At 40.9% G+C, this 288,358-nt stretch overlaps 3 protein-coding genes across 7 annotated transcripts; 1 reads left to right on the forward strand and 2 right to left on the reverse strand.

Annotated features, from left to right (window-relative positions):
- Positions 1-6,772: 6,772 nt before the first annotated feature.
- Positions 6,773-39,902, reverse strand: QRSL1 (glutaminyl-tRNA amidotransferase subunit QRSL1). Of its 2 annotated transcripts, XM_060114700.1 has the most exons (11): positions 39,773-39,902; positions 30,208-30,367; positions 29,310-29,408; positions 27,952-28,048; positions 25,477-25,653; positions 17,607-17,782; positions 17,408-17,520; positions 16,328-16,520; positions 15,653-15,770; positions 11,747-11,952; positions 6,773-8,637 (listed from the first exon to the last, which is right to left on the reverse strand). In XM_060114700.1, exons 1-11 carry the CDS (start codon positions 39,794-39,796, stop codon positions 8,420-8,422), a joined length of 1,581 nt encoding a protein of 526 aa, XP_059970683.1. In that variant the 5' UTR covers positions 39,797-39,902; the 3' UTR covers positions 6,773-8,419. The 2 variants fall into 2 exon arrangements, with proteins under 2 accessions (XP_059970683.1, XP_059970684.1); XM_060114701.1 differs by lacking the exon at positions 30,208-30,367.
- A 98-nt stretch (positions 39,903-40,000) lies between these two features.
- On the forward strand, positions 40,001-86,111 carry RTN4IP1 (reticulon 4 interacting protein 1). Of its 4 annotated transcripts, XM_060114797.1 has the most exons (10): positions 40,001-40,683; positions 44,832-44,983; positions 46,005-46,073; positions 46,989-47,113; positions 59,486-59,534; positions 68,593-68,729; positions 71,953-72,136; positions 76,710-76,802; positions 85,079-85,223; positions 86,046-86,108. In XM_060114797.1, exons 1-9 carry the CDS (start codon positions 40,410-40,412, stop codon positions 85,184-85,186), a joined length of 1,191 nt encoding a protein of 396 aa, XP_059970780.1. In that variant the 5' UTR covers positions 40,001-40,409; the 3' UTR covers positions 85,187-85,223; positions 86,046-86,108. The 4 variants fall into 4 exon arrangements, with proteins under 4 accessions (XP_059970780.1, XP_059970779.1, XP_059970781.1 ...); XM_060114796.1 differs by having other exon boundaries at positions 85,079-86,109; XM_060114800.1 differs by lacking the exon at positions 40,001-40,683 and adding an exon at positions 40,720-40,758 and having other exon boundaries at positions 85,079-86,111.
- Positions 86,112-86,593: 482 nt separating this feature from the next.
- On the reverse strand, positions 86,594-147,105 carry CRYBG1 (crystallin beta-gamma domain containing 1). The gene is made up of 20 exons (XM_060115438.1): positions 145,553-147,105; positions 138,068-140,348; positions 134,757-134,804; positions 134,552-134,670; positions 132,798-132,966; positions 129,494-129,633; positions 115,732-115,858; positions 112,896-112,931; positions 111,715-111,863; positions 110,899-111,025; positions 110,662-110,807; positions 102,576-102,702; positions 102,344-102,376; positions 101,298-101,410; positions 99,609-99,738; positions 96,192-96,331; positions 94,477-94,600; positions 93,887-94,045; positions 92,064-92,226; positions 86,594-88,475 (listed from the first exon to the last, which is right to left on the reverse strand). The coding sequence occupies exons 1-20, from the start codon at positions 146,227-146,229 to the stop codon at positions 88,387-88,389; spliced, it is 5,097 nt and encodes a 1,698-aa protein (XP_059971421.1). The 5' UTR covers positions 146,230-147,105; the 3' UTR covers positions 86,594-88,386.
- Positions 147,106-288,358: the final 141,253 nt, after the last annotated feature.

A 288,358-nucleotide genomic window follows, 5' to 3' on the forward strand; every position in this document is an offset into this window, starting at 1 on the left:
CATCTCTGTTTGTTTGTTCTTTAGTTCTTCTAGATCTTTGTTAGACATTTCTTTTGTTTTCTCAATCTGTACCTCCATTGTATTTCCAAGATTCTGGATCATGATTACTATCATTATTCTGAATTCTTTTTCAGGTAGATTGCCTATTTCCTCTTCATTTATTTGGTCTTGTAGGTTTTTACCTTGCTCCTTCATCTGTGACATTTTTTTGCCATCTCCTTTTTTTTTTTAATGGGTGGGATTGTGTTCCTTTCTTACTGGTTGTTTGGCCTGAGGCTTCCAACACTGGAGTTTGTAGGCTCTTGGGTAGAGCTGTGTCTTGATGCTGAGATAAGGAACTCTGTGAGACCTCACTCCAGTGAATATTCCCTGGGGTCTGAGTTTCTCTGTTGGTCCAGTGGTTCGGACTCGGAGCTCCAACCACAGGAGCTTCTGCTCAACCCTGGGTTCGTGAACCAAGATCCCGCAATCTGCCTGGGGCGGGAAAAAAAAAAAAACAATAATGAAGTAAAAAATAAAATTAGACTAGGAAACTAACAGATATGTTAGGAAGAATTTTAAATTAAAATATAGATGAATGAAGGTACATCAGTACCACAATAGCAAAAAAGAGGAGGAGGGAAAAGAAAAAAAAGAGGGGGAGGTCTTGGCTGTGGAGGGTGGGGCCTAAGCAAGGTTGGGCAGTGGGTGGGGCCTATGCTCAGGACCCATAGGGCTGGAAAAGGCCCTGGGGGATGTGGGGGGTGGGGCTTAGGCTCAAGGAACAGAAGGGGCCCAGGCGTGCCCCACACCCCTGGTCTCAGAGGGCGGAGGACCTCACCTGGGAGCCCAGCAGGCTTCCTGGGCTCGAGTGGGCGGGGAAAATGCCCTCCTCTCCTCTCCTCCTCCTCCAGTCTGGGAGGGCCTCTCCTGCCTGCCTCTCCTGGTCTCCCTGGCCTCCCTCCTATGCCCCCAAGGACCTATGTGGCCTGGAGGGGGCTCTGAGGGCAGGGGATCAGCCTGGGAGCTCAGCAGGCTCCCCGGCCCGAGTGGCCCTGGTGATTGCCCTCTGCTCCTCTCTCACTCTTCCCAGAGAGTCCCTCCCGCCTGCCTCTCCTGATCTCCCCAGGCTCAGAGGCGCCAATCCTGTCTGGCCTCCACTTCTCCTCCCCCCTCAGTCCCAGTTTGTCCTACCGGTTCACTTTGGGGTTCCTCCCATCTCCTTGGGCGTCAGAGTCCCCCACCAGCAGCTGTTATGCCCCCTAGTTGTGGGGAGACGCTAACTCTGCATCTTCCCACCTGCTGTCTTGACTCCGCCTCATTACAGGTACATTTGATATGTGACACCAAAAGCAAAAATAGGTACATTAGCCTTCGATAAAATAAAAAACTTTACTGCTTTTAAGAAAACTATCAAGAACATGAAAAGACAATTCACAGAATGGGAGAAAATATTTGCAAATCACATATCTGATAAGGGACTTGTGTCCAAAATATATCTTTTAAAAAACCTCTTAAACTCAATGATAACAAGACAACCCAATTTTAAAATAAGCAGAGGATTTAAATACACATTTCTTCCCCCCACCAAAATATGTGTGTGTGTGTGTGTGTGTGTGTGTATAATTGTCCAGTCAGCACATGAAAAGATACTCAATATCATTAGTTATTAGAAAAATGCAAATCAAAACCAATATCACTTCACTCTCACTGGGATTGCTAAAATAAAAAAGACAGACAGTAACAAGGGTTAGCAAGAATATGGAGAAATTGGAACCCTCATATATTGCTGGTGGGAATGTAAAACGGTGCAGCCACTTTGGAAAAGTTTGGCCGTTCCTCGAAAAGTTAAACACAGTTGAGGATACAGGGAGGGGGAAGGGTTAGCTGGGACAAAGTGAGAGAGTGGCATGGACATATATACACTACCAAAGGTAAAATAGTTAGCTAGTGGGAAGCAGCCACATAGCACAGAGAGATCAGCTTAGTGCTTTGTGACCACCTAGAGGGGTGGGACAGGGAGGATGGGACAGAGACGCAAGACGGAGGAGATATGGGGATATATGTATGTGTATAGCTGATTCACTTTGTGATACAGCAGAAACTAACACACCATTGTAAAGCAATTATACTCCAATAAAGATGTTAGAAAAAGAGAAGTTAAACACAGTTACCATATAACTCAGCAATTCCACACCTAGGTATATATACAAGCAAAATAAAAACACATGTACGTGAATGTGTACATTTGTACATGAACGTTCATAGCAGCATTATTCATTCCCAAAATGGAAACAGTCCAAATGTCCATCAACTGATGAATAAATTAACATGTGATATATCTACAAATTGGAAAATTATTCAACCATAAAAACAATGAGATATTGATACATGCTTCAACATGGATGAACCTTGAAAACATATTAACTGAAAGAAGCTAGACACAAAAGGTCACACGCTGTATGATTCCATTTATATGTCATGTCCTGGAGAGGCAAATCCAGAGACAGAAAGTAACTTCGTGGTTGCCAGGGGTTGGGAGTAGAGTGGAACGGGGAGTGACTGCTAATGGGTGTGGGGTTTCTTTGTGGGATAATAGAAACGTTCTGGAATCTCGTGGTAATGGTTGCACAACTATGTGAAGTATGACACCATTTTTATTAATAAAAACAGATATGTATATACATATACATATATCTAGATGGTGAGATAGTAAGTGATTTTTATTTTTTTGTGCATGTGCTTTTCTGTTGTCTCCCATCAGGGACAAGCATTCTTTGTAACTAGAGAAAACAAACCTCTTAAAATCAAATCAAATTCCAAAGCTGAGATCTTGCATTTCCTGAATAACTTTTTTTTTTTTCCTGAATAACTTTTTAGGTGACCCAGTGCAGATTACATTCATATGAAATTCTAGAATAAGCAAAACTAAATTGTGTTGGGGAAAAAAACCAGAAGAATGGTTGCCTCTGGAGGGGTGGGAGCAGGAATTACCTAGGAAGGGGCATAAGGAAATTTTCTGGGGTGACAAATTACAGTAATGGTCTATATGTGGACAGGGGTTTATGTTACACAGGAGCATGCATTTGTCAAAACTCAGGGAACGTACACTTAAGATTTGTGCATTTCGTTGTATATAAGTTTTACTTAAAACTCATAAACAAATATTGAACTCAAATTAATGATAGGTACGCTTAAGTATTTAGGGTAAACTCTACTTTGAGATATATATTTTTAAAATAAGGTGGATTAATGGATGAATAGGGATAATAGAGGATAGATATGTGATAAAATAAATACAGTAAAATGTCAATGGTAGAATATAGCTGGTGGGTATGTGAGTGTTCAGTGCTTTGTATTTGAAAATTTTCATAATTAAACATGGGGGGAGGAGGGATAGACTTCACTGTCTGTCCTGACTCCCCAAGCTCCATCTGCCTAACTTGCCTCTTTTCCCACTACCTGTTAGGTACTTCTCCTTGATTGTGGAATTCATCTTCAGTCCCTACAGATCATTCTTGCTTTCCTTGTTTTTATTAAGGTTAATATTATTTTTCTAGTTTAGAGCACTTCTCAGTATAAAAATCATGTTTCTTTCCCTCCTTTCTCCCATACCCTCGAATCCAATTGAGCTCTAAATTCTCCTGATTTTCACTTTATAATCTCTCTCTCTCTCTCTCATTAACACTACCTTAATTCTGCGCCAATTACCTGCATTCTAGTGGCCATTTCCATGGAGGACTAAAGTGGGATAGCTAAGAAAATAATTCATATGTAAATTGTTCCATGTCTTTTTACATGCTTGTGATAGAATTGTTCAAATAGTATACTGTATTAGAATTTATCTGGTTATTATAAGCCTTAAAACTCTGAATTCCGGCCTTGCATCCTTTTAGTTTGTATGTTAGTGATTTGTATGTTAGTGATTTAGATGCATACACTCTTGTCACAGAAAACGGAAAGAATTCTATACTATGATTGGCCTCTGAAGACAACTGGTCCTGCTATATGAACTATGCTAAAGTTGTCAGTTTTCACCTTGACAGATACCTGATGCCAATACCATCATATTATTCTGCAGGTCCATTTTACAACTAATTTCTCTTGGAAGATTCACCAAGGAGTGAAATTGTTTAACCAACAGATGCTCTAGGGGTACTTCATTAACTTTTCCCCCTTTATGGCTAGACTAGCTGGCTGTAGGGAACATCAACCCTAAATTTTTCCCATGTTAAAATAATTGTAGCTAAGATGTAGTATTTTGGGGACCCAACAATCTATGTATCTATGTGTTGGAATGGAACAAAGTTTTATGAAGAACTTGGCTCTGTTGAAAGCATTTTCCCCACAGGATATGGGATAGCCACATTTTGGGAGGCTTCATTCTTACCATGTCAGTCCTGCTTCCACTTGGTTGGCAGAGCACAGGGGCCTTTTAAAAGACCTCCAGGCAGATGAATGGATAAAGATGTGGTGCATATATACAATGGAATATTACTCAGCCATAAAAAGAAACGAAATTGAGTTATTTGTAGTGAGGTAGATGGACCTAGAGTCTGTCACACAGAGTGAAGTAAGTCAGAAAGAGAAAAACAAATACCGTATGCTAATATATATATATGGAATCTAAAAAAAAAAAAAAAAAAGAAAAGGTTCTGAAGAACCTAGGGGTGGGATAGGAATAAAGACGCAGAGAATGGACTTGAGGACACGGAGAGGGGGAAGGGTAAGCTGGGACGAAGTGAGAGAGTGGCATGGACTTAAATATACACTACCAAATGTAAAATAGATAGCTAGTGGGAAGCAGCCGCATAGCACAGGGAGATCAGCTCGGTGCTTTGTGACCACCTAGAGGGGTAGGATAGGGAGGGTGGGAGGGAGACGCAAAAGGGAGGGTATATGGGGATATATGTATATGCAGAGCTGATTCACTTTATTATAAAGCAGAAACGAATACACCATTTAAAGCAATTATACTCCAATAAAGATGTTAAAAAAACAAAAAAAGACCTCCAGGTCTTTGAACGCTGTGTTAGCCAATTCTTTATTATAGGCTCACGGAAATTGCTTTAAAAACGCGCAGTCCATCAGTTCTTCCGGATATTTTAAACTTTATCTGCAGAGGAAGCCAGATCATCAGAGAGCTATATAGCTGGTCTCTAGCATAAGTTTTCAGTAAATTGCAATTTGGCCATATTAGTTTAATGTGTATCTATAGCGTCCATGGGAAAATGATAATTTCATGATTGTATGCATATATTTATAGCTCCAAACTTTTGAATACTTATTCTGTGTTGTTATGCTGGGTGCTTTAAGTGCATCATTTAAATTTAATCCTCCCAATCCTCCCTTGGAGTAAGTATTACCTCCGTTTTACAGGTCAGGATACTGAAGCTCAGACAGGTTACACAGCTCGTAAATGGCAGTAATAGGATTCAAACCCAGGTATATCTGATTTTTAAATCTGGTGGCCTTACCCACTAGGAAAGCAATTGGTAAATTTCCCACCATACAGCCTTAGCATTGTATAAATACCTTGACAAGCATTGTTAACTTTTAATCTTATTCCTGGTTTTAACCTTTTCCCCTATTTTTATCAATTCAGTGATTTCCTCAACTGCTTACTTTCACACCATTGTAATAATATATTTTTATAAAGTGCCTAGAATCCTTTTGGATTTATATTGCACTGAGGTACAAAGAAAAAGAAATGAAAGCCCCTCTGAAATCCCATAATTACTTTTATTTAATGTTGGCTGGGGTTTTCTCATGTTATTTGCTTTCATTAAATTTTCAGGTTTTTGTTCTAGTGTACACACTGCTTAAGTTATGAAAAGTGAGGAAAGCCTTCTACTTTAAACTGTCCTCTGGTGCTTCTAAACGCAATGAGTAAATTTTACCCTAGGCTCACACAGGCAACACATATTTAGCCTCAGCATAATCAGATATTTGAGAAAAGGGAGGGAGAGTAAAAGTAGTTAATAAATGAAAGTTCATAATAGAAACCATTGTGAAAATCCCATTAGTTTGCTCCCTTACTTAAACTGGAACAGGGTATGACACAGTTTACAGAATCCCCGAGGTGTACTTTTTGGTGCCCGGTAACCAGATCTCTTTTCACTGTTCTCCAGATCCTGTTCTAAAATCCTAAAGATATTTCTTGTCCACTGTAGAAGGTGCAGGTGATTTCCTCATAGGAATCACCATTCTTCGTCATTTTTAGAAGCTCCTCTTCTGTACCACGCTGTCTTTTCTAGATGGCCCACAGTCCTGTGTTCCCAACAACCTGGTGTCAAATAGCCATTCAAATAGAACATTCTGCCTCCCTGGTTTCAAGCGATTTTCTTGGTAACGCTAAGTGTTGGTCAACACGGATCTGGCTTGGATTTGGCTCTGTGTGGTGTCAGGGTGCGAAGTTTTGTGAACGCATCACATTTCTTCACTCTAGCAATGCTTTGTTTCGCTGTCTCATCAAGGCACTCATCTTACACTTGCAGCCACCTTCGCCTTTCTGACGTGCTCTGCTGTGGCAGCCCTGTTGCTAACAATTTCAGGGTTTAATTAGCTGAGACACAGAAACCATTTTCCCCTTAAATTCCCAGACAGTGATTTGGCAAAATGAGATCTACTAGATTTAGGATAAAGATGGAAAAGAAGGAACAGATTAGGTATCATTTCACGCTAGTTGGGTGTTATTACGTGAGAACAGTAAATGTTTCACTTCATTATTTCCAGTTCAAATCGTTAGTGCAACTCAAGCAGAGATACAGGAATAAGAGAAATTACATAAATATTCTTTGAAAATTTTTTATTTTGAATTATACATACATAAACAAAAGACTGGGGCAAAGATTCATCTGCTTGCCATTTGCATCATACTGGCTCCCCCAACTAAGAGTTTTCTTGTGTTACAAAGTAAAGCAATTCTCTGTCATGAATTTCTTCCTTTTTCAGGGACTCACGTCAAAATATTTAAGAATCCTAGTGGGCCTATGGGCCTGGCACAGAGAACTTTTATGTAAAGTTTATCAGATAGAGTATTTGGGAGTGGGAGGATCCCAGGGGGAGAGAAAATTATTAATGAAAAGTACCAGGCAGGTTAAACTCCCACCACTCAACATCCTAGTGGTTCCGGGAAGGTTCTGCCTATGTTTTTCCTTCATATTTAGAGAGGACTTTTTTCTTACTAAACAAAGTGAATCTGTTAAATAATAATTCAGCTCCCCACTTATACTTATCAACAATAAACAAGTGTCAAATTAGAACACATGATAAACATGAGATGACAGTGGTGTTCTGGCAAAGACAAATCCAACGATGAAACTTTATAGCAGGTAAACGTGTGATTTTCATCAGATTTTTTTTTTCAGATTCTGAATACATATTCCCGTTAATGTTTCTTTGTGCTCAAGGAGCCCAAAGAGAGAGCACTTGTAAAGAAAGTCAAGAGGGTAAGAAAACCATAAGGAATAGAGAATCTGGGGTAAGGGAGGAGGTCCATGGGCTTCTTCTCTTTGGCATCCTCACCAAATTATATACAAGTTTTTCATATGGGATCTTACTTGTGTATCTTGAAACTTTCTCACTAAAACCATGCTCCACTAGCTACCAAGTTTCGAGTCCAGTCCGGTCTGTTAGGTCACAACAGATGTCTCCATGGCATCACTGAGCTTGTTTGTGATCAAACTAGAATGAACTCAGCGTAACATGGAGTTAATCTGGTTACTTGGCATGGGGCTCTGGAATGGCAGAAGTAACATTTTAACTGTAAGCAGGAAAGGAAAAAAGTTCTCAGTCACTGCAGCTCTATTCTTAGAGAAGTGTCTGCACCTGGGGCTCTCCCCAGAGAGGCACACCCCCGTCTTGCAGGACTCTGGGCCCCAGCAGGTTGCACTTCCTCCTGTGCTCAGAGCTCCTCTTCTACCTGCTCTGCTCAGACTTAGAAGTGGATATTCCCATTTTATTGTTTTTGTGCATTTTTAACATCTGCTGAGGCGGCCTCCACTGTATGTTGAGTTGCCTGTCAGCTGGGCTGTCCAGGTTATCTCTGGAGGTACCACTTACTGTTTTTGTTAGTGCTTTGGTTACAAAGATGTACAAGTTTTGAGAGGTTTACTAGTACTTACATTGCTTACAGTACAGTACAGTACTACTACTGTAAGCAATGTTCTTTTTAATGAACATTTTTACAGAATGCATCATTTTTCAGGAACATGTATCTTGTATTATAATAGAAATCCTGTACTTTGTTTATACTTAGTGGATGCCTAATAAATGCTGACAGATTATTCATAAGTAATTAACTATATCACAAGAATTTTAAAAAGCGATTCCAAGGAATGACTGTGTTGACAGTGAACCAAATTACAAGATCACATGACTTTTCTAGAATATAAAATCTTTAAAAGTCATTGTAATTTGCATGATATAGTTATCACTACTATTTTAGAGAAACAGAAGCTAAGTTTTCATTTTCAAAGACTGATGAACAATCATCCATTAGCTCCTGAAGCTGAATAACAGGAAACTGTACTTGTTTTTCAAACCATTTGGCAATTGTAAGAAGCTGCTGGTCACAAAATGCACGTCCAATAAACTGTAGTCCGATTGGCAACCCTTGGCTTGAGAGGGCCATAGGGACACTCACTGCTGGCAACCCTGAGGAAAAGAAAGAGACCCATTAAATGTTGATTAATTCTCCACCCTAAGATGCAGAGACCTCTTCCACTTTCCAATGCCAGTAAGGTACAAGACAAGATAAGGTTAATAAAAAAGAATCACAAAAATTATATGTATGCTTCTGTATCTTCCTTTGTTCACTTAATATATCTTAGAATTCACTGTCTATCTGTTCACAGAGACCGTCTTCATTCCTTTTTTATAGTTGCATAGTATTCCATCATGTGCTTCTACCATAATTTATTCAACCATTCTTCTGTGGTTGGAAATTTTGGTTGTTTTTGGTATTTAGCTATTTCATGCCAAGTCCCAGTGAATTACCTTGTGTATTTTTCTGGTATTCATGAACGTTTCTCAGCTGAAGAGGAACTGTTTCATCAAAAGATAAATGCATATGTAATTAGATAATTTGCCAACTTTCCCTCCAAAAAAGTTGTACCTTTTCAACTCCTATCAGCAAAATGAGTGTTTTCCTACAGCCTCACCTATAGAGTGTGTTGTTGAGTTTTTGAATTTTTGCCAATTTGTTAGATGAAAAATAGTAATTCAGGGTAGTTTTAATTTTCGTTTTGGGGAAGAGAAAGTAGGAGAGCCTGGGACATCTTGTTATGCCATAAAATAAGAAAGTTTTCAAAAATTAATGGGGGCTGGTCTAAAGGATACACAACTGTTGGTTAAATTTGAGCATCAAAAATAATGACAGTTAATTACTTATAATACACTGAATTTTTTTTAAAAAGGAAAGCTTTTTTAAAAATTATTTTTTCTTTTTTTAAATTAATTTATTGTTTTTTTTTTTTTTTTTTTTTTGCGGTATGCGGGCCTCTCACTGTTGCGGCCTCCCCCTCCCCCGTTGCGGAGCACAGGCTCCGGACGCGCAGGCTCCAGACGCGCAGGCTCAGCGGCCATGGCTCACGGGCCCAGCCGCTCCGCGGCATATGGGATCCTCCCAGACCGGGGCACGAACCCGTATCCCCTGCATCGGCAGGCGGACTCTCAACCACTTGCGCCACCAGGGAGGCCCAATTTATGTATTTTTTGTCTGTGTTGGGTCTTCGTTGCTGCTTGCAGGCTTTCTCTAGTTGCGGCGAGCGGGGACTACTCTTTGTTGTGGTACACAGGCTTCTCATTGTGGTGGCTTCTCTTGTTGCAGAGCATGGGCTCTAGCCACGTGGACTTCTGTAGTTGTGGCACGTGGGCTCAGTAGTTGTGGCACATGGGCTCAGTAGTTGTGGCTTGCGGGCTCTAGAGCGCAGGCTCAGTTGTTGTGATGCACGGGCTTAGTTGCTCCGTGGCATGTGGGATCTTCCCAGACCAGAGCTCGAGCCCATGTCCCCTGCACTGGCAGGCGGATTCTTAACCACTGCGCCACCAGGGAAGTCCCAGGAAAGCTGTTCTTTAGAGAAGGCTGCTAGCTAACGTAACATATGTAGAAGGAATGGTAGAATTAGAAAAGTCAGCATTTTGTAATTCTCTAAGTAATACTTAATTCAGGCAAGGATCATCAATAGATGCTAAAAGTGGGTTCAAGTTTATTGGGAAACACTGTCTCAAAGTATCACATCACCAATTGCTTACAACTGACAAAAGGAAAATGTGCCTTTATAAGGAAAATATCTGGTAGTTACTTCCTTAACCAAGGGATTAACTTAGCTTCCAAAAGTGGGACAAACTGATATTTAACTGTTTCTTGACATGAAGCATATGTAGTATTTGTACCAAAAATGTTTAACTCAACCCAATCATGAGGAAGCAATCTGACAAATTCAGATTACAGATGGGATATCCTACAGGTCAAGTGGACTAGACTCCTCAAAAGAGTCAATGTCACTTAAAACAAAAATTTTTAAAGGTGGGGGATTTCTTATCAGTAACTATGCAGGCCAGAAGAAAGTAGCAGGGCATTTTTTAAGTGCTAAAGAAAAGAACTGTCAAATCAGAATCATATATCCAGCAAAAATAACCTTTAAAAATGAAGGGAAGGACTTCCCTGGTGGCGCAGTGGTTGAGAGTCCGCCTGCCGGTGCAGGGGACACAGGTTTGTGCCCCGGTCCGGGAAGATCCCACATGCCGCGGAGCGGCTGGGCCCGTGAGCCATGGCCGCTGAGCCTGCGCGTCCGGAGCCTGTGCTCCGCAGCGGGAGAGGCCACTGTTAACAGTGAGAGGCCCGTGTACCGCAAAAAAAAAAAAAACCAAAAAAAAAAATGAAGGGAAAATCAAGACATTCTCAGAAGAAAGCTAAGAGAACTGGTTGCCAGCAGACCTACCCTAAAAGAATGGCTAACTGTTCTCCAAACAGAAAGGATATGGTAAAACAAAGGATCTGATACATCAGGGAGAAATGAACACAGTAAATAAAAGTATAGATAAATACAACAGACTTTTCCCTCTGCCCTTGAGTTTCCTACATTATGTTTGATGATTAAAACAAAAATTTTAACAGTCTGATGTGGTTCAGACTGTTATAGAACATAGAGAACTGGGGAACTGTCCTAGACTTTAAGAGATATCATAAACGAATATAATATATCGGGGAAAACACCCTATAAAAGGCATTTTTGGTACAACTGAGGGAAGTTAAATATGAACTGTATTTGGAATATTATCGTATTTGTGTTAGTTTTCTTAGGTGTGATGATGGAATTGTGGTTATGTAGGAGAATGTCTTTATTCCTAGACGATTCATGCTAAAGTATTTAGGGGTGAAGTAACATGATGTTGAAACTTGCAAATTATTCAAATAAAAGCTAAGAGTGTGTGTGCGTGTGTGTGTGTGTATGAAAGAGAGAGAGAGAAAGGAGAAAGCAAGTGAGGCAAACTGTTAACAAGCCTGAATCCAAGCAAAGGACCTATGGGTCTTCATTATACGACTTCTTCAACTTTTCTGTAGGTTTGAAAATTAATGTGTGTGTGGGGGGTAAGTGCAAGCCTGTAAATACACGCAGGCACACACAAACACACATTCCTAAGCATTCCAGAAGGACAAGCTATTGCGTTTAGGGAACAATCTAGCTAGAACCTAAGTCGAAGACCAGGGTGTCTACCTAAAAATTTGAAGAAAAGCAGAATGTTCTTGAGGGATCCTCACCTGCCATATTTACAGCCTGTGTAAAGAGATCATCCTGGGCACTTCGTGTTCGGTTGTCTTCTCTGATGAACTCTGTGTGTTGCACTGCCTCGCTCAAGGTGGTAGGAGTTAGCAAGACATCCACTCCAGAGTTGAAAACATTCACAAAATCACGGGCAATGAGTCGTCTCACCTTCTGTGCTTTGACAAAATAATTCTCGTAGTTTCTGTGGAAAAAAGTAGATGACACTTTAAGGGCTTTTTGTTATTTCTTTGAATCAATTCTCATGCATAAGGTTTGTTAAAAAAAAAAAACAGATGACACTTTAAGGGCTTTTTGTTATTTCTTTGAATCAATTCTCATGCATAAGGCTTGTTAAAGAATCACTGGATTCTTGGCCTGTTGGAGCAGGCACCAGTAAGATTCCTAACGACACATAAAAATGAATTTTGTTCAACCGCACTGTTACTCTATAAGTTTGTATATCTGGAATGAATTAAAAATCACCAGTAGATGCAATTCTGCACATATAATCACAAAATATGAACACTTCCAGGGACATCATTAAACCAGAACATTCATTTTCGGGTGAGGAAAATCAAGTGCATAGCAACTAAATGACTTTCTAAAGGCTGCAAAGATTGACAGGGGTAGAGGAAGGACCAGAACTTAGGTCTCTGGAGGCTCATTCCAATCCTTTCTATTATTATAATGTCCTATTTCATCTATAGTTATAATTATTATAAGGACTCTGAAGTTTTGGAAAATTCTAACATGCCATCAGAATTAGACGCTAGAAAGCAGGCTCTGGAAACAGTAACTGGGGAAGGCATGCAGTGTTTCCAATTTTGTACTTTACAGACAGGTATAGCCCAGGAATGGAAATGTGAAATTCATGAAAAGATGCTTCAGGCCTGCCTGCTGAATGGGAGAAGATATTTGCAAATGCTATATCTGATAAGGGGTTAATATCCAAAACATGCAAAGAACTCATACAATTCAACATCAAAAAAATAAACAACCAATTAAAAAATGGGCAGAGGCCCAGAACAGACATTTTTCCAAAGAAGACATACAGATGTGCCAACAGGCACATGAAAAGATACTCAACCTAATCATCAGAGAAATGCAATTCAAAACTACAATGAAATATCACCTCACACCTTTCAGAATGGCTATGATCAAAGACAACAAATAACAAATACTGGCAAGGATGTAGAAAAAAGGGAACCTTCGTGCACTGTTGGTGGGAACGTAAAGTGGTGCAGCCACTATGGAAAACGGTATGGAGGTTCCTCAAAAAATTAAAAATAGAACTACCACACAATGCAGCGATTCCACTGCTGGGTTTTTATCCAAAGAAAACAGAAACACTAATCTGAAAAGATATATGCACCCTTATGTTCACTGCAGCATTATTTACAATAGTCAAGATTTGGAAACCACCTAAGTGTCCATCAGTAGATGAATGGATAAAGATGTAGTATCAATACATATAAAAAATGGAAAATTAGCCATAAAAAAAGAATGAAATCTTGCCATCTGTGACAACATGGATAGACCTAGAGGGTATTATGCTAAGTGAAATAAATCAGAGAAAGAGACTGTATGATTTCACTTATCTGTGGAATCCAAAAAACAAATGAACAAACATAACTAACAGAAACAGAGTCATAGATAAACAAACAGCTGGTTGCCAGAGAAGAGGCGGGTGAGGGGCAAGGAGAGAAATAGGTGAAGGAGATAACGAGTTATAAACTTTCAGATATGAAATGTACAGTTTGGGGACTACAGTCAGTAATTATGTAATATCTTTGTATGGTGACAGATGACAACTAGATGTATCATGGTGATCATTTTGAAATGCAGAGAAATGTCAAATCACTATGTTGTGCACCAGGAACTAACATAGTGTTGTAGGTCAATTGTACTTCAAAAACAAACTCACAGAAAAAGAGATCAGATTTGTTGTTACCAGAGGCAGGGTGTGGAGGGAGGGGGAACTGGATGAAGGTGGTCAAAAGGTACAAACCTCCAGTTATAAAATAAATAAGTACTAGGGATGTAATGCACAACGTGATAAATATAATTAACACTGTTGTATGTCATACACGAACGATAATAAGAGAGTAAATCCTAAGAGTTCTCATCATAAGAAAAATTTTTTTTCTTCCTATTTCTTTAATGGTGTGTCTATATGAGATGATAGATGTTCACTAAACGAATTGTGGTAATAAAAAAAAATAATAAAGGATATGGTTACTCCCCACCCGCCCCCAAAAGAAAAAATGCTTACTTTACTGAAAAGATTAAGGAATTAGCCAGACATAGGCGTGACTATAAGTCAATGATGCAAAGAAAGGGAAAAAGAAAATACTCCTTAGATCCTCCTGAAGCTGTTAATGAAGGTGGCAAAAGTATTAACCATTCTAACACAGTTTCCTCACCTGAAAAATGGATATAACAACTCCAGTCTTTCTGAGGACCAAATACAATGAGATAAAAATGTGAAATCTTTTTTATCCTGAAAGAATGCTATAGAAATATCAGATGTTATTATCATTTGACCACAGGATCTATAGGGAGATGAATGCAGGCATCACGTATAATTTACCCAACAGCTGATGGCTTAAATAATGTACTAACAATATCTTTTTATAAAAGAACAAATACTTCTATTAAACTTCTTCCTACTTTAAATATGGTTCAAAAGCCCAACTTCTGCTTCCATCAATGATGGGAGTATTAGGGATGGATTTACTCTGCCATTTTAAACAACTGAAAACTAGACAAAGTGAAACAACCATTTTCAGACATTAGACATTAGAAGGGAAGCAAATAAACAAAGCCCTTTGATTTCCCCATTAATCAAATAATAATTTTAGTTTTTGTTTTTTCCAGCTTTATTGTAATAATTGACTATAAAATTTCTGTGTGTGTGTATATATATATATATACATACATACAATGGAATATTATTCATTATTACATATATATATATATATATATATATACACACACACACACACCATATTTTCTTTGTCCATTCATCTGTTGACGGACACTTAGGTTGTTTCCCATGTCTTGCTACTGTGAATAATGCTTTGAGGCAGTGATTTCTTTCCTTCAGATATATATCCAGAAGTGGGATTTCTGGATCACATGGTAATTCTATTTTTAATTTTGGGGGGAATCTCCATACTGTTTTTCATAGTAGCTGTTCAAATAGTATCTTTGGAAAAAGTAATCCTAACTATTGGCCCTGAGGAGATGCACAGATGAATAAAATGCTTGCTATGTATGTATGTATGTATGTATGTATCTATCTATCTATGGGACATAGAGCAAAACCCCAGGAAGCTATCTATCTATCTATCTATGGGACATAGAGCAAAACCCCAGGAAGCTATTCGGTACAACCACTCTTGCTTTTTCACACTTCTCACGTCCTCTTAGACAGACCTGGTAGTATGGAAGATGAATCCTAATCACAAGATGGTGAACAAACTTATACCAAAGTCATAGTAATTTAAAATTCTTTTTTGGAGCGAACAGATACATGATGCAAGGGAAAACTAAGTTGATTCACTAAGTTTTTTAAGAGACACCAGTGTAACTTCCTGCTTAAGGCTCTCAGAGCAGTAAGACAATGTGGCAATAATAAGGGACATTTAATGAGGCTAAAATCCTTCAGGGCTTCCTACTTGTACTAATCATTTAGCTAGAGCATCAATGATTTGGTTTGTTTTTGAATAACCAGGAGCCGAACAGTACCATAAATGGGCCTTTAATTATGATTTCTAATTTAAATCATAGGGATTTTGCTTCTTTAGCAAATATCTCAACTTATAAGACTTGATAGACATGTTACTACTTTACTATGGAGTTTTCAAGAATGGGGAAAATTCCTAAGCTGATTATCTTACTCTTTTAATAAGAAAAAGTTTCCTGAGAGGATTCTTCCTCTCACCACATCATTGAAGCCTTCTCGTCTGGTTGCAGCATACATGGCTTCAGTAGACACATCAATGTCACATCTGTGACCTGATAACAAAAAACAAAAACAAACAAATAAACAAAAACCCACAAAACATTAATTGAAAAGGAAGTAAAGTTTTGGCTGAAAAGCAGGTCTAGATTCACATTTATGACCAATACTAAAATTTCATGAGATTGACCTTAATGGTTTCTCTTTTTTATCTGCCTTTGGACTGACTGACTTGTCAGGAATCAAGGAGAGAGAAAACGATAATGAAGAGGGAAACTTCAGTTGTTCACTCCCTCATTCATTCATTCATTTTATTCAGATGTTTACTGAGCTCCTACCCTGTGCCAGGTACCACACTGTATGGACTGATAATACAAAGCTAAAATACTCTACCTTCAAGATACGCACAGTCCAGAGGGTGAGCTGAAGATACAGAGATACTATGATGAATAGTGTGAATATAATGCTAAAATGACAAAGGGAAAAGGATTCACTGATTTACTTCTCTAAATCTTAACATTATCCCTGGCAATAATATATTTTGCTACTAGTAAACGAACCTTTCAAATGTTTGAGACAACTTCCTTAAAAATCCAAAACACAGGCAACTTACCATATTCTAGCCCATCAAATCTTGCCATATTCGACGCCACTTCCGATGTACACAATACGTGGTAGCAGACAATTGAGTAACTGGTGTGGGGCAGGGACACTTCAATTACTTTGGCCCCCTCAGACTCAAAGAGATTAGCAGCTTTGGACCAAAGAGATTGTACTTCACTCGACAATTCTGGTGTAAGATATTCCTTATTGGAAAAAGTCAAAATACAGAAATTAGAATATTTGTATAGATGGTGTTATAAAAATTTGTACTCCAGAAACTTTGGCAATACATTGGAACATCTGATTAAATTGCTAGCAGGTAGCTAGAAAGACTGAACTAATTTAAGAGTGCTTATGGCATGATAAGCACAGTACCGGATACTGTGAGCTTGATATAATAATATTAAAGATTGGAGATCTGGTTGGAGAACTTATATTGTTAAATGTTCATTATATATCAGGCACTCTGCTAGATACTTTCCAAAGGTTCTCTCATTCAGTGCTTTTAACAGTCTTACGATGCAGGTATTATCATCCTTCTTTTTATTAATGAAAAATATTGAGACTAGAGAAGTTAACTAACTTTCCTAATGATACACAGCAGGTACGCAGAGGATCCAGGATTCTCAACTAGGTCTGTTTCTCTCTAAATCCTTAAAAGTAGGCACACCTGTTACCTTCATTGAAGATTTTAAAGATTTAAAGATTTTACAGTATTTCTCTATAGCAGTGGTCTCAACTGGGGGCAGTTTCCTCTCCTCTTCCTCTCAACCGGGGGATATCTGGTAAAATCTGCAGACAGTTTTGCTGGTGGGGCAGTGGTGGTGGTGGGGATGCTACCTCTAGGGTTAGAGGCCAGCGATGCTGCTCAACATCTTACAATGCACAGCACAGTCTCCCAGAACAAAAAATTATTGCTAAGCTCAAGGTTAAAATTTTAAAAGGTTAGTAATTTAACATATCTATTTTCATGTGCTCAGGTCACATAGCTAATAAAAGTGGCACAGCAGGGCTTCAAACCCAACCAGTCTGTTTCCCAAGTCTGTGCTCTGTATTTGACTTGACAGTACTTTTGTAAAGAGAGACTTACCTTCGGAATTCCTATACATAGTTTGCTCACATCTGTCAAACTGGGAAGTGTAAATGGTTTAACAGGACCTTGAATTGTGGTAGAATCTTTGGGATCATGCCCAGCTAGTATACCTGTAAGCAGGAATATTTATGAGTGACAGACACAGTACTGAAGTGAAATGACAATGTTTTGAAACTATATGGAATCGTTTAAATACCCAACACAATGGCTGCATCATCCACACATCTGGTTAAGACTCCTGGCACATCCATTGAATTCACCAGGGGAATGAGGCCATGACGAGAAACTAAGCCGTAGCTAGGTTTCAAACCAACAACCCCACAGCGGGCAGCTGGATTTCTGGTCGATCCTCCTGTATCTGATCCTAAAGCCCTGAAATTTAAATGAAATTCTCTTTAGCAGGATAATATATCTCTAATTATATTTGAAATCTATCTTTTTAAATGTATATTTTAAAAATGTATTTCCTCTTGATTTTACAAAAAATAAAACGTGCTCATCTCAGAGAATTCTTAAAATACAGAAAAGTGTAAAGATGTAACAAAATATTCCACCACCCTGAGGCAAACACTGTTAACATTTTGGCATAGTAACTTCAAGTCTTTTTTTTTTTTTAACATCTTTATTGGATTATAATTGCTTTACAATGGTGTGTTAGTTTCTGCTTTATAACAAAGTGAATCAGTTGTACATATACATATGTTCCCTATCTCTTCCCTCTTGCGTCTCCCTCCCACCCTCCCTATCCCACCCCTCTAGGTGGTCACAAACCACCAAGCTGATCTCCCTGTGAGCTGATCTCCCTGTGCTATGCGGCTGCTTCCCACTAGCTATCTATTTTACATTTGGTAGTGAATATATGTCCATGCCACTCTCTCACTTCATCCCAGCTTACCCCTTCCCCTCCCCGTGTCCTCAAGTCCATTCTCTACATCTGCATCTTTATTCCTGTCCTGACCCTAGGTTCTTCAGAACCTTTTTTTTTTTTTTTAGATTCCATATATATGTGTTAGCATACGGTATTTGTTTTTCTCTTTCTGACTTACTTCACTCTGTATGACAGACTCTAAGTCCATCTGCCTCACTACAAATAACTCAATTTCCTTTCTTTTTATGGCTGAGTAATATTCCATTGTATATATGTGCCACATCTTCTTTATCCATTCATCTGTTGATGGACACTTAGGTTGCATCCATGTCCTGGCTATTGTAAATAGAGCTGCAATGAACATTTTGGTATATGACTCTTTGAATTATGGTTTTCTCAGGGTATATGCCCAGTAGTGGGATTGCTGGGTTGTATGGTAGTTCTGTTTCTAGTTTTTAAGGAACCTCCATACTGTTCTCCATAGTAGCTGTACCAATTTACATTCCCACCAACAGTGCAAGAGGGTTCCCTTTTCTCCACACCCTCTCCAGCATTTATTGTTTCTAGATTTTTTGATGATGGCCATTCTGAGCAGTGTGGGATGATATCTCCTTGTAGTTTTGATTTGTATTTCTCTAATGATTAATGATGTTGAGCATTCTTTCATGTGTTTGTTGGCAATCTGTATATCTTCTGTGGAGAAATGTCTATTTAGGTCTTCTGCCCATTTTTGGATTGGGTTGTTTGTTTTTTTGATATTGAGCTGCATGAGCTGCTTGTAAATTTTGGAGATTAATCCTTTGTCAGTTGCTTCATTTGCAAATATTTTCTCCCATTCTGAGGGTTGTCTTTTGGTCTTGTTTATGGTTTCCTTTCCTGCGCAAAAGCTTTTAAGTTTGATTAGGTCCCATTTGTTTATTTTTGTTCTTATTTCCATTTCTCTAGGAGGTGGGTCAAAAAGGATCTTGCTGTGATTTATGTCATAGAGTGTTCTGCCTGTGTTTTCCTCTAAGAGTTTGATAGTGTCTGGCCTTACATTTAGGTCTTTAATCCATTTTGAGTTTATTTTTGTGTATGGTGTTAGGGAGTGTTCTAATTTCATACTTTTACATGTACCTGTCCAGTTTTCCCAGCACCACTTACTGAAGAGGCTGTCTTTTCTCCAAGTATATTCTTGCTTCCTTTATCAAAGATAAGGTGACCATATGTGCGTGGGTTTATCTCTGGGCTCTCTATCCTGTTCCATTGATCTATATTTCTGTTTTTGTGCCAGTACCATACTGTCTTGATTACTGTAGCTTTGTAGTATAGTCTGAAGTCAGGGTGCCTGATTCCTCCAGCTCCATTTTTCGTTCTCCAGATTGCTTTGGCTATTCGGGGTCTTTTGTGTTTCCATACAAATTGTGAAATTTTTTGTTCTAGTTCTGTGAAAAATGCCAGTGGTAGTTTGAGAGGGATTGCATTGAATCTGTAGATTGCTTTGGGTAGTAGAGTCATTTTCACAATGTTGATTCTTCCAATCCAAGAACATGGTATATGTCTCCATCTATTTGTATCATCTTTAATTTCTTTCATCACTGTCTTATAATTTTCTGCATACAGGTCTTTTGTCTCCTTAGTAGGTTTATTCCTAGATATTTTATTCTTTTTGTTGCAATTGTAAATGGAAGTGTTTTCTTAATTTCACTTTCAGATTTTTCATTAGTGTATAGGAATGCCAGAGATTTCTGTGCATTAATTTTGTATCCTGCTACTTTACCAAATTCATTGATTAGCTCTAGTAGTTTTCTGGTAGCATCTTTAGGATTCTCTATGTATAGTATCATGTCATCTGCAAACAGTGACAGCTTTACTTCTTCTTTTCCGATTTGGATTTCTTTTATTTCCTTTTCTTCTCTGATTGCTGTGGCTAAAACTTCCAAAACTATGTTGAATAAGAGTGGTGAGAGTGGGCAGCCTTGTCTTGTTCCTGATCTTAGTGGAAATGATTTCAGTTTTTCACCATTGAGGATGATGTTGGCTGTGGGTCTGTCATATATGGCCTTTATTATGTTGAGGAAAGTTCCCTCTATGCCTACTTTCTGCAGGGTTTTTATCATAAATGGGTGTTGAATTTTGTCGAAAGCTTTCTCTGCATCTATTGAGATGATCATATGGTTTTTCTCCTTCAGTTTGTTAATATGGTGTATCACGTTGATTGATTTGAGTATATTGAAGAATCCTTACATTCCTGGAGTAAACCCCACTTGATCATGGTGTATGATCCTTTTAATGTGCTGTTGGATTCTGTTTGCTAGTATTTTGTTGAGGAGTTTTGCATCTATGTTCATCAGTGATATCGGCCTGTAGTTTTCTTTCTTTGTGACATCTTTGTCTGGTTTTGGTATCAGGGTGATGGTGGCCTCGTAGAATGAGTTTGGGAGTGTTCCTCCCTCTGCTATATTTTGGAAGAGTTTGAGAAGGATAGGTGTTAGCTCTTCTCTAAATGTTTGATAGAATTCGCCTGTGAAACCATCTGGTCCTGGGCTTTTGTTTGTTGGAAGATTTTTTATCACAGTTTCAATTTCAGTGCTTGTGATTGGTCTGTTCATATTTTGTATTTCTTCCTGGTTCAGTCTTGGCAGGTTGTGCATTTCTAAGAATATGTCCATTTCTTCCAGGTTGTGCATTTTATTGGCCTAGAGTTGCTTGTGGTAATCTCATGATCCTTTGTATTTCTGCAGTGTCAGTTGTTACTTCTCCTTTTTCATTTCTAATTCTATTGATTTGAGTCTTCTCCCTTTTTTTCTTGATGAGTCTGGCTAATGGTTTATCAATTTTGTTTATCTTCTCAAAGAACCAGCTTTTAGTTTTATTGATCTTTGCTATCATTTCCTTCATTTCTTTTTCATTTATTTCTGATCTGATCTTCCAAGTCTTTTTTTTTAATGAATTTTTCTTTCACGGTTCAGGTCATTCTGTAATCATAAGTTTCCATCTCTTTTTTGCTTATCATGAACCTTTTACTATGTCATTAAAATTACTGAAAATTTTAAATATATATAATACTCTATCATATCAATTGGCAATTCCCAACTGATTCCCATTTTTAAAGTCCATTCTCCTATCAATATACATACAGATCTTTCTTTTAAGTTCTTTATTTTTTTAATTGAAGTATAGTTGATTTACAATGTTGTGTTAATTTCTGCTGTACAGCAAAGTGCCTCAATTATACACATATATACATTCTTTTTTATATTCTTTTCCATTATGGTTTATTCCAGTATATTGGATATAGTTCCCTGTGCTATACAGTAGGACCTTGTTGTTTATCCATTCTATATGTAATAGTTTGCATCTACTAACCCCAAACTCCCAATTGATCCCTTCCCCTCCCCTCCCCACCTCCCCCTTGGCAACCACAAGTCTGCTCTGTCTGAGTCTTTCTGTTTCGTAGTTAGGTTCATTTGTGCCATATTTTAGATTCCACATATAAGTGATATCATATGGCATTTGTCTTTCTCTTTCTGACTACTTCACTTAGTATGATAATCTCTAGTTGTATCCATGTTGCTACAAATGGCATTACTTCATTCTTTTTTATGGCTGAGTAGTATTCCATTGTATACATGAATCACATTTTCTTTATCCATTCATCTGTTGATGGACATTTAGGTTGTTTCCATGTCTTGGCTATTGTGTATAGTGTTGCAATGAACACAGGGGTGCATGTAACTTTCTGAATTATAGTTTTGTCTAGATATATGCCCAAGAGTGGGATTGCTGGATCATATGGTAATTCTATTTTTAGTTTTCTGAGAAACTTCCATACTGTTTTCCACAGTAGCTGCACCAACTTACATTCCTACCAACAGTGTAGGAGGGTTCCCTTTTCTCCACACCCTCTCCAGCATTTGTTATTTGTAGACTTTTTTAATGATGGCTATTCTGACCAGTGTGAGGTGGTGTGGTACCTCATTGTAGTTTTGATTTGCATTTCTCTAATAATTAGTGATGTTGAGTATCTTTTCATGTGCCTATTGGCCATCTGCATGTCTTCTTTAGAGAAATGTCTGTTTTGGTCTCCTGCCAGTTTTTTGATTGGGTTGTTTGTTTTTTTGATATAGAGCTGTATGAGCTGTTTGTATATTTTGGATATTAAGCCCCTGTTGGTTGCATTGTTTGCAAATATTTTCTCCTATTCCATAGGTTGTCTTTTTGCTTTATGGTTTCCTTTGCTGTGCAAAAGCTTTTAAGTTTGATTAGGTCCCATTTGTTTTTTGTTTTTTTTTTTATTTCTATTGCCTTGGGAGACTGACCTAAGAAAACATTGGTACAATTTATACACATACAAATCATATACCTTCTTTTAATGGCAATTTTATAATATGCATTTACAAACTAAACACACCTCTCCCAGAAATTCAGATACAGCCATTCTACTACCCTATTTAGAATCATGGCTAGAAATGTATTTTAAGTTATTTAAACATTTATGTTGTTGCCAACTAGAATAACTGCATAAGAGAGTACTTGTCGGGAATTCCCTGGTGGTCCAGTAGTTAGGACTTTGTGCTTTCACTGCTGAGGGCCTGGGTTTGATCCTTGGTTGGGGATCCCACAAGCCATGCAGTGGAGCAATCAATCAAGTAATAAAGTACTTTGTAATAAACACCTTTAAACATAAATCTTTGTCCATATATCTGATTAAATTTTAGGCTAGCTTCCAAGAAGTAGAGTTAATGGGACAAAAGGTCTACCTGTCATTATAAGTTCTTAATATATTTTGTCAAATTACTTGTCAGAAAGGTTATGCCAATTTATATTCCCAATTGTAGTGAATCAGGTTTTTTTGTGTTTCATTATCATCACTGAATACTAGCAGCTCTTAAAATTTGGTTAATTTAATAACCAAAAGCTTTGCTAATGTGCATTTTTGAATAATTTTTCACATCTATTTGTATTTGCATTACCCAACTCTGAAGTGTCTGTTCATGTATTTGCTTAGTTATCTATGTAGTCTATGTTTTTTCTTATTAAAAAAAAAACTTGAGGACATTATGCTAAGTGAAATAAGTGAGTCACAGAAGCACAAACACTGCACAATTTCACTTATATGAGGTACCCAGAGTGGTCAAATTCACAGTGACAGAAAGTAAGAGTGGTGGCCAGGGGCTGGAGAGGTGGGGGGAGGGCAAATGGGAGGCTATTGTTTAAGTGGTATAGAGTTTAAGTTTTGCAAATGAAACGAGTTCTGGAGACTGGCTGTGTGATAATGTGGGTGTACTTAACACTACAGAATTGTACACTTAAAAATAGTTAAGATGAGAAATTTTGTTATGTATATTTTACCACAATTAAAAATTTAAAAATTTAAACTATTTCAGGAAAAAAGTTTTTTCTGATTAGAAAAGTGTAATGTCTACTGTAAAAATTAAAATATTTTATAACTATATGATCTATAAAGTGAAATTTCTCTTATAATCAGTGCCCCCATAATAATCCTGTTATCACTTTATATATATATTTATCCAGACACTTCCATGCAACTAACATATATACATATGTAATTATTATTTTTAACAGAAATAAGGCATACTATACATAGTGTTCTGCAACTTGTTATGTATAATTATTACTTTTAACAGAGATAAGGTCATACTATGCATACTCTTCTGCAACTTGTTTTCCACTTAACAGTGTATTTTGGATTTCTTACCATGTCACCACATAGCGCTCTAAATCATTCTTTTTAGTGATTGCATAGTATCAATACTCCTAGAATCTTCCTGTTTTAAAAACTATTATAAAAGAAACAAATCAATAGGGGGGAAAACAAATCAGAACACCCGATGGTTTGGGACCCATTCAACCTGGAGTTACTTTGGGTCTGTGCCTCTCGAGTACACCCAGAGTGAAGCTTTGGACTGAACAAGGCTCCTACGTGTCACATGGCCCTTGTGCTCTACAGAAAATGCAAATTAGATTGTCTTTCTTACCAAGTCCACTTGAGCCACAAAATCAGACTGCTGCTTTCACAATTTCTAAAAGGACACATTTCCTTATTAGGATTCCCTGATGTCTGGGTAAAAGTAAAACCTACATTTCCATAGGAATTATGTGTCAAAATGCCATCTTCTCAAAGCACATTCAGAAAGATGAACACTAAGTGGGGTGAGGAGGATAGAAAATAGCCCCTAATCTTGCAACCCTTGCTTGTCAGAACTCTCATTAATATTAATGTGGTGCTATAAAATTCCACAGAGATAAAATGAAATGCCTTTACTTGTTAACAAGATTTCAGGGAAACTTAAAAACCTGTAGAATCTAAATCTCCATAGCTCTAAAAAATATAAATAATTTATTGATTGCAATGCCTCAGAAAGAGCTTAGTTTCAGTGGATAATTAAGGAGAGATAAAATACACATAGTACTGCTAAAGAAAACATTCTATTTGGTTAAATTGAGACTAATAAAATAAATATAATAATAGCAATATTTATTTACTCTTCTTTAGATGGTTAAGAAACGCTTTACAAATGGAACTTAAGACAAAGCCTGATTGATGGATTCTTTCCAAATACAAACTATGACAGTTGAACAACTCACCTCCCTACAAATTTGAAAAAACTTTATGTATTTATATACATTTTTAGTTGTAGGTTTAGAAAAACACTATTTAATATATTCTATTGATACATATTAGGAACATTTTCTTCCTCCCTCCCTCCCTCCCTTCTTTCTTTCCTTCCTTTTTTTTTTTCTTAAGTCAGATTTAGCTGAAGGATAAACCATAGCTAACAATTTAGTTCAGCAGCACTCGACTAAAGCCAAGGTATGTTAGTCTCTAAATATCTGTACAATCAGTGAGCAGATACCCAAATAAATTATTTAAAAATGAAATTCATTGAAGTCTATTTAAGCTAACTGGTTTATTCTGTAAAATCATGTTTTTAAAGGGACCATATACTGTGGAGGAAGAGTTTAAATGCTGTCTTAAATTGAAGTTAATGTATAGAATACACCACATAAGTGTACCATAAAGTTGAGTGTATTTAAGATATAATTTTGATACACCATTGAGCACAAATAGCTCAGTAAAGGGAAATAAAAATACCAAGGTATGAATGACTCTATTGTTGAATTTTGTGTATGGTTTATGACTATTTGTATTAGGTTGGGTTTTTAAAGTACAGATAGAAGAAAAACATCTTACGCAAAGCACGTAAATGCTGACACAGCCGCCGCGCTCCCTCCTGAGCTTCCTCCAGTTATGAGCCAATTTGAATCCTCATTCTCACCATGAGACTTCTGCTTCCTCTTTTCTCTATATTGTTTTGAATAACTCCAGGGGTTTTTAACTGGTCCAAATATGCCATCTGTGCTTCCAGATCTGAGATGAAGAAGTGAAGCAAGATATCTTAATACAATTCATTTTATGTAAAATTTTTATCTCCTAATTGTATTATTTGCTTCTGACACTGTATAATCCACTATAACTTGAATTAGAAAAGGTAGGAAGCCTGCTTAGCCTGCTTTCTTTCATTAGACAGTTGAGGAGGTGAAGGATGGGAAGTAAGAGCATTTGTGGTGGCAAGTAGGAAAAAACTAGTCTCCTAAGAAAATTTCTATCCCAACTGATCATCTAATTCAGCTTAGGTTGATTTCCTTCGTAAATTAAGGTCTTCCAGTTGAAGAGTGTCACAAAACATCCAAACAGTTAACAAGTAGTCTTTTGAAGGAATTCCTCTGTTAATCAGAAGTTTTAAGCAGCAAATTCCCTGGTGGTCCAGTGGTTAGGACTCCGCACTTCCACTGCAAGGGGCAAGGGTTCCAGCCCTGGTTGGGGAACTAGGATCCCACATGCCACATGGGGAAGCCAAAAAAAATTTTTTTTAATAAAAATAAAATAAAAAAGTCAATTACATTTCTATATAAGAACAATGTTAAACAATTAGAAATTGAAAAGAGAACACCATTTTCTATAACATTAAAAAAACATGAAATACTTGGAGATCAAATGTGCGAGATTTATATACAGAAAATCATAAAAATATTGCTGAGAAAAATTAAACTCTAAATAAATGGAAAGATATACAGAATTCATACGTCAGAAGGCACATATTAAGATGTCAATTTTCTACAACTTGATCTATAAATTCAATACCACCACAATCAAAATCCTATCAAGCTTCTCTGTAGAAATTAGTAAGCCAATTCTAAACCTTATATGGAAACGCAAAGGATATAGCATACGTAAAATAATTTTGAAGAGGAACAACAAAGTTGAAGAACTCTTATTACCTAATTTCAAGCTACAATAATCAAGATAGCGTGATACTGGATACACAGATCAAAATAGAATCCAGAAATAAACCTATACATGTGTTCAACTGATTTTTTTAAATTAATTTATTTTTGGCTGCATTGGGTCTTTGTTGCTGCGCGCGGGCTTTCTCTAGTTGCAGCGAGCGGGGGCTACTCTTTGTTGCGGTGCACGGGCTTCTCATTCCGGTGGCTTCTCTTGTTGGGGAGCACAGACTCTAGGCACACGGGCTTCAGTAGTTGTGGCTCACGGGCTCAGTAGTTGTGGCTTGCATGCTCTAGAGTGCAGGCTCAGTAGTTGTGGCGCACAGGCTTAGTTGCTCTGGGGCACGTGGGATCTTCCCGGACCAGGGCTCAAACCTGGGACCGCTGCATTGGCAGGCGGATTCTTAACCACTGCGCCACCAGGGAAGCCCCTGTTCAATTGATTTTTTTTTTTTTTTTTTTTTTTTTTTTGCGGTACGCGGGCCTCTCATTGTTGTGGCCTCTCCCGTTGCAGAGCACCAGCTCCGGATGCGCAGGCTCAGCGGCCATGGCTCACGGGCCCAGCCGCTCCGCGGCATGTGGGATCTTCCCGGACCAGGGCACGAACCCGTGTCCCCTGCATCGGCAGGCGGACTCTCAACCACTGCGCCACCAGGGAAGCCCTCAATTGATTTTTGACAAAGGAATCAAAGTAATTTAATTTGAATTCTTATGCAAATAGTCCCAGATCTATAGGACAGATATATGTAAAAAAAATGAACTCTGGCTTTCTTCATATCATGTACAAAAAAATTAACTCAACTGGATCACTAGTTTAAATGTAAGAACTGAAACTATAAAACTTCTAGGAGAAAACATAGGAAAAAAACCTTTATGACCTTGGGAAAGGTACCGATTTCTTTGAAAAAACAAAAACATGAGTCATTAAAGAAAATGATGAACTGTACTTCATCAAAATTAGAAACTTTCACTCTTTGAAAGGCATGTTTAGAGAATGCAAAGACAAGCCAGAGATTCAGAGAACATTTTCAAATCACCTGATAATGGACCTGAGTCCAGAATATATGGAAAGAACTATTATAACTCAGTAAGAAGACAACCCAACTTTTAAAAAAGGGCAAAAGATGTGAATAGATACTTCACTGAAGATATATGGGTAGCAAAATAAACACATGGTGTTTAACATCGTTAGTCATCAGGGAAATGCAAATTAAAACTAAAATGAGATATGACCTATTAGCAGAATATAATCTCATGGAGGGTCTGAGAAACTGGCATTAGAGTCCTCAAGAAATCACCTCACTACTTTTAGGTACCTACACTTAATGAAATTAAAGACACAGATGAAAGAAATACAAGAGAAAATTTCAATTTTACTTACCCCATAGCAAACTCATCTAAGTTTGTTTTTCCCATTAGTAGAGCTCCCTGATCCAACAACTTCTGAACTACTGTAGCATTATAAGGTGGTATATAACCTGAAAAAAATTCAGTTATTTTCTTCTTTTTTAAAAAAATTGAGGTATAATTGATTTACAATGTTATATTACAGGTGTACAACATAGTAATTCAAAAATTTTATAGATTACACTCCATTTAAAGTTATTATAAAATGTTGGAATTTTATTATAAAATTCTCTGTGCTATGTAATATATTCTTGTAGCTTATTTATTTTATACATAGTAGTTTGTACCTCTTAATCCCCTCCCCTACCTTGCCCCTGTCCTCTTAAAAATTCAGTAATTTTTAATCATAGGAAAGAAAACAGTGAACATGTAAATCATATACAAGAAACAAAATTTTAAACTGCAATTAAGCAATTCATATTGACATATGTAAATTATTCCTAATTTAAGTAGTAGGTTGTACTTTCTTCTGAAAGTTAATTTTTTCTACTGCTAATTGCTATATGTTTTCCAAAGAAAGTCTACATATTCTGTCTTTACATCCTAAAACTATTAACTTTAACAGTTAGTACTACAAAGTATTAAATGAGATGTACCCAATTCATTTGAAACTAATCACAAATCATTATTTTGCTCATTCTACTAGACTTTCTCTTCTCAGATGTGCAATACCATGGTAATTTTTATCTATTTCCAGCAGGAATAGCTCTTCATTGTCAATTAAAATTTCCTCTATCTAGTGTATATTCCCAGACAATTAACAAGTCTACCTATCAGAGGAACTTGGGGCATACACCTCATAGAATGTTAGTTTTAGTGCATAGTACCCTAAATATGCTTTTTCCATTTCTTTTTCCTCCTTGGATCCAAATATCTTGATAAATATGATTCCTTTTTGACCTACTAAACTTTAAAAAATAAAACTAAGCTTCACTATACTAAGTATAGTGATAGATGGAGCAGTCAGGAGATAAGAATAACCAGACAGTAGATGCTAATAAATCCTCATACCATCTGCAAAAGAGGGGGAATGACAGCCACTTTATACTTATTTCTGTTACCAACAAGTGGGTGTTAGAGGTCACTTAGCATGTTTGTGATAAGTTATCAAGTCTTCCTAAGTAGAATTCATCCATAAAGCAGGCCTACCCATGAAGAATAATTTTGCATTCTGAAAGAGCAAATAGTAAAAAGGTAATATTCTACCCTAAGTTATTTCCTTTGCAGATATAATCAGTCTGAGAATATCTTTGTGCTTTAGTATCTTATCTTTAATTTAAACTGAAAAATACCTATTTTTATAAAACAAGGCTCCGGTCAGTTAAACTTTACCTTTCAGCATGTTTGATGCACATGTTGTCTCAATGCCGGCCGTGCTAAAGTTGTCTTTTACCGCAACAGGAATTCCATCTAAATCCCCGAGTGAGTGACCTGCATTAAAAAGCCAAAAAAAAAGAAGAAGTACTGGGTTGGCCAAAAAGTTTGTTTGGGTTTTTTCATAGCATCTTATGGAAAAAGCCAAATGAACTTTTTGGCCAACCCAATATCTAGTTCAAAATACAGACATTAATACTAGTTATTAAAATAACTACTCGTTTTTGCTAAAAATACATCTTCAAAAATAAAATTTGTGTTAGAAATTATTACAGTTGGACATTATACCTGTTAGCCTCATTTTTATTATACCTCACGGCCAGTTCATTTTTTTTTTAAATGTATGTATGTATATATTTATTTATTTATTTATATTTAAAATTTTTTTGGCCATGCCGGCTGGCTTGCAGGATCTTAGCTCCCCGACCAGGGACTGAACCTGGGCCCCCAGCAGTGGAAGCTCAGAGTCCTAACCACTGGATCGCCAGGGAATTCCCCAGTTCTTTAAATAAGGGAATTTTTTTATGTTTAAAGCTCCACTTGCCAAATGGAGACTGCTACATCCAATTAAAACTCTTTCTCGGGCCTCCCTGGTGGCGCAAGTGGTTGAGAGTCCGCCTGCCGATGCAGGGGATACGGGTTCGTGCCCCGGTCTGGGAGGATCCCATATGCCGCGGAGCGGCTGGGCCCGTGAGCCATGGCCGCTGAGCCTGCGCGTCCGGAGCCTGCGCGTCCGGAGCCTGTGCTCCGCAACGGGGGAGGCCACAACAGTGAGAGGCCCGCATACCGCAAAAAAAAAAAAAAAAAACTCTTTCTCTTGGGATGTCACAATTAAGTATAATTCGAAGTAATTTACCTTTCTTATATCTTTTCTCTGATTCTTCAGCTTGCTTTAAGGCCACCTCTTCTGATACAGTAATGTAAGCATTTAGAAACTTGGTCTTCTTGATAAGGGAGAGACATCTTTGACAGAGCTCAGTTGGAGTAACTTGGCCTTGTTTCAGTGCCGCAGAAACCTAGAGTATACACAATTCGAAAACCCTTTGCCAAGTCTACAAAAGTTTCAAATGTTACACTGAGGCGTGCAGATAAAAATTTGAAGTGAGGCTTGGATTCAAAACCAAGAGAACCTATCAAGTCTACACTTACTTAGTGTGGTGAATAAGGGTAACACATCGGTCAGCTGAAAGATGGGTTGGAGGACACCACAGTCATAGCCTAGCTGAGGAACTCTACATCAGGCTTGAACAAACAAGATAACTGGTTTAGGTAAGCTGCCCTGTCTAGGAGAAGTAGAGGCCCAGTGTGGGTGAATCATGGGTTAGGGTAGATACTGTACAGAGAGAAGCTTAGCTGCAACACAGGCCATCCACAGTGCAAAAAACCAGAATGAACTAGACAAGGCATTACAGGACTTTATGGCCCCAAATAAGTGATCTTTATTAAACAGACCTTTTTATCTATTGGAGAATTCAAGCAAGAGCCGCTACAAATTGAGAGAAATGCTTGTAAAATATGGGTTCAAAAGCCAACTAAAAATAAGCTTTTCTAAAACCCTGTCTTTGATGCATTAGGAAGGCTAGTAAAGAACGCGTTAAAATAAACTGCACTTCAAGTGACCAGAACCTGTATATTGACAGTAAGTAAAGCCTAAGGTGAAGTGATGACTTGTAATACTTCCTGTAGGAAGTAATAATAAATACTTACTAATTGAATAAAAGGAATGAATAACAAGAAGTCAAAGATGATACCAAGTCTTTAGAGACCATCTGAAAAGAGTTGGATAAGATGGTAGCTCAGACAAGGGGGATGGGGGGAAAAGTAACATTTTCTGAGTATTTACCAAGAGCCAGGCACTGTTGCTTTAGATTCATTATTACTTTATTTAGCCCTTAAAACAACCACTTAGGGCTTCCCTGGTGGCACAGTGGTTAAGAATCCATCTGCCAATGCAGGGGACACGGGTTCAAGCCCTGGTCCGGGAAGATCCCACATGCCACAGAGCAACTAAGCCCGTGCGCCACAACTACTGAGCCTGCACTCTAGCGCCAGCGAGCCACAACTACTGAGCCTGCACTCTAGCGCCAGCGAGCCACAACTACTGAGCACGTGAGCCACAAACAGTGAAGCCCGTGCACCTAGAGCCCGTGCTCTGCAACAACAGAAGCCACCACAATGAGAAGCCCGCGCACTGCAACGAACAGTAGCCCCCGCTTGCTGCAACTAGAGAAGAGTGTGCACAGCAACGAAGACTCAACGCAGCCAAAAAATAAATAAATAAATTTATTAAAAAACCCAAAAAAACCCCAACCACTTAAGTTAGGTATTATTAACCTCACAGATAAAGAAACTGAAGCTAAGAGACGTTAAGTGATTTGTCCAAAGTCACAGAAATAGTAAAGGGTAACTTAACAGGTAGTAATAGTAAAAGTTAACAGGTAACTAACTGCTCCTTCACCATTTCTCTCTGCACCAGTGGAAGCTTAGCTGTCCGGCATGCTGACTGTATTTCCACGTGTCCTATATACATCAAGCAATAGGAATTTGCATTTAGGGGAAAATCTGCAAATGATCTGCTCTAGGCTGTTGAATAAATCATCAAAGTGGTGGTATTCTTAGACCTGAGGGTTTTAAGCCAGAAAAGCAGAGCAAATAGGCTATTGAGAGGACGCTTAACGCTGATGCACAAGAGGAAAGGGCTGCCATGGGGATGCTGGGGGAGGGGTTCAGGATGGGGAGGGGCAGCTGGGCTCAACTTAAAGGAGGTAACCTAGCAACAAGAAGAGAGATTTCTGTTGAATGGTTTGTATGAGATGTAAACTCTTCAGAAGAGAGAAACGAGAAAAAGAAACGACAGCAGTGTATTGTAATATTGTAAACATGAAGTGGGCTTATGTAAATAGGCTGAGTGCAAGCATCAGAACTAGCAAAAACGGAAAGCTGGAGACACAGAGAGGTATACAGACAGGCCTACCCCTGAGCAAAATTATAAAAATGAGGAAAATTATGCTGCCATTTTCTCTTCTTCTTTGCCTCCCTTCAAGTCCCCTAATGCCCATTATCCCCAAGTTGCCTTCTGACTTGCCAAGTGATATGAGAATAAGAGGTAAGGAACTGCAGTTATGGTTACAAGGGCAAGAAATGAGACTGTCTGGTAGCATTCTTTTTATTTATTTATTGAAGTATAGTTGATTTATAATGTTGTGTTGGTTTCAGGTGCACAGCACAGTGTTTCAGTGATACATACAAATATATCTCTTTTTTCCAGATTCTTTTCCCTTATAGGTTATGACGTAGTATTGAGTATAGTTCCCTGTGCTATAAAGTATATAGTTACCTATTTTATATAGAGTAGTGTGTATATGTTAATCTCAAGCTCCTAATTTATCCATCTCCCCCACGCCCTTCCCCTTTGGTAACCGTAAATTTGTTTTCTTTGTCTGTGGGTCTATTTCTGTTTTGTATATAAGTTCATTTGTATAATTTTTTTTTAGTTTCTACATATAAGCAATATCATATATTTGTCTTTCTTTGTCTGACTTACTTCACTTAGTATGATAATATCTAGGTCCATCCATGTTGCTGCAAGTGACATTATTTCATTTTTTATGGCTGAGTAATATTCCATTGTATATATGTACCACATCTTCTTTATCCTTTCATCTGTTGATGGACATTTAGGTTGCTTCCATGTCTTGGCTACTGTAAATAGTGCTGCAATGAACATTGGGGGTGTGTGTATTTTTTCAAATTATGTTTTTCTCCAGACATATGCCCAGGAGTGGGACTGCAGATTATATGGTAGCTCTATTTTTAGTTTTTTAAGGACGCGCCATACTGTCCTGGGAGTACTCATTTTATTATTTATTTATTTATTAAAAATTTTTTTCTTTATTTTCTTTCTTTTTTTCTTTTTTTTTTTTTTTTGCTGTGTTGGGTCTTAGCTGCAGCACGCTGGGTCTTTGTTGAGGCGTGAAGGATCTTTCGTGGCAGCGCGGGCTCTTCATTGTGGTGCGCGTGTTTCTCTCTAGTTGTGGTGCACGGGCTTCTCTCTAGTTGTGACACGCACGGGGTCCAGAGCACGTGGGCTCTGTAGTTTGTGGCATGCAGACTCTCTTGTTGGGGCACGCGAGCTCAGTAGTTGTGGCACGTGGGCTTAGTTGCCCCGTGGCATGTGGGATCTTAGTTCCCCGACCAGGGATGGAACCTGCATCCCCTGCGTTGGAAGGCGGATTCTTTACCATGGACCTCCAGGGAAGTCCTTGGGAGTACTCATTTTAAATGGTAATCTTTGTTAGGATCATTTTTAGGAAATTTAGATTTGAGAAACTCAATAAGGGTATTGGAGAAGAGAAATGAAAACAAAGATGCTAATTAGCTAGAATGGATTAGATGTAAGGATTATGACATATAAATATTACAGCTCTCCTGGAGCAAAACTAAAGGTATCATATCTGAATATAAGATGAAATCAACTAGAAAAGTTTTCTCTTCCCTCTTTTCTCAAAACCCCCAGCTCATCTGAAGCACAGGCCTTGAAGGAGATTATATTACTCTCCCTGGTGTGTTAATCTACAGTCTCCCTGATACTCCTTTTCATTCACTGAAGTTTTTAGCAACTGGTTTGCTGTAATCTTCTTTTCTATGGCTCCTGTTGCTCTTTTTGTTGACTTCAAACTTCAAGTCAGGTACACGGACACCTGGCCTCTCAGTTCCTGACCTCACTTCACACAAACTCTTCCTTCACCTCACCCCAGTTACCAGCTCACATGGTCATTAGCCCAGACTATATTATTACCAACATCTGTATATCTCCCAAACCTCAGTTCTAATTATCCCACATCTCTTGCCCCCTGAGTTCATTTACTCTACTACCCACATGGTCAGCAAGAAAATGGGGAACTGGGACTTCCCTGGTGGTGCAGTGGTTAGAATCCGCCTGCCAATGCAGGGGACATGGGTTTGATCCCTGATCCAGGAAGATCCCACATGCCATGGAGCAACTAAGCCCGTGCGCCACAACTACTGAGCCCGCACTCTAGAGCCTGCGAGCCACAACTACTGAGCCCCTGCAAGCCACAACTACTGAGCCCATGTACCACAACTACTGAAGCCCGTGTGCCTAGAGCCCGTGCTCTGCAACAAGAGAAGCAACCACAATGAGAAGCCCTCGTGCTGCAACAAAGAGTAGCCCCTGCTCACTGCAACTAGGGAAAAGCCCACGTGCGGCAACAAAGACCCAACACAGCCAAAAATAAATATTTTAAAAAACAAAGAAAGAAAGAATACAGTGACCTCAGTCCTACAACCACAAAGAAATGGATTCTGCCAACCAGTGAGGTGGAAAGAGGATCCCAAGGCATGCAAAGAGACTGTGGCTCTGGCTGACGCCTTAATTTCAGCCTTATGAGACTGAGTAGAGAACCCAGCTATGCCATTCCTGGATTCCTGACCCACAAAACTGTGAGATGATAAGATTGTGTGTGTGTTTTAAGAATGTGTTATTTTAAGGTGAAAAGTTTATACTAATTTGTTACACAGCAGTAGAAAAGTAATATACCTTCTTAGAAAAATTAAGAAATCTCCCTCAGGAACCATTCTTCTTAGAAAACAGGGGAAGAGAAAACTGTAAATACATATAATCTAGTAATTTTGTCACTGTAACAAAATTAGCGATAATAATGGCACTTGGTTCTAGGCATTATCCTAGATGTTTTATATTTCATTTAATCTTCACATCCACACTAAGAGGCCGATATTATTTCCATTTTACAGATAAATTACTGAAGTTCCTGCTTAAAATCACATAGCTAGAAAGTAGCAGAGCTGGGATTCAACCAAGGCCTGATCTTGTTTCCAAAGCCCATGCTCTGGGCCACTATACTCTACTACTTCTCTATGCAGGCTGTTACAGCATTTACTCCTCTGTAGCAAATAGAGAACATTTTGTTAACTTCACAGATAACATCAAAGCTTCACTTAGGAAAAGAACTGTCTTTCAAAAGAAAAACTGTCTTGATAAATGCTGAAGGTATAGAAGAGCCCTTGAAGGCTGAGTGTCTGGTTGACTGGTACGCTCTTTAACACACTCATTTAACATTCATGCTTTTTGTCTCCATTGTTCCAAGAAATAGCACATCAAGATCACCAGTAACCTCCACATCCCTAAATCCAGCAGTCATGGCCCAGTCCAGCAGCACTCAGCATTCAACACAAGACATCACTCCCTCCGTGAAGCACTTCTTTTTCACTTGTACTTCAGGACACCAAGCCCTCCTGGTTTTCCTCTTGCCTTACTGGCCACTCCTTCCAGTCTCTTTTGCTGGCTCTGCTTCCTATTACTGACCCCTAAAAGCTGGAAAGTTTTAGGCCTTGTTCTATATTTACACTCAGATCTCATCTGACCATATAACTTCAATTATGTCCTCTACTCTGGACTATTTATATCCTCATACCTAGCTTCTTTCTTTCTTTCTTTCTTTCTTTTTTTTTTTTGTGGTATGCGGGCCTCCCACTGTTGTGGCCTCTCCCGTTGCGGAGCACAGGCTCTGGACACGCAGGCTCAGCGGCCATGGCTCACGGGCCCAGCCGCTCCGCGGCATGTGGGCTCTTCCCGGACCGGGGCACGAACCCGTGTCCCCTGCACCGGCAGGCGGACTCTCAACCACTGCGCCACCAGAGAAGCCCCCTAGCTTCTTTCTTGATCTCCACATTCCTATATCTACCTGCTTAACTGACGTCTTCACTTGGATATCTTTAGAAGCATCTCAAAATTAACATGTCTTGATAACTTTCTCCTCACAACATGCTCCCTGTAGAGTCTTTCCCATCTTGATAAATGTTACCATTTCTCCAATTGCCCAGGCCCCAAACCTAAGCATCCTCCTTGATTCATCTCTTTTCCCTCAAATCCCATATCCAATCCATCAGAAAGCCATACCTTAAAAAACTAACACCCGGGTTTCCCTGGTGGTGCAGTGGTTAAGAATCCGCCTGCCAATGCAGATGACATGGGTTTGAGCCCTGGTCCAAAAAGATCCCACATGCCTTGGAGCAACTAAGCCCGTGAGCCACAACTACTGAGCTCATGTGGCACAACTACTTAAGTCTGCGCGCCTAGAGCCCGTGCTCCGCAACAAGAGAAGCCACCGCAATGAGAAGCCCGTGCACCGCAAAGAAGAGTAGCCCCTGCTCGCTGCAACTAGAGAAAACCCGCGTGCAGCAACAAAGACCCAGCACAGCCAAAAATAAATAACTAAATAAAAATTTAAAATCCCAAAACAACAACAAGAAACTAACCCCCACTTTGCATTACCTCTCCTCCCATCACCCTATCCATGCTGCCATCAGCTCTTGACAAGGCAACGACCTTCTAACTGGTCTTCCTGCTTCTCTACTTGCTTTCCTATAGACCATAATCCTGAATAACCTGAAGGAGCTTTTTAATTTTTTTTTTTTTTTTTGCGGTACACGGGCCTCTCACTGCTGTGGTCTCTCCCGTTGCGGAGCACAGGCTCCGGATGCGCACACTCAGTGGCCATGGCTCACGGGCCCAGCCACTCCGCAGCACATGGGATCTTCCCAGACCGGGGCACGAACCCGTGTCCCCTGCATTGGCAGGCGGACTCCCAACCACTGCGCCACCAGGGAAGCCCCAGGAGCTTTTTAATTTTTAAGTCAGATCATGTCCAAAGACTCACAACTTCCCAGAGGATTTGCATTACATTTAGAATAAAATCCACACTCCTTAGCATGGCCGGAAAGGTAATCGGCTCCTGCTTCTCTATAACCTCATCTCCCACTACTCTTCTCGCTCAGTTCTCTTGTGTCTGCTGGCCTTCCTGCTATTCCTTGACCACATCAAGTTTGCTCTTGCTTCAGAGACACTGCACTTCTATTCTTTCCTCTGCCTGGAACACCCTTCTCCCATATCTTCCCAGGGCTCACCCTTCTCATACTTCAGGTCTCTACTAAATATCACCCACTCAGTCAGCAAAACCTTCCCTGACCACTCTATCTGAAACATCCATCTCCCCAACTAATTCGCACACTGTAGCCTGCTTAACCTTTCTTCATAGCACCTACACTACCTGAAATTCTATTATTTACTTAAACAAAGAAACTTATTTAATGCCTGCTTCCCCACAAAAATGTAGGCTTCATGAGGGCAGGAACTTCTGTCTTCAATGCTAATCCCCAGTGTCTGGAAGACAGAGGTGCTCAATAAATGTTAATTGAATGAATGAATAACTGAGTTGTTTAAAATTTGGGGTCTATTTTCTCATAGAACAGTAATTAAATGTTCTTAGGCTAGACCCCCAAGAAGCCTACTGGATATATAATTAACTTTCTTTAATATAACAATAACCATTTAATATAACTTTAGGGTTAATAATATTAGCCTGGCATCTGGTTCCTAGAAACACTGGGATCATGCCACAAGAAAGGAAGGTGAAAGTAAGACTCTTTCCCCTTACTGAGTGTACCTGGGTAAAATTTACAAGTAGCAGTTTTACCTCCTATTTGGCATTTTACCTCCTTTTTGTGCTTCCTCCTAGGGCTCCTCTACTGCCCTAAGCCTCCACTTAGGCCCCCCAAATTGTCTCAAAATGCCATTTTCCAGCCCCTCCCTCAATCCCCTCCCCCACAAAATTTTCCCTTTCCTTAACTGATTATCTCAGCCAGGGTGTGATGGAGAGAAATCTGATTGAACTATTATAATTCATAACAATGGATAAATAAATCATTCAACCTTCCCAGGCATCTTTACATATTTAAAATAGAATGTGTAGTAAATTAATTAATCTCTAATTGGTAGAATTTGGGGCATTGGTACAATGATATGGAAAAAACAGACTGGACAGAAGATATATTATGGGCTGGGAAAATAAGCAAATAATGTTTTCCACACAATAGGCATTAATAAATATTTGTTAAAAGAGTAATTAAACGAAAGTAATCATGCCAAGGCAATTTCCTGACTACCCTTGCGTCAGCTTCCCTTTTCCCCCTTGAGGTAAAAGTTGTTTCTGACAGTGGCTCACTGGACATTAGGAAGGGGCGGCACAAAAAAGGTAGTGCTGGGGGAAAGGGCAGAAAAAGAAAATACCGGGTTTTTTAGGTTATATTTCATTTTAAAACAAGTTTGGAGTTAAAAAATTTTTAATTTTTAAAAACAAATTGGATTCTTCGCTGACAGTATAGGCAAGATACAATTTAGGATAGTAAAACAAAAATGTATTTAGGGGAATAATGATTTATTATTTAAAACCTGTGGATTTAAAGTTCTCATAATTTACAGCTTTCTAAAAGGCTGCCAGCTGGAAAAAAAAAAGACTTCCCAGGTGAAGATACAAATGGAAGATGGAAGACGGGGTAGGTCCTCAATTGCTACTTATCAGCAGAATCACCTGGAACCCAGATTAAACCATACACTCTGGGCCTTACCATACTAACCTTCCTGAGTGGGACACAGCTGTAGTTTTAAGGCGGGCCGAGGTGATTCTGATAGCAGTGGGCCTGCAGACAGCTCTGCAGGTTGCGAGATCAGAAAGCAAGGAGATCTGAACTAAAGCCCTAACAGCAGGGATAAAGTGAGAGAACAGATCCCAGACATAATTTCAAAAGAGAACTAACACGGTTTAGTGACTTACTGGATATGACCTATGAAGAAGAATCTAAGGGCAACTGGGATATCAGTTGCGCCGCTAAAAACAGAATATTAAGAATTCCGTAATTAGGTTTTTGTTTGTTTTTTATGATGGAGATTGAGACGCAAGAGGTGATTCTGTTACAAGGATGAAGTCAGCTTTGGTTAGATTGATCAAACTCTTGTGGGAGTTTTGGAAGAGATGTCCATTAGACATTCACAAATATAGCCTAGAGTTCAAAAACGATGTCCAATTAATGGAGACACGGGTAAGAGAATCATTGGGATCTTGGTAGTAGCTGAAGCTTGAAGAATGAATATATCCAGGGGGGGGAAAGCTAAGAATCACTAGTTTGGCTTTTGCAAGGGACAGATTTGCGGGCTTCTCAGTGAGGACTGCATCAGATGTGTGTAGCGGACAGGAGAGGCTGACGTGGACCAGCCAAATCCCCCTTATCTGGCGGAGCCCACTTTGAGACCGGCCAGGGCCCCACGCAGCCAGAGCGAACGAATAATCGAGAGAAGCCACTGTTCCCTTCCACCCCACAGCGCGGCGGTGCAGAAGCCTCCCCCGCTGAGATCCTAGCTCCTGAATGGATATGAGGAGCACAGCCTAAGGAACCGGAGGTCCGAATCGCCCACCAAGTTCCAGGGAAGGAGGCGGCGAGGCTGACCAAGATGCGCGCCGGCCGGGGGACGCCACGTCCACGTGAACAAGGACTCCGCGAATCTTCCCGACCTCCCTGGGCCCTCAGCAGACAATTCCACTCACTTCTCGGAGGGTCCGGCCCAACATGGTCCTCGTGTCCCACCCGCCACCACAGGGGCCTGGTGACAAGGAGGAAAAAGAAAGGTCAGCTGCCGCTGCCGGTATTACATGGGCGCAGCCATTTGCCAGCGAACCTGTCAGCACCGAGTACTCAGATTGGTCGAATTGCAGCCCGAGGAAAATGATCTTTGCACGCGATTGGCTGGCGCCGCTAAGGAAGTTCTGCGGGGAAGTCGAGCTGGTGGCAAGGAGACTCCGGGGGTCGCGGCGGGAGCCTGGAAGTGTGTGAATTTCTCTGACATCCGGATCGCGAGCGGAGTTGGCTTGTCCCGCAGCGGGCTCCGGGACAGGGCAGGATTCTAGCGGTTTTGTTTTTGTTTTTAAGGGGAGGGGGTGTAAGGGAGGAGGAGAATGGACAGAATACTGACTGGAACGTTAATTGGAGCATTTCAGATGTGAAGAGTAGAGTAGTTCCGTACTCTTCTTTCTTCAGTTGCTCCATCAGTCTGACTTCATTTTTGAATTCTCAACTTTGAAACCGGCCAGAGTGTTTGGCAGAATTTGATCGAATTCAGGTGTGAGGGTTTGCTCCAGTGTAAGTGCCTTTTAATTAGGGCACGCAATTCAACCACTGTTTACGATGGGATTTCTGAAGACCTGTGTACTTAGAAGAAATGCATGCGCTGCGGTTTGCTTCTGGAGAAGACAAGTTGTACAAAAGCCTTCAGTTAGAAAGATTAGTACTACCTCTCCAAGGAGCACTGTCATGCCCGCTTGGGTGATAGATAAATATGGGAGTAATGAAGTGCTTCGATTTACTCAGAACATGATGATACCAATGATACACTATCCAAATGAAGTCATTATCAAAGTTCACGCTGCGAGTATAAATCCTATAGATGTTAATATGAGAAGTAAGTTTCAAAAGACATTCCTCAATTACCTTTTTTTTTTCTTCAGACAGTCTCATCAGGGATTAGTTTTAAAAGGTCAGTTGTTATTGACTACACTTTTTTGGTTAACACAAAGGAATTGTTTAGGGTTTTGACAGTACCTCAGTAGATATTATTTCCAAAATGTTTGAAATTGCAATGTCCACGGTATGCTTTAATCTTTCACAAAATATAAGTTTGAATTGCTTCCAATACTACCTAAAAATGTAAATTGGGACTTGAGAATTGTATCCACAGCTAACTTTGTGGTACACTCTCCTGGGAACTTTGTGATATTCTGAGGTCCATCACAGGTTTTAGAGGTATGCTTATGTTTTCATATCAGTTCAGAGTTTGCATTTCCATAGTAATTTTTATTTCCCTCCCACTAATCACAGCTTTGTTTAATGGTCCAGTGGACAAAGCAGCAGAACAGGATGCCAGGATATGGACACAGTACTTTCCTCATTTTTGCTGTTGCATTCTGCAAAGTTAAAATACACTTTTCTGTTTTGCGCCATCTTCAATGGGAATAATGTTATCTTAATTTCTGCTGGTGGATATTGACAAAGCTTGGAGAGTACTATATTCCTTGTGTAATTATTATAGTGCTGAAAAGATTGATTACCATTTGTGAATTACTTTAACTTTGGAAAATAATGACAAAAAATGAGCAATTGAAATGTGGCTAGTCTGGGATGTACAGTTAGTGTAAAATATACACTAGATTTCAAAGGTTTAGTAAGAAAAAAAATGAATGTAAAATATCTTATTAATAATTTTATGTTCATTACATATTAACCTGATAATATTTTGGATATATTAAGTAAAATATTATTAACATTAATTTCACTTCTTTCTTTTTATAGTGGCTACTAGAAAATTTTAAGTTAGATGTGTGGCTTGCATTATATCTCTATTGGACAGTGCTGATCTAGACATGTGAGGAATAACTGTTACGTATTTCCTTGTGGGGAGGGAGTTTGGGGAAAGACTTGGACTCAAAATGTAGCTGGAGAGCTCTATTAAGAATGAATTGAAATGACTTTATGATGATTGCCTCATGAAATACACATTTGTATTCTTTTTGTTTGCTTTAAAGTAATAATTGCTGTTACTAGTTGGGCATATTGTTTCAGTTTATTCCATTTACATTGTGCATGAAGATAATTTAGTTTTTATCAGAATTATCTTTAAGTGGTAGATTTATACCCAGTGACCATTATGTTTTTTTCATTTCCTTGATTATAAGCTCTTTGAAGGTAGATCCCATGCCCTGTCAACTGTAGCCTGTTTCTGTGCTTCACATGTGTAGTTGTCATCCAGTCATTATTTTTAATGTCATTTTATATTTTCATTCTAATTTAAGGTTACAAACTAAAATAAGTGGTTTTCGTCTTCATTTAGTTCTGTTAACTTTTCATTTCTTTGAATGCACGTGCACAATTTGTATTGTGTACATTTTAACTTCAGTAGAATGGCTGGATCTGGACTTTCTTGGCTGCTATTTAATGTAATATTATAACACATTTTACTTTCATATAGTATTCTTGAGACATCTTAGTTTTTTATGACTTGACTGGGTAATATTATTTGCAAGTTATCCTCTTTATTTCCTGCTCATGAATTCTTTTTGGAGAATGTGTGATTATCGTTGCGGAAGATACCTGAAATATGGGGAAATAAAATAATGAGTATAAGATCGTAAAGTGTAGGGAGCAGTTGTTTCCCTTGACAAGAAAACAAGGACGTGTCTATTTTGAAAGATGAAAGCCAGCTGTTTTTCTGAAGATGTCCACTATTGTTGGACATAAAATCATAAATCATATAAATGGCTAATGAATAATCCTAAAATAGAAAAAAAATACAGCCAACAGCATCATACCAACAAAGTTTGGTTTCTTTAGATGGAATTAAAGCTTTTGAAACGGAGGGCAGATTTAGGATCTTCTAAACCACTCCAACTCTGAACCAAACTGGTCGCCTCTAAGAATGGGACAGAGCTCCTAAGGGTTCCCATTCGTTGTGTCACCAAGCAGGTTCTCAGTTCCTAACTACCAGCTGTTTCTGGATGTGGGGCTAGTTTAGCTGGTACCAATGAGCCAGAGTTACTCAGGTGATATCGAGGTGACCAAGAAAACAACCTTGCCCTGCAGGCTGTATAGCTTAGAGAGGACTGAAGTTTTTTTTTTTTTTTTTTTGCAGCTCTGAAACAGCAGCTAAAATTTGACATAGCTAAATGTCCGCTTCTGTTGATCACACCACATAGGAATTTCAGTGAATAATTGTTTAATTGTGTTTGAGAGTGGAAAAGGAATGTAAGACAGGAAGGTAAAATGTGACTTTTGTGAGTAATTCACGTGAAGTTTTTCTCTCCCCTGATAGAATGCACTCGTAACCAGCCAGCTGGCAAGTGTGGAATATTGGCATGGTGGCCATCAGCTTAGATTTTCTGGGACTTTACCAACTTTCAAACACTTTCTTCCATGTGTCTTGATTTTTATTAAAAACAACTTCTGCAAGCTACCCTCCTGTCAGCCTCTCTCCCTGTATCCTCTACCTCCTGCTACGTGGATTAGCTGTCATTGCTCTCATCTAAGCCTAGCTCTCCACCTGGGTTCTAGACCCCATGCCCTCTCACCCACGCAGGAGCATTGTTTCAGCAGTTCTCTCCTGCATCTTCAGTCTTTTCCTTTCCACTGGATCATTCCCATTGGCATACAAGCTTGCTGTTAATTTCTCCATTCTTAAAGAGGAAAAAAAAAAAAACTTAAAAATACTTCCTCTATCACACTAGTCCCCCTCCAGCCACTGCCCCATTTCTCTGCTCTCCTCTGTAAGCAAAACTATTTGAAAGAGTTGAATGTGCTCATGGTCTCCAATTCCTCACTCCCATTCTCTCTGTCACCCCATGCCACAGCAACCGCTCCTATGAAGGTCACGAAAGACTGCTGTGTTGTTGGATCCAGTATTTTGTTTTGTTTGTTTGTTTGGGGGGTTTTGTTTTTTAAAAGCCTATTGGCAGCTTTTGACCTTATTTGAAAAACTATCTTCCCCATCAGCAGCATTTGACTTCTTTAAATGACCCTTTTCTCTTGGCTTTCTAAACACCTTTTCACTGGCCAAGCCTTCTCAGGATCCTTTGCTGGTTTCTCCTCATCCTTAGGATTTAATGAGAATGAGTGGGAGAAAAGGGGAGACTTACTGAGTGGTTTAGTGATTCTGGAGCAGAAATTGTGGTACATGACACTAGAAAGGTAAGCAGGGTGCTTATCTTGGAGAGCCTTACATAGCAGAAATGTTCTTAGAAGGATGTCGAGCAGAAGAGATGACAAGAGTACTTTTGTGTCTTAGAAAAGCCATTTTATATGTTGAAGCTGTGTAATAAACTACTTTGGATTATTATAGATATTATAGCCAATTTATTTGAACCAAAAAAATACTGATCAAAGGAATGTTTTCAGCTCTGTTTAGCTGATATTTATGTAAACGTTCTTAAAAATAAAATGATGTATCATAAACCAGTCAACCTGATTTAACATATCAGAACTGGTGCAGCCAAGTGGTTCTTTTCCATTTGGGCACCTTGCACTTAACCCAGAGATGTTCTAGAAACATTTTTTGTGAGGCAGGGACAATTACTCATAGACCAGTGTCAGTGTCAAATACTATATCCACGCCTTATTTGTTTATTAACCAGACAACTTTAACATTATCTTCTTCAGCAGACTTGGCTTCAGATGACTTTGTTGTTTAAAAAGTCCATGAATGAATAAATTAACAAAGAAACCATCTTCAAAGAACAAAGTAAAACCTATAAAAGGAAATACTGAAAGTTCTGAAGACAGTTTCAAAATTGGAATTTCAAAAACAGTGATTGTGAATCAACTATACTCCAGTATAAAATAAAAATTAAAAACAGTGATTATGACTTTCCAAATAATTTTCTTTGGAAGGAACAACATTCATTGTTTTTATGCTTTCTTGTGTGATGGTAAAAAAAATTTATAAGGTTGATTACTTTATAATCTGCATCTTGAAGATCTAGAATTGTACCTGGCCTGTAACCCTGCAGTAGTTTTGAAATCATCCCATTCTTTTGGAAGAAACAAATAAATTGTATTTTATAGGTGGCTATGGAGCTACAGCTTTAAATATGAAACGTGATCCTTTACATATGAAAATCAAAGGAGAAGAGTTTCCCCTGACTCTGGGCCGGGATGTGTCTGGTGTGGTGATGGAGTGTGGACTTGATGTGAGGTACTTCAAGCCTGGCGATGAGGTGAGTTATCACATTCCACTATTCCTTCTCAAAATGTGCAGATTTAATTCTGCTGCTTTTGGAAATACATTCCATATCATTGACCTTTTTTCGTCTTTTCAACAAATATAGTGAGCTTTGGCTGGAGCCCTCATTTTCTTGTTTCAGTTCTTCTTTCTGTTGTTTCTAGTTCTGTCACAATAGCTTGCTGTGCTTGAACTTTTCTCAATCTAGTGCTTAAGAATTGCAAGACTTTAAGATATATATGATTGGGACTTTTTAAGTCTTTAAATGACAATTTCTACCTTATGGGTTAGATGGTTTTAAAATAGCTAAAGGTTGATATATCACCTGTCCCTTGTCACTTTGAAATTTTTTTTTTTTTTTTTTTTTTTTGCGGTACGCCGGCCTCTCACTGTTGTGGCCTCTCCCATTGCGGAGCACAGGCTCCGGACGCGCAGGCTCAGCGGCCATGGCTCACGGGCCCAGCCGCTCCGCGGCATGCGGGATCTTCCCAGACCGGGGCACGAACCCGTGTCCCCTGCATCAGCAGGCAGACTCTCAACCACTGCACCACCAGGGAAGCCCGTCACTTTGAACTTTTATACCAAGAAATTAAAGTCAGCTTATAATAATAGCTAGCACTGTTCTAGTTGTTTTTCATAAAATAACTCATTTAATCCCTATGAAGTAAGTACAGTTAGGCCCAGTTTACAGGTGAGGAAATCAAGCTATAAAGAGGTCCCACAGCTAATAAGTGGTAGAGCCAGGATTCGGGCCCCAGAGACTGTGTTCTTACTGGTACTCTAAGTAGCCAGTAAATACAGCAGCATTTACTGGTATCTACCTCCAAAGTGATTTGACTTGGTAAATCTAGAATCATACTAAACAATACATTGATATCATGTGAAAATAACTCTATTATTTGCTGGATTGCTGGCTTGTGCTTTTTTCCACAGGGTGGCGTACGTATTGGGGAACACTCTCATGTTTAGCTTTGGCTTAAAAAGATCTGTTTCTAACGAAGTTGTTTGTGTTTCAGGTCTGGGCTGCAGTTCCTCCCTGGAAGCAAGGCACTCTCTCGGAGTTTGTTGTAGTCAGTGGGAATGAGGTAACTCACCAGTTCTGTGCTGAAATGCCCCTGGAAAGTAGAAACAAAGACTGACAAATATCTCTGAAATAATTGGAGGTGTTTTGTTTTTTTTTTTTTGAGATCATTTTCAAGTTTTATGGGTAGATTTGAAAGAACAGAGATAGAGAATAGGAATTTTTAAAAGATCTAAAAAAGTATTGGATGTCATTTAAATAACACTGACTGCCAAAGCGTTTATCTTTGTCTTGTGGAACAGGGATTTGGAGCAAGATCTAGAAACCCTGCTGTGTTTCTTGGTTTTATCCAGTATAAATAGTTGAAACCAAATATATCAAGTGGAGCATACCGATTCATCATAAACAAGCATGGAAGTATCAAGCTGTTTCAGATAACTTTCAAAACAGGAGTCTAATCAAATCCAGTCAGGAGGCCTAACAATTTAATTCGAAAGAAGGGGGTTAATATTAAGGAAATTGCCTACAGAAGGGAGGGCAGGAAGGGAAAAAAGATTAGAAAAAAGATAAGATTAGAAAAAGTCTGGAAAGATTACCTTCCAGTAAATGGGGGTAAAGGAAACAGCTGATCACAGAAACAAATGAGAATGTATTTATGAGGGTTCAAGGTTTATTTGGGTTTATTTCTGGGTATAGTTAGGACTAATGGTATTGTTGAATGTGGTCTTTTTATGAAGCATTAAGCAGCGGTATCTGATAATGTAACCTATAAAACCTTACTGAACTTCTGCGAGGCAGGGTGAGTCATTTGGAGAAATTCCTTAGGGCTAATCTTGGAGTAGGGTTTGCAATAACCACTGAACCTGGCCGAATGTTATATCTCTGAACATAGTTGGATTCCTGTGAAGGTAGATGTACTTAATTGTGTTCATAGGTTTGCAAGTCATTGCTTATTTTTGACTGTTCTCTTCAAATCTAGGTCTCTCACAAGCCCAAATCACTGACTCACGCTCAAGCTGCCTCTCTGCCATATGTGGCCCTCACAGCCTGGTCTGCCATAAACAAGATTGGTGGCCTGAATGATAAGAATTGCCCAGGAAAACGGTGAGTATCAGTGGTGGCATCTAAAGCTCCCTTCTTTCCTTTGGTGACGTCTTTGCAGTACATTTGTCAGAAGCATTAAAATTAGGCTCACTTACGTGAGCAGAGTTGTGCTAACAGTCAAAACAATTTCCAAAGAACTCTTGTGCCAGTTTGTACTTTTTTAATCTCATTCTGTTGATTCTTAGCTCAATCAATGGAGAATTTTTAAAACACGTAGATGGATGTTAGGAGTCTGAACCTTCTAAAATGATGCAAAATTTTTGTACATCCGTCTCTGGGAAGAAGATCCATAGCTTTCATCAGATTCCTAAAAAGGTTAAGAATGACTTCTTACAGATTTTAAAGAATGATGCAGTTGCTCTCACACTTGAAGGTTTCTATGAGAAACAGATATAAAGGGTGTGAATATTGTTGAGTTCTCTTAGGCTCTGCGCTCTCTCAGGCTCCTTTAGGCAGTTCTGGTGCTTCCAGGACTTGGAGGTGTGCTTGCTGAGTCTGCAAAAACACAGTGAGTGTTAGATGTTCTTGAGTCCATATTCAGATTCTGCTGCTTTCTAGCTGGGTGGCCCACTTGGACACTTCTCTTTTGTGAGTTTTGTTTTAGGGGTGAAATGAGATAACACATATAAAATCAGTGGCACAGGTGGTGGCACACAGAAGGCACTCAGTACACGGTGGCTACTGTTCTTAGCAATGCAACTACTGGATTCTTTGTGTTTCCAAAAGTTGGCATCATAGGGAAAACGGATGATTTTATTATTTGGTGAGAAAACTAGGTCCTCAGAACCATTCCATGATTGTGATGAAGGAGAGAGCTGTAGGTCAAATTTTGTTTTCTGGTTGCTAAAGATTGTGCCGGAAAAATAACAAGTCTGTGTCAATCTATACTCCTGTTGTTATGAAACATTACACTTTACCTTTAATGTGTTGGATTATAGACCTTGAATTTAGTGAATGCTTCATAGCTGTATTTCTGAAAGCAGTATAAAGGCTATTCATCTAATGAGGTGCTACCCTTCATCGTAGAATTCAAGGTAAATATTCTAAAGGTCAACGCTGTTTATTTTTTAAGCTTTTGGGCCTTATCATTCTTGAAGTTGCCATTTTGGTCCCACACTTTGTTTACATTAAATCAGTTTGATCATGTAGATTTTTCTAATGGCTTGCCTTAGTTAATAACCTTGCAAAAATCGTGTTCAGGATTTTTAGATGTTTATTATTATTGTAGGCTCTGCAGTGACACTGATGCTTTGTTTTGTTTTTCCTTAAAAACATTCAGCTTTCTGTGCCCCCATGACCACTCCAGATAGAGAGCTCTCATTCCTTTTGCTGGGTCGGGCCCTCCAGGCATACATTTTTTAGTATTCTGTAGAAAATGAGTTAGAAACTGATCTATCTCTTGTCTTCCCAGTTTATCATTGGCTTTGTAGGTACTATGTTATCTTCTGTTTAAGCAGTAATGGCTTGGAGCTGGGGAAGTAGAGACCTGGGTTCTTCTCTCTACACTGCTACTAACTAATCAGCTGACCACATGCATGCTTTTTATGGTCTCTTTGCTGTTTCCACCAAGGTACTGAGTGTAGGACAATGTAGGTTGTTAGGTGAGCTTTGAGAAGTGGAAAGTTTTATACTTATAAAAGTGATCTATATGTTATATTGAGTTGGGTCAGTTCATTGATTTAGCCACATGTTAACCACACTGGAATGAAATCCACTGTAAACAGCCTCGCTGGCTCACATCATGGACTTGTGTCACATTCCCACACCTTTGGTCCGAGTGGCAGTGAGAGCTTGGCCCTTGGTGCTCTAGGAAATTTGTTTACCGAAATTATTACACATGGGTAGTAATAATGGCCTTCCTCTCCAACTCCTTATTTTTATTTTTTTTTTAGAAATTTTAATTAATTAATTAATTTTGGGGGGCTGCGTTGGGTCTTCGTTGCTGTGCGCAGGCTTTCTCTAGTTGCGGCAAGCGGGGGCTACTCTTCGTTGCGGTGCACAGGCTTCTCGTTGCGGTGGCTTCTCTTGTAGAGCACAGGCTGTAGGCGCGTGGGCTCAGTAGTTGTGGCGGGCTCAGTAGTTGTGGCTCGCGGGCTCTAGAGCACAGGCTCAGTAGTTGTGGCGCACGGGCTTAGTTGCTCCGTGGCATGTGGGATCTTCCCGGACCAGGGCTCGAACCCGTGTCCCCTGCATTGGCAGGCGGATTCCTAACCACTGCACCACGAGGGAAGTCCCTCCAACTCCTTATTTGTGAGAATCACATGAGAGATGTGAGCACCTTAAAATACTGTAAAAATAACTTTACATGAAGAAATTACTATTATAGGGGGATTTTACTAACTTAAATGCAGAGGTTCTGGTGTCCAAAGTGACTTTTTTCAGTTTGACTATCCTTTGTGATTGGTGGAGCATATTTTGGCTTCTCTAAGCAATAATTATTCTTTTACTGTTAGCTCTCGGCATTAAGGCAGTCTTTAGTCTGCACAAAGCAGATCAGTGTTTGTCATCAAGGACCAACAGTGTTTTTCTAGCCAGTTAATTAAAAAAACCTAAAACTAACAATGACAAAAACACCCACCTTGAAAGATTTTACAGGACTTCTTTGTAACAAACAGCTTTTTGAAATTAAGACAAAGCTTTCTAAGGCCTCAGTGGTGTTTTGCTTTTCCTTCTTTGTTCTATAATTATATTTCTGTAACAACTGAGCATCAGTTAACCAAGGGGATAATTTAATATTGACGTCATGTGTCTTTTTTGCCCACGCTCTGGTATCACTAGAAAAGTCAAACGAAATGATTTCCCTGTTATCAGTCCATCCATAGTTTCTTAATGATTTATTCCGTAGGAACACATTGATAACTTAGGGTTCTCAAGATGAATAGAACTTTTTAAAAAAGTGGTTACACCAGATATTTTTGGAAAAGGGTTCTATTTGATGGTTATATTTATGGGTAGTGACATGCTCTGCCTGAAATTCATCTCTTGCTGGGAAGTTGTACTTCACTGTTTGACAGAGGTATTAGAAGGTGTTAGAAATTGAACCATTCCTCCCCCACAAAATAAATTTCACTTTTAAATTGTGTATACTTGAAACTCAATGAAGTGGGTTTAGGAATGCTTTTCCCTTTTTCTTTTTTGAGATTAGGCTTTAGGGCAATAACACTTTGTCATATCATTGTAAATTAGGTGTCTGATTAATTCTGTTTATAGAATTCAAACATAAAACATTGTATCGCCCCACCCCCACCCCCCGCCCATACGCTTATACCGGTAATTACAACAGCTTCCTTCTTTCAGCTGCCTTGCCTGCCTGTCCTTCCCCCACCCGACCCACCTGTTCCTCCGCCCCCTCCACTCCCACCACCCCTGGGGACTTTGGGTTTTCATTTGCACTTTGACTAGGTTGTACGGGGAGAGGGGAAAGGGGAAGGAGAAAGAAACCCGTGTGGTCTACTTGCTTGGAGAAATCCTGGGGTTGGGAGGAAGGGTGCTGGCTGTGGCCTGGCCGGTGCGCTGCGGATGAATCGCCTCCACCCCAGGCCTGTTTTCCAGGGAGCTCCGGGAGGGCTCCGTTAAAGGAATTAGTAGCAAACTCTTTCCTGGCCCTTTGTGTTTTACAGATAGTTGCCCCTGTCACCTAGACAACTATCTTGTGACGTTTAGGAGTCGTTCACTCTTCAGCACACTGTAACCTCACTTCCGGCTTTGCCGATCAGCTGCAGGTGTTCTCACCCGGGTCATAGCCGACCGAGTTGCCAACCCAACGATACTTTTCAGTTCTTACAATTTGACCTCTGAAGTCTCTGGCGCTGTTGCCCACTTTTGTTATGCTCTCACTTTTTCCATGGTTTCAGGGACACTAAACTCCTTTAGTTTTCTTCTTGCCTTTTGAACCAGTTCTTATCATTTTTAAAGGCTCCCTTTCCTCCCCCAGCCCTTGCACTGTACCTGCTTTCCCGTTGTCTCCCTCCATCTTTCCTGTCTCCCAGGGTTATCCCATCTGCTCCCAGTTTCTTTGTATATTTTGGTAACTTGCAGATCCTGTTTCTGACCCCATCCTCTCTACTCAGTTCCATCCAGTTAGGTGTCCCCTTTGCAGCCGAAACTCAACTTGTGCAAAACAAGACTTACCGATGACCACCCTGACGTTTTCTCTATATTCCTGCTGTCAGTTAACTGTCATTTCCCATAAGCCAAAATATGGTATTGTTCCCAAACCCTGCTCCCTCCCCTTCTGTGCAACTCGTTATTGTCCATGTCATGTAAAATTTAGGATTGTTGTCAGATTTGGAAAAATGTCTTCCAAGTTTCTTTACGAGTTGCAAGATTCCAGGGCATCTCATGTTTCCTTGTGCAGTGAATAAGCCCAAAAATACTTTTGCATTTTAGTTGACAACCTTCATTAACTAGCTTGTTGTGGATATCTTCCCTATAGTGGTGTCAAATGACAAAAAGAATACAATTTAATAACCAGTTTAATATCCTTTATTCAACGGAAAACCGTCCACAAGCGGCAGAGCTCTCTTCCCAAGGGATTTTGGGCAAGACTGTGTTTTATGCAGCGTTAGAAGTGGCAACACAGAAACAAGGCGTGATTGGCTAGGAGGTCTGATTTCCCTATAAGGCTAGCAGGTGCTGATTTCTAGGGTGAGGTGAGCTAAAGCTGAGTTGGAGGATGGTGATTAGTGCTAGGTTTCCTTGGCAGTGAGGCAGGCTGGGACATGGGCTGGGCCACTGGGGCGGCCTCCATTTTGTGGGTCCTGAATCACAAATTAACTTTATCAGTGATGCGTTGTACGTTTTTACATGTCTTTTAATTGGAAGAATTTTCTACAGACCAGCTTCTGGTTCTGTACATTTCAGACTTCGCTTCTCTTTCACTGCTCATATAATCCAATGCTAGGTACCATGATATTCAGTCTTATCATAATAAAATGTTATGATACCTTGTGGTGTTGACTTAGTTGGGAAATAGGAATATTCCTGGAAGGCATTCTTAAACCAGGACAGCCTGTAGTAACTTAACTGTACTCAGAAATTACTATGAACCACAGCAGTATTTCCCACTAAGCCCAAAGCAGATGTATTTCCAAATCAAATCTAGTGTCACCTGACAAGAGAGGAAGTGTCATGGAGAGGAAAGTAGTGGAAAGAGGTGTCAGTTTTACTGATTGTGGTTAGTAAGAAGGAAAGATAATTTTCCGTCGACCCTTCTGAGTTCTCTGCCGAGACCTCTGTAATAGAAGACAGGGAAACAAGAGAAAAACAAACAGAAGTTTCTTAACATGTGCACCTCACGTATACACGAGAGATACCCAGGAAAAATGAGTTAACTCAAAGAGTTAGCTTAGAATTCAGGCCAAAATGCCATCTTTAGTTCAAGACAAAAGACAGAGGAGTGTAGGGAAGGCCAGTTGTGGAAAATTTACCAGGAAAAGCAAGAATAAAGTTAGTTACGCAAATTTAAATTGGTGCCTTCTCCATTGATAAGGGTCTACAGTTATCTCCAGGGATTAACCTTTGCCCTTCTTGGTAAAGAATAAAGCAGGCAACTTTGTAAACCTCTGTCCTGCTTTTAGGCAAATAGGGGGAGTACAGAGATTTCTTACATCCACTTCTCAGTTGCCTTCAGCTCTGAATAATTCTTATGCCTAAGTGGTATATTTTGGCGTGCCATATTCTTCTACCCTTCATTAGCATATCTTACTTTTGCAAGTTTTACAAAAGCATATGTCTGTTACCCTAAAACTCGGTTCGCCTCTTGGTGGGTGTCAAACCAAAAGACACAGCCACGCCAAAGATAAGGAGAAGGAAGGACTTGTAATATTATCACTTGCAGCAAGTAAGGAGAACGCTGGGGCTCTTTCCCAAAGCAGTCTCTCCTCCAAACAGCAAAACTGGGTAAATTTTAAGCTAAGAGAACATGAATATTCATGAAGGGGCTTGGCCTTTAGTTGATTGAAGTCACAAGGGTCAGAAAAGGGCAACATCATCATCCCTTAGGTTCCAGTTCATCTGGTCGTTGAGTGCTTCAGGCTAATCTTTATCATTGACAGAACTGGGAGTCATTACAACTGACATACTATCTTTGCTATTGTTACTTTCTTGCCTGATAAGAGTTACTTCTGCATTCTTTTGTTCCCTTAAGATCGTTAATTACTGAGACCTGTTCAAGGGCAAGCATTGTGTCCAGGCTTATATTACAAAATGGTTTAGGCCAAAAAATGGCTTCTCTTCTGTCAAGAAAGCCCGGCCTGGTTCTCTTTCTCTGGGGATCCCCTACCCTATCTGCTTACATGTCCATTCAGATACATTGCTGGGGCTCTTCTCCAGGCCTTGTGTAAGTGGGAAGGACTGAAGCTTAAGCTTCACTGGCTCTGTAGGGGAGGAAAAATGTCTTTCCTCTGCTCTTTTAAGTCTTGGCTGGGGCCCCCCATAACAAAAGGCAGATAAATTAACAAGAGAAAAGCATACACATTTATTTGTTTGTAAGTTTTATGCAACATGGGAGCCTTTATAAGGAAATGAAGACCCAAAGAAGTGGTTAAACCTGAGCATTTTTTTTTAAATTGAAGTACAGTGGGCATGTAGTATTATGTTAGTTTCAAGTGTACGACACATGATCCGACAATCAAATGTATTACAAAACGGTCGACACAAGTCCAGTAACCATCTTTCACCATACAAAATTATTACAGTATTATCAACTGTATTCTTTATGCTGTATATTACATCCCCATGGCTTACTTATTTTAAAAAAAAAATTTTTTTTATTAGTTGCTGCTTTATAACAAAGTGAATCAGTCATACATACACATCTGTTCCCACATCCCTTCCCTCATGCATCTCCCTCCTTCCCACCCTCCCCATCCCACCCCTCCAGGCGGTCACAAAGCACCGAGCTGATCTCCCTGTGCTCTGCGGCTGCTTCCCACTATCTACCTACCTTACGTTTGGTAGTGTATATATGTCCATGCCTCTCTTTCGCTTTGTCACAGCTTACCCTTCCCCCTCCCCATATGACTTACTTATTTTATCACTGTAAGTTTTTATCTCTTAATCCCCTTCACCTATTTTGCCCAAGTCTCCTTCCCTCTGACAACCACCTATTTGCTCTCTGTAAGTCTGTTTCCTTTTTTTTTTTTCTTTAAATTTTTTGGCTGCACGGCATGTGGGATCCTACTTCTCCAACCAGGGATCGAACCCGTGCCTCCTGCACTGGAAGCACAGAGTCTTAACCACTGGACCGCCAGGGAAGTCCCTGTTTCCATTTTTAAACCCGAACATTTTTATGCCAGCTTTGATGAAGAGTGGAGAGTCGTGAAAAAAAAACGTGATAGGACAAACACATGCGCCAAGTGTAGCACACTGAGAAAACTTAGCAAGGCCTGTTAGTTCTGAGTCCTCACTGTGTCCCATCTTGGAGATAAGGTGCTCTTTTCCTGGGCGTACACCTCTCACACGAGGGTCTTGTGACCAGCTTCATGGGAGAAGATCAGAGAGTCCTTCCCTCACATGCTGTTTCTCGAATTCCTTCAGCTTAAAATATTCAGTCTGCTAAGGTGCCGTATGTTCAGGTGGCACTTCCTGAATCCTGTTACTTCCATGGTAAACCTCCTCTGACCATGCTACTTCTCTCATCCATTCTCATGTTGCCATCATAAATGAGCCTTCCCTCTGTCTTCCTTCCTCTGCTTTGCACCAGATGGAAGGAACCAGTGTCTTGGAATGGTTCCCACTGCCTTTCCCATTTGGGGAGATGTGTTCCCAGTACCCCGGGTTGAAATTCTGAGTACATGTCCCCCAGAACCATCGTTATACTCTGTATAAGCTTCTTGGTCCATTATGGGTTAACTAAACCTTTTTAAAGGGCTACCCTGGGCATCTTGCCAAGATGTATAAATAGCTTTGTTTTCATGGGAAAATGTGTTTAAAGTTCTGAACAACTAATTTACACATGAACTCTTCTGTAAATTGGGGAATGTCTGCATGAATTACGGAGGAGTGGAAGAAGGGCACCCACAAACGCAGGCTGTCTTAGTCATGTTTGGTTGATTTATTTTGTAATTCTATTCCCCTTATTCAGATTAAGTTTCTCACTTAACTTAAGGGAATAAATTTAGCATATTATGATATGCTTTGCTATCTTTCACCCATTTTTCCTCCAGATTTAAAAGTAGTGTGTGAAACTAAAAGATGAGTTGATACATTTTCAGCATCATCCTTATCTTTTAAAGACCATTTATTTCTACTGATGGAAGATTTAGCGTATTTAAATCAGCTTTGTTTCAGAGCCATTAGGACTTAATGAAGGGCACTCTACTCTTGTGACTTTTTTTTTCCCCTTACAAATATGTAGTCCTGGGGGAATCGTGAAGGTCATATACTTCTATGTTAGAAAGGTGGAGAAACTAAATATAGGCTTAAATTAGATTGAAAATGCCCATTCTCATTCACTAACACCTAGAGTACACCTCTGTGATTATCATTTCATAGCTGATGAATCTGAGGCCTAGAGATTCAGTTAATGAGAGAGTTGGGACTAGATCCCAGGTCTCTAGATATCTGGCTCTGGCATTCAGAGATTTCTGGGGCTTAGCCAGAATGTAGAAATTTGAAAGGCAATTCCCTACTTCTGGATCGCCTGCTGTTTTGTAGTATGTTTCATATATTTTTATGTGTAAGGCAATTAGGGTGTTGATGCCTTGTCTCGTAAGATTGTGATACTGAAAAATGTGATTGTAGAGGACTTAGGTGCCCAGATGCTAAATACAAAGTGACTCAGTCATGGAAAGGAAACTAGTTGCTCCGCAGCACGTGGGATCTTCCCGGACCAGGGCTCGACCCCACGTCCCCTGCATTGGCAGGTGGATTCTTAACCACTGCACCACCAGGAAAGCCCTCTCTCATATTTTTACATCAGCCACAGTGCAGTTCCCACTGGCTGCCAAAGAAGCTATGCATGTGGACTTAGGAAGTAAGAGAAGAATGTGACTAAACTTCTTGGCAATTTTGAATTATAGTGCTTTTTGTAAAGAGAGTATTTCCTGGGCCCTTACTCTTTATAAACCGATAAGCAATACGTAGAAGATACAGCAGTATACCTTTCTTCACTCTACAAATAGGCTACTACTTCAGTGAAGTTTGAATATATTTTACGACCATTATAGCAAGCTGGGTAGCAAGTATTCCCACTATATAGCACTGAAGGGAAGGGCCACAGGGGGTAAGCAACAGCAGTATTTTCCCTTTGTATTGCAAGTGCTTTGAAGAGTACAAGAATAGTTCCTTCAGCCATAGGGCTTCAAACCATGGAGGACCAGCTGACTTATTGCTGGCTTGAAAAATATATTTGCCTGCTGTCCGTTTGAGGGACTTTCTTTGTTTAAAGAAAAGTACAGGCCCTGGTTGAACCTGCACAAAACATGGAGTTTGCGTGACCGGAGAATGAATGGTGTGCCCCCAGGGCTGCTTCACAAACTGACCTGCTGTCTGTAGTACTTCTTTGGGCTTGCTCCTTGCCTGTTTTGCTCGCGGGCGCCGTCCAGTGGCACCATCAGGAACTGAAGCTGCTAATGCAGAACCACTCCCTCTTCCACCAAGCGCTGCCAAGAAACACATTTTTGCTTTTTCACATGGAGGAGTGAGACTGCTTTGAATCAAGAGTTATGGGGAAGCTATGAACTGACAGTAATGAGCTGGAGATGTGTCTGGCCATTGGATCCTTAAGCAGCCATTGTATTTGGTATCCTCTTAATTCTCAGGGTGAGAATTAGAAATTCATTTCAAGCTTTTCTTTATTGGAAGAAATTTTAATGCAGTCTTTCAAATAGCCAGGTGATTCCCTCATTTGAGGTAGTAGCAATTGTTGTTAATTGTGGGATATAATGCTGATTTCGATTATTTTTATTTATTTAATTATTATTTTTTTTGCTGCGTTGGGTCTTTGTTGCTGCGCGCGGGCTTTCTCTAGTTGCGGCGAGCGGGGGCTACTCTTTGTTGTGATGTGCGGGCTTCTCATTGCGGTGGTTTCTCTTTGTTGCGGAGCACGGGCTCTAGGCACATGGGCTTCAGCAGTTGCGGAGCACGGGCTCTAGGCACATGGGCTTCAGTAGTTGCAGTGCTCGGGCTCAGTAGTTGTGGCTTGCGGGCTCTAGAGCGCAGGCTCAGTAGTTGTGGTGCATGGACTTAGTTGCTCTGTGGCATGGGGGATCTTCCCGGACCAGGGATCGATCCCGTGTCCCCTGCATTGGCAGGGGGATTCTCAACCGCTGCGCCACCAGGGAAGTCGCTAGATGATTTTTAAAGTCAAGCAACATTGATCTGGCATCTGCTACACCCAGGGTAGTATGGCTGGTGCTGGGCGTAGTATGAGGTCTCTGTCCTCAGAGTCTTGCAGAATGGCCTGGGCAGCAAGCATGTGAATGAAAGTTAACAATGTGTCCAATGCCAAATGCGGGCATGGATATCAGGCTCAGGGCTATCTCTGGGGTATTGCGCAGGCAAACTAGGATTTGAGCCTTTGAGGGAAGGGAGACCTCAGCAGGCAGTGAAAGGCATTTGAGAGCCTGAGGCATGGGCCAGCGTGCATGGGACTTGGGGTTCCAAGTGAGGAGACTATGGAGGCTCAGGTGGAGAGTTCTGTTCCAGAAATAGAGGAAGTCGGAGTTGCAAAAAAGATTAGATAGTGAAGAACTTAAATGAGAGTTTGACTAGTTACATTTCTATAAGAATTTGCCAAAATAAGAGGGTAAAAAATCCCATGGATGAACTAATTTTGGGATGTATCTGTGAAGCAGTCTTAGTGCTTCTCCCCTCCCCCACAGTGCCCCCATTTAGGAAGCATTAAAGCTATTAAATGTGTGAATTGAAGGATTTTGGAGGAGTTGATCTTTAAAGTTTCTTTTATTCTTCACAATTTATAATTCCATGAAATTAAAAGTAACTCTTCTAAAAGGAACATCATTTTCAAAAAGACTTGTCTTAATTACATTTGATGGTAATTTGGTGGTAATTTCAAAGGGAATAGCTGGCTTACAAATATTACTAATAACTTCTAAGATCTAAAGGGTGACAACCAGCCTTCTGTGATTTGGGTAAGAGAGAAAAAATAAATAAAATGAAACTAGGGTTAAGATTGTAGACAGAATGTATGTTCCAGGTGTACCTGATTGAGATAGGTGACAAAATTCCCTGCACTTTCCAGCAGCCAAGTCAAAGAGGGACCCACAACCTGCAGTTACACAATTTGCAATGACAGATAAATAGAAGCATAGCTACTCCCACCAACTTGGTTTTCAGAAAAATGTTTTTTTCCTGTGGGCACTCATAAAGAGAATTCTCAGGAAGAATTCTCTCAACAGTATCTCCTTAGCTAATGTAGTGTCAGATATCAAACGGACACTTTTTATAATGTCTCTCAGCCTAGACTGGTAACAGAACACCAAAGTGCAGTTCAGTACAAACAATTTTCTGAGGACCTGAATCTATGCAGTCTGGGGAAGGCAGTTCACTGGAGCTCTAGCTTAATTCAGAATAAAATGTGAGAATATGTAAAGCAGTGATTCTTGACTAGTGATTTTCTTTTGAATCATGCCTTCTTTGGGAAATTGATGATAAGTCTGGATCCTTCTTCTTCCTGATGCACATATGCATGATCTCACCAAATTTTGCATGTTATTTCAGTCAGTTCACAATTTCACAGGGTTCACACCCTCACAGCTCTCACCAGCACTCATCCACAAACTCCAGGCTGCACATCCTTGGTCTAGAGTGGCAGGAAGACTACATACAGTAAGGAAACATGGTAAAAACCTGGAGCACAAGCATGTTTGTGCTGATAGAACAGATTCATCTGCTTAACAAGAAACCAAATTGAAGATAAGATTGGTTTCCGTTTATGAAAGCTGGTGAGCGTGATGGGACGTGTCTGAACAAAAGACGTTTATTCCACTTTGGCAAGAATGTGGTCAGGAATGTGATTTTTCTTAGAGAGCAACTGAATATACTGTAACACACTAAAAAGGATCCCAAAGCTCCCTGTTATAGAGAAAGCTATGGTAATTTAAGCCTAGAAAAATTGTAAGACAGATGTTACCAAGAAGCATCTGAGCTACTTTAAAAAATACAGATCATTGGTATTTTTGGTATATTGTATTCTTGGCAAAGAGTTCATAGTCTGTCTAACTTTAAGCACTTATAGGTTCTTGGTGAACCTAAAAATTCCTTGTGTAGTAGAACCTTGAGAAGCTGAACGACTTTGTTTGCTTTGGGGATTATCTTTGAGCCAGTTACATGTTGAAAACGTCTTGTTTGTTTATCCAGTTATGTTGGCTTAATATTTTCATTAGTTATACTTTTTTTGCATTGCAGTGTTTTAATCTTGGGTGCTTCAGGCGGAGTTGGTACTTTTGCTATACAGGTAAGACAATTTCTTTATCTTGTGAATAGGAAGATTATTATTTTCATGAATTTATAAATTTATATATTGTGAACTATTTTTCCTTGAAAGGTGAGAGAAATTACATTCATTGTGATTTCAGCTTGCTCTTCTAAGAAGGAAACTTTCTAATGTAGAAGGAAGTGTTAACCTTTCCAGTGGTTTAATATATGAGTGAGTTTGTGGCTGTCCTATATAACAAATGTAGGAAAGCTTTTAAGGAGGAAGACCATGGGCAGTGAAAGTGGATGGAAGTATGCAATTCTGTAGAAATTGATAAGCTGGTTCTAAACTATATAGAGAAATGCAATAGCCAAAATGCTGTATAAAAACGACAGTACTCCCCCAATGTGCTCTACAGATCAGTACAGTCTTATCAAAATGGCAGCTGCCCTTTTTTTTGCATAAATGGGCAAGCTGAACCTAAAATGCATATGGAATTGCAAGGGACCCCAAATTGCCAAACAATCTTGAAAAAGAACAAAATTGGAGGACTCACACTTCTCTAATTTAAAACTTACTTACAAAACTACAGTAATCAAAACAGTGGTACTGGCATAAAGATATATATATAGATCAATGGAACAGAATAGAGCATCCAGAAATAAACCTATGGTCAGTTGATTTACTTTTTGAAGGTTTATTTTATTTTTGGCCACACCATGCGGCATGTAGGATCTTAGTTCCCCAACGAGGGATCCAACCCGTGCCCCCCTGCAGTGGAAGCACAGATTCTTAACCACTGGACCACCAGGGAAGCCCCAGTGGCCAATTGGGTGGCAAGACCATTAAACAGGGGAAAGAATAGTCTTTTCAGTGAATGGTACTGGAGCAACTAGATGCACATGCAAAAGGATGAAGTTGGACCTCTACCTCACATCATATGTGAAAACTAATTCAAACTGGGTTAAAGACCTAAATGTAAGAGCTAAAACCATAAAACTCTTAGAAGGAAACATAGGAGTAAATCTTCGTGCATTGGATTTGGCAATAGATTCTTAGAGATGATACCAAAAGCACAAGCAAAAGAGGAAAAAAATTAGATGAATTGGACTTCATTAAATTCAAAACTTTTGTGCATCAAAAGATACTATCAAGAAAGTAAAAAGACAACACACAGAATGGGAGCAGATATTTACAAATCACTTATCTAATAAAGGTATGGTATCCAGAATATGTAAAGAACTCTCACAACTCAACAACAAAAAGACAATCCAGTTAAAAAATCAACAAAGGACTTGAATAGACATTTCTTCAAAGAAGATATAAAAATGGGCAGTAAGTCGATGGAAAGATGTTCAACATCATTAGTCATTAGGGAAATGCAAATCAAAGCCACAATTGAATGATTGGCTTAAGGAGATGTGTGTGTGTGTGTGTGAGAGAGAGAGAGTATATATACAGAAAGCAATATTACTCAGCCATAAAATATGAAATATTGCCATCTGTAGCAGCATGGATGGACCTAGAGAATATTATGCTTAGTGAAATAAGTCAGAGAAAGATAAATACTATATGATATCACTTATATGTGGAATCTAAAAAAAGTAATACAAATGAATCTATATACAAAACAGAAACAGACTCACAGACATAGAAAACAAACATATGGTTACCAAAGGGGAGGGGGGAAGGGACAAATTAGGAGTATGGGATCAATAGATACAAACTACTATCCATAAAATAGATAAGCAACAAGAATTTACTGTGTAGCACAGGGAATTATACCCAATATCTTCCAATAACTTATAATGGAATATAATATGAAAAAAACCCTGAATACCTGAAATTAACACAATATTGAAAATCAACTACACTTCAATTAAAAAAAAACACAATGAGATATCACTTCACACCTACTAGGATGGCTATTAAAAAAATGGAAAATAACAGTGTTGGCAAGGATGTAGAGAAATTGAAACCCTCATATATTGCTAGTGGGAATGTAAAATGGTGCAGCTACAGTGGGAAATAATTTGGCAGTTTCTTAAAATTCTTAATTCTATGTTGAACATAGAATTGCCCTATGACCCAGCAATTCCATTTCTAGGTATATACCCGAGAGAAATGAAAACCTATGTTCAAACAAAAACTTATATACAAATGTTCATAGCAGCATCAATATTCATAATGGACAAAGAAATGGCAGCAACCCTAATGTCTATCAACTGATGAATAGAAAAACAAAATGTGGTATATATACACAATGGAATGTTATTTAGCCATCAAAAGGAGTGAAATTCTGATACATAATACAACATGGATAAACCTTCAAAACATTATGCTAAGTGAAAGAATTCAGACACAAAAGGTCACATTTCTGTATGATTCCATTTACGTCATGTCCAGAAGAGGCAAATCCATAGAGACAGAAAGCAGATTAGTGGTTGCCAGGGGCTGGGGGGAAGAGGGAATGGGGAATGATTGCTTGATGGGTGTGGGTTTATGTTTGGGGTAAGGAAAATGTTCTGGAATTAGATAGTGGTGATGGTTGCACAACATTGTACTAAAAGCCACTGAATTATACACTTTAAAATTGTTAAAATTATGAATTGTGTGTAAATTTTACCTCAAACAAAACAAAGCAAAGCGCCCCAGGCCTCTAGGAACGGGATGGCACCTAGTGGCTGCTCCCATTGTGGTCACATGTTTAACTGGCTGGCTGCTGGGAGAGCAGGCTTGATTAAGCCTCCCTCAGGGTGAGGAGAGAGGCCCTTTCCCCAGTAGGGGCCAGTGAGCGCACTCAGAGGCTCTGCCACATGGCTTTACAGGAGGGAGAATTTGGGTGCTATCCTTCTCCCCAGACCCCACCTCAGACCTTTTGAGGACCAGGATAGTGCTGGAGTTTCTCATCCACCTGCTCACTGAATTGGGAGAGAGGGGAAAGGACTCCCAGGAGATTCACACCTTGACTTCTTTCTAATTCACCATTAGATACTGCTATGGTCTGAATGTTTATGTCCCTCCAAAATTCATATGTTGAAGTCCTGATGCCCAAAGCGATGGTATTGGGGCCTTTGGGAAGTGATTAGGTCATGAGGGCAGAGCATTCGTGAATGAGATTAATGCCCTTATGAAAGAGGCCCAGCAGAGCTTCTTAGCCCTTCTACCATGTGGGGACACAGAGAAGGCACTGGCTATGAACCAGGAAGAGGGCTCTGAACACATCAAGGTGTTGACACCTTGATCTCGGACTTCCAGCCTCCAGAACTGTGAGAAATATGTTTCTGTTGTTTATAAAGTACCCAGTCCGTGGTATGTTGTTATAGCAGCCCAAATGGACTAAGACAGATACCCAGGGCCTGATCCACAGATTGTCAGTAAATGTGGGTTAATGAATAAGTAAGTGGAAGAAAGGAAAAGAGGGAGGAAGGGAGGGAGAAAAAGAGAAATATCATACCCTGCTGATTAGAGTGTAATTGGTACAACCAGTTTGGAAAATAATTTGGCACCATCTAGTAACTCTGAATATAAATTGCTCTATGACAACCTAACAATTTTACAAATGTACTCTGTAGATAGGCATATGGTCATCCCTCAGTATACCAACCTCAGAACCAACCTCAGATTGGTTCCAGGATCCCCTTGGATACCAAAATCTATGGGTGCTCAGGTCCCTCATATAAAATGGCATAGTATCTGTATATAACCTACACACATCCTCCTGTATAATTTAAATATTCTTTAGATTACTTGTAATACCTAAACACAATGTAAATGCTTTGTAAATAGTTGCAAGTATACTGTTACTTCAGGTTTTGCTTTTCGGAACTTTCAAATTTTTTTCCCAAATATTTTCAATCCCTGGTTGGTTGGTTGAATTCAACAATGTGGAGTTCTTGGATACAGAAGGTCAACTGTACATGCATGTTCACCAAAAGATATGTACCAGAATTACATGTATTACCCCCAACTGGAAACAACTCAAATGGCCATCAACAGCAAAATAGGGAAGTAAATTGCAGAATATTCTTACACTGGAACATTACACAGCCATGGAAACAAACTATAGTTGTGTGCAATGAAGTAGATGAATCTTACAAGTAGGAAGAAGTCAGAAACAAGAGTACACCTTATATGGTTCTATTTAATGACACTCAGGAACTGGTGAAACTATACAATACTGTTTAAGGCTGCTTATCTACATAGTAAATCTCTTTACAAAAAGGCGAGGGGAGGCTCATGTAAAAGTCCTGATAGCTGTTATTACTTCTAAGGGAGTGAGGGGGGTTTTGACTGGGAGGGGGAAGTGAGGAGATGTTCTAGTTCTTAATCTTGAGTGATGCTTAAAATAGTATTTGCTTTATAATAATTTGTTAAGCTGTACATTTATATTCCATGTACTTTTCTCTGTGTGTTATGTTTCACAATGAACATATTTTAATAAGATTAAACAGTTGAGTAATAGATAAATATCAAGGTAGAATAACATATCTACAGAAAATGAAAACACATTGGAAAACATCAAAATGAAACCTGCAATTTCAAAAACAAGCTAAAAAAATGATTAAAAATATGATAGAGGGCTTCCCTGGTGGCGCAGTGGTTAAGAAGTTTTGAGCCCTGGTCCAGGAAGATCCCATATGCCATGGAGCAACTAAGCCCATGCGCCACAACTACTGAGCCTGCGCTCTAGAGCCCGTGAGCCACAACTACCGAGCCCGTGCACCACAACTACCGAAGCAAAACCGGGCTCCATACACTAAAGGGCACATACGAACTGTTAATAACATGCAAGAACTTGGGGAATATGTTCTTCTGATCCCTTTCTGAGAAATCTACTAGAAAATGAGCTTCTGAAAACTAAAATGGCTAGAGAGACATCGAACCAAGGACTGGTGGTAACTGTTAAATATAAAGTTATCTGTAGAACTAAAACTAAATGAGGGCTTAGAGAAAGAGAGTGTAGTATGTAACAGCCATATGCTCTGACAAGGTAAACAGTACAGCTGTTTTTAAAAAGCGGAGGAACAGAGAGCATATATTAAAATTATTTTAATCCTTTCATTAATCATATTGGTAGTGATATTAGTACTATTTTTCAGAGACTGTTATGTTGTAATATACAATGGAACAGTTGGGTATTTATGGCATATTTTAATTGTCATCCCCTTTGTCTTTGACAACCAGGATTTTAGGAGTGGAGGAAAGGAGATACAGATGTAACAGAGAAGAGGTTAAGTAAAAGCTTGACAGTCTGGAATTTGAATTGGAAGTATCAATATGAACTCGAGATATTTTGTATATGTATGTATGTAAAGCTGTCTCTTGAAATATCATTGCTTACACACAGAAAAAAATGCAGCTCCTTGGAGAAAAGGCAGATTCCAGATCTAGGGCGCAAAATGTACGAGAATGAGCCTAGAATATATTAATAGCAAGGAAGTTAGTAAAGGCTAGTTGAGCCATGTCAAAAAGACTCAGTAGGGCTTCCCTGGTGGCGCAGTGGTTGAGAGTCTGCCTGCCGATGCAGGGGACACGGGTTCGTGCCCCGGTCCGGGAGGATCCCACATGCAGCGGAGCGGCTGGGCCCGTGAGCCATGGCCGCTGAGCCTGCGCGTCCGGAGCCTGTGCTCCGCAACGGGAGAGGCCACAACAGTGAGAGGACCGCGTACCGCAAAAAAAAAAAAAAAAAAAAAAAAGACTCAGTAGCCAACTTGAAGAAACTCCCAAAGATTGTTAAAGAAGACAATTTGAGCTTCGGTAATCATAATGATAATTACAGTGGATTGAAATCCTTCAACTATGTTTAAATCCATGAGTTCATGATGATATTTTTTAAAAAGTGGTCACTTTTGGAAGCTGATAGGAACCCAATTTATTATTTTATAAACTGAAAAAAGGAAAAAGTTATTTGCCTTTTCTATACGAACTGTACACCTGAGTAAACTAATATATGAGGAGAGGTGTTTCTTTATAAAAGTATTCCAACTACTGAGTGAAAAAAGGAGAGAGAGAATATCACCATTTTGCAACCACCAGTAGACAGCCACTGAGATAATAAAAAGGGCAACAACCAGATATGCTATGCATCCTATAATTTTGCCAGACGTTATTCATAGTCTTGCTAAATGGATTGAAACAGAAGATACAGAGGACAGAGTAACAGGTAGAACTGTCCCAGGTGTGCAATCAGAAATTCCAGAGTTTCCAGTGGGGAAAACTCTGCAGGTCACATGGCCTAGATTCTTTCACAGATAAATTTTAAGAAAGTGAAGGGGATAGGGACTTCCCTGGTGGTCCAGTGGCTAAGACTCCGCACTCCCAATGCAGGGGGCCTGGTTTGATCCCTGGTCAGGGAACTAGACGCCACATGTTGCAACGAGGATCCTGAGTGCTGCAATTAAGACCCAGCACAGTCAAATAAATTGATAGATAGGTAGGTAGGTAAGACTAAACTATGGTATCTAGGGAATGCATATATGGGTGATAAAACCTTTTTTTTTTTTAATGCAAGGAGGCGATTACTATAAATATCAGGGTAACGATGACTTTTGGGAGAGAGGGTCTGGTGTGGGGACCGGGCACAGGGAAGAGCTTTTGGAGTGGCAGCCAGCTTGCTGTCTCTGTCTGAGCGGTGTCTGCCTTACAGACGTCTCTTATACTTGTGTTTTAGTTTACATAAAATAGTAAAACAACTAAAGCTGTTTAAAAACCTTTTAGTAGTGTGCAAAGATATTAGATAGTTCTAAGTGGGAGAGGAAAATCTAGAAATCTGGAAAAAAATTCATTGAACTGTTTCAAGATATGACAGATTCTTCCTGAGGATTTAATACTGTTTAGGGAAAACACAAATTAAATGTAGGTGCTTAGAACACAATTTCCTTTTTCCTTGACAGTTTCTTTTTTTATACAGATACTGGATAGTCATCTTGGATTGTATTCTTCACATATTTGAATTTAGTTTGGGACTTGCTGTCGAAAGCAACCTGTCATTATACTCAAGTGTCTGTGTTTGTGGCCCATAAACATAAACTATCATATATCATGTCAGTCCTAAATGTTTTAATTCCCCTCAGATTTCCAGGGCATATTCCTTGGTCAGTATTACTTTTTAAAAGTGAGAAATTAGATAAGATTGTGAGTAGTTTTTAAATCCTTTATTGTTTTTTGTTCTTAACAGATCTCCAGCATCTGTGTGTACCACAGAATGGGGATTCAGTAGTGAACAGAACAGAGACAGATCTCGTATATTCTAGTGAACCTCTGCAACTTATATTAAGGAAGTTCAGGAAACTGATATTGAGGACAGGAGGGAGAAAACAGCTGATCTGTCATGACCTATAACTGCCCGTTTGAAAATTTCTCAGTGAACTTCAAGTAACTGTTCTCAAATTTTGCTGATGATGGCTCCCTTTTAATTCTATGAAATTGTCATTATGGAAAGGAACTGTAGTCATTTTGGAGCATGATGCTTTCTGGATACTTAATCCTGAATCCTTCATTTTTTTTAAGTCTAGTTTTTTTAAAATATATTATTTTTAAAATATAAGGTATCTGCATTTTAAATCCTCCAAACCATTTATTTAGGTCTTTTTACTCTAAAGGAGAGGACCTGATGCATGTTTTGAAAATAAAATGGCCATGTTTTCTTCCCCTCTTTTTTTTTTTTTTTTGGCTGTGGTGGGTCTTAGTTGCAGAGCACGGGCTTCTCTCTAGTTGTGGCGTGTGGGCCTCTCTCTAGTTGTGGCTTGTGGGTTTTCTCTCTCTAGTTGTGGCACGTGCGTTCCACAGTTTGCGGCTCACGGGCTCTCTTGTTGAGGTGCACAAACTCAGCAGTTGTGTGCGGGCCTAGTTGCCCTGCGGCACATGGATTGCTAGTTCTCTGACCAGGGATCAAACCCGTGTCCCCTGCATTGCAAGATGGATTCTTTACCACTGGACCACCAGGGAAGTCCCTTCTTCCCCTCTTTTTGAGAGTACCTTTCATTTATTACCCAGTACCTGATTACCCAGTTGTCTGACTCAAGATTATACTAACACTTACTGGAGATGCAAATGAAGAGATGTTGCGTTTTTATGTTCTGGACGCATTTTAAATATTCATCTTCTGAGGACGTGATTTTTTTTTCCCATTTATCTTTGTCATCATTGAAAATGCTGAGCTTAAGGCCATCAACTCCTGTCTTTTCTGATGCTGGTGAGGCACTGAGCCCTTCTATAATTGGATTGGTTATAACTTCATGACAGCAAGGCGACTAACTGACTTGTCCGGGGAAAATGAGATCTATTTCTTGGATTTTTCTTAGTGAACAGAAGTTTAATCATTTTACTAGTCTCTGGCAGATAGCTTCCTGCAGCTCTTGTTAAGATAGAGCACTTAGTTTCTTATTTATGTAAATACTTGCATCCCAATAGCCAACAGGCATCGGATGCAGAACCTAGAGCCAGTTTTCAGGAACAATTGCAAACCTGACTTGGTACTGTGCATCTATTCATAAAACACTTAAAACTGTGAAAATATGGTTTACACTTAACTGTACATAAAGGTAAATGGAGAACTCAGTTCAGTACCAGTTAGTTTGTACATTTTAGGGGGGCTTTTCACATTAACTGCCCATCTATGTAATTTATAGTTTGACATGATATGTTTGTTTAAAAAAATTACATAGTATAAACCCATTAAGGATCTAAGGGAAGAGAAGAAGCTTAATGTAGAACTAAGCTTTTAAAGTATGTTGGTTTTTTTTTTTTTTTAATTCTCGTCTTGGTGCAAATGTTAGTTATGCCTTATTCATATCACAGTTAGATCACCATGCTGTGACATGGTCTGTATTCATGCTGCCCTAGATACTTTTGTAATTATTTGTTGCAGACTTGTGACTGTCCCTCTTAACTTTCTTTTATGTAAGTAATTTGGAAAAGTTTCTTAAAAATTTTGCTTTTGCTTATTTAATTTTGAATAAAAGCTAAATTCATTAAAAAAAAAGATAGAGCACTTAGAATTGTCTAGAGATTAACCTGATACATGGTGCCAACTATTTTTTATTTAATTCAGTTTTTCTACTCCTCTCCCCCCCTTTTTTCCTTTTTTGGGCAGGTAATGAAAGCGTGGGATGCTCATGTGACAGCGGTTTGCTCTCAGGATGCCAGTGAACTTGTAAGGAAGCTCGGTGCAGATGATGTAATTGATTACAAATCTGGAAATATGGAAGAGCAGTTGAAACATTTAAAGCCGTATGTATTCAAACAGTGTTCATATTGGGAAGGTGGGAACAAAGGCAGCTGATAATGCAAGCCTGAGGTGGTTGGGTGGCCTTACAGTCATGTTGGAATCCTAGACAAGAATCTACGAAAACACTCCATGTCTCCAGAGGTTATTTAGGTTGGTTTCTGTTTTAACTCCAGATGTTAATACAGCACGATCGTGTAATGTAATTTGTACTGAGGAAGAACTTTTGCTTACCTAGCCTTTTGCTAATTTTTAAGTCAGCTTCCTTTTATTGCTTGCGTGTAACAGGTCTGAAGGCAAAATTGGAAGTGTATCCCCTCCAGGGGCATTTGACACCACAAGAAGAACATAGAGCAGTACGTGAAATACATGATTAGTGTTTTGGCTTCATAATGAGGGTTTCAGAGAAGCAAAGGCAGTATAGATATCAGTAATGGGAGTCTGTGGATGCTCTCGGTGCGTCTGAATGCCAGGCTGTGGTTTGACAGAGTGTACCAAGTGAGAGTGGATTCAGGAATTCTCTCAGGCCCTGTCCATCCTGACTGTGGCTCGGGCAGGGACGGGGGTGCTTAGGAATCTGGTCTTCACCCAGCCCAGGCAAAGCTGCAGCGTGCCTGAGGAGTATTTGGAAAGCTGTTTGACTGCTTCTATTTCAGAGATTTTTCCTTTTTTAAATTAGTTTTCAGAAGCTAATTATTCTTGCCCACTTTAAGTAGAAGTATATTTTCATGGGTTAAAAAAAAAGGAGACAAAGGGAGCCCCTATCTGACACAGCCCAGCCTCTCAGCCAGCACCCCAACTCCCAACAGTAGATGTTTGGCTGTACAGCCGGGAGCAGCCGGCCACTCATCATCCTGGAGCTCTTTATGGAATGTCCCTTCCCGCTCGGCAGTGTTCTAAGCACAGGCTAAGACGCAGTGGCGAACCAGACACATCGCCCCCTTTCGTGGGCTTGTATTCTAGTGGTTAGTGCTCTCAAGAACACTGATGCAGTGAAAGGGGGAAAGAAAGGCTGTTTTAGAGGGAGGAGGCTGTTGGCGATGGTGTAGTTGAAGAATGCCTCTAAGTGAGGCATTTGGGCAGAGGCTTCGGGGAGCAAGCCAGGAGGATAGGACTTTTTTGTGTTGGGGGCAGGGGTCTTGTTCCCTGCTGTGTCCCCCGCCACCCGGGATGGTGTAGTGACCTACAATCAATATTTCTTTAATGACTTGTCGAGGGACTCTAGGAGAGGAGCAGGTGGAGATATAACACCAAATGTAAAGCCCCCGTGGCAGGAACACGCTCTACGGCACATTTGAGGACTAACACTGTCCCTTGAGGAGATCCCTGCCTGTGTGGCAGGACCGAGGCTTCCAGATAGTGGTAGTTTCGGCCAATCACCTCTCTTCTGCTGCTTCTAGGAATAGCAGCAGAGACAGGCCGAGGCCCACCCTTTCCCCCCATCCACCTTGAGTGTTTTGCATGTCTGGAATCTTTTGCCAGAGAATAGAGACCCTGACGGGTGAAGGCGAGAGTGCACCCAGGCTAGCCTCCCACCCTGCACCTCACTCTCTTCCTCTGAGTCTCTGCCCAGTGGCCTTGCCCCTTCTGCTTGCTCTTGTCCAGTCAGGGGAGCTCACCAGCTCGCAAATGCAGGCTATTATTTTTTCAGTGATCGCTTTAGTTAAAATTGATCTTTGTAACTTCTGCCTGGAGGTTGGCCTCTTAATCCACCTAGAATAAATTTGTTCCTCCTTCCAAACAGCAGCCTTTTAGATTTGAATCCTAGGATTTTCCAGCAGGAAAGGGCTTTGAAATCCTTCAGTCCTACTCTATGGCGTTACAGTCGAGAAAATAAGGGGCAGAGGATAGGAGGTTTTTTCATGCTCAAGGTCACGCCACTTAATCATTAGTGGCGGGAGAGCTGGGTCTACAGCCTGGTCTCTGCACTTCTTTTTGCAGGCAGTGCCAGTTCTATAATACCAGGCTACCCTTAAGTTTTATCTAAATTAAGTGTCATCGTGTTTGTTTATCCAAAATTTGGGAATGAAATAGGAACTTAAAAGTAGAAACTTAAGCAGAAACTTAAACTCATAAAAAAGAATTTTTCTGCTCTTTTCTAATGAGAATAGTCATCTAGTAAGGTCATTCTCCTGCACTCCATATCTTTTAATTTTTATTTGCCCTTCTTTAGTTTAGTCCCATGAAAGACTCAAGAGCCCCAACGTTGGCCAAAGCTGGTGTTAGAAGCTTTGATGTTTGACTTCATCCAGATGAATTTAGGAGGGAAAAAGGACTTACCAAAAAGGAATTCCTCTGTTAATTTGCTTAATATATAAGCATGCATTCTCTAAATAGATCTTTGTTTTCTAAAATATTTTAAAGCTTCATTGGGTTTTACCCCCTTTAAGTAGAAGGTAGCGATTATAGCCATTTTAGATTAGATTTAAGGCGCTGACTATCTGTCAGTTCCTGTGCATTCCATTATGACTGGATTTTTTTGGCATGTTAGAGCAGAACTGAAGACTGAGAGCAGGCTGTTGATTTCTCTTCTGCTTTGTGCTGATGCGCATGAAACCAAAAGAAGAAAATTCCATAAGGTGAAGAGGATGCTTCTACAAGCAGTTCTGATGGTGGAGGGAATACAAGCAAATGACGTGTGTGGGTCAAAACCTAATATACGTTTCTCTCAAGTATTCATGTGAACGAAAGGGTACTTTGACCTACATTGGATGGGTAGCTTTGTAGTTTTCTATAAAGCTTGAGTCAGGGTTTCTCAGCCTTGGCAACCTTAGTTTCTCAACTACTGACATTTTGGGCTGGATAATTTTTTGTTGTGAGGGGCTGTTCTGTGCGTTGTAGGATGTTTATCATCATCCCTGGCCTCTAGGTGCCAGCACCCCCTTCCCACCGCCTCCCCCAATTGTCACAACTAAAAATGTCTCTAGACATTGCCTTATATGTCTCCTGGGGGGCAAAATCACCCTTGGTTGAAAACCACTTGTTTAAGTCATTCTTAAAGTATTTGAAAATAATATGATTTTAAAAAATGACATTTGACTTACAGTGGAGAAATCCCGGAGATCCAGCAAGTGGGTGTGCCCTTTTCTCCTTTGCCCGGGCATCCACCCCCTGCTGTCTGCGAGCTGTCATGGAAACAAACCCTGTAGCTAACTGGCGCTGGGAAGGCGGCTTGGAGCCCTGGATAAAGGCTGACCAGGATGTTGTGATTTGATCCTTTCTCTCCAGGTTGGATTTTATCCTTGATGGTGTGGGTGGATCCACGGAAACATGGGCTCTAAATCTGCTCAAGAAGTGGTCAGGAGCCACGTATGTGACTTTGGTGACTCCTTTCCTCCTGAACATGGACCGGTTGGGCATAGCGGACGGCATGTTGCAGACAGGCGTCACCGTGGGCTCTAAGACATTGAAGGTAGGGGGAGGGTCTTGGTTGGTGAGAGCAAGCAGGCGCCTGGGGCTTCTGGAATTTGGTTGCCTCCTGCCAGTTTCTTTTCTCATGGAGCCAGCACAGCACAGTGGCTGCAAGCAGGGCTCCAGAGTCACGTACTGACGGGGTACAAATGCTGGCCTCCACTTGGTAGCTGTGTAGCCCCGTGCAAGTTACTTAGCATCACTAAGGCTCATCATGTTCACCTGAGAAATGAGGCTAATAGCATATCTCCCTTGCTGTATGTTGTAAGGATTAAATGAGATAATCCACCCATGTGAAGAACTTGGCACAATGCCTGGTACCCAAGACGCTCTTATTAAATATTAGTCTTTATTTATTTATTTATTTTAAATATTTATTTATTTATTTTTGGCTGCGTTGGGTCTTCGTTGCTGCTCACGGGCTTTCTCTAGTTGCGGTGAGCGGGGGCTACTCTTCGTTGCGGCGTGTGGGCTTCTCATTGCGGTGGCTTCTCTTGTTGTGGAGCACAGGCTCTAGGTGCATGGGCTTCAGTAGTTGTGGCTCGCGTGCTCTAGAGTACAGGCTCAGTAGTTGTGGCACACAGGCTTAGTTGCTCGCGGCATGTGGGATCTTCCTGGACCAGGGCTCCAACCCATGTCCCCTGCATTAGCAGGCGGATTCTTAACCACTGCGCCACCAGGGAAGTCCCGTTAAATGTTAGCTTTTATTATTAGCTATTATTACCGCTCCTGATTCCATCTGGTACGCCTTCCGCTTTTTTCTTGTCTGCACCTGATGGCTCTCTGTTTCACTGTCTTAATATATACAGTCTCTTGTATATGAAGGCAGAAGCTTCATTAAGACAGCGTAGAGCTGGCTGTTTTCATGGTAGTAACACTGGGATATGCCAGTGACTCCCAGACTGGGGCTTTCGGACCTTTAGAGGTCCATGGGAATTTTTTTTTTTTTTTTTTAAAGCAGAGGATAGGATTCTTTTTTTTTTTTTTTAATAAATTTATTTATTTATTTATTTATTTTTGGCTGTGTTGGGTCTTCGTTTCTTTGCGAGGGCTTTCTCTAGCCGTGGCAAGTGGGGGCCACTCTTCATTGCGGTGCGCGGGCCTCTCACCGTCGCAGCCTCTCTTGCTGTGGAGCACAGGCTCCAGACACACAGGCTCAGCAGTTGCGGCCCACGGGCCCAGTTGCTCCGGCGGCATGTGGGATCCTCCCAGACCAGGGCTCGAACCCGTGTCCCCTGCATTGGCAGGCAGATCGTCAACCACTGCGCCACCAGGGAAGCCCCATGGGAATTTTTTTGAATTTCAAAAGCCTAAAGGAAGGGGCTTCCCTGGTGGCGCAGTGGTTAAGAATCCGCCTGCCAATGCAGCGGACACGGGTTCGAGCCCTGGTCCGGGAAGATTCCACATGCCGTGAAGCAACTAAGCCTGTGCGCCACAACTACTGAGCCTGCGCACTAGAGCCCCTGCTCCGCAACAAGAGAAGCCACCGCAATGAGAAGCCTGTGCACTGCAATGAAGAGTAGCCCCCCGCTCACCACAACTAGAGAAAGCCCACGTGCAACAACAAAGACCCAACTCACCAAAAAATAAAAAAATAAATAAATTCATTCATTTAAAAAAAAAAACTGAAGGAAATTGTATTCTTCCGTCAGTGAGCCTACAAAGACTAATGGAACCATCATGCTTCTTCTGGAATTGTATCAACTTGTCTTGACAGTACATGTCCCATGTGAATCAGAAACTCTATTGATGGCATTCTGGGGGTTTCAAAGATTTGATTAGTCAGCCTGATTTTGTTAACAGGGCCGCAAGGAGCTGTGTCACCCAACTGAACACATCCCGTGCATGGTGGGCCTTGAAGACTAGTGCAGATCAGCCCGTACAGGACTGCTAGCAGAGCTTCAGAGTCTGCTCTCTACCCGACATGCCAGTGGTGACGGAGGCTTATAATTTCCTGTTATGCACTGTTGGTAATTGTAGCTTATGGGTTTAAAATCTGAATTAGTGTTGCAATGGAATAAGTGACAAGAAAATATACATTCTGTTTTTTTTTTAATTAGACAAAATACTTCAGGCTCAGGAAAAAGGCAGTAGAAGGTTCCTCAAGGGTGAAAAGGTGGTGAGTCATGTCGGCCTAGCCAGCACTGCCATGCATTTGCAAGGTGACTGGCTTGATAGTTATCTTTAGCTTCTTCTTGATTCTCGAAATTAATTTGGAACCTTTTGCGGGGTGAAGTTTAGGACTTTGGTCTCTTGAAGGCTGTGTACTAAGTCCTTAGAGGTGGTGAAGAAGAGCTGTGATGGAGGAGACTGCTGCTCAGTCCTTAGGAGCTGGGTCTGGGTGAGGGTAGTGAACACACCGGGCGCTGTGGTCCGGGTTCTTTAGTTTCACTTGGTTCAGACGGCAGCCAGAAGCAGTGTCCACGGGGCACTTTGTGGTGGAGGAAGGAATCTTAGCTGTCCTTTGTCTCTTCTTTCTCTTTTCATGAAACTCGGGCTTCCCAACTGCTTTAGGATATAAGTTTAAGTTTTCCATAAAATTTCACAGTTTGAATTGCAGTGAGACCTCTTACACGTTAAGCTTCAGAGCTATCCTCTGAGAGTAAGACAGGCATAGCCCTCTTCGTTTCCCTTTCCCCCGTCTTGAAAGATGATAGTGGTAATCTCACGTGAAAACCTTTTAAGTAGTTTCTGATGTCTTTCTGAGAATGTGCACAGTTAAAGCCTCATTGTAATGCCTGCCTGCTTTGGTTTACTCTCTCCTGTAATGGCCTGGAAAACCTACACAGACCTCTTAGAGCAGAATATAAAAATTCTGCCATTGCAGACCAAATGTTTCACTTTACAGGGCAACCCGCTGTAAAGGAATCATAGATATGGCACTTATGACCACCACCGTCCCTCTTTACAACTCTAAACAGTGATCAGAAGGTTTTAATTATAGTCTATAAAACCAGTCCTGTGGAGAAGTACACGAACAGGTCTTCTGTGACGGTAATTAACTGGACCTGCTCTAAGCTTGGGACAGTCCCAGTGCCTCTGGTGTCTAGCCACCTAAGCCTTCAAATGTTTTTGTTTGTTTGTTTGTTTGTTTGTTTGTTTTATCTTTTTGTGGTACGCGGGCCTCTCACTGTTGTGGCCCCTCCCGTTGCGGAGCACAGGCTCCAGACGCGCAGGCTCAGCGGCCATGGCTCACGGGCCCAGCCGCTCCGCGGCATATGGGATCCTCCCGGACCGGGGCACGAACCCGCATCCCCTGCATCGGCAGGCGGACTCTTAACCACTTGCGCCACCAGGGAGGCCCTGTTTGTTTGTTTTTAAGTTAGTTGTCTAGACCAATGCTTCCTGACCTCTTTCATGCTCTGACACGCAGAGAAAATGACAGTATTTGAATAGCATATCGAGACCACGCTGGGCCAAGAGCAAACTACCTGGAGGTTTGCGTTAGCCCAGGCTCTGCCCTGCTACTCCGAGGGCTTGTCATACCTATTCTAGGGTGAGCTTGGCTCTATTTACATCTGTGTCCTGAGATAATGATCAATGGTGACCCCTTTAACTCTTACAGTTGTTCCAGGTTAGACAATAAGGGTCACTCAGCCAAACCAGTAAGCTGTTCCTGGTGCACTCATTGCGAAGCTCTGCCTAGACTACAGCTTGGGTTTGTCGTCTCTCCACAATCTTAAACTCTATTTGCATTGCCCCAGTCTTTCCTCAGTAAGCTTTATTTTCAGCACTAGGTAAATATTTATCAAATATTTTCGATGAGTCAGGCACCTTACATACATTCTCATTTAGTCCCTCCAGCCCCCCTGTCAGCTAGGTGGTGGTACCTCCATTCTACAGGCCGGGAAACAGGCTGAAAGTGGTAGCTTGACCTAAATAACACAACTGTCAAGGCCTGAGGTAGAGTAGCAGGGGAGTTCCACTGCACCTCCCGGCTTCATGCCATGATGGTAGCTGATCATCATGCTGAGATTGTGCGGTGAGCTCAGTGGAGAAAGTCTGAGCTCGCCCAGCAGTTGGGGCAGGTGCAGGGAGGGAGGTGGCGGGGAGGTACTGGCTGGTCCCCCTCCTGCCCCTGGGTCGCTCCCGTCTGATGAAGTTTAGTTGGGCAGGTGGTTGAGGTATCACTGAGAACCTCAGCTCACTTGCTGTTTTTTTGTTTTTTTGTTTTTTTGCGTTACATGGGCCTCTCACTGTTGTGGCCTCTCCCGTTGTGGAGCACAGGCTCCGGACACGCAGGCTCAGCGGCCATGGCTCAGGGGCCCAGCCGCTCCGCGGCATGTGGGATCTTCCCGGACCGGGGCACGAACCCGTGTCCCCTGGATCGGCAGGCGGACTCTCAACTACTGTGCCACCAGGGAAGCCCCATTCACTTATTTATGAAACATATATGGAGCATCCACTGTCTGTCAGTCACTGTGCTGAAGTGCTGGGTGTACAGCTCATTGTGGCAGCATGAAATGGGAAAGCAGTTTGTCTGTCTTAGTCATCCAGGCAATACTTTTCCCAAAATATGCATTTAGTCAGATTTCATCCTTTCCTATATTTGACACGTTTTGTTTTCTTTTTAGCATTTCTGGCAAGGAGTCCATTATCGCTGGGCTTTTTTCATGGCCAGTGGTCCATATCTAGATGACATTGCAGAACTGGTGGATGCGGGAAAGGTAAGTGTATTGCCAGGGCGTCCCTTGTCATCTTGGTGACCTGCCCAGCAAGCCTAGTCAATGGGAACTCTGCAGAGGTAGGCTCGGCCACTGTCCACGCTGCCTTACACGCCGAGTTTCAGTGCTGTGTTTTGGGTTCTGTCTCCGTGGGAATCACAGCCGTAGACTCTGCTGCATTTGAGACAGCGTGTCCACCATCTAGTGCGGCCCCTCTGGTCTGTAGGTGAGAGGCAGCCCCAGAGAGCGTGTGTGATTTTCCCAAAGACACTTGGTTAGATGGTAGCAGAGCTGGGATCTATAGCTGGGCTGCTGCTATTTTGATAATGGTCCTGAAGAGAAGGCACCGTGAAGGCATTTGTTGCACAAAGGTGGGGATACACTTGTGAGTTTACAGTTGAATTGCTTCTTGAGCTTCTTTAGTCTGAGGGTGAGGCTGCTTTGGAGGCAAGCAGATTTCCAGATGAGCAAGGAGATCAAACACTGTGGAATCTAAACAGAACTGGACTAGAAGTTAGGTCCCTGGGTCTCCTGTTCCCAGGCCAGTGTAATAAAATCGGCAAATCAGTGGTATGTCTGAGAGGGTCAGTGGGCAGGATGTGATTCAGGATTGATGGTGATTTTGGTAGAGACGGCTGGTGTTTCTGTCTATTCGAGTCTGTCCTGCAGTGGACTTGGTGGGGAGGGACTACTGCTTGGAGCCTGGTCAGCCCTTTTTGGGTGTCGAAAGGGCTCTTAGGGCTGATGGCAGTTGAAAGACTCCTTAGCTACCACCTGCCTATTTAACTTCTTACGTGGTTTTAATGGCTCAGACATGCCACCTCTGGAAGAATAACCCAGAAGGCAAACTCATATTCTGGTACTGATATTCGTGATTTTATTGAGAAATTATATGGAATTATAAATGAAGGGAGGGCTTCCCTGGTGGCGCAGTGGTTAAGAATCCGCCTGCCAATGCAGGGGACATGGGTTCGAGCCCTGGTCCGGGAAGATCCCACATGCCGTGGAGCAACTAAGTCCGTGCGCCACAACTACTGAGCCCGCGCTCTAGAGCCCGCGAGCCACAACTACTGAGCCCACGTGCCTAGAGCCTGTGCTCCGCAACAACAGAAATCACCACAATGAGAAGCCCGCGCACCACAACAAAGAGTAGCCCCTGCTCATTGCAACTAGAGAAAGCCTGCGGGCAGCAATAAAAACCCAACTCAGCCAAAAGTAAAAAAAGTAAATAAATTAAATAAATAATAAACAAATGATTGGCGAGGCTTATGTACCCTAGAGGGTTGCATGAAGTCATAGATAAAATGATTCTCATTTTATAGATGAGTAAACTGGCTCAAAGGGATAAAGGGACATGCTCAAATTTGTAGACGTGGGACCAGAACTCATACCTCTGCCCCCAGTCCTGTGCTTTTCCCTCCTCACCATTAAGCTGCATTCTTCGTGCTTGAAGCTGATCTAGGACTTTAGCTTAAATTGACTTGTCCTTGTCATTTTGCACTGGGCAGGGAAAGGGTCTGGAGCAAGTCTAGCATCACACCACGTGATCCTTGCTAAGCCGTATGGAAAGAGCCCCTTGAAATGGGTTTTCTTGTGTTGGCACCTGCCCCTTGCTGGCCCATCTCATCTTTCCATTTTGGTTTGGGAAAAAAATGTTTTTAGGAACTACTGGCTGCTTTTTGTGCATTTAGTTTTTTTTATTCTATTTCAGCCAAGGAACTTATGATAGAAAATGGCCCACTACTATTTCCCAAATATTTTGGTTCCAAGTTTGCTTGCCTCTTCTCAGACTTCTAAGTCTTGATGTGTACTGGGTAGACAGGAGCTCAGCCTTGTTGTGACTGCAAGCTGTCTGCCTTGTTGTGGCTGCAATGTGCCTCTCTGCAGGGATCTCCCCATATCCCACAGGGATGCTTATTTTATTTCTAGGGAGAAGGAAATGAGCCATCATCAGATAATATGGCCCATAGTTCTGCATAGTGCTGAATGGGGATGGAGCCTCATCATTAGAGAGGTCCCTGTCCTCCAGAAGTCACCACACTTGTCCTGACGTTGGCTCCAGACTGTCCACATGCTTATCATTGCTCTTCTGTGTTCAAAATATTGTGACGCTCTCTCTACCTAGAAATTACTATTTATGCAACAAAGAGAGGTGTTTGTGTACGTGTCCCTATTGAATTTGGTGGATAACTGGTGGAATGGCTGAAAGAGGACATGGTAGAAATAATGATGCCCTTCAAGTGACCTCCTCCAAGGGTGAGTGAGGAGATGTTCCTTTGGCCTTTGATTCTCTTCTCACCAGGGTGGGCTCAGGAGTCATTTCTGACAGTGAAGGGCTCTGGGACTCTGGCGGTTGATATGTGACACTGGATCCACGAAGAGGTCAGCTGTGCTGTGCATCCTGCTTCTTTGTGGGTGTGAGAGGTTGTTGCCTGTCTACACTGGAAAGTTGGAAAGGATAACAGAACAGATCTGCTTACCCACTGTGTGGTTAGTAAAGACTAAAGTTGGACGAGGACACTGAAATCCTTCCAACCTTTGGCTGAGTGCTTAATGAATCTAATTAGCAGGTATCCGATAGAGGGGCTGGAGTTGTTTTTTGACAGTGTGAGGCCATGAACCAGAAGAGGCTACTCTTAAAATACTTTAAGCTTTGGAATGAATAAAACATTTGTAATATTCAAAATCCAAAAGGTAGGAAAAGTTATTTCATAGACTCTTCCTTTGACTCCTGTCCCTCAGTCATGGAGATTCTCCTTGCCAGGGCCCCAACATTACCAGTATTTTGGGCATTCCAAAGATGTTTTGTGATTCAGTAGGGTGAAACAAAAAAATGATTTATAATTAGCACAGTGAGGTTAATGGGCTGCTACTGAAGCTGTGCCTTATGCCTGAAGTTTATTGGCATTTTCTCCTAAGCACAATAAACATTTCCTGTTTTTATACTATTTAGCAAACTGTTTTTGGTGGGGTGCCTACCACAATGCATGGGGCACACATATACAATGGAATATTACTCAGCCATAAAAAGAAATGAAATTGAGTTATTTGTAGTGAGGTGGATGGACCTAGAGTCTGTCATACAGAATGAAATAAGAAAAACAAATACCATATGCTAATGCATATATGTGGAATCTAAAAAAAAAAAAAAAAAAGGTACTGATGAACCTAGTTGCAGGGCAGGAATAAAGAGGTAGACATAGAGAATGGACTTGAGGACATGGGGTGGGAGGGCAAAGCTGGGGTGAAGTGAGAGTAGCATCGACATATGTACACTACCAAATGTAAAACAGCTGGCTAGTGGGAAACAGCAGCATAGCACAGGGAGATCAGCTCGGTGCTTCACACTGACCTAGAGGGGTGGGTGGGAGGCTCAAGAGGGAGGGGATATGGGGACATGTGTATGCATATGGCTGATTCGCTTTGTTGTGCAACAGTAACTAATACAGTATTGTGAAGCAATTATACTCCAATAAAGTTCTATTAAAAAAAACACTTAAAAAAAAAAAGACATGAAAGAAACTTGAAATACTGGTTGCTGCACCTGAGGAGGGGAACTAGATGGCTGAGGATCAAGTATGGGAGGGAGATGTTCCTTCGTACCCTTTCATGTTTTTGAGTATGTGTACGCACATGTGTGTTCGTGTACTTATTAAGGCCATTGGAGTCCACAGGTCCATTCAAGATCCTAGGTGACCAGCCAAGCTTCTTGGTTGAGCGATGATGTGAGTATCTCGGTTTATTTATTTTAGCCAGCATTAGAATAGTTCCTGTGGAACTTATCTGAATTTAATTCAAAACAGTTACTGAGGGCTAGTGGGCACTTTGCTTCACCCAGTAGTGTGTGGAGAGATGCATTGGTCACGCTGAATTACATCCTGAGCAGTGCTGTCCACTAGAACTTTCTGCAGTGATAGAAATGTTCTCTGTCTGCATTGTCTAGTGTGGTAGCCACTAGCCGTATGTGTCTGTTGAACACTTGAAATGTGGCTAGTGCAACTGAGGGACTAAATTTTTCATTTTATTTACTTTTGGTTAATTTAAATTTAGGTAGCCCCATGTGGCTCGAGGTTAACCATTTTGGACAGTGCAGCTTTAGAGACAGTGTAATAAGTTCTGAGGCAAATGATTTCCCAGACCCGCCTTGGGATGGCCAGGCCCTAGTTTTGCAATGAACTGTATTCCACAACTTTGAACTCCTTATTTGCAGCTGGATTTTTTCTCCCATAGAAAAGAAAGTAACGGCTAGGGACTGAATCCCTGGGACCACTACGAGAGTGTTATCTTGCCAGATGTGGTAGGTACCTCAGAGCCTTGATGCTACTGAGGTTTTCAGATGCCACTGAAATTGTTTCTATGGGGAAACATAGGCCGAGTTTCTCCCCTCACCTTCTGGCTAGAAGGAGTGCCTATTTTTAGGGGGGCCTAGGGACAAGTCCTGGGATGCACATTTACTGCCTTGGAGAGTACCCTCTCCCCACCCAATCTCACCTCCTATCTTCCAGCCTTGAGTTCTCCATCTGGGGCCAGGAAGTTCAGAAATAGCAAGTCGGAGCAAAGCCCACCTTTTCCTTCTTCATATCTGCTTAGTTTAAGCCCCCTTCTTCCCATTTATCCCGACCCAGGAAATACTCATCCTGCGGCAGAGCTCAGGGCCACGCCTATCCCAGAGGCGGTGCTGGCGCCGTGTCCTGCCGCCCTGCGCTGGGGCCCGTCCACAGGCCTGAGGACGGGGATCGCCAGGAGCCTTTAGGTCTCCCTGGGTCTCTGTCATCGGCCTCTGTCTCCTTGCACACCCCACCCTCTGAGATCAGTATCTGTGCCCCGTGGAGGCTGCGGCCAAGGGTCTGGGGAAGAGGTGACAGACTTGGGCTTCCCTCCCCCAAAACACCCCCATGCCATGCAGTGACGACATCGGGTGTCTGGGACCCCAAGTCTGCTCCTCTGCTACGAGCTCTGACCTTGCACTTAGCATGTAAACAGCTGCGCTTCAGTTTCCTAATCTATCCAACAGGCTGGCTCAGAGGCTCCCCCGCTTCAAGCTCTGCTCTTCTGTGATTTGCGCAGGGAAGCGGGGATTGAGGGAGAGCCTCTCTGCAGGCCACCGTGCCTGCCTGGGTGCCATCCTCTCTCCACCAGCTCTCCGAAGCTCCTGTGCTGAGAGGGTTTCTGCCTGAGAGGCAGGGAGGCTTGCCCAGTGGCTGATGAGCAACAGTGTTCTGAGGCCACACCAGGGAGGTTGAGGTTCCCATGGTCCCTATTCTCATGGAAGGGATGTCAGGCAGCGGGTGCCAAACCCCGGGGCCTGGTTTTGTGCAGCCTTTGTTTAGGAAGGGAAAGGACAATCAGAGCGCCTGAATTTGGGCCTGAGACTGGGATGAATGCTGCAGCCGTGGACTCCCGGTCAGCTGTGCGCCCCGCGCGTCCGCGTCGCCCTCGAGTGTGGTATCAAGCCCGCCGCTTTATACCAGGGCTCCCTGAGCCGGCCAGACTACAGCAATGTCATCACATAAATGTCCCCACCTCACCGTGAGTAACCTTTCTTTCCCCTCTCTGGATTTTTGCTCTGATCCCTTTGTCCATAGCAAACAAGCATTCCAGGTCTGATGTGAGGCTGTGTGTAGACACTGCCTCATTATCCCGTTAATCTCTGTTTGCTGTCATGTATTCAGCCAACAGTGGCATTTGCCTGCCTGTTAATTGAAAGCCTCTTTTTCATTGTCACTTACGGGAAGAACTGAATGCCCGTTATGCTACAGTCAGCCCTGTGGGATTATCCGCCACAATAGGCCTGACCAGCCAGATTAAAGTGTGCCGTCGCTGTGGGCTGCCTGGGTCATCAGTTCAGGGTCTGTCTCCCCCGGTCAGGTTCTAAAGTGGACGGAGCTAGGTGGGCGGGCCGCTCATCCTGGAGTGGAGCAGGTGGATTCCCGTTCCTTTGTGACCTCTCGTAATGCCGCTGCTGGTGTCCGGTGCTCAGTGACAACGAATGGGTGTTATTGCCTCCTTTCTTTTCTTGATGTCTCTCTCTGGTGCCTGCTTTGTGTGCCTGCTCTGCGTCAGTGCCCGGCACTTAGAAGGCAGACAGTCTTTGTGGAGTGGGTGAATGCGCATGGTACAAGTCAGGAACCCTAAGCATAAGGCAAAAGGCTGCAGTGATTGCCTCCCTGATGTGCAGAAAACTCACCTCCACCCCTAGAGATTCTTAGTTGTTCTAACAGGAGACCAAGGACTCGGCATTTTAAGCATGCATTCAGGTGATTCCTTTTCAAGTAATCAGCATCCAAAAAGCAGTGTCCCAGCAGCTTGAAGGAGAGGGACGGGTTCGGGAGGTTTTGGGTGGCACATGCAGGGAACAACTTGGATGCATTCCACTCTTTTACCAGACAAGGCAAGCAGATTTCCTCTAACAAGCCAGCTCAGATCTGTTCTGTTCACAGTGGCCGCCATGCCGGGGGAGGCTGAGGTCACCCTCAGCTTGCTGGAGAGTGCCACGATTATTCATCAGCGATGTCCTCCACAGATGCAGATGGGAGTGGTGGCCTATGGACCATGCAGCTGCTATCTTGGTGGCCTGGACTGGATCCTCAGGTGGCGCAGTCTGTTAGCATGAGGCAGGCCAGCCAAGATGCAGGCTGTGATGAATCATAATCCTTGGCTACCTTTCCCTCCCCTTAAGATTTTAGGAGTAGATGTAGAAAGCAGCCGCTGATATATGAAAGGCTTATTAGTGCGTAGTGGAGAGAGCACAGACTCTGGCACCAGCTTGAATCCTGCTTTACCACTTAGCAGTTATGGGACGTTGGGCAACTTATTTAACTCTGTGCCTTAATTTATTCATCTGTAAAATGGGAATAATAATAGTACCTACCTCATAAGGTGGTTGTAGGGATTAAATGAGGTAAAATATACAGAGCACTTAGAAGAGTGCCTGGTACATAGTGAGGACAGTATGTGCTAGCTGTGAATTTTATGAGCTTATCGTGGTTTGTGGGTACAAAAGAATTTTCAACTCTGGAGAAGGGAACTTTTGGAGTCCGAGACGCTCTCTGGTGGCAGGGCTGTGAAATTCACACAGGAGCAAGGTCTATCGGGTGCATCTGAACACAAGAGCACGTACTTCTTCCTCTTGTGAAAGGGAAAAGGTTACGAGACGTAGGCTTATGCCTTCTGACAACTTATACCTGCCTGTGGAGCAGTGGCAGGTAGTTCACTGAAAGAGCCAGTGGATAGTTACTGATTTTTGCTTGAAGTTTTGAAAAGGATGAGTTCAGTTGGATTCGTGCATAGGGAGAGGGCGCTAACTGGTCCTAGTTTCAAAGGAGGTTGCTGGCAGTACTAACGATACAGTAAAAAGAACCAGCAGCACTCAAGCCTTTGTGTGTGCTGGCTGAGCTGGCGTTCCTGTAAATTCCAACTAGCTGCTGTGTGGCTTAGCAAAGCCCCTAGGGCAGCTGCAGCCAGGGAAGGGCCACAGAGCCCACGCAAGACTCTCGCTGCCATTATCTTACTGGTTTTCACCTAAGTGACACTTATTAAGCTCCTGCTGTGTGCCTAGCATTGTGCTGGGTGTTGGGGAGCGGATATAAAAGAGGTGACGAGCCCACAGGTGCGCTAAGCTTTGACTGAGTAGACGGGCCAGGCAGTCAACAAATTGAAACAATTCGTCCCTCTTCTGTGCACTGCCTGTGAGGGGCCACGGGGACACACGCAGCGAGAACCTTGGGACGCCTTCTTTGGCGTTTACCACGCAGGACAGCGTGGCTGAGATGGACACTGGGCTGTAGCAGGCCGTCTGTGAGGAGGGCCACACAGGCCCTGCGGCGGTTCAAGGAGAGGACGCGCCGCAGGCTCGGGTTGGGGCCGGGCGCCCGGCAGACGTCGCAGAGGGGCACACGCCCTACGCTCAGACAGTGGCAGCTAGCCCATTTTGGTAACGCGGGGTCCACGGAGGGTGGAACTGGAACGGTAGTGGCCTTGGGATGCTGGCTTCGGCGCCGTGGAAGGGCCCTGAGCAGGGGAGCGAGGCGCCCAGCGTGGAGCCGGAGGAGGGTTACTGGTCGGCCTGGGCTCCCTTACACCGGAGACGCGAAGAGGCAGGAGAAGCCGGGGGGCAGCCGTCGTGCCAGCCCGCCTTGAGTTCCTGACCCGGGGGCACCCTGCAGACCGGACAGAGGCCCGTCCGGGCTGGGCACGCGACGCAACCAACTACTGACGTCAGCCGACTTGACCCACGTGGCTCTTCTCACCTGCTCGTCAACCTTTCTTGTGTTTTACAGATTCAGCCAGTTATTGAGAAAACCTTTCCGTTTTCTAAAGTTCCAGAAGCCTTCCTGAAGGTAGAAAGAGGACACGCACGAGGAAAGACCGTCGTCAGCGTCGTTTAAATAAACACTCAGTTTGGTGCCTGTGGGCTCTTATTTGGTGAGTGCCTGTAGGCCCCGACTCTTTTCCAGCCGTCCCTTTCCAGCTTAGACTAGAAGTTCCATGAAGTAAATTTAGCACACACACGTTTCTGCCAGTCATTTCCTGTCTTCTGAGCTGAGCAGAGACTGGTTTTATAGCCACAGTCCCACCCTCTGTCATCACCTTGCTCTGCCCAGAGCGTCCTCGCGTCACCTGCCCCAACGCGGCCGCGCACTCCTGTCCGCCGAGCTCCTCCGTGCCAAGCGCAGGAGATACACACGTAAGCAGGGACATGATATGAACATCTCTGCACTTGGACTTGTCTATAAAGTTGCTGAATATTGCCTGTTGTTTTTTTCAAGCTGTTCTTTCACAGCAGATTTGCAAATTGTGGTGGCACCTTCTGTTCTAGTAGCTCGAACTCTGTTTTATCATCTTAGTGATTGTGAGAGATTAGAACTTGCAGCAGGTGGAGGGATGGCGGTGTGAAGAGCTTACTTAACGCTAATTCCTCCTTAGGGTCATAGTGAGCACTTTTCCCACTGGCCAAGGTTTCCTTTGATTTTCATTCCGTCTGCTCCAGTGTGCGGTCATAACAGCCCTCAGAGTTCTGAATCTCTTAGGGTCATATGTAAAAATCTCGCCAGCGATTTGGTTATTTACACTTTTAGAAAATGAAAGGTGATGTACAGTTTGTAACTTTTTAAAACCCTTTTTTGCATAAGGCTAGTCCTCTTTCGGCAACTGAAACGTGCTTCTCTGGGGACTTTTCCATGGAAATTACCACCATTCCACTGGGGACCAGAGTTCTCCAGTTTGACCTGAAATGCTTGCATTTAGGTATCTCGCCAATAAACCCGTTGCGGCTTTTGAGTCTCTAGTCTGTGCCCTCTGATCATTGACGGTAAGTGTCCAGTTCCCGCCACGATCCCCTCATTACTGCAGCTCAGCTGCTGTCGTTTGGCTTCTGATGTAGACCTGGGTGAGTAGCCTTCTACTTGTTTCTTCCTGCTAGACACTCGTTTGTAGTGTTGCATGAGGGTTTTTCTCTAGAATTGCTGTTCCCACCAGTACAAATTTACCTCAAGAGCAAGATGTTTTTCCAGGTGTGAATAAGCCCCTTTGGACTTCTCTGAATTCAACCTCAGCTCTTTCTCTGAGACCTCCCAGTGGTAGTGAGGGGCATCTCTCGAGGGACGGCCTCACTTCCCCTCATGTGCCCCTTCACCACTGAGTCTGGAAAGAGGGTAGTCAAAAAGCTCCCCCTGCTGTTATTCTAGCGGCTCAGAAACCCACCTTGTCCAGATCAGACCTTTGTTTCTAATCTGCCTGCGGACCCTCTCTGAAGTGTTACGAGGGCTAGAATGGACTCTCTCAGATTTCATCAATACAGTTAACCAGAAACAAGTTTATTCAAGAGATAAATTCAACACAGACTAGACAGTCTTACCCCCACCTTACTGTAGTGAGACACACAAAGGCCTAAGGCCAGAGCTGTGCACCTAAGAACAAGGCGCATGGCAGCTGCTGGTGGACGTGTGCGAACATCTTAAAACTGAAGGTAAACCACTCTGATGGCCGCCACTGCCCACCACAGGCTCCAGCGGATCAACATTTTACAACTGGAAACATACTGAGTAGCTGAAAAGGAAACAAGATTTGTTCTTCCAAGCACCAGTATTCAGTGAGGACAAAGAGAGGAAGCGTGTATTCAAGGAATGTTTAGCAGTTTTGTTCAAACTAGAATCGCTGTTTGTACAGCACTGACCGACTGGGCCAGGGAATGTACAATCAGCAGCTAAATATTTTCAGTTTCCACTGAAATACTTGCTGCGTCTTAGGGTTCTCAGTTCTGAGATTTGGCCAACTAGGATTGCTTCAGTCTCCTTTCTTTCACTTTCTGGAGAGAATTGCTGGTCATCCTCTTGAGCCCTCCACACCTCTCGTTTCTGCTCCCAGAAGTACATGACCTGAGGCTGTGCCCCAGCAGTCATAGCAGGTGCAGGGCCATGGAGCCTCACAGGGAAGGCAGCCCTGTGCAGGCCTCGTGCCAGTGCAGCTGGACAGGAGGGCAGGAAATTGGGCTAAAAGACCTGAGTTTAGCAAAGGCCTGCGTAACGCTGCTTCAGAACTACCTGTAGATGAGTGAGGATGGGCTCATAAATTAGGTCACGGTAATGCTGTTTCAGGAGCATCTGCAAGAAAAGCACTAAACAGCACTCACATGTGACATTCTAGAGTGGGTTAAAATAATCCAGATCCTGCTAATAGATGTTAGCAGACATGGACATGCTATCTTTGTAAATTTACTAATTTTTTTAAAATGTATTTTTGGCTGCGTTGGGTCTTTGCTGCTGTGCATAGGCTTTCTCTAGTTGCGGCGAGCAGGGGCTGCTCTTCGTTGCGTGGGCTTCTCATTGCGGTGGCTTCTCTTGTTGCAGAGCACGGGCTCTAGGCACGCGGGCTCAGTAGGTGTGGCTCACGGACCCAGCCACTCTGCATCATGTGGGATCTTCCTGGACCAGGGCTCGAACCCGTGTCCCCTGCATTGGCAGGCAGATTCTTAACCACTGTGCCCCCAGGGAATTCCCCTAATTTTTAATATTAACAAACATTTTGTTTATACTTAGTTGCTTAAGGTAGGTCTGACTAGATAAGGCTTTCCCCACTTTGCTATACGGTGTAATTAATAAGTCCAGAAATCAGAAGATCAAGGACCAAAATTACAGGCCTAATAAATTATTTCTTCTCAGATGCTGAACAATCTCCTACCTTACAAACTTGAGCTTCTGTCCTTCCCTTTAAAGTGTACAGGACTTGTAGGTCTGCAAGGTCGGTAAGTTTGTTCTTGTTCTCTATCTTTGGATGTAATTTAAAATGTACATAGTCTCGCTGCTAATGAGGCAACCTGTTTAAGCAGCTACTGAAAAAAAATGAAAGGGATGAAACAAGAGGAGGATAAATGACTGGTTTAAAACGATTACAGTCTTGAGAAGATGAGTGGTTGTCCTGGTCACGGTGGTGTGATTCAAGAGAGAATTTAGAGCTGTTGAAGGAGCAGGTCCACTTTCTTCTTGGCGCTTCTGTCTGCAGCCCTTGTTTTTTCTTTTTTGTTTGTTTGTTTAAATAAGGTAGCTGAAAGACCTCCAGAAATATTCCTCCTGCATTCTTTAATTCAGGTCTATAGGACCATGGCTTCCCACACTTGGGTTAACTTCTCTTTGCTGACACTGTTGAGGATAAGGTGATTTTGATCATACTGTGTACCCCCTGAAAGACAGAAGAGGAAAATGATAGAAGGAAACATGCCCACATGAAGGGGCTGTAGCAGACACAGTTTATCACAACACCAATGTAACAAGAGTAAGCAAAGTGTAAAACTGTGTGCCTCGAGGAGACAAAGCAGGGAGGAAAGCCCAGAAACGCACTGAGGGCTGAGAGGTTCCAGCCTCTGGGGGGTGATGTGTTAAAGCCCCATCATATGGCACCAGCGGGGGCGGGAGAATCTAGAAATGGGAAAAGGAGTAAAGAGATTGTGACAGATATTCAGTGGTGATATTCAGCAAAAACAGCAGGCAGGCCTGAGTAGAATGGTCATCGGAACAAATTTTGCATGAACAACGAAGAATAGTTGTATTAGGTCAAAGGGGAGGTCTGAGTGACACCCAGAAGTATAGGCAGGGCAGCACTCCCACTTCTGGGAACCCACAGGCTGTGGTGTATAAAAATTCATAGCATTTAACATGCTGAGTTCCATTAGACTGTAAAACTAGTATGGTTTCCCTTTCACCAGAATATTTTTTTCCAAGGGTGCCTACTAGATATTTCAGATTCTTTAGCCTCATGGCCTCTTCTTTCAATGGAGAAATATCATTAACAAAAGAAAGGGTCATGTGATTTTTTTTTTTCCCCAGTGTGGAGTAAACAGATACCTTATCCTTTTCAGCATAAGCCTCTGTATCAACGTCATAGCACCAAGGACTCCATCAAAATTAAAATCTGTTCATCTCGCTGCAGGGTAAGTGCGACTGGTGTTGAAATCACACCGCAGCCTCAGGCCACGAGGAATTAAACGTTCTTATTCTCTTTTAAAGCATTTACAAAACATCCAAAAGGTCTGAAAACTTACACAATAGATTTTGATAGGGAAGAGATCATCTCTTATGCATGCCCCTCTTCTAAGAAATTGGTTTATCATCATGGTAACTAAGAACCTCTGCACAGCTAGGTATAGGATAGAATACAAAGGCAAGGTGCCCTGGGCATTTTATGCTTAAGTTTGGGAAAAAAAGTCACCACCACCACACACCCCACCATCTCCACTGAGACACAACACACTCCACTCCACTGAGGTTTCAGCAAATATTAAGATCACAATGTCTTTCTTCATTCTTCAAGATTATAGTATCTTAAACATACTTTCTGTGTATATTACATCATAATTCTAATTAGAGTCATGACAACTAGAAAGTTCTTGAGAAATAATCTGATGCATTCTTTGCCTTTGGGGAGGATTAAAATCCTCACAGACTTTTTTAAAGTGAGTGTGAATCAGCTTACACTGTTGTTATGAGGTCTTTGGTCTGGAATAATACATGGATGTCTACCAAAACACCAGGAGATAGGTTAAAAGAAATAAATCTTACGGTAATATTAGTAGGTAACAAATGGTCAACAGTTGTAGCCAGTGAAAGTCACGGTCTCCTATTGAGAGAGATATTTCTATCCCCCTTGCACAGTATGTGGGATGTGTGGCCCTACTCTCTCTTGTCCACAAGATGGCATCATTCTCCCACATTCTGAGACACTGAAACCAGTTTAACAAGTGATTATTGTAGCTACCATACTCGATATACTGAGAGTTCACAAACATACAGAACAGTATCCTTATTTCATAGACACTGGACTAATTTATATTGCATTTTAGGAAGTGAAAGCCCTAAGGAGGAGGCTCCTGGAGTCCCACAGTCCTTTTCAGAGTCGAAGACTAGAAAGCCAGGGATCCTTACTCCTGGTCAACTGCCAGGGTAGCAAGCGGGGAAAAATCCCATATCCTTGGAGCTTCCAGAATGTAAGCGCTCTGAAGCCAAGGTACTGTCCTTTTTTTTTCTTTCACTTTGATACCCCCAGTGTGTGACACAGAGCCTGTCACATAGTGGGTATCCAATAAATACATGCTGAAAGAATAAAAGGAGTGCTCTAAGAGACGAGCTCATAAAGATTACAATGACCTTAACCCTGGACATAGGAAGCTGATCACATCTGTAAGAAACATGAGTCCGTATTTTCCCCAAAATCCATGTTTCCAATTCAGTCTAGTCACATTTCTTTGGCTTCTCTGGAGGTTTTGAAACTCTTATCTTGAATAGACTGAGGAGCTCCAGTGTAACAAGTTGTTCAAAGTAAGAATAAAGATAGTGACTCTTAACAGTTTGAACCTCAGGTTGATCATCTATAAAATGGGTATCTTACTTGTGTACATATTGACAGATCTGTCGTGCCAGCCTACAATGCATTTGTCTCCTGCTTGTGCTTTATACAGTGTATGACTTTGGGCCCCATCCAGCCTGGAGTTAGATATTGCTGAGTGGTGCTCCCTAAATGTAGTGCCCTGCCTTTGCCTCATTAAACTTAGTTTGCTTCTGAGCACCTTTCTGTTCCTCAGATTCTTCGTGAATTCTAATCCCACTGTTAGGTGGCTTGGCCATTCTCCCCACCTGCAGATCAGAAGTGCCAGCCACTTTTCTCCAGGGGCAGTCACCAAAGCCCCTGATAGAAATGTTCAGGCTTATTCTCCATCTTTCCACAAAAGTTATTTTAAAACCAGGTTGCAGCTGTTTCTTTACCACTCTATCTTAATTTTTAATGACAGCTTTGGCCTAGAACCCTGACTCAGGTAAAATTGAGCCAACTTTCTAGCCATGATCTAAAGTGGTGTGTGGTATGGTATGGTTCCACTAAATTGACAAATATAACCACGCTGGTTTCCTGATAGGGGATAGAAAGTCTCCATTAATAATTTAAAGCAAAATTACCCCATATGACATGAATAAAACACACTATCATCATTTGCTTGTCTATAGCAACAAAGGTTCACTGAATTCCCATGTCTACTTGAGGTCAGTTTTTTTTTGCTTTATGTTGTTTTAAAATTATCATCAGTAGTTCTCGTAGACAGGCAGCATGGGCATTACCTGGGAACTTGTTAGACATACAGATTCTTGGGCCCTACCCCAGACCTACTGAATCAGAACCTCTGAGGGTGGAACCCAGCGATCTGTGTTTTTTAACAAGCCCTCCAGGGGATTCTCATGCAGATAAAGTTTGGAAACCGCTGGCCTAAATTTATTTGTTCTTCCCCAAGCACCATCAATCGGTTTGCTCTGGATTAACTTCACTGAACAAATGTTAAGTTGAAATCTTTTTGGCTATGTTGTTTGTTTTAATTCCTTTTCAGTCTTAGATCTTTACAATGAAAGTTTACATGCCTGTACATGAGAATCATCAACTATACGGACTGAGGTCACAGCCTTTTAACTTGTGAATTTTTACTAACATTGTTATAATAAATGGTTTAAAGTTGGCCCATGTCCGGATTCCACCTCAGCACCTAATGGGTGTGAGATTGTGGCCAAACTGATTAACTCCTCTGAGCCTCAGTTTGGAGGCTGTAAAGTGGGGGGAGGAGGGATAACACAGGCCTCTTGGGGCTGCTGTGAAGATCACGTGAGATAATGTATGTACAGTGTATAGCATTGAGGCTGGCACGTAGTAAGGGATCACTTACTATTAATAATAGTACATGCATCATTTTCAAAAGTAAAGAGCTTTTTAGTTAACTAAAGAAACGATCCTTACCTTTGATATCTAACACTAAATTTGGCTTCAGCTTGCTATAGATCCTGCCTTCAGACTTCATGCTCCAGAACTGACTGTCAATGTTCTGTTCCAGCGCCAGGCCCAGTTTAGAGCCAGAGGTGACCAGGCTCCCCACGATGGTCAGGCAGCAGTCTTCTGCTCTCTGCTCAGTGGAAAAGACAAGGTATCTTAGACATGGGTGGATATACATTCAGCTGCCATTGTAAGCAATTTCCTGTGTGAGCTGATTTTTAGTTATGTTAGTTCCTAGCTTCATTTATACCCCACATGAGGAATTTCAGCTTTTAGCCATGGTAACTGGGATCAAACAAATATTTATGCCCTTCATTTCAGATGACATAAGTGATAGAAATTCTCAATTCTTGTCCATTGTTAAGAGATTTATGCCCTTTGTGAGGCCCTCTGTCTTATAAGTAAGGGAAGCCTTAGAACACTAAAAATGCCCATCATATTTCCCCCCAGAAATCACCATGATCTGAGGCTGGGTCTGTAGCTAATCTCCCCGACTGAGTATCCACTCCACTCAGCCTGACCCTTCCGGAATATGACTGCATCTCTAATTTTGAAGGCTGCTGTAGCGCTGAAGTTGCTAAAAGGGCATTTTATAATTTTAAAACTTGGAATTCCATTTACTAATTTGTCTTGTCTTCCCTTCATGAGAAATGTCTAAAATTTTCTAAAAAGGCATGCTATCCAAGTGTAAAAAGAGAAAACACAAATGTAGTAGTGTGTTCTAATGCAAAGATCTTATGGGTCCTTCTATGAAGTGAATCTACCCTTCATATAATATAATATAATATAAATAAGGTATGGTAGTCATGTTCATATGGCATTCACACATATTACTATAGAAATGCTTAGGAAAAGTGTACTGTTCTACAATATATTGAGATAAAAGGACTGTGATAATCTAGGACACTTTCCTTTTTCTCACTGACCTACCAAATTCAAAGCTGTTAAAATAATATCACTGTAATGTTCATTAGAAATAATTGCTGAAAGATGCCATTTTCTTGAATTAAGATAATTCAAAGGCAGAAGTTTGCTTTTTCTATGCCTCTATATTAGTTACTTCTGTTTCTCATGCTATTTCTTCTATGCGTGTGTAAATAGTACTTCTGTTGACTGAAATGATGATTCTCCCTCAAGCACAACAGACCCAATTAACAAGTTATACTTCCTTTCAGCAGGCCGTAATGCCTTCTGCTGACTCACGGGGCACCAGGATTTAAAAAATCAGGAGCAAACAGTCAAGCCCATAAAATCAAGGAGTTAAAAACAATATGTACAATAGAAGTGTGAGCATCTCTCATAAAATCTTACAGCACTCAGCTTTTAAATGTGCATTGTGGCGGGAGTGATAGGAGGGAGATGGGCAATTTTCCATTTTACAACGTGTGACAATTAGGAAATGGATTGTGTTGTACACAGGGTGGTATCTCTTCAACCTAGTCTGTGGGGTCCTCCAAAATGGAAACAAACCAAGAGTGATCTGTGTTGATAATGATGGGGCTTATAAGTTTATTTCTATAACAAGTAGGTTAAGGAAAAAGGGGAGGGTAACACAGACACTTGCTTTTTCTATTACTGTATAAAAATCAAGTATAGATATAAAGATTCTATCTTGGATCAGTGCTAGATTTACCTCCCATTTAGGTTCCTAGATAGGTTCTATCAGAACTAAGAAATAGTTTCATAAAAAACCTGCTAACTTATTTCTGAAAATGCTCCAGGAATCATGAAGTAGCATCTACTTCAAGAAAGATTCTATTATAGGCCCTTGTCTAATCCAAAACGCTCACCCTGCATTTGATGCATCCTTCTTGATAAATCCAAATCTGGTCATCAGCACCGACATCCTCCATGACCTGTATTCTGAGAAGCTTCAGATCCTCTAAGTTTCCATTGGTTGACATGAATAACCCTGTTGCTTTGTTTCGAAGTCTGAAATAAATTCGTTTCTAGAAGACAAAACCCCAGCAATAGTCATATACAAGCTGTACTTTAGAAGCACTGAACAAGCATCAGTAGCAAGGGCAGAATCCCAAATGAGGCTGGAAAAGGGAAAACTGCTATATCTGAGAGTTTCAGAGGCTTTAGGATTTTCTCAATGAGGAGAGCTTGACAGAATTTCAAAGTGCCTGGGGCTGGGAGCCTGCCTATGGACAACCCAGGGCTTGGGACATACCAGGTTTTGATGTCAGGTGTAATAACATTTCTGAAAGCAGTCACAACCTTTTGGCACCAGAAACAGCCAAAATTCAGAAATTCTCGGGGGTGGGATGGGGGAGAGGCCAATTTCACACTTAAAATTAAAACTAATAAGTTAATTACATTTACAAAAAAGATTTCAGAGAAGAGTCTATTCAAAGCATGTAGAAGAAGAAAATACCTGAACAAAAGGTCGTAGAGAACCTATTTGGTGACAGCCACTGAATTCATACCAATTAGGTACTTCTGCTGGTGACAATAGGAACTGTCGACCCCTGTAATTGCCATATTCATAAGTAACCCATCTGGAAAACAAAAGGAGATAACCACAGTAAGTAGCAATATCCATTTCACAGTGGGCACCAATTATATTTTCAGAACACTTTGATTTTTAGACTGAGCTTTTTATTTATTTTTGGCTGCGTTGGGTCTTCATTGCTGTACTTGGGCTTCCTCTAGTTGCGGTGAGCGGGGACTACTCTTCATTGAGATGCACGGGCTTCTCATTGTGGTGGCTTCTCTTGTTGCAGCATGCGGGCTCAGTAGTCGTGGCACACAGGCTTAGTTGCTCCGTGGCACATGGGATCTTCCTGGACCAGGGATCGAACCCGTGTCCCCTGCATTGGCAGGCGGATTCTTAACCACTGCGCCACCAGGGAGTACCTAGACCGAGCTTTTTATACTTTAAATGTATGTTGGAGGATAAAAAAAGGAAACTACCTTATTATCAAAAACAGCTACAGTACCCATGTCTTGACAAATAGCAAATTCATGGTACATGAGTATTTATACCCAAAAGTTCCACTCTTGAAGAGAAATAGGTAAGTTTTTTCTTCAATAAGGCAACGAACTAGAGACAGTCTTTTAGCAGGACAGCCCAGTACTTCCTGTGAACTTTACATAAAACATCTTCAGTTGTCATAATGGACCGACCTTTATTTAAATGGTTAATACTTGTAAAGTTCTTACACCGGGTAAGTACTATATAAGGAATAGATAAAAATAAATAATAAAGTTTTGTTTAAAATGAGAGTAATCTTCCTCAATCCAGAAAACTACTAAAGATACTCAGGTCTCTTCCACACAGAGATGCTGGTACCCACACCTGAAGTCTGGGTTCCAGCGCAGACCAGCGTGCAAGCAACAGAGCAGTCTTTCTCTCTGGTTGATGTATTACATCAAGGAAGAAGGTTCTCTGTTTTTAACCCTGGAACTCTATAATGTTATCATCGTAGTCATTTTATCATAAAAGCAAAATATTAGTTTAAACCTGTTGGAAAAAAAAATCATGCATAAAATTCTATCACCCTAATAATCCGAATGTTTTTTAAATAGCTATAGTCCTCTCCAACATTTGATGCCTTCAAACTATACCTATTGTTTTTGTGAGTGAAAGAAAAATACTTTTGTAAAAACACATTACATTTATAGTCCTTATTCATTTTTACATCTTAATTTCAAAATTATTCAAAGTTGAGAAAAATCTTCCCATGTTGATATTAAATCATTTTGCCTACAACATCTGCTAGTCACTCCTAGCTGAAGAAAAATCCTAACCCTTACTCCAAAATCAAAGGACTAGGTCTTTCAAAAGGATAAGCAAAATCAGTTCTCTTTCCTACTTGCTAAGGAAGTGCTCAATTTATTGCAAAGCGTTCGCCTAGGAACTTTGAGAGTCCTTATCTTAAGTAAACTAAAAACCTGGATGAAGAGATGATGTCCCACACATGGCTTTTCCCAATAGGAAAAGTATACTGTGAGGGAACATACATATTAACCCTTATAGAAAAAAAGGGGTTATACGCAATTTGGTTAAGGTAACATAGAAGAGAAATATGATCAAACTTACTTTTTAAAATCTATTTTACTGAATAAACAAGTAGGTAACTCACTTACATGCCACCAATCACCTGAACAGAGCGTATGTGCGTGTTGAATCCTAGGGATTGGAGATTAACTATTTCTGTACTAAATTCAATCTTTTTTCCTTTGAAGTCTTCTCTTTCAAAAAGAATAACTGTTGGTTCAGAAAATTCCTGTTTAGGAACAAAAATAATGTTCTGTTACTCATCCTTGACAGTAATTCGAACTTAACGTGAAAATCATCTTGTTACAAGGATAAAGCAGAAAGTCTGGCCGGATTTGGCCAGGTCATAAACTCCCTTTTCCAGAAAGTCTGGGTGGTTATATACTCCAAAGCTAAAGCGAGGAAGGATGGAGCACAGAAAGTTTTTCCCTTACATAGAAAGGCAAGTAAATGTATTATAAAATGGGGAAAATATCCCAGGCATAAAGGAACAGGTATATATGCCTGGAATATCAATTCTAATGGAATTTATTTTCAACTTTTCTGTTTTCTATTGAGATAAGAAGGGGCTGGAAAGTCAAGGACATAAATGGGGAGGGTCGGGGGCTGGTCTAGTGGTAATCTGCCTAATAAAGGAACCTTCCCCTTGTATGCATTTTCAATTTTCAGATGTCTTTTTGTTGTTTTTAACTGTCAATAAGACAATGATTCTGTGTATTCCCAAACTTTCCTGTAGGAATAATTGTTAGGAGAGAAAAAATAGGATGGAAGCCCCAAGTTCAAGTCCACTGATTTTCAGAAAAATGAAAAGTTGGCAGCTTATGCTTGTTTTTCAAATTACAGACCCTTATGACCCTAGACTAAGCTCTAATGATAATAATCCTAAAATCATAAATGATACATGAAAACTTCCCTAACTTGCTTAAAGTTTTGTGGCAACGGTGTGACACCTTACTGCTTCATGTATGTGGATGTGCTCTGATGTGTAGAAAGATCTTGACCAGTAAACAGAGCAGATCAGTGTGTAGAGGTGTTCTATATGGTCTAGAAATTAGGATATATAAACCATACAAGAAGGAAATGACAGAAACTGTAGTAGTATTACTACTTTGCACTTTCACTGCACTTTTCTCTGAGATGGCATGCCAGAATGTTCCAAGCACTCTAATCTAGCGACAACAACCAAACGATTTTGAAGTACTAAGTCACAATTAAAATATACATTCTTAATATGCGTAAAATATTCATTTCATCATAATCAAAACTTAAAAGAACATCATCTGTAAATATCAGAAGTGATGTGAGCATATATGCTAAGTTCTGCTTGAAGGAAGGCATTTGAAAGCTTTAAATCTAAAGTGGGTTTGTTTTTTTTAAAATACTTGAAGGCTGCTTTTAGAATTCCAAGCAGGTTAAATATCAAATTTTTAGATATTATTTGTAAGTTAATGAATCTTACATCATTTTATGTTTCACTGCTACTATTTTCACATCGCAAGGAAGGTCAACATTTTCGTTATTTTGTTATATATTTCGTTATTCGAACGGGCAGGAGGGGATGAGAAAAAGCCAACTCACCTATGTTCCTTTTTAAAGCTAAAATCACCAACTACATATGTTTAAAGCTTTTTATGAGATATCAGCTACCAAAAACTAACAAATACTTCCCAAACTGTCAGATACACCCAGACTTTAACATCTGAACATTATCTTGCAGTATTGTTCTATTGAATAGTGCTTTGTCTGCATTAAAATTAAAGATTTCTGGTCAAAAAGGAGCACTATAATCTGGATTGGCACATACATGAGAAACTGAGAAAAGTCATTTCATTGCAAATCTCTAAAACAACAGAGGAATAGATTTAAAAACTATAAGGAATTTCTGCAAATCAGTAACAACAATGACGGGAAACTAAAGAGCTGGGCAAAGGATATAAACAGGCAATTCACTGAACAGAAAACCCAAATGACTAGTAAGTATATGAGATCTCACCAACAGTGAAATGCAAACTAACACAACTTCTACCCCATTCTTTCAAACTGACAAAAGTTAGAATGTCAGAGCCTACCCCATTCTTTCAAACTGACAAAAGTTAGAATGTCAGAGAATACTCTATAATGGCCATGATGCTGAAAACTGGAATCCACATGCACTGCCAGCAACCGTGTAAAGTGGTGGAATTCGGCAGTACTTACTGAAGGTTGGATATTCATGCATGTGAGATCCAGTAAATCCACTCTTTTTTTGTTTGTTTTTGGCTGCATTGGGTCTTCGTTGCTGCCCACAGGCTTTCTCTAGTTGCGGCGAGCGGGGGCCACTCTTCATTGTGGTGTGCGGGTTTCTCATCGCGGTGTCTTCTCTTGTTGCAGAGCACAGGCTCTAGGCGCGCGGGCTTCAGCAGTTGCAGCTCGTGGGCTGTAGAGCGCATGCTTAGTAGTTGTGGCGCATGGGCTTAGTTGCTCTGCAGCATGTGGGATCTTCCCGGACCAGGGCTCGAACCCATGTCCCCTGCACTGGCAGGCAGATTCTTAACCACTGTGCCACCAGGGAAGTCCCAATCCACTTTTTAATATATATGCCCAAAAGATCCCAGGGTAATCCATTATGCTGTATGTACATCTAGTTAATGATTACATATTGTATATACATATTACATCATGTGCACCCATTAGAATCAATAACTAGATGTACATACAGCATAATGGATGGCTCTCAAAAAATTTAATGTAAGGAGGGTTTTTATAACATGATGAGAACTATAGCATAATACTATATATAAATTAAAAGGCTTTTATACATATTTAAAAAATATATATTTTATAGGAATATCCAAGCTGTACTCCAAACACATTAGAATGGGTACCTCTAAAGGTAGAGGTATAGAAATAGGGCTCAGGGGGACTTCCCTGGTGGTCCAGTGGTAAAGAATCTGCCTTACAATGCAGGGGACACAGGTTCAATCCCTGGTTGGGGAACTAAGATCCCGCATGCCACGGGGCAGCTAAGCCAGCACCCTGCAACTACTGAGCTCGGGCACCTCAATGAGAGAGCCCGAGTGCCGCAAACTACAGAGCCCACGTGCCATGGAGCCTGCACGCCACAACAAAAGATCCCACATGCCTCAACAAAGATCCTGCAACTAAGACCCGATGCAGCCATTAATTAATTAATTAATTAATTAATTAATAATAGATAAATAAATCTTAAAAAAAGAAATAGGGCTCAAGTGTGAAATGGAAAAAAACAACACGGAAGGGCCTTGAACGAGCCCATGATTGTGCATTGTGCACCATGACTGACCCAACACTGCCCCCTGGAGTCTGAGAAAACAGCAAACAGTTTATATTTTAAAGATCTGGAAAGAGACCAGGGTAGAAAGTTGTCCACAAAACTGTTTTTTCTGCCTCCAACTTTGTCCTGAGTAAGCCTACCTGCTGGTTCCCTTGCTCTGTCAGCTGTGTGACCATACATCTCTGTAATGCTAAATTCACCCTGAGATACTTACGACATCTATAAAACGAACAGACTTGAAAGTTGCTTCAGGCAGGCATCCCATTGCAGACAGCGAAGGATAGTGGCCTTCCTCCAACACGTACTGATTACCCGAGAAATTTTCTCCGTCATATGCAACCCAGCTATAGAGGAGAAACCACACACACATGTATACAATGTAATTTGAGTCTTCCTAGTCAAGAAGTCTGATTTTTAGAGGTAGCTGCCATACGATAAACACAATGCTTATGGTTACCAGTGTTCTCTCTGCAAAAATGTCTGGATCTATTTACTGCATTTCATCTTGTAGCAAGTTAATATTCATCATAAGTCATTTGGGAAATACAACTTTTTTCTCCATGAAATGATGAATGCTTTCACCTCCCCACCTACCAGCATTCCTTGCACCTCTCATGGTGCCACCATTCTCCCAGCCAAGGTGGTTCTGTCAAGCCCGTGGGTCTTCGAGTCTTTTCTGAATAGTCCTTCAACCTTCACAGCTAGTCAGTCACCTGGGTCTACTGCTTCCTCCCCAGGTTTCTCCCTCACCCCTTCATCCTCATTTCCAACACCTCTGCCCTGGGCCAGGAAGGAGTCAAGATACCACAGTGACTTAGACAAGTCACTTAGTCTCTCTAGCACTCAGCATTATTGACAAAATGGTGACTTATCATGCTTCCCTAGAGGAGATGGGGGTCTTTTTGTTTTTTGTTTAACCCAACACATACTTATTGAGGAATAATTGTGTGTCAGGTATTTTTCCATTGCTGGGGATATAACAAGACAAAGCCCCTGGTATCTTGAAGTTTATACCCTAGTGAGCTGAGACGGACAATAAATAACAAAAAAGTACATGTCTGGTAGGAAAAAATGAAGCAGCATATGGGACAAAGAGAAACTAGGACAGAGGTGCAGGTATGTGCTAATAAACAGTGAAGCTTTATATAAATCTATGCATTTGAATGCAAAGCCGGTGCTGTTTCCACTTTGCATTACCAAATGGCATGATGGTGCTGTTTAGACCATGAAGAACTATACGATTAAAGGCATTACTACTACTACTGCTACTTATTATTATTATTCAACTTAATTCATCACCTTTTGCACAGATTGCTCCAAGGGTTTCCTGATCCGTTTCCCTGACTTTGAGCTCCTTGCCTTGCCCATCTTGTGTTTTCCTTTGGCATCCATCTAAATTCATATGCTCAGGAGAGTCATCACCTGAGCCCACCCTCCCTGTCCAAACTCACTTCCCCTCCCCCCAGTACAAAGACCTCCCAGCTAGAGAGGGTGGTGTGCCCCTCATCAGCATCTCCACTCCAACCATGCACTTGTCTGTCATGCAGAATGCCTACCCTACTCCTACCCACCTGTAAAAAAAAAAAATCTATCTTGGGAGGTGCCTTAGAGGTCATCTAAAGTCCCTTTACAGATGCCAAGAGAGGCCTAGAGAGCAGAGAACCTGGTCTGAGTCCCATTGCACAACGAGGTGGTGATCTTCAACTTCTCCCACCCACACTGATGTCCATGTCCTCTGACGCCCAGCACTCAGTGCTCTAAAGTCCACTTCAGTACTCACATGGTCTTGTACTATGTGGTGGTCTCATAAGGTACCAAGTTCCTACAAGTGTATTTACTTGCTGATATGTGAATCCTGTTTTCCCCCACTGGTTGGGCTCTGCCAGTCCACTGTTTTGCTTACCTGCCTCCTAAAACTCTGCAAGACTTGGCAGAAAATGACTCATCAATTTGACTTGTTGTTTCTTGAAAACACTGACTGCGACCTTGAAACTGTGGTTCCGAAAACAAGTGAATCTTTGAAAAAGTAAACGGAAATACATAAAATTCTTCTCCTAAACACATTAACTCATTCAGCCTCTGAAATGATAACCAAACATGACCTGCTAACTTTTGCTACCGTAAACTGGTATGAGTTTTATAAATCCTTTAATTTTTTACTTCTACATTAATGATCAATTAGAAATACTTTGGCTGCACCATTCGTGACTGTTTAGTTTCATTCAGAGACATCAAAGGATAGTCCAACAATAGAGGCAGCTTTCTACAGAACACCCTCTTGTAACAAGCTGCCAGGCATTTTAAAGCTTTACTGTGGCCAAAAGTAATTGTTCACAGTTCTAACAGCTACAAGAAACTATATTTTGGAAACATGTAGTGCAGTTTTCCTCCCTCTCAATGGAAGCTACCTGCTGACTTATTAGACTCTTCTGTATGCCAATAAAGGAGGCTACAGTGGTGTTTGTGCCTCTGTAATTATGGCTCTCTGAACACTTCCATTAAAAAGTCTTTAACAAATTTAACACTTCAGTTGATACAGAGTCAGCATTCAAAAGGCTTAAGTGAGACACCATATAAAAGACACTATATAAAAAGCCTAATGCAGACACAGCAAATACGAAAATTCATTTTACTGTTTTCCACAATAACTATACGCTGTTGTTTGAAATACTAATCCTAGTGTATTAATGTAAAACTCTGATCCACTGTAATGATATAAAAATTGAACTTTACATAAGAACATTTTATAAGAATTATTTAGATATGGGCCAGTGCTATCAATTAAGCCTTACTGTAAACTTAAATTAATTTTAAAATATAGTTATGCTTTCAGGCACAAAAATGGGTAAAACTAACAATATGTTCCCAGATGTATGATGTTTTACACATAAATTCAGCTTTTTAACGGAAGGTTTCTAATTATGAAAGATAGAATGTTTGTTAAGTTACCTGATTTTGTCTCCCTGGGCTGGTGAAAGAATCCTAAGAATTTTTAAAGGGAAGAGAAAAGGAAATGAGTAGGGCAGACATCTTGAAAATTTTTTCTGTGGATCATTAACAATTACCATTAAAAATAATCTCAGGGTAGTTTCTATAGTTAAGTATTACATGAACCAGAAGCACACATTAAGGGAACCCAAAATTCAGTTAAATATTCTCAGAGAAAAATGTAACTCCTTACCAAACATATGGGTTGAACAGAAGAGATCTTACAATTTTTGCCTCCCCAGTCCTCAAAGCTGGTATAAAAGCCTTTATCCAGTATATACTGTTCTCCTGTAAAGTCAGGATTTTCATAGGCTACCCATCTAAAGAAACAAAAAACACTGACTTGTTATAGTTCATAGTTTACATTTACAATAAAACTATCACACCCATTTGGATAAATATACATTGTATAGCAACTTTCATTTGTTTTACTAATAAGTAATCTGAATAATTTTTCTGGTTCTCCATTAATCTTTTAGGAGCAGGTAGATCTGTCTGTAGGACAAATCAAAGTGGCAAGTGACAGAGTATCTTTACATGAACCTTTTGGTGTTCTCACTTATCAAATCTTATTCCCTGAGAAAACTCCAATAAGCCCATTTCTCTATATTTCTTTCTATTCTAAGGAAACAATTTGGACTTTCAAGAAGTAGCTGTAAAAGTTCTTTTAATAAGCAAGTAAGAATTCTTTTTGTTATCAACATTAAAGTATTTTTCCAGAAAGATACTACAGGAAGCTATGTCTCTATTACACAACAAACCACACTGGAAAAAAAAAGCTGACATAAAAAAAATGCTTAAAAAAAAAAGATCGTAAAGCAGCTAAATAATGAAAATTTTGTTTCAGTCAGGATTTCCAACATGACACAACTATGTAATAAGCAAAATTGGACAAACTCTTGAGAATACTAAGAATGAATCTCTTTTGGAATGTTTTCATATTTGTTATCTTTTAAATGATCCACACTCAGAGAGGAAAATCAACAAAACCAACTTACTGATGCTATTTCTCATACAAAGATAAAGTCTTTGAAGGGAAAAGAGTTTTTCAATTCTGTTATATTCAGGAGATACTCAAGTGTTTCCTCCTCAGTTAGTTCACTGCCCTATATTGATCCTCTCACAGCTTAAAGGAATAATACCTTTATGCCCATATATATGCTCAGAACTTTCCAAAATGCATTCACATCTATTATCACATTTAATCTTTTAGGGATGTAACACAGAATAACACACCTGACTCCGTCTTAGATCTAGTCCTTTCGCTCTAACCTTTGTGCTGTGTTGCCTGTGCTTAGTCATGCTGGCTCTGCACCTTTGTAAAGGAATGCTGCCTAGTGCCTGAAATATACGTGATGGTCCATTCTCAAGGCTCTGACCTTTAAAGCTTTAGTGTAAAACTTTTCCATTCACATAGAGATAAATCAAGTTGCAGAACAGAAAATAACAACTGTCTTGTGGAGGTTTCTAGGAACGCTGTGACCAGACTTTCGTGGACAGCTGCAAGAACAAAGGATTACAGCACCAAGAAGTTGGCAACAACCTACCACAGTCCCTCGCCTTTTAGTATAAAAGAAGCCTGAATTCTAAGTCGGGGAGGATGGTTCTTTGGGCCACTAGCCCACCATCTTCTCCGTCTGCTGGCTTTCTAAATAAAGTCACTATTCCTTGCCCTAACACTTGTCTCTCGCTTTACTAGCCTGTTGCGCGGTGAGCAGTACGAGCTTGGACTCGGTAACAGGGAGGCACTGGTTTTCACATTTTACTGAAAAGAAAACCTAAAGACACAGAAAAAGTAATTCATTTATTCATTCAACAAACTAACTGGCCATTTACCATGTGCTGGGAACTAGACTGGCACTAGGAATGCAAGATGAAAAAAAGACAAAATCCTTGCCCTCGGAAGTTCAGAGATGGGTAAGAAGCATCACATGGTATTATTTGTTGGTGTTTGTTCTGAATGGGAAGTGACCTGTCAGTTAGTGGCCAGGGATGAACGAACCCTTGACCAAGTCTCCTGAGGCTCACCAGGTCTCTTCACCTCGTGACCCGAACTGCCACCTACCCTTGTAGTTTTTTCATTTACCATTCCATTAAGCCATACCTGAAACAGCCCACATGCTTCACAATTAGAACAGATTACAATTTTACTCTCTAAAGGCCTTGACTTAAAACTTAAGTGCAGTTATTACTTAGAAATGAGCAGCCATCAAGAAGAACACTGTAAAAATCTCAAGTGATAATTAATTAGCTATGACAGCTAATATCTGTGGACTCATTTCTGGCCAGCTGAATGGAGAAACTGCTATAAGCACCAATCACAGTCTATTTCAGGAAATGCCGCTTTCCCACTCCAGAACCTCATAAGCAACTTTAAAATCCTATTCTTCAACATTGTGAAGTGAGGAATTAGGAGGGCTGGTTCTAGGTGTGACATTTACTTTCAGATAACTTTAAAAAGGTCATTTAACCTTGGTGAAAGTCCGTATTTTCATTTTTAAGTAAGGGCATTGACCAAGATCCCAGTGTTGACAGGGTGGGAGGCTGTACAGCTCACAGGTGCCTCTGTGTGTGGCCTCTGTTCACACAGCCTTTGGCTTATCACGAGTCATGAAGAGAAATGACAACAAAGCGGGAGCCCAGAACAGTGCTATGTGGGGAGGAATTTCTGCAGAGCAAGTAAATCTACTTTACAAAAGCCAAGACCTAAAAAAAAAAAATTAAAGAGGATAAGACATATCACAAAAAAGTATTCCTGGCAAGGCTCTGGGTCTATAGCAAGTTAGAGGGAAACAGAGGGGGTAAAGTCCTTTTTGCTTGATTGTTTGACTTTAAGGTTTGGAGGGAAAACAGCCAGTGAGGAGGGAAAGACTGAATACACAGGAGAGAAGGTGACAACTGAGCAAACCTTGGATGACACTTTAGCCATTGCTTTTTTTTAAAAAAAAAAAACAACTGTGAGTACTGTACTTCCCTATAAAACTAAAATAAATTACCTGTAAGAAAACACCCAACGCCCAAGTATGCCTATCTAACCCACTAAAGTTGAAAATGGAAAACCATTTATTAAAATGTCACTTGAATTGACAATAGTGGTGTTTTCCTTCCAAGATGCAGCCCCAAATCCAAAATTCATTTCTGAGATTCTCTGGTATATCTATGATCTACAGTCTACTTATAACTTATACCTGAAACTCTTAAGAAAAAAACTCCTTCCTGTCCTTGTTTAAGCATATTCTGTACATGTGAATCAACACGTCTCTGTCTATAAGATTGCCAAGTATAAGTACAAACAGGTCTTAGCCTGCTGGGGTCACAGCTCAGAATTTAACGGCAGCAGGGCAAACCTGCCCTTCTGTGGAGGGAAAAGGAAAAAACTCAAAACCAACACTTTAAAAAAAAAATCTGGACGCCAGAAATATTTCATTTTGTTCTGAGTTTAAAAAAAAAATTAGCCCAGTTTCCACTATTTGAACAAGAGGACAGCACAGAACTAGAAAATGATTAGGAGGGATGTGTAAAGGCATCTCTTTTGATGTTTCAACAAGAAACAAAATGCGGCTCCTAAAACCTCATTTGCTGCATTTGTGAGGATGCTTCCCGAAAGTTGTTCTCGGTTTCAGAGCTAATAATGAGTTTACCACCCAGGGAATTTATTACGCACGTGACAGTGGCACATCTCAACCTTCCTATCCTGCGGGGCTGAACTCCAATGCTACCTCCTCCAAAGTCTTCCCTGTGTCCAAACTGGAAATTAATCTCTCTCTGCCGTGGAGCCCCAAAGCACTTAACCTTTGCATATTTTGTAGCAATAATTAGGTTTCATATAAATACTGTAACTTCTTTGAGGATATAATACAATGCTTTACACATAATAGACCTCAATAAATACTTATCAAACGATCGACTGAATGAAATATGAGGAAGAAGCTGGCCCTGGTAAGTACAGAAGCGCTTCTACAACCACAGAATTTAAAAGGAAGTTGTGTGTGTGTGTGTGTGTGTGTGTGTGTGTGCACACATGCATGCCTCATGTCAACTTCCTCCCAACAAAACTCAACTGCTACAACCAAAAAAAAAAAAAAAAAAAGTCTAAACCAGGAAATGTAACTAGAAATAACTAAAAATAGAAACATATAAAAGCAACATTTTATAAAGGAAAGGGATTTTAAGTAAATAAGGGCTGGTTAAAAAAGAGAGACTGGCTCCAGGCATAATAATTCTACAGGTGCTAACAGCATAATCCACATAAATGCCCTAAGGGAATTCCACCCAGCATCCTTTTGCTTCCTCTGCTAGGGTACATGACTGGGCTCTGACTAATGAAACCAACACACCTGGTGAGTATGAAAATGTGCAGCTGTTTCCCCACATTGAGTTGGTCATTGTATTTTCCCTCTAAATAGTTCATTTTAAAGGCAATCAAAAATACTACAGAGCCACAGCAATATTTCAGATAATTTCTGAATGCCGTATCATACCTTTTGTCTATGGCAGATTCTAATATGTTAGGGTTCCAGAACAGGACCCAGGAGAAGGCATTTCCTGCTAAGAATGGAAGCCCCAGAAGTCACAGAAGTCATTCTGTCAAGATGGGGCAACCAACACAAGAATTTAGTGAACATGACTAACACTAAAAGCATATTACATTGTAGACACATCTCAAATATCCAGGGCTATTGTGGGAAGCCCCTTGAAATCCAGTAGAGTTGAGGTTAGAATGACTCATAGTCTATGTTACTCATAGCATAAGAGCCTAACACCAAACATTTTTAACAGAATCAGTGTCAAATGATTTCATATGACCATTTAAGAATACTCTCACTTATAACAAATTATAACTGACATCAGCCTGGACCATAAAAGTAATTGCATGGGCCTCCCTGGTGGCGCAAGTGGTTGAGAGTCCGCCTGCCGATGCAGGGGATACGGGTTCGTGCCCCGGTCTGGGAGGATCCCATATGCCGCGGAGCGGCTGGGCCCGTGAGCCGTGGCCGCTGAGCCTGCGCGTCCGGAGCCTGTGCTCCGCAACGGGGGAGGCCACAACAGTGAGAGGCCCGCATACCGCAAAAAAAAAAAAAAAAAGTAATTGCATAACTCACTTAAACAGACATCTGCTTTTGCCAATCCAATATCTGTACCCACTCTTTCTGATGTGCCTGGGGAACTCACCAGCCCTATTATACACTAGTACGCCCCATGGGACTGACCCTATATCTCAGCTGCAGGGCTGGGCATGTAACACAACAGGCACAGCTATCTCCTTGGCTACAGTAATTGGTTCAGACAGGTGCACATGACTTAAGCATACAGAATCAAAGTCAAACCTGGAACTTCTGTGGCAAAGAGAAGCTTTCCACTAGAAGCAGTGAGATCTGAGAACAAAAGCAAGATGCTCCTGCCACAGGTCCCAGATAGAAAGCGCAATAGGGAAGAACAAATCTGACTCCATACTGGATCCTTTTCTTTACTTTAACCTTATTGCTTTTGCTACAAGTTAATCCCTAAAGGGGTGTTGCCATAGCTTAAAGTAAACAAAACAGCCCACCTCTGGGAACCCTGCCTCCCATGCCCAAGTGTTAAGCTAAAATACTTTTGTTTGAGTTCACAGGAAACACCCCCACCAGGTCCACCTGGCTGCAGGAAAGAAAAATTAGCACATCCCCTGGGGAGGCTGGTCAGAACCAAGAAGTATTTGCAACAACATATCACCTTTTTTACTTTACCTCCTCATCTCCCCCTGTTTGTTCTATAAAAGAAACTAGCATCCAAACCCCAGCAAGATGGCTCTTTTGGACACTAGTCTGCCATCTTCTCAGTCTCCTGGCTTTTCAAATAAAGTTGCTATTCCTTGTCCCAAAACCTCATCTCTCGATTTATTGGCCTGTTGTGCGGCGAGCAGTAGGAGCTTCACCTTGGCAACAAAAGTACCTGCCTGAAGTACAGCCAGCATAGCAAAAGTGCAGTCAAGAGACAGAGAGAGACCAAGTCCTAATGGCAGTGCCTGCATCCCTGCCTTAGCCGTGACGCAAGCAAAATCTCTCCCAGGACTTTCCAGTTATGCACGTCAATATACTGCATTTTTATCATTTATGCCAGTTTAGACTGACCTGCAGTCGCTTGCATCCCAAAGAGTCTTGACTAATCATCTTTCAATAAAAACTTACTTTAGCATTAGTAAAACATTCAACTGCTAATTCCAGGTACACTGAAACAATTATTTTTATATTAAAATAACATAGAGCCCAGAAATGAACCCACCTACATGGTCAACTAATCTACAACAGAGGAGGCAAGAATATACAAAGGGGAAGACAGATTCTTCAATAAATCATTTTGGGAAAACTCAACAGCTACATGCAAAAGAATCAAATTGGACTACTTTCTCACACCACATAAAAAAATAAACCCAAAATGCATTAAAGACTTACACGGAAGACCTGAAACCATAAAACTCCTAGAAGAAAACACAGGCAGTAGGCTCTCTGACAGCAGTCTTAGCAATATTTTTTTGGATGTGTCTCCTCAGGCAAGGGAAATAAGAACAAAAATAAACAAAAGGGACCACATCAAACTACAAAGCTATTGCACAACAAAGAAAACTATCAACCAAAAGAAAAGGCTGCCTACTGAATGGGAAAAGATATTTGCAAACAATGTATCTGGCAAGGGGTTAATATCCCACATATACAAAGGACTCATACAACCCAACATCAAAAAAGCAAGCAACCCAATTACAAAATGGGCAGAGGACCTAAAGAGACATTTTTCCAAAAAAGACCTACGTATGGCCAAGAGGCAGATGAAAAGATGCTCAATATAACTAATCATCAGGAAAATGCAAATCAAAACCACAATGAGATATTGCCTCACATCTGTCAGAATGGCTATTATCAAAAAGGCAACAAACAACAATTGTTGGTGAGGATGTAGAGAAAAGGTAATCCTTGTGAACTGGGTGGGAATGTAAATTGGTGCAGACACTGTGGAAAACAGTATGGAGGTTCCTCAAAACGTTAAAAATAGAACTACTATACAATCCAGCAATTTCACTTCTGGGTATTTTTCCAAAAAAAAAAAAAACCACCAAAAAACAAAAATACTAATTCAAAAGGATATGTGCACCTCTATGTTCACTGCAGCATTATTCACAATAGCCAAGATATGGAAGCAACCTATTTATCTACATGGATAGACAGATATGGTGTGTGTGTCTCTCTCTCTATATATATAAAAATTATATTAGCCATGAAAAAGAATGAAATTTTGCCATTTGTGACAACATGGGTGGACCTAGACAGTATTATGCTAAGTGAAATAAGTCAGACAAACACCATATGATTTCATTTATATGTGGAATCTAAAAAACAAATGAACAAACATAACAAGACAGGAAACAATCACAGATGCAGAGAACAGGTGGTTGCCAGAGTGGAGGGGTGTGGGAGGCTTAGTAAAATAGGTGAGGGAAATTAAGAGGTACAAACTTCCAGTTACAAAATAAATGAGTCACGGGAGTGAAATGTACAGCATGAGGAATATTATCAATAATTATGTTATACCTTTGTATGGTGACAGAAAGTAACTAGACTTACCATGGTGATCATTTTGACATGCCTAGAAATATTGAATCACTATGCTGTACACCACAAACTAACATGCTGTTGAAAGTCCCATTATACTTAAAAAACAAACAAACTCATAGAAAAAGAGATCAAATTTGTGGTTACCAGAGGTGGGGAGTCGGGGGGGAGGGGGAGTTAGATGAAGATGGTCAAAAAGTACAAACTTCCAGTTATAAGATAAATACTGGGGATATAATCTAGAATATGATTAATATAATTAACTCTGCTGTACATTATACATGAAAGTGAGGAAATATAATGGAGCAGGTGTAGGACCATAGGAAAATCAAATGGGACTTTGTCCCAACCTCAGGTTTCTAATGTTAGATCACTATTATTATTTGTTTCCCATCATAAGAAATTCATGAGTTCTTTCCATGAAGAATGGCAAGGGAAGTGGATCTGCAGATTTCTATCATGAAACTCAAAAGCCTGCTCCAATGTTATATTACACATAAAAAAAATACTATATGAGAAAGATTTTTAAAAGCAGCTATTAAAATATAGGGGCAGTAAGTATTAAATGGCTGACTTAATGTTTAGTATTTGAGATATGTACTTATTGAGTGCTACTCTGGGTCAGAGACTCCATTACTTTAACACAAACCAAAGCGAAACCCATATTTAAAAGCCCAATTGGGTTATTGCACTTACACTCCACTCAGTACATTAACAGACTGTGTCTTCACTCCGTATCCAGTCTCCTTTAAATCAGCAACAATTCCTAATACATCAATACTGGAACCTTTGGATCCAAAGTTTTTTTCATTGTACATTATCATGTGAGCATTTGAAAAATCCTATTGAGAAAAAAAAATTCAAAATTCAAAGGAGAGCCGTTTATTATCCCAAAACGCCCAAGCATTAGCCATTAGCTTTTCTTTAACTTACACCTAATATAGGTCGTAAAGACTGAAGTTCTCCACTGTAGCCTCCCCAGTCATTCCAGTCCTTATATTCTCCTTCTTCAAGCAAATACTGATGACCAGTAAAGCCAGGCTTCTCATAAGCAACCCAACTACAACAAAAAGAACATGAAGGAGTAGAGTCAAAGTATCAGTTTCAATGACAAATATAAACAGCTATAAAGCTAGACATGGACTCATGCATTATGACTATTGGAATGCTTCCCTAGCATTTAAGAGTAACAGAATAGCCCCAAGAAATCAACCTAAGAAGCATACACCAACGTTCCGAAAAGGAGTATGGTGGGGTCAGTGTGCATGCGTACATGTCTCTGAACATGTATGTTTAAGAACTGACTCAAAAGAACTTCAGCCAATAAAACTGAATGAACTTTCTTCCAATAGTAATTAAAATATTGTATATTTTGGGCTATTTACAAGCCTTTTTCAGTGTACAATTCTAAAGGAAATATGTTAAGATCTATAAAGTGCAAAATATGATCCTAAAAAATAGAAAGCAAACTAACAGTTCAATAGTTTGGAGCATAATATTAATAAACAAGATTGTAGATTTGATCAATCTGGATGGGCCAATTTATCAGCCTTGCTCAGCTGACTGACCCCAAACCAGCCCATCAAACTGCTGTGTCAGATCCAGGTCACAACTAGCCGAAGAAAACATGTTTGAAATTCACTCTACCATACAATCTGGAATGCTATCTTTGGGAGAGAGAGAACATGTTTTTTTACTTTATTAAAGGGAATAAAAAGAAATCCTTACAGGTCACTCCTGTCTACTTACATGCCTCTCAGAACTTTCATAGATCCCACTGATGTAAGGGGCAAATGTTCATCTCCAGTTGTTTCACCTCCTTCCATGATACAATTACACACCTCTTTTTCTAGTTCCATACATTTTCCTTCAAAGAAAGGCTTTTCATAAATAACTACCTATAATATAAATGAGATATGCTAGTAATTTGTTGAAAGTTAAATATCTCAATAGCCAAACGTTAAATTAGTCACTTAGTATCACTAAGTCGTGGAACACAAATTAAAATTTTCTAAACCTATTTTTTAAATTAACTAAATAACAGTATCTTGTAATTTTTAAATAAATTTATTCATTTATTTTTGGCTGCATTAGGTCTTCGTTGGCTGTGCGCAGGCTTTCTTTAGTTGCAGCAAGCGGGGGCTACTCTTTGTTGTGGTGCGCAGGCTTCTCACTGCAGTGGCTTCTCTTGTTGTGGAGCATGGGCTCTAGGTGCATGGGCTTCAGTAGTTGTGGCATGCGGGCTCAGTAGTTGTGGCACACGGGCTTAGTTGCTCCACGGCACGTGGGATCTTCCCGGACCAGGGCTCGAACCCGTGTCCCCTGCCTTGGCAGGCGGATTCTTAACCACTGCGCCACCAGGGAAGCCCCATGAAATGTAATTTTAAAAATCAGAATTTTTTTTCTGCTGTGGTGTAACCTGAAGTCAAGGTTCAAAAGACAGTTTATGTATGCATAATTGGTTTTTGTTCAATGTCTAGAACTGATATTTAGAATTTTGCTCAGGCTAAACTAAAGAAACCAAAGAATTCTAAGTTGCTTTAAAAATGAAACAAACTATAGATCAAACTATGTGTCATAGATGTGTGAAGTAGAACTAACAGAAAGAGCATTTGGGAGTAGGGAGAACTTGTCTTGAAAAGTGAGGTTTTTCCTTGCTAACTGGCAAGTAGCAACAGGTCCTGCAGTTAGTAAATACAACCACAAACTACAAACTTAATACAACAGCGAACGCTTTGAGCCACGGCTACGCATACTGTTAGTGACAACTGGTGCCGTCAGCATCATCTTCCAGCCTGAAGGAGGCCGTGTAAGTTGGACAACTTCCTTGGGCTGCAGTTATGTTTTATGGAAGCTGATATGTAAAATCACACAAGTATTACCTTCGTGGAGATGGAACGGGAATAAAAATTTTTAAATATATAGATTACCTTTGGATCTATAGGGAATTCAACTTTACGGCCACCCTGAAAAGAAAAATAACATAATAAGAAAAGCGGTCTGTCACTGTTACATTACCATTTCCTATTACCCACAGCAGTCTGCGGTAAGCCTTGGAACTGCAGAGCAACCACATTCCTGTTTGTTTAATCAATGTTGAGACAGTTCTAAAATTACCAAAAATGCAGGGAAGATATGAGGAAGACTGTCTAAAGCAGAGTCTCACAGAGGCGGTCTATAAGCTGAATCTGTACAGTAGCTGTGCTTTTTAACCAAATGAGTGTTAGGGTTTTTTTTGTTTGTTTTAACTCAGTAAACTTCTAAAAAAAATGCGTATTTCTCACTTACCTTAAAAAGGAGTCCTAAAATCTGATATCTCTGGACCCAAATTCTCAGAGGCAGCAACCTTCACTTTCTGCGCTTATTAATTGGGCTCACCCTACAGCCAGGATACAGGCTCGGGTTTGCCCGTCTCCGCCTGTCTCCACCTCTTCCGCAGTTCAACTCCCTGCCAGCCTACTCACGCCTATTTGCTGCCTGGCTCCGGAGGCATTTGATTTTGCAACTGCTGGCTTACAAAACTGTTGAAGTTCCCTCAAGTTCACAATATGATCTGAAGGACTTTTGAAATAACCAGGCAAACTGTTAGATAAATTTAAAACATCCCGAAGGATGGGTCTACGGGGGTTGCTATATTTTTGTAATAAAAATGTTTTCTTAATCCAAAAATCTCACTAAAAATAAACCATAGAAGAGGTATCTCATACAAATATTAAATAGGGTAAGAGTTAAAATCAGCAATGGGAAAGTAAGAAGGATATTTTTCACCTCTGTTTAAAAGCCTTAAAAAAAAGTACAGCCAAAGATGCTCAAATACAGCAAATGAACTGTAATTATAAAGGAATGTGGCTGATTTTATCAACAAACCAGGGCTCATACAGCCAAGTAAGTACGCTTTTCAAAAGTAATCCTTTTTGAATGCTGTGAACTTCACAGTTCTGCTGCTTATCATTAAAAACTGCCTTCAACCCACTACTGGGCATGTACCCTGAGAAAACCATAACTCAGAAAGATACATGTAGTATGGGGTGGTGGTGGTGGGATGAATTGGGAGATTGGGATTGACATATATACACTAATTTGTATAAAATAGATAACTAATAAGAACCTGCTGTACAAAAAAAATAAAATTTACTTACGTAAAAAAAAAAAAGATACATGTACCACAAATGTTCACTGCAGCACTATTTACAATAGCCAGGACATGGAAACAACCTAAATGTCCGTTGACAAACAAATGGATAAAGAAGATGTGGCACATATGTACAATGGAATATTACTCAGCCATAAAAAGGAACGAAACTGAGTTATTTGTAGTGAGGTGGATGGACCTACAGAGTGAAGTAAGTCAGAAAGAGAAAAACAAATACCGTATGCTAACGCATATATATGGAATCTAGAAAAATGGTACTGATGAACCTAGTGGTAGGGCAGGAATAAAGATGCAGACATTGAGAATGGACTTGAGGACACGGTGGGGAAGGGTAAGCTGGGACCAACTTAGAGAGTAGCACTGACATATATATACACTACCAAATGTAAAATGGATGGCTGGTGGGAAGCTGCTGCATAGCACGGGGAGATCAGCTCGGTGCTTTGTGACCATCTCGAGGGGAGGGATAGGGAGGGTGGGAGGGAGATGCAAGAGGGAGGGGATATGGGGATATGTGTGTGCATACAGCTGATTCATTTTGTTGTATGGCAGAAACTAACAACATTGTGAAGCAATTATACTCCAATAAAGATGTATAAAAAAAACCTGCCTTCAAAACCTGAGGCGATTCTTTCATACATTCATAAAACTAACAAAACTTTGTTCTTTGAAAATGGATTTAACTTTAGAAAAAAGCCCAACATTATTTGCATGAAGACCAGCAGACATCTAGGTAATTAAACTACAAGCTTTGGCAGGAGGGGTAAAATTAAGATAAAAAAATTATCTTCCTGCCTTTCTAATTTGTCTCAAAGTGCCTCAGAAGACAATCACAAAGTGGAATTTCAAGAACACGTTTGTAACAGGAGCCTCACTCATGCGGTAGGTTTTTAGTGAGCACCTACTACAATGCAGCTCAACATGGGTTGAGCTGCAGCCTGGATCCTCCCAAGGCTTAGAGTCTTGCAGATGAAACAGACAAAGAACAAGGCAAAATACAGGGGAAGGAAGCACAGGCCCTTTCTAAGGCAAAAGCTTTGGAGAAGAACACTCATTCCGACATCCAGCTCCAGGGCCCCCAAAGCTGCCACCCGCCTGGCCTCCTGTCACTACAGCTGGCTGGTCCGCAGCAAGCCCCATCCTGGCCCAGCTCTGCTCTGGATCATGCAGTGTACTCTGACATCTCCATCTAAATTAATCCTGCGTGGTTTATAAGACCCTCTTGAATTATCGTGAAGCTCTCCTAATTATCCCCCTTCTCTTTTCTAACACCTACAAGTTGGACTTTATCTGTCCGTCCTCCTGTTCTTCCCCAAAGGTTTAATTCTTCACTTTCTCATTTCTGCTCTGGGCTGAGCTTTGCACACACATCAGCGGCTCTGCAAGGCCGAGAACACCTTGAAGGCCAAGGCCATAGGCGTATCCACATTTTTTCATCTGTAGCATCTAGCAAGTTAACCTTTCTATTATTTCTATCTAGCAATAGGTCCCATCTTCTAAATATTTGTTTTTAAAAAGTCTGCTTTATTGCTTTAAAGTCACATCCCATGAATTATCAAAGTTAAGCAAAGAATGACTGATTCTAAGAACACATCGTTGGATTCCATCTTTACCATTTTCAGAGGCCGCATGGATCCAATGTACGCCTCCTCTGTATTCCAGAAGGATAAGTCAGGGTATTCACCAGGTTCCAGGATAAAAGGGACACCCTGAAATCCAGGCTCTTCGTAAATCAGCCATCTAAATAAGTACCAAGGAAGGAAGAAATAGAGACAATTCATCATTTCTGTCAGTGGGACACAGCACCCCACTAATGAGAGAGGAACAGGACAGGACAGGATATGGATCTGGATGATGTACAGTTACACTTAGGTAATACAGCAACATTAAACTCAAGGAGGAATAAGCCATTATATGCACCTCTTCTTGAGCTTTTACTAGTCTCCTTGGCTTGGCTGTCTTTGTCCACTTATTTTACTTCCTACTATGAACTGCCTCACAGTGTAAATGTCTCTATTACTTCCAAGTAATAAAAGTAGTTATCTTTTGCACTATATGTGTTTAGAGAGGCTCTACCCAGGAGATCTCAAATGTTTTAAAAGGTTACATCTCATTTGTAACCAAAGAATAGGATGTTCCACCTAATCATTTTTCACAGTCAAAAATTAATAACGTCTAGCAAAAGAGCTTACAAGGAATGCCACTCAGAATTCTACGTAATCCTCACAACCATGTTATTGGGAAAAAATACTATTGTCCCCATTTTATAGATGAGGTTAAGTGAATTGCCCAGGGTCACACAGCTACAAGTACCAAATGCAGGGCTGATCCTAGCTGACTCCAAAGCCAAGCTCCCAATCATTCTTTGACAGCAATGCTTCTCTTTCCAGAGAGTGCACTGAACATAATTTCACAATGACTCAGGATCATCGCTGTGAGTATGACTCAATGCACAGTGATGTCTGTGGGGCTTTTGAAAGTCTAAGGCTGCTTGTTCCCAGGCCCAAAGCTTGTTGAGTTCTTGGACGTGATTTTTATGGCTTTTCAATACCACACCCTTCTATCAGACTTGTCAGCTGTCACTTCTGCTGTGGTCAGGAAATCAGAAGACTCACCCTCCTCTTCGTAAACAAATAAGGAATTCTTGGTGATCACTTACACTCGACAATTCTTTATTAGTCTTGCTAAAGCATCCTAGTTGGGGTAACGTGACCAAGTTTCCCAGAATACCGAACCAGGAAGAGGATGGCTGTAAAGGCAATCTTTTACCAGCAAAATGGTTCTGATTCTCCCCTCTTTGTTTCTCTTGTTCACAATTTTGGCCCAAGGGCATATTTTTGGTGATGGTTTTTGTTAAAGGTTCCCCTGGATAAATCAGTAACTTCGTTTGACTAATTATACAGAGTTTTATAATCAAAATCCCACTGAAGACTTGTCAACACACACACACGAATGCTGAGAGGCTGTGTGTGGTGTATGGGTGCGGCATCAAAACTAATCCACAGGGTTAGAAGTCAGGATAATTGTTACAAGGACAACCAGGAGAAGGCAGGAACAAGGGGGAGCTTCTAAGACACTGGTTGTGCGCTATTTCTTGATCTGAATGATGGTTACACTTTGAAAATTCACTCAGTTTACACATGTATGATTTGTTGTGTACCTTTTAATACAAATGTTAAATATACTTCAATAACAAGTTAAGGGAAAAAAGAGACATCTTTTAAATATCACTTGCAATATCCCTAAACCACAAGAAAGCAGAGGCTAAGAGTGGGGTCCTCTAAACCTCCTTTTGTTTACAGCATGACAGTTAAGGATGCATTACACCTTTTTTGGAGCTCAAAGCTCTCACAGGCACACTGCACACTGATGCCCTAGCTAAATAATGGCAGCTTGTCATACATTGTGGTATTTGGCTAACTAGCGAAGGGCCTTGAAGTCTGACTCTTCACAACAGGATGAATTTTTCATAAACACAATGGACAGCTCATAAACCAGTGATTCTGAGATTCTGACATGATGCTTACTGAAGTACCTACCCTTTCATTAAGTCTTTCCTTCTACAGTTTGAGTTCCGAGGGTATGTATTCATCTGACACTAAATATCTCACTTTCCTTGAAGCACATGGTTTAGTCACAATAACATTCATAGAAGGAAGGTAATTTGGAGTAAAGGGTAATTTATCAAAAAACTGAACATATAAACTGGCACACTTGAAAAGACTGCTGTTCTGAGGGTCCCTCCTCAGTGAGCGAGTGCTAAGGGCCTCCTGGGTAACTCAAACAGACATTTATGAATGTTCAGTGGACTTTGGAATTTGAAAACTCATATACAGAGTGTGATCCTTTTCCCCTAAATTCTATTCCAACAAGATACATTATTCACGAGGTGCTCAAGAGAGGAGGAAACTACCTTCAGGCAGTGTCATTTCAGTTTCTAAAGGTATTCTTTTATTTTCCCATGTACTGAGGTAATGAGCTTTTGCCTATATTATGAATAAACAGTATGACTACAAAGAACTTTAAAAAAAATAACAGAAGTATACATACAAATGAATATTGTTGAACTAATAACAATGGCCATCCATTCATTAAAAACATTTGCATAGTTACTCTTTCAGAAATACCCTTTGAGTCAGACAAGAAAAATTGGTCTTACTTGTTCACTGTTCTTAAACAAACAAAGAAACAGTATTTCCGGCTGGATCCTCAGTCTTATTCTCCAGACAAGGTTGCACATGAATGTTGGCTACGTACAGAAACCAGCGAGGTACTCAAAAGATTAAGTCTGAACGTGCCAACTTTGAGGTTATTCAGAGGCGGGTGAGCTCTGAATCTCAAGCAGGGAAATGTGCCTTTACAATGGGGAGATGTGGGAAGCACCAATTTAACCAAGCAATCAAACTTGGGCTCATTAATGAGAAGCAGGCTGGCATGTACCACAAGTTGTGATACAGCATGAATATACACCACTACCTATAGGAAGTAGCAACCTTGTCAAAACTCTTCAATCTGCATCTGATCATACCTGCAGACCCAACCACCTCTATACAGAAAATTCAGGTGACAGAAGAACGAGTTAAATGATATCATGAGGAAACACTCAGAAAATCCAGAATGTAGCACATTCTCTAAGCAGCTGATCTAAATTCTTCAAAAAGTCAGTGGCTGGGACTTCCCTGGATGCTCAGTGGTTAAGAATCCTCCTGCCAGTGCAGGGGACACAGGTTTGATCCCTGGTCCTGGAAGATCCCACATGCGGCGGAGCAACTAGGCCCGTGCGCCACAACTACTGAGCCTGCACTCTAGAGCCTGCAAGTCACAACTACTGAGCCAACGAGCCACAATTACTGAAGCCCACACGCCGCAACTACTGAGCCCGCACGCCTAGAGCCCATGCTCCGCAACAAGAGAAACCACCGCAACGAGAAGCTCGCGCACCGCAAGGAAGAGTAGCCCCCACTCACCGCAACCAGAGAAAGCCTGCACGCAGCAACAAAGACCCAACGCATGAGATTGGTTCAAGATGGCGGAGTAGAAGGACGTGCTCGCACTCCCTCTTGCAAAAACACCAGGATCACAACTAACTGCTGAACAATCATCGACAGGAAGACACTGGAACTCACCAAAAAAGATATTCCACATCCAAAGACAAAGGAGAAGCCACAATGAGATGGTAGGAGGGGCGCAATCACAATAAAATCAAATCCCATAACTGCTGGGTAGGTGACTCACAAACTGGCTGGAGAACACTTAGACCACAGAAGTCCACCCACTGGAGTGAAGGTTCTGAGCCCCATGTCAGGCTTCCAAATCAGGGGGTCCGTAAAAGGGAGGAGGAATTCCTAGAAAATCAGACTTCGGAGGCTAGCAGGATTTGATTGCAGGACTTCGGCAGGACTGGGGGAAACAGAGACTCCACTCTTGGAGGGCACACACAAAGTAGTGTGCGCATCGGGACCCAGGGGAAGGAGCAGGGACCCCATAGGAGACTAAACCAGACCTACCTGCTAGTGTTGGAGGGTCTCCTGCAGAGGTGGGGGGTGGCTGTGGCTCACCAAGGGACAAAGACACCAGCAGCAGGAGTTCTGGGAAGTACTCCTTGGCGTGAGCCCTTCCAGTGTCCACCATTAGCCCCATCAAAGAGCCCGGGTAGGCTCCAGTGTTGGGTCACCTCAGGGCAAACAACCAACAGGGAGGGAACCAAGCCCCACCCATCAGCAAATAAGCAGATTAAAGTTTTACTGAGCTCTGACCACCAGAGCAACAGCCAGCTCTACCCACCACCAGTCCCTCCCATCAGGAAGCTTGCACAAGCCTCTTAGATAGCCTCATCCACCAGAGGGCAGACAGCAGAAGCAAGAAGAACTACAATCCTGCAGCCTGTGGAACAAAAACCACATTCACAGAAAGAGAGACAAGATGAAAAGGCAGAGGGCTATGGAACAGATGAAGGGACAAGATAAAACCACAGAAAAACAACTAAATGAAGTGGAGATAGGCAACCTTCCAGAAAAAGAATTCAGAATAATGATAGTGAAGATGATGCAGGACCTCGGAAAAAGAAGGGAGGCAAAGATCGAGAAGATGCAAAAAATGTTTAACAAAGATCTAGAAGAATGAACAAACAGAGATGAATAATACAATAACTGAAACGAAAAATACACTAGAAGGAATCAATAGCAGAATAACTGAGGCAGAAGAACGGATAAGTGACCTGGAAGACAGAATGGTGGAATTCACTGCCACGGAACAGAATAAAGAAAAAAGAATGAAAAGAAATGAAGACAGACTAAGAGACCTCTGGGACAACATTAAACGCAACAACATTCGCATTATAGGGGTCCCAGAAGGAGAAGAGAGAGAGAAAGGACCAGAGAAAACATTTGCAGAGATTATAGTCGAAAACTTCCCTAACATGGGAAAGGAAATAGCCACCCATATCCAGGAAGCACAACAAGTCCCATATAGGATAAACCCAAGGAGAAACACACCAAGACACATAGTAATCAAATTGGCAAAAATTAAAGACCAAGAAAAATTATTGAAAGTAACAAGGGAAAAACAACAAATAACATACAAGGGAACTCCCATAAGGTTAACAGCTGATTTCTCAGCAGAAACTCTACAAGACAGAACGGAGTGGCATTATATACTTAAAGTGATAAAAGGGAAGAAACTACAACCAAGATTACTCTACTCGGCAAGGATCTCATTCAGATTCGATGGAGAAATCAAAAGCTTCACAGACAAGCAAAAGCTAACAGAATTCAGCACCACCAAACCAGCTCTACAACAAATGCTAAAGGAACTTTTCTAAGTGGGAAACACAAGAGAAGAAAAGGACCTACAAAAACAAACCCAAAACAGTTCAGAAAATGGTCATAGGAACATACATATTGATAATTACCTTAAACGTGAATGGAATAAATGTTCCAACCAAAAGACACAGGCTTGCTGAATGGATACAAAAACAAGACCCATACATATGCTGTCTACAAGAGACCCACTTCAGACCTAGGGACACATACAGACTGAAAGTGAGGGGAAAGAAAAAGATATTCCATGCAAATGGAATTCAAAAGAAAGCTGGAGTAGCAATTCTCATATCAGACAAAGTAGACTTTAAAATAAAGAATGTTACAAGAGACAAGGAAGGACACTAAATAATGATCAAGGGATCAATCCAAGAAGATATAACAATTATAAATATATATGCACCCAACATAGGAGCACCTCAATACATAAGGCAACTGCTAACAGCTGTAAAAGAGGAAACTGACAGTAACACAATAATACTGGGGGACTTTAATACCTCACTTACACCAATGGACAGCTCATCCAAAATGAAAATAAATAAGGAAACAGAAGCTTTAAATGACACAATAAACCAGATAGATTTAATTGATATTTATAGGACATTCCATCCAAAAACGGCAGATTACACTTACTTCTCCAGTGTGCAAGGAACATTCTTCAGGATAGATCACATCTTGGGTCAAAAATCAAGCCTCAGTAAATTTAAGAAAATTGAAATCCTATCGAGCATCTTTTCTGACCACAATGCTAGGAGATTAGAAATCAATTACAGGGAAAAAAATGTAAAGAACACAGACACATGGAGGCTAAACAATACGTTACTAAATAACCAAGAGATCACTGAAGAAATTAAAGAGGAAATAAAAAATACCTAGAGAAAAATGACAATGAAAACATGACAATCCAAAACCTATGGGATGCAGCAAAAGCAGTTCTAAGAGGGAAGTTTATAGCTATACAAGCCTACCTCCAGAAACAAGAAAAATCTCAAGTAAACAATCTAACCTTACACCTAAAGGAACTAGAGAAAGAAGAACAAACGAAACCCAAAGTTAGCAGAAGGAAAGAAATCATAAAGATCAGAGCAGAAATAAATGAAGTAGAAACAAAGAAAACAATAGCAAGGATCAATAAAAATAAAAGCTGGTTCTTTGAGAAGAGAAACAAAATTGATAAACCATTAGCCAGACTCATCAAGAAAAAGAGGGAGAGGACTCAAATCAATAAAATTAGAAATGAAAAAGGGGAGTTACAACAGACACTGCAGAAATACAAAGCATCCTAAGAGACTACTACAAGCAACTCTATGCCAATAAAATGGACAACCTGGAAGAAATGGACAAATTCTTAGAGAGGTATAACCTTCCAAGACTGAACCGCAAAGAAATAAAAAATATGAACAAACCAATCACAAGTAATGAAATTGAAACTGTGATTAAAAATCTTCCAACAGGGCCTCCCTGGTGGCGCAAGTGGTTGAGAGTCCGCCTGCCGATGCAGGGGATACGGGTTCGTGCCCCGGTCTGGGAGGATCCCATATGCCGCGGAGCGGCTGGGCCCGTGAGCCATGGCCGCTGAGCCTGCGCATCCGGAGCCTGCGCGTCCAGAGCCTGTGCTCCGCAACGGGGGAGGCCACAACAGTGAGAGGCCCGCATACCGCAAAAAAAAAAAAAAAAAAAAAAAAAAAAAAAAAAAATCTTCCAACAAACAAAAGTGCAGGACCAGATGGCTTCACAGGTGAATTCTATCAAACATTTAGAGAAGAGCTAACACCCATCCTTTTCAAACTCTTCCAAAAAATTGCAGAGGAAGGAACACTCCCAAACTCATTCTATGAGGCCACCATCACCCTGATACCAAAACCAGACAAAGATACTAAAAAAAAAAGAAAATTACAGACCAATATCACTGATGAATATACATGCAAAAATCCTCAACAAAATACTAGCAAACAGAATCCAACAACACATTAAAAGGATCATACACCATGATCAAGTGGGATTTATCCCAGGGATGCAGGGATTCTTCAATATACACAAATCAATCAATGTGATACACCATATTAACAAATTGAAGAATAAAAACCATATGATCATCTCAATAGATGCAGAAGAAGCTTTTGACAAAATTCAACACCCATTTATGATAAAAACTCTTCAGAAAGTGTTCAGAGAGGGAACCTACCTCAACATAATAAAGGCCATATATGACAAACCCACAGCAAACATCATTCTCAATGGTGAAAAACTGAAAGCATTTCCTCTAAGATCAGGAACGAGACAAGGATGTCCACTCTCACCACTATTATTCAACATAGTTTTGGAAGTCCTAGCCACAGCAATCAGAGAAGAAAAAGAAATAAAAGGAATACAAATTGGAAAAGAAGTAGTAAAACTGTCACTGTTTGCAGATGACATGATACTATACATAGAGAATCCTAAAGATGCCACCAGAAAACTACTAGAGCTAATCAATGAATTTGGTAAAGTTGCAGGATACAAAATTAATGCACAGAAACCTCTTGCATTCCTATACACTAATGATGGAAAATCTGAACGAGAAATTAAGCAAACACTCCCATTTACCATTGCAACAAAAAGAATAAAATACCTAGGAATAAACCTACCTAGGGAGACAAAAGACCTGTATGCAGAAAACTATAAGACACTGATGAAAGAAATTAAAGATGATACCAACAGATTGAGAGATATACTATGTTCTTGGATTGGAAGAATCAATACTGTGAAAATGACTACACTACCCAAAGCAATCTACAGATTTGATGCAATCTGTATCAAAATACCAATGGCAGTTTTTACAGAACGAGAACAAAAAAATCTTACCATTTGTATGGAGACACAAAAGACCCCGAATAGCCAAAGCAGTCTTCAGGGAAAAAAAAGGAGCTGGAGGAATCAGACTCCCTGACTTCAAACTATACTACAAGGCTACAGTAATCAAGACAATATGGTACTGGCACAGAAACAGAAATATAGATCAATGGAACAAGATAGAAAGCCCAGAGATAAACCCACGCACCTTTGGTCAACTAATCTATGACAAAGGAGGCAAGGATATACATGGAGAAAGGACAGTCTCTTCAATAAGTGGTGCTGGGAAAACTGGACAGCTACATGTAAAAGAATAAAATTAGAACACTCCCTAACACCATACACAAAAATAAATTCAAAATGGATTAGAGACCTAAATGTAAGACTGGACACTATAAAACTCTTAGAGGAAAACATAGGAAGAACACTCTTTGACATAAATCACAGCAAGATCTTTTTTGATCCACCTTCTAGAGTAATGGAAATAAAAACAAAAATAAACAAATGGGACCTAATGAAACTTCAAAGCTTTTGCACAGCAATGGAAACCATAAACAAGACCAAAAGACAACCCTCACAATGGGAGAAAATATTTGCAAACGAATCAACGGACAAAGGATTAATCTCCAAAATATATAAACAGCTCATGCAGCTCAATATTAAAAAAACAAACAACCCAATCCAAAAATGGGCAGATGACTAAATAGACATTTCTCCAAAGAAGACATACAGATGGCCAAGAAGCACATGAAAAGCTGCTCAACATCACTAATCATTAGAGAAATACAAATCAAAACTACAATGAAGTATCACTTCACATCAGTTAGAATGGGCATCATCAGAAGATCTACAAACAACAAATGCTGGAGAGGTGTGGAGAAAAGGGAACCCTCTTGCACTGTTGGTGGGAATGTAAATTGATACAGCCACTGTGCAGAACAGTATGGAGGTTCCTTGAAAAACTAAAAATAGAATTACCATATGACCCAGCAATCCCACTACTGGGCATATACCCAGAGAAAACCATAATTCAAAAAGACACATGCGGGCCTCCCTGGTGGCGCAGTGGTTGAGAGTCCGCCTGCCGATGCAGGGGATACGGGTTCGTGCCCCGGTCTGGGAGGATCCCATATGCCGCGGAGCGGCTGGGCCCGTGAGCCATGGCCGCTGGGCCTGCGCATCCGGAGCCTGTGCTCCGCAATGGGAGAGGCCACAACAGTGAGAGGCCCGCATACCGCAAAAAAAAAAAAAAGACACATGCACCTCAATGTTCACTGCAGCACTATTTACAATAGCCAGGACATGGAAGCAACCTAAATGCCCATCAACAGACGAATGGATAAAGAAGATGTGGTACATATATACAAAGGAGTATTACTCAGCCATAAGAAGGAACGAAATTGGGTCACTTGTAGGTATGTGGATGGATGAGACTGTCACACAGAGTAAAGTAAGTCAGAAAGAGAAAAACAAATATCGTATATTAACACATACAGGTGGAACCTAGAAAAATGGTACAGATGAACCAGTTTGCAGGGCAGAAACAGAGACACAGATGTAGAGAACAAACGTATGGACACCAAGGCGGGGAAGTGGTGGCGGGTGGTGGTGGGATGAATTGGGAGATTGGGATTGACACATATACACTGATGTGTGCAGAATGGATGACTAATAAGAACCTGCTGTATAAAATAATTAATTAATTAATTAATTTTTAAAAATCATCACAGTGGGGACTGCTAGTTTCCACTTAAGATGGAGAAAGCTGCGAAGAGTGTTATCCTAACGAGAAGAAAAAGCTGGATAAAGTAGAAGATTACAAAATTTCTTGAACCCATCAGAGAGCTGAAATCAAAGAAAAGGTCATGCCTACAAGTAGGGATATGTATGAGCACAGGCCCACCTGGGTCAAGCAGAGAGGAAGATGGGGCTCCTACCCACGTGGGCCTTCTTTCAATAGATGACAAGTCAACTGAAGGTACAACATTGAGCCACACTTAAAATCTTAACCTAAAAGCTACTTTCAGAGGATTAATATTTGGAGTTTGACTGAATTCATTAGTCGTAATTTTTACATGTGGTTATATAACATATAAAACTTTTAAACAATTCTAAAGAAAAGATCAATTCTTTATAGCTTTCTTTCAAGGTAAGACATTTCTAGAGGCTAAGACTCCTGTGAATAGAGCCCTATTTAAAAAAAAAAAAAAAAGACCCAATGCAGCCAAAAAATAAATTTAAAACAAACAAACAAAAAGAGTAAGTACAGATATACTCATCAATATGGGTAATCTTAGAAACAACGTAAAGAAAAAGGAACAAGCCACACAGAAGTTTGATAACATTTTTATAAAGTTCAAAAGCAAGCACAACTAAAACAGTGCAGGGACAGATACTATAGGATGAAACTATAAAATAAGGGAATGAGAAAACCACAAAATTTCAGAGAGGGGTCACACACGTAGAGGAGTCAGGGGGATGGAAGCAGGCAGGCTATGCCAGGTCCTGCAGCAGCACTGGTAACCGTGAGGTCCTCAGTTGGGTTATGGGCACGTGGGGGGCTTGACTACTAGGCTTCGTCATATACATATATTCTTCTATATCAAATATTTCATAACAGCACTGATCAAAGAATATGTGGCTATTAAAAAGTGTCCCTTGACTTCAGAACACCTGCATTCCAGTACCTGTTCTGCTGACAACTAATCTAACAACTAATCCAACTTGAGAAAGTGACCAAAATCTGTCTTCCTTGGTTAAATGATGGTGTTGGAACAGATGCTCATAATGCTCCCTTTGAAGTTCTAAAATTCCTTAGCTTTATTAGAAATATACTCAAAAAAAGATGCACCCTCACCTCTACAAGGATGGGTACTACGATTAGCCAGCTGCTTTAAACAAAGGTTTAAAAACAAATCACAAGCAACAGAATCTGAAAGGAAAAGTGAGTTAGAAATGTCTCACTTTCCCAAATAAGAAACTGACAATACTCTTTGTGTATGTGTAGCAAAACCTAATCCAGAATGAAAAGGCCCTGACATAAATCTCCTGATGGAATCTAAACAAGTGCCGCGCCCCCTACACCACCCCCAGCAAAGTCTTCTCTTACACCAGTTCAGGAGACTGCTGCACCAACAGAAGCAACATGAGCTCGGGTGGGTACCTGTTACCAGCTGATTTTTCCCAACCCACTGAGATTCTCCTTGGAGATCTGTAAAAGTACTACTGACCTGGTCCCAAGAGGACCAAGTTCAATGACCCCAAACTTTGAGCTGACATCCAAGGCAGCTTTCTATTATCCTAATGGAAATGAAGAACCAGAAAAAAAAAGAAAAAAAGTCTACCGCCATGCAAGCCCATCAGAACGTGTAAAACATTACTGGTTTGTAACTACCACCTATAAAACTAGGTTAAACTTACGGTCAAGGTAAGAAACTTTATTTAAGTGTAGCTCATTATGCTTCCACATAGCCCAAGCCCGAGTCATGAAACCTGCCAGACATGGAGATTAAAATATTATGGCAGACGCCTATTTCATTCTTCTAAGGAAAGTGATATTTCTCAACATTAAATGCTTTGAGAAAAAAGATGTAGAGATCTCTTTGATGTGAAAAAAATAAAAGGCAGCAAGAGATGAAGACACATTTTTTGTTTAGATTCCTCCTTTTCTTACCAATCACTAAACACAAAAGTGCCCGAAGCTCAGATGCCCTTTCTGCTCTTTATACTCACTCTCCCTGAGATCTTGTCTAGCATCGGGTTTAGATACATTCTCTCTCCGTGCTGATAACTCCTGATTTTATCTCCAGCCTCACCCCAACCCCAAATTCCTGTGTCATGCATCCAGTCACCTTCCTGACCTCTTACGTGAATGTGCAGTCGGCATCTCCAACTTAACCTCACAAACTGAACTCCTGGATTTCATTCTGCCTCCTAGTTTTCTCCATTCCGGTAAATGCTGGGGTCCCTAACCCTGGACATTTCTCAGCCCCTCACACCCCATATAAAATCTGTCAGCACATGTTGGTTCTGTCTTCAAAATGTATCCAGAATCTGACCATTTTTCACCACTACTATAATGCCAAGTCACCAAAACCTCTTGCCTACGTAACTGCAGTGATCTCCTAACTGGTTTCTTTGCTTCCATTCTTACCTCTTTACAATCTACTTTTACACAGCAGCTAGAGTGATCCTCCTAAAACACAAGTTAGATCAAAATCCTCCAGTGAGTTCTCACGTCACTTGGAGCCATCTAAAATCCCTCCCAAGTCCTTCAAGGTCTGACATGACACGAGGCCTCTCTCCCATCACTGGTCCTCCTAGCTCACTCTACTGCAGCCAGAACTCCCACCTGTTGCCCAAACATCCCCTGGAGGGCTTTGCAAATGCTGGGCTTCCTGCCTAGCACACTCCCCTGCTCCGCCTGCCTCAGATGTCCCTCAGCTGACTCCCTCATTTCCTCAGGTCTCTGCTTACAGGTCACCAGGGAGCTTCACGACCACTCTCTAAAAGTAGCACTTCCACTGTCCCTCTCCATAATTTAGGTTTCTTGTACTATTTACCTTCGGACTCATTACATATGTATTATCTTATGCATATTCCATTAATAAAATCTCTTGAGCAGTCTCTGAATATATAAATATTTATAAATTACATATATAACCACTGGAATATATTATGAATTGATTAGAAAACACACACGAAGATAAAATTTGAAGAGAAGATTTTAAATAATATATAAAGAAGCTTTAGTGTTTTTTCCTGCATCTCAGTGGATGTCTGTCACATGCCCTGGGCTGTGCGCTCCACTGCAGAAGCCACAAGCTTCAGTTCTGCAGTCTGCACTTTCTAGCCTAATTTCTCCTCTGAGATATTCCCATTTCCTTCAAAATACCATTGCAATTTCCTGTGATTTTTGAAACCAACATTCTAGGGGCTTTGGAAAGCATTGTGTGAAAATGTTAAAGGAAGTAGCATGCATGTTGGCCTCCATCCCACCTGAAACATCAGGGGCACACATGCTTTAATTACCTCCTTTGAATTACCCTGAAGGTATAATCTGCAACTCAGCTTTGAATGAATCAGATTCCTTTGCAAAAAGGAAATCCCCACATTAAAAATGCAGTTTTCAGATTTCCCTGGTGGTGCAGTGGTTAAGAATCCGCCTGCCAATGCAGGGGACACGGGTTTGATCCCTGGTCCAGGAAGATCCCACATGCCACGGAGCAACTGAGCCCGTGCATCACAACCACTGAGCCTGCGCTCTAGAGACCATGAGACACAACTACTGAGCCCGAGTGCCACAACTACTGAAGCCCGCGCACCTAGAGCCCGTGCTCCGTAACAAGAGAAGCCACCACAGTGAGAAGCCTGCACACCACAACAAAGAGTAGCCCCTACTCGCAGCAACTAGAGAAAGCCCATGTGCAGCAACGAAGACCCAATGCAGCCAAAAATAAATAAATTTTTTTAAAAATGCAGTTTCCTCCCTGCACTTCCTCCAAGAAATCATCATTGTTTGTAAGAGAGCTGAATCATAAGAACATAGGTAACAGAGTAACCAAAAATATCAGATTTTTATGTGCCTTATCAAAAAAATAATAAAACCTTGTAGTCAATAATAATTACTTAACAGGACAACAAATCAGAGACAGAGTATCTTAAGTCCTCTTTTTACACTCAAAAAAGGGCTTCATCAAAATTATATTGGAAATAAAATACTCACGTGCCCCAATGTACTTTAATGGAACAAGTCTTCTGCATCATACCAAACCCCTGCATTTCTTCAGTATCATCAAAGTAGGAATTTAGAAGTCCTAACCCTTCTGGTTCAGTAAATAAGTCAATCTGACTAACTCTGTAATCCTAAAAAAAAAAAAAAAAAAAAAGAAAAATGAATACACGTATACATGTATAATAGTACACCATGTATTAAACTCTACAGTAAGCTCATTATTCTTCTTTTCAAATAATTATAAGAAGCTTTAAATATACACACAGATCGCACAGATCACCTGCCACTTTATCCCTTTCCTGTTTTCACCCATGACCTAATAATATATGATCTTTCGGGGCAGACACATTGGTTTAGTCATATATCTCAGTGTTACATTCAAGCAAAGAGCACCAGAAATGTATTTCAGAGTTTTGGAGCATAGTTATTTCTCTCATCCTCACAGAAAAAAAAAAAAAACTGCTTCGCTTTCCTTGGTAACGTGAGTTTTAGTTCCTTTGCTCTCCTGTGACCGTCCATGTCCAGGGATACTGGTTTATAGAGTGGTTGCACTTGGAATCTTCCTCAGCTGTTTTGTGCCCATAAGCCCCCTGCAGTAACTCTCCTTGACTATGATGTCGGCTTGGTCTAAGTCATAAAGGCAAAGGCACACGTTTATGGTGACTTAAATCTCTACACTTTAGTCACTATTCCATGCACTGCATGTCCATCAAACACTCTACAAAAGGCCTCTCTTGGCTGAGTGCCTGAGCCCTGATCGAATGTTTTTTGAACCTCTTCTGTGTTACACAGCAAGGTGAACTGAGGTACAGAAAAAATGGTTAACACTTGGGTCAGTTTAGGGGCAGCTCTTTCAAACATTAACAAAAGGAACAAATCTAGTGAACTGAAAAGGTGACTCCCTTGAATAAACGTTGTGATGTATGTTTATGTGTCAAGAAACCATAAACACAATCTATAAAAAGTTACAATTCATCACACATTAGGAGCCATAAAAGTATTCCTTCTCTTTAACATGATACCATTCAGAAAAACTTACCCCAAGGAAATAAATCAGAAAATGTATACATTATTAAATGCACAAAAATGTTCATGCAGTATTATTTAAGGTAAGTTTTTCCCTAAGTCCCACAGTAAGAAGAAAGGTAAAATAAATGACAGCGCATCGTATCAATGGAATATGATGCTCAGTTAAACCCCAAACCATGTAATAACATGAAAAGCATTAATTCACCTTAGGTCTGCTATTATCAGGGGAAACAGAAGGCCTCTTTACCAATGTGCTTCATTTTCCTTAGCCCACCTTCCTGGATCCCTAAATCCCCACCCCACCAGATCCTAATATCTCCCCAAGTTGCAAATCATTGAGAGATGTTACAAACGGGAGTGTAACCTTCAGGAAAGTGGTATGGAGAGAGAAAAAAAGGATTGAGAATCACAGTTTTAAAGGAAAACAACACTGTACCTGTATTATGATTGCAACTATAGAAAAAGCAGATTATAATATGGCCAAGAAAGAGTAGAGAATTCAGAAAAATGAAGGGAGGACACTTCATGAGAGATGGGATTTTGGATGATAGTTTAAAATATTGTTTTATTACCAATACTATTTGAGTAATAAATAAAAAATGCAGGTAAATTATCCCACTATGACATTTTAAAATGGTGTTTCTCATGTCTTACATAAGGTTCATCACATTATGTACTTAAAACTAGTAAGAGACAAATCGTTTAGAATACCAATATTACCATCTAAGTCACTCAGAAATGTTGACCCAGGAAACAGGTGACTTTTTCCTCCGCCAAAAGCTGTTAGTCATTCTTACTCATTCTCATTTTGGAACATGGCTTTTTTCCCTATTGTACCCCAACACCCATGTCTAGTACACAAATGGAGTTTTTTCACTTGGAAGATACCTTTTACATTTTTAAAGGTAAAGAATCATCAAATCCCAAGAACCATGAAGAACTGATACAAGTTCCTCAACAACGAATAAGGGACCAAGAAATTTTTACCCAATCCATAAAGTGGCCTTAAATACCTGTTTTTCTAAAAACCCACATGAAATGCCAGAGTTGATCAACTGAATTATCTTTGGATTATTTATTTTTCCAAAACAGAACTCCTGTAAGCCATTCAAGGTAATAAGAACTCGCACAGCAACCAAAAAACTAAGTAAAAGAAAAATCTGGCCCGTGCTCCTCAACAAGAGAAGCCACCTCAATGAGAGGCCTGCGCACCACAACGAAGAGTAGCCCCCCGCTCGCCTCAACTGAAAAAAGAAAGCCCGGGGCCTCCCTGGTGGCACAGTGGTTGAGAGTCCGCCTGCCGATGCAGGGGATGCGGGTTCGTGCCCCGGTCTGGGAGGATCCCATATGCCGCGGATCGGCTGGGCCCGTGAGCCATGGCCGCTGGGCCTGCGCATCCGGAGCCTGTGCTCCGCAACGGGAGAGGCCACAACAGTGAGAGGCCTGCATACCGCAAAAAAAAAATAAAAATAAAAATAAAAATTAAAAATAAAAAAAGAAAGCCCGCACACAGCAACGAAGACTGAACGCAGCCAAAAATAAATAAATAATAAATACATTTTTTTAAAAAAAAGAAAAGAAAAATCTGTTCAGGACTTCCCTGGTGGCACAGTGGTTAAGAATCCACCTGCCAATGCAGGGAACCCGGGAAGATCCCACATGCCGCGGAACAACTAAGCCCGTGCACCACAACTATTGAGCCTGTGCTCTAGAGCCCGCAAGCCACAACTACTGTACCCACGTGCCACAACTACTGAAGCCTGCGCACCTAGAGCCCGTGCTCCGCAACATGAGAAGCCACCGCGATGAGAAGCCCGTGCACCGCAACAAAGAGTAGCCCTCGCTCTCTGCAACTAGAGAAAGCCTGCACGCAGCAATGAAGACCCAACGTAGCCAAAAATAAATAAATAAATTCATTTTTTAAAAAAGAAAAATCTGTTCATACGGAACTCATCAAAACTAAGTTATTAAGTAAATAATAAATTGCAGATGGGAATGGGGGGCCGGAATGAGAAATTTACCTTCAGGATTTATTGTGAAAAAGATGACTAACCAATTAGAATGTTTCTTAGTTCTAATTCATTTAACATGTACAAATGTTTAAAATGCAGAAAATACATCCATAAAACACCACATATTTGTCCCACTTTAATCATGAAATGAAACTCTCTCTCAAAAGAACTATACCCAGCATTCAATAGATATCTGCTGAAAGAATGGATGAAATCCAGTTTGCCTTTATTAAAACCTTACTGATTTTACCTACCTGGACCACAAGTCTGATTGAACCAATCACCACAGGCTTAGCCGACTCCGCCTCGTCATCGCTTCTTTCCAAACTATCTTCTATACCCCAGGGACCAGACAGTTCCAATTCTCCCTCTTCTAAGGGGATGGAGTGTCCTTCAAAATTTGGTTTCTCATACAAAATCCAGCTAAGAATAAAACATAGCAAAACTATTAGCCAGTCTTGGTGAGAGAGATTTTGAATATGCAAATATTCTGGCCAATAGCCATATATATATATACCATATATTAGTGGCCAATTCTCTAGCAATTAAAACAGCATAAACTCTCCCTAAAACTAAAACTTCAGTGGGCATAATTAAGTTCTGATAACTGAAGAATTTTATCAGGATTTTAGAGAACTTTTGACTATCAGTATGAACATTATAGAGCTACTAAAGTTTCACAGAATTGCCAGTTGGTGGAGACTTAGTAATATGTCAGATAAATGGACATATTTTTTTCTTTTTATGTATGTAAAAAACACTTCTCTTGAGGGATTTTACCTTATATATTAAAACCATATCAATGGATATATTGATACAAAGGACTACTACATGCATGTTAATGGAAAGCATTTTTTCCAGTTTTATTGAGATCTAATTGACATATAACATTGTATTAGTTTAAGCTGTACAACATGATGATCTGATCTATGTATATATTACGAAATGATCACCATAATAAGTTTAGTTAACATCCACCACCTCACGGTTACAATTTTTTTTCTAGTGATGAGAACTTTTAAGATCTACTCTCTTAGCAACTTTCAGATATACTATGTAATACTTTAACTTTAGTGACCCAGAAAGCATTTTTAAAGTATTCTTCCCAACAACATCCAAACACTAAAGAAAAACCTCATGACAATATATGACAGTGCTGGTCTTAAGAGACAAGTCAACAAAAGTTGAAGAATCACTATTCATTAAAAACAAAATTATAACGTTCAGTTTTCAAATTTAAGAACAAAAGCTAATTGTATTTTTCTAATGAATATGTTGAATATACAGAAAAATATATTAAAATATCTAAAACCTAAGAGGAAAGATGCTGCATATTTAATCAAATGGAGACGTAAAGAAAAGCTTAATAATTTTGTAAACCATAAATGTCCTACACTCTTTATTTTAAACAAGTTTATAAATAGGTACTAAAGATAAGTATTTATGCCAGGTAAGTGATTTTTTTTAAAACCGCTTTACTTGATTCAATTTCCTGTGTATTTCCTCGAAGCAATTAAGCTGGTAATATAATTCTTTCACGGTTTCTTTACTTAATAAAAACTATCTGCTGTCAAAAAGTTAGAAAATAAAATTTAGATTCGTCCTTCACTGAACTGTCATTAACAAAGTTAGCAAAGATGTTTTTTTCTTATAGAATTTTAAAAATTCTATCTACATGACTATGACCTATCAACATGAGTAGTGCAATTCTTATCAACCTCATTGAAAATTCAAAAACCAAAAGTATATTATGGACTCTGGTGCTCATTAGTCCAAACCAACATTATGTGGGAAAAAGAAACTTATACTGCTGCACTTTTCTGATTTTTCTAACAACATGCATCATTCAGAAATAACATTATAAACCATATTTCTTAGACATGTATTTCTTTTAGTATTCACTATGACTAGAAGGGCATAATTTAAAATAAGTACTAATGACCAGAAGGGAAATGAAAAATGTGAAACACACACCCTCCAAGTCAGAAACACAAAGTGTCACTCTTACCATCCTCTCACAACTTTCATGAGTATCACGGGAGAGAGGCTCCAAGAGCTGCAATCCTCAATGTCACTGAACACTTCAATGCACTCCTCTGAGACGTCGGGTTCACCGTATATCACCACCTAAAGAAAGTGAGAGTGGTAGCACGTTTTACTGCACTTTAACAGATCAAAATGAAGTCTAGACTAGGAATAGAAAATAATCTTACCTTTCCAGGTCGGGGATTGATTTTATTCTGGACACTCCCTTTAAGTGTCTGTAATGAGATGAACAAAAACACAACAAATAATTAAACTTTAGGTAAAGTCCTCTTTTCTCCTCTCATGATCCTTTAAGACCGTATTTGCCTCATATTTGTCAATTTGGAAACGTGTCTACCTTGATCTATGCCAAAGTTGTCTTAAAACTCTCTTTGACGGGACTTCGCTGATGGCTCAGTGGTTAAGAATCTGCCTGCCAGTGCAGAGGACACAGGTTCGAGCCCTGGTCCAGGAAGATCCCACATGCCGCAGACCAACTAAGCCCGTGTGCCACAACTACTGAGCCTGCGCTCTAGAGCCCACGAGCCACAACTACTGAGCCCGAGTGCCACAACTACTGAAGCCTGCGCACCTAGAACCCGTACTCTGCAACAAGAGAAGCCACTGCAATGAGAAGCCCGGGAACCCCAACGAAGAACAGCCTGCGCAAAGCAACAAAGACCCAAAGCAGCCAAAAATAAAAATAAATAAATAAATAAAAATTAAAAAAAGAAAACAAAACTAACTCTCTTTGACTCTATTAAAATAAGGGCTTTCCCCCCCCACTCTAACCATAATTGACATTTCAATTTCTGCTCATTTAAATGCCTAGGATACTTCCACCTATCTGGAAAGTTCAGGGCACAAGAGTCAGACCCATGTTTTACATCAGTTCACAGAACAAGAACTCAGCTAAGATCTTGATTACAATTCAAACAATCTCAGTAAAATTTCAAATAAACAGAGAAATTCTAATGGATTAATCACATATCTAGAATGAGCTGAATCTATTTTATGTGTTCATATACATATCTTATCTGAATCTATAATTACTGTTTTTTCATCACATAACTAGTCTAAATAAAGTGTTTATGGTATATTTCACAATGTACATTGCACATGGTTACTTTAATCCCATATAAAAATATATTTTTATGTGGCTCCAAAACTAATCATTTTCAAGACCATCTGACCAGTAAAACTAGAAATGCCTAAGATAATAAAAATAGTAATTACACATGTAAAAATATTATAAAACATGGACTACTTTCACTGCTGAACAGGATGCCTATTCTAAGGACTGCCTTTGATCTGACCGCTCTTGCATCACACCAGGGTGGAATATGCCTGCAAGACCATAGGAAGGGCCTCAGTAGACCATTATTACAGATTAAAATGCCATATGCTTATTTATATATGCACATTTCAAGAAGACAAGCTAAAGAAAAAGCCTGATATTTAAATAAAATTCAGGTAAGACATTAAAGGGAGAATAGTTATATAGTCAACAAAGCCCAGGGCGTAAAGAAAAACAACAACAAAAATTTTTTTTAACCATAAAAAGGTCTAGAGAAAGTATAAAGTACTTTGTTTCTCCTTTTTACTTCATTTGATTGGGTTTTTCAAGGGACTCCATAGGGAAACTGTATATTCTGTTGTCAGACTCGTTGTCAAGTAAGAGAGGTAATCTCAGAATGATTAAAAAGAGAGAATAATGCTGTAATGAATGAGAAGTGGACCAGTGTCAATTTTGTGCTTCAGAGAAATACTCAAAAATCTTAGGATTTCTAAGTGCTATAGGCTGATTCAGTTTCATGTGTTTACAGCAGTGGTTCTCAAAGTGAAATCCAGGGGTCCCTAGAGGGTCCCCAATAATCCCACAGGGAGTCCATTAGGTCAAAACCATTTTCATAATAAGAAGAGGTTATTTGTTTTTTTCACTTCTTTCTCTCACAGGTGTAGTGTGGAATTTTCCAGAGGGTCCATGACATGTGATGACATCATTGCTCTGATGGCTACAGGAATGTACATTTGTATGTTCTAATTTTTCTCAGTATTAATTTCTAATATAATAGATGCCAATAGGCATAACCCATATCAACAAAAACTCTTTGGGGTCCTCAATAATTTTTACTTTATATCTACATCTGTGTGTGTGTGTGTGTGGCATCCTAAGAGTAAAAAATTTGAAAACCTTTGAGCAGAGGGATCTGAGCCTCTGCTGGAAATCCAACTATACATTCTGAAAGCGCTTCCAGAATTGTATTCCATGATAGGCTTGTAGCAAAAGCTAATACAACAAATTCAAACATGGGGCAGTGCCCTGTACAAATGAGGAAGGGGGCAAGATATTTTCTGCCTGGAAAAACTGTGTTGGATGTTGATCTACACTTGCCAGGTAGTCCGGTAACAGGACTACCCACAGGGTGGGCAACAGGAATACAGAGGCCCAGTCCTGTTTCTGGGCTTAGCAGAGCTGAGCTCTAAACCTTATCTGCCTCCCTCTTTCAACTTGAGTATCAAGCTTGGTAATGGAAAGCCACAAATTCACATCAAAAACTGAGTAAAGAAAACAACTTCTAGCAGTCAGATAAAAGAAGATGGAGAGGGGCTTCCCTGGTGGCGCAGTGGTAGAGAGTCTGCCTGCCGACGCAGGGGACGCGGGTTCGTGCCCCAGTCCGGGAAGATCCCACATGCCACGGAGCGGCTGGGCCCCTGAGCCATGGCCGCTGGGCCTGCGCGTCTGGAGCACAGCTCCGCAACGGGAGAGGCCACAACAGTAAGAGGCCCGTGTACCGCCAAAAAAAAAAAAAAAAAAAAAAAGAAGATGCAGAAACCTTAACTGTTTCTCAAAATGGTATTTTGCCATCCTTTCTACTCTGTTACAGGAAAGTGCCAATGTAGACCAAATTCTTTACTCCCCAACAGCTTTGCAGGAAAATAATATTTCCCTAATGAAAACTAGTTCCAGATAAAGAGAAAACACTTTATCAACCATGTGGGATAAACATTTATTGCTACTAAGGGGAAGAAAGAGTGAATCTCAAAGTACAAGAGAAACGGTTAGGAACAAGATTCCTCGGTGGAGGCTTTTCCAGATAAAGGAAGCTGCTTCATAAATGTTCAAAATTCTAGGTATAGTACTGAGCATTTTTACATGGAACTAGGGAAGAAAAAACACCTTGTCCATCTCTGAGCTCTCAAGGTACCTTATCTACACCTTTCACAATACAACACATAAATTCACAAGTGCCCTAAAATATTTGTAGCTTATTTTCCTTGCTGGACTACAAATGCCTTGAGAACAGAATCCGAGTACCTTTTCTCTTGGACTCTAAAATCCCTTGTACATAGTAGGTTTTCAAATATGTGATGAATGAATAAAAAACTATCAGACACAAACATAACCATTTTTAAACAAATAACATGAATTGTTCATCATCCCCTTCTCCTCTGACTTAAAAAAACCCCACATAAATAATACTATGTTGCTACTTACTGTTGCATCTGATAATGACATTCCAGAAAAAGAAATGCTTGGGTCAAACCGGGTGGATTTGAAAAGACAGGGGAAGTCTGTGTCACTGCTTCCACAGCTCCGCAAGTTCGATTTAAGAACACTTTCAATATGATCAGCCTCTTCCATATCACCACTGTTCTTCAGTTTTGAAAATTCAGAAAATGTAGTTTTTGGCATGGGTAGGTTGCTTCGTGAATCCAGATCTTTTCCGGTTTCCTCTTTTTGCAGGTACTTTTCCACGGAGCTCGGACTTTCCAATTCCGAATGAGACGTATCTGACGAGTTGAAATTGAAGACCTTTATGTTGCTGGGCGGCAGACTTGGCTGTTCTTTCTCTGAACCACAGGGTGGGGCACCCTCAGCCAGGGGCTGTAACACGGAAGGCCGAGAAAGAGAACTGTTGTGAGCGGTGTCGAAAGATGTGGTCATGGTATTGACTGATGTTACAGAGGGAGAAAAGATTTTGTCTTGTGGTAAAGAAGATAACATGCTTGAGAAAAGTGCACTTTTTTCTAGCCTCGATCTCTTGACTCCACCGTTTGTGACATCCCTGCTCTCCTTGTCATTTACTTCTGGAGCCGCCAGAGGCTTGCCTTTCCCATTAGTGTGAGTTTGCAAGGACTTGAAAAGGACACTCTGTTCTGTGGATGAACGTTTCGGTCTCAGTTTGGATTTGGTGTCAAGATTCTGCATCAAATGTAAAGCCGGTGACATTTCTGGCTGGCCTTCCTTCTTCTTACCCAAACCAAAGGTAAACACGTTGGGATCAAACACCTTTTCTAAATTGTCCTCATGAATAGGAGGCATGACGAAGTGAGGGGCAGGGGAGTTTGGCATCCTGGGCTTCTTTTTCTTCTGGGGCACACAAACTGCGCTGTCCATCTTTTTTATAATCTCAGTGAATTTTTCCATATCAGAAGAAGAATCTAATACACTATCATCACTACCAGCAGAAATGTTCAAAAGGCTGGCAGAACTGTCCTGGCCATTTTGATTGGGTCTTTGAGGGGTTTCTAAGTGATTTCTGTTGCCAGGGTAGTTGGTGGTGCTGGATTCAGTCTTCAGGGGCTTTCCGCTGCCCTGAATAGGCAGAGTTTTTTCTGATTCGGGCGGCATGACTTGTGCGCCAGATTTTGCTACATGTTCCTCTGTGCGATGAATGTGTTCGGGTGATGTGCTCTTATTGCCCTGTACTTCCTCTTTCTGGGGAGTACGACTTGCAACGGAAACCACTTCAAGTTCATTATTGTGACAGCTTGGCAACTGTGCTTCTCTAACTTCAGAGCTATCTGAGATGATCCGAGAGCGGACATCCTTGGTGTTCTCCACAGGGAGCACGAAGGACCTGACCTGGACAAGGACCTTGGATGGACACTCATTTCCCATAGCTGCCAGGCTGTGCTCTGGGGACAAAGGAGGGCTTCTTTCTCCCCCTCCTCCTCCTGCAAGTCTGGAGGAGGGCAACTTCTCATTATTCTGATGAGACACAGGCAGAGTACATCCATTATGGTTTTCTGACACCCTTAGATCAGTGCACGGAAAACTGCTTACAGGAGCTTGAGCACACATGTCTTTGGGATCATCCACAGGAATGGGGGCAGCCAGTGAAAGAGAAGGCCCATGAGATGACCCAGCTGGGTGCTGTGAGTCAGAAAATCCATCCTGTGGCTTTGGTATGGCTGTTGGAGGTGAATCTTTGGCCTCAAGAATGGCAGGACTGTCTTGTGCTGTATCAGTCATATTTTCACGTTCAAGTCTTTTGCTGTCAGCAGCCTTTGAGTCGTCCTCCCCTAAGAGCTCGTGGTCCTTAACAGGAGTCAGAGCAGTAACCACTGGTTCAGAAGGGCAGCCAGCATCTGTTTGCCCATCTACCTTATCACCTAGGTTAAGCTGAGAACCAGGAGTCTCCGCCTCAGGAACAGTAACTTTGGCTTCTGCAGAGGTTTTCTTCCCCAGCACACCATTCTGGTGATTATTTGGCATCACCTTCTTTTCAGGCTGCTCCATTTCCTTGGCTTTTTTGGCTAAATTCAGCTGTGCCCTCTCGACAAATGTTTTATTAGAGGCAGGAGTGTTCCTCGCACCTCGAATGTCAGCGTGTCTTGGGCTATTGTTTGCCCGCTTGTTTTCAAATAAGGAGATTTTGGTGGCAGTGTTTCCTTTGTGAACTGGCTGGCTAAATGGATTATGCCCATTTCCCAAACTGCCAAGATTCTTAGGGGTTTTAAGATTTAGTTCCACATGTTTGGGCTTGGCAGGGCTGCAAGAATAAAGCAGCATGATAAAGTTATTAACCTGGGTTTTAAAGTGAACATACCAATTTATTACAAAACTGTGAAAAGCCAATATCTTTCTAATAGGTAACATTTTTAATGAAACTATTTTTAAACAATTCTAAACATACTATCAATTACCTTTAATGGATGTTTTGCTTCCATATGAGGGATGAAAAATTATATAGCTAAGAAAGGCAAGAGGTGAGAGGGTAACAAGTTTTCTAATAAGTTTATCATGTACCTAGTAGATAAGTACAGTGCTTAGCACTAGAGTTGGGACTGAAGAACATTAGAACCAATTTAAATACTTCATGCACTCCCATACTTTAAATATGTGAATGATTTCCCCAAAAATCAATTGTGTATTTTTTTATAACTTTTTTTACATTATCTCAAAAGCGAGATTATAAAAAATATTTATCTATTATTTACCTCTTTGGATAGTTTATTCCCTTCATCCTTCCCCCATAAAATTTTTCTCTGACTATACAAGTGTGTTCACTATAGAACATTTAGAAAATATAAAGACAAAAAACCACTCATAATCCTACCACTCAAACACTATCCCTGTCAACATTCTAGTACACTTCCCATCTTTTCTGTATGCATAGGGAAATATTTTCAATAGAATTGAGATTGGTCTGTTCATAGAGTTTGGTATCTTGCCTTAAAAAAAAGAGATTTAACCTTATATTTAACATTTTTAACATTTTTCAAGTTAGTAAAAAATTTGAAAAGTCTTCATAATGTCTGCATAAAAATCCATCATATAGATGTACCACAATTTACTTATCAATTATTCAGTTGTTGGTTTTGCCACCATTCTGGAGGCAAAGAGAGTCTCCCTTCTTTCTCACCTTTCTTGGGTGTAATTGCCCGCTAATGGAAATTTTAAGTCTTTGAATGTACACAGTTTTCTTTCTGAGGAAAAAAATGTCCTCTGGCTCTGGTCCCAGCTCTTATACCAATTATCTGTGTGAACTTGGTCAAGCTACCTTAACTCTCTAAACTCTACCTTCTCTACCTGTAAAAAGAAACAAAAAACTAGTTAGTTTAGAACATGTGTGTGTACTGGTTCACACACATGCATGTTATCATTGAAGATATCCTGTGGTTCTCTTCAAGGGCTGCAACAGGGGACAGTAGAAACTGGGGGATGGAACTGTTGGCCAACCACCCTCCTTTCAACCAGAATCACTCCTACTTATGTTTTATGTATCACTTTTATATAAGCTTTCCAAGAAGAACAGACTCCAAAGCTAAAAACAAAAATGTCTAAATCATTAGTCTAGTGGTTTATAAAGTGTAAGAGATAACACCCACTAACATTCACTGATCGTCAAGCACTTTCTATGGCTTGCCTCATGTACAATTTTACACATTCTCTTTTAAGATGAGGAAGTTGGGGTCTAGAGAAGGTAAGTACTTTGCCTGAAGTCACACAGCTAGTAAGTGACAGAAGCCAGGTGTTCTGGTTTCAGATGCCATGCTCCCAACAACTCTACTATTCTGCTTCCCCAGATAGGATCAGACTAGATTTGCCTCAATGACCGCCTCTGGTTCTTTCCAGCTTTATGATCCAAGGCGTCAATAAATTATCAAGAGAGCTATAAGATAATCATACTTTAGAGGCCACCTTGATAATGAGAACACAAAGTAGGGAAGCATTAACATCTCACACTCTCTCCTGCATGGACTCACTGGCCTTCAAGAAGGCTGGGCCTGAGGAGCCTTTTGAAGGAACAGGCAGTAGGACCTTGGACGAAGACAGTTTATTCTTCTGGAGAAAATGATTAGACTGAGAAGACTTGAGATGTCCTTCCCAAATACAGCATTAAGAATTAGATGTTCATTTTTAAATTTTTTATTTAAATACTATATTTGATATATTCTCATGAATTTCTCCTCGGCATTGCTTTCCCCAATATCTCCTTAAGATATCTAAGCTCCCTCACGGTGGGCCCTTATCTGAAATTTAAAAGCAAAATTAACTTACAATCACTTCCTTAAAGATTAAATTCTAAAACCAGTGAGATGATTAGAAATAAGAGAACTTACAAATGCTATCAGTTAATGAGGGATGTTCACATAGCAGGGAATATACATTTAAAAAATTCTCACTAATCAGCTCAAGGAACAGTCAAACATCAAAGTAGATCTTATGATGTAAATGGAAAATGCTCCAGGTTAGCCAATAAGCTACCTTAAGGACAGGACACACACATCTATCTGCATGTTAAAGATTTACACCAAGATCAAAATACCTTTTACAACCAAACTTTCTGTGCTATTAACTTCTGCTACAGAGAGTCACTACAATTAACCTGGTTCAAACTGATTAAAAGGAAGACTCCTATAATTCACATTGTAATGCCTTCATTAAGATGTGAGAAGGAGGGCCTCCCTGGTGGCGCAGTGGTTAAGAGTCCGCCTGCCGATGCAGGGGATACGGGTTCGTGCCCCGGTCTGGGAGGATCCCATATGCCGCGGAGCGGCTGGGCCCGTGAGCCATGGCCGCTGGGCCTGCGCATCCGGAGCCTGTGCTCCGCAACGGGAGAGGCCACAACAGTGAGAGGCCCGCATACCGCAAAAAGAAAAAAAAAAAAAAAAGATGTGAGAAGGGAAAATATCCTGGAGTCTAAGGAGCCATGGCTATAATATGAGAAGAAAATTCTCCGTATTCTAAACATACCATTTTAAGAATCTCAACATTCAATACTCGGTAGAACTGAAGATGTAATTTCTCTAACAGCATCAAAAAACATGCTGCTTCACAGTGATTATTTTTCGGGGAATATAAAATGGTTTTAACTATAAAATTTTAGATTCAAGTTGTTTTTAGAAATAATCCGCATAACATCTCCAGTTGAAAACAATCAGGAAAAACTAAAGGGTCTGAAAAAAATCCATCAAACATAAATGGGTCAAAGGATGAGAAAGAATTATTAATTCTCCATTCCAATAGTTTGCCGATTCACCAAGTGCAAGGCCATGCGCAAAACAAAATTAAACTGAGCCTCTGGCAAAGGAAAATTTTAGATAGGAAATAATCACTCCTTAGAAAAAGACATTTGGTTTAGTTCTGTCACAGGAAACAGCACATGAAGAAGAGTTTCATTGCAAGATTGCTTGGTTTGTTTACCCTATCCCTTAACCGTGTAACATTTCTGGTTTTTCCACTGGTGTATCCTGACTGGAAGACAGAGGAAGCACCCTTAATCAGGTATACAGCATAGTTTCTCTAAGGCTCACACTTAGGAGGTCTGAATGTTCAGTCACACCGGCCTTCTACAAATAATGGGCATCATTCACTCAGGTTATTTCTCTGATGCTGCTGTTGCAGAATAAATTGCTGACTCTATCAAAGTTCTCCAGGTTGGCAGCTGGTGAGGTAGCTCAAGTTATTCATTAAGCAGGATTTCCTCCCCAGTGTTTACCAAGTGGACTGCCTACTCTTAAGCTTACTTATCCAAGAATTCAAATAGAATGAATCCATTCAGTTTAAGAATGATAACGCTGTGGACTTCCCTGGTGGAGCAGTGGTTGAGAATCCACCTGCCAATGCAGGGGACAGGGGTTCGAGACCTGGTCCGGGAGGATCCCATATGCCGTGGAGCAACTGGGCCCGTGAGCCACAACTGCTGAGCCCACGTGCACAGCTACTGAAGCCCGCATGCCTGGAGCCCGTGCTCTGCAACAGGTGAGGCCACTGCAGTGGGAGGCACCCGCGTGCCACAACTGGAGAGAGCCCACGCACGCAACAAAGACCCAATGCAGCCAGAAATAAAATAAATAAATTTATATATATAAAAAAAGAATGAGGGGCTTCCCTAGTGGCGCAGTGGTTGGGAGTCCGCCTGCCGATGCAGGGGACGCGGGTTCGTGCCCCGGTCCGGGAAGGTCCCACATGCCGCAGAGTGGCTGGGCCCGTGAGCCATGGCCGCTGAGGCTGCGTGTCTGGAGCCTGTGCTCCGCAACGGGAGAGGCCACAACACTGAGAGGCTCGCGTACCGCCAAAAAAAAAAAAAAAAAAGAATAATAACACTGAAAATCTCAGCTCTTTTAAGAAATGTGTGAATGTAGGAAAAAGATACTCACTTTTCACATGTGCTGAGAGACGGAGAAGGATGAGTGTGGGAAGGGGGAGGGTCTTAAGAGTTTTCTAGGGTGCCCTCCCTGTCCTGTCTACCTATACAGATCACACTCACCATCAAGGCACAATCCCATTTCCTCCAAAACACCAACAGTGATTTCTTCCTCCTGTGCACATCCCCAGCCTTGGGGATGGTAACATCCATTTGGCAGTTTAATCAGATTATCACCTCTTATAGTTATTTGATTTGTCAGCATCTTGGGTGCCAGAATGTGCCATAAACTTTTCAAAGGCAACATATACGGAATCACAGTTGTGGCTTTTCCCCCATAGTTCCTAGCACACTACCATGCACAGAAGGTACTCAATAAATATTTGAGAAATCAATAAACTTAACAGCAAGTGGTCACAGTCTGCTGTTGAGCTTGATCCTTCTAACGTGTTCTTTCATTTATCAAATAGTCTTCCAGTTAAAACACTGATCTTTCTTCATTTCAATAACTGAAAATTACTTTTCGACCTGGTGGCAAAAATATCACAAAACTACCTAACATTATAAAGGGGAACCAAGATACTCGTATTAGAGATTTTTTTGTAAAGCTTTAGGCCAATAATGCACCAAGTTCCATAAAAGGTTCTGTGAATTCTCTTAAACTCAGACACGTCAAAGCTACTGGGTATACTGTACATACTAGTGTTTGCCCCCTGTTTTCAAATTCATTTGTGTTTTAAGAATGACCCACCCAGGAATGCTGGTGCATATCCTGAATAAAAAATAGAATTAGTTCGTCAAGCCATACAGTCTTCTATTATTTATGTAAACACTGAACCTCCAGAGATATCTCACTTTCACATTCACTGAACTTAAAAGGCTTATATTAACAGGAATTAACATCCAACTAAGGTCGCGAATGGGTCATCTTCTTAAACCTTAACTGTGCTAACTAGCCCTTCACTATCTTAATTTCACCACCGAGGAGAAAACCCAATGCACACAGTTCTTCCACAAATGCAAAGAACCTGCGCCCCTCAGAGCGGCTGCCCAGCCCGTGTGCGGCCACCGCGGCTCGCCGGCCCAACCCCGCAGTTACTTACATGGTCACTGTAGTGGTCACTGTACACCTGCCCACACCGAAATGGTTCCTGGGCTTCAAGCCGTCGGCGTCAGAACCTCCGACCGATCTGCCCAGCTCTTTGCTTCGACTTCCCTCTCCCCGGCCGTCGAAGAGGTTGGGGAGTGGCCCCCTCTTGGGCTCGGGCTTGATCTCGGGCAGCAGCGAGCTGCTCTTGACCATAAGCTTGCGGTGGATGAGCCGGGCTGCCTCCTCCCTGCTCTCCTTGGCGGCCGGGCCGGGGTTGGACGCCCTCCTGGGAAGGCAGTCGTTGGCCGGAGCCCGCGGGCCGCCGGCGGGTGAGGTGGGCACGGCCTCCGGAACGCGGCTTCGACCCCTCCTCTTGGTGGGGGACGAGGCGGGCGGCGGCTGTTTGCTCCGCTCCGACTCCCCTAGCGGCTGCCCTTTGGGGTCGGGGCTGGGCTTGGACTCTAGGCCGGAAACAGAGGCAACGCCCCCGTCGGGGGCCGCCCGCGGAGATTTCACTTTCTTTTCAGCAGAGCCGTTCTCGGCGGCCGCGTTTGGCGCCACCTCGTTGGCTAAGACCGCGTCATTCCGGGGCGCGCAGTCAGGCAGCGGCGGGTCAGCACCGGGGGAGTCGGTGGATTTCTGCGACCTCCTCCGCCTCCCCGACCTTCGGGCGCTCGACCTCTTCTCCATATCTTCGCAATCGCCGCAATCTTCAGCCCCGGGCCTGATCACGACCGCCTCTTCCACCCGCGCCACCTCAGTCTTACTCAAGTGGATGTCCAGAGTCAACACTTTGGCGGGGTGGGCGCGCTCGCGGGGCCGACAGTCTCGCCCCGGGGGGTCGGCTTTGCTGTTTGCCGGCGCCGAACCCGCCTGTTTCTCTGCGCCCTCAGCGGGACGCTGGCCCGCAGGAGCCGATGCGTCCTCGGGGGGCTGGCTCGGCGCGCCTTGGTGCTCCGGAGAGCCTCCTTGGGCACACACGCGGGCGGCACAGTCGGCCGGCTGCTCCCCGGCGGGCGAGCCCGGCACGCCCCTCGCTTCCCGAGCTGGCTCCTGCTCGCGGCCAGCGCCGGGCGAAGCGTTCTCCTGCCCGGAGGAATTCTCTAGTGAGGAATGCAGCTGCTTGGCAGCGGTGGTGGCATCTGGGAAAGTCTCTCCCTCTGCCTCCAGAGGTTCTAATTGGGGTGAATCACTTTCATGGCCCTGCTGCACAGCCGCCTCCGCTGCACGGCTGCCCGAGCCAGGTGACCGCTCGGCGTCCGGGGGGGCCGCTTGGACGCAGCCTTCGGGTCGCTGGCCCTCCGGCTCCTGGCACTTCTCCCGGGGGGAGCCCTCCTCGCACGTGTCTGTCTGCTTTCGTTGGCTGCCCTGAAGTTGACTCTTCTCAGTCTCTGTTTCGGGGAGTTTGGAAGAGGTTACTTCTTTGGGAGAGATTGATTTGGCATTTGAGCTGGTGGGACTCTCTAACCCGTTTCTGGTGTTCCTTCTCCTTCCTGCCGTGAACAGAGTGCCGAGTTTTCCCAAAACTGGTTTCCTTTTGTTCTCTTCTGGTGGTTGTGCGCTGGACTGAAAAATAAAAGGGGATGGGAAAGAGAGAACCTGAGAATCCGTTTTTTTCCTTTAATAGTTAAGTATATTATGGAACTACAAGCCAAAATGATAATAGGCCAGAGTTTCTAACTGAAAACGAGATTTGTGTTTGGGAATTCATTCCAACAAAATAAACTCTTATTTTATCTTTTGAATTTTTCTCAAACACCATCTATGCTTGGCGCTACTGAAGAGTAACATTAACTATAGAAAGAAAATTATGAAAGAAAATTCGGAAGGTCCAAATAATCACTCAAGCAAAATAAACAACTCCCAGGTCTTTCTACGTTTTGCTTTTTACCTCCTTCCTCCGTAAAGATGCAATTGCAAAACAGCCATGCGTGACTACAGGACAGCAGTAAACATACTAAAGGCAGAATTTTTCCTGAAATGCCGCCTTTTCTTTTTGTAGGCGGAAAGGAGTACGAGGAAAAACAGTCTTCTCCAGAACTGAAGGAAACCACTGGGGTTCAACGTAACTGCAAACGAAAAACCTTGATAAAAAGAGAATTCGAGCCCCTGGGCGTGCCCTTGGCCAAGCCCGAGGTTCTCGGCGCGCCAGGCAGCGCTCGTCCAATGGGAGAAGCACGTGGGCTTCAAACGCCCGCTGGTCCTCATGGAACACAGCTGACCCCTGCCGAGCTCACCCGAGAGGGTCTTCTCTGCGGGGAGTTCCGGGGAGTGTCAATAGGGCGAGCACGTGCGGGAGGGAGGGCGAAGGGGCTGGGCGACCGCCTTCGCAGGTCCCCACCCCCCGACCCCACCCCGATCTGGCCGGGGCTGACGGAAGGGCGCGGGGCTCTCCCATGCCGACCTCGGCCGGGGGTCGGTCTCTCACCACCCCGCTGGGCTCCGGGTGCGCACCGGGGGTGGGGGACCCCAGGGGCCGACCCACCCATGGGAGGGGCCCTGGCCGCTGGCGACGAGCAGCCCGGGTGCCGGTAAGGGGAAAAGCCTGCGCCTGTTACAAAGCCTGGGGCAAAACGGCCGGCACCTGGCGCTCGCGCCAGGAAGCCAGGAGGGCGCTCAAAACAAATCAATTAAAGCAAATCGGCCAATGGGCGCCGCGGCGCGCCGGGAGCCGGTACGCGAGGTGCCCGGGTGGGCAGGAAGAGGAGGAGGCTCGCCTGCGGGAGGGAGGGAGCGCGAGCAGCGAGTCCAGCCAAGCTCCTAGCGGAGCCTATTCCCAGTAACGAGCCCACGGCAACCCAGACCACACGTGTGGCTACAATAACTTAAGAATTACCTCTTCCACCTAAAACCCAAGAGCTAGCTTGGTCCCCACCTTTCTCGGAAGGTGAAAACTCAGGGCAGTTTTTACAATATTGACTGCTTACAGAGGGGTTCCTGAATCACACTTTAAAGCGGCTCCATTTCATGTGAATTATATGCAGCCAGTGGACGTGGGAGATGGTGGGAAATAGGAAAGACTGTAAGATAAAGCCTGGAAGTGGCAGGGTCCCCAAGCATTTCCTGAGGCAGTCCTGGCACTGTCACATCATGTCATTCTGCAACAGCCACGTGCGGTGCTTGTCACTCCACAGCAGAAATAAGGAGAGCAAAGCTCAGAGCACAGAGGCTGCAGGTGTGTTAGGGGTGGGGGCAGTAAAGTCAGGATCCAAACCCAGGTCCTCAGCCTCCAGCCCGAGCACCCCCAACTCCCCACAGAGGACATGGCAGTGCAGTGGGCACCCCTGAGCCAGAGTCCGCCCAGAGGATTAGACCGCAGGCCACACTTCCCCCAGGATCGGCTCCTGAGGAAATGCTCCTGAATCAGATTTACTGACAAACTCCAGAGGTGATTCTTTGAGCTTGAGAAGCCCCTGGTGGGAGCTTTGGAACTAGACAGCTGCTGCATGAGGAGAGGGACAATGGAACGTTGCAGCCCCTGGGAGCTTTTGTGACTGAGTTGATACGCTTCTAAAATCGAATCCGATTTTGAGAATTATTCAGTGGTTATATAAATAACATAAGAAGAAGTCACTGTGTAATTTAAGAAAAAATACATTAAAATATTCCAGTCTCCTAAGGAATATATTTGGACTCTTTCACTATGAGTCAAAGGTATTACATGGTTTTTAAATGTAATAATTCCTTATGCACTAGACTGACTAAGTGATTTACATAGATTCTCATCAGAGGCAGCCCTGAAGATCGGTAGTGTTTTTATGCTCATTTGCCAAGGTGCCTTATCCCTGCTCAAGGTCCCACAGCCAGTAGTCTTTCTAACTCTGGAAATGGAGCTCTTTGTCTCTGCTGCCTCGACAGGCCTTCAAACATATCCTAAGGTAGCCAGGAATAGGTTTGAGTCTCATTGGCTCAATTCTAGACCATGTCCAAAGAAAACTAGTGTACATGTTATCCCATCCTGCCAATGATATTGCAATCCATTTTTCCCATGTGGTTGAAAGGTGTCTGATCAGCTGTCTTCTCTGCTCAGTACAGGGTTTTGTTTTGTTTTGTTTTTCATTTTTGGCTATAGCTGCTTTTTACAGAACCGGTTGTTCTTTGTAACTTGACCTCATCAACTACTTGACTCCTCCCCCCAGAGGGGCAGCCAGTTTGTCACCTGCCAAGCTGCTCTGTCTGTTGAACTTGCTAGAATTCCAGACTTTTGTTTAGATGTGAATGTTCACAGCAGCTTCATTCATCATAATCAAAAACTGGAAACAAATGTCCCATCAGCTGGTGAATGGATCCAATAGTGGTACACCCATACAACAGAATGCTACTCAGCAATAAAAAGGACCAAACTTCTAAAACATGTAATGACATGGATGAACCTCACAAGCATTATGCTAACTGGAAGAAGCCAGACTCAAAAGGTATTGCATGGTTCCATTTATATGACATTCTAGGCAATGCAAATCCAATCTATAATAGTAGAAAGTAAATCAAAGGTTGCCTGAGGGCAGGGTGGGCAAGGAGGTGTGACTGGAAACAGGCACAAAGGAACTTTGGGGGATAAAGGCAGTGTTCCACATCTTGACTGTGGTGATGGTTACACATGTGTACATATCTTTCAAAACTCATCAAACTGTACACTTAAAATGGGGACAATTTTTATATGTAAATTATCTTAATAAAGTTGATTTTAAAATAAAGCTTTTTCCCTGGGAAGTAAAGAGCAGAAACACAATCCATCTGGCTCAGGTGCCCATTTCATAGTTCTTAGTCAGTGGGGGCCTCAAGTTGTTTCAAAGGCTACTTTCTCATTTACAGGGGAATGCAGTCTTCCCCCGAGGGGTCAGGGCCCTGCATCTCCAGCATCAGATCTCTGTGTAGGATCTCTGAGAGTTCAGAGTTCAGAGTGCACCTTTCCTCCTGAGTAAAGTTCATAGTCACATCTTTGAGGAACACCCCTTCTTAAAACAGGACACGTTTCTTTTCAGCCAGGGGTTATTTCATTACAGTGTTCATGGAGGAAGGATGAATATAGTAGGTGGAAAACAAAATTGAGATGGCCTGGGAGTTGTCTAGAGAGTAGGCACCTCCTTAAGTAGGAGGAGCCTTTGCACCTAGAGTCCTAAACCTAGAATGGGAGGCCAAATACCCAGCACCTTCCCCCTCGACCTTGATGATCATCTGTTAGGAAGGGGAGTGTTCTGCACAGAGGCCATGGGGGCCCATCAGTCTTCTTCCTGCTCCCCCAGGCTACTCCTCAGGCTCTCCTCCTGGTGTGGTCAGGGTCCTGAGAGTTCTCAGGCTGGGTGTTCTCGGACTATAGCACAGCCATGCAAACCCGGGACCTCCTTTGTAGTTAGCTTTTTACCCTGTCCTTTCTGCCCACCTCGCTGTGCAGAAACCTGCACCTGGAATCCTCCTGTCACCCATGCCCCACTGAGATAAGCATAATCCACAATAGGACAATGTTAGAAATGGTCCATGGGTTGTGTGCTGGGATTCGTTTTAGTGTTCTTGTTGGCATACATTACATGTGGCTCATTAGGGGCCGTGTGCGAGTATCTATAACAAGACCACAGTCCAGCAGTGTGTAGAGGACAGGCAGTACTGGCTGCAGTGCTGTTCTCTTATTCTCAACCTTCTTGGTATGGCAGCACCTACTATCAGCAGCTGCCACTAAATAAAAGCTACCTTGTACTGTTATAAATAATTTCAGAGATCTCTTCTATCTGCTCACTGGTGGGGAACAAAAGGTCAGGAAATACAGGATAAATTATTAGTATACCAAAATGTTTGGATATACAGGCAAAATAGTTTATTGCTTTTTAAAGATTACCTTGAAGTCGTTGCTTTAAATTTAGAAGTGCTTCACCTAAATCATGTTTGGAGATTGAAGGAAAATACGTTGAGCATATTATTTGAAAATGTAACTAACAAACTGTTTAAAAATAAATCTTTCATATATTTCCCATCTTTTCCTTGCACAGTGGAATATAAGCCCCTTAAGAGCAAGAAAATTGACCTATCTGTATTCCCAACACCTAGCACAGGGACTTACAGTAGAGGTGGACATAAATTATTTGATGCTACTAAAAAATTAGTAACATCCCCACTCCCTTCCAAAGGGAGTCATCAGCACTCTTGCAGACAACTATAAACATGGTTAGCTCTAAACAAAACAAAAGCAGAATGGAAATCTTTTCTGCACAAGACTTAGTGTGGTTGCAAGCATCATACTCAATGGTGAAAAACTGAAAGCATTTCCACTAAGATCAGGAACAAGACAAGGATGTCCACTATCGCCACTCTTATTCAACATAGTTTTGGAGTCCTAGCCGCAGCAATCAGAGAAGAAAAAGAAACAAAAGGAACACAAATTGAAAAAGAAGAAGTAAAACGGTCATTGTTTGCTGATGAAATGATACTATACATAGAAAATCCTAAAGATGCCACCAGAAAACTACTAGAACTAATCAATGAATTTGGTAAGGTTGCAGGATACAAAATTAATGCTCAGAAATCTGGTGTTCCTATATACCAACAACAAAAAATCAGAAAGAGAAATTAAGGAAACACTCCCATTTACCATTGCAACAAAAAGAATAAAATACCTAGGAATAAACCTGCTTACGGAGGCGAAAGACATGTACTCAGAAAACTATAAAACACTGATGAAAGAAATCAAAGATGACATAAACAGATGGAGAAATATACCATGTTCTTGGATTGGAAGAATCAGTATTGTGAAAATGACTATACTACCCAAAACAATCTACAGATTCAATGCAACCCCTATCAAACTACCAATGGCATTCTTCACAGAATTAGAACAAAAAATTTTACAATTCGTAAGGAAACACAAAAGACCCCAAATAGCCAAAGCAATCTTGAGAAAGAAAAACAGAGCTGGAGGAATCAGGCTCCCCGACTTCAAATTATACCACAAAGCTACAGTAATCAAGGCAGTATGGTACTGGCACAAAAACAGAAATATAGATCAACAGTACAGGATAGAAAGCCCAGAGATAAACCCACACACATATGGGCACCTAATTTATGACAAAGGAGGCAAGAACATACAATGGAGAAAAGATAGCCTCTTCAATATGTGGTGCTGGGAAAACTGGACAGCTACATGTAAAAGAATGAAATTAGAACACTCCCTAACACCATACACAAAAATAAACTCAAAAATAAATAAATAAATAAATAAATAAATAAACTCCAAGTGGATTAAAAACTTAAATGTAAGACCAGACACTATTATACTCTTAGAGGAAAACATAGGAAAAACACACTTTGACATAAACCACATCAAGATCTTTCTTGACCCACCTCCTAGAGTAACAGAAAAACAAAAATAAACAAATGGGACTTAAACTTAAAAGCTTTTGCACAGCAAAGGAAACCATAAACAAGACAAAAAGACAACCCTCAGAATGGGAGAAAATATTTGCAAATGAAACAACAGACAAAGGATTAATCTCCAAAATATACAAACAGCTCAGGGAGCTCAATATCAAGAAAACGAACAATCCAGTTAAAATATGGGCAGAAGACCTAAATAGACATTTCACCAAGGAAGACATACAGATGGCCAAGAGGTGCATGAAAAGATGCTCAACATCACTAATTATTAGAGAAATGCAAATCAAAACTACAATGAGGTATCACCTCATGCTGGTCAGAATAGCCACTATCAAAAATCTAGAAACAATAAATGCTGGAAAGGGTGTGGTGAAAAGGGAACCCTCCTGCACTGCTGGTAGGAATGTAAATTGATACAACCACTATGGAAATCAGTATGGAGGTTCCTTAAGAAACTAAAAATAGAACTGCCATATGACCCAGCAATCCCACTACTGGGCATATACCCTGAGAAAACCATAATTCAAAAAGAGACATGTACCACAATGTTCATTGCAGCACTATTTACAATAGCCAGGACATGGAACCAATCTAAATGTCCACTGACAGATGAATGGATAAAGAAGATGTGGCACATATATACAATGGAATATTACTCAGCCATAAAAAGAAACGAAATTGAGTTATTTGTAGTGAGGTGGATGGACCTAGAGTCTGTCATACAGTGTGAAGTAAGTCAGAAAGAGAGCAACAAATATCGTATGCTAACACACATATATATGGAATCTAAAAAAAAAAAATTGGTACTGATGAACCTAGTTGCAGGGCAGGAATAAAGAGGTAGACATAGAGAATGGACTTGATGACATGGGGTGGGAGGGTGAAGCTGGGGTGAAGTGAGAGTAGCATGCACATATATACACTACAGAATGTAAAATAGTTGGCTGGTGGGAAACAGCAACATAGCCCAGGGAGATGGGCTCGGTGCCTTGCCATGACCTAGAGGGGTGGGAGGGAGGCTCAAGAGGGAGGAGATAAGGGGACATGTGTATGCATATGGCTGATTCACTTTGTTGTGCAACAGAAACACAGTATTGTGAAGCAATTATACTCCAATAAAGATCTATTAAAAAAAAAAAGACTTAGTGTGGTCAAGAATTTGCAGCTCTGTTCTGCCCACGTGAGGACTCTGAGCGGCGACGCAGCTGCTGGCACACAAACGTGGATTTCTTCAGGTTTACAGCTGCCTCCCAGCCTGAGTCTGACTTGAGAAAGCAGATCAAGATCTTTTACGTGGTGGCTTCCCTGGTGGTGCAGCAGTTGAGAGTCCGCCTGCCGATGCAGGGGAGACGGGTTCGTGCCCCGGTCCTGGAAGATCCCACATGCCGCGGAGCAGCTAGGCCCGTGAGCCATGGCCTCTGAGCCTGCGCGCCTGGAGCCTGCGCCCCGCAGTGGGAGGGGCCACAGCAGTGAGAGGCCCGCGTACCGCAAACAATACTAATAAATAAATTAATTAATTAAAAAAAATATTTTACATATATATTCACATGTGCCTCCTGCTAAAATGTGGTCAGTGATGTACAAAAGTAACTCTTTTTTTTGTTGTTGTGGTACGCGGGCCTCTCACTGTTGTGGCCTCTCCCGTTGCTGAGCACAGTCTCCGGACGCGCAGGCTCAGCGGCCATGGCTCACGGGCCCAGCCGCTCCGCGGCATGTGGGATCTTCCCGGACTGGGGCACGAACCCGTGTCCCCTGCATCGGCAGGCGGACTCTCAACCACTGCGCCACCAGGGAAGCCCGTAACTCTTTTTTTTTAAACACTTGTGATTCCCTGTGAGCTCACTATGGACTGAGATTTTGAAGAGGCATTTAAAATGATCTGCTGTCCTCTTCATCACTCTATCTTTTTGGTATTGCTTGTGCTAATATATATGGCCCACTCTAGATAATACAACACACATGCACACAAAATGCAAAAGAAGAAATGTTCACATAAATACACCTTGACCTATTAAACACTGAAACTTTTCATTTTAACTTTTTAAATATTTTTTTTCATCTGTTATCAAGTTTCCTCCCTCAGAGTATACTAAATGTAATTTAGCTATGGCTTAATGATTCTGGAGACAGAACTATTTACATTTGTGCTATAAGAATGATTTCTTCCATGGCTGTTACAATGAGTATAGACTAAGGTTTGCACTAAATGACCCACAGACTATAATACTGTTTAATCATAAGCAGGCCTCTTACAAAGAGGCACCGGAAATTACTGCATTCAACCAGTTTTGATCTATGTACAATTTCATATGGTGCAACCAATAGTACGTTGCATCAGACCTTCAGAGCCTCTCCACTCTCACTGCTCCCCCGTCACTCGGGGTGGGATGCTTGCCCCTGTGCTGTTTTCAATATCTGTCAGCATCCCACCGCCCACCCCATCTCTGCTGCTCACCACTGTTTTCTCTTTTTTTAAATCTCTGTCCTTTCCATTTCATGTGACACATACTTCTCTACTTACAACCTCAATGTTTGTTTTTTTTCTAATGTTGTCACTTCAAACCAAATGGCAATCATATCCTGTTGATAGAATTATAGGTATACTATTATGTAAAAGAATAGGAACAGACTTTTTTTTTAACTGTCATGTTTAACAGCATCCTGAAAAAGAGGCGTTATTGAATATGAAAGCCATAATTCAGGAAATAGTTGTATGTTCATTATTCCAAAAGTATTCCCCACCCTTTCAGAGGGTTTGAAGCAGTAAAGAGTTTCTTTTAAAAAGTAGACTCCCAGTTCCAGCTAAGGACTGTCTTTAGGTCATTTACTGTTTGACAGAAGCAGAGTGAAAGCTGGTTGTTTAAAGCCACTAACACTTAATCAATTAGAAAGGAAGGTAAGGGGCTTCCCTGGTGGCACAGTGGTTGGGGGTCCACCTGCCGATGCAGGGGACACGGGTTCGTGCCGCGGAGCGGCTGGGCCCGTGAGCTATGGCCGCTGGGCCTGTGCGTCCGGAGCCTGTGCTCCGCAACGGGAGGGGCCACAACAGTGAGAAGCCCGCATACCACAAAAAAAAAAAAAAAAAAGAAAGGAAGGTAAGATCATAGAATGTTTGAATTGTAGGGTCGTTTACTCATTCACTCCGCTAATAATTATTGAGAGTCTGCTTTGTGTCAGATTTTCTTCTTACCTTAAAGAAGCAAACTGTGGCCCAAAGCATCAGATAATTTTCCTAAGACACAAGTCGGGCTTTCTAAAAGTTAGCTCAGTAAATTTTCCCATTTGAATTTATAGTATATCATTAGGAAAATAAGACTTCGTTTACTAGAATATGACTTTCGTACCACTTTTATGTACGTACTGACCATATAGAGTATGTTACACCTGTGCGGCATGCTTCCTCCTGAGCCTTGCAACATAATAATGGCCGATATTGAGCTCTCACTTACGATGGAGTGCTGGCTGTAGAATCAGGTAACTCTGTAAACAGTGGGCACTTCTGTTTGCTCACCCTTTGTCAACCTTCTCTGTGCCCCAGGCCCTTGACCATGAGGAGTATAGAAACAGACTCCCTTACCCTTTGGCTTTGATAGGTTCAACCAGTAAAAGACACTGACAGGAAACCAAAGGGAGGGACTAGAGTGAGGTCAAGGCAATTCCTTCCCACCCCTCTCTCTCCTTGTTAGGCTCTGGGCTGGGTGTGGTCCAGCAGGACCATGGCATCGGTCAGGCAGCCACCCCTGCAGCTACACTTCTGTCGCCAGGTCCCAGTAATTGCTTCTTCTCTCACTCCTCCAGGCCTGGGATGGAAAGGGTCTCAGTGGTGATGGCCTGGCAGTGCTTCACTATCCTTTATTTGGGGGTGGAACCAGGTTTTTTTTTTGCTTTTTTGTTTTTTTATTTTTGGCTGCCTTGGGTCTTCGTTGCTGCGCGTGGGCTTTCTCGAGTTGCAGCGAGCGGGGTCTACTCTTCATTGCGGTGCGTGGGCTTCCAATTGCGGTGGCTTCTCTTGTTGTGGAGCATGGGCTCTAGGCGTGCAGGTTTCAGTAGTTGTGGCACGGAGGCTCAGTAGTTGTGGCTTGCGGGCTCTAGAGCACAGGCTCCGTAGTTGTGGCACACAGGCTTAGTTGCCCCACAGGCATGTGGGATCTTCTCGGACCAGGGCTCGAACCCATGTCCCCTGCATTGGCAGGCGGATTCTTAACCACTGCACTACCTGGGAAGCCCCTGGAACCAGGTTTTGTGGGGCATGAAGCATATATAATTTTGAGAGCTTTCTTTAAGAAGACGACGACATAATATTAGATTACAGATTTAGGGACAGAGCCTTGGAAGAGGCCTTGTGAAGGAAGAAATCGTGAAGCTTAAGCTTCTTTTGCCTCTTGTGGCTTCCTTAAAACTTTGCCCATGCTTTGTACATAGCCCCTCTTACTTAACTCAGTCATCCAAGTTGACTGTGCCCTTTCCCATGCTGGGATCCTGACTAATATTTACTATGTGCTCTATCATGAGTAACAGATAACTCACAATGTTTCTCTCTGTGTAAACTGAACAGTTTCCCCCAACATTTTTTTTTCTCTATCACACTGAATTAATTTGCTTTACAGTAGAGATGTAAATATAATCCTAATTTGGTGAATATTTTTTTCCCAACTATAATGTGTAAATTACAGGAGATATGGGAATTTGACATGGATAGCAAATATTTCTTACTACCTCCTGGATTGTGGGCATATTTCGATAAGTATATAATCAAATCACTAGGTAGCTAACTCCTAGTTGGAGTAAAGAAGCTTAGCCAAACTGGAAAATGAAAATGTGCTCACTGTCAAATTAGTTCCTTCTTTATTGACTCAGAACCAAAAAAGCATGTCCTTTATATATTTTAAAAAAGAATGACAGGGCTTCCCTGGTGGCACAGTGGCTGAGAATCTGCCTGCCAATGCAGGGAACACGGGTTCGAGCCCTGGTCTGGGAAGATCCCACATGCCGCGGAGCAGCTGAGCCCGTGAGCCACAACTACTGAGCCTGCGCGTCTGGAGCCTGTGCTCCGCAACAAGAGAGGCCGAGGTGAGAGGCCCGCGCACCGCGATGAAGAGTGGCCCCCGCTCACCGCAACTAGAGAAAGCCCTCGCACAGAAACGAAGACCCAACACAGCCAAAAATAAATAAATAAATAAATAAATAAATTTATTTTTTAAAAAAAGAATGACTTGTACAATAACTCAGGCCAAAGATCAAGAATAAGTACTTTAAAACACTAGAAAACCATCAGTGCATTGCCGAATCCAAGCGCTCAAGTCACAAGGATTAATTTCCAGTTAGGTCATCCATATGTAGATGATGTGATGAGAGGGATAGGGATATTGGGGAGATGAGGGTGAAGCAGCCCAAGAGAGACTGACACAGCATGCCTGTCTCCACCAGGGACAGCTGGCAACCAAGTCCACTAAGGGGACCAGGATGAGAGAAGGAACTCGGAGGTAGAAGCTCTGTAAAGAATGAAGAAGCCCCTCCAACACAGCACTGTCAACTCCAGGCTCCCTCTGAGACTTCTAGTGACCTTGAGACCTCATAACTTGAGGTTAGTGTAACCATATTTAAAAGTATGGCAGAAAAGAGTGGTTTTTTTCCTAGAAAATAAATTTATTTATCTTTCCAATTAATATATACTTCCCAGAAATATCTCCGTTTTCTGCAATTTCTAGTGAGAATTATTGACTTCCTGGCAATTCATTTCAAACTAAGAAGGAAAATGCATGCTTTCATGGAGAGAACTCAGGAATACTACTAAATAGGGATCAAATAATTTGTCTTCTCAAAAATCCCTCTTCTGGGCTTCCCTGGTGGCGCAGTGGTTGAGAATCTGCCTGCCAATGCAGGGGACACGGGTTTGAGCCTTGGTCTGGGAAGATCCTACATGCCGCGGAGCAACTAGGCCCGTGAGCCACAATTACTCAGCCTGCGTGTCTGGAGCCTGTGCTCCACAACAAGAGAAGCCGCGATAGTGAGAGGCCCATGCACCGTGATGAAGAGTGGCCCCCACTTGCTGCAACTAGAGAAAGCCCTCACACAGAAACGAAGACCCAACACAGCCATAAATAAATTTTAAAAAAATTCCTCTTCTGTCATCGAGGGTATTGAGAAATTCACGTGAAATGATACATGTGAACATGCTTTGAAAAGCACAAAGTGCCTAAGACGGTGATGGCTGGCATAATTCATAGTCTGATATTCTGCTGATGTTTCATAACCCAAGTTGAAGCTGACTAAATAACAGGATTAATTTATGATTCTTGGTGAGATGGAGATGAACATAGAATATGATAGACATGCAGAACTTGGCATATCATTGCTCATGAGCACTCATCTTCAATGTGTCATGACTAGAATAAAGAAAAACTGAAGTCTACCCTTCCTTGTAAACATTATCTTTTCCAGATCATAATGTATAGAAGATATGCAACTAGGTAGAATGAACACCTCTGGATCATCCTATGTGAAAAAAGCACCTCACTTTCTATAACCTTATGCTCCTTTATTTTTCTTCATAGCACTTATTATTACCTGAACTGAAAGTACTTAATATTTATTTGTATACTTTGTTGTCTGTCGTTCCTCATAGAATGTAAGCTTCATGAGAATAACAATGTAGTTTTGTTCACCACTATGTCCCTATTCCTTCCTCAATGTGTGGTACCAATAGGCACTGAATAAATATTTATCAAAAGAACACATCAACCATATTTTCCAGAAATCTCTCAGTCTCCCACAGACAAGAGCCAGACAACACTGTGTAATGGTACAGCCAGTAGTTTGGGGGCAATGAATTATGACTGAGGCCCTCAGTGAACATTCTCAGACAGGAACAAAGGCCTGTCTCTAGCCTTGGCCCCCTTCTCAAATGATTCCCTTAAAATCCAGTTTCTGAAATGCTCATCCTCTGGATTGTTTGAGGATCAAATGAGATGTCTGTGAAACACCTAGCACAGTCTCTGGGGAAGAGATGGGGAATGGGAAAGGAAACCTTAAAATATATATATACATATTCATATTTGAAAGTCAGACTATATAAACAAGTACAATGAAGAAAATATAAATTATCCTTTATCTTTTCTATCCCCAAATACCACTATTACTATTTTTTCTTTCTGGCTTTTTATCAGGGCATTGTATAATAGCATTTTGTACCTGCTTGCTTGCTTGCTTATTTATTTATTTATTTACTTATTTACTTACTTACTTATTTATTTTTTGCGGTATGCAGGCCTCTCACTGTTGTGGCCTCTCCCGTTGCGGAGCACAGGCTCCGGACATGCAGGCTCAGCGGCCATGGCTCTCGGGCCCAGCCGCTCCGCAGCATGTGGGATCTTCCCGGACCGGGGCACGAACCCGCATCCCCTGCATTGGCAGGCAGACTCTCAACCACTGAGCCACCAGGGAAGCCCTGTACCTGCTTTTTGGTATATTATTCTTTCACTGAATTCATGCCAATAAATATATTTCTATAACAATATTTTAATGGTTGCATTAAATTCTACCATGTCAGTGTACCACAATGCCTACAGTTTATGTTATTTTCAATGCATTGCAGACTGCGGAAACTATATTTGTACCTTATCTCTACACACATCCTTAATTATTACCACAGGATATGTTCCTAATTAGTAGTGAAGGGAATGAAAAGGAAAACCACAATGAGATATCTTTACAAATCCATCAGATTGGAAAATAATTAAAAAGAGCAATGATTTCAAATATAAGAGAGGCTGTGGAGCAATAGGAACGCTCACACACTGGTGATGGGAGTGTAAATTGGAACCATTGCTTTGGAAAACACTTTGGCATTACTGAATAGAACAGAAGATATGCATACCCTATGAGCATAGCAGTATATTCCCCAGAGTAGCAGTCCTCAAAATTTTGGTTTCAGAATTCCTTGACACCCTTAAAAAGTTAAGGCCCCCAAGAGCCTTTGTTTGTATGGGTTATATCGATCTACATTTCTCAGCTTAGAAATGAAAACTGAGCTGTTTTTAAAGTTCAACAATACTCAGGACACATTCTATTAGTCATCAGAGCAAGACATCATCGCATATGGCGTTGCCTCTGGATCTTCACTGTACCCTTCCTTGTGATAGGATGAAAGTGAAAGGCAAATAACATCTTAGCATTTTTATGAAAATAGTTTTGACATTACGGACTCCCTTGGAAGATCTGGGGAACCCCCAAGTGTCCCCAGACCTCACTTTGAGAACTGCTGCCCTCGAGAGGTTCATGCACATTGTTCAAGGACATGAGCACAAGGATGTTCCCAGCAGCGTTGCTTGTACAAGCCCCTAACAAGAAACCAACCCAGATCCCATCCACAGCAAGATGAGTAAGTTCATTGTGGTTCATTCATAAAACAGAATACAGCAACAGAAATGAATGAACTTCGGTAGCAAAATCTGTGGATGAATTTTATAAAGTTGATTGAAAGAATCCGGACCTGAATGAGAACTTAGGATATAATTCCATTTATATGAAATTCAAGAACAGGTAAGTTAATTTGCACTGTCTTGGGATACATTCATAGGTGGTAAATTTATAAAGAAAAGAAGAGATATAATGATTATAACAGTTAGGAGAGTAGTTACCTCTTGTGGTACAGATCCTCTCTTTATTTAAAAATTTGATATTTTGTTCACATGGATTTTTTGCATTAACTTTTTTTTTTTTTTGCGTAACGCGGGCCTCTCACTGTTGTGGCCTCTCCCGCTGCGGAGCACAGGCTCCAGACGTGCAGGCTCAGCAGCCATGGCTCATGGGCCCAGCCGCTCCAAAGCATGTGGGATCCTCCCGGACCAGGGCATGAACTCGCGTCCCCCACATCGGCAGGCGGACCCTCAACCACTGCGCCATCAGGGAAGCCCCTTAACTTTTGTTTTTAAAAATATTGCAATAAAAGACTGAATTGAAATATTATTTATCTTGATTACCGAGTTTTTTTGGCACCCCCTTAAACTTTGCTCCTGAGGCAACAGCCCCACTCCCCTCACCCTACTACTAGCCCTGATGGTGAAGGAGGGGAGGGGGTGACCTAGAGGTAAGTCAGAAAGAGAAAGACAAATACCGTATGCTAACACATATATATGGAATTTAAGAAAAAAAAAAAGTCATGAAGAACCTAGGGGTAAAACAGGAATAAAGACACAGACCTACTAGAGAATGGACTTGAGGATATGGGGAGGGGGAAGGGTAAGCTGTGACAAAGCGAGAGAGTGGCATGGACATATATACACTACCAAACATAAGGTAGATAGATAGTGGGAAGCAGCCGCATAGCACAGGGAGATCAGCTCGGTGCTTTGTGACCACCTGGAGGGGTGGGATAGGGAGGGTGGGAGGGAGGGAGACGCAGAGGGAAGAGATATGGGAACATATGTATATGTATAACTGATTCACTTTGTTATAAAGCAGAAACTAACACACCACTGTAAAGCAATTATACTCCAATAAAGATTAAAAAAAAAAAGTGATTTGCCCAAGGTATGCATAGCTGGTGGCACCAGAAGATGCGTTGTGATGTTTGTGCTATTTCTCTCCTTCTCTTTCCTGCTCTGTTCCTTTGGGTTACATTGGTTACACACACACACACACACACACACACACACACACTCACACACACACACACTTAAATATGAACAGAGGTGAGGGAGGTCACCCCAGACACAGAAAAAGCCGAGAAGTAAAGTGTGCTGCTAAGGAAGGTGGGGAGGAGGGGCCCTGTGAGGACAGGAAATGGCTGGGAGGGGCAGCTCCAGGGGAGTCTGGAGAACAGCACTGAACCAACAAACTGGAGTGGGTGGGGGGAATTCACACTTTAGCTCGCTGGGGCCTATACAATTATGGGTTTTCATCCAGCTTCAATGAATATTTTTTCCACTTTCTGGGTCTCTGACCCTTCCTCTCGCTCCCTTTTTTACCCTCCCAAGGAATTTAGCCTTATTCTTCATGGGCTCCACTAGACTCTGTCATGGGGGATTGGGACTGTGTGTGTGCGTGTGCGTGCTGGGAGTGGGAAGACTGTGAGAAAGTTGCTGCTCGTTCAATTTTAAAAAGAGAAGCATTTCATCACCTCTCACCACTCTGTTCCTGGCGGGCGGCAGGAGCCTTGGATGCCACTCTCTGCCTCAGCTTGCTGGTCTGGAGTGTGTTTTGCAAACACTGCTCCTGTACAGGCTTGAGGCGGACAAGCCTGTGCACCCAGGTTGAGCACTGCCCTAGTCCTGATTGGGCCTGGAGACACAGGCAGCAGCTTCCTGCCCGTTTCAACATTTGAATTCAAATGAGAATGTTGGCTCACTAGCCACCATTCTCTTAGCACCCACAGTGCCTTCTTAGCACTCCACGTACCTTTAGCTCATATCACAGAGAAACTCAAGTGAAAAGCAACCTTCAAAATTACCAGCCTGGCCACTATACCTCCCCGCACTGTCCTCCCCACCCCACCCCAAGCTTACTTACCAAGGTGCATAGGCTACAGTTACATTAATCTGCTTAGTGCATTTTTAGGTATTTACAATTAGGCCTTAATAAGATGGTTGACCAAAACATCAGAAATTTTACTTATTAAATTTAAAATGTTTTCTGAAGGTTTATAGTCATAAATGCTCTTAAACCTAGATGTTTATTTTTTTTTTTAATTTGGAAAGTTCACTTTAAAAAAGGCATTTCTTGTAAAACACAAGGTATTAATTCTGTTAAGATTTCTAGGGGATGATTAGGAGTTCATATCCTAAGTGTAAAGACTATTTTTCCATGTAGTTATTAAGCCACTGTGTCTAAAATATCAAAGGATAGGGGAAAGTGATAAGAATTAACAGAGAAAATGATGGCAACAATGCCCAACACTTATTTGGCGCTTTATATTTATGCCTCTTTGAGCAAAGTAGTGAAGCAAAGTTTAATAGACTCTTACATAAACTCCTTTTTCTGAAAAGTTTACAAGTTTGCTTTTTTCTCATAACTTCCTTTAAGCCATGGCACTTCTAAAACAATAGGGTTGTAAGAAGCCAGTCGAGTCGCTCCTATAAGTTTCTGTGTCCTAATAAAATCTCACTTGGAGAAAGTACGGGCAACACATAATAACGTGTTACGGGGACAGGCCTGCATGAGCAGCAATCGCCGACACCCAGTGGAGAACGTATTTGAAAGATAACCTACATTTTAAAAGAAAGTGTAATAGAGATCTACCTTTCCCTACCATGATGAAAAATAAAAATCAATCCTTAGCACTCGACACAACGTTTCCCAACTAGTTTCTTCCAAGGGGCTAGATGTCAGTTTGCCTTTGATATTTGGAAAAGGGGTGGGGAAAATATTTTTTTCAACTCAGGGGAGAAAAAGGATTAACTAAGTTCTTTGCAGCACACTCAACAACGGGTCTATAAAATTGCCGTCGTTAGAATGGCTGATGGAACTAACTCAAATATAGTCAGCAAGGGCAGCTTGTCAATGATTACCTGCAATAATTTAAAGAACCTCGAGAAGGGCAGACACAGTAGATCACATACTAGTGTTTTCATTTCTATTTCAAAGTCTCCAAGGCTACTTAGCCCCACTCTACTCCTCAGCCTCCTACTATATTCCTTCTACTCACAATTGCTCACGATTTTTAAGCCCAGAGAATTTACCAGCTCTGGGCAATAAACACACTGTGAAGTTAACTGATGTCATTAATAATAATACTACATAAATTCAAAACAAAGTCTCGGTCAGTGGGCTTCCCTGTTGGCGCAATGGTTAAGAATCCGCCTGCCTAATGCAGGGGACACGGGTTCGAGCCCTGGTGCAGGAAGATCCCACTGCCCGCGGAGCAAGTAAGCCCGTGCGCCACAGCTACTGAGCCTGCGCTCTAGAGCCCGTGAATCACAGCTACTGAGCCGAACTGCCACAACTACTGAAGCCCACACACCTAGAGCCTGTGCTCCGCAACAAGAGAAGCCACCGCAATGAGAAGCCCGCGCACCGCAACGAAGAGTAGCTCCCGCTCACCACAACTAGAGAAAGCCCGCACGCAGCAACAAAGACCCAACACAGCCCAAAATTAAAATTAATTAATTAATTAATTTAAAATAAAAAGTCTCGTTCAGTGAAGAGATAACAAAACTTCACTTAGCTTCTTACCATGATGTGGCTTCTTTTTTCCTTTCTATAGACACACCAAGAGAATATGAGAAGTACAGTGTAGCTATGCAGGCATTACCAAGATCAGTCTTCCTACTTCTCAGAATAGCCTTGTCTGTCCTCCTCCTTCCAGATGACTGTGTTTAATTCTCACCAGCTCACCTTCCTGGCAGTGCTGCTCTCTACCAGAGCCCGAGCTGAATGACAGATACTGACTGTTTATGTGAAGAGTACATTTAACAAAGGCGTGATTGATTCAAAAGTTGAAAGGGTTAAAGAGGTGCGCCCTTTTTTGGGTGTGACACGGACCCAAAATTGCTGAAAAGACAACAGAGGAAGTAGTAGGCAGTTTGGGGAAAGTTGCCCTGAATACATTAAATTGGAAAACCTGATAGGAAGTAAGTGGAGCGAGAAGGACCTCTTAGCTTTGATTTTCTTTCTCTGGTGAACGAGGTCAGCTTTCTTTTTTTTTTTTTGCGGTACGTGGGCCTCTCACTGTTGTGGCCTCTCCCTTTGTGGAGCACAGGCTCCGGACGCGCAGGCTCAGCGGCCATGGTTCACGGGCCCAGCCGCTCCGCGGCATGTGGGATCTTCCCAGACCGGGGCACGAACCTGTGTCCCCTGCTTCGGCAGGCGGACTCTCAACCACTGCGCCACCAGGGAAGCCCTCAGCTTTCTTTACTGCCGAGTTTTTGTTATGTCTCGTTTTAATTCCAGCTTCTATTTACTTAGGCTTTCTTAAAAAGAGATACATTGTATCCCATAAGCCACATACCATGTAACATTACCAAAAATGAAAGCATGCAGCGTAACAGAAAATGTAAAAATTATGTCCACCTCATTAAAACCCAAATAATTGATACCTATTTTCATCAATAAGTAGAATTCAATAATTAGTGATTACCATGACATTTGTTCCAAAAGTTTCTAGTTCATATGGCTGATCAGAAGTTTTCAGTATTTGGTAACAAGTTTATTCTTGAGCGAAATAGTCACACTACTATTAGACCAATATTCTTAAGTCTTCATTATTAGGTGACATCAATCATAAAAAAGTGCTCTCCTAATTTTTTCATCATGAGCATCAGTACTAGAAACATTTATTGAGCATCTACTGGCTCATTTCAATGTGCAAGTTTGTATTGATGATGGTGAGTGTGTATGTGAGGTACTATTATTCTTTTGTATATTTTAATTTTTCTTTTAAATTATGGTAAAATGCACACAACAAAATTTACATCTTAACTATTTTCAAGTGTACAGGTTAGTAGTGCTCACTATATTCACACTGCTGTGCACAGATCTCTAGAACTTTTTCATCTTGAACAACTGAAGCTTTATACCTATTGAACAACAACTCCCCATTTTGCCAACGCTGCAGCCCCTGGAAACCACTATTCTCCTTTCTGTCTCTATGATCTTAGGTACCGCATAAAGTGGAAACATACAGTACTTGTCTTTTTGTGACTACCTTATTTCATTTGGCATAATGTCCTCACAATTTGTCTATGTTGTAGCATAAGACAGGATTTCCTCCTCTTTTAAGGTTGAATAGTATTCCACTGTATGTATGGATCACATTTTCTTTATCCATTCATCTGTTAATGGACATTTGGGTTACTTCCACCTCTTGGCTTCTGTGAATAATGCTGCAATGAACATGGGTGTGCACATATCTCTTCAAGATCCTGCATTCAATTCTTTAGGATATATACCCAGAAGTGGATCATATGGTAATTTATTTTTAATTTTTTTAGTAACCATCATACTGTTTTCCCTAGCAGCTGTACCATTTTACTTTCCCACCAACAGGGCACAAGTGTTCCAATTTCTCCACATCATCACCAACACTTGTTATTTTTTGGTTTTTTGGTAGTGGTCTTCCTAATGATGAAGTGGTGATTATTTGTTTTTTGTTTTGTTTTGTTTTTGAGTGAGAGTGCTATTTTAAAGAAAAGCTATAAGAAGTAGATGGCTATACTTATTTAAAATATATATTATAAATTTCTCTAGGCTTGGCAAACTCAGCTGTAATTTCCTCTGTAATCATCTATGTAAAAAGATAAATTTTGAATAGATTGAGAGATAAGCTCTCAAAAAACTAAAAAAAAAATTATCTTAAATAACTACTTAAAAATATTAAAAGGTTTATTTATAAAAAGACTCTATGGTCATTTGCCAACCGTAACTGTATTTATAGAGTGTCACACTCATGATTACATGAGGGCTCTTATAGTTCACTTATTCATTCAACAAGCAGTTATTGGTTGCCAACTCTGTCAGTTTCTGCAGATTCAGGAATTAAAAGATACAGTCTCTGCCATCAAGGAACTCACAGTTTGGGGTAAAAGGGAAGGAAAGAGGACAGATGTGTGCAAAGACAGAGCAAAGCAATGTTATTGTTTAGAGGTGTGTATAGGATGCAGTGGGCATCTGATGATAGCTACCATTAATGGATGGCCTGTGTAGAAAAAGTAGTGCTTTATAGAAGGGGTGGCATTTGAATTGATACTTAAAATGCATGTATCCTAGTTATGGTACTGTGGTTGGTCACAGATAAAACCCTTATAATCTAATATTAATTCTGCAGTTTAATATAAATCATTTATATTAAAAATATTTACCTGGTGATATGGAGATATATATATATATATATATATAATATGAAAATAAGAATTCTTCTACTGACTCAACCTGGACAGAAAAGCCATGAAACAATTACTATCTTCTATAAGTACCTACCATATACTCACTCAGTGAGAGGTAGAGAACATAAGGCTTATTTTGATTTCTAGAAGCTTATAGAGTTGTCTATAAAACAACCACCAGTGTGCAGACAGGCATATAATTAAGTGCTAAAATGTGTATAAGAGACATTTGTAATGGTTCAAGAGCTCAAAGAGGAAGAGAGGAGTGACAATGTGCCGGAAGATTGCAGGAAGGACCTAGGACTGCCTGGAAGGATAGACTTAATGAGGCAAGGGTGGAGGAACAGCATTCCAGGTGAAGGGAACAGCCAGAATAAGGCAATGAAGTGACAACAGGCATAGGGGTTCGCTTGAGTGACGGTGCATAATGAAGGTCAGTGGGATAAGTAAGTAGGAGGCTGAATAAGTAAGAATAATTTAGTCTGGTGAGGGCCTTGAAAGGCCAGTCAAGAAGCCTAGGTGTGATGTCATGAGAAATACGAGCTCTTTGCAGGTTTCTGAGCAGGGAAGTGACATGATTCAAAGCAGTGTTGGAGGAAGACAAGCATGGCAGGCTGCGGTGGGCCCAACTGGATGGGGACCTGGAGTCAGCAGTTGAGACATGAAGGGCTGAGGAGCCTGAAGTGACCACCGACTGTGGAAACAGAGGGAAGAAAAGAAAGGACTGCAGGAAAGCAGACACTGAGAGAGAGAGAGAGATGACTCCAAAGAACTCCGTGATGCCTCGGAGAACCCTGGGAGCTCCATCGGAGCTCAGGAGTCTGGCGTGAGTCACGGTGAACTCAGGGCACAGTAAACATTTCCACCTGGAAATGTCCACAAACCATCTGGAACAGAACTGGAACCCATTTCCATTTTCAAAGCTACTTATCTACACTGTACCTGAAGCCTCAAGCAGTCACATACCAGATCACAATTTGGTAGGAAAGATATAAGTGACAGTTTGTAACTGGCATCACTGGCTCTATGAAGGGCCAGACGTGCTCTTACGCCCTGTAAAAGAGATGAAAGACACCTGTGTCTGTCCTCAGCTGCCATCGGCACTTTACAGATCTCGGTCAGGACTCAGTCTCTCCAAATGTGCCTCATCCACACATGGCCCCTGCTGAGCCACCTTTGTAGTGAGAAGTGCATTAATAAACGTAAATAATAACCACTCTGACATGACATCATTTTGTTTAAATAAAGTGTTTGAAAAAAGGTCATGCTTTGTGATTATCATAATGAATGAAGTAAAAACAGCAAGCATGTAGTTTTGTTTTGAGACCAGTGAAAATCCTCTTGTGAGAGGAGACTTCACTAAATTAACATCACACAGAGATGAGAGGAAGAGCTGCCAGTTTCATTTACTTTCCAGCCTCACTGGAGGTGCTATACTGTTTCATTACTGTACATTTTTTTAAGTGCAACTTGAAAAATAGTCAGACGCTCAGAGCCAGCAACAGGACTCCTCACAGGGGGTGGGGAAAGGCCTGAGAATCTGGCAGGACTCCCTCCTGCCCCCTCAGCTAAGTTCCCAGTTCCCCAGGGGTCATTCCAGCTTCAGGGCCTTTCCTCACCCACTCATTCTCCCTCTACCTGTGGGAATCTGTATTCTGGAGCAGGAAAGCAGGAATAGGAAAATACGAAAAATTCCTGCCCCGACTCTATGGCTGGGTCTCTGAAGAGCACAGAGCAGGGGCTAAATGCAAAAGAGAGCAAAATTGCCAGTGCCTGACTTTCCTCCCACATTCATTGGCCCTGCCTTCTGGATCACATTGGAAAATATTCACATCAACATATTTCAGCTACTAGTCACAGAATAGGCATATGAATAAATGCAGAGCATGTGTTCACAGGGCCCAACGAATCTTTCCAGTGCAGAAATTCAATACGTAAACTTTACAATTTTGCAAAAGAAATTCATCTTTAGGGGTTTCCCTGGTGGTGCAGTGGTTAAGAATCCGCCTGCCAATGCAGGGGACACGGGTTCCAGCCCTGGTCCGGGAAGATCCCACAGGCTGTGGAGCAACTAAACCCGTGCACCACAACTACTGAGCCTGCGCTGTAGAGGTCGTGAGCCACAACTACTGAGCCTGCGTGCCACAACTACTGAAGCCCGTGCACCTAGAGCCTGTGCTGCACAATGAGAGAAGCCACCACAATGAGAAGCCGACGCACCGCAACGAAGAGTAGCCCCCGTTCGCCACAACTAGAGAAAGCCTGGGCACAGTAACAAAGACCCAACACAGCCAAAAATAATAAATAAATAATAAAATAAATAAATTTATTTAAAAAAAAAGAAATTCATCTTTAAATTGCCACCCTCTGTTTTTTTTAATCTACTCAATCTATTGCTTTAGGTTCTAGTTCCTCTTTCATAATTCTCCTGGTGAGATGTCCCCCTCATTAACTGAATTGTAGAGTTTTCTTTCTGTGCTTATTCCGTTAGGAACCATTACACCAGTCACAAATCTGATTTAAAGATGGTTATGCCATCGCTGTTGATTCCCCAAAGCTCACAGTCTTCTAGGGGAAAGTGCCTCCATTCACACCAGCACGAACTAGGGATTCTCCCAGCTGTATTAAGAAACTGGCAGCATTACACCACCCTATCTCTGTGGATATATTTGTTTTTTGTTTTTTGTTTTTAACATCTTTAATGGAGTATAACTGCTTTACAATGGTGTGTTAGTTTCTGCTTTATAACAAAGTGAATCAGTTATACATATACATATATCCCCATATCTCTCCCCTCTTGCGTTTCCCTCCCTCCCACCCTCCCTATCCCTCCCTCCCACCCTCCCTATCCCACCCCTCCAGGCCGTCACAAAGCACCAAGCTGATCTCCCCGTGCTATGCGGCTGCTTCCCACTAGCTATCTATTTTACGTGTGGTAGTGTATATATGTCCATGCCACTCTCTCACTTTGTCCCAGCTTACCCTTCCCCCTCCCCACACCCTCAAGTCCATTCTCTAGTAGGTCTGTGTCTTTATTCCCGTCTTGCCCCTAGGTTCTTCATGACCTTTTTTTCCCCTTAGATTCCATATATATGTGTTAGCATACGGTATTTGTTTTTTTCTTTCTGACTTACTTCACCCTGTATGGCAGACTCTAGGTCCATCCACCTCACTACAAATAACTCAATTTTGTTTCTTTTTTGTGGATATATTTGAATAAAAAGCTGGGTGGGATTCTGAGAGGGAAACAACACTGTAATGTGAGCTCATTAGTCTAAGGACTCGCCTGTGGTTGAATTTTCATGCCCTGCTAGAGGCGTTAGTCTCTCCATTCCAGACAAAATCTTCCCATAGTTCTTTACCTGTTCCTCAATCTATAAACTTTTTAGACATTTAGGCTGTTTCCTCACTATTAATTAACAAACTCAACTCTGTCACTTACACAGGATAATTTTGTGTTCTTGTGTACAGACTGAATAAAATGAACTGAAATCAACTCTAAACAACATAAACTACAACCAAACTAAAATGATTCAAAATAATTATTGTTTTCCTTTTCAATCTCTCAAAATAGTAATTAATTTGAAATTTTTCCTATTATTTTGAAGTAATTTGGGATCTGTGACACAATCAAATAAAAAACACTCTATTAAGACTGTTGCTCACACCGCGATGAAGAGTGGCCCCCACTTGCCACAACTACAGAAAGCCCTCGCACAGAAACGAAGACTCAACACAGCCAAAAGATAAATAAACAAATTAATTAATTAATTTAAAAAAATGTATAGGTGTAATTACATGTTGTCACAGAGCTGCTTCAAGATAATATGGAATGCGGTGAAACAGGTGCGGGTATAGATAAAACATGACAGCCATCCGTTGGTAAATATTAAAGCTGGATGAGTTCATGGGTATACAGGGAACACTTACAGTATTTTGTATACTTTTGTATATGTTTAAAATTTGTGATAATTGTTTAAAAACAAGACGACACTGTAGAAAAGTTTGGCAGTTTCTCACAGGTTAAATGTAGAGCTACCATATGATCCAACAACTCTGCTACTACCTACACTGCACATCTAAAAGAACTGAAAGCAGGGATTTGAACAAATATTTGTACACCAATGATCATAGCAGCATGATTCACAATAGCTACAAGGTGGAAACAACCCAAGTGTCAATCAACCGATGAATAACAAAATATGGTATATACACACAGTGGGATTTATTAAGCCAAAAAAGGAATGGCATTTTGTTACATGCTATAACATGGATGAACCTTGAAAACACTAGGTTTAGTGAAATAAGCCAGACATAGAAGGATAAATATTGTAGATTCCACTTACACGAGGAACCTAGAATAGGCAAATTCATAGAGACAGAAAATAGAATAGAGGTTACTAAGGGCTGGTGGGAGGGAAAATGGGGTTGTTACTGTTGGATGGTTACAGAGTTTTTGTTGAGGATGATGAAAAAGGTTTGGTTATAGACAGTGGTGATAGTTACACAACACTGTGATTGTATTTAATGTCACTGAACTGCATATTTATAAATGGTTAAAATAAATATGATTTATGTATATTTTACCACAATAAAAAAAGAGGAGTAACTGAGTTGAAATTTCAAAAAAAAAAAAAAAAAAAGACTGTTGCTCAAAAAGTATTTGTGGTAGGAAGAATTCTAAGATGGTTCCCCAAATTCCCACCCTTGGTACACGTACCCTGTGTAATCCCCTCCCTTGGAGTGTGGGCAGGTCCTATCAACATGATGGATGTCACTTCTGTGATTAGGTACATTATGAGGCAAAGGTGAAGGGATTTTGCAGATGTAATTAAGTTCCCTAATGAGATGACTTTGAGTTACTCAAAAGGGAGATTATACTACGTAGACCTGACCCAGTCAGGTGAGCCCTTTAAAAGAGAGCCCAGAGGTCAGAAACTTGAAGCATCAAAGACTCTCCCCTGGGGCTTCCCTGGTGGCACAGTGGTTGAGAGTCCGCCTGCCGATGCAGGGGACACGGGTTCGTGCCCCGGTCCGGGAAGATCCCATGTGCCGCGGAGCGGCTGGGCCCGTGAGCCATGGCCGCTGAGCCTGCACGTCCGGAGCCTGTGCTCCGCAACGGGAGAGGCCACAGCAGTGAGAGGCCCACGTATCCCGTGATGACTTTTGAAAAGCAAGCTGCTATGAGTTCTACAGCAAGGAAGTGGAATCTTGCCAACAACCACAGGAGCTTGGAAGAGGACTCCTAGCCTCAGATGAAACTGCAGCCCCAGCTGACACCACGATTGCAGGTTGTGACACCCTGAGTGGAGAATCCAGTTAAGCCTTGTTCAGACTCCTGACCCATGGAATCTGAGACAATAAAATGCATGTTGTTTCCAGCTGCTAAATTTATGATAATGTTATGCAGCAATAGAAAACTAATTCAATATCAATAAATATTTATTGGCCACTTTTTGCTGGGCTACATTTTGCAATAGATTTTTTTTAAGTGTAAAGATTAATCCATGTATTTGAGAAACTTTAATCTACTGGGTACCATAATATAGGCAACTCTGTGGGGGCAAAATAAAGCCACATGTATCTGATAAGTTGTAGCAATTCTTAAACTAGGAATGTGAAGGAGGGGAGCAATCAGGGAAGGCTTTGTGAAAGCGGTGGCACAAGCTGGAGTTTGAATAGTTGTGTTAGGTAGAAATGGGGTAGATCAGCATCCCAGGACAAAGGAAGAGTGTGAGCAAAGCAGAGATGGAAAAGTGCAAAGTCTATTTAGGGAGGAGCCAATGAAACACTGGCTGAAACACAGAGTTCCCGTAGGGGTTGCTTGGGACTTTATTGGTGATCAACAGGCAGCCTTTGAAGGCAAGAGAGGCACATTTTGTGTGTTAGCAAGGGTAGCAAATGTTTGGCTCTCCATCTAAGTGGAAAGGTTGACTGCTTTCTTGGTTCAGAAGATAAGGGAGATCCTTTGCTCTCTCCTGGCTTTTCAGATGTTGATACTGTTATCTCCCCTGCTTCCTGATTCTCACTATGCAGTAAACGCTAAGGGGTTTTTTTCCTCTATGATATCAAATATCTTGTTTACTAACAGAAAGGAGATTTCCGATCTCTGCAACAAAACACATACTGAATCCATTTCATTAGGAGGCGGAGGAAGGGCACGTAGCAGCTAGCTCAGTCTATATGCTCTCCTCCATTTAAGAGACTCATATCTAACAAGAATCAAATTACGTGGAAGAGAAGATGATCATTTCAAAATCTGTGCATTTTAGTGGATAGACATCTCAAATAAGATGGCCCTTGATTTAGAGAAAATTTTAAAAGATTTATATATTGAAAAATAGGACAGATCAGAGTAGGAAGCATAGATCTTCATGGGAAATTTTTTAAAAAAGGAATTTGGGGGCTTCCCTGGTGGTGCAGTGGTTGAGAGTCCGTCTGCCGATGTAGGAGACACGGGTTCGTGCCCCGGTCCGGGAAGATCCCACATGCCGCGGAGCGGCAGGGCCCGTGAGCCATGGCCGCTGAGCCTGCGCGTCCGGAGCCTGTGCTCCGCAACGGGAGAGGCTACAACAGTGAGAGGCCCACGTACCACAAAAAAAAAAAAAAAAAAAAAAAAGGAATTTGGGGGATTGAAGACTGGCCTCTAAAAATAGAATAAAGGTTGAGACTTAGAAAAAAGGTCAGTGAGTCATTCCCAATGTGGAGAATGGCTGAGGAAATTTTATCAACAGTAGTGATCAATACATGATTTTCAATTGCTGGCCATACTGTGCCACACCCTCAGTAAGAGTTTTCTGTATGCGACTGTGAGGGTAGTGGTGCTTCTGAGGAATCAAGAAGGGGACTGAGGTCCACGTACAGGCTGACGTGTGGCCAAAGGAAACATGGGAGGAGAGGTGAGAGAGGGAGTGGACACTCTGAGAAGGGTCAGAGCCAGAGGTGGGGGAGGGCAGGGAGGCCTCTGGCTTTGCCTACCTAGCATGTGGAAGGGGGCTGCCCTCTTTTTATTTGAGCATTGAAGGACAGGTGTCCTCCTATGGCTGGAAGTCTTGGGGACACCAAATAGCAGATATTTGTATTATATTTTTATAAATTTCAACCATAAGGGTTAACTATGTCCCAAACATGTTGCTAAGTGCTTTATATACATAATCTCATTGACTCTGAAGAGGTACTTGTTACTGTCCCCATTTTCAAATGAGGAAGCAAGTTCAGAGAAGGTAAGTAACTTGCCCAAGGGCAGAGAACGAATCAACAGTGTCCAGATTCAAACCCAGTGCTGCTGGGCTCCGAATCCCATGTTCTTACCCTCCGCTCTCTACACCAGCTTTCACCACACTGCTCTACCGGGAACCACTCTGTTTCTCTGGTTCCCCCTTGTCTTCCCTCACAGCCCTCTTGCTTGTCTCCCTCTTATCAATTTCCTTTCTAATCCCCCCTCCACCTCAAATGTAATTTCTGCTGTCTCTTGGGAGCATCCAGCCATCTTCTGGGGGCGTCTCTCTTGGTATGTTCCCGCACCATAGATACCATGTCACGTTCACTGGAAAGATAGACACTCAGCCTCCTGGGATGGGTTAGGGAATGTGGCTGAGGCCACACAGGAAGAGGCAAGGCTAGTTGCTGATAAAGATAATTCGTATATTGGGACCCATAAAATGGAGACTGCCCCGGTAGCCTAGGCCACGTCACAAATCCAAGTCATCCTGCTCTTATAGGAAACACCTATCAAGGAAACCCAACACATACCAATCACAATTCTCCAACTCAGCTTTAGCTCACCTCACCCTAGAAACTAGCACCTGCTAGCCTTATATGGAAATCACCACCGCCTAGCCAATCACATCCTGTTTCCTTGTTGCCACTTCCAACGCTGCATAAATCTCGCTCTTGCCCAAAATCCCTCAGGAAGAGAGCTCCACCGCTTGTGAGGCTCTGCACTTCCCCAATCCAGTCCTTTCCCTTGAATAAAGGACATCAAACTTGTTACTAAATTGTATTATTTTTGTCATTTGACAGTACTATCTAGGGACCCTTTTTCCCTGGTCACGCTGAATGGTGATCCTTTTAAAACCACAAGTCAGATCATGTCACTCCCCTGCTTCAAATCCTCCAATGGCTTCCATGATGTTCAGAAAGAAATTCAAAGCTCTGACAATGGCCATCAAGTCCTTGCGTGATCCAACCCCTGCCTGCCTACCTCATTCGCCCCCCTCCAGCCCCTGTGCTCTTGTTACCATTCCTTTTTTTTTTTTTTTTGCGGTACGCAGGCCTCTCTCACTGTTGTGGCCTCTCCCATTGTGGAGCACAGGCTCTGGACGTGCAGGCCCAGCGACCATGGCTCACGGGCCCAGCCGCTCCGCGGCATGTGGGATCCTCCCGGACCGGGGCACGAACCCGTGTCCCCTGCATAGGCAGGCAGACTCTCAACCACTGCGCCACCAGGGAAGCCCCGTTGTTACCACTCCTTAACAGAGCCAAGGGCCTTTGTGTGTGCTGTTCTTTCTTCTGGAGTGACCTTCTCCCAGAGAGCTGCATGGGCATTCTTCACTTAACTCAAGTCCCTTCAGGGAGGCCTTCTGTGACTGCTGATGCTATCCAAAATGGCACTCCCTGCCATCATTTCTGCTCCCTCTGCCTGTGCTGTTTCCCCCAGCACCTACCACTAGCTAATGATACAATGTATCTCTTTGTCTTCTGTCAGAATGCAGGTTCCTGGAGAGCAGGGACTTCCCCTATTTCACTCACCCCAAACCCCCAGTTGCCTAAAAGAGTTGGCTCATAAGAGGCATCTCACATATGCAATAGGTACTTGAAAGACATCTGCTAAATGAATAAAGGCACTCACAGATAGTGAAAGGCTTGATTCAGGTCTGGTCTGCACGTACATGCCTGACTGGGAGAGAAGGTGTATCAGCCAGGTGTAAGTAAGTACAGGAAGAGTGGGAGAATTTGATGAGAGTCTGACAACAGGGCAAAGGTGTGGGCAGGGCGCGAAGAAGCTTATGTCCTGCTCCGAGGCTGCTAACCGGTCTGAAGGGCAAGGAGGGAGCAGATACCAGGACAGGCAGAGCAGAGGGCTGTGCTGAGTAGGACACTGAGAGGAGCCTGCAGCCACCCCGGAGGGAGGGGATCAGGGTGGGTAGATGCCCCATCTCCCCTCCCTCCCTCTGATCTCCTGGTGTGACTCCCTTTGACTGAGCTCATCAGGAAGCCAGAGGCCAAAGCCAGACCTGGAGGAGGGTGGAGAGGAACCCAGAGGGCCCAATGGAGGGCCTCCAGCTGAGAAGGCAAAGGAATCTCTGGGGCAAGAGTAAGCCTCGCCTTTCCCTCTTGCTGTTTCTGAAGGAGATGCAGCTGAGATTAGGGAAAGGGCGAGCTGGAGGCCTCATCATCATAAAGACTAGCATGGAGTACTGCAGACATATGAGTCATGATCTAATTCTACTGGCTGATAAGAAGAATCACCAGCTGGTAAGGGTTTGTAATTATTCTCTTCCTAAATTTACTTTGTCAGAGTGACAGAATTCTTCTAAGCTGAACTTTCATCTCCATTGTAGCAGCCAAGTTTCCTTGAATACTCAGATCCTTTTGATAAATGCTAGGCTGCATTGAGCAATCCTAGCTTGGTCACAGGGTCAGCCAGGCCCTCCTGTGGCCCACCCCATCTTTGCCGGCCATACTGGACCTAATAAGAATCACTGGACCTCAGACCTTATGAGCTTTATACTTCCCTTAAGTCCTGGCAATCATTTCTGCAATTATGTCTTCCCTGACATCCTGCCACTGAGAAAATAAACTATAATTCTAGCAAAAAACTGGATGCTGACCCCTATCTCACCCCATATATAAAAAATAACTCAAAACTGATCAAAGACCTAAATGTAAGCTAAAACTATAAAACTCTTAAGAGAAAACATAGGTATAAATCTTTGTGACTTTAAATTTGGCAATGGTTTCTTATAATATGTAAAGCACCAAAAATATATACAGATAAAATGGACTTCATCAAAAATAAAAACTTTTGTGCTTCTAAGAATACTAGCAAGAAAGTGAAAAGATAGCCCACAGAATGGGAGGAAATATCTGCAAATCACATATCTTGTAAATCAAACATCAAACCACATGTGGGGGTTTAGTATCCAGAACTCTTACAAAATTCAACAACAAAAATACAAATAACCCAATTTTTTCTTTTTTTCTTTTTTTCTTTTTTTTTGCGGTACGCGGGCCTCTCCCGTTGTGGAGCACAGGCTCCGGACGTGCAGGCTCAGCGGCCATGGCTCACGGGCCCAGCCGCTCCGAGGCATGTGGGATCTTCCCGGACCGGGGCACGAACCTGCGTCCCCTGCATCGGCAGGCGGACTCTCAACCACTGCACCACCAGGGAAGCCCAAATAACCCAATTTTAAAAGGACTTGAATAGACATTTCTCCAGAGAAGATATACAAATGGACAGTAAGCACATGAAAAGATGCTCAACATCATTAGTCATTAGGCAAACACAAATCAAAAGCATAATAAGGGGCTTCCCTGGTGGCGCAGTGGTTGAGAGTCCGCCTGCCGATGCAGGGGACACAGGTCCGTGCCCCGGTCCAGGAAGATCCCACATGCTGCGGAGCGGCTGGGCCCGTAAGCCATGGCCGCTGAGCCTGCGCGTCCGGAGCCTGTGCTCCACAACGGGAGAGACCACAACAGTGAGAGGCCTGCGTACCGCAATAAATAAATAAATAAATAAATAAATAAATAAAAAGCATAATAAGATACCACTTCACACCCACTAGGCTAGATACAATCAAAACAATGACAAATTCTGGTGAGGATATGGATAAATTAGAACTTATATATTGTAAAATTGCAGCCAATTTGGAAAACAGTTTGGTAGTACCAGTTTTGGTACATAAAAGTACCATATGACCCAGCAACTTCACTGTTAGGTATATACTAACAGAATTGAAAATATATGTTCACAAAAAAAACTTGAACATGAATGTTCACAGTAATATTATTCATAATAGCGAAAAAGTGGAAACAACCCAAAAGTTCATTGACTGATGAATGAATAAACAAAATCTGGCATATCCATGCAAGAGAGTATTATGTTGCAATACATACTACATACTGGAAGAACCTTGAGACCATGATGCTAAGTGAAAAAAGCCAGACATAAAAGACCACATATTGTATAATTCCACTTTTATCATATATCCAGAGTGGGCAAATCCACAGAGACAGAAAATGGATTAACGGTTGCCAAGGATGGGGCGGGGCGGGGGGGTGGGTGGGGGAGGAGAGGGAGTCAGGAGGGACTATGGATGGGCTTCTTTTTGGAGTGCTGAAGATGTTCTGGGATTAGGTAGTAGTGATGGCTGTACAACCTTGGAAATAAAAACCACTGAACCACTGTATACTTTAAAAGGACAAATTTTATGGTACATGGATCATTTCTCAATTTTAAAAAATGGATGATAAACAATAATGAAGTGAGACTATTTCCAGTGTCCTTATTGCCCCAGTGCAAGGAAACTAATGAAAGTAAAATAAAATCTCAAGTTGCAAGAAAAAAGTTATGGGGCCCTGGAACAATGCTAAGGCCCAATCTATGAAAGTGCTATGGAAGGCCTTCTCACTGTGTTCTAGTGGCAGCTGCAGAGAGGGAAATGGAAAGAAGGGAGCATGGTAATTAAGGTCCGGGAGTGCCTCCTATGAGCCGGGGACTTCGGCAAAGCCTGAGGTCCCTAACAAGGGGCGGGAGCACAGCAGTCAGCCCAGGGCTCACATTCATGAAGGGCCTCAGATACAAACTTGTATTTGTAAATGACATAAAAGACTCAAGTACATGGAGACAATAACAGGAATTTTTGTCCCTTATAAAATGACATCTCATGAAATATAAACTAACATTTTTTTTTTTTTTTTTTTTTTTGCGGTTCGCGGGCCTCTCCGGTTGCAGAGCACAGGCTCTAGATGCGCAGGCTCAGTGGCCATGGCTCACGGACCCAGCCGCTCTGCGGCATGTGGGATCTTACCAGACCGGGGCACGAACCCGTGTCCCCCGCATCAGTAGGCGGACTCTCAACCACTGCGCCACCAGGGAAGCCCTAAACTAACATTTTTTAGCATATCCTTATCTTGCAAATACATAATTATATTTGTGTATGCTAAGAATATTAATTTTTAAAAAGTAAAAATTTAGAACAAATCACTATTTTCATAACCCTCTTTTTGACATTTTGACATTTGACTTTTGGTTGTTGTTGTTGTTCTAATGTATTAGTAGTTTCTAAAATGGGAGTGAGCTCGGCCTCTCTTAATTTCTGAGGAGCCCTGATCATATTTAAGCCCCACAGCCACCCCAAGAGGTAAAGAGTATGGTCCCATTTCATAAGTGAGAAAACCGAGGTTCAGTAAGACTAGATTAATTGACCTGTCTTGCAAAGTCATGTGACTGGGGTTTGAATCCAGGTCTGTTTGATACCAGAAGCCATGGTGCCACTTTCACATGTTAAAGACGATGAAGGGTGAAAATGTAGGTTTTTCTCCACTTCAATGCACCAGAGCACCCCCTCTGCCAAGGTCTCCGGAACCACATGGTGCCCTTGTACAGTCTTGCTCACAGCCAGGCTGCTGGAGGAACTACTCACATCCTGCTAGAACCCTTCCCCAAAGCTCTGCTGCTCCTGAAAATGTTTCAGGACCACTTGGAAGAAGGACACACAACTGAGAAACTTAACTCAAGGCCTGCATTTGACCAGAAAGAGAGAAATATCTTTGCAGGACCTTCCCTACTTCCTTCAAGAGAGGATCACACATTAAATAGAGCAGAAATGCCATCTCCAGTTGCTTGCTAAGCGAGAGTAGGGCTTACTATCGCCATGCTGGACAGATCCTAAAGGATTCGGAGCACCTGACATAAAGAGACTTCTTCAGCTAGCATGGTGGGAGGAGAATAGAGGAGGAGTGGGAAGGGCCCAGTCCCACCGGATGCATGCCACGTGAATGCAAAAGGCCAAATGCATTATCCTCATTTTCCGGAGGAAGAAATTCGAGGTAAGAGTAACTTTTCCAAAGTCACATGGCAAGTAGAGCTGGATGGAATTCATCCCAGGTCTGCCTGGCTCCAGAGAGGATGCCCCTCCCTCTACAATAGCATGTGAGGCGGCATAATGCAGTGGTCAGGAGCACACATGTAGCTTTGTTACACAGGTTCAAATCCCAGCTCTGACACTTACTACTGAGTGACCTTGGGCAGGTCGAGAGACCTCTATTCCTCAGGGTTCTCATCTGGAGAAATAGGAGAAATAATTGTATCTACCTCATAGAGTTGTTATAAGGATTAAATGGAGCTTCTGGGTTGTGAACGTGTGGAGGTGCTGGGAGAGGGGTGTGCTTGGAGAGGGCATGGAAGCTCTGTGGTCCCTTCTCCATACCTTGCCCTATGCATCTCTTCCATCTGGCTGTTCCTGAGTTGCATCCTTTTATAATAAACTGGCAATCTAATTGATCTTAAATTGGGAAAAAAAAAACTAAAAATGAATGAATTGTCATTGGAATCAGCGTATGAGAAAATAAAGGACTCCACTTTTGATGACTGAAAGAACATTCAAGGACCCAGGACTCAGGAAGATCCTGACCTCTTTCAAGGACAAAATCCAAAAATCCTTACAACTAAGAAACTTGACTGTGCTGATTTTTTTTTTAATAAGTAAGTTATCATCAACTGGGATTCCCACTACATACTCTTATCCAGTGGAAAGAGAATTCCAGACCTGCAGAAGCCTCAATGAGAGTAGTTTGACGGCAGAGAACCTTGACAAAAAGTTAAGTACAGGTCTTTATACTTTCTGACACTTCCATTTGCAAATGAAAATAACAACATTGGCCACATGTATTTTATAGCTCTCAATTAATATGTGAATACTGCTATAAAAACAAAAACAAAAACACTGAACAATGCCAGGATTAGAACAGTGCCTGGCATACAATAAATGCTGTGCTATGTAAGAATCTGCTATTATTGTTTTATACAATTTCTTCATGTCAACACAGTACGATGAGCAGGGGTTGTAAAAATACCTATCCTCTATATACATAGGTAACAGGATGCTGAAATGGAATGCTTTGTGCTCAGTTTCAGGTAAACCTCAAATCTGAGAACAAACCCGTAGTGCCAGGTACCTGCACATTCCAAAGTGAGGTGCATCGACCGCCTATACCAGGACTTGCAGAGGTGATGTCTCAGAGCCAGTATAAGAAATTTTGAAGTCAAAGAAGCTGTGAAAGAGATTGCATTTGGAGAAGGCTGCTGCAGGGTGGAATTTTTCTTCCCTCTCTCACTTCCCCCATGGAAGAGAGAACACAGGTGCTTCCCCTCCCTCAAGCCTAGTGAGAGAAATTCAGGGGGACAAATGGAGAGCTTCATGTGTCTCTCTTGGAGGTTGGGAGACACAGAAGACAAGTGTCTGCCTCACATTTGAGAGATCTAAAGTTAAGGGGCTGAGATTATTGGAGAGAAAGAAGGAGGCTCTGGTATTTGGACTGATGATGAGGGAAGTTTTCCATGGAACAGATGTGGACCCTGCAGTAGGGAGCCAGCCTGGAGCAGTCTTGACGGAGACTCTGCCAGGGTCAGTGTGGGGTGGACTCAACGCCTGAGGGCTAAGGGACAAGTTCTGGCCATCCTGGGAATTACAATGAGCTATATGTCCAACAAGAGCCCTAGAGAAAACCACAAAAGCCCCTGGAGAGAAAGCAGCAGCTATAAATATCCACTTAAGCCAGACAACACCTTCAAGATAAGACAGTGCCCCTTTTCCACCCAAATCCCCACTCCGTCTGGGCCTAACCCACAGAGAATGAGTGTGAGCTGGGACTGAAGAGCAAAGGGGTAAAATCGGGGAGCGGGGGAACAGAGCAGAAGCCGGCTACCCCCTCCCTCCCTGCAGGGGGCCCCACCCAATACCCACGCTAGCTGGGCAAAGGGAGAATGACCACTTGGATGACATTTAGAATTTTAACTACTACATTGGGCCAGACATTTAAATCACTGAAATTAAAGATTTTTACTTTCTAAGAGGGAGTGATAAATCCAGGGGATGGAAAGGAAATAGTCCATAGAACTTTTTTGAAAAGACAGTGATGACAAGGAATAATCTTGATTGTTTCTGCTTTCACATACTGAGTCCCACCCAATCAAAGTAATGTCACTCAGATGAGTAGCCCCCCTCACAATTCAGAAAGCAGGGCTGAGTTGTGGGTCCAGGTGGAAGGGGTGACCTGGACATGAGAAATGCACAAATGATAAAATACGTACCTTTTAGATTATAAGGGGGTGTGTGTGGAATATGAGATTCAAATAGAACAAGGTGAAATCTGTATAACATGTTGTAGCTACTGCTGTAAGGAGAGTGAACGTGCAATCACAGAATACATGTAAAACACCAGGAAGGATACAGATGTTTCACTGGTGGAAATGATTTTCGATTAAAGTATATGCTCTTGGTGTCAAAGCCCATGAGAAAGCCCATGAGAAACTGGGTTCATTCATTCATTCCTTCACACATTCATTGAGCATCAACTATTACCCCCGCAAGGTTTCTCTTGTCCTGTGTTTATGTCTAATCAGAGGTACACACTGATTAGAAAAGGCCTGGGAAAGGCATAGTCTCCTCAGCCTCAAAGGGTTCAAAAGTAAAGCTGGGGTCGGTATTCAAAGAATGCCTGCAAAATACACTTGACATGGGCATCTTTTCCATTGATTTGTGCTCTGTCAAATGTCAACCTGTCCTTAGCAGATGGGAGAGAGGCACAACCCAGTCATTCAGGCGTTGTCCCACGTGGCCATACTTTCAGCACAAGATTTTACAATTCAGCCTGTGCATCAGTTTCTAGATTGTAGCTGTCATCAGCCTCAGCCCAAACCACAGTTTAACTGGTTTTGTCTGGTTACAAACATAATTGGAATTAAAGGTTGAGATGGAGAGATAAGATAGAGCTAATCTTCTTTACATAAAAGAAAACACACTCATTTTCTTTTTCGTTTTCTTGCACCCTCATTACAAAGCAGCTCTTCCAAGGCTTGCAGATCTAGCCTCGGAGGGCAGCGTATGAAGGGTTCCCCTGGCATCTTCTAAACCTAGGGGGCAGTCGTGGAAACCATCGCCGTCCCTCCACACTTGGTCTCACACTGTGGACCGCCACATCCCAGCTCAGGAGGCACAGTTCTGGCACTTGAGCTGCTGTCAGGCTCCCTGCCAGGGAGCACGGTGTGCCCTCCTCCTTTGTGGAGGGACAGGAACTCCTACAGAGCCTCCCCTGCCCTAAGGAAAGGAACTGGTGCCTTGGCACACCTCTCCCAAACGGCCCAGTGCCCTGCTCTGGCTCCACCAAACGGAGAATGAAAAGACTTTTTCATGGCTTGAGATCCTTCAGACAGGAAGAAAGCCTTCACACCCTCTTCTAATGAGCCCCATAAACATGGTTCCCTCTCAGCTAAGGAACAGAGAGAGACTTCAGGAAAACCTCAGCAGAAAGTTGCTCTCCAATAGGGCAAGGGTCTGAAGGAAGGGTGGGGCTACAAGAAGACCCATCGTCCCCCTCCCTCTCTCTTTATTTCTTTTCTGGCTATTTGGTCAGAGCTCGGATCACCAGGGATGACTGAAAGTGAGATGTTTTGCTAGGAGTTTTCTAAAACCCAAATAAATGAAGCTTAATTTGAGGTAATCTGAGGTAATCCATTAGCTATGAGTTGAAAACCAACCTCAGTTTGTTATCTAAGATGAAGTAGCCTGGATGGGGCTGGTCTTAGAAACCCTGACTCACTGCTTCAGCTGAACTTGAAATTTTTTTTTTTTCGGTACACGGGCCTCTCACTGTTGTGGCCTCTCCCACTGCGGAGCACAGCCTCCGGACGTGCAGGCTCAGCGGCCGTGACTCACGGGCCCAGCCGCTCCGCGGCATGTGGGATCTTCCCAGATCGGGGCACGAACACGTGTCCCCTGCATTGGCAGGCGGACTCTCAACCACTGCGCCACCAGGGAAGCCCCTGAACTTGAAATTTTAGTTCCTCGACCTATAGCAGAATTTTCCCCCAGAAAACACCTTTTAAAGAATATTCACTATCTACTGGAAGCACAATGCTAACATAAGATCCACTTCCTTCATTCTGCCTCTAAACCTCCTCTTCCTGAATGTTCACTGCAGAACATTCCTTCTTGAAAGCATACAGAAAAAAATACATTCATCTTTAGCAAACCGCAAATAGGATGAAACAATGGTGAGAACAGTCATTTTTTGTGGCTTTGGAGTTACAATCCGACCAATACAAAAAATCATTGCAAGAGTGGCTGAACTGATCTTGAAGGAGATAGGCTGGTCCACATAATTACGCCTCCAGCTCTCCATGCCAGGGTGCCTTCCTAGATAAATAGATTTATTCTTGCCTTGTCTAATAATAATAACATCTTACCAAATCCTTGTGGTGGGTGGTGTTCCAGTGCTTTACTCGTAATAAACTCACTTAATCCCCACAGCAACCCAATGAGGCAGATGAGTAAACAGAAGCACAGAAAGGTTTAGTAACTATCCCAAGGTCATACAGCTAACAAGTGGCAGAACTTAGATTTGAACCTGAGTTGATGTGACTCCAGAATGTATGCTTTTAACCAACTTACCACACTGTCTACAGGGAACTGGCCACACTTCCTGTCCCTCGTGGGCAGTCCCTAAAAATTTCACAGAAGGAATATCATCCATTAAGTTACATCGGGGCTTCCCTGGTGGCACAGTGGTTGAGAGTCCGCCTGCCGATGCAGGGGACGCGGGTTCGTGCCCCGGTCCGGGAAGATCCCACATGCCGCGGAGCGGCTGGGCCTGTGAGCCATGGCCGCTGAGCCTGCGCGTCCGGAGCCTGTGCTCCCCAACAGGAGAGGCCACAACAGTGAGAGGCCCGCGTACCGCAAAAAAAAAAAAAAAAAAAAAAAAAAAAAACAAACAAACAAAAAAAAAAGTTACATCTACACGCCAAACCATTTTTAACGATGATTCATGAGGAAGGGGAAATACCATTTCACATACTGAATGACCTAATAACCTTGATATACATCCAGCATTAAAAAAACAAAAACAAAACAAACAAAAACTCTACCTCAAGTTTCCCTCAAATTAACTGTAGATAAATCCATACTTGCATTATTCTCAGCCACCAGGAAACCTAACCAGAGAGTCTGACTCAAAGTATATTAGAAATCCATTTTATGAAATGCTCTTTTGGTGTTAGATCTAACTCCATAATTATAGAATGTTAGAGCTGAAAAGGGCCTTGGAGTTTTTAGAATTTAATCTCCTTAAGGGAGGCTGTCCCAGAAGGATAAAGGAGCTGCCCCAGGTCTTAAGAGCCATTCCGGTGGAAGGACCATCACCAGAACAACCTCACAGACCCCTAGGTTCCAATGTCTTTTTCCTCTTTACCACATTGCTTGCCTCACCCGATGTGACATTTTTATATAAAGGAGTGACATGTTCTCATTACCTGGGGCTAAAGACACTTTCCTATGCTCTGTACAGACAAAGTTAACATAATTATATTCTACCAGCTGAATTTTGGAAACATACTTGAACTGCTTCAAATATGAGTTAGGTGGTGCTTACCTTTCTTCATTTAGAGAAGCAGGCAGGTAAATACGAAACACTAGGACATGGAATATGAGTGTGCTAAGTGGAAAATGTATATTACTTTTATTTTCTATTATTCCATTTTATTTCATCACCAGTCATTTGTTCCTGGTGGAAATTGTTGCTGATATTTCTGAAAACCATCAGGAAATATTTTAAATTCTGTGAAAGAAAAAATGTCTCTTTTTCAAAATGTCTGATCCCTGGCCTGTTCTCTGGTCCAGGAGCTCAGGACCTCTGGCCAGATGATCTGCCTGCCTCTCATCTCTCTCTGCCAGTGCATCGTTCCTTCCAAGTCACAGATTTCATACTATCATCTGTATCTCAAAAACCTTCAGCAAGTATCCACTGTCTACAGGGTAAAGCCCAAACTTTCAGAACCCTAAACAGACAGTACTATATATCTTTCAAGTCCATTTGCCTTTGTGTATGATACAAACCGTCTTCTCCTGCCAAATCAGTAAGTCTCCAGTTCCCCCAAACACACGTAGTGCTTACCTGTCTCATGGCACCTTAGCCCATGTGGCTTTTCCCTCCCAGGATATCACCTCATCTGTCTGTGCCAATCCCATTCTTTTTTTTTTTTTTTTTTTTACCATCTTTATTGGAGTATAATTGCTTTACAATGGTGTGTTAGTTTCTGCTTTATAACAAAGTAAATCAGCTCTACATATACATATATCCCCATATCTCCTCCCTCTTGCGTCTCCCTCCCACCCTCCCTATCCCACCCCTCTAGGTGGTCACAAAGCACCCAGCTGATCTCCCTGTGCTACGCGGCTGCTTCCCCCAGCTATCTATTTTACATTTGGTAGTGTATATATGTCCATGCCACTCTCTCACTTCATCCCATCTTCCCCTCCCCCCTCCCCGTGTCCTCTAATCCATTCTCTAAGTCTGCGTCTTTATTCCTGTCCTGCCCCTAGGTTCTTCAGAACCGTTTTTTTTTTTTTATATTCCGTATATATGTGTTAGCATACGGTATTTTTCTTTTTCTGACTTACTTCACTCTGTATGACAGAGTCTAGGTCCATCCACCTCACTACCAATAATTCAATTTCATTTCTTTTTATGGCTGAGTAATATTCCATTGTATATATGTGCCACATCTTCTTTATCCATTCATCTGCCAATGGGCACTAGGTTGCTTCCATGTCCTGGCTATTGTAAATAGATGTGCCAATCCCATTCTGATTCACACTGCAAGGCCCAGCCTGGAGGCCCCCCTGACAACCCAAACTTCCTGAATTCCTTTTCTGAAAGCATTTATTACTAGTAACACTGATTTCATATTTGCAGTCTTACTTTAATTTTTCCATGTGCATTTCTCTTGCCTTCCCATCCAGTTTATCCTTTAGAACAGGATACCTTTCTTAAGACTAAAAATATTTCCTCTGCATTAAACACATAAAGAACTAAGTATTAATAGCTGGTTATTTAATTGCTTTTCCATTTTCTTCCTCCTCCCCCAACAGTCTCCTTGAAGAGCTGGCACTGAAAACATTTGGGATGATTTTATACACTTATTCTAAAAACTGAAAAGCTTATAGGATATATCTTTAAGTAAGAGCCTTTGACCTGTAATTCATGATTAAATTCAAAGATCACCTGTTAGAGTACTTATTAATACGTTAAGAGAATTAAGAAAATAGGAACAGATGAGCTTAATCTGTTTTTGTTTTGTTTTTAAAATCTACCCAAATTGGCCCCAACATTCGTGGCTAAAGGGGAATAAGAATATAAATTGAGGCTCACTATATGTTTAACTATTTCAAAGTTATAAACGAAGCTAACAAACTATTAAAGTGTGTTCTAATTTCTTGCCTTTAAAAATACACCTTCAGGGCTTCCCTGGTGGCGCAGTGGTTGAGGGTCTGCCTGCCGATGCAGGGGACACGGGTTCGTGCCCTGGTCCGGGAGGATCCCACATGCCGCGGAGCGGCTGGGCCCGTGAGCCATGGCCGCTGAGCCTGCGCGTCCGGAGCCTGTGCTCCGCAACGGGAGAGGCCACAGCAGTGAGAGGCCCGCGTACCGAAAAAAATAAAATAAAAAAATACACCTTCAAAATGACCTCAAGCCCAGCTTTGCCTCCTTCTCTTCCCTCCCCTGTCTCCATTCTGCACTACAAGTGGCCTCCCACGTTCACAAGTGGATATGACAGCTTGCTCCTCCATCCTCTGGACACACTCCCTGCCACCTCTCAGGCCTGGGGCTACACACCGTGGAAGCAGGGCCTGCCCTCAGGGAGGAAGGCAAAGAAGAGTTCTTTTTAACGTGGGGCCATTCTTGCCCAGGTCTAGGGGAGATATTGAATCTGTTCTTCTTTACTTCTTAACATAAATTCATTCAGAATTTATAGCTGCATTCAAAATACCAAATAAAAGTAAAACCTTTATGACTTTAAAAAATCAGTTAAATTAAGTTTCATCTTCTTAAATGTAAAAGCATTTAAAAAAGAGAAATGTATAGTACAATTATAAATATTTGCAAGTTACTACACACTATAACTATTGCTAGGAACATATCAGTGTGTGAACAGCAAGATGGTTAATATTAAAAACACATTGGCAAAGGTGTCAAGGTCACAACTGACAATATCTGAACATATAACTTAAAAAATGACCACAGATATATAACTTAATGAACAGCAAGACACAGCTTCTTTTGCATTGTTATTTTTTTCAATCCTTCTCCAGATTAGCTTCTGAGTCATGGAGTAGTTTGGCAAATGTAATCATAGTCGCCATCTTTTCTAAGCAAGCAGTGCTCTTCTTGTAAAGATATAATCATAAGTCAACTCTCCATGAATTAGATTCCTTACTGAATATGTAAATACATGTTTGTCTCAGTTTATGTAAGACAAGTCTATCTTTCATGGTTAGTTAAGACCAAAACATGTTCTGAAATTACATGTCCAGAAAATTATCTTATGTACCACAGAAGAAAAAGAAAAACATCAAGAAAGAGTACTCAATCTTATTCTGATAATTTTTAGTTAGTATTCATAGTAAATAAAGAATCCAAAAAAGAGATGGCAAAACAGAGATTGTTTAGGTCAGCAGTTATTATTACTGGAGAATAGAATATTATTAACATTCTCTTCACTGTATGTATCTCTCTCTCTCTCTCTCTCTCTCTCTCTCTCTCTTCTCTTTTTCCTATTTTCCCCTCTTCTTTCTTTATTCACTTCTGCTGCATCCATTACCTGGTTCTCTCTTCTCTTTTGTTTGTGCCTTAAATCTTCCAGTGATAGTCACCCTTGCTAGAAACGTAATCCTCTTCTGGAATTGACTTTCTTAGTATTATGAATATACACTTTTAAAGATTAAAACTTTACCAGTGTCATATAAGCCTAATAAATAGATGTTTTTCATCTTCTATAGTCCCTTAATATAATTTTTGCAGAGATGAAGTCACAGCACAGACAATTATGACACTAGCTGAGTAGTTAGTTGTCATATGTCTCCTTAGACTCCTCTGGGCCATGAGTGACTCCCATTGGTTTTGATGACCTTGACAGTTTTTTTTGTTGTTGTTGTTTGGTTTTGCGGTACGCGGGCCTCTCACTGTTGTGGCCTCTCCTGTTGCGGAGCACAGGCTCCAGACGCACAGGCTCAGTGGCCATGGTTCACGGGCCCAGCCGCTCCACAGCATGTGGGATCTTCCCAGACCGGGGCACGAACCCGTGTCCCCTGCATTGGCAGGCAGACTCTCAACCACTGCGCCACCAGGAAAGCCCCTCTCAGTAGTTGTGGCGCACGGGCTTAGTTGCTCTGCGGCACGTGTGATCTTCACGAACCAGGGCTCGAACCCATGTCCCCTGCATTGGCAGGCGGATTCTTAACCGCTGCGCCACCAGAGAAGTCCCACCTTGACAGTTTTGAGGAGTACGGGTCTGACCTTTTGTAGAATGAGCCTCTACTGGAATTTGTCTGGTGTTTCTCTCATGATTAGACTGGGGTTTTGGGTTCTGGTGAAGACGAGTATAGAAGTCAATGTGATTTTCACAATATTATATCAAGGGTACATACTATCAACATGATTTGTGGCTACTGATGTTGACTTTGGTAATGTTTGGCAAGTTCCTCCACTGTGAAGTTACTCTTTGATCCCCCTTCTATAGCATACTCTTTGGAAGGAAGTCACCATGTGGAGCTAACACTTACGGAGTGGGACTATTATGTTCCCCCTTCCTTAAAGGTGCAATATTTACATAAATTATTTGAAATTCTGCATTGGAGCTTTGTCTCTTCTCCTCTATTTATTTATTTATTTACTCACTTATTTCTATCAGTATGGACTCAACAATACTTATTTTATACTTTGCGTTATAATACAGTGCTGCTCTCTTTATTTTATTGCTCAAATTGTTCCAGTTTTGACTATTGGGAACTATTTCAGTTAGCTTCTAGGACCTTTTGACATATCTCTATTATTGCATATTCGTGTGTGTGTGTGTGTGTGTGTGTCTGTGTCTGTGTGTTTGGCACATTTTTACTTTCTGGCACTATAAGACATTCCAGGCTCATCTTGTATATTTTGTGCTCCAGTCCTAAAATCAGCCATTTTTTCAAGAAGCCCTGGTTTATTTTACTGGAGAATGGTATCAGAAACCAAGATCTGGGTTCTAGGTGTGCTCGTTGCTACTGCGGTGTCATTGCTTCTAGACCCGCTCAGCTGACAGGGCAAGGAAATATGTGTCTGTATACTAACTGGTGTATATACAAATATATCTAAATGTTTCCATATGTAACCACCTGTATCTATATTAAGCTAAATATGAGTTCATACTAATGTTGAAAGCAGTTTTTAATCCAGCTGTAAGGTGGGAAAGTAGGGGAGGTGTAGAGAAAACAAGACTGCCCAGAAGTTGGTAATCGTTGAATGATGTGATGGTCCATTATGCTATTCTCTCTACTTTTGTGTAGAGAGAATAATACACACAAAAAAAATTTTTATGCATAATAAAATTTTTTTTTAAATAAGAACAGTTAGAGAAGGTAGTCTTGGCCTCACTCCAAGCCCATTTACTCTTCCTTTATACAAGATTCTAAAGAGCATTGTTAGCTAATTTCCAAACATGTAACTAATCCAAACACTTTAAACATTTTAAAGGATTTTTTTAAAGTACACAGTGACAAAGGTAGGAAATGACAGGTAATAAGAAGGAAACTTCTAGAAAAAAAAGAATACAGAAATAATTTGCTGCAATAGCAGACAGAACAATACACTTAAATAGGCTCTCAGAACATTACCGTATTTCCATAAAAAAGCTGTTATCCATAATAATCATGCTTTGTCAAGAAAAAGCTAAATAATTTTAGCATATTCTGTTTTAAAAAAGAAAAAATAAGTAAACATATCTTCAGATAGTTTTTATTCAAAACAGTAAAACTTTAAAAGTTTCCAACCTACAAGGATAGACACTAAGTCATCTATAAAACTCAGCTGTTTAGAACAACTCACTTCCCAAAGTTCCAGACAGCCAAGTACCACAATTCAGGCATAGACACCCAGTTCTCCAAAATATCTAAGTAATTTATATTTCCACAGAAACACATTTAGTGTTCATGGCAGTCTCAAATTTACCTTAAAAAGAAAAAAAATAATTCAACAAAATCAGTTTGCACTCTAATAACTCTTTGAAGGAAAAATACTACTTGACTTTTTTCAAATTCCACTTCTGATTAAAGATATAAAGCAGATATCATCTTATGTTTGCAAAGTTTTTCATAGAATACTGTGATCTTCTCTCCCTGCAAAGGAGAAGCTAAAGCCATACTGATATGCCTAGTGTCAAAGAGTAAGTATCTTTTGCTTAAAAATACCCTGAATCAGTGAGCAATTTATTGGCCAGCGCATTCTGTTGAAAGAAATGTTTCAACAGTTACTATTAAACTTCTCTCTTAAATCAGACCAAAGATAAGAGATAGAGGGTGGGGCTTCCCTGGTGGCTCAGTGGTTGAGAGTCCGCCTGCCGATGCAGGGCACCCGGTTCGTGCCCCGGTCCGGGAAGATCCCACATGCCGCGGGATGTGGGCCGTGAGCCATGGCTGCTGAGCCTGCACGTCTGGAACCTGTGCTCCACAACGGGAGAGGCCCGTGTACCGCAAAAAAGAAAAAAAAAAAAAAAAAAGAGATAGAGGGTGAAAGATTCTCTGTTTTTGTCTATTCTGTTAGCTACTATCTATTTTTACTTATTCTATCCTTTTTGTCTATAGCATACAAATAAAGAGGACTCTTTCTCTTTTGAGTGCCTGGCATAAAAAGAGCTTAATAAGGCTAAAACATGCTTGGGAAGGGGAGAGGCTTGGAAAACTGAAACAGCTCAGAGGCTCCTGCTCACCCCTAACCCACATCCCACTTGTCAACTGGCTGGTAGTGTTGTTGCCTCCTTGGGAGAGTAACTTGCATTCAAGAGATTGTGCCAAGCACTCCCTTAAGAGGACTCTTCTTGGGGTATGATGTTCCAGAAATTAATCCCCAGGTATTTTTTACCTATCTGGTACAGAAAGGCTTCTGAGCTCATTTGAATAATTTATAGAGACGATTAAAATAGAGATGATCCTGTGGAAATATGAATAGTGAAACCAGGTCAGCATTACCTCTCAGCAGACCAGGCAGGTACCTCTGAAATGCCTGCAGAGAAGACCCGCTCATTGATATACACATGTTCCCTCTGTTTTCATAGATGATTGTTCTGCCATTCCTGGTGCCGGGATATGGCCTTAAGTCAAGATTTGTCTGCTTTCTGCTTCTAGGATTTATCAGCAACATTCTGGAAGGGGAGGCCACATTGCATGTTCAGCCCTGCTCCATGGAGACCAACATAACTTTCAGACCTAAGAGACATCCTCAAAAAGCTTAGTTCAAGTAACTTCTCTCTAAAGACTAGAAATCACATGGTGCATGTCCCTTCCACTTCCCCATGCCATGCCCCTCCTCTCCGGTCCCTCTCCTCCAGCCCCAACAGTGCCAAGCAGAGAGCAGCCTCCCTTCAGGTAGAAGACCACAAGGGTGGGGCCAAAACACTGCAAGAACAACAGGTATTTGGGTCATTCCATTTGATTGTGTTTGACAATGTGATACATTGACTCTACAGTGCAGGAAACTCAAGTTCAGGAATTCCAGGATTCTTTACTGAGCCCAGCAGCACACTGCTTGGAGTCTAGGCACCAACACCCTTGCTTTTTCTTGTTTGCAAAGGAGAGCTAATGATACCAACTCAGGGCCTCATGTATGAGCTAATTAATGATTGCACAGGGCTAAATATAAAGAGGCTTCATGGTACAGGCAGGTAATATGTCCCTTTAGGAGTAACACATGGGAATTACACTGTGTGAGAGCCCAGCAAAGCTGTGTCCATCACTGAGGAAGGTGGTCTTAGTAGACCCACCCCATTTCTTTATGATTATATACTTGTTTTTTGGTTTCCTATTTTATTTATTTATTTTCTTTATTATTATTATTATTTTTGGCTATGTCAGGTCTTAGTTGAGGCACGCAGGATCTTTTTCTTTGCAGTGCTTGAACTCTTTCATTGCGGCGCTCAGGCTTCTCTCTAGTTGTGCTGCGCGGGCTCCAGGGCACGTGGGCTCTGTAGTTTGTAGCACGCGGTCTCTCTAGTTGAGGCGCGTGAGCTCAGAAGTTGTGGCATATGGGCTTAGGTGCCCTGCGGCATGTGGGATCTTAGTTCCCCAACCAGGGATCAAATCTGTGTCACCTGCATTGGAAGGCAGATTCTTTACCACTGGACCAGCAGGCAAGTCCCTGGTTTCCTATTTTAGATTCATCCTTTTCATGGTGCAGAATTATTGTATTTATAGTTCTTATTTAACTCCTTACCTATGGCTGGCTTTCAGTCACTTCAGAGCATTGTGTTTACCAGGCTTCCGCTGGACAGACTGGACGGGAGTGACTACACTAACAACCTGGGGACAAAGGGAAGCTCCGTGTCCAGGACTTGGCCTGGCAGCCTGAGTGCTATACCCGCCCCCCCCCCACCAGCAGCACATGTCACAGCTTACTATCTCTGTATGTGTAGGCTCCTGGGCCTTGGGGCAGAGTCGTCAAAGCTGTTTGTTACAAAACTGGTTCCTGACCAAAAATACTGACTTTCTTTTACGTAAGATAGCTGCAAGGTCCTTTTAATGCCATTAATTGGGTTAGAGGATGGGAAGGTTGTGGCACAAGGGAACAAAACAGGTTTCAGACTCGACTGCCTAGGAAACACTGCAGGGATGGTTAATCCCAACAGTTACAAAACTGTAGAAAAGAGAAGCACTGTTCTTACAGTATCAAATTGAAATTAATAAATCAAACCAAACTAAGAAAATTGAACAAAGTGCTGAATACCTACTAAGTAGTCATTAAAAAATAAAATAGTTAAGGAAATTAAGTTGAAAGTAGAAGGTACAGAGAAACATTTATTCATTCATTCAACGAACGTTTATTGAGCACCTAGTGTGTGCCAGACATTGTGTTAGGAATGGGGGTATAGCAGTGAACAAGAGACAAAAATCTCTGCTTCACAGAGTTTATATTGTAGGGGAGAAAGACAGAAAATAACAAGCAAACAAATAAGCAAGAAAATATATAGCAATCCGTATTGTGCAGATAATTCATGCAGGTTGAGGTGATGGTGACTGACCTTTCTGCACAGGTGACACTTAAGCTGTGAAGGATGAGAAGGAATCAGTCCTGTGAGGACTGGGGGAGTGTGCTCCAGGCCAGGCAAACAGGTAGGGTCCAGTTCTCAAGACAAAAAAAAGGGTTCAGCACATCAAGTAACTGCTCCAGTGTGTCTGGGGCAGAGCTTGGGGGAGTTTGAGCTGGGCAAGGGAAGGGGCCAGTTCACAAAAGGCCTGTAAACACATATAAAGACCTGAGTTTTCTCAAGAGAAAATATCTGCAAAAAAAGCAACTGACTAGGAATTGATCTTCAAAATATACAAATAATTCATGCAGCTCTATATCAAAAAAACAAACAACCCAATCAAAAAATGGGCAGAAGATCTAAATAGACATTTCTCCAAAGAAGACATACAGATGGCCAAAAAGCACATGAAAAAATGCTCAACATCACTAATTATCAGAGAAACACAAATCAAAACTACAATGAGTTATCACCTCACACCAGTCAGAATGGCCATCATCAAAAAGCCCACAAACAATAAATGCTGGAGAGGGTATGGAGAAAAGGGAACCGTCCTACACTGTTGGTGGGAATGTAAATTGGTACAGCCACTAGGAAGGTTCCTCAAAAAACTAAAAACAGAACTACCATATGATGCAGCAATCCCACTCCTGGGCATATATCCAGAGAAAACCATAATCCAAAAAGATACATGCACCCCAATGTTCATTGCAGCAGTATTTACAATAGCCAGGTCATGGAAACAACCTGAATGTCCATTAACCGAGGAATGGATGAAGAAGATGTGGTCCATGTATACAATGGAATATTACTCAGCCATAAAAAAGAATGAAATAACACCATTTGCAGCAACATGGATGGACCTAGAGATTACCATACTAGGTGAAGTAAGTCAGACAGGCAAAGACAAATATCATATGATATAACTCATATGTGGAATCTAACTTTAAAAAATGATACAAATGAACTTATTTACAAAACAGAAACAGACTTGCAGATATCAAAAACAAACTTATGGTTACCAAAGGGGAAACATGGGGCAGGGGGAGGGATAAATCAGGAGCTTCGAATGAACATACACACACTACCATATATAAGATAGATAACTGACAAGGACCCACATAGCACAGGGAACTCTACTCAATATTCAAGACAAATACTGTATGCTAACACATATATATGGAATTTAAAAAAAAATGTCATGAAGAACCTAGGGGTAAAACGGGAATAAAGACACAGACCTACTTGAGAATGGACTTGAGGATATGGGGAGGGGGAAGGGTAAGCTGTGACAAAGCGAAAGAGAGGCATGGACATATATACACTACCAAACATAAGGTAGATAGATAGTGGAAAGCAGCTGCAGAGCACAGGGAGATCAGCTCGGTGCTTTGTGACCGCCTGGAGGGGTGGGATGGGGAGGGTGGGAGGGAGGGAGATGCATGAGGGAAGGGATGTGGGAACAGATGTATATGTATGACTGATTCACTTTGTTATAAAGCAGAAACTAATAAAAAATAAATAAATAAATAAATAAAAATAAAAAAAGAAATGCCGATACAATTAAAATAAGTTTGGAAGCACGTAGAAAAAAAAATAAATAAATAAAGGGAAATGTTTCTTCTGATATAAAAAAAAATATTCTGTGATAACCTATATGACAAAAGAATCTAAAAAAGACTGAATATATGTATATGTATAACTGAACAACTATACTCCAATAAAATTAAAAAAAAAAACCAGAGTTTTCTCTTCTATGTGTGATAGGAAGCCCTTGGAGAGTTACAAGCAGAGAAACAGTAGGATTTGATTTATGCCTTGAAAAGATGACTCTGCTGCCCTGTGCAGAAATAATGGTGGGGGTAAGAAGGGGGGCAGAGAGACCAGCGAGGAGACGACTGCAGTGTGGCACTTACGTCCCTAGTCCTGGGATAACTACTTGCTCATTGTTGGGAAAGCAAATGACAAATGATCATTTTGTGTGCATCACTTCACATGACACATCTACATGTCTGCTGGGACATAGAGCTATCCCACTTTTGTGGACTGGGAAATTTTAGATCGCATTAAATAACAAGAGAGCCATGGCCAAATGGTACTCTGTGTACATCTGAATTGTAGATTTATGGTGTTTTACTCATCCTGGCCCTTTTGACGCCCTTGGTTTACTGTTGACTTCCTACCATACTTTTGTCAGTGGTTACACCAAAACCACACTCAATCAACAATTCTCCCCCAGACCTATTTTTTGGGGTAGTGACTTTCTTTCTCTACAAAGAAAAGTGAAACTCTTCAGCAGGAATTCCTTCTTGTGTCAGCTTCACACTCTGATAGCTTCCTCTTAGTTTGAGAAGATGTCTCTCTTCTCCAAAACTACAGACCACCTGAGCTCAAGGTCTGTCTTGTAACCAATATGCACCTCCCAAATGATGCCCTCATTCTGAAGCATTTTTACTATAGTCCCTTCTCCTTTTTCCTCTTTTCAGCTTCTATAACTGCCTTGTCCTATCTTAACAAGCAGCCCTTCCCTCTGTGCTGCTACTCCTTTGACAGTCTTTCCCAAATCTTCCCCGCCCAGTCTTTGCTCTCCTTTAACCTGTAAATAAACCTCAGGCTCTCTCTCCAGCTGCCAGTGCCCATTTTCCTCTACTCCCATAACCTTTAAGAACTGTATGAATTCAGCTATATCCTTCTTTTTGCCAAATCCATTATCCCCTTCAACTTACTTATTTCTTGAATTCCCTCTTTCATTGTTACTTTCTACTTGTGTGAACTATAATGTTTTTCTTTTTAAGTTTAATCATTCATTCTCTTGTCATTTATTCAACCTTACAGACAACTCCCAGTTATGGATGATTCTGTCTTACCCCATCACTGGCATTCTTTCTCCAAACTTACAATCCCTGATGCAAATCCCATTGGGGTCAGAAGTATTTTAAAAGTAAGACTCTTCAGATTTTGGAAAGGTAATATGTGTATGTACCGTAACACATTAATATTTCTGTAGCAAAAACGTATGACAACTCACTGTAAATGGGATAATTAAAGATAATAAATTGCCTCATAAGCGTTCAGGTCAGATTTTGCTGCCAAATGAGTTTCAATGTCAATTTACAAAAAAACCAAAAACAAACAAACAAAAAAATGAAAGAAAGAGAGAGAGAGAGAAAGAAAAGTAAAATAACTGAAAATTTTCCACTTCTCATTTGCTCTGATGATAGCACAAATCTATTTCTCCATACTGCTCTCTTTTATTCTAAAAATTTCTACCTGGTTTCCAAGTTCCTACTTCAAAGTCAACATTTTCTAAAAAGAACAAATCAATTTTTCCTTGCAAGCAGTCTTTCTTTCTAAAGGATTTCATTTGTCACCAGGAACACCATTTTTTCTAGCCTCCCAAATTAAAACTCTTAAAATCTTTCATTCTATCCACTTTTGCTCCTACATGTAATGCATCATCGGACCTCTTGACTTCACCCATTCAACAGCCTCTACCTTAATACAAGCCCACACTGTTTTGTTTTGTTTTTTTTGGCTGCATTGCGTCTTCGTTGCTGTGCGCTGGCTTTCTCTAGTTGCGGCAAGCGGGGGCTACTCTTTGTGGCGGTGCACGGGCTTCTCATTGCAGTGGCTTCTCTTGTTGCAGAGCACAGGCTCTAGGCACTTGGGCTTCAGTAGTTGTAGCATGCGGGCTTAGTAGTTGTGGCTCGCGGGCTCTAGAGCACAGGCTCCGTAGTGGTGGTGCACAGGCTTAGTTGCTCTGTGGCATGTGACATCTTCCCAGACCAGGGCTCGAACCCGTGTCCCCTGCATTGGCAGGCAGATTCTTAACCAGTGTGGCACCAGGGAAGCCCCAAGCCCATACTGTTTTAATAGCCTCTTGGGCAGTTTCTGAGATCCCAGTCCCCACCTCTGTTCACAGCTTTTTATATCCCTCAACACTGCCCTTCCATCACACCAGGATTATCAATACCACTACCTCTGAAATATTGCATTCATTATGAATGCTTCTTTCCTCAAGACCTTACAATAATTTCTCTGTATTTAAAGACTGGACCCCACCCCACACTTATTCCTGAAAAAAATTCTACTTCCTAAGTTTCCTTTCTGTACCATTCTCTCTAACCAAATACATTCTATCAATACTTTGCTTAATTTATCGTCTCATGTGTTCAACTATCGCCTCAATTCTGATACCTTTCCTAATTGTAAGACAGAACAACACAGTATCAAATGTAACTGGTACACTGGGTCTTATTTTTTGTCTTAAAATTAGTTGGTCATTTATTTTAGGGTAAGTTGTTGATAATTTGTGAGACTGAATTAGTCAGTGTACTTCCAACAATTCCCTTTTCATTCCCTTCCATTGAAAGGAGAAACTCCCATGCTTGTACCTCATTAACAAGCATGAAATGAATAAATAAATAGCACATGTACCAAACATAAGGAACAAAGGATAAGCCATGACAGAATGTTAGCACTAAAACTGCAGACACACTAGGGATGTTTAGTGAGCTTTGAATGAACGCTGAGCACAGGGGTATTTGAATCTCTTTCCTTATTTTGTGTACTTTGACCTTCTCCTGCTTCTTTCCTTTTCTCCTATAACCTACCTACTAATTCCATCATTACTATCTATGCTGTGAAAATGTGTTGCTCTATTTAGTACTTTAGATGACCATCAACGAATATTTACTCACAAACTTTAAAATATTTGCTCTCTCAAATATCATTTTTAAACAAGATGAGGGTCGAGAAGACAACTCACTGCAAAATCAGCAAGCACCATAGGAAGGTCAGAATATCAGTTTACTCAACCATCCCTCTCCCAATAACTCCAACCTGAATACCATTCTACTCAGTGACTTTATAAATGACCAGAAGGAAGTAATCAAGAATATCTTCATCAGGTTTATAGATGAAATGAGATATTCAAGGTTGCTAATGCTCAGATAGATAGGAATGAATTTCAAAACAATTAAATTTAAGAATGATTTTACAAACTAAAGAACATTCAGATTTTACAAAACTAAAGAACATTCAGATTTAAAGAGTAACTACAAGATGTAATAGACAAGCTGGCTAAGCACAAAATAGAACAGAAAAGACTTGTATGATGGGGGGTGGTGTTGGTATAAGTAACAAGTCAGTGAGAGCAATGTGATTATTAAGTTTCTCTTAACAGACAATCTCAGGGATTTCCCTAGTGGTCCAGTGGTAAAGAATACACCTTGCAATGCAAGGGACGGGGGTTCAATCCCTGGTTGGGGAACTGAGATTCCACATGCCGCGGGGCAACTAAGCCCGCGCACCACAACTACTGAGCTCGCGCGCCTCAACTAGAGCCCGTGTGCTGCAAACTACAGAGCCCACGCGCCCTGGAGCCGCGCGCCACAACTAGAGAGAAAACCTACACACCACAGCTAGAAAGAAGCCTGCGCTCCGCAATGAAGAGCCCGCGCACCCCCAACGAAAGATCCCTCATGCCTCAACGAAGATCCCGCATGCTGCAACTAAGACCCGACGCTGCCAAAAATAAATAAAATGAAATTTTAAAATAATAAATCTGTAAAAAAAAGACAATATGATAAGATGAATTAATAAAAATGTTACATAAAATTACAGACACTAGAAGTGGAAGAACATTATATGTAATCTAGTCCAGTTGTTTTCATGATTTTATCAGCAGTAAAGCATTTTATTCAAAAGAAGTTGTACAGGGATTCAGCCATATATAGAAAACAGATATAAGCGAGCATCTCTGAGTGAAGACAAGGCGTGAAGCTTGCAAGCCTGAGTTCCTCTCCCATCCAGCTTTCCATCCATCCCTTTCTTCCTGTTGCAGCCTCCAAGGCATCTCAGAGGATCCCTAGGGTTCTACAGAGCACTGTCTCATCCAACTCTCATCTCCTAATTTACAAATATAAAAGTTGAAATCAGAGCTCTGGTCTTTGGGCTACATTCTGTGCTTTATAATTCACTTTTCCAGTTATTGCAATTACATGTATTGAGTGTCTTCTATATGGCAGGCACAGTATCAGCTGTGAATAAGATGTGAATGCGAATACCCTGCCCTAGAGAAGTCTAGTGGAGAAGAGATATAATTTCTGAATAATCATATGGAGAAATCACTTGGGATATTATAAAATTCCATGAGAACATGAGAGATATCAGACAATACCACCTGAGAATTCAGGGAAACTTCACAAATGAGATGATATTTAATTGGGGTTTTAAAGATGAATAGATGTTGATAAGGCATAATTTTTTGCGTTCACAGGTACTTACTAGATTACTTTAGCCAGTTTGGATTATCACAGTTTTAAAATAGAAAATCAAAGAGTTTTTTTTTAAGGGTATTTATCATTGTTACAATGTATACTGTCATTTTGGAAAATATCTGAAAAAATTCAATATTTTGAATTAACATATACATTATGATGGAACTTCACTTAATTGCTAAGCTCATAGAAGTTAATTCTTAGAAGTATTTTGGGCAAATAGTTATTTTGGGCAAAGCTTATGAGAGAACTCAAGGGCAAAGTCTCTTTAGTTATTTTGGGCAAAGCTTATGAGAGAACTCAAGGGCAAAGTCTGCTGCACTGGTTTGAATGACATTATCACCAATAGGCAGATGCTTTAAATTAGGAATTATAGCATCAGTGCCAAATCAGTCCCTACTTGCCTCATCTTCTAAGTTGGTTGATGTTCATTTTAAGATACTAATAAAACAAAATCAAATAAGAAAAAAGTTGCACATTATTTGGGGTTCTTCTTTGGATCATTTTGGTGAATAGCATGTTCAAGTTTCTAAGATCTACATTCAAAGTCAGCAGGGAATTAGGGGAGATGGTCCACTGTTCATTGAGATGAACCAGGTTGCCTTGGAGAGATTCACTTAGGTTGCAATTGTCATAATCACAGAGATCTCTCATAATCACATGTTACCCAAAGGCTCTAAGCATTTAAGTTAGTGTTATCTGGTTGTCTTCCAGTCACAAATTTTCATTTTTTCCCATGTTTTTCTGGACATTTTTTCCATATTGCTGGTTGAAAGTCATTAAAAATACCCCCTGGTAGCTGATAATGAACCACTAATTATCAGAGGACACAAATCTATAATACTAAATTTTTGACCTCTCTATAGATGGTGTCTGACTACAGCTTCCAAAAGAGAAAGTCATTAGGTAAAACGGCAGAGAGAAATCAAAGCTCTGCTAAGAAGAAAAGACAGTAAAATCAATAATCATGGGAATAAACATAGAATAATTAAAATACTAAGTCCCTTGTATTCAAGTCTGAAGACTTGAATACAAGAAACAGCTAAGAGGGGTCCATCTGACCAATGTGGTCTGCAAAGTACTAACTTCAAATGTTTAATTCCACCTTCAATTGTCACTTCAGCATTTAGATGTTCTTCAAAAGTGTATGTGTGTGTGTGTGTGTGTATGCATGTAACACACAAACATAAATATATATGTATATATATATATATATATATATATATACACACATACAAACACATATATATATATTTAAATCTATTACCTATTTCATTAAGTTATCGGTTACATTCTATTCAGTACCCTGAGGAAAATGTAGGTCTGAAGTACATAGAGCTTGCTTTTTCTAAAGCACATTACAAAACTAGTCTGACATACACATTCTACACATTCCATTCCAGTAGCTTCAAAGCTATCATGTGCAAAACAAAGCAGATGTATAATATTACAGGTGGAGAAAAGGGGGATGAATAAGCATCAAAGGCAAGCTCAGGCTGGTGGTGCTGGCCACCCCAAATGTTACAAAGTAGCACAGACGATCTACTAAAACAAAACACTGGCTTTAACAAACAGGGACCGGGGATACTGAGTGACCACTGGTGTTGAGACCTTGAGTCAGCTCTCAATCTTAAGACAACATCTCCTGGGACTTCCCTGGTGGCACACTGGTTAAGAATCCGCCTGCCAATGCAGGGGACACGGGTTCGAGCCCTGGTCCGGGAAGATCCCACATGCCACAGAGCAACTAAGCCCGAGCACCACAACTACTGAACCTGCGCTCTAGAGCCAGTGAGCCACAACTACTGAGCCCACGTGCCACAACTACTGAAGCCCGTGCGCCTAGAGCCTGTGCTCTGCAATAAGAGAAGCCACCGCAATGAGAAGCCTGCGCACCACAACGAAGAGTAGCCCCTGCTCGCAGCAACTAGAGAAAGCCCGTGCGCAGCAACGAACACCCAACACAGCCAAAAATAAATAAATAAATTTATGTATATAAAAAAGGCAACAGCTCCTGTCAAATTAGGTACACAAAAAGCAATTCTGAGCTGTTGATTCAGAATCTTAAACGAATCATTCCACTGTTCAAAGCACCTTTATGTGATTTAATATCTGATTCAATTAAGAACTTGGTAAACTGCAAATAAGCTCAGCTCAAAGGAAAGTAGCTTTTGAAAGAATGTAGGGTAGCATGGTTCTCTCCCAGCATTCGAAGTTCTCAAAAGCCTAAAGTAGAGAAGACTAAGTCTCAGAGAACATTACCCAGCAGGAGCTACCTTCACCGGCATTGACTTTCCCAGTTAAGCTCTAACCAACTGCAAAAAACAAAACTGTTTAACACTCAGAAAAAAAAGTAAGGGAGTATGTTAATAAATAGTGCCCAGGATACTTTCAAATATATAAGACTACCATGGCATTAGCCCTGTGAAACAGTAACACATACTGATTCACAATCATGTACCTCGTACTCAATTGTTATTAAAGAGACATTGGACAAATCAATATTCAGAAAGATTCCCTCGGCAGGACTCACCTCTAGATCCCGGTTACAGTACCCGTTTCTGGAATTTTCATATCTATTCCGGGAGTCGGGGCACCTATTCCGAGAGTCTGCCCTCCCGCTGCGACCGTCGGCACACCCGCTGCACCTGCCACAGCCAGAACCACAGCAGGTTCGACCTCCCATTGAGGCTCTGGATTAGGCCAGTCCTCAGATTTTCCTCAGCAGAAGTAAGTATTGCAGAGGAAGTGCAGTGTCCAGAGCTACATAAGCAACCAGATCTCGTTCCAATTGGCCCAAACGTCATCGAGTGTAGCCAGAGGGCTTTGTTCTTGACTAAAGAAGGGATCCCCAATGAGGGATTCCTGACCTAAACAGATATTCTATGATTAGAATATTCAAAAGAAGACACCCCTCCCCCAAATTGTCTTCTCTCTATTCAAAATGACAATGTGATCCTCTCTCGATGTCTTCAGGAAAACAAATGAGCTTCACTGGCCAGCGACTCCTCTTTATTTTGGGAATGATGTCACAAGAACTTTAATTTTCTCCTGTACTACATTAGTTGGTAGGAATTCAGTTTGAAATTTAAGGATGTCAGAGAACCATAACAATAATTACTACTTATAGAGAGCTTTGTATATGCCCTGGGCTTTCCAATCACTAATGATCCTTGCAACAAGACAGGCATGCTGGTCAGGAGGATCACCAACCAGGGATTCCTGATGGAAATGGATCTGTCTTGACTAGTGCTAGACACAGAATCCTGAAGGACTTTAACTTAAATATTTTCAGCCCTTGATACTTTGAGTCTAAGACTGTCGTAAATATTTTTTATAATAAGTGAAAGAAATTCATTTGAACAAAGGGACTGAAAGACATACAGGAGCAGGACTGCAGTGAAAGAGAGGGAAAAACATTTGAGTGACTCTTCTGAGACTGTCATTTAGTTCCATTGCATGAGTGACCAAAAAATATTATTTCAGAAGTCCCATTCCCACTCCCATCTCCTCTGATACCCACTCTCTACTAAGAGCAGAGAAGCATTTCGGGTTTTCACTACCTAACAGTTCCAGCCACACAAAACTCCCGCCCCTACAAGCACACAACAAACTTAAACCTTAATTGGATAACCGAACACTAAGTTATTTTAAATAACTTAAAATAACTTTTTAAAAGAAAAAGAATACAAAAAGGTTAAAATGTCCCCTGTAAAAACACAATGTTTAAGCAGTTTGAATACCAATGATTACCACTTTGTCACAATATCTTAAGCAAGATAAACCCAACACATAAAAGAGCAAAAAACATGAAAAAATAATTCACTGAAGAAATACAAATGGCCAGTAAACATTAAAAAAGAGCCCAATCTCATTCTTAATTGAAGAACTATAACTGTAAACAATGAGATACCAACAGAATGACAAAACGAAAAAAAATCAATTACATACAACATTTATGAAGTGGTAGGAAAATAGGCACATTCATTCACTTTGGTTGGGAACTTAGGTTGATAAAACCTTTTTATGGGCAATTTGACAGTATCTATAACATCTAAAAATAAGTGTGCTTTTGATTCAATAATTCCATTTCTAGAGAATTTATCCCATAGAAATATGGACAAGAAAACACTCAGAGAGAGGGCAATGTTTATAAAAGAAAAAAAAAAGTGGAAATAACTTAAATGTTCATAAATAAAGATTGGTTAACTATAGAATAGTACAGCCATCGTAATATACATATGGAATACTATCACATAGTAGTTCAAAAGAGGCGTATTTATAGATACTGACTTGGAAAGATGATCACAAAGGTTGCTTAGTAAAAAGAAACAAATTAGAGAATTGTATGCATTGTATGATATCTTTTGGTTGGAAAAGCACAAATACACTAACTCTGTTTACATAAATGCATAACAAAAAACTCTGAAAGTATACACACCAAACTAGTTACCTTCCAGTGTAATGGGAGAACTTAAGTCTTCATTTTGTATGTTTCACACTCTTGGAAATTTTTTGCAACAAACAAACATAATATTTAGAAGTAAAATAATAAATATATTACCACATTTAAAAAACAAACAGACCTCAAAACCCTACCACAGACAAAGCTTTCCAGTTTGGGTTATGGGGAAATGGACTAGCTAATATATACTTATATATATATTTATACATATGTGAATAAACAGCACCCACAGTCACTACCTCAAAGGAAGACAACACATGTACTTGGGGTGTAAAAAAACAAAACAAAACAACAAATCACTCATTGATCTCCTGCTACTTCCTTGTGACCATGGTACCTTCAAATGTACAATATCACAGATAGTTATATCCATAGGCTTGATTTTCCCAAAGCCAGCTATGCATAGGCAATCAATCTTTTTCTTATAAGGCCAGACATTTAGCTTTAATGAGAAAAAGAACTGGTATACCATATCCTGCTTTTGTAATGCCATTCTTGGGATATTAAAGCAACATTCTCCAGCCCATAGGATGCCCAACATGTGAAACTTCCTATGTAGGAAAAACACCTCTTGCTGCATCCAGTAATACCAGGCTTTTTCAGAGGAAAAGTGCTCCCTAGGCCACTATGCTCTACCTTGATCTTCGCGACCCCACAGCCCAAGTGCTAGAGAAGGAGGGTGGAGTCACGCTCCGGAAACAGCCACATTCTCTTTCTGCTGCCCACACATGGCTTACTTATGTGTATATGCATTTGGTGAGCTTTCCTTCTCTACCTTCTAGAGAGTAAATAAAAGTTCAACTCATATGGAGCTGAAATGCTGCACATTTGCAATAGCATTGTTTTCTACTACTTTTTACTGCAAATAGACAGCATTTCATTCATGCAAAATTTATAATGTTCCAGCCATACAAATGCAGTCTGATCCTTAGGGCCTCCTAGTCTGGTAAGGAAGGAGACTTGTAAATCAATATGGTAAGTGCTGAGTTCATGATACATCCAAGGTAAATAAACAAGTTTTTGAGGGCAGGGATCACAAAAAAAGAGCTGTTTCAGCAGGATCTTAAAGGATGAGTAGAATTTTGCAGGTAGACAAGTGGAAAGACTTTCTAGACATGGGAAAGAATATAGGCAAAGGCAGTAGAATGCTGCAGTAAGAAATTTGGGAACAGTAACGTCCTCGGGCAGTGCAGTCAGGACTGGTAGAGTTTACAGCAAATCAGAGAATCATAAAAAAATCACACGTGCATTAAAGTCAATGTGACTTTAATCACAATATAACTTAAATCATATCTATTCATTCCTCCATCTTCAAAAAAATTTTGAATAGGCAATACTTTCAAATAGTTCAAAATGCAAAATATGAAAAGGTGCACAGTAAAGTCTCTCTCCCACCTGCATCCCCTATCTACTCTTTTCCCCCACCTCTATCACAAGTAATTATTACTAGCTTTTCATGTATCCTTCCATAATTTTTTTTTTTTTTGACGTACGCAGGCCTGTCACTGTTGTGGCCTCTCCCGTTGCAGAGCACAGGCTCCGGACGCGCAGGCTCAGTGGCCATGGCTCACGGGCCCAGCCGCTCCGTGGCATGTGGAATCTTCTGGGACCGGGGCACGAACCCGTGTCCCCTGCATCGGCAGGCGGACTCCCAACCACTGCGCCACCAGGGAAGCCCCTTCCATAATTTCTTAATGAATCTACAAAGATATATCTATATCTATCTATCTATCTATCTATCTATCTATTCTAATCCCCCTTTTACACAAAATGTAACATGCTATATATATTGCTCTCTATGTTGAATTATTTTTCCTAACAGTATACTTAGCCTTTTAGATCAGTGCTTATAGAGCACAGAGAGACTCCTGCCATGCAGCCAGTAGGGAAAGGGATGAGAGATCGAAACTGGGCACTAGGCCTACCTGTGTGGCTAGGACAGGTCCCAGGGTGGGGTGGGTAAAATGATGTCAAGATCTGAAGGACGATGAAAGCAGAGATTTGGGACAAGGTAGGTCTAAGGGGCCAGCAGTGCCTAGTCACACACCAGATGACACATGCAAGTGTAAGACAAAGTGCCAATAGGAGTGTGGAATGCAGAGTTGGAACAGATGGATTATACCCTTAAGTCCTTCAAGGAAGTCACTATTGGGAAGGACTAACCTTAGTAATTAAATGCCTCCGTCTCAGGATTAGGGCTTGGGGGTGGGAACTTGGTTTTCAAAGGATTTGGATTTACCACTTGCAGGATAATTTCAGAAGAGTCCTTGGTGAGATCAGCAACATGGGTGATCTGAGACAAAATGTAGGAGCCCAGCAACCAATGTTCATGTACTGTGTCCTAGGCCAACCCAACAGAAGAGAAGACCCAACACTGGGCTGCATGGGATGGGGCAGGGCGGGTGGACAAGTCTGAGCCCTCTTAAGTACTTCATATTTTGAACTTAGTCCAACCGAAGAAATGAGGTAAGCCTGGGGATTGGGCATCCAGAGGAAAATCAGTGGGCCCATGTGGAGCAGCTAGAGAGAGAGAAAGCAGAAGTGATAGGGTTGGGAAGAGAAATGGGATGTCACCTCTCAGAGTGTTCAACCACCTGAGAAACATGGAAATGAATGTGTTAGGAAACGTTTTGTCCTCTCTGCTACCTCGACAACTGCTTGTTGAATTGAATTTTTATCCTTATTGACTGAACTAGAACAACCAGGCTGCAAGCTGGACAACACTCCACCTTGACAATTACAAGATTAATTGGGCGATGAAAAAGCCGTCAAAAGCAACTGTGGTAGAACCATCTCTGAGATACTTGAGACTAAAGCAGATACCTGTCTTGGATGATTTGGGAGCATCCCAATCTCAAGAGTGGGATGAGAAGGCTTCCCTGGTGGCACAGTGCTTGAGAGTCTGCCTGCCGATGCAGGGGACACAGATTCGTGCCCCGGTCCGGGAGGATCCCACATGCCACGGAGCGGCTGGGCCCGTGAGCCATGGCCGCTGAGCCTGCGCGTCGGGAGCCTGCGCTCCAGAACAGGAGAGGCCACAACAGTGAGAGGCCCGTGTATAGAAAAAAAAAAAAAGAGTGGGATGAGAGCTTCACAGATATCTCCTGAATGATGAGGCAGAGAAGCATTAACAAGAATCAAAATCTGTACACATGACTTCTGAAGGAGCAGCACTGATTTGGCAAAATTCTTTCTCCTCTATAGATTATAGCAACCTTGGTTTGGGGGTGTGGGGCTTATTTTTTCTTTTAAAAATACACATACACACACTTATACACATGCACATGCAAACACACTTACAGGCAATGGGAAATAGAGGCTTTATCCAAGTCAAGAATGAAAAAATCCAAACGGTTAAAGCAAAATAATTCTTTTCTTTTGCTTGAATTAATCAAACAATTGCTGTGCCCACTTATTCCTTTTTACTTGTTTGAACTTGCCTCCAGAAGGACTGAAAATGTGACAGTTTTACTTATCACTACTGTCAGATACAATTTTGTAGATCAAAATAAGTGATTAGAATTGAAGGGAAATTAAAAGATTTTCATACTAGAAATCACTGAAATTCTCATTAAGGTATTTACTCTCTTTGAAGATGCTAATTTTAATTAACAGTACTTTGCTCAGTATTCTTATTCTATTTTTTTTAAAGAAATGCTTTAATTAATAAAGGGTGGTTCTTCATGTTCTGGAAATATCTCTATGTAGTGGAATTAAGACATTTTCACTTAAAAAATGAATTAAGTAGTAAATATAATAAGCATATAATACAGTAAAACGCATATTAATCTACAATGTTAATCCTTTTTTATGTGCAAAGAAAGAATTATTCAATATAATTATCACATATGATATGTTTTCACTCAATGATACCACTTCCTTATGCTTTTCTCTCATATTAAAAGTCTGTTACACAACTGACACTGCAGAAATACAAAAGATCATGAGAGATTACTACAAGCAACTCTATGCCAATAAAATGGACAACCTGGAAGAAATGGACAAATTCTTAGAAAAGCACAACCTGCCAAGACTGAATCAGGAAGAAATAGAAAATATGAATAGACCAATCAGAAGCACTGAAATTGAAACTGTGATTAAAAATCTTCCAACAGGGCCTCCCTGGTGGCGCAGTGGTTGAGAGTCCGCCTGCCGATGCAGGGGATACGGGTTCGTGCCCCGGTCTGGGAGGATCCCATATGCCGTGGAGCGGCTGGGCCCGTGAGCCATGGCCGCTGGGCCTGCGCATCCGGAGCCTGTGCTCCGCAACGGGAGAGGCCACAACAGTGAGAGGCCCGCATACCGCAAAAAGAAAAAAAAAAAAAAAAAAATCTTCCAACAAACAAAAGCCCAGGACCAGATGGCTTCACAGGCGAATTCTATCAAACATTTAGAGAAGAGCTAACACCTATCCTTCTCAAACTTTTCCAAAATACAGCAGAGGGAGGAACACTCCCAAACTCATTCTACGAGCCACCATCACCTTGATACCAAAACCAGGCAAGGATGTCACAAAGAAAGAAAACTACAGGCCAATATCACTGATGAACATAGATGCAAAAATCCTCAATGAAATACTAGCAAACAGAATCCAATAGCACATTAAAAGGATCACACACCATGATCAAGTGGGGTTTATTCCAGGAATGCAAGGATTCTTCAACATACGCAAATCAATCAACGTGATACACCATATTAACAAATTGAAGGAGAAAAACCATATGATCATCTCAATAGATGCAGAGAAAGCTTTCGACAAAATTCAACACCCATTTATGATAAAAACCCTGCAGAAAGTAGGCACAGAGGGAACTTTCCTCAACATAATAAAGGCCATATATGACAAACCCACAGCCAGCATCGTCCTCAATGGTGAAAAACTGAAACCATTTCCACTAAGATCAGGAACAAGACAAGGTTGCCCACTCTCACCACTCTTATTCAACATAGTTTTGGAAGTTTTAGCCACAGCAATCAGAGAAGAAAAGGAAATAAAAGGAATCCAAATCGGAAAAGAAGAAGTAAAGCTGTCACTGTTTGCAGATGACATGATACTATACATAGAGAATCCTAAAGATGCTACCAGAAAACTACTAGAGCTAATCAATGAATTTGGTAAAGTAGCAGGATACAGAATTAATGCACAGAAATCTCTGGCATTCCTATATACTAATGATGAAAAATCTGAAAGTGAAATCAAGGAAACACTCCCATTTACCATTGCAACAAAAAGAATAAAATATCTAGGAATAAACCTACCTAAGGAGACAAAAGACCTGTATGCAGAAAATTATAAGACACTGATGAAAGAAATTAAAGATGATACAAATAGATGGAGAGATGTACCATGTTCTTGGATTGGAAGAATCAACATTGTGAAAATGACTCTACTACCCAAAGCAATCTACAGATTCAATGCAATCCCTATCAAACGACCACTGGCATTTTTCACAGAACTAGAACAAAAAATTTCACAATTTGTATGGAAACACAAAAGACCCCGAATAGCCAAAGCAATCTTGAGAACGAAAAATGGAGCTGGAGGAATCAGGCTCCCTGACTTCAGACTATACTACAAAGCTACAGTAATCAAGACAGTATGGTGCTGGCACAAAAACAGAAAGATAGATCAATGGAACAGGATAGAAAGCCCAGAGATAAACCCATGGACATATGGTCACCTTATCTTTGATAAAGGAGGCAGGAATGTACAGTGGAGAAAGGACAGTCTCTTCAATAAGTGGTGCTGGGAAAACTGGACAGGGACATGTAAAAGTATGAGATTAGATCACTCCCTAACACCATACACAAAAATAAGCTCAAAGTGGATTAAAGACCTAAATGTAAGGCCAGACACTACCAAACTCTTAGAGGAAAACATAGGCAGAACACTCTATGACATAAATCACAGCAAGATCCTTTTTGACCCACCTCCTAGAGAAATGGAAATAAAGACAAAAATAAACACATGGGACCTAATGAAACTTAAAAGCTTTTGCACAGCAAAGGAAACCATAAACAAGACCAAAAGACAACCCTCAGAATGGGAGAAAATATTTGCAAATGAAGCAACTGACAAAGGATTAATCTCCAAAATTTATAGGCAGCTCATGCAGCTCAATAACAAAAAAACAAACAACCCAATCCAAAAATGGGCAGAAGACCTAAATAGACATTTCTCCACAGAAGATATACAGACTGCCAACAAACACATGAAAGGATGCTCAACCTCTTTACTCATTAGAGAAATGCAAATGAAAACTACAATGAGATATCATCTCACACCAGTCAGAATGGCCATCATCAAAAAATCTAGAAACAATAAATGCTGGAGAGGGTGTGGAAAAAAGGGAACACTCTTGCACTGCTGGTGGGAATGTGAATTGGTACAGCCACTATGGAGAGCGGTATGGAGGTTCCTTAAAAAACTACAAATAGAACTACCATATGACCCAGCAATCCCACTACTGGGCATATACCCTGAGAAAACCATAATTCAAAAAGAGACATGTACCAAAATGTTCATAGCAGCCCTATTTACAATAGCCCGGAGATGGAAACAACCTAAGTGTCCATCATCGGATGAATGGGTAAAGAAGATGTGGCACATATATACAATGGAATATTACTCAACCATAAAAAGAAATGAAATTGAGCTATTTGTAATGAGGTGGATGGACCCAGAGTCTGTCATACAGAGTGAAGTAAGTCAGAAAGAGAAAGACAAATACTGTATGCTGACACATATTATGGAATTTAAGAAAAAAAAATGTCATGAAGAACCTAGGGGTAAAACAGGAATAAAGACACAGACCTACTAGAGAATGGACTTGAGGATATGGGGAGGGGGAAGGGTAAGCTGTGACAAAGCGAGAGAGAGGCATGAACATATATACACTACCAAACATAAGGTAGATAGATAGTGGGAAGCAGCCGCACAGCACAGGGAGATCAGCTCGGTGCTTTGTGACCGCCTGGAGGGGTGGGATAGGGAGGGTGGGAGGGAGGGAGACGCAAGAGGGAAGGGATATGGGAACAGATGTATATGTATGACTGATTCACTTTGTTATAAAGCAGAAACTAATAAAAAAAATCAGTAAAAATCCTCCTGCTTGGCTAAAAGCAAAAAAAAAAGAAAAAAAGAAAAACACTGCTACATTCATCCAGAATGTCTTCCTGGTGGCAATACATATGGTGAGTAAGACACTAATTTTGGATCCAGACAGACGCTCTTTTGGTTCTCTGAGTGACATTTTCCTAAACAAACTGCTGAACCTTCAGAAATGAAACCTGTGATGTCTCGCACAGGTTGTACAGAATAGACATCAAAGAGATTCCAATACTCGTGTCAGATGGGTTGTGATATGCCTGGCTGATGGAAGGATGCGTATTTGTGAGATCAACTAAAGGAGAGTTGGGAAATATTTAAGCTCTTTTATTTTTATCCCTACTCATGGTAAATAAATAAACGTTTCTAAAAAACAAATGTCATACATCTGAGAAGGATTCTGGTTGCAACTGCTAAAATAAGATTTTTAAAATTAGAACAATAAAATGTATGTATTCAAAAAAAAGTCTGTTACAAATATAAGTTTTTACATAAGTATATCTTCTACTCTAAAGCTGACTAAAGGTTTTATGCAGCCGTTTAAAGGAAAAATTGTTTGGTATAAATAAATAAAATCCCTGATGATGTTTCTCATCTAAGATTTAAATTCTAGTAATATTCTCCTTTGATTTGTAGTTGCGCTTTTTTTCCTAGTCGACGTATACATGCATTTGAGAGGCAATACCAGCTTTATAATTATAAATCCCTATTTCCGTTTACACAAGCTGGAAGAACAATGTCTCCTCTTAATTGAAGGATTCAGTACAGTATTGTCAGCTTTAAAGAATGTCTAAGGAATGTTAACAGCATGTTAAATAAGTAAACAAACACAGTAACACAGAGTGTATGGAACAAATATAGAGAATGAATAAACCTTGGTTGTTTGGGGGAAGGCACATGGCTTCACTTCAATGCAAATAAAAAATTTAAACATTCATCTGAGTAAATAGATGTAACTTAGAGGGCTAGATCAAGTCAGGTATCTTAAGAAGAACTGATGGCCTTCTGCCTGGGAAAGATGCCAAGGGTGGCTCTGATACAACTGCCTGGTAAATCTGCTGAATCTTGCAGGAAATGACCAGGCTTGCTGCAGAGAGTGGATTAAGAGAAGAGTCCTTTGGAAGGTATGGGAGGCGCCCTGGCATGTTGGCACTCACAGTAGGTATGAACTACCCAGAATCTACGTGGAGTTAGCTTCTGTTTCCCAGTAGTACTGGCCAGGCTGGTGGTGTGGGGCTGTCCTGCACTTCTGAGAATGGTCTGGTTACTCCTCTCAGCCATGATCCCAAGAGACATAAAGTTGAGAACACATCAGTAGGCAAGAGAACGTCTGTTCCATGCCTCTTCCTTTCTCCCAGCCCTGGTAGAATATGCAGATGAGAAAGATCCAGAGAGCTAGAGCCCAGAGCAAGCAGGAGGAAGAAAGAGGGATGATGGAGGCGGGGAGCGGGAGAGGGAGAAACAGGCAGATCCAGAAGTGGACCCGGGAGCCAGTTCTTCCTGATGTGGACATTTGACCATCTCTGAGCAGGAGGGTGTGGTACAGGTAGAGAGTACAGACGGTGCCTGGTTGACCCCATTTCAGGCAACACGTGGAGACAGTGTAGCCAGAAGGACATTTTGCCTCTGCTTGCTCCTTTCATCCAGTTCCTACCCTGCTTCTATCTGCCCTGGCTGCCTTCCTACACTGGGTTCCCAGTTCATCCATTTCTGGTCCCAAGCCTCTGCCTTCCCCAGGTGTACCGACTGGCCTCTTTCTCCCTGCCAGCCTTCATGGGACTGAGCTCTCTGGCTTGGCCTTGGGGCCTCTCCCATGAGCTGCCTGGTGCTCAGGGCTCCTTGACTGCAGCCTGGGACAGCAAGCAAGGGTTGAAAGAGCATGTCTAGAAGGGATAAGGGTACTATGAAGAAGACATGGCTATTGCTAAACTACAGACAAAGGGAGGGGGCACTGCAGACCCTTCACTGCCATCCTTCTCAGGGAATTTACTTTTTGCCCCAACTTTGAATGCTGCCACCAATTGTTTCCTGGACTTCAGTAAACATCATAGGATAGTTAATGGCATGATACTTGCAGAATTATTTTTATTTTAAGTTATTAAAGGAAAAATGTAGAAAACAACTCGAAATTCAGGGCCAGTGACTGGATTTATCAGGTTTTGTTTCTAGTTATAAACTATTTTTTATAGAGAAAGAAGAACAAAATGCAAAATCAATTTGCAAGTAAGTACAAATTATAGGAAGCCAGGTTATTTGATTTTTTAGTTTAAATTTGATTTTTTAATTTCAACATTTTATAAAATTTAATCTTATATTTCTGGTACTCTGATTGATATTATGCTACTTTGAGTTAGGAAGCATTTTCTGTTGAATTTCCCTACCTACTTTTGTCATTTTCTAATAAAGTATAAAATATGAGTTTATAATCACATCATGTCCTTTTTTCTTACTGCTTTCCACCAGTAAGGATATTTTTTCATTTTAATTTTTAATTGTGGTAGAATACACATAACATACAATTTACCATCTTACCCATTTTAAGTATATAGCTCAGTAGTCCTAAATACATTCACATTGTTGTGCATCCAATCTCCAAAATTTTTCATCTTGCACTAAGTAATTTTTTCACTTTTAATATATAGCATTACTAAAGCAAATTCCTTTGGGAGGGGGATTTCTTTCATGACAAAATATCTTTCATTACTAACCCTCAGTGATCTTATAAGAAGTTGTAACAAGAAATGGCAGCTAAACCAGCTCTCACACTGTGACTCAAGACTTTATTCTACTTTGTTGCCTGCAGGCAAGGACAGGAGCCATGTCTTTTCATGGGTGAAAGGATGCAGTTAACATGTATACACGTTACCTCCCACTTTGGGGAAAACTTTTCTTTTAAGGCAATATAGTTAAGTCAGAACTTTCTGTGCAAACATCCAGATATTAAGATGTAACTACCGATAGAATGGTAACAACTCTAAATGCCTTACAGTAGGAAGTAGTAAAAATGCCTTTTATGGGATTGAATCACTATTTCCAAATATTGATGTCATTTTATTTTGTATACCTTTGAGTTAAAGGTATACCAAGGGAAAAAGGCAGGCAAAAGGCACCCAGGACAACGAGGTAGAACATTTGAAGGCAGCAAAGAGCAAAGATTCAAACTTATCCCTTGATCCTTATTTATTACCTTGGTGCGTTGATACATAATGACCTTTTTACCATCTATGTTCTTTTCAAGTATGTGTTTTTCAATCAGACGGGTTATTTTTCACTTTTTAATTCATTAAAGTGTTTAGTCCTGGGAGCCAAATACTGGAAATGAAGCATTACCTTTTTAAACATTCCAGACTCTGTAGGTAAAGGACCAGGCACCTCACAGGCGGTGTGAAAGAACCGGGACTCCCTGCAGTGCAATGTAAATTCTTGGCACTCTCCAGCCACATGGCCTCCATCCACTACCTCCAAAGCTCTGTAAAGAGTGGAAACAACAACTTACCAAGGATGCTGGAAAATCAAGAAGCCCAAAGGCACACTTCCCTGTGTATATTTCCAATCAACTGAAATAATGAATCATTCTTCAAAGCCTACACAGGATTGCAGATAACTTGGTACTCTCATAACACATTTATAAACAGAATTCTTTAAAACCCTGTGCAGAAAACAAATTTAGATAGGTAAATAGGTAAATTGCTAGATGGTTAGATTTTGACATGAAAGCAATACAATTTCATTTTATATTTGTTTGGTTGCTCTGCTGTCATTGTTCTTAAGAAAAAAAAAAGACATTTGTATGTTTCCTGAACATTGGAAATAAAGTGGAAACTGACTCCCAGTTAGGGGAGGAATCTAGGCTATGCCAGGCAAAGGAAACTGTTCCCAGTATTATAATATTTATTAGATTTAAAAGAAATGCAAACCAACGAAGGCAGAGAGTTTTAGCAGACACTGGTGGTTGCCTAGCCCAAAACCATTTATCTAAACCCCCATCCTAACTGCCACACCCTTAACTCACATTTTCTTTGCTAACAACCCTGATTTTGTTCAAATATCCATGTGCTTCAGAAGAAGCTGCTTCCTGCCCTGATAATCAATCACGATTGGTCTAATCCTGGTGTCCCATTCCCCTCGCCAGTAACTGACTCAGACATATGCCCATACATATCTGTCTTGCTGATATCACCACACTGATTTAGGTCTACCTGACCCTTAAAGTGTTTGTACTTTGCCCTACTTATCTGATGCAACTCCGGCCACTGATATGAGAGAGACATCTGCTGAAGGAATCAGGAGAAGGTCTTTCTCCTGAAGGTTTACAGAAAGCAATAGTTCTTCCCTGAAAGCCAGTGTCATGACTGCACGTGATGAATGTGACAGCCATCCTGGGACCAGAAGTGGCATTAGCCTATGGAGAATAGATGGAGAAGAAAGCAGGGCAGAAATATGAGAGCAACTTGAGTCTTCAAATACATTGCTGAGAAGCTGAATTAACCAACCCTAGACCTGCCCTAGCTCTAGAGTTCTTGTTATGTTGCATAATAAATGTCCTATTCGTTAAGCCACTTTGAGTCACGTGTTCTCTATTATCTGTAGTTGAGCAGCATTATAACTGATACAAAGGTTGATATATTTTTCTTTTTTAAAAAATTTATTATTTATTTATTTTTTTGGCTGTGTTGGGTCTTTGTTGCTGTGCGTGGGCTTTCTCTAGTTGTGGCGAGCGGGGGCTACTCTTCATTGCAGTGCATGGGTTTCCCATTGCAGTGGCTTCTCTTGTGGTGCACAGGCTCTAGGCATGCAGGCTTCAGTAGTTGTTGCACACGGGCTCTACAGCACAGGCTCCGTAGTTATGGCACACGGGCTTAGCTGCTCCATGACATGTGGGATCTTCCCAGACCAGGAATCGAACCCAAGTCCCTTGCATTGGCAGGCGGATTCGTAACCATTGAGCCACCAGGGAAGTCCAGGTTGATATATTTCTTAAGCATATAATTAAGGCTGAGAAATTAAGGCTGTATGGGAGTAATTTGAAGAAATTCATCTTGTACCTCTTTGTTTTAGAAAACATTATTCTTTGTGTTATAGAAAATGTGAAGATATATTAGCAGCAACAATTTCTTTTTGTATTCTCCATGGGAACTGAAATAAAAAAATAATTTCTTTAGCCCAGTCACAATTTCTCTCTGCCTAAGTAACCACTCTGAACTGTTTGCTTCCTGCAACATTTACATCATATATAAGGACTTAGAAAAAAAAAAAAAAAACATTTCTACCCTCTGAAAGAAAGCACTGAAGTTCACCTTTGAGGAAAATCTCTCCTTAGGAATTACAGATGGCATGTATAAAGGGATAGAAAAACACACCTAGCTCTGGAGAATCACGTATCAACTGAAAAGTATCTTAGAGTTGAAAAGGTGTTAAAGACTTAACCATGCTTGTATGTCTGCATCAAGACTTATTTTTACTAATTGGTCCACTGACCCTAAACCACAGTACTTGTCCTTCTTCTGCTCACAAATAAGCCAAGCAGTGGCTTGCAAGTGAGCAGCAAGCAAGTGAAGACCACTAAGACTATAATGGGGAAAAACAAATCTGACTCCATATTGGATCTATTTCTTTTACTTTAACTTTCGTATTCTATTGCTTTTGTTACACGTTCATCACTAAAGAGACATTGCCTATAGTTTAAAGTATACATAATGGCCCATATCTGGGAACCCTGCCTCCCAAGTCTGAGATGTAAGCTAAAATACCTTTGTTTAAGTTCACAGGAAACATCCTCACCAGGCCCACCTGTAAATGGCTGCAGGAAAGAAGAAATTAACACACCCCCTCCAGAGTCTGGCTGGAATCAGGAAATATTTGCAACAGCTTTATCACCTTTTTAACTTTACCTCCTCTCCTCCCACTCTTTGTTCTATAAAAGAAACTAGCATCCAAACCCAGGCAAGATGGTTCTTTGGGACCTTAGTCCACCATCTTCTCCATCTGCTGGTTTTCCAAATAAAATCGTATTCCTTGCATCAACATCTCATTTCTCGATTTACTGGCATATTGTGAGGTGAGCAGTACGAGCTTGGACTCAGTAACAGGACAGAAAATGGATTCCAACCACTGCAGTTTTATAAATTGTAAAAGTAACAAGAAATGTACAGAAAGTCTGCCACTTTTAATATTTTTCCTTTTTGAAGAAAAAAACATATGCTATTGAATGGACCTAGTGATGCAGTGATAAACCTGAACTACATGTACTTCCTAAGCTTTATATTGTTGGAGGTGGGCAGAGTTCCAAAACGGAGTTCTCCCTTCCTGCTAGATACTTATGTTTTGTGTGATGAAAAGCTAGCAATGGTGCTCTTTTTTCTAAATTTTTCTTGTGATCCAATCCCTGCCTACAGTATAGGATTCTTTTGCCTGCAAGTAACAGAAATTCCAACTCACAGAAGCCTAATCAAACACGAAGTTTATTACGGCATATAAACGAGAAGGGTGGACTGAGTTGGTTTAATCAGTTTATTCAGTTGCTGCTGAATTGAGTGGCTGCTACAGTTTTGGTCATTACATATAGATATGATGGATACAATAATTCCAGGGGATAAAAAGACTATCTTTTCCTGTGTCTCTCTCTCAGAAGTAAGGAAGTCTTGGGAGTTTGGGACTGACATGTACACATTGCTATATTTAAAAAGGATAACCAACAAGGACCTACTGTATAGCACAGGGGACTCTGCTCAATGTTATGTGGCAGCCTGGATGGAAGGGGAGTCTGGGGGAGAATGGATACCTGTATATGTATGGCTGAGTCACTTTGCTGTGCACCTGAAACTATCACAACATTGTTCATCGGCTATACTCCAATATAAAAAATATATATGTGTGTCTGTGTGTGTATATATATATATATATAGAGAGAGAGAGAGAGAGAAGTAAGGAAGTCTTCCCTAGAAACCACCTAGCAGACTTCTCTACGTGTCTCATGCCTACACCAAAACAAACACTGGACCTACCCCCTTGAGGCTGGGGCCTGAAGGACAACACCATGCAGAGAGTGGGCACCAGAACAAGCTGGTATTCTATTAGGAAGAGAGGAGTGGGGGGGGGAGTGGACATGGATGTTGGTGTGTGTCACCTCACCTCCCTGTCTTACAACACGTTCCCCACACTTACTACACTGTTGGTAGACGTGGAGTCGATACATACTCATGGTTGAATTTGAGTTACCAAAGCAGAAACGTTCATGACTCTGGCTTCATTGCATGTTGAACCCAGGCAGTGTACTTGCCCTCCTGATTTGGGGATAAACTAACAAGACTTAGCCTGCTATCCAAAGGTCAATTCTATATGCTTCGGGTCATGATCTCAGAAGGCAGATTTAGCTTCTCAGTGGTCAGAGGAAGGGGATGACCCTCACAGGTAGTCCAGGCAAGATCCTTGCTTCACCTGTAATTCCCAAGCCAGGAATTGCGGAGTTTGTGCTACAGCCAGTGACCTCTGACCTCCCTTGGAGGGGAGGGGGATGAGGGGCTGGCTGAATTCCTTTTCTTCCAGATCCAGATCCAAGCAGTCCTGCTGAGCACCTGGTTACAGGTGTCATTATTTCAAAGTTGGCTCCAGGACTCGGTTGGGAGGTGAAGAAAGGCCACGGGATGTGTGGGCTGAGAGGGCTTCACAAGCCAAGCTCAGCTTTAGGAGCTTCTGCCCCCAGACGCTGAGGCCTCCCTGTGAGCATTTTCTAGTTCCTCTAATGTCAGACACAGAACTGCTACTCGTGGCAAACGTATTACACAAGTGTGTCTCCTGAAACACAACCTTTGCAAAACACGACACAGATATAATACACCTAGAATCATGCTGGAGGGACCCCCAGGCCCTACATTAACTTTGAAATAATATCTAGCTTTCATTCTTTCAGCAAGCATTTTTAGATTTCCTGCCATGTGTCATATATCCAAGGACACAAAGGTGAAGAAACCCACTCCAAGCCCTCAGGATATCAAGGTCTAGTAGACATAGGAGCTCATCATGCGGACAAAATATTTTTATTGTGAATAATAGTCACAGATGGAGCTAGACATAGATAAGTCCCCCTAGCTTAAAAGGAAATCTTAGTGTTTGCAACAGGAAAGACCAATTGGAAAGTTCATTTTTCTTTTCCAAAGGGTACATTTCAGTTTACCTCCTGATGAGTAGGCTGTTGGTAGTCTTCAGAAAGACTAAGCATAGCCCCCTGGTGAGAAATTTAAGATTTATAAATGGAAGTAGACTTTCTGAATAGTCACTACTGGTCTCTTATTAAGCACAACACTTCTGGGGTTAAAAAATAAGACAGATCCTCAAACACTGCCATACCGGTCTGGAGTTTTAGTAGAGGATAATTTACTAATTTGCTAATATATAATCTGTACTTTCCTTTTTTTAGTACAGGTATTATGCTGCCAGAAGTGAAAGTTTCAGTGTTAAGTACTGTATTTTACTCAGACTCATAAACAACTGGAATATTGGCCCACTCATTCCATTATTTCCTGTTTCCTTTTTATTTGGCTTGCTTTTAAAAACCAGATTGCCCTTGTCCTTGGAGATTAAGTAGGTAGAAAATTAATAACGGCAAGATTGTTTACCCTTTCCTAAATTAAAAGAGCCACATGGCTATTTCCAGACAAATCCAAGCTTTGTGAGGCCTGAAGCTTATATAATTTTGGAGCCCTCTTTAAGAAAAAGAAAACAAAAATATCTTACTTTTTCAAATTTTATAGCACTAGGGCCCCTCCTAAGGCATTGGAGTGGCCCATGAAACTTCAGCTTTGTTTGCTTCCTATAAATCCACCTCAGGTTTTCCTGATCTGGTCTGCTCCATCAAGCTGTTCCTCGAGCATTTTTTTTTTTTCTTTTTGCGGTATGCGGGCCTCTCACTGTTGTGGCCTCTCCCGTTGCGGAGCACAGGCTCCGGATGCTCAGGCCCAGCGGCCATGGCTCACGGGCCCAGCCGCTCCGCGGCATATGGGATCCTCCCAGACCGGGGCACGAACCCGTATCCCCTGCATCGGCAGGCGGACTCTTAACCACTGCGCCACCAGGGAGGCCCCCTCGAGCATTTTAATATGCGTAGCCCAATATAAAGCAAGTTATGAGTTTCTCTATCTAATAATTCTTCCTTCAGAGATAATGTACATGTAAAATAAAATGAGACAGAAAACTAAAGGTTTGGGATTAACTCTAGGGTATAAATTGATGCTCTACTGCCATCTAGTGGCTACTCAAAGAATTCATAGTACGTTCTACTAAACCTTGGAGTTGTGACTTGAAAGTTACCAAAAGGCGTCTCCAAGAGAGCTGGAAACACCAGATATTAGAACTACTCTTCTGAATTAAGGCAGTGGTTGTAAGGCTACATAAGTTTGCTGGCCACAAAGAAAGGCAGGAAACTTTTAATTTACTAACAAACAGCACTAAATAGTATGTGTAGTATTTCCTTGCTGCAACTGCTAAATGGTAGGGAGCGACCATATACTACTGAGCAACTTCTATCCTGCTAATATTAGACCCTGTATCAGATTATGGACACACCATCAGATAATTCTAGACCTGGAAAGGTTCCTAGTGATTACCTGGTGCAGTCCCTCATTGCACATTTAAAGAGACACTGGCTCTGAGAAACCACAAGGTTGACAGGGCCCTGGGCCTGCTGGTTACCCATGTGCATGAAACTGGATGTTAGGCTTTTCTGCCAAGGCTCACAAAGAGGCATCTAATGACAGTGTGACAATAGAGCCAAGCAAATCTGTCCTATCTCCAGGAAAAAAAACCAAAACCAAAAAACAAACGAAAAAAACCCTAATATATTTCCCTTGGAAAACCAAGGATTTTGGATTTACAGAACGAGTTTTTCTTTCAGAAGCAATGATGTATTCAAATTTGTATTTTTCTCACCTGAATTAGAGAGGAAATATAGCAATGGTATACACACTGATTTCAGAGTCATACCAGCCTAGCCATTAGCCATGTGATCTTGGGCTAGTTACTTAACTTCTCTCAGCCTCAGTTTCCTCATCTGCAAAATGGGGATTAGAATCAGACTGTCATGAGACTTAAATTAGGTAATGCTCATGAAACACTTAGCCTAGTATTGCCACATAGTAGGTGCTCAATAAGTATCAGCTATGTTTTTTGTTTTTTTTTGCGGTACGCGGGCCTCTCACTGCTGTGGCCTCTCCCGCCGCGGAGCACAGGCTCCGGATGTGCAGGTTCAGCGGCCATGGCTCACGGGCCCAGTCACTCCAAGGCATGTGGGACCTTCCCGGACTGGGGCACGAACCCGCGTCCCCTGCATCGGCAGGCGGACTCCCAACCACTGCGCCACCAGGAAGCCCTCAGCTATGTTAATTATGCCTATGAACATCAGTTGACATCTGCTGAATAATACAATAACTTACTAGGCATCATGTGGATTGTATTTTTATTTTTTATTTTTTTGCGGTACATGGGCCTCTCACTGTTGTGGCCTCTCCCATTGTGGAGCACAGGCTCCGGACGCACAGGCTCAGCGGCCATGGCTCACGGGCCCAGCCGCTCTGCGGCATGTGGGATCTTCCCAGACCAGGGCACGAACTCGTGTCTCCTGCATCGGCAGGCGGACTCTCAACCACTGCGCCACCAGGGAAGCCCACGTGGATTGTATTTTGAGCTAGCATGTTTATCAGGCTCAACTACGAATGATATAGAAATGAGAATATCTGAGTTGGAAGATATCTCAGAGATAATCTAGTGACCCAATCATCTCATTTTTCAGTTGAGCTCATTGAGGACCAGAGACATTCATTGTTCATGGTCACAGGGCTAATTATTGGCAGAGTTGAGGGTAGAGAACCCATCTGACTCCTCGTTTAGAGACTGATTTCAATTCTCTGTAGATGAGTTTTATGATCACAAAGTCCCTAGTTGGATGGAGAGATGAATAAATTCTCTATGCTCATTCAAGTTTTGAAAATCCAAAACATCCTCATAGTTTTAGCCATATAAAGAATACTTAGATCATTAATACCAGTATTTGGTGTTAGCAAACGGTGATAGCTTTTAATGCAGAAAGGCTGCCATCTAGTGGTTGCACTAGAGCATCAATCTTTTCATCCTTTTTAGTAGTGTTTTTGTAAACAGTAACACACCCTGGTTTGGTTGGCCTCTATTGCTCCCAACTGCCTCCATCTTTCTGGGTCCCTTGGGTTTTTTTTAGAGCAAGAAAGATATTTATTGTTATGCACTGCCAAGGAAACTGGCAGATGCCACTAACAAATGATAAAACATTCTTCTATTGCTCATTATTTCCGTAAAAATAAACTATTTTTCAGTTATCATTTCTGAAATAGAATATAAACCCAACTATAAATGACCAAAAAATGCGGTGGCCATCAAACCCCAGTGCAGTGCATGTCACTAAACTTGATGCTTTAAATGGCAGCTCAAAAGCTGGGAACCATCTCCCAATGTGCTGGGTGGGACAGAATTCCCCCCATGTCTGTCCAAGTTCCCCATATATCTGACCACTGGGAATGCAGATCATCTTCTCTCCTACAAAGGCTGGGTTTTGCCCTAGTAGTTCCATGTAGTGAAATCTAGGCTTTGGGTGCTACAGAGTGTGTGAAATTTAACTAATCTATCTCAGGACCAATATAATACATAAATTTTGGTCACTTGGGATCACTTCCCATGATTAACAAACTATGAAGCCCCCCCAGAACCAGGCTGGGCTCAGCAAAGGTTTGGCTTTATTAGTGTTGGTCCCAGAGGAAAGAAGGATCTCAATCTGAGCAAGAGCAAAGAGGACCAGGGACCAAACCACCCGGGGAAATCATTGCCCAAAACCCCAAGAGAACTGAGGACCCGTGGTCTGTATCTCAAGGAATGGCTTAGGTTTATCAGGAGTCTTGTGTTTCATGCATGACTGCATATACCCTCACTTAGAGCTGCTAAAGATTCTGGCATTTTTTTTCAGCTTTTCTTTACAATATTCCAGTTGGACAAGTTTAGTTTTTAGTTGTCAAAATATAAAAAGTTTTCTTGGGGCTTCCCTGGTGGCGCAGTGGTTGAGGATCTGCCTGCTAATGCAGGGGACACGGGTTCGAGCCCTGGTCTGGGAAGATCCCACATGCCGCGGAGCAACTAGGCCCGTGAGCCACAACTACTGAGCCTGCTCATCTGGAGCCTGTGCTCTGCAACAACAGAGGCCACGACAGCGAGAGACCCACGCACCGCGATGAAGAGTGGCCCCCGCTTGCCACAACTAGAGAAAGCCCTTGCACAGAAACGAAGACCCAACACAGCCAAAAATAAATAAATAAATTAATTAATTAAAAGGCTCAACATTAAAAAAAAAAAAGTTTTCTTGATTGCTGGTATTTTCCTTTTAAGGTTACTCAAATTTCTATAACCTAATAGCAGAGAAAATGTAGCTCTTCTTTTGATGACACATATAACCCCCAAAGAAAGACTAATGACTTTACTAAGCTCATAAATAACAAATAAATAATGCAAGAGAGAGTATTTAATTTATTTTTTTAACATCTTTATTGGAGTATAATTGCTTTACAATGGTGTGTTAGTTTCTGCTTTATAACAAACTGAATCAGTTATACATATACATATGTCCCCATATCTCTTCCCTCTTGCATCTCCCTCCTTCCCTCCCTCCCTATCCCACCCCTCTAGGTGGTCACAAAGCACGGAGCTTCCCACTAGCTAGTTATTTTACGTTTGGTAGTGTATATATGTCCATGTCACTCAAGAGAGAGTATTTTAAATTGCTGTCTTTTGCAACACAAAACAAAGCTAATGGTGATTATATAACCATGGAGCAGGCAATGAGCAGGAAACTTGGCAGAATATAGTTATATGTACAAGGGGAGAAAACCAACCCCGAATCACCAGAGGCAACTCTGGGGAGTTATCCCTGAGCTCTCCTGTTCCCAACACCCCACCTCCGATCACTGGGCAGGGGATCTTTGTCATCATACCTGAGCTTGCTTTGAGAGCCACGAAAAATGCAGCCACATAGACCTCTTTGTTGAACATATTGCAGGGAACCTGAGAAGGGTGTAAGCTACCATCTTATTTAATATTCTCTCTGTAGGGACTGAAAGGAGAAATTTCTCTCTTTCTTAAGTGCCAAATAAACCTTTTCTTTTCCTCACCAGTTGTCTTTCAGACAATGTGGACTGTGTACCTGACCATGAAAAAATGTTAATAATTATACAGAATCATATACATTCTGTAAAGTAATTGTCTCTCTGGCCTTATCACACTACTATTCCTTTAGTTTTCTTATCTTCACTTATTTACATTGTTAATTCAAGATAAACTGTAAATCTTCAGAGGAGGAAGTGATGGGGTGGAAGTTATAAATACATGGAACATGCTTCCACCTTGCCAGTATGATGTCCATCTACCCTTGTCCATTCCAACTACCATTATCCTACTTCCGAACTTCACTAGCTCTTCAATTTACAGAGTTTTCCAGCTATTCTCTGCCACCTGGTCTCTCCTGCATCCTCTAACCCATTCTAAAGATATGAATAGATTGATCTTCCTGGTGTATACTGGTGTTTGAAAACCATTAGATGGTTTAGCACTGTGTACAGGAGGGTCTTAACTCCATAGTTTAGTATTCAGGCTCTTCTACCTTCTGGACCCAATTTACCTTTTCAAACATAGCTTTCCTACACATCCTATGTCACAGGCAATTTTACTGTAATTTAGCTTTATCATAATCATGGATGGTTCTTTCTCTCATCCCAGAGAGGAAGTTCCTTTGTGTAAATAATTCCCTCTGTTTCTGACACGGCATCTGTCACATCACAGACATTCAGTAAGGACTTCTTGGGTGAGAGAATACAAAGCCCCTTTTGCAAAGATGGTTTGACTCATAACTGGTAGCTTATAACTACTCATAAGTAGCAGCTTGCAGAGCCTGCTGCTGTTTACGACTGTTTCAAATAATGTCAACATAAAGCTTTAGTTCAAAAGCACCTCTTCCTAACCACGACAGCTGCATGCTAGGTTGGTGTGTCATTATTTTCCACAAGTCTATGGTGATGTCACATACTTTGAAGACTTTACAGCACCTTTACTATGCACCATCTGCTTCCTTTGTTTACCTTGGCCCCACCTACCTCACTAGTCCAAAACGACTCTGGGGCCATGACAATTAGCAGTTTATGAAACTCTGGGGTCCCTAAATAACCTGGCACTGAACTCTTCTGCCTTAGTTAGTCCTTCCAGGCACTCAAAGAATTATCTTCCTCAGTCCAGAGCTTTGATAATACTTGCATTGCTGTAAACATTATTACTTTGTAGCATTTCTAAGCAATAAAGTTTCAAGAGAAACTGTGTAATTTGTTCCTCATACCAATAATGTTTAGTAATTATGGCATTTCCTGAACTTACAAATACTTATTTTTCCTACAAATCAGGTACTCTCAAAATTCTCACAGCTATAATTCAGAGATTTAAAGGCTCTGATCAATATGTTTTTACTATATGATGGTCCATAATTCTCATAAACATAAAAGTGAGAATTGAGTCTTTAAATGTTACTTGTAAGACATTAAAACATTCCCCCACACAATCTGGTGCTTATAGTAAATGTCCTTTGATGATAATGTGAAACTAAAAAAGCTATTTTAAAATATGAGGATGAGTCTCTTTATCTCTTTTTTTTACTTTTTAAGATAATTCTTATGGAGGTTAGCTTTTACATTAATTTTCGTAACTGTCAATTTCATGATGTTTGACTTACTGGATTTCCAAATACCTGTCAGTTGTTTGATGATTAATGTAACATGCACAGTAATTAGTACATAATTGCCTGAATTACATCTTTGGCTTCCCCTATCCACCTGCACCAGGTGGGTAAATGCCACAAGGGCCTCCTAGATACATCCTTTGGTAGTGGCTAGAACTGTTATCATTTACTTAATGAATGAGTTCAATTAATGTCTTTAACTGGTGATAATGTTACAAAGGAAAACTCTAATTAAAAATCATCTCTAGGGCTTCCCTGGTGGCGCAGTGGTTGAGAGTCCGCCTGCCGATGTAGGGGATACGGGTTCGTGCCCCGGTCTGGGAAGATCCCACATGCCGCGGAGCGGCTGGGCCCGTGAGCCATGGCCGCTGGGCCTGTGCGTCCGGAGCCTGTGCTCCGCAATGGGGGAGGCCACAACAGTGAGAGGCCCGCGTACAGCAAAAAAAAAAAAAAAAAATCATCTCTAACAAGAAGTAATAATGTAAAACATCTTGCCGACATATCAGGAATCCAGATTGTTGACTGAAGGTGGTGGGAAGCTGGATCTGAGAACAGACTGATATTTATCATCTCGGCTCTCATGAACTGAAATCTCTCAGGCGTATGAGGCTACAAGAGATTATCACTGCGTCCCTAGTCTCCATCTAGCTTAATAAAGTTGTCCTTACAGAGATGCTAGCAACAATCTCCAAATTCCCCACCCTGAGGGGTTCTCCAACACCACTCTAACCCCCCTCTCCTCTCTCCAAACTCAGCCTTTCAGTCATGGTCAGAGAAATCTGTTTGCATTTCCCTTATGTACACCTTGCTTCATTATTTATATGTCTTTGCTTGGGCTGCCTATTAATGCTTTTCCCTTTTCTCTTTGCAATCTTTGGCTGTCAGATTCTATTAAAACTAATTACAAAAGTCATTTACCCTGGAATATCACTGATTGTAATGAATCTTGTGTTTCCTTACCCCTTAGATATCTGGTTTATACTAAAGGAAATCCTAATTTACCAAAGGGGTGTGTTCCAAACTTTTTTTTTTAAATAACTGATTTATTATTCTGTAAATACAAAGTTATAAGTGGTGGTTTGATTCCCAAATAAGTCCTAAAAGTCAATTTCATGTAGCTGAAATAGTACACCATAGCAAAAAAGAAAAAAAGAAAGGAAAAATGAAAGCCAATATGAAAGACAGAACTGTTTCAGTATTGGTAAAAAGAAAACAAAACAAAAAAACAAGAAAGCAATAAAACAAAACAAAACAAAAAAACAAGAAAGCAATAAAACAGTCTGAGAAATAGTCTTTCTTTTTCCCAAGGGCAGATTATTCTCTTTCTGAGATAAGGATTACTGAGAAAAAGGTTCAGTTGAAAAGAGATAATGGTTAGAGATTTTTTTCAGAGATTATAAAGTGACTTTACAGAGCTTTTGTTATTACCAGATCTAGACTGTTATTATTTCACATCAGAACTCATGGTTTTCCCTTTCCTTCACACAAATGTATCACTAGCTTTACTCCTGGGCTTTACAGCCACTGACCCTGTGATCGTGATTCATAGTGGAATGAAAGAAGACACAAAGAAGGAAAGAAAAAGAGGAAGAGGACAATCCTGCAGCCTGTGGGACAAAAAACACATTCACAGAAAGATAGACAAGATGAAAAGGCAGAGGGCTATGTACCAGATGAAGGAACAACATAAAACCCAAGAAAAACAATTAAATGAAGTGGAGATAGGCAACCTTCCAGAAAAAGAATTCAGAATAATGATAGTGAAAATGATTCAAGACCTTGGAAAAAGAATGGAACCTCAGAAAAAGAATGGAGGCAAAGATCCAGGAGATGCAAGAAATGTTTCACAAAGACCTAGAAGAATTAAAGAACAAACAAACAGAAATGAACAATACAATAACTGAAATGAAAAATACACTAGAAGGAATCAATGGCAGAATAACTGAGGCAGAAGAACGGATAAGTGACCTGGAAGACAGAATGGTGGAATTCACTGCTGCAGAACAGAATAAAGAAAAAAGAATGAAAAGAAATGAAGAAAGCCTAAGACACCTCTGGGACAACATTAAACTCAACAACATTCACATTATAGGGGTCCCAGAAGGAGAAGAGAGAGAGAAAGGACCAGAGTAAATATTTGAAGAGATTATAGCCGAAAACTTCCCTAACATGGGAAAGGAAATAGCCACCCATGTCCAGGAAGTGCAGCAAGTCACATACAGGATAAACCCAAGGAGAAACACGCTGAGACACATAGTAATCAAATCGGCAAAAATTAAAGACAAAAAAAAATTATTGAAAGCAGCAAGGGAAAAACGACAAATAACATACAAGGGAACTCCCATAAGGTTAACAGCTGATTTCTCAGCAGAAACTCTACAAGCCAGAAGGGAGTGCCATGATATACCTAAAGTGATGAAAGGGAAGAACCTACAACCAAGATTACTCTACCCAGCAAGGATCTCATTCAGATTTGATGGAGAAATCAAAAGCTTTACAGACAAGCAAAAGCTAAGAGAATTCAGCACCATCAAACCAGCTCTACAACAAATGCTAAAGGAACTTCTCTAAGTGGGAAACACAAGGGAAGAAAAGGACCTACAAAAACAAACCCAAAACAGTTCAGAAAATGGTCATAGGAACATACATATCGATAATTACCTTAAATGTGAATGGATTAAATGCTCCAACCAAAAGACACAGGCTTGCTGAATGGATACAAAAACAAGCATCCATATATATGCTGTCTACAAAAGACCCACTTCAGACCTAGGGACATATAGAGACTGAAAGTGAGGGGATGGAAAAAGATATTCCATGCGAATGGAAATGAAAAGAAAGCTGGAGGACTTCCCTGGTGGTGCAGTGGTTAAGAATCCACCTGCCAATGCAGGGGACACGGGTTCGAGCCCTGGTCTGGGAAGATTCCCACATGCCGCGGGGCAACTATGCCTGTGTGCCACAACTACTGAGCCTGCGCTCTAGAGCCTGTGAGCCACAATTATTGAAGCCCACGCCTAGAGCCCGTGCTCCACAACAAGAGAAGCCACTGCGATGAGAAGCCAGCGCTCCACAACGAAGAGTAGCCCCCGCTGGCCACAACTAGAGGAAGCCCGTGTGCAGCAATGGAGACCCAATGCAACCATAAATAAATAAATAATAAATTTATTAAAAAAAGAAAGAAAGCTGGAGTAGCAGTACTCATCTCAGATAAAACAGACTTTAAAATAAAGAATGATCCAAGAGACAACAAAGGACACTACATAATGATCAAGGGATCAATCCAAGAAGAAGATATAACAATTATAAATATATATGCACCCAACATAGGAGCACCTCAATACGTAAGGCAACTGCTAACAGCTGTAAAAGAGGAAATTGACAGTAACACAATAATACTGGGGGACTTTAACACCTCACTTACACCAATGGACAGATCATCCAAAATGAAAATAAATAAGGAAACAGAGTTTTAAATGACACAATAGACCAGACAGATTTAATTCATTATTTATAGGACATTCCATCCCAAAACAGCAGATTACACTTTCTTTTCGAGTGTGCATGGAACATTCTCCAGGATAGATCACATCTTGGGTCACAAATCAAGCCTCAGTAAATTTAAGAAAATTGAAATCCTATCAAGCATCTTTTCTGACCACAATGCTATGAGATTAGAAATGAGTTACGAGAAAAAACGTAAAAAACACAAACACATGGAGGCTAAACAATGCGTTACTAAATAACCAAGAGATCACTGAAGAAATCAAAGAGGAAATCAAAAAATTCCTAGAGACAAATGACAATGAAAACACGACAGTCCAAGACCTATGGGATGTAGCAAAAGCAGTTCTAAGAGGGAAGTTTATAGCTCTACAAGCCTGCCTCAAGAAACAAGAAAAATCTCAAATAAACAATCTAACTTTACACCTAAGGGAACTTGAGAAAGAAGAACAACCAAAAGCCAAAGTTAGCAGAAGGAAAGAAATCATAACAATCAGACAGAAATAAATGAAATAGAAACAAAGAAAACAATTGCAAAGATCAATAAAACTAAAAGCTGGTTCTTTGAGGAGATAAACAAAATTGATAAACCATTAGCAAGACTCACCAAGAAAAAGAAGGAGAGGACTCAAATCAATAAAATCAGAAATGAAAAAGGAGAAGTTACAACAGACAAGGCAGAAATACAAAGCATCCTAAGAGACTACTACAAGCAACTCTATGCCAATAAAATGGACAACCTGGAAGAAATGGACAAATTCTTAGAAAGGTATAACCTTCCAAGACTGAACCAGGAAGAAACAGAAAATATGAACAGACCAATCACAAGTAACGAAATTGAAACTGTGATTAAAAATCTTCCAACAAACAAAAGTGCAGGACCAGATGGCTTCACAAGTGAACTCTATCAAACATTTAGAGAAGAGCTAACACCCATCCTTTTCAAACTCTTCCAAAAAACTGTGGAGGAAGGGACACTGCCAAACTCATTCTATGAGGCCACCATCACCCTGATACCAAAACCAGACAAAGATACTACAAAAAAAGAAAATTACAGACCAATATCACTGATGAATATACATGCAAAAATCCTCAACAAAATACTAGCAAACAGAATCCAACAAAACATTAAAAGGATCATACACCATGACCAAGGGGGATTTATCCCAGGGATGCAAGGATCCTTCAATATACCCAAATCAATCAATGTGATGCACCATATTAACAAACTGAAGAATAAAAACCATATGATCATCTCAATAGATGCAGAAAAAGCTTTTGACAAAATTCAACACCCATTTATGATAAAAACTCTCCAGAAAGTGGGCATAGAGGGAACCTACCTCAACATAATAAAGGCCATATATGACAAACCCACAGCAAACATCATTCTCAATGGTGAAAAACTGAAAGCATTTCCTCTAAGATCAGGAACGAGACAAGGATGTCCACTCTCACCACTATTATTCAACATAGTTTTGGAAGTTCTAGCCTCGGCAATCAGAGAAGAAAAAGAAATAAAAGGAATCCAAATTGGAAAAGAAGAAGTAAAACTCTCACTGTTTGCAGATGACATGATACTATACATAGAGAATCCTAAAGATGCCACCAGAAAACTACTAGAGCTAATCAATGAATTTGGTAAAGTTGCAGGATACAAAATTAATGCACAGAAATCTCTTGCATTCCTATACACTAATGATGAAAAATCTGAACGAGAAATTAAGGAAACACTCCCATTTACCATTGCAACAAAAAGAATAAAATAGCTAGGAATAAACCTTCCTAGGGAGACAAAAGACCTGTCTGTATGCAGAAAACTGTAAGACACTGATGAAAGAAATTAAAGATGATACCAACAGATGGAGAGATATACCATGTTCTTGGATTGGAAGAATCAATATTGTGAAAATGACTATACTACCAAAAGCAATCTACAGATTCAATGCAATCCCTATCAAATGACCAATGGTATTTTTTATGGAACTAGAACAAAAAATCTTACAATTTGTATGGAGACACAAAAGACCCCAAATAGCCAAAGCAATCTTGAGGGAAAAAAACGGAGCTGGAGGAATCAGACTCCCTGACTTCAGACTATACTACAAAGCTACAGTAATCAAGACAATATGGTACTGGCACAAAAACAGAAACATAGATCAATGGAATAGATAGAAAGCCCAGAGGTAAACCCACGCACCTTTGGTCAACTAATCTATGACAAAGGAGGCAAGGATATACAATGGAGAAAAGACAGTCTCTTCAACAAGTGGTGTGGGGAAAACTGGACAGCTTCATGTAAAAGAATGAAATTAGAACACTCCCTAACCCTATACACAAAAATAAACTCAAAATGGATTAGAGACCTAAATGTAAGACCGGACACTGTAAAACTCTTAGAGGAAAACATAGGAAGAACACTTTTTGACATAAATCACAGCAAGATCTTTTTTGATCCACCTCCTACAGTAATGGAAATAAAAACAAAAATAAACAAATGGGACCTAATGAAACTTCAAAGCTTTTGCACAGCCAAGGAAACCATAAACAAGACGAAAAGACAACTGTCAGAATGGGAGAAAATATTTGCAAACGAATCAACAAAGGATTAATCTCCAAAATATATAAACAGCTCATGCAGCTCAATATTAAAAAAACAAACAACCCAATCCAAAAATAGGCAGAAGACCTAAATAGACATTTCTCCAAAGAAGACATATAGATGGCCCAGAAGCACATGAAAAGCGGCTCAACATCACTAATTATTAGGGAAATGCAAATCAAAACTACAGTGAGGTATCACCTCACACCAGTTAGAATGGGCTTCATCAGAAAATCTACAAACAACAAATGATGGAGAGGGTATGGAGAAAAGGGAACCCTCTTGCACTGTTGGTGGGAATGTAAACTGATACAGCCACTATGGAGGACAGTATGGAGGTCCCTTAAAAAACTAAAAATAGAATTACCATATGATCCAGCAATCCCACTACTGGGCATACTACCCAGAGAAAACCACAATTCAAAAAGACACATGCACTCCAATGTTCATTGCAGCACTATTTACAATAGCCAGTCATGGAAGCAACCTAAATGCCCATAGACAGATGAATGGGTAAAGAAGATATGGTAAATATATACAATGGAATATTACTCAGCCATAAAAAGGAACAAAACTGGGTCATTTGTTGAGATGTGGATGGATCTAGAAACTGTCATACAGAGTGAAGTAAGTCAGAAAGAGAAAAACAAATATCATATATTAACGCATATATGTGGAACCTAGAAAAATGGTACAGATGAACCTGTTTGCAGGGCAGAAATTGAGACACAGATGTAGAGAACAAACGTATGGACACCAAGGGGGGAAAGCCACGGGGTGGTGGTGGTGATGGTGTGATGAATTGGGCGATTGGGATTGACAGGTATACAGTGATGTGTATAAAACTGATGACTAATAAGAACCTGCTGTATAAAAAAATAAATAAAATAAAATTCAAAAATTAAAAAAAAAAGAGGAAGAGGAAGGGAGGAGAGGATGGGGAGGGAATTTCCTTGGCGAAAACTAGAAAGAAACAGGAAGAGAGGAAAGTATTCAAAACAAGGTGAGGCTATACTTAGGAGGAAAGAAAATCCTCACATGTGGAAATAATGGAGCTGGGGATGGACAGCTGAGGGCAGAAGAAAAGAGGCAGCATGGCTTGTGCACAGTTCTCAGAGGGAAAACCCACCAGCCCCCCATCCCCTAGGCTGAGCGTTGAGGTACAAGGCTCAGGACAGGATGTTGTGCACAACAGTTTTTTATACACAAAGGACTAAAGGACGTGCAAAATTCAGGAGAGTGACAGTAACTGGTTTTGAACTTTTAGGTTGAATATTTTTAAGTATCATTTGTGTAGGTCAAAACCAGTCAAATATTGTGATTTCATATGGTTCAACCTAGTATTACTTATTAGGTGTTCAATTAGGTTTTCTGTGAACATATATCATTTTTCAATTCAACTATGGGTTTTCGGGAGTTAAGAATCATATCTTCTTCTATCCCTATAACCTGAACTCAATAGGTATAAAATAAATGCTTTTTTTTTTTAAGACAGGGACGATTTAAAACAAGTTTTTTCTTGTGGCACTGACTGAGAACCCAGTTTCCAGCACTGAGAGAGAGTTGAGTCACTAAACCACAAAGCATTCTGCCCTAAGAAAATATTTATTTTGTCTAATAGGATTTTAAATTAGGCAGTGTTATCTCATCAGTATAATGAGGACTTGTGAGTCAAGCTCTGTGTACACAGGAGAGCTTTACTTCTGTACTCAAGATGAAGGAAGGGACTTTCTCACTGTTTGGCTATGAAATCAGCCACAAGCTAACAGAAAGGAAGAGCTATCTTCACTTTCTTCGCTTAAAAATATCTTCATACTGTTTCTGTAATAAAAATGTTTAAATATGGCTAATACTTCAAAAAGGAAATAAACTTGTTTTGCATAAACCAGGTAATGGTGGGACTTAAAATGCTTCTAAAAAATGAGCAGTTTATAAAATCAAATAGTAGATATGCAAATTTTATTTAAAATTTTCATTTGGCATATTATTTTAAATGGATGAAAAGGGCTACTGGTATTTCCCCAGCCTTAGCAATTGCTTTTTACTAAAAAGAATCAAAATAATATGATTAGCAAAATTAATTTCCAATCTGTCATTCTTTTTTCCCTTTAAATGAACAGAATCTTAGGGTTCCCCCATTTAGGAAAGAGTTGAAGTATTTTTCTCCTGTTATTGAATTTAGTAGTTACTACTCATGTCACTAGACATCAAATATGAAAAAATCCAATGATTTCAGTTACTATTAATTTATGTAATATATTTTTTTGAAAACAGAAAAGATTTGACATGAATCTTTTGAGTCATTCCAAAGGATTACTCATTTTATTCTTTTACTTCCCCATCAAACAGTTTATATATGTTACTAACAGAAAAGGAAGATATTGGTCAACCTAATTAAACACTTGGACTCCCCACTTAAAATGCAAGGAAGTTACTGAGAAAGCAAAACAGATGCAGGTTTACCATTGATCTGGTTATAGGACCAGCCATGGACAAAGGGGTGGAATCTGACATTGGCCCCTTTCCCCTCCCCCTCAGTTCTCCCTGCATTTTCTCCCTTTGCCTCCTCACTACAGATCCCAGGATCTTCCTCTGGTTCCATGTCAGCTGTTAATCAGAAAGGTAATCTAATAAAACTAAATAATGTGAAAGAACTATTCACTCACTGTGTGTACTGGGGTGAATAGTATCCCCCCAAATTCATGTTCACCTGGAACCTCAGAACATGACCTTATCTGACACAGGGTCTTTTCAGGTGTAATTAATTAAATTAAGATGAAGTCATACTGGATTTGGTTGGACCCTAATCCAATGACTGGTGAACTTATAAGGAGAGGGAAATCTGGACACACAAACACAGACCCAGACCCAGAGGGAAGAAAACCATGTGATGCTGGAGACAGAGACTGGAGTGATGCTAGCCGAGGACACCAAGGATTTCTTGAAATGACCAGAAGCTGGGAAGAGGCAAGGAAGGGGCTTCCCTGGAGGCTTTAAGGGAGGATGACCCTGTCGACACCTTGTTTTCAGACTTCTAGCCTCCAGAACTGTGACAGAATAAATTTCTGTTGTTCTAAACCACCAAGTTTGTGGTAATTTGTCACGGCTGCCAGAAGAAACTAAAACACTGTGCTACTCTGCTGAGGTGAATGTGCGTTTTTAAGAAGATTTCTGGAAGAGGGCGATCTTTAACGCAAAGAGATGAAATAACAGGTGTTTCCGGCATGAAAAATAACTTAGAGAAGACATTTTTAGGGACGTGGGCCTTCTGAGCTCCTTTTAAATAAAGCTTGGCATGTAGCAGCCTCCTCCATGGAGATGTACGTCTGGACTAGTTTGAGTGGAGCATTTTACTAAGCCTTAGGGAGGGAAGAAAGAGAAATGAAAAGGATGAACGCACTTCGCCATCCAGGGCACTCAAAAGACACCAAAAGTCCTGAGGTGAAAAAATGCTGCTTCGGGTAACCAGAAACCCTGAAATAAAATCAAGAACCACAGGAGTACTAAGAGAGAATCTCTAACAAACAGTGCTGTATATCTCTATACCACTCGCTCCTTTATATCCTAGCAAAGTTACAACATATAGCAACCTTAATGCTAGGTGGCTGAAAGAATTAAATATAAAAACATGAAATCACAAAGATTAGAAGGTCACTATATGGCATGTTAGAAGATAATACAGTACGGGAAACAATTTCTTAAGATTAAAAGCAATAGAAAAAATAAAAAGAAAAATATTGGTAATTTTACTGTGCAAAAAGTTTAAATTTTTATACATTTTAAAAGAAGTGAAAGGCAATAACAAGCCAAGAAAATATTTTCAACACAAACATCCAACAACTGGTTAAGATATCATACAAATATATATGAAAAATATTAACAAACCCTGTAAAATGGGTAAAGGAAATAAATAATTTTCAAAGGAAGAAAGAAATGTTTAATGACGATACTTCCCCAAATTCACTAGTAATTAAAATATGTAAATTAAAGTAACAATAGATACAATTTTAAAATTAACAATGTTCAATGCTTTTACATACTACTGGGGGCAGGTATATCAATTGCCACAGCCATTTAGTAAGCAATTTATTAGTATTTATCCAGAGACTTTAAGATGTTAATATACCTGTACCCTGGGATTATACTTCTAGGAAAGGTTTATAAGGAAATAAAGAAGTATTCAAAGTTTTTTTTACCAAGATGTTATGGCAGTGTTATCTATAATAAAATTTGTAAACAACTCAACCAACTTGTGTAATGATTAAATAAGTTATGGAACATCCATATTATAGAATACCATTAATCCTTTAAGGCATGGGGTAAGGCATGTGATATCATGGTAAGTTGAAAAGTGGAATAAAAAATTGTATATATCAACTATGTTAAATATCCAAGAATATATGGAAATCTTAACAGTGGTCATCTCTGGCAAGCTGGATTATGAGTAATTATGAGTAATTTATGCTCTTAGCAGTATTTTCCACATTGTCATACAGTCTCTTCCAGTAAGAAAAATATTTAATTTAAAAAGTTTTAAAACTCCTAATAGCCTCCTCAGGGAAGTTTAAATAATGATTTTGAGTGGCCGTAGCAGAAGGTAAAACCTAAACGATGAGACAGACCTTTTTATATCATCTAATAAAATATTAATGCACAGATTTTTACCTGCCAGTCTCAATTTCTTTCTGCCAATTTCTTAGGCTAATACCAATAATTCCCAACCTAGATTTTGGAATACCCCAAGATTGTCAATTATCTCATGAGAGTCACAAATTTTCTCTTGGGTAGTTTCCAAGACACCATTTGTATTTAAAATTTGCAAGGAAAAAGAATACTTTCAGGGAACCTCACTCTGTTTGAGGCAATCAAGATTTGTTTTGAGTTTGTCAAAACAGATCTTGATCGAAAGGTAGGTTTGCAGTGGTGGCAGCTAGATTGAGGTGAGGGACAGGACAGCACAGAAACTGACAAGAGGATGATTTTGTTTCCTACTGTGCATAATTCCAAAATCATTTATTCTACTTCAAAGGGGACATGGTGCAAATAACCAATGAGTATCCTGATTTCACTTATTGTTTCATTTTCCAGGGCTCTGTATCTTTTTATTCCTCCTGTAGTTCTTTTTAAATTATTTATATACATTTAATAGAATCAATCAGTAAATCCATAAAATGAAACTGGTGGAGATCTGCTTTCACACTGATCCTGGATAAAATCTTCTGATTTTTTTTTTTTTTTTTTTTTGCGCTATGTGGGCCTCTCACTGTTATGGCCTCTCCCACTGTGGAGCACAGGCTCCAGACGCACAGGCTCAGCGGCCATGGCTCACGGGTCCAGCCGCTCCGTGGCATGTGGGATCTTCCCGGACTGGGGCACGAACCTGCGTTCCCTGCATCAGCAGGCGGACTCTCAACCAGTGCGCCACCAGGGAAGCCCCAAATCTTCTGATTTATTATTCTGCAGTTTTCTTTTACATCACGGGTTGGCAAACTATGGTCTGGAGGCCACATCTGGCCCACTGCCTATTTTTGTAAATAAAGTTTTATTGGAACAACCACACAGGAGTTGTAACCCAGAAGTATCTATGGCTGCTTTAGTGCTACAATGGCAGAGACTAGATGGTCGATGGTGTCTAAAATATTCACTCGTCAGCCCTTTATTTGCTGATCCCTCTTTTAGATCATAAACTCCTACGGGCTTGCTTGGCAGAGGGTCTTCTTTTTGAACCTTTATAACCTTCATTGAAGAGGAATAAGTATTCCTAAAACTCTAATAAATATTATTAGGTAGTTACCATACAACATAGGCCCAAGTTTACCCAAGTTTGGATAAATTCAAAGAAGGAAGGGATATGGGAACAGATGTATATGTATAACTGATTCACTTTGTTATAAAGCAGAAACTAAAAAAAAAAAAAAGGACAGGAAAAATTCACCCACAATCCTAGAGGTAGGTCCAAATCTGCGTAATTCTTTGATTTACTTAGTTTTCTTGCCTCCTGTTGCAGCTGTCCTCCAAGATGTCTCCCATGATCTGCTCCACCTGGTACTTATGCCTTTGGGTAGTTCACACTCACACATGTGATGGTATCTCACTTCTAAGACTCATAACATTGTAGCTTTTCTCTCCCTCTGTCTCTGTCTATCTCTCTGTCTCTCATCACCTACTGCTGTCATCCCATGGAGAGGCCCACATGACAAGGAACTGGGACCTCCAACCAATTGCCAGTGAGGAACTGAGGCCTCCTCCCAACAGCCATATGAGTAACAGCCCCCGTCAATCTTCCATACGACTGCAGCCCTGGCTGAGAGCTTGACTGCTACCGAAGAGAGAACCTGTGCTGTAACCACACAGCTAAGCAGCTCCCAAATTCCTGATTTGCTCAGACTGTCAGATGATAAATGTTTGTTTTTTTAAGCCCCTTAATTTGGGGGTAATTTGTTTACACAGCAACAGGTAACGAATACACTTTCCTCTGCCTCCACTTACATATCCCAGTTTCTAGCTTTGGAAAGCTTTCTGCACAGGACTGTGTCAGACATAAGACACGCTCCGTGAAACGGATCATGAATTGGACCTAGCTCAGGTCACAATATAAATGTCATGGGCTTCAAAGCAATTGGAAACTTTCCTCTGTACTATAAAAACTCCAGGTTTACGTCAGCCATTAAAGCAGCTCTTAATTATTCCTCTCTACTGCTACAAAGATACTAAAGACTGAAATGACTGAGGTAACACGGGGGCCCTGGAAACAACACCATGTTCACACCGGGAGGACTAAAACCCACCAGAACATAGCAAACAAACCCCCAAAGTGTCGTGGGAACCTGAGCTCAAACTTCTCAGACCAGTTTAGGATTCCAAACAGCTTTCAGCCAGCCTTGTTTGTACTTCTACCAGAAGAGGTGAACGATACCAAAAATACTCACATTTCTGTAGCGCTTTGTCATTAGAAAAGTAATGACTTTATGTAATATTCTATCTTTAATCCTCACAGCAACCCTGACTTGTAGGTTTAAAGTGTTATCTTACTTTAATATTGTACAGCACAGGGATGTATAGCCATTATTTTGTAATAACTTTAGAGTATAATCTATAAAAATATTGCATCACTATGTTGTACACCTGAAACTAATATATTGTAAATCAACTATACTTCAATAAAAAAGTCATCTTACTTTAAGATGAGATGAGAGAGAACATTAAGAGAGATTAATATTTAAGACAGAGAATATTAGTATCAGACTAGAAGATAGCATCTGATTATTTCTGTGAAGTGTTAGGATGTTTTGCAGAGAATGTGTAAAGCCCAGAAGTTTAATGGAGGGGCCTCAGAGGCCAAATCAGGGGTCAAGTGGGGACAGGCTGAGGTCGCCCTGGTGGCACCCCATTACCAGGATTCTACCAGAGAACCCCATTTTTTTCTCAGGTTCACTACCCAGGGCACACTCTCCAGAATAACTTCTATGTTTGGATTAGAGAATCACACCCTTGACCCTCAACTGTTCAAGTCCTCCAAGAACCTTTGTTACCCTGATAACATACTTAACTCCTGGAGGGCAGGTACTCATCTTTGTACCCCCCAGCAGCTTGTAGTACAGTGAATTCACATGGAAGGTTCTCAATAAATGTGTGAGAAAGGAAAGGAGAGTGGAAAAGAGGAAGGAAGTAAAGAAGGGATGTGACGAATAATATAATTTTCTTCTTCAACCTATAAAACCCACTGTATTACAAAGTATTTTAAACAAAGCTGTATAATTTCTCTCGATGGACTTCCTTCTATTTAAAATTTCTGAAGTGGACAAAAATCAGGCAGAAGACATTAATGGAAGCACAAAGGAGGGGAGAAAAGCTCCTCTTTGAATTAACAGTGACTCATCTTCTAAGAAATCTAGGTTATGAGGCACAATTAAGAGACTATGTTTATTGGAATATTTCACTCTCAAAGAGCTTCAAGAGACAAGAGGCATGCAGAAGACAGCAATGATTTTTGTCAGGCTGAAATTAATATTCTGCTCCCTTAAGAACATAATCGTTATTTATAGCAGTGTTGCCAAGGGCCCTGCCCACAAGCACCTGTAAACATATTGATGACTCAGCGAACAATGTAAAGAAACCCCTCCATGTAAACACAACCCTGTGGGTGGCACATTCATCATGTCATTTGTACCCACTGATAACATCTGGTTCTGAGAGTCCAGAGTGGACCCACATCAGCTCTTGGTCCTGACAGACTCCCAGGGAGCCAGCCAAGCCTCGGTACAGTGGGTGCTACAGGCTATAGCAACATTCCAAGGACACCTGGGCACCTTCACAGGACAAGCTCTGACAAAATATTTAAAGTGCTCAAAACAAAAAATACAACAAACCACAAAGCAATGTGGCTGTTTCTGCATGTATCTTCCCCCCACCCTGGTGTAATCGTCCTACCTACAGGTAGAAAGATTAAGTCAATAAAATAGAACCCAATGTCGCTTTTTCAGTTTGGTGTGTCTGCTTAACCAAAATAGGCAGTTTGTTTGCCCATCTGGGTCTATAATCCCCTTGTCTTAAATTCCACTTCAGACATGATTCCCAAGATGGTTTGGAATCTGAATGTTGAAGTTTCGAAAAGACTGAGTGAAGAAAGTATCTGGACTGAATGAAATATTAAAGTGTCCACCTAAGAATGTATTTATATACCCCTTAGGAAGGTTATAGCCTATTTAGAGAGGTTTATTACAAAATAGGGGTTAGGAGCCTAAATGGTAGAGGGATGGATGGACACATGTTTAGGAGGCTGTGGTCTCCAGAGACGGCCCCAGCAGTCTGCCCTCTCTCGGTCCTGCTTGCTGGTCCTCACGCTGAATGGTGGAGTTATTTTCCCCTTTTGAGCTGCCTTGTAAGAGGTGCAGCTACCCTGGGAGAGAGGCCACATGGAGGGAGGATATGAGGGAGAACCTTGGGACTCGACCAAAAGCAAGAACTGAGGCCCTGGACGTACAGTCCCAGTAGGACAGTCCCCACCAGCTCCCAGCTGTTTAGCTGAGTTGTCAGGCATGTGACTGAGGGAGCAATCTGAGAAGTTCCAGCCTCAGCAGACATCACGTAGAGCAGAGACAAGCTGATCCCATGTGCTTTGCTCAAATTCCAATCATCAGAAGCAATAAAGTGATTGTTATTTTAGGTCACCAACTTTGGGGATAGATGTTATGCAGCAGTAGATAACTGAAACAGGCTAATGTCAAATAGCTTTCTGCTAAAATCCTTTTTTTTTTAAAATGCCACACTTGGTTATTTCTTACAGAAATCATCCACAGAAAACCCAGTTGTACTAAAAATTTATTAGGTAGAACCTGGAATCTGAATAGACATACTCTAGAAAGGATAGAAAGATTCAGGGAGTCCCGGTTTTTATTTAAATATATATATATATATATGTTTTGTAATTTTTATCTTATTTTAAATGAATAAAGCAGTAGGGAAGGACAAATAGAGAATCAACTCAACAGTACTAAGCACCTAAGATAATTGTAGTGTAATAGTAATAACTACCTTTTATGGGGTGATTGCTATATCCCAAGCACTGTGCTAAGTGCTTTACAGTTATTATCTCATTTAATCCTTACAACAAAACTGTGAGATAGCTGTTATTATCTGCATTTTATATAGATGAAGAAACTGAGGCTCAAAGAGATTAAGCAATTGGCCTAAAATCACCCAGCTAGGAAGTTGTGGAGCTGGGATTTGAACTTGGCCAGCCCAACATGAAAGCTTTTTAACTACTTAATGTACAATACAGCCTGCAGCTTTAACAGTAAAATAGTTTCATTATTTGGGTACTTTTATGTTCAGAGAAGAATGTGTCCCACAGTAATAATAGTGAAAATAAAGCCATATTTTGGTCTTAAGTAAGTATTTTGCATGCAATTTGGCAGCCTTTTACATTACTACAGTATTCTGTCAGATTCATGCTATATAATTCTTGGAAGCTACAGGAAAATTTCTCATATACAGTATGGACATCTGTCCTTTTGCTAGTTTGTTTTATACTTCCTAGAAGATTATTTGTTATACAAAAGGTAGAACCGAGGCATCACCATCTGATTCTGAGGATTTATCCTGACCAGTCCTCCTGTGAACCGTAGCATTTGATTTGCTCTCTACTTTGGCTGGCCCTGCCCATCTCACCTATTTTTCCTTTCTTTCAAAAACACACACTCTCCCTCACACAAGTACATGCTATCCTTTCATTATTGAGAGGGCTCATACTGAATAACCCTGATTAGCAAGGCTGCAGATAGCAATAGGGTCCACACAGAGCCAGAAAATAGAAGGAAATGAAAGGAACATAATTTTGTCAAAGGGTAAAATTTCCAGGTTATCAACTCTGCCAGCCCTACAAAACAGTTTTCTATTTCAAAGAGTTTAAACACATTGTAAAAATCCCCAGAAAAGTGTTGCTCTAAAACCAAGTGAATGGCTAATTTTGGTTGCTTCTAGAACCTTAATCAGCAACTTGCTTTCACAAAAGATCAAGGGAAAGGACACTCTTGTTTATCTGATAAAAAGTTGGAGGAGAAGCTACCATACCTCAGAACACCTGATCTGTTACTTCCACAAAGAGCCTTCATAGTCTCTCAGCTTTACCAAATCGCACTAGAATTTAGGATGATGCTTTGATATGTGCAAAGGACAATGAACTCAAGGATTGATATGCTTGTTTTAGGACAAACGTTTGTGTGTACTTGCATCCTTAGAGTAAAAGGAGAATCTGATTTGGTATCAGAGGACCTCACCTAAAATACCATCTCTGCCACATCCAACTGTATCACTTTGGGCAAGACACTTAATCTGTCTGATTTTCAGATTCTTCATCTGTAAAATAAGGATGATGATACGACATGCCACAGAGTTGTTGTAAGATTTAAATGAGATGGTACTTGTGAAAGCACTTTGTCAATTGCAAAGCTCATGACAAATTTTAATTATTATAAGGTCTCCTACCTTATAGGAACATTTTACTATATATTACATGAGTGTACTACTCTTAACTTTCCAAAAAAATATACTATAATACTATTATACATCATATTGATTGTTTAAATCAGACACATCAAAAACCAGAAGAGTGGAGATATTTAATTTATACACACACACACACACACACACACACACACACACACACACACGTAAAATAAGCCCACGGCTGGGGGAAGAGCATTACTATGCAGAGGGAACAGCAAACACAAAGACTTGAGCTTGATGTGGTCCAAGGAAGTCAAAAAGGCTAGTGTGAATGGAAGGGCTGAATAAGGCAGACAGCGGTAGGAGGTGATGCAGTTAGGGACTAGGTCGTGGGCCATGTTGCTTGGAATTTTATTCTTATTGCAATGGGGAGAATTGGAACACGGGCATAATACCATCTGACAGGTTTTTCAAGAATCCCCCTGGCTGATATGTAGGGAACAGACTGTAGGGAGAGTAAGAGTGAAAAGAGAAAAACCAGACCAGAAGCCACTGGAATAATCCAAGCTAGATATGGTACAAGTATGCACCAGGATGAAAGTAGCAGAGTATGTGCTAAGAAGTGGTCAGATTCTAGACATATTTTAAAGCTATGGCCAACAGAATTTACTGATAAGATGAAGTTGGGGTATGAGAAAAAGAAAGGTTTTCGAGATGATTACAGGATTTTTTTTTTTGGTCTGAACTACTGGGTTATTAGGTTTGCTAGATGGGGAGTGCTGGGGAAGAGGTGGGTTTTGGACCTGTTATGCTAGAATGGCACGTTAGACATTTACGTAGTGATATCAGAGGGCTACTGAATATATGAGTCTGGGATGTGGGAAAGAGGTTGACACTGGAGATATAAATATGAGAGTCATCAGCATATGCATGATTAAATGTGTGGGACTAGACAGCTCACCTAGAAAGTAAATGCAGAGAAAGGAAAGGGCTCCAAGGGTTGAGCCCTGAGGCCTTCCAACATTTAGAAGAGAAAGAGTAACCTCCAAGACTGGGAAGAGGAGGAATAAACAGCCAAGGAGGCAAAAAGAGATTCTATGGAGACAAGAGAAAAATGAAGACGTATTAGCATCACACGAACACAATGAAAGAAGGAAGCCTGGAGGTGTGCAAAACGATGCTGATAATTTGAGTTAAATAAGGTCTACAAACTGACTGTTGAATTTTGCAGCCTGGTAGCCCTTAAACCTGATGTTTCCTTCCACATGGAAGGAATTCATTTAGAGTGACTCTTGGCCCCTGTCCACACCTATCCTCACTCTGCCTCTGTAGAGACAGTGACTTCTCCAGGTGGTAAATCTCGGCAGAATTAACTGGGCATGCTTGGTTCACCTCTCCTCCTCTTGGGAGCTGGTTGCTTGCAGGGAGCAGGATCTCTGCCCAGGTCGGGGAGCCTGAGATATAATCTGTACAGAACCCAGGCAAGAAAATGAGTGCTGTTAATTAGGCAGCCCGTGGAGACCTCCAGAGCCTCACTGTGTCAGAGGAGACTGGTTGGAGTAAGCTTCAAAGGAAAAAACGTGAAGAGAAAAAATATGGAGACAGCAAGTATAAACAACGCATATGTGAGGTTTTCTGCTAAAGGGCATCAGAGAAACGAAGAGGGGGACATGGGGCCAAGGCAGCTGTATGTGTTTTAAGACAGACGGTATTATAGTGCTAGTTTGCTGATAGGAATGACCCAACAGAGAGTGGGAGGAATAACGAAGCGGGAGAGAGGTTACTCGTGGAGCAAAGATCCCTGAGTAGGTGAAAAGGGATGGGATCAAGTGCACAGGTGGAAGGCTTGGCTTTACATAGGAGCATGGACATCCATGGTAGTAGGAGAAAAGTCAGGGTATAAGTACAAATGAAGGTAAATTAGTAGTGGCTGAATTTTCCAAATAAGAAGCAATGTCATCCGCTGAGATGGGGGTGTGGGGTTGAAGATCTGGGGACAGGCGATGATGTGGGAGAATGAAGGATTTAAGGAAATACCATAGGCTTGCGGGTCAGCACCTAGGACCCATCCGGCCTATGCGGTCATGATTGTAAAGTGAAACCAGTCAGCACAGTTGTGAATTTTTCTCCAGTCACTTTCAGTTAGAAAATGTATTTGGTTAGGCAACTGTATTTTGTCAGTATTGGGGTTTTCCCAGGTGAATATAATGGGACGGAGGCAAGGAAGCTGAGGTTGTGTGCAAAGGAGGGATGGTAATGGACCAAAAGTCTACGCTGGAGGGAGTTGGGTGGAATGATAGAAGGTATAAAAGGTGAAGGTCAAGGCATGGGATAAACTGAGGTTTCTGGAGATAGTGAAAATGCTGGTAATGACAAGGCCTGGGGCATAACAGTGGGCATGGCGGAGGTGAGGACAGCAAACTGAGAATCCAGGCTGGGTCATCTACATGGATATTGAAATTGCCAAGAGCCAGGCCAGGAATAGTGCCCGGCAGAGAGAAGGGGATCCCAGTGCTACATCTTCACTGAATGAGAGGGGGGTGAGCAGGAGGACTGGCAAGGATGGCATATGCCTCTGTGGGGCTGAAAAGGCGGCAGAACAATGGTCTAGAAAGAGCAACCGGAGGAAGGACAACCCCTCCCCCACTGGGCGAGAGGTAGAACTGTGAGAAAGCAGGCAGCCACTATGGGAGAGGGAGGCGGGAAAGGTACTGTCCTGGGAGGGGTATCAAGTATTCGCTCTGAAGCGTACCCAGAGGGAGGCTGGGGGGATTTTCCTGCTGATGCACCCCAGATTGCAGAGGACACAGTGAAAGGACTTGGGGAGAAGCTCAGAGAGTCTGGAGAGAAAAGCCCAATGACAAAGAGTGACTAGAGTGAACAGACTTGTGGTAATGACGGAGGCCGACAGCACGCAGGCCCTGGCAGGTTGGTCCTGACGGCCTCTGAATAATCGGTTGTCACTAGAGCCTCCTTTGGGGGCCGGTTCTCAGGGCCACGTGCAGCTGGGCTGGAGGAGGAGAAGGTGGTGCTCAGGGGGCTCTTTGGGCCTCCACGTGCTCCTCACACATGTGGTGAATGAGTGAATCAATAGAAACAATTCTGGCTTTTCACTGCAGTAAGAGAGTCCTGTGAGTTCTGTGTCATCATTAGATTGTTATTAAAATGTACATTGTTAATAACTTTTGTAGTTTTATTTGGAAGCTGAGGAAAAGCCAGTTGACTGATTAATTACCCTTCAAAGAGAGCACCAAATAGGAGGAAAAAAAACCACCTGTTATTGTGCTTTGTACTATGTGTTCCTAGAAAAGTTGTTTGGATGTGGAATTTTATAAACCAAATATTATCTATAGCTTGTGAGGTAAAAGAAGTTATTTTGCTAAGTGGAGAATCCTTTGCAGTACAAGTGGTTCTGGCCTGCTTATTTACGTAATTTTGCTTTTTGTATATTAGGTTACCTTAAATCACAACATATAAAGGAGAGTGGTGAAGGAGGAAGAGGAAGGAGGAGGAGAAAGGGAGAAAAGCAAGTTAAAGCAAATTAAATCTTCCAGTATTTTAAAACAGTACCCCAATAGTTCAACTGGAATGTGCTTCAATACACCTCTTGTATTAACGTAAATAGGCCCGAATGTTATGCTTGTGTCTATATTTATAACACAGATAAAAATGTTTCTGCTGCAGAGTTTTACATGAAAACTGCTCGACAGATCAAGTTTTTTTTCCTACTGAATTTAATTCAAAAAAGATAAAGAAGAAGCTGAATGACTGAATTGTGGCTGGGAGGTGCCTTAGCAAAATGTACTTGCTATGAAAAAGTCTTGCTCATAAAAACAATTAACTCCAGCATTACTTTGATGAGTCAAGCTTCCTTTAGTCTGCAGGTGATATCAGTTCCTCAATTAATTCAACCCAGACTGTGATTCTCCGACATCAATTCATTATTTTCCAAAGATCAAGAGTTCATTAAAAAGTAAATGCGTTCTTTCCACACACCAAGAACCACATCAGGGCAGCAAGTGACCAAATGGTGTCCTGGTAGCTTCCAAGAGTCTGCTGAATTTATCAACAGGACAATTCACTTTAGAGTATGCTAGTCACCATCCACCTTTGAAGGACTTTAAAAAGTACCTGCTACGTAAAATAGATAGCTAGTGGGAAGCAGACATATAGCACAGGGAGATCAGCTCGGTGCTTTGTGACCACCTAGAGGGGTGGGATAGGGAGGGTGGGATAGGGAGGGAGACGCAAGAGGGAAGAGATATGGGAACATATGTATATGTATAATGGATTCACTTTGTTGTAAAGCAGAAACTAACACACCATTGTAAAGCAATTATACTCCAATAAAGATGTAAAATAAATAAATAAATTAATTAATTAATTTTTTAAAAGTACCTGCTCTTCTCCTACTTTACCACAGCAACATCACTGTTCTAAAATGAAGCTCCTGAAAAACGTGAGTCACACTGGTTTTAGGCACCTAATCTCCACGATTGTTGATAGCATTACCACATCCTTATCTAGCTGTTGATTCTGTCCATTTACTTGAAAAGAGCTCCTTGAGGGAAGGGACCATCTTTCATCATCCCCAGTAGTCTATATAAAAAACATTACGGAATAAGTAGCAAATGAGAACATTTATGTATTGTCCCAAGTTAGACGGCAGAAGAAGGACTGAAATGTGTGCTTTTTATTCCTGAAAAAACAAAACAAAAATCTATCTACTAGATTCTTGACAATGCTACCACCTGAAGAGTTTTATTTGCCAATACTTCTCAAATAATACTTAGCATGCTCTTTTAACAAGGAATTGATTCCTCTAAGGAATTCCAAGTTTCCATAGTATTTAAAAAAAAAAAAAGAGAGAGAGTGGGATGGAGGAGAAATGAAATAGGTCAGGGTAGCAAGACAAAAGGAGTATGATTACTTGGAAAAAAGAAAACTATTTTTAAAGGGGCACTACAATTTTGAATTTATAAAAATACAGTTTGAAACACTAATAAGAATAATGTTGACAGGATAGCTAACTAAGGCCCAAACCATGAAAATATTAATACAAAATCTACCAAATTGCTTCTTAAAAATATTAAATATGAGATATCAATTTTCTCAAGTCATAAAAACAGTGATACCATACCTGGATACAGAAGAAATGGGTATTATACTGAAATAAGAAAAGTCTTAAATAGTTTTATTTGAATTTGGATTTAGGTATTATAATGTATTTCATAGTCTCGAAGTAGACATAATCTACTCATACAATCAGGGATGATATTAAAAATATTTAAGGGGCCTCCCTGGTGGCGCAAGTGGTTGAGAGTCCGCCTGCCGATGCAGGGGATACGGGTTCGTGCCCCGGTCTGGGAGGATCCCATATGCCGCGGAGCGGCTGGGCCCGTGAGCCATGGCCGCTGAGCCTGCGCGTCCGGAGCCTGCGCGTCCGGAGCCTGTGCTCCGCAACGGGGGAGGCCACAACAGTGAGAGGCCCGCATACCGCAAAAAAAAAAAAAAAAAAAAAAAAAAAAAAATATTTAAGAACCAGATAGATGCCAACTAATTAAAACAGACAGCCAATCAATCCAAATGGAAGTTGACTTGGATATTTTACTGGTGGGCATCTGCCATATATCAGTTCTGGACACAATGGAATAATTTCCACCCATTAACCTTTTTTTTTTTGAGAAATAACTAATCACATGGAAAATTACAATATATGTATGTAGTTTAATTGTCCAGAAGTTTATCGTTTTTTAATTGTCCATTTGTTAACTTAAGGCATTCATTTGGCTGATTTTTTTTAATTAATTAATTTATTTTTGGCTGCGTTGGTCTTTGTTGCTGTGCGTGGGCTTTCTCTAGTTGCGGGGAGCGGGGGCTACTCTTCACTGCAGTGCGCGGGCTTCTCATTGCGGTGGCTTCTCTCATTGCAGAGCACGGGCTCTAGGCAAATGGGCTCAGTAGTTGTGGCTCATGGGCTCTAGAGCACAGGCTCAGTAGCTGTGGTGCTCGGGCTTAGTTGCTCCGCGGCACGTGGGATCTTCCCAGACCAGGGCTCGAACCCATGTTCCCTGCATTGGCAGGCGGATTCTTAACCACTGCGCCACCAGGGAAGCACTTGTTATTTGATTAGTCTAATAATGTTTCTGAAATCGCTTAACAGAGTGATGTATGGATGTGAGATATTATTCTAATCTGAATACCTTCTATACTCTAACAAATGAGCTAAGAGCAGAGAGAAGAAAGCAGATGGTTCAGCACCAGAGAAACAGAGAAGAACTCCTATCCTACGGTGACCCTTCCTGCCCCAAATCAAAAACATCAGACATCACGGGGAAATATAAGGGGTTATCCCAGAGTCTGGTGAATTCATTCTCAAGGAATCATGATATATTTCAAGGGATAAACGAAGGGTATATATATATATGATGTTATGGAAAAACCTGAATGAATTTTTTGGCCAATCCAACACACACACACACACACACACACACACACACACACACACACTCACGAACTAGCATTTACTGAGATTCTTTGGTGCCAGGAAATCACTAGGCACGAGCTTCAAAGCCATGTTTTCTTCTGTTAAGAGTTTACCAACTACTGAGGAGACAAATACGTAAAGACTGTGTGCAAAAAGGGTTGTCAGGCCATAAAGGAAGTACATATGTATAGGCCACAGTAGGATCCAGGAGGGGGTCACCAACTCTAATGAGAAGAGCTCAGAGAAGACCGCAAGCTGACCTCAAGGCCCAAAACACTGAAAGAAAGTTGCATCTGGGGTGGAGGAAGGTGACAGAGGAAGCTGAAACCAAGAGAAATTTGAGATCCTGGTCCGTAGACTAACAGGACAAGACACGGAGTCATATCTAAGGTGGGGTCCAAACGACACCCTACGCACAGCCCTCTGCTTTGGAGGGCCTCTCATGGAGGCTGGAGGCCCTACTCTCTCAGGCTTAGCTCCAGTGGTCCTAAAGGCAATCGGGACCCAAGCTCCCAAGAAATACATCCACACGTATGGGCGTCTACCATCTGGAACTGATTACATGTAGAAAAGTATGATAGATACAGAGAATAAACTAGTGGTTGCCAGGGAGGGGGCGTGGGGGGATAGTGAAATAGGTGAAGGGGATTAAGAGGTACAAACTTCAGTTATAAAATAAGTAAGTCATGGGGACGTAAGGTACAGCACAGGGACTACTGTAGTAACTTTGTATGGTGACAGATGGCAACTAGACTTATCAAGATGATCATTTCATAATGTATAAAAATATCAAGCCACTATATTTTACACCTAAAAATAATATAAAATTGCAATTCAATTACACTTCAATTAAAAAAAGGATGGTTTCCACCACCCCATCTCCCCTGCAGCCAAAAATGACTTTACATCAAGTTCCGTTCAGGATATGGTAAGGGAAACTTCACTGCCCAAACTTGAAATTTTTTTTTTCCAAACTTGAAATTTTGAAATCATTCTCTACTCCTCTACACTCCCATTACCCATATCCGGTCAGCAGCTAACCTGTAATGAGTCTCCCTGCATTATTATGCTGATATATGACTTATTTTCCATTGCCACTGTAGCCTTCCAAATCCCCAGGCTTCCCTGGCCTCTGACCCCGTCACTGCTTCTCTCCTGGATGTGCTGACTCCCTCCGTTTTCCCGGGTGGGAGGGCTTTCTGCCTCCATTCGAGCACAGCCCCAGCCCCTCTGAAGCCTCCCCACAAGGCCAGGAAGGCTCCTTGGAGATCTCTCCTTTTTGCACGTGTCCACGTTCTCACTCTCCTCACTGCTCTGTTGGCACATCCTACTCTTACCCTCACGTCTCCAGTACTTGGCATTATCAGCAAATGAGGCTTTCCCCATAAGTGAATATACTAGAAAATGGAAGCTTACCAAAAACGTAACTTTACCAAAAACGTAACCATTTTTGACAGCAATTTGTGCCAAAGTATGTGATTCTTTGCCCTCAGAGTACACGGAATATAACGTACCTTTCCTTTAATATTTGGAATCATATTGAAGTGTACAAAATTACTACAGCATACTGTCTGAGCTGGCTGAGAGGACTTCTATATGGTCCCATCTCCTGTTGTAAACACATGTTAAAAGCACATGTTTCTGATCTACTAGACTTAGGATGAACTGCAGAGGAAATCAGAGAGCAAAGTTTATTAGCTCAGTGGCTTTATAGATACAAATCTAAATCAGTATGGTCTGGCCTTAGGGACAGCTTCAATCTCTATTCAGAAAGGAATAAAAATTTCAAAACAGCTACATTTGCAACTCAGAGGATTTTTTTCCTGTCTTGGGATTTTTGATCATAAATCAGAGTTGAGCTTGCTGGAGGCTCTTTTGAATTGGTGGAGTAACATTTCTGTGCTAAACTTTCCCAGTATGACTAGCTTGTCACTTTAAAACTTGGAAGGGCTAATGCTAATTCTTATATTTCCTTATCTTTCTCATGGTACTATGCTTAATGTAGATGAGTCATGTCTCCTGACTCCATAATTATGAACCCAAGTCATTGCCAAACTCTTGCCATGATGGCAGTTAACAGGTTGGAAAATAGCTGTGAGTTGATGGTGAGGTTGTTCAGGCTGAAACAAAAGTAGAGTTTGGAAAAGGAATTTAGAATTAAATTTGAGTTGTAAATGGTAAAGAACAGATAATGTATCACCTTCCGTTGATGGAAGATACCAATGATGGAAGATAAAGCAGCAGAAAAAGGTAAGAGCATTTGATTATCTTTACAGGATTTAGACTTTGGGAGACATACATGCCCTGTGTCTAGGGTGGTGATCTGAGGGTCAAACAGAGCAATACCTTCCACATTTTGCTCCTCGCGTTTCTTTCTGACACACAGGGCTAGGACTAGGGTGAGCAAGAGAGGCATCTGTGGTGCGAACTCTAAAGAAGTGCCCACTCTCAGGCCACTTGTTCGACCCTGAGATCGAGCATCTCTGTATTTTAAACCCTAGGATGCCTCTCTTGACTCACCCTAGTCTCAGCTCTGCTGCCACTTTCTCTTCCTTACTCTTCAACATCTCAGCTGCCAATTTCTAGCCCTCCTTTTAAAATACACTTTTTTTTAATTAAAAAAATCAATTAAAAAAAATGTAAATGCCACTATGGCCTTCTTCTGTTTGTTAAAGAAAAACGTGCTTAAAGGAAAACAATTCAAGAAACACAGTATAAGTGGCATCTTAAAAATAAATAAAAACTCAAAGGGGCTTCCCTGATGGCGCAGTGGTTAAGAATCCTCCTGCCATTGCAGGGGACACGGGTTCGAGCCCTGGTCCGGGAAGATCCCACATGCTGCGGAGCAACTAAGCCCATGTGCGCCGCCACTACTGAGCCTGCACTCTAGAGCCCACGAGCCACAACTACTGAGCCCACGTGCCACAACTACTGAGCCAGCACACCTAGAGCCCGTGCTCCGCAACAAGAGAAGCCACCGCAATGAGGAGCCCAAGCACTGCAACAAAGAGCAGTCCCCGCTCGCCGCAAATAGAGAAAGCCCATGCGCAGCAACAAAGACCCAACACAGCCAAAAATAAATTTTTTAAAAAAGGAGTATTGTGTAAATCAAACAGTAACTCAAATTTATTTAAAAAAAAAAAAAAAAAAAAACCACGTAGAAGAGATCAGATTTGTGGTTTCCAGAAGCTGGGGGGTAGGAGGTAGGGGAACTGAATGAAGGTGGTCAAAAGGTACAAACTTCCAGGTACACGATAAATAAGTACTAGGGCTGCCGTGTATAGCATGATGACCGTAGTTAGCATTGCTGTATGGCATGTAGGAAAGTTGCTAAGAGAGGAAACCCTAAAAGTTCTCATCACGAAGAAAAATACCTTTTTGTTTCCTCTTTTTTTTTCTCTATATGAGATGATAGATGTTAACTGCACTTATTGTGGTACTCATTTTGCAATATATGTAAGTCTAGTAATTATGCTGTACACCTTAAACTTATATAGTGCTGTATGTCAATTATATCTCAGTAAACTGGAAGAAAAAAACCACAGAAACAAGTTGGAAATTAAAATCCCCATAATGCCACAGCCAGAGATAACCATTATAAAGATTATTCACTGCATATGCACATGCACACATGCACACACATCTTTTTCAACAAAAATGAGATTAGACTATACATACTGTTCTTATTTTATTTACTTAACAGTGTATCATGAGTAGCTTCTATGTCCAAAAACATACACACACAATGTGTTTAACGAATACCGTAATTTTTTTTTTTTACTAAATCCTTGATTGAAGGACTTTTAGGATGGTTCCAGTTTTTTTGCTTTTCTAAATCACTCTGAGATAAACATTCATTTATTCAAATATTTACAACTTTCCTTTTTGTTCTCAAAATTTCAGCTGAAGCCCCACATTTGAGAACAATGGGCAACACATTCTGAAGAAAGGTATCAGAAAACCCTGTGCCAGACTGACTAAAATACAGCAGAACCAGTCTAGCAACTATCAACCCCCACCTTTTACCTTAGGCTAAAATAAAACAAGACTAGAAATCTGAGGGGAGACCTAAGAGCACCATCAAAGTAAAGCTTACACCTGGGTGTCCTTCCCTTCCCTCACAGTGGGAAGAAAGAGTACTTTTCTCCCCACTGCAGCAAACCAAGTGAGGGAAGCCCCAAGAAAATCAAAAATAGAAATTAGAAATGCCTGCAAGAAGGAAAGACAGCACTTCCCCCAATACTGTTTATTGCGCTATGGAATTTGGCCCTGGAGGTGCCATGGGTCCATGGTAGAAGCATTCTTGGGAGAGTCTGACTAGTATGCCCTGGAGTCTGGGGGCATACACGGACAGAGGGCAGTGCTGGCTTCTTACCAGGAGACATCTGAAGGCTGAGGGACTAGAGTCACTCTCAACTGTGAGACCAAGAAAGGGGGCAGCAGAGGGAAGAGTCTCCAGTAAGTTTGCAGGAGTTTTTTTGGAAGAGAGCGGTGCTGCGAAGTTGCCAGCCAGACTTGCGTCGTCTTAATTGGGCCCCCCAAGAGGCCTGCTGCTCTGGCAAAGGGAACTCGACAATGAGAGGCCGTGGGGTGGACTCCAGGGCAGGGGTCAGAAAAGGGATGCTAAAAGGAGAGTCATATCACTGCCCGTATCGGGGAATGCTGCAGGGTCAAATCACCTGTTGAAGCTTCCAAGGAATCCAGAAAAGCACCCCAAGAGTGAACCAAGAGAGAAACAGCCAACACTTGAATACCTGCCATATGCAGAGCCAAAAGAGGAGAGTCAAATTTTACCAGCCAAGTGGGAGACTTTTGCCCCTCTTCCTCCAATCACTCCTTCCCCTGCCCAGTCTTAAAAGTAGAGCTGGAGAAAGAGCACTGGGGATTACTTTTATATAAACAAATTTTTCAAAAAGCATTTTAATGCAGAATTATGTCACCTGCTATTTTTTATGAAAAAAAGTAATATCTATTTCCCAAGAACAATTAACTATATAAAAAAATATAAAGAAACATCCTAATGAGAAACTTAATGTTATTTAACCTGAGTAAGAAGTTAAAATCATGAGATGGCCTTTGACATTCTATCAATTTTAACTTTGCATATTAAGGGCAACACAGCTGAAAACCTGGACTTATAAAGGCTGTAGAACCAGGTGGACTCTGAGCTTTCATTGTATGTTGATCACATCTCAATAAAACTGGAAAGAAAAAACTCTCATCTCTCACTTTGCCAGGTTAAAGTCAAATTTATGTGAAAAAAGATCAGGATTTCTTCAAAATTCTGCCAGTGGAATTCATTTGCATTCTTTCTTTTGTCCTCAAGTCAATGAGATCATCTTCAGCCAGGGCTATGTGGCTGATGTTGGTTCTATGAGAAAGGAAGAGATTATAAATCCACTTCCAATTTTTAAGTCACGTGGGCTAAAAAGTACTCTTGAAAGTACTTGATAGTGTTTCCAGGTGATCTTTGCCTATAAAGAAAGTGATGAAAGCCTGCTTCAACCCTGCTTCTAGTCCTGAAAAGTCCACATAATTGTGTGCCTCCGAACTCTTCATCCAGAGGGATAGCTTAGGACTCACAGCTAATCTCCCCATGTTTCCCTCTGCTCTAGTAGCAGCATCCTTAACATTGCCTGCAGGGCTGTGAATATCAAGGTTCACATGACTGATAAAGCTAAAAATGTATAAGTGAAGCCAAAACAAACATTTACGACTCCCTGTAAACTTGCTCCAAGAGTGGACTTTCCTTATCTCTCTGTCAAAAGAAAGTGAAACTTTTGAAGAAGGTCAATTAAGTACTTCCAACTTGTCTTCCAGAACCAATGGCCCTCTGTGGAATAGAGAAAAACTTGATATGCTGCTCCAGTTCTTGGTAAAAACTTCTCAAAGGGGAAGAAATTCCAGGCTCTGGCTCTGGAGGAGTAGTCAGCAACAGACAAGCCTTTCTTTGGCCAGGCCCGTGGTGGCAATCCATGCTTCTGCAGACGGTCAGTGAGCCAGCATGGCTTGTGGAGTTTCTTCTTCACCAAAGGAGCAAACTAAGTGTGTTGCTATGCATCAAAGGAATTCCACCAGAGCACAGAAGGTCAAGATTCACTTCCATTTGAAGTGTTGTTTAAAAAAGTAATTTTTGAAACTTTCTGGATATTTCAAAGGCAGTGGAAGTCTTTGTAGTATCCAAAAGAGGCTCACAAACCAGAAAGTCTTATCAGATGAAAGAGCACACACAGGATGGAGCAAAACCAGGAGCTGATCGTACCAAGAGGTGTCAGTAATTTCATTCAGTTGGATGCTACAAGGAATGAGGAAATTGCCAATTTCTCCAAAAGCTTGGCTAAGTTCACTGGTGAGAACAAAAAGCACTGAAATCTGGAGCCTCATCAGGTTCAGAGTTGAAGGTGAAAATAAGAGAGAATAAGCTTTGTCTTATTTTCTTTTCTTTAATATTTCCCAACTTCTGTTAGGACAAAGTAAACAAAGACCAATTTCCCTAATCATGAGGGCAAGGCTCATGTAGCAGTGATGACCACACAACCACAGTAACAATCCACTACAGTCCATGCCACCCTGCACATGTGTGGGATAAAACAATATTGTAATAACATATTGATACCTTCTTTTTCTAACAAAGTCAGACTTTAAAGTAATAGGAAGGATTTCAGGTGATGCCATGAGGAACTACTAGAAGCCACTCTCCTCCCATTCCAAACACAAAGAAAATCTGGATATATAATAAAATATTTAAAATATGTAATTTATACTCAAAAGCAAGAAAGAGAATTTTATGGTGCCAAAAAGAAGAGGAGACTCAAACCATCAGCAAAGCAGTGTGAAGCTACCTGGCATAGGGGAGGGGGCGTACTGGGGCCAAAAATCCACTCCCTAGAGCTGGGTCTTTAATGCTAGTACCAGGACTGGCATGAGGGCCTCATGCGTCATGGTGAGGAAGGTGAAATTGTAAGAAGGACTAGAAGAATTTCACCTGCAGCCCCGGCAATAAGATGCAAAGAGAACTTTGAGTAAAAAAAATCACTCAAAAACAATTTATACCCAAGACCTTAAGCCTATGTAGATACAAATATATGGTGACAGAGGCTCTCAGACAAGAAACTAAACTAACGTTAAAACTGTTGAGTCGGGCTTCCCTGGTGGCGCAGTGGTTGAGAGTCCGCCTGCCGATGCAGGGGCCATGAGTTCATGCCCCGGTCCGGGAAGATCCCACGTGCCGCGGAGCGGCTGGGCCTGTGAGCCATGGCCGCTGAGCCTGCGCATCCGGAGCCTGTGCTCCGCAACGGGAGAGGCCACAACAGTGAGAGGCCCGCGTACCACAAAAAAAAAACCCCAAAAAACTGTTGAGTCCTGGTGAAACTAGTAGGCAGATGCTAGGCTGCCTCTTGGGTGTAACCCCACAGGCCAGGACACACACGGGGTGCCCACAGAAATCAGCCCTGCTACAGACAAGCTTATCTCAGAAACGTTTCCCAGTCAAAAGCAGGTCAATACAGTTGGATTTTTTTTTTTTTTTTTTGCTGTGTACATGATTTTTCTTTTCTTTTTTTTTTTTTTTTTTTGGTACGCGGGCCTCTCACTGTTGTGGCCTCTCCCGTTGCGGAGCACAGGCTCTGGACGCGCAGGCTCAGCGGCCGTGGCTCACGGGCTCAGCCGCTCCGCGGCATGTGGGATCTTCCCGGACCGGGGCACGAACCCGTGTCCCCTGCATCGGCAGGCGGACTCTCAACCACTGCGCCACCAGGGAAGCCCCTTTTTTTCTCTTTTTTTAAATTGAGGTATAATTTATGTACAGCACTGTATTAGTTTCAAATATAAAATGTAATGATTTGATACTTGTACATATTGCTAAATGATCACCACAAGAAGTCTAGTTAACATCCTGTCACCATACATGGTTACAAAAATTTTTTTCAGAACATTTTATGGCCCAAAGTGCCCTGTGATAGTTCAAAAAGCCAATTTCCTCTAGCAGCTCAGCAGAAAATGTATTTCAAACTGATTTTACTACCTCAAGTCAACATCGCAAATGCTTTCTAATTTATATACATTACTTATCAACCACATTTTACCTTTCATCTTTCTACCCAGTTCTTAAGATTAAAATCAATCTCCCAGGGGTTTTCAACTCTTAGCATTTTTATGATGAAATCATTTCTTGATTTACTCTCCCACTCTTTCCGCCAAAATATCAATGAAGATATTATGTGACTGAGATTTGGATGTTCAGACATAATCATTCTTTTTATGACACAGATTAACGATTATGTTCCTAGATTTCTGAAGAAGCAGTTCATACACCTCCATCTTAATCTTTAATACCAAACTGATTAAATAGTATTAGCAGCAGAACTCATAGTTCTAGCACAGAAATGTAGACCTGTCAGAATGTAGCACTGTCACTTTATAAGCCTAGTTCTTTTTTCACACATATGTATGAAACGGTGCAGTATTATGCAAAGATCGCCAGCCCAGTGATAAGGAGGCCTGGAACCCAGCTCTGCTCTATCCTCTCAGGAGCCAGGTAGCCTTGTAGCCTTGAAGCAAGTCACATGACCTCCCTAGGCTTCAGCATCCAGATGTATAAAATGGTGATAAGATCAGCAAGCCTCCACGCCTCAGATCGCTGTGAAAAAGCACTGACAGGCAAGGCTGAAGGGAATCATGGAAAGATCACAGATATGGGAGAAATCTGGGCATTAGTCCCCTCTGACAGTACTTCCCTGTACCCTGAAGCAGGTTTTCCCTATGGCAGACTTTCCATCTGGATTCTGTAACTCCTAAAATCCTTCCCACACTTGACAGCTGTTATACATTCCCCTGGAACTAGCATCTCTCCAGATTTCTGCTTTGCGTATTGTTTTTAAGCTATCATGTTTTGACCTTTCTTAATCACCTAAAATTGATGGTGCCTATAATTCTATGCAGAGAGCCTCCATCAGTAGAGATTTTATTCCCCAAAGAATCAAATCCATTTCAAAGTGTACTTACGACCCATGAGTCATACTGGTTTTGAGCACTACTTTTTTTTTTTTTTTTTTTTTTTTTTTTTTTGCGGTAAGCGGGCCTCTCACTGCTGTGGCCTCTCCCGCTGTGGAGCACAGGCTCCGGACGCGCAGGCTCAGCGGCCATAGCTCACGGGCCCGGCTGCTCCGCAGCATGTGGGATCTTCCCAGACCGGGGCACAAACCCGTGTCCCCTGCATCGGCAGGCGGACTCTCAACCACTGCGCCACCAGGGAAGCCCCTTGACCACTACTTTTTAAAAATACCAAATAGAACAGAAAATAATGGAGCACATCACACTTAGTAAGGATAAGCATTGTTCATAAAAATTATTTCAGTTATGTGTATGTGTGTTTTACCAGGTTTTAATGTAAAATGTGTTTCTCACTATTGGTCACCATCAAAGAGTTGGAAATCACTGGCTCTATACTGCAGAGCAAATCCAGTCATGCTTAAGATCCTTTACTGGTGTTCCACTGCCAAGGACAAAGCCCCTTATCCTTAACATGGACACAAGGCCTTGTATAGCTCTTTCTCTCAGAATCACATTATTCCATGCAACCCCTTGTTCTCTGTGTCCCAGCCACAAAGGGATCTTTTCAATTCCTCCTTCAACAGGTTGTTTGGTTAGGAACCTGCCACATGTCAGACGATGCTCTAGGTGCACGAGCTAGCCCGGACCAGCTCCCTGCCCCCACAGAGCTTACAATGCAGGTCTGAAGGAAGCATGCTCCTCGCCACTGGTAGGCCTGCTCAGTACACCGCCCTCACTCTCTACCCCCAGCCCAGCACCCCCATCCCACATACCGTTGAGCTAACGATCTAATGCTCATTCCTTTTTCAGGCCACAAAGGGCTCAGGTGTCATTTCCTCATGGTTACTTCCCCTGACATGTCCCCATCATTCACTGAATGATCCTGAGCGAGTGTCAAAGACTCATTCACAAGACAAGAGAATGATATTACTAGTGATAGAAAATATGACTGAAAAATTCTCAGAATCTAATTTCCTATTTAAAAAAAAGCAAAATGAAAAAAAAAAATTAAAAATTTAAAAAAGCAAAATGAAGGTAAAACTCTCTTCATGGTAGGTAACACACACAAAATACAAGTAATGTCCAAAGCATTCACGTTCTTTCTTAAGAGTTATTTGTTACAAATGAATCCAACTCTATTATTTACTCCGCATGTTGAAAAGAGGTTCAGAGAATCTTCACAATTTTAGAGTTAATATCAAGAAAAAAATCCTTCATACCTCTTTTTACCTGAAAACTCAGTTATGACCAGAAAGAAGATCATTAGGTAATCTAGGAGCTTGGAGAAGAAAAGGTAGTGCCTGCGGGCACTGCCTCAGTGAGAGCATAGCACTGGGTCACTGATCAGTACCTCAACTAGCTAGCAAGACAGTTCCCCGAAGCACCAGGCACTTGCGTAGCTCTACTCACCTTCTCTTTGCTTAAAATGCTCTTCCCCGGGCCTCCCTGGTGGCGCAAGTGGTTGAGAGTCCGCCTGCCGATGCAGGGGATACGGGTTCGTGCCCCGGTCTGGGAGGATCCCATATGCCGCGGAGCGGCTGGGCCCGTGAGCCATGGCCGCTGAGCCTGCGCGTCCGGAGCCTGCGCGTCCGGAGCCTGTGCTCCGCAGCGGGGGAGGCCGCAGCAGTGAGAGGCCCGCATACCGCAAAAAAAAAAAAAATTGCTCTTCCCCTAGCCCTCCTCTACCTAGCTCCTACTTTAAGATTTAGCTCATGTGGCTCCTTTGTGAAACCTTTGACCTTCCCTCAAAGAACTGATCACCCTCCTCTATGTCCTCATAAACACTGTGGGTGTCGTAATTTTCTTATGACATTATAGATAGTTGGTCAGTGTCTGTCTATACCTCTAGATTATGAGGTCCATGCAGGCAGGAAGTGTATCACATTCATCTTTCTATTTCTATTCTCATTCTTTGCACAGTGGCTGGCACTTACTGGGGTTCATTCTATGTTCTATAAGTATCCAATAAATATTTAAGAGTCTACTCTTGAAGGGCTCTGATAAATCATTCAGTTTCTTCCAACATCAAAGCAAATCTTTTCATGACTACCTGAAAATATTCTGCCCTCACCTGTGATCAAACTGCTCTTCCTGTTGCACCTGTTTTCATTCCTATCTTTCTGGAATATTTTTTCCACCCATTTCTAGGGTCCAATAAAGTGAAATAAGAGATGGAGAAAACACAAACATAATTTCACTAAAATAAAAAATGAAAGAAAAAGGGCACTGCCTCAAGTAAGATTTGGCAATGTCTGTTTTTTTGTTTTGTTTTGTTTGTTTGTTTTCCCGTTGCGGAGCACAGGCTCCGGACGCGCAGGCTCAGCAGCCATGGCTCACGGGCCCAGCCACTCCACGGCATGTGGGATCCTCCTGGGCCGGGGCACGAACCCACGTCCCCTGCATCAGCAGGTGGACTCTCAACCACTGCGCCACCAGGGAAGCCCAGCAATGTCTGTTTTTATATGTGGAGCCAATATGTTTAATATTGTCTCTTAAAGAACATATCTGAAAAACCCAAACTAAAGTTATCACACAGAAAATTTTCTTTCTAAACCATAAGAGAATATTTAAAGCTTACTTCCCTGGGTCCACAGAGTTTTTAAAGGTTTTACCATCTCTATATTACACATCCAAAAAGTTGTTCAAATGGCTGCTCTCAACAAGTTCAAAACTGTCTAACAGAAACATGAATGTAACTTTTTAAGTTCTTGATATTTAATGACTGAGGTGCAACAAGGGCACCAAGCAAGTTGTAAGATAGTAGTGAGTTATTTTTTGGTCTAGAAAGTTAGAAGGGTAAACTAAAGTATGAGACAAATTGTAATTTAGACAATTAAAAGGTGAAAAAGAAATTCCTTTTAAGCTTATTGCGAAAACTGTCTACAGTGTTTGATCTATTGACTCATGTCAGGATTTTCTACATACTCAATTATCAAAGTGCTGACCAAAAGGTTTTTCTGAGGTGAAGAGGCTTTGACAAGAAGTGGCAAGGTGACTCACCAGGCTTCTTCAGTTATTTTTTAAATGCACAGACTCAAGTTGGAATTAAATTTGGTATTTTAAAGTATTTAAAGTATTCTATATATTTGTCAGTGCTTCTAGTATGGAAAATAAACTGGCTCTCTGGGCAAACTTCCTCACTGGAAAGGTTTAATAGAAAGGTGCACTATTGTTCTTGATAGAATCTAGGTTAAAAACACTAAGACTAATCTAGTCTTCATTTATTCACTCAACAAATCTCTATGGGAGATGTATTATGTGCCACATATCATGCTAGGCACTAGGGACAAAGGATGACACTAGCCTTTAAGAAGCTGATGTTCTGGTGGAAACAGGCATGTAAGCAAACAAACAAATGCAAGAAAGCATTGTGACAGAAGGATTTAGAAGATATGACAAAAAGAAGGAAGGGGGTCAATTTTGCTTGAAGGAAACCAAGAAGATTTCATAGAAGAGGTAGCACTCTGAAATAACACTCGAGCAACTGAGAAGTAGGATAAGAAAATGAATAAATAAGACTTGAGGATAGCTTAAAGGTCAGAAAAAAGGTCACCCAAGAGAGACTTTGAATATTTTAGTATTCAAAAGAACACACTTCCAAAGGAAATAATAAAGATCAGAGAGGAAATAAATAAAATAGAGATTAAAGAATAGAAAAGATCAATGAGACCAAGAGCTGGTTTTTTGAAAAGATAAACAAAATCAACAAACTTCTAGCCAGGCTCACTAGGAATAAAAGAGAGAGGACCCAAATAAACAAAATAAGAATGAAAGAGGAGAAATAACAATCAATACCACAGAAATATAAAAAATCATAAGAGAATAACTATGAACAGTTATATGCCAACAAATTGGACAACCTAGAAGAAATGGACAAGTTTCCAGAAACATGCAGCCTGCCAAAACTGAGTCAAGAAGAAACAGATAATTTGAACAGACTGATCACTCATAGAGAAAATCTAAAAAAAAAAGGAAGAAACAGATAATTTGAACAGACTGATCACTCATAGAGAAAATCTGTAGTTAAAAAAAAAAAAACAACAGGGCTTCCCTAGTGGCGCAGTGGTTGAGAGTCTGCCTGCTGATGCAGGGGACACGGCTTCGTGCCACAGTCCAGAAGGATTCCACATGCCACAGAGTGGCTGGGCCCGTGGGCCATGGCTGCTGAGCCTGTGCGTCCGGAGCCTGTGCTCCACAACGGGAGAGGCCACAACACTGAGAGGCCCTCGTACCACAAAAAAAAACAAAACAAAAAACAACAAAACTCCCTGCAAAAAAAAGTCCAGGACCAGACGGCTTCACTGGGGAATTCTACCAAACATAGAAAGAAGAGTTAATACCTATCCTTCTCAAACTATTCCAAAAGACTGAAGAGGAGGGAATATTCCCAAATTCATTCTATGAGGCCACCATCACCCCGACACCAGAACCAGAGAAAGACACTACAGAAAAATAAAATCACAGGCTAATATCTTTGATGAATATAGATGCAAAAATTCTCAACAGGGCCTCCCTGGTGGCGCAAGTGGTTGAGAGTCCGCCTGCCGATGCAGGGGATACGGGTTCATGCCCCGGTCTGGGAGGATCCCATATGCCGCGGAGCGGCTGGGCCCGTGAGCCATGGCCGCTGAGCCTGCGCGTCCGGAGCCTGCGCGTCCGGAGCCTGTGCTCCGCAACGGGGGAGGCCACAACAGTGAGAGGCCCGCATACCGCAAAAAAAAAAAAAAAAAAAAAAAAAAAAAAAAATTCTCAACAAAATATTATCAAACCAAATCCAACAATACATAAAAAGGATCATACACCATGATCAAGTTGGATTCATTCCAGAGTCACAGGGATGGTTCAACATATGCAAATCATCAATGTGATAGACCACATTAACAAAAGAAAAGACAAAAATCACATGACAATCTCAATAGACATAGAAAAGGCATCTGACAAAATTCAACATTCATTAATGATAAAAACTCTCACCAAAGTGGGTATAGAAAGAACATAGCTCAACATAATAAAGATCATTTATGACAAACCCACAGCCAACATCACACACAGTGGTGGAAAGATGAAAGCCTTCCTGCTAAATTCAGGAACAAGACAAGGGTGCCCACCTTCACTGCTCTATTTAACATAGTATTGGAAGTCCTAGCCACAGCAATCAGACAGGATAAAAAAATAAAAAGTAAACAGATTGTAAGGGAAGAGGTAAAACTGTCACTCTTTGCAGATGACATGATACTCTATATAGGGAACCCTAAAGTCTCCATCCAAAAACTATTACAACTAATAAATGAATTCAGCAAGGTTGCCGGATACAAAATTAGTTTAAAGAAACCTGTTGCATTTCTATACACTAACAATGAACTATCAGAAAGAGAAATGAAGAAAACAACCCCATTTACAACTGCATCAAAAGAATAAAATACCTAGGAATAAATTTAACTAAGGAGGTAAAAGACCTATACTCAGAAAACTATAAAACACTGATGAAGGAAATTAAAGATGGTTCAAAGAGATGAAAAGAGATCCCATAATCTTGGATTGGAAGAATTAATGTTATTAAAATGGCCATACTACTCAAAGCAATCTAAAAATTTAATGCAATCCCTATCAAAATACCCACGACACTTTTCACAGAACTAGAATAATCCTCAAATTTATACGAATCACAAAAGACCCAGAATTGTCAAAGCAATCCTTACAGACTACACTACAAAGCTACAGTAATCAAAGCAGTGTGATACTGGCACACAAACAGACATATAGATCAATGGAACAGAATAGAGAGCACAGAAATAAACTCACCCACCTATGGTCAATTAATCTATGACAAAAGAAGCAAGAATGTACAATGAAGAAAAGACAGTCTCTTCAACAAGTGGTGCTGGGAAAGCTGGACAGCTACATGTAAATCAATGAAATCAGAACATTTCCTCATACCATATACAAAAATAAAGTGGTTTAAAGACCTAAATATAAAACATGATACCATAAAACCCCTAGAAGAGAACCTAGGCAAAACATTCTCAGACATAAATCATAGCAATGTTTTCTTAGATCAGCCTCCTGATCCAAAAGAAATAAAAGTAAAAATAAACAAATCAACCTAATCAAACTTAAAAGCTTTTGCACAGCAAAGAAAACCATAAAGAAAATGAAAAGACAACCTATGGACTGGGAGAAAATATTTGCAAATGATACAACCAACAAGGGGTTAATATTCAAAATACACAAACAACTCATACAACTCAATATTGAAAAACAAACAACCCAATCAAAAAATGGGCAGAAGACCTAAATAGAAATTTTTCCAAAGAAGACATACAGATGGCCAATAGGCACATGAAAAATGCTCAGCATCACTAATTATTAGAGAAATGTAAATCAGAACCACAATGAGGTATCACCTCACACCTGTCAGAATGGCTATCACCAAGAAGTCTACAAATAATAAAGACTGGAGAGGGTGTGGAGAAAAGGGAACCCTTGTACATTGCTGGTAGGGATGTAAATTAGTACGATCACTATGGAAAACAGCATGGAGGTTCCTTAAAAAACTAAAAATAGAGTTACTGTATGATCCAGCAATCCCACTCTTGGGTATATATCCAGAAAAAATGAAAACACTAATTCGAAAAGATACATGCACCCCAATGTTCATAGTAGCATTATTTACAGTAGCCAAGATATGGAAACAACCCAAGTGCCCATCTATGGATGACTGGCTTAAGAAGTTGTGATATATATATATATATATATACACACACACACACACACACACACACACATGTACACACACACACACACACAAAATAGAATGTTACTCAGCCATAAAAAAGAATGAAGTATTGTCATTTGCAGTAACACGGATGGACCTAGAGAATATTATACTTAGTGAAGTAAGTCAGACAGAGAAAGACATACTATATGATATCATCTATATGTGGAGTCTAAAAAGTAATGCAAATTCATCTATACACAAAACAGAAACAGACTCACAGACATAGAAAACAAAGTTGTGGTTACCAAAGAAGGGGAGGGGCAAATTAGGAGTAAGAAATTAATAGATACAAACTACTATACATAAATAAGCAACAAGGATTTACTGTATAGCACAAGGAATCATATTTAATATCTTATAATAACCTATAATGGAATATAATCAGAAAAAATAGTAACTGAATCAATAAGCTGTGTACCTGAAACTAACACAATATTGTAAATCAACTACACTTCAATAAAAAAAAGAACACACTTCTGTATATTTTATAGGAGATAGATTTTTTGCCATCAGTTGCTGAAATGGCTTCTGAATTCACTGGTTGCTGTTTGTTGAATTTCTGTTGTTATTATTCTGTTCTCTCTGCTTAGTATGCTCATGTCTACTAGACCGGAGATCCTTGAAAGTAGGGAAGATGGGCAAGGGTTCTATATATTGTACTTCATAACTTCCTGAGGAAAAAAATGAAAGACAATTTGTATGACAGCACAATGAAACTTGGTATTTTTGGCACTTACTGATAAACTAGGGTACATTTCATGATGACACTAATTGCTAGAGAATGTAGGGCCCTATAAATTTGATTTAGAGACAGTCAATACCCAAAGGCTCCATTGATGCAGAGATACAGCAGCTCAAATTCCTGCACTTATACTAGCAAAGGGTAAAAACATAGGATTTCCTGGAATTATACAGGGAGTGGGTGACTATTACAATTTATCCCTAGTTAATCCTTCATTAGAAATATTTCAAATGTGAAGATTATCACTCAGTGGTCAGGGAGTGGGTGGTGATACGCCCCACTGTTTTCATAGAGGCAGGAATGAAAATAGCCTTCCACTGACCCCAAACCACCTCATTCTGGGCATAAAGCTGACTTCTGCACTCTGTGTTCCTTGATCACACCCTCTCCTTTATCAGAGATGAGTGGACTAAAGCCGAGGATTATAGAAGGATTATGTCGCAGGCCATGAACTGAGTGGAGCTCATTAAAAGTACCTAACCCTTTCAGCTCCTAAACTCTAACCTGATGTTTCTCTTATTTGAGGCAATTTCTGAAACAATGATTTCAAGCCCTCTTTGAATCTACAGTCACATACATATTAAAAGTAAAGTGAATCAGGATAACAGCCATTTGGAAAAATATAGTTCTTAAATACTATGACTTCATGTAATACCACAGCAACTTCAGTTTGGGTGTCTTTGCATACCATGATGTAATCAATCAAAATTCAAGCAGTGGGTGTTGCCCTGAGGTCTTGTTTTTCTGGCAGAACAGGGCATCAGCAAGTCCACAGTCTGCACATTTGGTCAAAAGACAATATTATTAAACTTGACCTTTCTACTTACCCATGCTAAGAGTGGAATGCCTGAGATTTTAGGTACTTGTTTTTCTGACTCTGGTGCTAAAGTTGTCAGTGAGGAAAAATGGGTCCTTCTTGAAATGCTAGAAATGAAATTACATATTCTGGCAAAACTGGTAGAATTCTCCTTTGCTAGAGGTTGGTGAAGTCACACACACACAGATGCCAATACTAAAATTACTTGATGTAAACTATAGAAGAACTGTGATGTGCTCTTTACTTCCCACTGAATTTATGAGTTCATTTGCTGTCCACTCTAAAACAGGGGTCACAATCCTGCCTAGAAAGATCACTGAGAGGCTACTCAAAGGTTGACACCCTTTTCACTATAAACACAGAAATGTGAGATAAAATTTACTAAATTAAAATTCATAGCTGAGCTAAAGAGTGAGAGAGAGAGAAAGAAAGAAAAACAAATACCCTGGCATCAGAAATAAATAAAGAACTCAAAGCCAAAGCAATAAGTGCACAAGCTGGCACTCAGACATCCTGATGCGGATAGCAGATCCAGAAATAAGCTCTAATATCTAGAGATTAGGGCTTTAATGATCCTGAGGAGACAAGACACATAGCCCTAGGATCATGCAAGGCAGAGAGCTGGAAATAAGACCCAGTCATAAGGTTGGATCCATGGGTGGGATACCTCTTCCGTGAAAATGGAAGCAGAAACACCCCACAATGGCCCAGGGAAAGAATAAGGAAGCTTGCCATGTGCCCAGGGCTCAGGATAGGGAAAAAAAGTCTCCGATGAAAAACAAAATGCCAAGGTCTGAATTTATAGTACCCTTGTAATGTAGTAATCACAGCTGAGGAATTAATATAAAAACTAGTCTTGAATAGATGAGACTCCTGCAGGTAGGGCAGAAGCAAAACCACCACTTAAAGAAAATAAACAAAATCCTATATTTTTGAAAATTTATAATCTCACATCTAAATTATTCATGAGTCCAAGGAGACATCATAATTAGAATTGTAAAACAGAACTGAATAACAATGAAAATACTATATTGTATAACAAGTTAAAGGTATTTGGGTAAATCAGTACTTGAAAATAATTTAGAGCTTTAAATATATATATAAGAAAAAAGATCAAAAATTAATGAACTGCACAGGGAGATCAGCTCGGTGCTTTGTGACCGCCTGGAGGGGTGGGATAGGGAGGGTGGGAGGGAGACGCAAAAGGGAGGGGATATGGAAACATATGTATATGTATAACTGATTAAATTTGTTATAAAGCAAAAAATTAAAAAAAAATTAATGAACTGAGCATTCACCTAATAAGTTAGAAAAAGAACAGTTTATACAATTTATACAAATGAGAAGGAATACAAAGATAAGATCAGAAATTAATGAAATAGGAAACAAATACCTCAGAGGAAAGAGAAAACTAAAAACATTAGAAATAACGATAGAAACCTAACTGCGGAAACAGAAATGGTTTTCTAAATCATGAAATATTATGCCAATATATTTGAAAATTTAAAGAGAATAGAAACTTTTCTAAAAGTATATAAATTACCAAAATTGACTCAAGATGAAATAGACACACTGATTAAAGTCCTATTAAGTTAAGGAAATTGAAACAGTATTCCAAAAATTACCAAAAACTCACTGGCCCTGATATTTTTACAGTAACCTTTACTAAAACTTCTGGTAACATTTATCTTATAACCTCTCTTATGTAAACTGTTACAGAAAATACAGAAAGAAGAAAAGCTCAGCAATTAATTTTTTGAGGTTCGTATATACTTGATATCCAAACAGATATGGGTTATAAAGGAAAGAAAACTGTGGGCCAATCTCAATTACAGGCATAGTCATAAAAATGCTAAATAAAATACTGGCAAAATTAATTAATCAATATATAAAAATACAATATATCTTCACCAAGAAGAATTTATCCCACAAATTTCAGCCTGATTTAACATTAGACAATTAATGTTACTACTAATATAACAAATGAGAGTAACAGATTAAAGGAGAAAAACTATATGGTTTTCTCAATATACACAGAAAAATCTCATGATAAAATTCAGTAGGCATTCATGTCAAAATCCCCTAGCAGGGACTTACCTGGTGGTCCAGTGGTAAAGAATCCGGCTTCCAATGCAGGGGCTGTGGGTTTGATCCCTGGTCCGGGAACTAAGTTCCCACATGCCGCGGGGCAACTAAGCCCACACACTGCAACTAGAGTCCACGCGCCGCAACTACTGAGCCTGTGTGCTCTGGAGCCCACACACAGCACAACTAGAGAAGCCTACACACCACAACTAGAGAAGCCCGTGTGTCACAACTAGAGAGGCTGTGTGTCACAACTAGAGAGCCCAAGCGCCACAACTACTGAGCCTGCGAGCTCTGAAGCCTGCACGCCACAACGAAGCGAAGACCCAGCGCAGCTAAAAAATTAAAAAAAAAAAAAATCCCCTAGCAAACTAAATAGAGAAATTCTTGTTGTGAGATGCAATCTGCTATCACTTCCAAACACCCTTACAGGGCCTTTCTGAGTATGCCAAATCTCAAGGCCTTAACCAGCCCATCCTTGAGCCATTTCTGCAGCCAACTAAATAGATCAAGGCAACTGAGACATGACTACGGGACAACTACTCATTCTGTAGGGGAGGACTGGCTTGTTTACTGCTTGATATAAAAGGTGCTGAGCTCTTAGCCCTGGGTTTCGCAGCTTGGCACACTGGGCCGTCACATCACACCAAGGTCTTGGAGGTCAGGAGAACTGGCATGCCATGCTGATGCTCAAGCTGTTTGCTGTGTGTGAATAATAAACTGTCATGCTCTGACCCACTGAGTCTCATTATCTATTTTAGGCATCTATGGAGTTATGGCAAGACAACCTGATACCTTGTGTCTCTTTTGGAGTCTTGTAACTTTCTGTAATTCTCAACAGAGGTTGGAGTTCTTCCCTGACAAAGGATATCTACAAAAAGCATACAGCAAGCATCACACTATAGTGAAATGTTAGAAACAGTCTCTTTAAAGCCAAGATTAAGACCATGATACCTCTATCACCATGTCTATTCATCACTGAACTGCAGTTTCTAGTCAGGGCAAAAGATAAGAAAAAGAAATATAGTATAAAGATTAGAATAAAAGAAACAAAATAGTTATTATCCATGGATTAAATGATTATCTAAGAAAAGCCAAGGCAATCTTCAAACTATTAAAAGTAACAAGAGGGGCTTCCCTGGTGGCGCAGTGGTTGAGAGTCCGCCTGCCGATGCAGGGGACACGGGTTCGTGCCCCAGTCCGGGAAGATCCCACATGCCGCGGAGCGGCTGGGCCCGTGAGCCATGGCTGCTGAGCCTGCGTGTCTGAAGCTTGTGCTCCGCAACGGGAGAGGCCACAACAGTGAGAAGCCCACGTACCGCAAAAAAAAAAAAAAAAAAAAAAAAGTAACAAGAGAGTTTATCAAGGTTGTTACATTTAGGATCAATGTATAAAAATCAGTTATGTTTCTATATACCAAAAACTATAATTAGAGAATGTAAAAAAAAATTGTTAAAATCCTGTCCACAACAACAAAAACTAAAGGTATCTAGGCATTCAAAACAACAGTCCAGGCTTTCAGGAATAAAATTACAATCTTTCCTAAAGGATATGAATAAAGATCTAAATAGAGAGATATAATTATGGGTAAGAATAATTCACACCACAAAGATGTCAATTTTCCTTCCAATTATCCTACAAACCCACTGCTTTTCTAATAGAAATGCCATGAGATCTTTTCAACAAACTTACTGAGATGATCCTAAATTTATAATGGAAGAGCAAAAGGCCAAAAATAGCCAAGGCAATTTTGAGGAAGACTAAGAAGAAATCTTTCAGGGAGATATTGATAAATATTATTACATTAAAAAATTTTAAACTTCTATATTACACAAGAAACCATTAAAGTTAAACAATAACAACAAAAACGCCATAGGCTGAGAGGAGCTATTCACAATGCATATAAGAAGCAAAGGATTAGTATTCAGAATATAGAAAGAACTCAAGAAGGATAACTCAACAGAAAAATGGGCAAAACATACACATATTAATTCATGGAAGAGGAAATATAAATAACCAATACACATATAAAAAATTTCAACAGGAAAATGTAGATTAAACTACATTAAAACTCAAAATGAAGAACATTCTATTAATACACTAGGACTATACTCTTATATTCTTCAGATAGTCTATGTTCTTTAAAACAAAGAAAGGCTGAGGATCTGATCCAGATTAAAGATCAAAGACTTGTGACAATCAAATACTATACCTGATTTTGAACAAGGGAGAAAATTGCTATAAAGGACACTATTAGTCAATGGACAAAATTATGAGTGGTAGATTGGATAAAAGTATTATATGTTAGGTTAATTTTCCTGAAGCTGATCATTGTACTGGGATAATATAAGATTTTTCTTATTCTTAGGAAATATACATTGAAACATTTAGGTGTAAGGGGGCATAATGCAAACAGCTTAATCTGAAGTGACTTTGAAAAATATGCATATACAGAGAGAATGAAAAAGCAAATAAGGCAAAATGTTAACAATTGGTGAATCTGGGTAAAGAGTATATGAGAGTTCTTTGTACTATTTTCCCCACATTTCTGTAAGCTTGAAAATGTTTCCAAATTAAAATTTTCTTAAAAACCCAACACACAGACACCATTTTACATCCATCAGATTGGCAAAAATTTAAGAGTTGGATAATACCAAATGTTGGTGAGGATGTGGGAAATGGGAACTCAGACATCTTGATAAATCCATATTGGAAAATAATTTTTTACTTTCTAGGAAGGTTTAAAATGTACATATCCTGTTACCCAGCAAGTCTACTTCTAGGTAAAAACCCTAGAGAAACTTTTATACATGTGCTATAAAGAGAGATAGACAAGGGTGCTCACTGCCACATTGTTTGCATATTTGGTCAGAAGGCAATATCATTAGACTTGGCCTTTACACTGACCCATGCTAAGAATGGCATGCCAGAGATTTTAGGTGCTGGTTTTCCTGACTCTGGTGCTAAAGCTGTCAATGAGGAAAAATGGGTCATTCCTGAAATGCTAGAAATGAAATTACATACTCTGGCAAGAGTGGTAAAATTCTCCTTTGCTAGAGGTTGGTGAAGTCATACATACAAAGGCTAATACTATAATTATTTGATGTTTAAATATGGAAGAATTGTCATGTGCTCTTTGCTTCCCAATGAATTGGTAGTTCATTCAGTGTTCACACTCAAATAGGATGGTGTTTTCACATGATGAAAAATTAGAAAAATCAGGAAACCCTAAATATCCATCAGAAGAGATTGGATATAAATAAATTACGATATTGCAAAAAATATGTAAATTTCTATAGCAGTTAAAAAATCCTAGATCTACTTACACCATCATATATAAATCTCAAAAAACACAGAGTATTTTAAAAAGCAGATCGTAAAAGGATAGGTAAAAGCAATACAATACTATTTGTGTAAACTTAAAATATTTAAAACAATAATATATATCACTTATGGGCACATGCACAAGCAATAAAAGTATTAAAACATGAGTGGGAAGGATACCCACCAATTTCAGTTAAAAATAACAACTAGAGAAAGGGAGGAAAATGGAATGAATGGGGACAGCCTTAAAATACATCTGTAAGTTTTTTTCTTAAAAAAAAAAAAAGGAGACAGATATGGCAAATTGTTAACAATTATAAAGTTTGTAAAAAAAAAAAAAACCAACCTATTTTTTGTGCATAAAATACATATTGAACAATTTAAAACAAAAAAATTTTCAAGAAAGACATAGATGGGTATTATCACTCTTCGGAACTCTATAATATATCCATAATTTCAAAGGAGATTTAATATTTAAAGCACTCTTAAAACTATGATATAATAATAATATATAATATTTTTAATATCTGTAGCAAGAATAACTCAAGGAAATAAACTTTTTAGGTTTCTACTTTCAGAAGTTGATATAGGTGATTCCTTTTCCCTTAAATTGTTCTTTACAAATCATCAAGTATATACTGAGCTATATTTAAGGTGCTAGTAAGATATCCAGTGTTTCTGCACTTTTCCTTTGAAGTCTAAGTATTTTTAGAAAGAGCACTTTAAAATGTGATTAGTATCAATTCCTGCTGTGTGCATTTAACACACTATGCTATAACCTCCTTAAGGCATTCCACTACCAAATAAGAAATACTTTTTTTTCTTCTTTGAAAGATTAAGCTTGTCAAGTTTCTTTAAAATGTTTGCTTTTTAACTTAACATCCATAAGCGGAAATTACATGGTTCATTTAACTTGAATGCACTATTATGAAACAAATAACTTACTTGTTTAGAAATTGCTTTACTTTAGAAAACAAGCTTATATTTCGGAAATAACTTAAAATCACTTTATTTTTTCTTTACCAGATAGGGTGCTTAACGATGCCAGGAATGAAAATCAAGGTGTTTTGATGCCCAGCTTTTCTAGAATTCGGCCACTTAAAACAATCCCTTGATAACAACTTTAAGATAATCTTATAAGAACATAAGAGAAGCTTGGAGGTTTGAAAGAAAAAAAATGTTTACCAGTTGAGTAAAAATGTTTACTCAATTGTCTGTGATAAATGGAAATGGGCATGACGCAGAAAATATAAATATTTAGTAAACACTTAATGAGTAGTGAACACCCATGAGTGTAAGATGCTGTTTTGTACTTCTAAGAAAAATAGCAGACATGGAACCTTCGTAAAACACGGTAAACAGGAGAAAGCGAAGGATAAACAATGTTAGAGACAATTATTAGCAAGCAGTGTTCAGAGATGCCAAAGAAATATGGTGCCAGGGAAGTTGAATCAAGTGTAAAGTGTACAAGTTCATAGTAAAGGTGTTTCTAGAAAGAGTGGGCAAAAAAAGTAGAGAAGAAAGATGACGTTTGCAGAAGACACCTAAGTATGGAGTGTGTACATGTGGAGGGCACTGGCTGCTCAGTCAGAGCCAGGCAAACTTGGGTGATTCATCACTAGTGAATAAAGAAACACTTGCTTATCTTCAGCTACACATGACATACAGCACCTCACCCAGACTCCTCAGCTGGCCTTAACAGGTGTTTCCCAACCTTCTGATGGAGGCAGGAGACATTCCCATACAGCAAGGGCACAGAGTTTCTGGGAAACGGCAATCAATACATTATAAAATTTAGTTTATTTCCATGAAATAAGACTGGAGAGAAAATATAAATAATATAGATACAACAGCTCAAATAGAAGTAATTGGTGCTGTGAAATACTACTTATAAAATGTAGAATATATACTTGTTCCCATAGCTCATTCATCTATTAAATATTTACTACATGTCTATTATATGGTGGGCAAAGATTTCCAAAACAGTAAACATAAAAGAATTATGAAAGAAAAGATTGATAAATTAATGTCGTATTTGTATATATGCATACACATTATTGGTACATATAAAGATATAAAAGAATGCATATAAATCAATAATTTTAAAAGAAAACGGTCCAGAATATTAATCAGCCACAAAAAAGAGTGAAATAATGCCATTTGCAGCAACATGGATGGACCTAGAGATTGCCATACTGAGTGAAGTAAATCAGACAGAGAAAGACAGATATCATATGATATCGCTTATATGTGGAATCTAAAAAAAAGGGTACAAATGAACTTAACTACAAAACAGAAGTAGAGTCACAGATGTAGAAAACAAATTTATGGTTACCAGGGGGTAAGGGAGAGGAGGGATAAACTGGGAGATTGGGATTGACATATACACACTACTATATATAAAATAGATAACTAATAAGGACCTACTGTATAGCACAGGGAACTCTCTATTCAATACTCCATAATGGGCTTTATGGGAAAAGAATCTAAAAAAGAGTGCATATATGTATAACTGGTTCACTGTGCTGTACACCTGAAACTAACACAACATTGTAAATCAACTATACTCCAATAAATTCTAAAAATAAATAGAAAAGAAAACAATCAATTTTCTGAAATGGGTAAATATTTAATAGTCACTTCACAAAAAAAGGATATCAGGGGCTTCCCTGGTGGTGCAGTGGTTGAGAATCTGCCTGCCAATGCAGGGGACACGGGTTCGAGCCCTGGTCTGGGAAGATCCCACATGCCGCGGAGCAACTGGGCCCGTGAGCCACAATTACTGAGCCTACGCATCTGGAGCCTGTGCTCTGCAACAAGAGAGGCCACGATAGTGAGAGGCCCGTGCACCGCGATGAAGAGTGGCTCCCGCTTGCCACAACTAGAGAAAGCCCTCGCACAGAAACCAAGACCCAACACAGCCATAAATTAATTAATTAATTTAAAAAAAGGATATCAAATGGCCAGTAAGTTTATGAAAAGGTTTTCAAGATCATTAGTCATCAGGGAAAAGAGATAAATTAAAACCACAATGAGGGACTTCCCTGGCAGTTCAGTGGTTGAGACTTCACCTTCCAATGCAGGGGGTGCAGGTTTGATACCTGGTCAAGGAACTAAGATCCCACATGCCTCACGGCCAAAAACACAAAACATAAAACAGAAGCAATATTGTAACAAATTCGATAAAGACTTTAAAAATGGTGCACATAAAAAAAAAAATCTTAAAAAAAAAAAAAACCACAACAAGATACACTATCAACCACCAGTGCACACCAGAATGGCCAAAATTAAAAGGACTGACAAGCAACCGGGATGCTAATACACTAATGGTGGGAGCGCAAGTTGGTATAATCACTTTGGAAAATAGTTTGGAAGTATCTACTACTCTAAGTATATGTTTGCCTTATGTCCCAGCCATTCAAATATTGAGTATACCCAACAGATATGAGTACAGATATTTATGTTTGTCAAAAGACACGTACAAGAATGCTCATAGGAGCTTTATACATAATAGTGAAAAACTGGGAACAACCCGAAGGTCCAGTGACAATAGAATGTATAAAATAAACTATGACACAGTCATATAATAGAGTATTATACAGCAATAACTATTTTTATGCAAAATATGGATGACTCATAAATATAATACTGAGTGAGAGCCAGACACATACCATATGATTCCAATGATATAAAGATGAAAACAGTAAAGTTAATTCATGGTGAACAGAGGCCAGAATAGCAGTTATTTTCACATTGGTGGAGGAAGGGGGCATTACACAAGAAAGCCTTCTGGGGTGATGGCATTGTTCTGCATTTTTATCTGAGTTGTGATTACATGGGTACATAAATACATAAAAAATAAACTAGCTGTACTAATAATAAGTAATAGCTGTACATAATATTTTGGTACTTTGCTCTGTGTAAGCTATACCACAATTAGAAATGAAAGAAGGGAAGAGGAAAGGAAAGTGAAGAAAGAGAGAGGATAGGAAGCGGGGGTGGGGGGGTCATGAGAGCTATTACACCACGCCACTGCCTCAGACACTGAGATTTAATAAGGAAGCACCAAAGAACCTGTGGTAATTTCTACAATAATATTTTCTGCTTTGTTACCAAGCCCTTAAAACCCAGCATCTCCAAATGGTAGAATATTTGTTCTTTGGTAGGTCTAATCAGAATACAGTTTTATTTATAGGTCCATCTTACAAATGATTCATCTTAATACTATTTGTCCTTGAACAATAACAGGCTTCAGGGATAAAATTAATTAAACTATTTATCTAAATCTATGGATTATTTTCAATTAAAATCAATTACAGACATAAAAAATAATAATTTCTTCTGCCAAAAGAGTGAGCACTTAAATTACTTTAACAGTAATTATGAAATAAAGTTGATTTTAACATTAATGACAAGTTATGGCAGCTGAAAAAAAGCCAAAAATCACAATACAACAGAAATACAATACAACCTCTCATTATAAGATTCAATTAGACTAGAAAATTATGCAAAAAATAAAAAGTGATAAAATATTCATATATATATATAATTCATAAAAGTAAATGTCAAAAAGGACTCAATCATCTCTCTCACACACAAAAATATCCAGCTAACATATGTTGTATAAATTACTTTCAATTCCTGCTCAAGAAAGAAAACTCACACTTCTAGTATATAAAGAGTTAAATAATTACTATTTTTCTAAAATATAACTTAAGACGACAAACTAAAAAAAAATACGTGATTTCTGTCTTACCAGGATGCCTTGAATTTTGAAGCAATTGATTGGTTTACTTCATAGTATTTTTTTCAAAGAATTAATTTTGACAAAATTTGGAACACTACTATGGTTCATGAAAAATTTTTAATTGGACATATAGACTTGAATTTTGTAAAAGAAAAGTGGTTCCATTCACCATATTAAGAAAAAGCATATTCCCATAAACGCCCTCTGCCCACTTTAATTTTACTCCTAAACTCTTACAAATCAGTAAGAAAATACAAACACACCAATATTAAAATTGGCAAAGGACATTCCACAAAAGAAGAAATACAAATAAATAGCCAATAAGCATATGAGGCAATTTCTACTTCCCTAGTAATCAAATAAATACAAATCATACATGAACAAAAGGCAATTTTTAACCTAAAAAAAAAGAAAGATTTTTTAAATTATGAAAGAGAGATGAAACTATGAAGGAAGTTTTGGGGAAAGGAATTTTAATTCAAAGTGCAACCTCAGTACTGAGCTGAGGATAAATAGGTGAGCAAAAATATAAACTAAACTCTGGGTAATTTAGAAATTGGTGAAATCGGTACCAACTTTATGCCAGTGTTTATTTTTCTGCTTAGGCATTTCCTTTTTTAAAAGTTTAGAAGTACTAAATATTCCTAGGTATCATAGTAAAGAATTCTATTTTTATTTTAACTTGGATAAAACTGTGAAAGACACTGATTTTTCTCTTAGCTAGACACCTCTGTGGTATAAAGCCAGGGTTTTCACAAGATGGCTATAACCCAAATACTGTTTCTTGTATGGTGGCATCTTACTCTAATTATTAGGAGAGTACATAAATAGAAACAGCTTGAGAAATAAACTTGCCAATCTGAACCTATAAAGTGAAAAGTGTAATGTAATTCACAAGGCCATATATCAGATGGTATTTTTCTCTGCACACTGATCGATGGTTGATGCCAGAAATTACTATACTACTCTGAATTGAAGTGTATTCCCCTTTTTATGAGGCTTCTGCTGAAAATGAAATGTCTTAATACACATAAAATTATATATTTAAGGTATTTTTGAAACATAAGAGAGTTTGCTCTGAAATCGCTAATAATAGAGCTAGAAGGAAGTAGTTCAATTAAACCATTGCCAACAATTTAGGAAGAATACTTAGTTCCTGGGCCAGGATGGAGGAAAGGGACAGGGTGGAAAAGGGAATCAAATCTCCCCTCCCTTCTTCGCATTTAAGTGCAGTGCATTAGCTCTTGCATTAGCCCCAAGATAGTTCAGGGCCCAGAAATAGTTGGAGGTGCAAAGATGTAGGTAGCAAAAATACCCATCAAGTGATTTTCAGACTTCTGGGGAAGCTTTTCAACATACGCAGAAAAGAAGTGCATGTAATTCACCAGTCTCCCAATGTGGCCGCAGGGCCTTAAGTTTAAGTTTAGAAAAAGCAGTGTAGGGCTTCCCTGGTGGCGCAGTGGTTGGGAGTCCGCCTGCCGACGCAGGGGACGTGGGTTTGTGCCCCGGTCCGGGAGGATCCCACATGCCGTGGAGCGGCTGGGCCCGTGAGCCATGGCCGCTGGGCCCGTGCGTCCGGAGCCTGTGCTCCGCAGCGGGAGAGGCCACGGCAGTGAGAGGCCCGCGTACCACAAAAAAAAAAAAAAAAAAAAAAAAAAAAAGGCAGTGTAGTTAGTTCATGGTGGGGTGACCTTATAACTTATCGTTCAAACAAGGATCTTTTCAATAGTACAAGGGGATGCTGGTAATAAGAGTGCCAGGCAGGGGAGAGGAGGAAGGGCCTCTGGAGGGGTGGGCTGTGAGTACAGAGGAAGGTACAGTTGCCCCATGCTCCAGGCCCCATGAGGAAACTTGGAAACTTCTGTCTCCTGCACATGAAAGGCAAGTTGAGTTTATCTTCCTCAGCTTCTTTTTTCTTCCTCACCTCTCCTCGTATTTGTCAAGATGTTTCTTTCCAAGTAGAGTTCAAAGCATTTTTGCAGTTCCAGTGATAATTAATCTCAGTGTTGGTGGAAATTCTAATAGCTCAACACATTCTTTAAATCCCTACAACTTCATATTGTCATTTTATTAATTTGCATATCAATTCCTAGATTGCTTTGTATTGGCCTCCTGCAGAATTGCCTTAACTAAGTTATATTCCAAGTCAACATTAGGGGTTTTAAGAAACACCCCTCACCCCAGGAAATTTTTGTTTAGTCTTATTTTAAGAAATTGTCAATAATATTCCTTAGATCATAGAATTCTCTTTATAAGGATGCCCCAGAGAGAATTCTGATCTGAATCAAAAGAAGTGTTGTAATTCTCTTTATGGGTCTCTTCTAAATTAAGGACTGAACTGTGTAACTTAAACCATTTCTTGTTTTATGAGAGTGTTAGAAAACTCAGCACCAAATTTGAGGCCCAGTCATACTAGTGGGTAGGTCATTATGATCAGCAAATTTAGTCTTTATTAACTTGGGTCCCACCTTTGTTTTTTCATTGTTGTTTTACTATATTTGTAAATTATGCTACTTTGTTACATTTTATGCCCCCTGGTAAACATTTGAAATCCTTACTGGATTAAGATAAGGTTACAAGAACAAGAAGGAAGGGGAAGAGAGGAGACAAAGTAGAGCAACTGTCTCCCAATTCTATTTTTGCTTTAACCGGTGTCAAAATCAACCCTGGTTCAAAATCAACCTGTCTCGACTCTGTCTCCTCTAAATTAGGCCCAGGTACCTGTGAGAGGCTCCTGCAGGGTCAGAGGGTCACAGAAGATTCTCCGCAGCCTTGTTTAAACTCGTGGAATTTCCCATCCTCAACAAAGGTGACACACTAACTACCCACCATCAGCAGGAAGTACCCTGAAAGTTGCCCTCCTCCCAGAGGTGATGTGCTGAGCTGAGCTGTACACTTGCTCTCACCTGGTGCCTGCACGGCCAACACTGCACATCTTCAGGAAGACTTGCCTTGTGACAAATGCAGTTTATGAACAAGGAAGCATTTTTTTTCTTAGAGCAAAGCTGACTGGTCACATGCAGGAATGAGAACCACAATTACAGCTTCCCTAGCCCCAAGTACTAATCACACAAACTCACCAGCCCAGACAGTCATCAACTACCTGGCTCTGAGCAGTTGATTTGCTGGTTGGAACACGTAGGAGGTTGAATATGAAAAACTGCAGGAGGAAGTTATCTGTGGCAAACTTGCCAAATATGAACAATAGATGTGGGAATGAAGAAGTGATCAGAGGAAAAATATGTGTGACAAATCATATGATACATTCGTATCAGAGCCTTGTTAGAAATCCATTCATACCAGAACTTTTCATTTGTTGTGCTTTGTACTTTTTTTAGGATGTAAAGCCCAGCCTCCCAAAACTGTTCCTATTATTCTAGTCTGCATACATTTCATTTACATATTTATACATATAAGAGGGTTGAGACTTTACACATCTGCTGTATTCGGTTCTGTAGTCAATAATTACTTATGCAAAGGGTAAGTTTGGAATATGGGTTCAAATATTTATAAAAATTATAAATATAAAGAAACGAACTTTAAACTCAAGAGACCTGGTTTTGGCCCCAACTCTGCCACCAGGCAGCCGGGTAACCTTGGGAAGACCCTCTTGAGATTTTTATATCCTAAGCCCCATTGGGCTAGATCTGTGGTTCTCAAACATGGACAGGTGGGTTAAAATGCAGATTCCTAGGCCCTACTCCAAACCTACCAAATTTTAATTCCTGGACGTGGGGACAGGAATCTGCTTTTTTTCTGATTTGGATATTTAAGAAACACATTTTGAGAAACACTAGACTAGAGGACCTCCTTACATACTTTTTAAAAATCCATAAAATTCTGCTTCATGATTAGCTCAAGTTCACTTTTCAACATCCTTTCCCCAAAGATCTTACCTAAAGAGTCCATCTGCCCTCTTGATTTCTTATCTGCCTTTCATGGACATGGAGACATGAGAAAACGATTGCAGGATTTCCCATTAGTCCTACCTGGATATCAATAATCTTGTAGTAAGCAGATTACCTAATAGCAATATAGTCATGATGCCTTCATTATCATTTTCTTTTGCAATGTGAATAAATCAAGGACAATTATACACTGGGGCATATTATTGTTAATAACACCTTTTTTATAATAATTGTAAGTACACCGATTATCAAAGGTCTTCTGCTAGCTTCTCCATACCAGTAGTACAGAAACCATTTTTAAACACTTAGCTTTTAATTCTGGCCTAAATATTTAATTTTAATTATTACAGAAATATGAAACACAGTTACATTTCTAACAGAAATATAGTTATATTTCGAAAACACATTTTTCCACTGTATAAATAGCAAAACATAAAAAAAAGATTGATTTTTAAAAGCCAACTTCACCTAGAAAGCAATAGAGTTTTCACAAAACTTCGGGTGATGCTGAAGGAACAAAAATTTAATGCTCATGCCAAACATTCTATTTTAAAACCCAGATGTTTCAAAATCAGTCAAGGATGTTGCTGACAGCTGGTTTGATTCTCCACAGAACCTGATAGAAGAAAATTCTGTATCTCCTAACATGCTTTTGTAATACCTGAGAGAATGGGCTTTCTCTATCAAAAGGAGAGTTTCTACAAAATAAAAACATATTCCTTGTGAGCTTCACCCTTTGCATCACAAAGTTCTCATGGATGCTACTCCCTTTCAAGTGTCCCAGATGTAGCCAGCCAGCAATTGGGCCCTGCAATTTTGACTACACTCATGGCACCTGTACTGTCAACACGTCTTTTTTCAATGTCTACGGCCTGCCACCCAGATCTACGGTAAACAGGCACTCAGGAGCCTGCCCCTCCCTGGCTGCTACATGTCATTGTGTTTAGGAAAACATTGTTAGACAAGAAATCTCTGCAGCTGGGAGGGCTGCTCATCACTTCCTGGTGAACTGCTTCAGTGTCCCTTAGTGGTGCGTCCTTCTAAACGTGGATGCATACCTACCTTCAGTTGGTGCACCACAGGGCAGTAGTTTCCCTGTACTGCTCTGGCCGTACCGCTGTAACCAGATTATGGCAGGCACTGTAATGCCCTCAGGACACTGTGGCCTGGGACCCTGCACTTCCAACCACCAGGGGGCTTTCTGGCCTGCAGCAGTCCACATTGCCTGAGGCAGCAAGTGCCAGAGAAACAATGCCCTGCAGGGGCAGCTCTCAACCAGTGACTTGCAGAACCTGCTGTTCTAATACTCCAATTCCCCTGCCCCAGAGATAGCACAGCTCTGACTTTTACAGTGACATTCAGGATTCCCTGAGGGGACTAACCTCCATTTACCTACAGTGGAAACAGGAGTGATCATTCCCCCTTTACTGGCTGGCTTCCCTTCCCTGCTCACTTTCTCACTCCCTAGAAGTATTTCCTGAGTTCTATCTGTACTTGAATCCTTGTCATAGCATCTGCTTCTGGGAGAACCATCTCCTAGGAACCAGCCCTCAGTTACACTAGCTTTCCCTGGATATGGTTTTTAACATTTGCGATTGGCTGGTGTGTAAATGTTGGAGATAACATTTGCATTTGTTTATGTCCTTCAACCTCCCCAGTAGCAAGCTGGAATCTGTAGACAAACAGAATATAAAATCTGGAAAGAGGTTGATTAAAATCCCTTCATCATCCCACTGGTTCATTTTTCATATTTGAGGGAACTGAGCTCCAAAGAGGTGAAACGATTTGCCTAAGGCAACACAAGCAGAAACGGCTGAACCCGGAGCAGAATTTAGATATTTTGGCCACAAGTTCAGGGCTGAAGACTCTATGCCTCAAACCTGTAAAGAAAGTAGTATGCTATTTTATGAAGTCAAAAGATACGTTATGACTACATAGAAGCCAGACATAGAAATTTTCTACACTTTTCCCCCAAATTTGTGTCGTTAGTAAAGGCTTCTAGGCTGCAAATAGGACTGTCTGCACATTCCTCAGTTGAATTTTATGATCTTAGGCTGCATTAGTGAAATGACGATCAAATATAAAGACACAGATGTATACATGTTAAGAGACTCCTCAAAACAGTATTTATGTGATTCACCCTTCATGTTATATGTCTAAGTTAAACGCATAACTCTTAAAGTTTCCTTCTTTTCCCTTTTGCAGCTGCGCAAGATGTACAAGCTTCCTACTCATAAGAGGTATAGAAACTCTAACCTTGCCAACCTACCTCATGACCTTGATGGCTCTACTTTTCATCAAGGGACACTCTCATTGAAAAGGGTAGAAATAACTACTTATCATTAGAACCAACTCACTTTCTGTATGCCTTACACACTGCTGTTTACTGTACTTAAACCTTGACCAACTTTCCTGGAAAATGATCAACTCCAATACATAATTCAGAGGACATAGACAAGAACAAACTTTATGATGGAAGACCAAATTCACCCCCTCCTACTATAAATGAGGAACCTAAGCTCCAGGAAAGACAACTGATTTTACTGGATTAACATAGCCAATAAGTAGAGATCCAAGTCTTCAGATTTCTGCTTTGGCTCTTTCCCCAAATTGTTATTAATCTCCTTTTTTTAAAAAAAATTCATCTACATGACTGGTACAAAAATACAAAGACTGTGATAGAAACAGCTACATTCTCCTCTCTGTGCTAATTAATCATCAGACTCCTTTAGGTGGCTAGTCCATCAGCCCTCTGATCCACCACCAGGCTTCAATGCTCAGGGAAGTTGACTGCAGCTACTCTGGGTTCCTGTCCATGCCCAAGCCTTGGCTTTGGGGCTACAGAATCTCTTAATAATTCACATCGCGAGTTCCCAAATGAAATTACCCTAGGGATATTTTTATTTGTTAAATATTTGAATTTCCTAAATACATTGTGTTCAGTGATACTCAAATTTCCACTTAGGGAAAAAACACAACTGAAGGTGTGTGTTAGGACTTGAACATGAGTAGCTCTGATGGGAAAGGCGTCTGGTGGGGTACTAACTTCTGAGATTTTGCTCCACTGAAGTTGTACAAGTCAGGACAGTGTCTTTGGTTATCCAACTCCAAACACTGAAAGGCCCTAGAGACAACTGTCTTTCACATACAATAGGTAAGAGTCAAACTTGCCGATTCAACAGCCATCCATTTGTTACTAACAAAAATCCATTATTTTCTACATATAGAATTTTCTTAGAAATGTTACCTTAGAAATTTAATATTTATAATAGTGTAATCTTGGGCTTCCCTGGTGGTGCAGTGATTAAGAATCCACCTGCCAATACAGGAGACAGGGGTTTGAGCCCTGGTCTGGGAAGATCCCACATGCCGCGGAGCAACTAAGCCCATGCGCCAGAACTACTGAGCCTGCGCTCTAGAGCCTGCAAGCCACAACTACTGAGCCCGTGTGCCACAACTACTGAAGCCCGCACACCCTAGAGCCCGTGCTCCGCAACAAGAGAAGCCACTGCAATGAGGAGCCCGCTCACCGCAAGGAAGAGCAGCCCCCGCTCACCACAACTAGAGAAAACCGGCACACAGCACCAAAGACCCAACGCAGCCAACAATAAATAAATAAATAAATAATTTTTTTAAAAAAGTGCAATCTTTAAGTAGAATGTAAGGATAATGTCTTATGCTACTAATCTAATAGATATTTTTCAATTTCCTCTTCTACTTAAATATCATTTTATTCCATTAACTTGACCATGTTAAATTAAAAAAGGGAAGAAAAAGAAAGCACATCACAAAAACCAATAAAGCTACAAACATTTTTTTCTCCATCTACCCTGCTAGGATATCTGTGAAGCTAGAGTGGAAAGAGCACTGGCTACAATTCTGGAGTCCTGGGATATAGTACTCACTTTCACTAAAAAACTTCATGCCTCAACTGTTTAATCTGTTAAATGGAGACAACCAGACCTAACTACTTAGAATTATGTGGGAATCCCATGAGCTTCCTCTGTGAAATACGCTGCATCTGTAAGAGAAAGGCAACTGGTTGGCAGTGGCTGAGGAGGAAATATGGGTGTGTCCATCCAGCTACCACAATTCCCATAGGCATTTAGGTGGCACAGACTGAAGGGATAGGGGAAGAAAGCCGAGAAGGAGGGACCGTGCAGAACAGCACAAGGATCCACAGAGTCCCCACTTTCACCTCGTCACTTTGCACAGGGACATGGATGGGAGTGCCCCGTACCAGCTTCAGACCAGAATTCCGGAGATGGGGAGGAATGGACACCAAGGAGATTAGGATGGAGAAAAGATACGGAAAAGTGAATACTGCCACGTATCCACTCAGTTTTGAAAAGACCAAAGGAAAAGGGAAAATAATTTACAAGTCTTCCAGAAAAGAAATGAGGAGAGCCAAGGGATGAGTCAAGGGGTGATGGAGTTTACCGAAAACCTCACGGTTCTCACCAAACTTTTCACACACTGTTTCCAAGGAGCCTCTCAACAGCCTGGCGGGGAGCTAGGCAGGTTGGTATCATTCCCATTTTATTGATGAATACCCTGAGGCTCAAAGAGTTTAGATGATTTGCCCAAAGTTTTCTAATTTGGAACTGAGAAATACAGGATTAAGACCAAAGCCCTCTCATTTCTCTACTGCTGGGTTTTTTGTTTTGTTTTTTTCTTTTCTGCCATCACTGGTAATTATTAAATGGTGAGAAGTTTATACATTGAATTTTAAGTGAATTATCCTTACTCTATACCTGGGGTAGAATATATTCATAGCAATTAACATTCCTAAGAGCATGAAATATAATGTGAATATCAAATCAACAAAGACATTTCCTAAAATACATAAAATTTATTTTTTAAAAGGGACTAGACTTTTGAGCAACCAGGTGAGTCCTTGGATAAGCCTCAATACTCCATGTCAGTCAGGGATCTGGCAGTGATCACCCATTAGCCATGGGTGACATTATCATTCGACTGAAAAGATTTGTGAACTAATAACAGCCCCTAGTAAGTTTGATGAACACTTTGGCATTTGTTCTGGAAAATTATAGACTCTAAGATTTCGAAATGAAGCAAAAGTGAATGAAGTTAACCGTTTGCTAGATGCTTTGCTTTTTATTTAAAGACTAAGAAAGTTATCACTCATACATGGAGGAATTCCAAACGCATGGCATCTACTCAGCTCACAAAATCCTAAGTGTGCTTTCTATAAGGAAGAGGTCATAAGAAACATGTAGATGAAAAAGGAATATACTGGGTTGGCCAAAAAGTTTCATAACATCTTATGGAAAAACCCAAACAAACTTTTTGGCCAACACAATGTAAGTGGATATAGAAGGCCGTACATATGAATATGCAAACTGCCAAGAACAGGAGGAAAAATATAAGGGGTGAGCCACAAAATCCCAGAATGAAAATGAATCAACTGAGCCAATAATATCCAAATGCAACATGAGAACTGGAAACATTTGGCAGCTAAGATATCCTCCTTATCTTTTAAGTACAGGCATTTTCAACACAGGGCATGGAAGACTTTATTGCCCCCTTCTCTCTGTTCCAAAAGCAATTGGCTTATATCTCTATGAGAGTAATTTAATTCAATCTAGCACCAGTTTGGTCCTGACCTAATTGAACTTCCCTACCCTATTCTGAATGGTCTTTTACCTTTCT

Source organism: Mesoplodon densirostris, chromosome 12, assembly GCF_025265405.1.
Source record: "Mesoplodon densirostris isolate mMesDen1 chromosome 12, mMesDen1 primary haplotype, whole genome shotgun sequence".
NCBI classification, from domain to species: domain Eukaryota; kingdom Metazoa; phylum Chordata; class Mammalia; order Artiodactyla; family Ziphiidae; genus Mesoplodon; species Mesoplodon densirostris.

What these genes read in the sequence shown, in the direction of transcription:
- QRSL1 (XM_060114700.1), bottom strand. Translation starts at nt 39,796, where the DNA reads ATGTTGGGCCGGACCCTCCGAGAA. An exon ending in TGCATCAAACATGCTGAAAG is followed by an intron (nt 28,049 to 29,309) that starts GTAAAGTTTAAC and finishes AATTTTTTTCAG; the next exon opens with GTTATATACCACCTTATAAT. An exon ending in ACAGGCTGTAAATATGGCAG is followed by an intron (nt 8,638 to 11,746) that starts GTGAGGATCCCT and finishes TCTTTTCCTCAG; the next exon opens with GGTTGCCAGCAGTGAGTGTC.
- RTN4IP1 (XM_060114796.1), top strand. Translation starts at nt 40,410, where the DNA reads ATGGGATTTCTGAAGACCTGTGTACTTAGAAGAAATGCATGCGCTGCG. An exon ending in TATAGATGTTAATATGAGAA is followed by an intron (nt 40,684 to 44,831) that starts GTAAGTTTCAAA and finishes TGTATTTTATAG; the next exon opens with GTGGCTATGGAGCTACAGCT. An exon ending in TTGGTACTTTTGCTATACAG is followed by an intron (nt 59,535 to 68,592) that starts GTAAGACAATTT and finishes TTTTTTGGGCAG; the next exon opens with GTAATGAAAGCGTGGGATGC.
- CRYBG1 (XM_060115438.1), bottom strand. Translation starts at nt 146,229, where the DNA reads ATGGAGAAGAGGTCGAGCGCCCGAAGGTCGGGGAGGCGGAGGAGGTCG. An exon ending in CAATCAGACTTGTGGTCCAG is followed by an intron (nt 129,634 to 132,797) that starts GTAGGTAAAATC and finishes TTTTTTTTTTAG; the next exon opens with GATTACAGAGTTAGTCAGAT. An exon ending in CTTTACGACCTATATTAGGT is followed by an intron (nt 110,808 to 110,898) that starts GTAAGTTAAAGA and finishes TTTTCTCAATAG; the next exon opens with GATTTTTCAAATGCTCACAT.